The sequence below is a fragment of the Lissotriton helveticus genome, chromosome 2_2 (assembly GCF_964261635.1).
Source record: "Lissotriton helveticus chromosome 2_2, aLisHel1.1, whole genome shotgun sequence".
Lineage (NCBI taxonomy): Eukaryota > Metazoa > Chordata > Amphibia > Caudata > Salamandridae > Lissotriton > Lissotriton helveticus.
This window is the reverse complement of record NC_136060.1, coordinates 500,938,522-501,226,879: the sequence shown is the minus strand read 5'-3', so window position 1 is coordinate 501,226,879 and position 288,358 is coordinate 500,938,522. Positions and strand designations below refer to the sequence as shown.

The window sequence follows — 288,358 nt, the reverse complement described above, 5'->3', positions numbered from 1 at the left end:
GTTGATGATGAAGCCAACATTAGACCACATTTCTTGATCATTACTGCCTAGAATCACAAGGGAGTTGGCTGCACGCACTGTAATTGCAGATATGGTGGAAAACCTTTTTCCAATATTGTCTAAACGTCATTCTTTCTTGTCAGGTGGTGCTGAAATAGGAGTAGACAGGTTCTTAGACCTATGTTGTGTGCCTGAGAGATCACCGGGTCAGACTTGGGGTGTCCTGTCAAACTTGAAGGGGAATCCTCGGGCCCTGTATTTTCTATCAATGTGATAGAGGACAGCCGCTACTGTGTCAAGGTTCTTCACAGGCAGGACTCCTTCTTCCCAGATGGATACAATGATTAGTATAGACTGAAGCGATTTTCCTGACTGCTCTTTAAAATATTAGAGTTAACAGACAGACTGTTTCACTGACATTAAATCTGGTAGCTGCTGTAAGAGGCTGGCTCAGTATAAAGTGTCTCCCTGTGGTGAGGCGCTGTGCACACAACCCTTAATGATAGTGTTTATATTCACCTGGTGTGGTTCTTTCTTGTGTGAAAAGTGTACTGACTGACTAAAGTGGTAAATGACACCTCCTGAAGAAGCTTTAGTTGCTCTCCACAGCCACCCATTCACCAGGACACTTCTGCAAAGTAATGAAATGGTGTTGGAACCACCCGCAGACGGCAATGGAGGTTTGTGGAAGATCAGCAGCGACAGAGACTCATGGACAAGGCTAGTGGTTCCAGGATGTGGAATCCAGATGAGAAGAACCTGAAAGCAGGGGGGGGGAGAGTCCAATCCGCCCGGAGGTGGCCAGGAGGCACACAAGCACATAATCAGCCTTTCCATTTTGTTCTTGCTGTAGCAGGGTGAGGTTGAAGCAGCAGCTGTGGAGACCAGGTGACAATACAGGAGCCTTCCACAAGCTGTCCCACCTAGTCGACGAGTGTAGGAGGATTAGTATCAGGTAGGACCACCAACAAGTCATGGCAAACGCAAACACTGGTTTGCAGGAGAAAATGCTGTTTTGCAGACCTACAAGGTCTGTGGGACTAACACAGCAAATGCAAGTCTGGGCTGGCTCTCAGCATGCAAGAAAGCCAGCAGAAATCAATGGAGCCCCCTCGAAGACTCTCTGGCAGCAGGCGCAGGGAGTTGCAGGAGAGCCTTAGCAGAACACAGTAGATGAAGGCCCACAATGCAGAGGATGCAGGCAGGACTTCGTTCTTGGAGCTGTGCAATGCTGGAGGCTGAAGCTTCTTGGAGCTTGAAGATCTTTTGTGAATAGAGCCAACAAGCCATGACAACATCCAAAAGATGAGGTGCAACGGGAGGCGGTTCACGTCGGCTGGAGAGGGATTACAGTCACCCCAGTTGCAGGGAAGACTTTTCAGGTCTCTGGAGCGCCAACAAACCACGACTTGTGTTGCAGAGCTGGGCGATGTCGATGGGACAACAGGATCAGCAAATTGGTCATCATCGTAGAGGTGGCTGTGGATGCAGGGAAGTGTCTCATTCACTTCAAGGGAGATTTCCTCTGGCTTTGATGCAGGCTGAGTCCTTGGTGACTCAGAGAATGCACGGCCATGGAGTTGCAGAACTTGACGATGCACAAGGCCGAAGATGCAGCAGGAATCTTCCCACTGAAGCAGGCTTATCTTTGGTCATGGCTTGAAGAATGGCATAGTTCCAGTGTCCACCAGCAGAAAACGCTTTGGGCAGTCTTCATATGACAGGCAGTCAGATCTTGAAGTTGTTCTCAGGACGAATCTGAGGACCTACCCTCAGGGGAGCCCTTAAGTGACCCTAAAGAGAGGAAGTAACTCTTCTGTGGTGACCTGCCTATCAGAGGGGGGCAGGAATGCTGCACAGCAGCCAAGCCAGTCATATGTTCCCAAGGGCTAAGATTCAACATAGCAGAATCAAGTAGCCACTTTGAGAACCTTCATAGGGTAGAGGTGGACAGGGGAGTGGACACTCCCCTGTACTTTGTGTACTTCGTGCCATAGCGGGAGCCAAGGGCTTCTGAACTGAGCAAAACTGTTTATGCAAGGAGGGCACCAAATGTGTCCTTCAATGCAGTCTCTGAGGTGGCCCCACCCTACCTAATTCTAAAGGAGAGGTGTTCATGACTTTCCTTTGCAGGAAATTCTTTTTTCCCTGTTAGGAAATGGACCACCTCAAAAGTTTGACATTTTCACCCTTCATTTGTTTTAGCCATAAAAGGGGCCTATGGTCTGTCTGAACAATAAAGTGAATGCCAAACAGGTATGGCCTCAAATTCTTCAAGACCCAGACCACAGCAAAGGCCTCCCTCTCAATAGCTGACCAACGTTTCTCTCTTGGGGTCAACCATCTGTTGATAAAAGCTGCTGGTTGATCCTGGCCCTCTTCATTAAGTTGTGACAACATTGCTCCTATCCCTATCTCAGAAGCATCTGCCTGGGCAATAAATTGTATGGAGTAGTTAGGACTCTGCAGATTGGGGGCTGAGCATGACCTTCTTCAGGACGTCAAAGGCCTCTTGACAGCTAACTGTTCAATTCACCTTCTTTGGTATATTCTTAGAGGTGAGGTCATTAAAGGGAGTCATAATGGACCCATACCCCTTAATACATCTTATGCAGGCCCTGAAATACACTGACCTGAGTAGAGAGTGAGCGCCCAATGCTTTGGATTTTGCTCTCCTATGGTTGAACTTGGCCTCCACCTACCAGGTGGTGCAAGCATACAACCTTCCTCTACCCTTTCTAGCACTTAGTGGCCTTCATAGGGAGGCCTGCCTTCTGCAGGGCCCCAAGTACATTCCTGAGGTGGACCAGGTGATTTTGCCAGGTGGAGCTAAAGACAGCTATATCATCAAGATATAATGCACTAAAATCTTCCAGACCTGCAAGAACTTGATTCACCAACCTCTGAAATGTGGCAGGAGCATTTTCCAAATCAACGGGCATTAAATTAAACTGAAAGTGCTCTCCAGGGGTTGAGAATACTGTTTTAGGATTTTCCTGCAGTCAGGTCAAAGATGCTGAGGTACTTAGCAGAAGCTGGAGTGTCGATCAATTCATTTGCCCTGGGGGTAGGATGGGCATCAGTCTTAGTGACTGCATTAAGACCTCTATAGTCCACGCAAAACTTCATTTGTCTCTTTCTGCCCTGTGAGTGAGGATTTGGCACAAGGACTACTGGACTATCCGAAAGCTCAATGACCCCCAACTCCATCATCTTTAGGACTTCTGTCCTGATGCAATCCCTGGGATGGTCCAACTGCCTGTAGATTTTACTGTAGACAGGCAGACTGTCACCTGTATCCACCTCCTGTGCACACTAGGTAGTCTGAGTGGTTGTCAGGGGGAAGAGGTTTGAGAACTTACTAAGAACCTATCTGCAGTCAGCTTGTTGTTTGACAGTGAGGCTGTCTGCCAAGACTTACTCTATGAGCTCAGCCATCAACAGGATTTTATAAGAGGAGATCAGGGAGAGGGTCACCCTCTTCTTCCTGTCCCTCATCAGTAGCCATGAGCAATCTCATGACAGCCCTGTTTTAGTAAGGCTTTAGGTTGTTCACTCTAGGAGTACCCAGGTCCACCAGATAGGTGACCTCATATTTCTTCTCCAGGATGATATGGAGGCTACTCCACTTGTCTTGGAGTGCTCTAAGAGCCACATACCCCAAGACCCTCAATTTCTGCCCTGGCTGGTAACCAGTCAGAACAGCCTTATGGTCATGCCAAAACCTCTGAAATTGTTGGCTGGCCTCCAGATTTTTGCTGGCTTTTCTCATGAACTCAGCCATGCATGAACATAGGCCTAGCACTTTTGTCCACCATGTCCTGCTTTGGAGATTTGAGAGGCTGCTCCCATCACTCCTTCACTAGATAAAGTGGACCCTGAACTAGATGTCCAAACAGAAGTTCAAATGGGCTGTAGCCCGCTCCCTTCTGTGGCACCTCTCTTTAGTCCAAAAGAAGGCACAGTAATAGGACATCACATCTTCTCCTGAGCATGTCAGATAGTTCCATAATCATACCTTTATGACACCAAATGTGCCCTTCAATGCAGTCTGGTGGCGTGCAGAAGTGCCCCAGCCCTACCTAATTCTACAGGAGAGTTGGTCACACCTTTCATTTGCAGGAAATCCTTTGTTCAGCTTCCCCTGCTCGAGCTAAGCTCATCAGCAGGGGGAGAACACTGTCTAGGGTCAGCAGCAGAGAGGGTATGCAGCTGGACTCTGTAAAAATACACAGATAAGGAGCCCCCAGTACATGGTATATTGTGCTTGAGGTAATCCTATGTTTCGAAACCATGTGATGACATTTGACTACCATTGTTTTAATTGACTTTTGGTGTAGCCTGAATGTATGACATAAATTTTCCCTGCATGTGCCTTTCTTCCTTCAAGATTTCTTTCGTATCTCTTTGTGGTTTTAGCAGAGTGGGAGCTGTCACAGTGTAGAACAGCCTTGCCAGGAACAGAACATGTGGGATGTGCATTTGAAAGCATGAGAGAGACATGTGGAATGTACTTCTTGGTCTCGAAGTGCAGTGTTATAAGCAGTGGTGTTCAAATGTGCATTATGTTTTACATTGGGAGTTGAAGTGTGTGATGCTGTAAGGAGTGGTGCACAAATGTGCATGTAGTTGTACATTGGGAAGTATTATGAAGTTCTTACTATTGGCTTTGACATGCCCTCATATCATCTTGAATTCTAACTTGCTTGAGCTTTTTGCGTGCATAGGCAGGCCCCCAGATTACTCAAGTTGTTTAGTATACCCACGTACAAGGTTGTTTTGTTGACTGCTCCTGAGGCTTGAGCCGGGAGCTAGCTAGTGCAAGCTGCTATTTTACATGTCACAAAGCTGTTTTTACTAAGACCTGAGCACCGCTACTTTTTAAATTTGAAGTCACGTTATTTTTGTGCAGTTTAGTTGTACATTTTAACTGTGAAAGCTACTCACTGGCGGGAAGGGCAGGCTGATTAGAGATTCTGCACCCCTTGGTATCTATAGGTCGGGGACTGGGACGTGGGAACTGCGACGCGACGCTCGCCTGGACGGCTGCCATATTGAAGCGGGCCAAGGCTGAGCGCTCTAGTCTTTCTCCTCCCGGGTCTACAAAAGTCGGGCTGGCGCGACCGCGCAGCGGACGCACGCAGCAGGCCAAAAACAAGCCCGTCTGCGCCCGTCCGTGCCGGACCCACGCCACGTGCCATAACCCCTGGTCGAGTCACCCTGAACACAGTAAGTCACCACACCTATAACCGAGGGACCCTGTGGGCTTTAGGGGGAGAAGACAGATCATTGGGCTGTGTAGGCTTGGAAATGTGTAAGGACATGCAGACTACACCGCATCAATGCCCGAGTTGCAATAAGGTCCTCCCTAAGGTTCTTTTGGCAGAACATCAAGAGCATCTCCAATATAGACAGAGAGATGGAGAAGGGGGAACATGCTGTGGTGAAATGTCTGCTGCTAAACGCTAGATCTTTAGTGAAACACAGCACTGAATTAGCGGATCTGATACAGGACACAAAAGTAAAGATAGTGTTTATAACTGAATCATGGACCGATGCAGCATCAGGCCCAGACATTGTTAAAGCTACCCCCCCTGACTACGGGTGCTTTGTTCAGAACAGAGATGGTAAGAGAGGTGGTGGATTGGCTATCATCTATCACAACTCAGTCCGAGTGAGCTTCCAGCCGGCTGCAACTGATCTGGGAGAAGCACTGGCTTTTAATTTTATCTTGTCAGATCACCAAACCCTCAGAGGCTGTCTACTCTACAGGCCCACTGGGGCCAAGGCCCCATTCCTAGCGGCACTAGGCAATCTGTTAGAAGAAGCAGTATCTGCCAAGACATTTACTGTTCTTGGCAATTTTAACTTTTATTTGGAGTGCACATTCGATACGGATACACGGGTACTCATGGAATTGCTGGAAGGGGTCGAGCTAAGGCAAAGGGTGATGGACCCAACACACAAGGCAGGGCACACCCTAGATGGTGTTTTTTCTAACCATCCTAACTTGCCGGCAATAAGCCCGGTTTCCTGGTCTGATCACGCTACAGTGTATTTCAATATTACCTTGGTGCCTCCCCCTAGGCCAAGTAAGGTGAGGAATCCAGCCAGGACAGTTAGTAAGTGGAAAAGCATAGAAGGGGAGGCCCTCGATGACCTACTTAGATCCTCGATGTTGCCCCTCCCAGTTAACGTGGAGGAAGCGGCGACAGCCTATACCAACAGGGTGGACAATGCATGTCGGGATTTAGTACCACCAAAAACCTACCATTCCACTCATTCAAGCCCTTCGGCCTCCTGGTTTTCAGAAGAGATTAGAGATCATAAAGTGATTTGCATAAAACTGGAAAGAAACTGGCGAACAAATTACTGTGAGGCTGATAAAAAGATACTTAAACTAGAGCTGGCAGTGTTTAAAGAAATAATTGTAAAGGCTAAACGCGTTTTTTTCACGAAGCGCATTAATGAGGCAAGCAATTCCCCAAAAGAACTTTTCCTAACTGTGTCATAGCTGGCAGCCCCCAAACCAGTGGAGGTGCCCCCCAGTCAGGAATTATGTGAGAATTTGGCCAAATTTTTCAAAAACAAGGTGGAGATGATCTTCAACTCCCTGGATGACCAAGTAAAGATTAACTCCCCAAAGAACAACCCAGGCAATTTAGAGACCAATGAGCAAGTAAATAGGCTAATAAACGTCTCCCCGATTAACGAGGAGGAGGTTAGGACACGGCTACAGAGGCTAAAATCAGGCTCCCCTCGTGACCCTTGCCCAGCTATTATAGCAAAAGCGGCCTCGTATACGATAGCGTCTGGGCTCACCCCACTATTTAATAACATGTTGGAAAGTGGGGAGTTTCCTCTCCGTTGGAAACAGGCATCCATCCTGCCCCTCTTTAAAAAAACAATTTAGATTCGGCCGATTTGAACAACTATCGGCCCTGTTAGACTTGGGCCTTAGGGCAGGTTCACCCCTAATCTTTTTGCCTTTATTTGTGACCCTGTGTAGTGATTTTTGGGTCTTGGCGCACTTTTTTCCCTGTGTCCCAGAGTGAAAGTGCGTGCGTGTAGTATGGCTGGCCTGCCCTCCCATAGGAATGCATGGGGAATGTGTGTGCCCTGGTAGTTCCTGATGTGTGGGGAGTGCAGGCTCGAGTTTAGCATGTATGAACTCGTGAGAGTGAATGCTGTGCAATGGTATGTGCGGCTTGTATGTGTCTAGAAGGGAAGTGCTACTTCTGGACATTGATGTATGTGTGCAGTGAGGATAGTGGAGCGTGATTGGCTGGAGCTGGCTGGCATGCCAGGCTCCAGGAAGTCTGGATGGGTCTGCCCGGTGGTGAGTGTGAGATCAGCATGAGTGATGTGTGGGAGGAGTAGATCTGTGTCCTGGATGGGCTGGGTTTTTCCCCACACAATGCTGGCTCCGCCCCCCTGTGGTTTGTCTAACGACCCTAGCCTCCCCAGTGAATGAAAGGGGTGGTTGGGCCATCAAGGGTACTCCCGAGCCAGCTGCAACTGGTTTCCCCCCACCCTGCACTTCCTAACAAAGGAATTCTCTGTATAAATATGGGGCTGTGTCCCCACAGAAATTGTTCTACTTGTGGATCCTTGCCAGAGGGGGCTGTTGCTGCTGCTGGGGCCAGGAGGACCGCCACTTGGACTGTCTCCCTGCCTGGAGACCCAGTGTGCTGGCTCTGGCCCTGCCCTGCCCCTCTGCCTGCCTCCAGTCCCTGCTGGAGCTTTTGCTTTTGGCTTAGAGTGCCTGGAGGCGCTCTTATTTGATTTATAGCGCTAGGCGCGCTTTCCTGGTGCCCCAGCGCTCAATAGCGCTTTGCTTCTATTTTTAGCGCTAGGCGCGCTTTCTGTGGCCCCTAAGCGCTTGGGAGCGCGCTGTATGCAGCCGGTGCCTACCCGGCATCTGTCCGCCTGATTTCGCCGATTTTCGGCGTAGCGAGTGCCACCTCGCTTTATCTTTTAATTGGAGAGCCGGTGCCACCCGGCATTGCCCCGTGTCCTTTTATTGATTACGAGCCGGTGCCCACCCGGCATTGCCAAGGAATCACCGCCGCAGCCCCGGAGCCCCGAAAGCTGTTGCCGGGCCGCTGCCTTCCGCGACCCGGAAGTCCCGCCTCCTGACCCCCAGGGCCGCGCTGCCATTGGCGGCCCCGGCGGAAGTCAGGCAGAAGGACGTCGTGACGAGGCCAGGCGGGAGACCAAGGAAGCCTGCTCCCGTGCCCGCGAGGCTCCCGAGTGAGGAGAAGAGCCCCGCGCTGCTGCCGTCAGGAGACCCGGTGAGTGCAGCAGGGCCGGGGGAGAGTGAGGAAAGGGAGGAGGGCGTCGGGGCACGTTGTCGGTGCCCGCCCCTCCCCCTCCGTGTGCAGACCGGGCCTTAGAGCGGCCCCAGTGAGGAGAGCCCCCTGAGGCTCTTGGGGGGCATTTGTGTGGTTCTCGAGTCCCCCGTGAGGGACTCCAACGTGGTCACCATATTGAGATTGGAGCTCCGAGGCTCCTGGGTGCCATTTGTTCATTGCCCACAGTTAATCCACGAGCCCAGCGAGGCTCATTGCCCACAGCGTTTAGAGCCCTGAGAGAGGCTCTGGGGGCATATTATCCTGAGAGCGCTGAAGCTCTACATTAGTGCACATTTGCTTTGCGAGTCCAGAGAGGCTCTAGGGGGACACAGGTAGCTAGTTGGTTGTAGCCCAGAGGCTCCCACGCTGTGTCTCCCCACTTTGTTCTTGAGCCCTCCTGGCTCCAACGTTGCCTACCATATTTACAACTGTCCAGCACTTAGTGGACAAGTTGCTACGTTTAGGCTTTTGTTCTGTGCTGCCTGCGCAGCCTTCCCTGACATTGAGACTCAGGGCATTTCAGCCCCTTTCGAGGCCAGTTGGCCTGAGGGACATTTCTAATGTTGTGCCATGTGCACCCTGCGCATTTATGATTCCTGCTAATTTGATTTCTGCGCAAATGTTCTACCTGCACCTCTGAATGTGTTTTAATGTTTCATGTGCAATTCTTATGTGTTTATCCCCTTTGCTAAAAGTGACCTGCTTAGAGGAATGTTGATGTTTTATTGCCTGCGCTAAATGTTACTTGCCTAGGTGATTATTTTAGGTTTCCTTCCCTTTGCTAAAAGTGACCTGCTTAGGTGATAGGTTTTCCTGCGGATAAGGCCCTAGCTCCCTGCGTGATTTCCCTACAGAGATTAGGGTGGCGTAGGAGGTGATAGGTTTTCCTTCCATAGGTCCTAGCTCCCTGCGTGATTTCCCTACAGAGACTAGGGTGGCGTAGGAGGTATTTTCCCTTTACCAGTAGTTACTGGTTGTATGCTACATTTTCTATTTCTGTGTTACAGTCATTATATGTGGATGTGCTAAAGTGTTATACCTACAAGTATTATTTCTAACAAGTGCATACCCCTGACAGTGGTCCAGGTGGCCCTGTCCTGTACATAATCCCTTGTAAATCTTGCCCGTGCCTGTTGGCACATTGTAAAGTGTGTGTGTTATCTAATGTGTTTTTATTATTATAATACAAAGGCTATTTTTGATATAACCTTGTGTGGAGTTTCCTTTGTGGTGGGCCTTTGGTTGTTGTCGCTGGGGTGCGCGCGCAAACGCTTTACACATCGCCTCTGAGATTAGCCTTGCTGCTCGCGCCACGTTACCTAGAGGGTGAGCGGGGGTTATCTTAGTGTGTGACTCCCTAGCCCTGACTTAGAAATGGTGATCCCTGACTGACCTTGGCGCAAGCCTTGGCCGGCCAGAGGTCCCGTTTCTAACATTGGTGGCTAGCGGTGCGGATTGGACTTGCGTTTGCGTTGTACCACAGTGGCGACAGGCCACACTTCAAAACTCTGCAATTTTAGATAACCACATTTTGGGGATTATTGTTTTTAGGGAAGTTCAGTTTTGCTTCTCCTGAAAGGTGTCATTTGTATTTTGTCCAGTACCTTGTTCCCCGCCCTGCTCCCAGAGTTTGGTACCTGTGTCGCTAGTGGTCAGGTTGAGATAATCAGGGGTGGTAGAAACTGCCTTACCAGTCCGAGGGGAGGGTTGTGTGTGAATGAGTGTGTGTTACGCTGGATAGTGGAGTGCAAGTTCTGATATAGGAATCTTGCTGAATTGTGTAATTGTGTACTCCTGTGTAAGCTCAGACCCCCAGGTTCCCTGTGTCAAACTCTTCTTGAGAACGTCCGCCAAAATGGAGCCTGTTTTTGATCTCTGTTGTCTTTTTAGGTACAGTAGGTCAGAGCTGGTCAGATTCTGTGAAGAGGGAGGCATGGAGGTGAGTGTGTCGGATACTCAGTCCCAGCTTAGGGACAGCCTGATCCAATGGCAAAAGGGTCAGTGGGATCTTGAGTACAGTGAGAGAGAGAGGGCCCGGGCCGCACGTCATGAGGATGGTGAGTCTGTTGAGAGCCCTGAAGAATGTGAGTTGTATGATGATGACAGTGGATGGATGTCAGCAGATAGTGAGGACCCCATAGGTAGGGAGTCCCTTGCTGAGCCCAGTGTCAGTACCAGCGCCACATCCCTTGTCCTGTCCCCAGAAGAATGGGAAGATAGGGAGAAAGAAAGGGAGCATCAGGTAGCAATGGAACAGCTCATGTTAGAGCATGCCCAGGCTATGGCGCAGCTAGAGATTGAGAGACTCTTAGCGCAGGAGAGGATAGAGGTGGAGAGAAGGGCCATCATCCGTGAGAGAGCAGCCCTAGAGGATAGACTCTTTCCTGCGCACAGTTGTAATTGTCTGGATTCCCCAGGGAGGGTGGAGTCCAGTGGTGGCAGCTTTTTAAAAATAAGTGTGGACAGTCCCACTCCCAGTTCCCCGAGTATGCTGCCTGCTTCCCCCGAAGAGGAGTATAGGTTGCAGTTCAGGGACAGTAGGAAACTGTCTCACCAGTCTTGGGAGGAGTTTACAGAGGACTGTCAGTGTGCACTGATTGAGTGGTTAGAGGTTCCCACGGAACATGATTTTGACAAACTGTTTTGTCTTATTCTCAAGGAAAAGGTGCTCAGTCATTGTCGGCCGGAGTTGCGGCAACACCTGTTGGGGTTGACCTTTGATCCTTGGGAGCTTGCAAAGGAAGCAGACCGATGGGACAGTGCGAAAGGTTCTTTTGAGTCACTAGTGAGTGATTCCAACAATAGTGGGTCAGGTGTCCTCCAGCCCAGTGTGGTGGAGGAGGGTGAAAGTAGCCCAGCTAGGTCCTTGGTTAGTGAGAAGGGTGTAGGGGCTGACTGCCTGTCTCAGTGGAGCGGGAGTGAGTGTGTGACCGAGAGTCCCCAGACGCCCGAAGCCCTGTCACAGAGCCTGGATGGTTTCTTTAGGGAACACCAGGAAGGGAACCTAGACTTGCCTGTTAGTTCACTTGAGGGAGATCTCCTAGTGGGTAGAGGACCTGGAGCATCTGTAAGCGGAGCTTCCATGGTTCTAGAGGCTGGCAGTACCGCTCCAGGAAGGAGAGTACAGGAGTCCAGTGAAGGGAGTGATTGGGGGATAGTATGTGAGTCCCCAGAAGTCCTGGAGTGCCAGGCATTGGTTCCACCAAAGGTTCTAGACCGGAGGTGGGAAGGCCAGGTTCAGGATCCGCCTGACCTGAAGGGTGGGACTACTGTAATCAGTGTCCTGACCAGTTCTTTTTCCAGATGTACCGCCCCGGTTGGGAGGGAGCAGGACTCTGGAAGGGGGTGCAGAGGTTGGGAGAGCCCACCTCTGACCCGGTACCACCTGAGGGGTTAAACCCTAGGTTGGGAGAATGTTGTTTAGAGGGGACCCCTCGCAGGAGGAGGAGGAACCCTAGGAGAAGAGGTAAGGGGAGGAGAGCCTTCCCTGAGACTCCTGGTCCACCTAAGGTTGTAGACCCTAGGCTGGAGAACCAGTGGAAGTCTAGCCCTGTCTTGCAGACAGGAAGAGTGGAGCATGGCTATTATGTGCCAGGGGTTACTACCCCCCACTTTGTGAGTAGGCAGGATCCAGTGGTACCTGGATGGCCTAGGGCCTGGTCCTGGCCGAGGGCAGCTGGAGAGTATCAGTGGGTTACCCCAGTTAGTCCCTACAGTAGTTTTAGAAGGAACCCTAGGGGTTCACCGTGGCGTAAAACAGGAGGGTGTCCCTGCAGTTGTGGGCCCGCGTCCTTGTTTTATCGCCCCAAGCAGGGAAGCCCATCACGGTGGTGATCGGTCTGCCCTGCGTTTTGGCTGGAAGGGGGTCGTGTTAGACTTGGGCCTTAGGGCAGGTTCACCCCTAATCTTTTTGCCTTTATTTGTGACCCTGTGTAGTGATTTTTGGGTCTTGGCGCACTTTTTTCCCTGTGTCCCAGAGTGAAAGTGCGTGCGTGTAGTATGGCTGGCCTGCCCTCCCATAGGAATGCATGGGGAATGTGTGTGCCCTGGTAGTTCCTGATGTGTGGGGAGTGCAGGCTCGAGTTTAGCATGTATGAACTCGTGAGAGTGAATGCTGTGCAATGGTATGTGCGGCTTGTATGTGTCTAGAAGGGAAGTGCTACTTCTGGACATTGATGTATGTGTGCAGTGAGGATAGTGGAGCGTGATTGGCTGGAGCTGGCTGGCATGCCAGGCTCCAGGAAGTCTGGATGGGTCTGCCCGGTGGTGAGTGTGAGATCAGCATGAGTGATGTGTGGGAGGAGTAGATCTGTGTCCTGGATGGGCTGGGTTTTTCCCCACACAATGCTGGCTCCGCCCCCCTGTGGTTTGTCTAACGACCCTAGCCTCCCCAGTGAATGAAAGGGGTGGTTGGGCCATCAAGGGTACTCCCAAGCCAGCTGCAACTGGTTTCCCCCCACCCTGCACCTCCTAACAAAGGAATTCTCTGTATAAATATGGGGCTGTGTCCCCACAGAAATTGTTCTACTTGTGGATCCTTGCCAGAGGGGGCTGTTGCTGCTGCTGGGGCCAGGAGGACCGCCACTTGGACTGTCTCCCTGCCTGGAGACCCAGTGTGCTGGCTCTGGCCCTGCCCTGCCCCTCTGCCTGCCTCCAGTCCCTGCTGGAGCTTTTGCTTTTGGCTTAGAGTGCCTGGAGGCGCTCTTATTTGATTTATAGCGCTAGGCGCGCTTTCCTGGTGCCCCAGCGCTCAATAGCGCTTTGCTTCTATTTTTAGCGCTAGGCGCGCTTTCTGTGGCCCCTAAGCGCTTGGGAGCGCGCTGTATGCAGCCGGTGCCTACCCGGCATCTGTCCGCCTGATTTCGCCGATTTTCGGCGTAGCGAGTGCCACCTCGCTTTATCTTTTAATTGGAGAGCCGGTGCCACCCGGCATTGCCCCGTGTCCTTTTATTGATTACGAGCCGGTGCCCACCCGGCATTGCCAAGGAATCACCGCCGCAGCCCCGGAGCCCCGAAAGCTGTTGCCGGGCCGCTGCCTTCCGCGACCCGGAAGTCCCGCCTCCTGACCCCCAGGGCCGCGCTGCCATTGGCGGCCCCGGCGGAAGTCAGGCAGAAGGACGTCGTGACGAGGCCAGGCGGGAGACCAAGGAAGCCTGCTCCCGTGCCCGCGAGGCTCCCGAGTGAGGAGAAGAGCCCCGCGCTGCTGCCGTCAGGAGACCCGGTGAGTGCAGCAGGGCCGGGGGAGAGTGAGGAAAGGGAGGAGGGCGTCGGGGCACGTTGTCGGTGCCCGCCCCTCCCCCTCCGTGTGCAGACCGGGCCTTAGAGCGGCCCCAGTGAGGAGAGCCCCCTGAGGCTCTTGGGGGGCATTTGTGTGGTTCTCGAGTCCCCCGTGAGGGACTCCAACGTGGTCACCATATTGAGATTGGAGCTCCGAGGCTCCTGGGTGCCATTTGTTCATTGCCCACAGTTAATCCACGAGCCCAGCGAGGCTCATTGCCCACAGCGTTTAGAGCCCTGAGAGAGGCTCTGGGGGCATATTATCCTGAGAGCGCTGAAGCTCTACATTAGTGCACATTTGCTTTGCGAGTCCAGAGAGGCTCTAGGGGGACACAGGTAGCTAGTTGGTTGTAGCCCCGAGGCTCCCACGCTGTGTCTCCCCACTTTGTTCTTGAGCCCTCCTGGCTCCAACGTTGCCTACCATATTTACAACTGTCCAGCACTTAGTGGACAAGTTGCTACGTTTAGGCTTTTGTTCTGTGCTGCCTGCGCAGCCTTCCCTGACATTGAGACTCAGGGCATTTCAGCCCCTTTCGAGGCCAGTTGGCCTGAGGGACATTTCTAATGTTGTGCCATGTGCACCCTGCGCATTTATGATTCCTGCTAATTTGATTTCTGCGCAAATGTTCTACCTGCACCTCTGAATGTGTTTTAATGTTTCATGTGCAATTCTTATGTGTTTATCCCCTTTGCTAAAAGTGACCTGCTTAGAGGAATGTTGATGTTTTATTGCCTGCGCTAAATGTTACTTGCCTAGGTGATTATTTTAGGTTTCCTTCCCTTTGCTAAAAGTGACCTGCTTAGGTGATAGGTTTTCCTGCGGATAAGGCCCTAGCTCCCTGCGTGATTTCCCTACAGAGATTAGGGTGGCGTAGGAGGTGATAGGTTTTCCTTCCATAGGTCCTAGCTCCCTGCGTGATTTCCCTACAGAGACTAGGGTGGCGTAGGAGGTATTTTCCCTTTACCAGTAGTTACTGGTTGTATGCTACATTTTATATTTCTGTGTTACAGTCATTATATGTGGATGTGCTAAAGTGTTATACCTACAAGTATTATTTCTAACAAGTGCATACCCCTGACAGTGGTCCAGGTGGCCCTGTCCTGTACATAATCCCTTGTAAATCTTGCCCGTGCCTGTTGGCACATTGTAAAGTGTGTGTGTTATCTAATGTGTTTTTATTATTATAATACAAAGGCTATTTTTGATATAACCTTGTGTGGAGTTTCCTTTGTGGTGGGCCTTTGGTTGTTGTCGCTGGGGTGAGCGCGCAAACGCTTTACACATCGCCTCTGAGATTAGCCTTGCTGCTCGCGCCACGTTACCTAGAGGGTGAGCGGGGGTTATCTTAGTGTGTGACTCCCTAGCCCTGACTTAGAAATGGTGATCCCTGACTGACCTTGGCGCAAGCCTTGGCCGGCCAGAGGTCCCGTTTCTAACAGGCCCATTGCCAGGCTTCCACTGCCGGCTAAGATCATAGAGGGATTAATGAACACTCAGCTGAGTGTTTTTCTGGAGGCGGGACAACATATGGATCCATCACAGCATGGATTCCGGGCGGGACACAGCACAGAATCGGCCCTGATCAAATCAGCAGATGATATAAGATCAGTGATGGATGCAGGAGGCAGAGCTGCCTTGATCCTGCTGGATTTGTCCGCGGCCTTTGATACGGTCCACCACAGGTTATTGATGGACCGCTTGGAGGCCTGTGGGATTCAGGGGAAAGCGCTTAAGATCTTGCAAGCTTTCCTTTCCAACAGGAACCAGGTGGTGGCCCTAGGAGATTTTGAATCAGACCCGTTTGTGCTCCCCTGTGGAGTCCCTCAGGGTTCATCTCTGAGTCCGACTCTTTTTAACGTATATGTCTCCACGCTAGCCCCAGTTATCAGATCCTTCGGCTTTAACTTAACATCATATGCAGATGACACGCAGATTGTGGTGTCACTGCTACCGGGGGGGAGCTGAAGGCACGGCAGACAGGTTTAAAGATGGCGGGCCCGATTCACAGAATGAACTTAAGACTCAATCCTAAACTTACTACTATTTTGGTATCCACAGAATGCACTTACTACTTTTGGTATTCACAGAATGAACTTACTACTTTTGGTATTCACAGAAGTTAGGATTTTGTCTTAAGTTTGTCTTAAGACAAACTTAAGACAGACTTAAGTTAGGATTTTGTCTTAAGTCTGTCTTAAGTCTGTCTTAAGTCTGTCTTAAGTCTGTCTTAAGTTTGTCTTAAAACAAACTTAAGACAAAATCCTAACTTCTGTGAATACCAAAAGTAGTAATTTCATTCTGTGAATACCAAAATAGTAGTAAGTTTAGGATTGAGTCTTAAGTTCATTCTGTGAATCGGGCCCTGCATGCATGCAGTCAGCAACTGGATGGCAGGGAATTGTCTCAGGCTGAACTCATCTAAGACCGAGGTTCTCCTGTTTGGGGCTAAAGACAACTTCTGGTCCCCAAGATGGTGGCCGGAGGAAATGGGCACTCCTCCCTCCCCAGTTGCTAAGGTAAAAAACCTGGGGATACTGATGGACGACACACTGTCCTTCGGGCCTCAAGCAAATGCGCTATCCTCAGCAATCCATTATATCTTGAAAACAGTACGCAAAGTCTTGCCCTTTCTCCCAGATGACCACAGGAAAGCAGTAGTGACGGGACTAGTAATGTCCCGTTTGGACTACTGCAACGGCCTGTTGCTTAATGCGCAACAAGGGCTGCTCAATAAACTGCAAATTCTGCAGAATGCAGCGGCCCGTCTGATCACGGGTACACCTAAATTTGCCCCGGTTGCCCAGGATTTGGTGAAACTACACTGGTTACCGGTGCGCAAGAGAATTGCATTTAAAGCTCTTTGTGTAGTTTCAAAGGAATAGGCCCTCATTGCATGAGACAGCTCTTCCAGTGGTACAAACCAGCAAAGTCACTTAGGTCAGCCAATCAGGGGCTGATTGTGGTTCCAAGAGTTAAGAAGGCTCGCTGGGGGAGAAGGAGTTTTTCCCTGGGAGCAGCAAAATCCTGGAACGCCCTGCCAGTGGTCCTCAGATAGGCTTCGGATCTGATGTCCTTCAGGAGGGCCCTGAAAACATGGCTTTTTAAACATTAACTTTCAGGTTAAGCTCAAGGAGTGGTCAGTTAGCGCCAGGACACCGGCTGGTAACAGTGCGCTTTAAAAATGTGAAAAATAAATAAATAAACTGTGCTGCCGGAGACTTTCTTAACCTTCGTTAAGATAAAGGCTGGTACACATGAGAATACAGAAGGAACGTGAGTACTCCTTTGCCTTTGGAATGCTTGCATGGAAAGTAGCCAACTCCAGTATGTTTTCTTGGCACAGGGGAGGGCCTCTTGGAACCTTCTAGTGTGTTTTGAGATTATAAAGCTGGGGTTTGTTGACTTAGAAACTCGAATTTGTTTTGGAGTCTGTATGGGAACGCGGCACGTCTACTTCGGTACAGCAGAACCCCGGTTTACTGAGGCTCCTAACCCCGGCTGTGAATCCCCCAGTCTGGAGTGGGCTAAGATACAGTGTTTGGAGCTGGTGAGGTGATTTGCTTTTGAGTATTGACTTTGTAATGTGTGAGTGAGTTTGAGTGCACATCCAATTCTCCAGTGACTATAATCATCTGAGGTGCTTTCATTGGAGTGGTGTGGCTCACTGGTTAGAGGCGGCAGACCCAGGAGCAGAGGACGGCCCGGGACCAGGGTTCAATTCCCGACGCGGCAGGGTCTTGGACCAGGTTCAGCGGACTCGATAATTCTCGCCTCGGTGCCTACTCTAACTAGGGATCACACTCGGCAACTCTGGGCATTAGCTTGCCTCATCTCCACAACGGCCCCACACATACGCCGGGGATGCCTGGTTTCACCTTGGAGATACCCAGTAGGGACCATCTCACAGGGAAAACCAGGACGGGTTCCCCAGCGGTCTATAGCGCGGAGATACTCCTTCGGGAGTCGATTCTAGCGCGTTAGAAACCCACAATTAATTCCAATTAATTAATTGTGATGTGTGAGTACCTGTGTTCACATCCAAGTTCAGTGATTGTAACATCTGATGTATTTAGTGTATATATGTTTCTGATTTCTTGCAGGACTTCCAGCATTATCTGCTTGTGTTTCTTCTTCTTATTATTATCTACTTGTATATCGTTACACATTATACATTTGCATTTGATTGCTTGTGCATATATATACATATATATATCTCTATATGCATTTGAATGTTCATTTGACATCTGGCAAAGCCTTTCTGTTAGAAAGCATTGCATGAATAAAACCCCAAGCCTATTCTTTGAAGTGTTTTATTTTAGAGAGTGAAATTCCTTTCCAGGTGGTGTTGTGTTGATTTCATTGCTTCGTCATGTTTGAGCCTCCGTGTGGGAGGGTGGTATTTTCTATTATCTGGGAGTGCAAAGCAATACAATGGTATTATGCAACTAACACTGTAATCATTGTAGTTGCATGCTTTCAACATGTTCGATATCAAACATGACTAGGTCTGGAACAGTCATTATGTAGTTGGACATCTCGACTTGCCAGTGTCCACTACATATCTTATAATGGCTGTCCCAAACATACAAAGCTCTGAGAATGGAGTCCGGGGTTTGTAGGGGTACCTCTGCTCATGCAGGAGTACCCACATACTTAGAACCATGCACCCTGCCCTTGGACTGAAGGGCCTACCTTAGGGGGACTTATAGGTTAAAAGTGCACTGACCGGCACATATGGGAAACCTTGTATCCAAAGTGAAAGTTGCAAGGTGCAAGCAGCACTTAACGTAGGCTGCAATGGCAGCTCTGCAGACACAGTTTTCATAGACTCCCATGGGTGGCATAACACATGCAGCAGCTCATTGGAGACCCCTGGTGTACTTGGTACCTCAGTACCGTATATTAGGGACTTACAATGGTACCCCTGTGTATACCAATTGTGGGGTGTACAAAGTACTTACCATTGAATTTAGAGGAGAGAGCACTGCCACTAGGTCCTGGTTAGCAGGACCCCAGTGAACTACAGTCAAAACAAACTGACACCAGGCAAAAAGTGGGGGTATCAATGCCAGAAAGATTCTACTTAATCACAGCCGCCCTCTCCATGAGGTTATGGAAACCTCTGATATCTCTGGAGGTGAATCAGCAGGTTGCTGCAGAGGTGGGGATGACATTGGTAGAACGTATTCATCCCATTCATCCAAAGGTGGCTATGTGTCAGGGTTCTCACCCTCTTCTCTTTCATCATCTATCATCATATTCTCTCAGTGGCACTGCTACATGGGAGGCAGGCGTCATTCTAGGAGTAGCTGGCAGTGGGAGAAGTGCTGGAGCAAGAGGGGTGACAAGTGGTGGTCGCGCACCAGGCTGCTGTTCAGGGGGGTTGCAGAAAATGTCTCAGATAATCTGTGAGCATCGCCTGGAACTCCTGTATCAAGGAAGCAGGAAGATGTGCAGGATCCCGGGTACGTGGAGGGTCGGAATAATATCCGTGAGGCTCATAATGTCTTGGAGGTGGAGGATACTAATACTGATAGTAATGACCTTCCTCCTCAAAATCCTCCTATTCCTCCTGGCATTTAACTTTCAGTTCTGAATGGTCATCGATGATCTTGGTATCAACTGTTAAGGCATCGTCGAGAGGTACTTGGAAGAAGATTTAAGCCTTGTGGATGGATCAGCAGAGGAGACATGAGGCCAATCCTTATCCTTGTCAGATGGCATTGACGGGCCGGGTAAGGATGTTTCTGAGGAGAAATGTTTTTCGTTCTCCTTTTTCTTGGAGCTACGAGGCTGGTCGAGAAATCCTCAAGCATTTTCTGGACTCCATTGATGTTTCTTCATGAGATCCAGCCCATTTGTGAGACCCTGCAGAGATGCCACTATCCTCTTGAGAAGATGTTTTCTGAGTTTTTGCTTTCTGAAGTCACAGTAGTAGCCTCCCTTCCCTGTCCTCAGAGTATTTGAGGAGAAAGTGAGACAAGTCTTGTACTCTTTTACCTCATGCTTGGGATGAAAGCAGTAAAGACAGTCCTTATGTGGGTCATCCACATGAACTCTTTCTTCCCACAGGTCATACAGGGATGAGAAATATCTTTTCTGTCGGACATAGTAGAATATTAAGGTTGAAAATAGCTTTTCAGATGAAAAATCTGAGCAGAGCTCAGGCAGACTCCTTTCACACAAGGCATGGGTAGCTGCCATCTTTCACAGTCAGTAATACATTTTGCCTAAAAAAGCGCAAAATATTGTCCTTTGCATCAGTCAAGCAATCACTGCATTCACATCCTCTTTGGATCCTTGCACACCTAACAAGATATTCTCTAGTGGGGAAAATCCCCACTCAAAACTTAGGGGCATATTTATCAAACTTTCCCACAGCACAGCGAGCCACCTTGCTGTGCTGTGCTGCGTGAAAGTACAGGTATGTATAACATTATACAGCACACTCCTGTCCTTTCCTTGCACTGGCGCCATTTTGGCTGCCTAGTGCCAACGAAAGGACTCTTACACCCTGGTACAACGGTGCCTGCGATGTAGCAGGAGTGTTTTTGTGTAGGAAGGGACACCTACCTGCACTAAAAGAATCCTCGGCAGCATTTACCTCTTTCAATGTATGGTGCAGAGTGCAGCACACTTAGAAAGTGGAAACAATGAGGAACAATAAAGATATTTATCATCGTTGTGCCTCTCCTGGGTAGGCCCGGGTGTGATCTTCTGCTCCACTCACAGACATTAAGTTGGCGAGCGCGTGCAAGGAAAATCTTACTCCAGACCACCTCCTGGCAAGATTGCTCAAGATGGGTGGTCACAGATGGTTGCTACCAGTCGCGTTGAGAAATCTTCCGTTCACGTTGAGGAAGCTGCCGCTCGAGTAGAACATATATTCGAATGGCAGAAAGAGGCAGTGCCCTCTTGAGCTGCATGTGGTTCCGTTCATGCTGATTTTACAGCGTGGGACAAACACCTGGTGCAAAAAATTAGCTCTAACGGCACCGCGTAACGATTTCCGGCGCTTATGGAACTCTGCATAGTGGAGTTTTTAAGTCACTCTGCATAGTTTCGCTTGGTGGAAGTCCCAGAACTACTCCTGGGAGGCATAGTATTTTGACGCATTCCCAGATTTACCAGTGTTGATAAATCTGTGAATGCATCAACATCCATGGGTGCAAGGGAGGGAACCCCCATGCTCCTCCCGTGGAACGCCTCTGGGGAAGAGCACCACAACGCAGCAATTGGCACTGGGTTCTGTTTCTCCATATTTATCAAGCCATGCAGGGCCACGCAAGGTGGCCGTGCGTTGCACGATGAATCTTACTTTAGTGATGCGTTGCCTTTGCGCCTCCCTTGCATGGCACAAGGGTTGATGCAACACATTGTTTAATAGGCATTTGAATACATAGAGTGTGTTTCAGTTCTGGATGAATCAGATCCAGTTAGGACTTCCAGCCAGGACCTGCTCTACTCACAAGGAGGTCCCTCAACATACTGCCTGGTCTTGTTGCAGCAAATATTGTTCCATAACTAAATTTGCAGTAGTGTTCTTTCACAAATTGTATAGTGTTACACCCTACCTTACTTGGGTCTATCTATAAGCCCCCCTATTACAATTCAATTAGCAAGTTCCTCAAGTGCCCCAGCCAGTTACCTTGACCTGGACCTCCACATCTATAGGCCTCTTCCAGTGAAAGCAAATATACTGCGGCCTTCTGGGTCCTTACTAGCCTGGTCTAATACAGGCACGGGTTTTGTTGCTGCCAGATAGGCATTAGGCTGAGTTCCATATACAGTAATAACAAGGAGGTACATGGTCCCAACCTTAACACTGCCCAATGATTTTTTTCTGACACTTGAAGTGGTTAATGTTACCATACCACTAGAGCTCAGCCCCATAGAGCACAGCTGCTACCACTTTGAGTTTATGTATCTGGAGTACCGTACCAATAGTTTAGGCAGCTGCATTTTGCCTACATTTTAATACCGTCCCAGCAGACTGGAGTAAGACCTTCACTATCTGGGCCTTCCAAATAAGGGGCATATGTACAAAGACTTAACACCGCCATAGCACCAATTTCTTGATTTTGCAGCAGCTATTTTTTTATCATCTTATTTACAAGTTGTCACTAACCTGTTAGCAGCGGTTTCCTGGCGAAAACATGCCTTTTTGAGATCGCCACTTCTGTTAGCGGGAGTTAACGAAAATGAGATGCAAGGTAGGCGTTCCCATGCAAAAGCTGCCGCTAACCCCACTTTGGGATATTTACAAGAAATTCCTTGTATGGCGCAAAACAAAAAAAAACTGCCTCTGACTGCAGTTAGAGGCAGTTTTTTAAGACCCGAAAATAGCTGGTCATAAAATTGGTGCAAACATTCATTTCAGAAGGTTTCGGTGCTTGGCAGCGCTGCAAGGAATGTTGCTGCACTGCCCTGCAACAAAACTACAGGGCAGGAATGTGCACCATCAATAAGATAGTGCGCATTCCTGGGCCTCAGCCATGAAAAGTGTTGCATTTCTGCAACAAAACAGCGTTGCAGCACTTTTCACTACGCCCTTCTTGCGCCATCATGGATGCGCTGTATTCACTGTATGGCGCTCCATGTCGCAATGAATGACAGACACGTCTGAAATCCTGACGTATTTGTCAGCGCTAAAGTCAAGCATTGCTGCAGTTGTGTCACAACCATGACGCAACTCCAGCAAAGCATGGGGCCAGCCTATCCCTGTGGCACTGCGTCACCATTACACCTGCCGTGAGGCAGACGTTAGATATTGACGCAGTGGCGTCCTATGTGAGAAGTTGGCCTGATATATAGTGCTCACTATTCTAGTGATCACTATGTATCAGTCCAAACAACCCTTATTGATGATTGGTTGTAAGTCAACCTTTCAGACCAGCTATCCTAGTAGCATGGACACGAGCAGTCTTCAGGCTAAACTCTAGAGGGCGTGTTAAGCCAGCTGTTTTACCATCACATTACCCCTTGAACACCAAGTGAAAGGACACCACACAAGTTGTTATAAAAATATAGGATATTTATTAATAACAGTTCTACCCTAAACTCTTTATGAGTCAGGGAGCTAAGCACAATACAAAACTCTTATGAAAATACTTCAAGTTGCACAATTTACACAAATGCCAGAGGGGCACGAAAAACCATATACACAATAAGTGGAATGCGAAATACTAGCAGGTAAGTAACAAGATCCAGAGGCTTCAGGATCGCTAGGACTACACTACTGAACCCTAAGGTTAGGAGCAGGAGGCCTAGGGAGATCGGGTGCAGAGTGTGCACTCTCACGCGGGATGCGGGAAGAAGTCTATGGATGCTAGATTTCATAAAGTTAGTGTTATCGGACGAATCCGACTAGTTAGGCTGAAACCGAAAAAGGATCTGGACACTTAGATAGTGAACCTACGTTGGAGCACCAAAATGCTCGAGTTACCTAGCCCAGGGGCTGCGGCTGCATAGGGTTCAAAAGACGTTGGGAATCCTCGTTACAGTCGATGGAGCCTGAAAGAAGAAGTTGCTGGCAGGCGACCAGTGATGAGGTTCGATGGGATCCAAGCCTGGATCGGAGTTGAAGATGACCTGAAAGCAGAGGGGACTCAGTTCTTGATCACTAGCCAGTGATCGGATGGGCACCAGGATGGCACCGGATGAAATCACCTCGACCAGGTGAGTGGGCGACGCTGGGCTCTGCAGTCTCTCGGACCAGGAGGCGTTGTCGGCGACCAGGATGGAGGTGCGAGCTGTCCCACGAAGGTGTCTGCTGTCAGTGCTGCTGAAACCAGGATTGGAGCAACAAGCCTTGGCAAAGTCAAGCCCACGCGGTGGAGTCAAGATGGCGTCTGGAGTGGACCAGGAGGATCCGGGGTGCTCCTCTCTTGGAAGGGAGCAAGGGCCAGTCTGGGGCAACCAGACCAGCTGTGAAATCGTCGTGGTACGTCGTCAGGAGGGCCACTAGCCAACGGGCAAGTGACCGGACAACGCGGGAAGCAGCAAAGAGCAGAAGGGCCCCACGCAGATCTCGTGGATGCTGGGAGGCTGGACTTCGGTGCTGGAGCTGCTTAGGGTTAGGGCTTCTCAAACCCCAGTGCACTTACTCGAGGGTCTCTCGGGGGTTGTGCTGGTGAAGCGTCGTGCAGGTCTTGAAGATGGCCGGTCCCACGGGTCTCGTCACACCCACGAATCTCAGCTGGGCTGGATGATGTAGGTAGAGGTCAGAGATGGCAGGGAATCCGGGTCTCGTCGAGCTGGGCAGTCTTGATCCGGAGGATGGACTTGCAGCAAACCGCAAGAGCTTTGATGGTGCCTGCTGGTGCAGGGTGGCTACTCCTTAGCCACAAGGGAGAGTCTTCAGAAGAGTCAAGAGTTCCTTTCGTGGAAAGTAGTTTCAAGATTCGAGATTATCTAATTTGGGAAGGGGGCCTGCTCCTACCTTTATCCTAAGAAAAGGGGCTGGCACGCGACTAAGTCCTGCCCTATGGGTGGGACTAGGAGGGGGGTGGTTACACCCCTCTCCTTTGTCCGGTCTCTCCCCAGCTCAGGGGCTGGGGTGCCCCAGGAACTGGTTTGAGCCGGCATATGCACAGTGAGCACCGGGGTGCCACTTGCAGTCACCTTCCTTTCAGCCCTGCCTACCTGGAATACACAAAATCCTGTCTGGGATGGTGCTAGCACCGCCCCTGACAGGAAACCCTTTGTCCATGCCTCCGTTGCTGGAAGGACTCCCAGCAGCAGGAGGGCAGACTTGTGTCTCAGTGGCAGCATCCATTTTGTGGAGCTGAGGCTGTGTCTGACTTTAACCGAGGTTACAGCTACCAACATGTCTTCTCCCTCTAGAGGGGTGGAATGCTACCCCGTCGCCAGAACTGGCGAGGGGGTAGTATTCCAAAGCGTATGACACCTTACACGACATGTTTAGATAATGTCAGACCAAAGTTACCATAACCGCAAGGATTATAAGGCACTTAAGAGTATATGGTCTGACGCTATCATGGAAACGGCTAAGGGATAGATCCCGAAGGCCGCAGACAGGCTCAGCTCATGCCAGAGCACTATCTCACACGATTCCAAGCACTCTGCCTCCAGGATAGTTAAGGCCTGCCATAGGAGTGACTGATAGGAGATCTGTGTGCCCATTTTAGGTTTAGATATAGGTATACTATATCTAAAGCAAAGGGTGATTACACCACCTTGCCCCAGCTGTCAAGCAGCTAGTTGTGTCAGTTTCGGATGGCCAGCCAGGGGTGGCATTATACATGCTTCAGCCCCTAGTAGGCCCTGGGTACACCTATGCCCTGGATACCTAAGGTATACTGTACAGGGACTGATAAGGTGACTCAGTATCCAATCAGATATGTACCTAGGGTACATGGAATCCATTTTAACAGAGAGAGCAGTGGGCCTGGGGTCCTGAATAGCAGGGCCCCAGGTCAACTAAGTCAGAAAACCAGCAAAACACCAGTCAAAAAGTTGGGGGCAACCATAGTCAGGGATCTACCTTCCTACATAACCCCCCCAAACGAAAGGAGATAAGGCTGTCCTTGACCAGGTAAGCCTATATTGCCTAAGTGGCCATATAAGGAGGTACCAGCACTGGCATGGTTACCCCTATCTCACGGTCCACTAAGCAATCCCTCACCCTAAGGGTGTCTGAGGGTCTCCACCATAGGGAATCTCTACCTGTGGTGTGTTTTGGCAAAGTAAAAGGCTGGTGCTGAGATGGAGTACTGAAGTGAGGCTCCACTAATTTTGGGCTCAGCTTCCTCCAATCATTATCCATCATAGAGGCCTTTCTTTCCAAGACTGAGTTGTGTTGAGCTCTCAGGGTCAACCTCTGGCTACCTAAAGCTGGAGGTTGGGTCCCTCTGTTTGGCTTACTGGAGGGACAGGTCAGGTCTGGGGCCCTTAGGTCCCAGGTTTGGCTGTGCCCAACATTGTCCATCTGGGGGAGGTCCCTAACTAATTTTAAGGGGGATCCCTCAGGAGTTTGTTTTATTTTCACTTGGCTAGGACTACTAGCTTCAGTGCCCTTAATCTGCTGATTGGGAAGTTTATTTGGAGAGGGGGCCCTTTGGGGTCCACCACTGGCCTCCCTGACCTCTACAGCCCTGGGCTGACTGAGGCAGGGTAGAGAGGGGCAGGTTACCTGCTCCAGACTGGGTCGCACCTTGGAAGGGTCCACTGACATCATAGGTCCTGCCAGGCTAGGCCTGACTACCTCTAGGGCAGTTTCTTCACAAGGGGTAAGATCAGTTCCCTGAGGAGGCTGATCCTTTCCTAAAGTCTGGTGGGAGGGAGATTTCTCTTCCTCCCCAATGCTCTCTGTTTGAGTGGAGTGATCCATAGTTTCAGGCTTCACAACACTATTATCAGTCTGAGTTTGGGATGTGGCCATCACAACCCCACCAACCTTTTCAGCAAGGGACTCAGTTTGGGTATGGGCTGTTACCATCACAGCCCTGCTAACTTTTTCAGGGAAGGAATCTACTTGAGATTGGGCTGAGACTGGCACAGCCCTCCTAACCTGTTCAGGAAGATTTACCATTTTGGAATGGGTTTCTTGTTCTACCTAAGCCCATGCTGAGATTTCTAAATCATTCCCCAGTAGGCAATCTACAGGCAAGTTTGATGACACTGCCACTCTCTTGGGGCCAGTGACACCTCCCCAGCTGAGACTTACTACTGCCATGGGATGATTTCTCTGTACCCCATCAATGTTTGTCACCTGGTATGTGGCACCAGGTATAAGTTGCCTTGAGGGGACTAGGCTCTCAGTCACCATAGTGATGCTAGCTCTGTGTCTCTATAGGCCTCAACTTTTGAACCATTGATGAGGGGCTCCTGCCTGTATTTGCCCAACGTGTTGGGACAATCAGTGAAGTTGGCAAACCCCATGCCATTCTCACAGACAAGAGTATCTGAGCTAGGGGACCTAGTTAGGCCAGAGTCCACAGGAACTCCCAAAGTAAAACCACCCAAATTCTTTGGGGCACTCCCACCACCTGGGGGATTACTACTAGTAGTAACAGGGGGCTTGGGAATGTTACTCGGGGTATGTTCTCCTTATTGGGGTTCTTTGGGCAACTGCTGTCAGTTTTCCAATGACCCACCTGCTTGCAGGCCTGGCAATAAGGTTTCTTCTGGGTATTGGAAGGATTCTGGGACCCACCCCCTTCAGAGGATTTTTGGGGCCCTGATCTGGTTTGATCTGAAGATTTATTCCCACCCTTCTCTTGAGGCTTGGTTGATTCCTTCTTTTGGTCACCACCTTGGTTCTTAGGCCTAACCCTGGTTCTGACCCATTTGTCTGCCCTCTTACCCAATACTTGTGGAGAGGTCAGATCAGAGTCTACCAGGTGCTGGTGTAATAACTGGTTCTGACAATTATTTAAGACTTGCTCTCTCATAATTAGATTATACAATCCTTTGTAATCAGTAACTTTACTACCCAGTAACCAGCCCTCCAGAGCCTTAGTGGCACAATCAACGAAGTCAGCCCAATCCTGAGACTGAATTTTCTGGGTGTCCCTGAACAGCAACCTGTACTGCTCAGTTGTTAATCCAAACCCATCAATCAGTGTATTTTTCAGGACTTGGTACTTGTTAGCATCCTCAGCTCTAGTAGTGAGGAGCTTATCTCTACCTTTACTTTCAAAGGAGAGCCACAATATAGCTGCCCACTGACTCTGGGGGATGCACTGTACAGTGCAGGCCCTCTCCAAAGCAGTCATCCATTTGTGGATGTCATCCCCTTGTTTAAAGGGGGGCACTATTTTACTCAGGTGTCTAGTATCAAAACTCCTGTCTTTATCCTTAGGGATATTGCTGCCACCAGTGGGGACTACCCCACTTAACTGTTGCTCTCTAGCAAAGGCAAGCTTCTCCTTGGCAAGGGCAAGTTCTTCCCTCTGAATCCTCAGATTAGCCTGTTTCATCCTTGCTTCATGTTCTCTTCTCTGAGGGGAAGTTATTCTCTTCTGAGCAGAGCCATGAGAGTGCAGAGATCTATTGGAGTCCCTAGAATGAGACCTATCTCTTCTAACTCCAAAGTTAGGCCTGCTTAGGGTCAGTACTGGGGGTCCCCCAGATCCTTCCCTATGTAGGTCTAAGTTGGCCCTAGTAAGTCTGCTGACTAGCTCAGGACCATTGTCTGCCTCATCCCCAGAGACGTCCTCTTCCTCCTCCTCCTCCTCTTCTACATCTTCTGTTTCGGGGAGGTTGGAGTCTGGGTCACCACGAGTACCTTCTAAGGGGGGCATGCTCCCATCTGTCTGAGAAGCTTTTCTAGCATCATATGTCTCTAAGAGACCTAACAGAAAAGGAGTGGTAGGGTTAGAACCCTGTTTTAGTTTCCTGGAGGTACACAATTGTCTCATCTCCTGGAAACTAAGGGCTGCATATCTGGAAGTGACCTGTGGTGGGTCAACAACCACAAGGGGAGTCTCTGAAGACTCTCCATGGGTAGACATGCTTCTAGTGTGGTGTAAGTGATGCACCTACCTACACTATGGGTTTACCTACTGATCCCTTGCTAAGAGTTGTAGTCAGGGTGTGCTAAGCCCTGTTACACTACAACAGCTGGTTCAGTAGAACTCAGAGTATTCTAAGTTAAGTTATATGTACCTGGGTACTTATGTGATCTTTCAATCGATATTCTTAGGATACGTGCGAGGTAAAACAACAGCTAGCTAAAATCCCAACCGCTGCACACCAATGTGAGAAGTTGGCCTGATATATAGTGCTCACTATTCTAGTGATCACTTTGTATCATACCAAACAACCCTTATTGATGATTGGTTGTAAGTCAACCTTTCAGACCAGCTATCCTAGTAGCATGGACACGAGCAGTCTTCAGGCTAAACTCTAGAGGGCGTGTTAAGCCAGCCGTTTTACCATCACATGTACCCCTTGAACACCAAGTGAAAGGACACCACACAAGTTGTTATAAAAATATAGGATATTTATTAATAACAGTTCTACCCTAAACTCTTTATGAGTCAGGGAGCTAAGCACAATACAAAACTCTTACGAAAATACTTCAAGTTGCACAATTTACACAAATGCCCGAGGGGCACGAAAAACCATATACACAATAAGTGGAATGCGAAATACTAGCAAGTAAGTAACAAGATCCAGAGGCTTCAGGATCGCTAGGACTACACTACTGAACCCTAAGGTTAGGAGCAGGAGGCCTAGGGAGATCGGGTGCAGAGTGTGCACTCTCACGCGGGATGCGGGAAGAAGTCTATGGATGCTAGATTTCGTAAAGTTAGTGTTATCGGACGAATCCGACTAGTTAGGCTGAAAACGAAAAAGGATCTGGACACTTAGATAGTGAACCTACGTTGGAGCACCGAAATGCTCGAGTTACCTATCCCAGGGGCTGCGGCTGCATAGGGTTCAAAAGACGTCGGGAATCCTCGTTACAGTCGATGGAGCCTGAAAGAAGAAGTTGCTGGCAGGCGACCAGTGATGAAGTTCGATGGGATCCAAGCCTGGATCGGAGTTGAAGATGACCTGAAAGCAGAGGGGACTCAGTTCTTGATCACTAGCCAGTGATCAGATGGGCACCAGGATGGCACCGGATGAAATCACCTCGACCAGGTGAGTGGGCGACGCTGGGCTCTGCAGTCTCTCGGACCAGGAGGCGTTGTCGGCGACCAGGATGGAGGTGCGAGCTGTCCCACGAAGGTGTCTGCTGTCGGTGCTGCTGAAACCAGGATTGGAGCAACAAGCCTTGGCAAAGTCAAGCCCACGCGGTGGACTCAAGATGGCGTCTGGAGTGGACCAGGAGGGTCCGGGGTGCTCCTCTCTTGCAAGGGAGCAAGGGGCAGTCTGAGGCAACCAGACCAGCGGTGAAATCATCGTGGTACGTCGTCAGGAGGGCCACTAGCCAACGGGCAAGTGACCGGACAACGCGGGAAGCAGCAAAGAGCAGAAGGGCCCCACGCAGATCTCGTGGATGCTGGGAGGCTGGACTTTGGTGCTGGAGCTGCTTAGGGTTAGGGCTTCTCAAACCCCAGTGCACTTACTCGAGGGTCTCTCGGGGGTCGTGCTGGTGAAGCGTCGTGCAGGTCTTGAAGATGGCCGGTCCCACGGGTCTCGTCACACCCACGAATCTCAGCTGGGCTGGATGATGTAGGTAGAGGTCAGAGATGGCAGGGAATCCGGGTCTCGTTGAGCTGGGCAGTCTTGATCCGGAGGATGGACTTGCAGCAAACCGCAAGAGCTTCGATGGTGCCTGCTGGTGCAGGGTGGCTACTCCTTAGCCACAAGGGAGAGTCTTCAGAAGAGTCAAGAGTTCCTTTCGTGGAAAGTAGTTTCAAGATTCGAGATTATCTAATTTGGGAAGGGGGCCTGCTCCTACCTTTATCCTAAGAAAAGGGGCTGGCACGCGACTAAGTCCTGGCCTATGGGTGGGACTAGGAGGGGGGTGGTTACACCCCTCTCCTTTGTCCGGTCTCTCCCCAGCTCAGGGGCTGGGGTGCCCCAGGAACTGGTTTGAGCCGGCATATACACAGTGAGCACCGGGGTGCCACTTGCAGTCACCTTCCTTTCAGCCCTGCCTACCTGGAATACACAAAATCCTGTCTGGGATGGTGCTAGCACCGCCCCTGACAGGAAACCCTTTGTCCATGCCTCCGTTGCTGGAAGGACTCCAAGCAGCAGGAGGGCAGACTTGTGTCTCAGTGGCAGCATCCATTTTGTATCCTCGGGATCAACTGACCCGAGTATCGCCATCAAAATCAGTCAGGATATTCTCCACTTCGGGAGACCGGACAACGCCCAAGTCCCGCGGCCGATGTTGTTCAACTCCAACCCGGGCGGGTTAGAAATCGAGGCCCCGGCTTCCACGCTGGGTTAGGCCAAGAATTGAAACACGGCGTATCTTCATCATTCGAGAAGATGGAAATCTCGGGATTGCACCTTTAGATTCGGGAACACCTCAGTCACACGGGAGTCCGGTGCAAATTCAGGATCGGGATCAGGATTTCCGAGCTACTGGCGGAGGTCGGCGGAGCCGGGAGCTTACGCGGCCATCTTTTTGGAACGGCTTTTAATTCATGATCCAATTTCAGCTATTTCATGCCCTCTTTGGCCCGCTCACTGACAGGCACACTGGTCCTAATTCTGAATGTGTTTCCATCTAATATTCAGGGATAGTGAGGTGTGTTTTCAATATTGTCATACAGCAGCAGTTCACTAATATTACTGCAAATAATCTCTGTGACGCCTTCCATTTCTCATATATAATGTCCTGTTTTGATTTAATAAAAACTTTTTCATGGATGTTGCATGGAACATAAACAAAACATTTCTCTTCAAAATGTCTGTAATCGACTCTCACACATTACCCACATTAAAAATAAATTAAAAGAAACTGTATTTAAAACAATCTATATAAGAAGTATTCAAGGTCAACAGTGCAAGGCTCTCTGCAGAACAGAGCTGGCTCTATCAGGGACCCCTGAAACGCTAGGGCCCTGGGCCAGAGCCCTTTTGCCCATTCCTTAAAACGTCTCTGGCAGGGCATCAGGTCTAGTGGATGGTGGGAGTGAACCAGTTGGCCTTCTTGGAGTGTTGTTTGCCTGGTCTTTTCTTGAGGGGTGCCAGGGTGTCGGCGCAGTTGGAGATCCATTGGTGAACGCTGCGCGTTGCGTTGTTGTCATCTGTAAGCATTGGCGGATTGGTGGTGCTGAGGGAGTTGACGAAAAGTTCTTTGGTGGCTTTGATCCAGCTGCGAGGGGGGCTATTATGGCGGAGGTGTACGGTGGGCATGGTGAAGATGTGATGTATACACTGATGGTCGGTACAGGGGAGTCAGGTGGTGTGGCTGTAGTTGAGGTTCCCGCTGGTGGAGAAGATGTGCTCGAGCGTGTGTCCGGCTATGTGGGTTGGTGCTGTGACTAGCTGCTTGAGTTCGATGTTGGCGAGGTTCTCCAGGAGGGGGGTGGTGTTTTGGTTACTATGGTTGTCCAGGTGGAACTTGAGGTCTCCGAGTAAGATGTAGTCGGTGGATAAGAGAGCCAGGGGTGCAATGAGGTCTACAATGGCATTGGTGAATGGGGGCCCATGCCCTGGGGGCCTGTAGATGAGGGTACCGCAGAGGATGACGTTGGGGTTTTGATCGGGAAGCGGAGGTGTTTCATGGTCACCATTGGGTCATTAGAGTGCGTGGTCAGTCAGAGTGTGCTTTTGTAGACAATGGCAATGTCTCCTCCTGGACGGTCAGGGTAGTCCTTGCTTTTGATTAAGTAGCCGCCAGGGATGGAGATGACGATGTCCAGTCCATAGCAGAGGTTGGTCCAGGTTTCCCTGAAAAGGTGACATCTGAAGAGGTGGCTTCGAGGAGGTCCCAGATTTCAGTTGCATGTTTGTGGTGGGACTGCTCGTTGAGGAGGATGCAGTTGAGCTGGTCGGGTGCGCTGTTGGTCGGCTGGGCGGCAGGAGGCACTGGTGTGCTGATGTGGCAGAAGGTGCATTTGTAATTTTGAAAGGCGCAGAGTTAAAGTTAATTCTACAGTGTTGCTTGATGGCAGGCGGTGTGGCATCCAGGGTTGATGACAAGGAAGGTGCTGGCCTCGTAGCGGTGGGGTGTCCGAGAGGAAGGATCCTTGGTCCTCGGCGCAGTCCAAGGGTGGACGGACACAGACGGTCTTGCCTATGGCTTGCCTTTGGCACACCAATGGTACGCCCGCTGCGCATGACCGCACAGCGGCCACCACTGAGTAGTGCTGCAGGGGGGACTGGACAGCTGAGATGCGGGAAACACGGGAAAGGACAGTAGAGGGGGTGGGGACACGGGTGGGAAGAGTGGTGTTGTAAATATTTTTTCAAATAATTCTTACCTCGAGGCCGGGTCTGGCATCTTTTGTGCTCCTGCTCTCCTGAGTCTCCTTCCATGAACAGGAAGCAGGCAGCCAGGCTCCCACCCCTAAGCCAATCACAATGCTGCAATGTGGCATTGTGATTGTTCTTGAGTGCCGTGACAAGGCTGGAGGGGTGGGCATGTTTTCCATCCAGGCTGTAATGCAGCCTGCATTGCGAACAGGAAAATGTGCATGACTGCTTTGGGCAGCCAGAGAGGGCTGACCAAACAGTCATTGAGCACTTGAGTGGGCTTACCATTCCACTCCACCCCTGCCCTGATCCGTGTATAGAGCAGCCCCACCCACCCACCAGCCTGCAAAGGAAACATAACATGAGTACATCAGAAAGTTATCATCATGTTATTATTTTTCCTCCTCTGGCACTGCTTGAAAGCAGTGGGGCAACGCTCTTCGACCATAGCAGATGAGCCGCCTCTGGGGGTGCATCACCCACAGGTGCTAGGCCTGGGCCTGGGCGACTCGTTCCCTGGGCCTTCTCTGCTGCGCGTCCCACCTGCTCCTCACCTGGACATTGACACTGTGGCGCAATCCGCTGCACTCTCTCCAAATCTGTCACTCAGCCAGCAGGAGCCTCAGCCAGGTGGGATTTCACAGTCCGGGGTAGAGCAATCGCAACAGGGTCACCTAAGACATGAAGTTACAGTGCTCCCGCCACACACGTTTGGCACAGCTCAGTGGCCTCACCCTCCACATCGTCCATCCAGCGCAACATCATCCGACCTGTGATGCAGAGAGGTGCCGCCCACCATTGGTAATCTCCTCTGTGAACCACGGTGTAGTGGTAGATTGTAGTGTGCGATGCAGACCTCCCTACGTTGGTGCGTAGGAGTGCCTCTACCATTCACAGCTCCAAAGGACGCAAGGCGGTCTTCTCACACAGGTCAGCAATGTGTCTCCATGCGACCTGCCAGACTTCAACACCATGTAAGGGCGATCGCCGCACCTCAATATCTACCGCCATGGCTCAGCGACTCCACAGCACCTCTGCATCCCACTCCGGGTCCCAGACGGAGGCCCAGCGAGACCTCCGGGCCCCCGGGACAGTCTGCACTTTCAATGTTTTGGATGCCATGGTGTTGCAAGTAGTGATAAGTGATGCATCACTGGTTTTGCACAGCGATGCGCCTCTTTTCATGATTGTAGCCCTGGATTTCCTCTTCACCTGGGACTCTGGCTGGTCATCCTGGCTGTTGGGGGGTTTGTTGATCTGTGCTGCACTTGGCCCTGGCTGCTCCAATATGCATTCCATTGGTTTTGTTTCCTATTTTTCACTGGGGTGAACTTATAGGCTATTTTTGCCTCTACAGGCAAAAAAAGTCACGATGGGCTGACTAACAATAGTTTTTTTCCTCGTTGAGAAAACCGCCGTTACTTGGCGTTAGCGTTAGTGAGCGGCAGTTCTTGTACATATGCCCCTAAGTTGTTCTGTAATTTGTATCCCCCAGTAATCAGAGAACTCTGCACCCTCACACCCCACTCCCTAGGACCCATATGGCCCCCACTCCCTGGGACCTATATGGCTTCCTCTCTCTGGGACCTATATGACACCCACTCCCTGGGACCTCTATGGCACCCACTCCCTGGGACCTATATGGCACCCACTCCCTGGGACCCATATGGCCCCCACTCCCAGGGACCTATGTGGCCCCCACTCCCTAAGACCCATATGGACCCCGCTCCCTGGGCCCTATATGGCCCCCACTCCCTGGGACCTATATGGCCCCCACTCCCTGGGACCCATATGGACTTCACTCCTTGGGACCTATATGGCCCCGGCTTCCTGGGACCCATATGGCCCCCACTCCTTGGGACGTATATGGCCCCCACTCCCAGGGACCTATGTGACCCCCACTCCCTAAGACCCATATGGACCCCGCTCCCTGGGCCCTCCATGGCCCCCACTCCCTGGGTCCTATATGACCACACACTGGGACCTATATGGCCCCCACTTCCTGGGACCCATATGGACTCCACTCCCTGGGACCTATATGGCCCGACTTCCCGGGACCCATATGGCCCCCACTCCTTGGGACCTATATGGCTCCCACTCCCTGGGTCCTATATGGCCCCCACTCCTTGGGACCTATATGGCTCCCACTCCCTGGGACCTCCATGGTCCCCTCTCCCTGGGCCCTATATGGCCCCCACTCCCTGGGACCCATATGGCCCCCACTCCCTGGGACCCATATGGCCCCCACTCCCTGGGACCCATATGGACTCCACTCCCTGGGACCTATATGACCCCCAATCCCTGGGACCTCTATGGTACCCTCTCCCTGGGACCTATATGGGCCTCACTCCCTGGGCCCTCTCTGGCCCCCACTCCCTGGGACCTAGAGGGCCCCCACTCCCTGGGACCTATATGGCCCCCACTCCCTGGGACCTATATGGCCCCCACTCCCAGGGACCTATGTGGCCCCCAATCCCTGGTACCCATATTGACCCCACTCCATGGGCCCTCTATGGCCCCCACTTCCTGGGATCTATATGACCCCCACTCCCTTGGACCTATATGGCCCCCACTTCCTGGGACCCATATGACCCCCACTCCCTAGGACCCATATGACCCCACTCCCTAGGACCCATATGGCCCCCACTCCCAGGGACCTATGTGGCCTCCACTCACTGGGACCCATATGGCATTCTAGCTCGTTTGCATTTCCCCTCTCTACATGGGTAACAACCCCCCGAACCCTGGGGCATATTAACAAGGGCCTTATCTCCGCTTTTTGCCTTTGATATTTTTATCACCCTATCTAGCATGCATTAGCGCATGTTAGCACCCGTTTTCCCGACGCCTCGCTTTGCATCCGTAATGAGATGCAAAGTGGCCATCACTGGGCAGTACTCCTTGTAAAGTATTGCTGATGTGCACATCGCAATATTTACAAAGAGGCCCACGCATTTTAAAAGATGTTAGGGGCATAATACCAAGGCGGGCGATATGAGATTATCACCGCTTTAGTGTCCGTTTTTGGCCGATAAGCAGCGATAATTTTATTAGCAAGCTGTCGCTAACAGCAGTTAGCGACAGCTTGTAGGCGATAGCGAGCGGTTTAGGGCCCGCTTTGCATGTCAGCGATATCTATCGCTAATGACATGCAAAGCGAGAGTACCCAAACTGTTAGCGACTGAAAGCAGTCGCTAACATCGCTATCGCCTATTATCAACGCAGGCGTAGCGATGGAAATATTCGCGCTAAGCGCGAATATCTCCAAAACCTAACGCCTGCTCAGACCAGCTCTTAGCCTGTATATCCAATGGGAGGTGGATATTCAGGCTAAGTCCCTATTAGCGATAATGCTTGAATATCGCTGGATTTCCAGCGATATTCAGCCATTTCGCGGCTATCGCCGGAAATGTTATCGCTTTAGAGATAAACTTTGCTAATAGCACGTTATCTCTGCGATAAAATCCGGCGATGCGCAGCAATAAAAAAAATGTCGCTAAGCTTATTTAGCGATAAATATCGCTAGTTGTTGATAATATGCCCCTTAGTTTTTGGCGAAAACGGCGGTTTTCGCCAAAAACTAACGTCTGCTAAAATGCTGACTTAGGTATACTTACCATTGGGGGTGGATTATGCTGATACGACCACAGGGTCGTATCAGCAAGGTTATCGACGTTTTCCATGGAACATCGCTGAAAAACCAGCGATGTTCCATGGAAAACATCGCTATCACTGGAATAAGTATTGCCATTGCGCTATGTATTGTTAATACAGCGCTAGCATGGCGATAGTTATCAGCTATAGCCGGCGATAAAAAGGTTCACGTTGAGGGCGGCCAGTGATAATTATCGCTGCCGCTTGATGATATGCCCCCGTGATAGTTCTCTTTGTATACGTCGCTTCTTTGACCTCTGCCCACAGTTCATCCTGTGCTGTCTATACTCCCTCCTATAGGCTCCAACAGCCATTCACTGCCACTTCCTGGTGGCGCTGGGTATAAGCCTGTCAAACTTTGTGACTTGTGTTATAACATTCCTTATTGTACCAGCGGGGGCAACGTGCGTTCTTGCCCCCCCCTCTTCACTGTTAATACTGGCCGCGACCACAGGAGTTTCAATCCACGACCCGTTAAATCCTACATAATCAATACATTCAGGGCAGCATCCCCAGGGGCATTAAGGGTGCAGGGTCCATATATTGTCATGACTGCATTTAACAGAGGGATTTCATTCAGATATGTCTCTAAATCCATCCAGCACTTCTTCTGTTATGTAAGGGTCTCCCACTGCCCCCCACAGTGACACTACATCACAAATGTGCTGATCAGTACCCCCCCCCCATGGCCCCCCCGGATCATGCCCCCCTGTTGGCCTCTGTAGCAGGTCACCTACTGCGGCTGGAACTGGCGCTTTCCAAGATGGCCACCATGATGCCAAGGGTGAGCAGTAGAGCCCTGAACCCCATGGTGCTCTGGGGGTGCTCTGCTATCGCGTCTTCTTCCTGTGGGGAAAAGGGCAGAGAAATGTCTGTCACTCACTGACGTCAACACACAGGAGTCCAATGATGGGGTCCTGTGAGGAGGTGTCACTGGGGCACCCCCCGTGGAGAGTACTGATGGCCGCGCGTGATATGGCTTCAGTCATGTGTGTTCCCTTACGTGACGTGTGTCACTTTCATCAAATGACATCATAGTATCTCGTTTTGGGGAAACAATATGCAGATTTTGGTGTTTAATGCATAAAATCCTCACAGTCTGGCACGAGGAGCTACACTGCTGACAGAAACAGGAGCAGACATAGCCACGAGGAGCTAAACTGCTGAGAGAAATAGAAGCAGACACAGCCACGAGGAGCTATACTACAGCAGAATTACTGAAACAGTACTAGACATAGCCACAAGGAGCTACACTGCCGCAGAATGACAGAAACAGGAGCAGACACAGCCATGAGAAACTACCCTGCAGCAGAAAAGCAGAAGCAGACATAGCCACGAGGAGCTAGAAACAGAAGAAGACATAGCCAGGAGGAGCTATACTGCAGCAGAATGACGGAAACAGAAGCAGACATAGCCATGAGGAGCTATAATGCTGAGAGAAACAGGAGCAGACACAGCCACGAGGAGCTAAACTGCTGATAGAAACATGAGCAGACACAGCCACGAGGAGCTATACTACAGCAGACTTACTGACACAGTACTAGACATAGCCACAATGAGCTACACTGCCGCAGAATGACAGATACCAGAGCAGATATAGCCACGAGAAGCTACACTGCAGTAGAATAGCAGAAGCAGACATAGCAATGAGGAGCTATACTGCAGCATAATAGCAGAAGCAGATATAGCCATGAGGAGCTAGAAACAGAAGACATAGCCAGGAGGAGCTATACTGCCTCAGAATGACAGAAGCAGACATAGCCATGAGGAGCTAGAAACAGAAGAAGACATAGCCAGTAGGAGCTATACTGCACCAGAATGACAGAAAAAGTAGCAGAAATAGCCACAAGGAGCTACACTGCAGCAGAATGACAGATACCAGAGCAGATATAGCCACGAGGAGCTAAACTGCTGAGAGAAACAGGAGCAGACACAGCCACGAGGAGCTATACTACAGCAGAATTACTGAAACATAGCCACAAGGAGATACATTGCCGCAGAATGACAGATACCAGAGCAGATATAGCTACGAGGAGCTACACTGCAGTAGAATGACAGAAACAGGAGCAGACATGGCCACGAGAAACTACTATGCAGCAGAATAGCAGAAGCAGACATAGCAATGAGGAGCTATACTGCAGCATAATAGCAGAAGCAGATATAGCCATGAGGAGCTAGAAACAGAAGAAGACATAGCCAGTAGGAGCTATACTGCACCAGAATGACAGAAAAAGTAGCAGAAATAGCCACAAGGAGCTACACTGCAGCAGAATGACAGATACCAGAGCAGATATAGCCACGAGGAGCTAAACTGCTGAGAGAAACAGGAGCAGACACAGCCACGAGGAGCTATACTACAGCAGAATTACTGAAACATAGCCACAAGGAGATACATTGCCGCAGAATGACAGATACCAGAGCAGATATAGCTACGAGGAGCTACACTGCAGTAGAATGACAGAAACAGGAGCAGACATGGCCACGAGAAACTACTATGCAGCAGAATAGCAGAAGCAGACATAGCCACGAGGAGCTAGAAACAGAGAAAGACATAGCCACGAGGAGCTATACTGCAGCAGAATGACAGAAACAGAAGCAGACATAGCCATAAGGAGCTAGAAACAGAGGAAGACATAGCCAGTAGGAGCTATACTGCAGCAGAATGACAGAAACGGGAGCACAGTACGAGGATCTAGACAGCAGCAGAATGCCAGAAACAGGTGCAAATACAGCCAGGGGGAGCTACATTATAGTAGCATCTCCAACACATATGCAGCCATAGTCACTGGGAGCTACACTGCTGACAGAACCAGGAGCAGCCATAGCCAGGAGGAGCTACACTGCTGACAGAACCAGGAGCAGCCATAGCCAGGCGGAGCTACACTGCTGACAGAACCAGGAGCAGCCATAGCCAGGAGGAGCTACACTGCTGACAGAACCAGGAGCAGCCATAGCCAGGAGGAGCTACACTGCTGAAAAAACCAGGAGCAGACATAGCCAGGAGGAGCTACACTGCTGACAGAACCAGGAGCAGCCATAGCCAGGAGGAGCTACACTGCTGACAGAACCAGGAGCAGCCATAGCCAGGAGGAGCTACACTGCTGACAGAACCAGGAGCAGCCATAGCCAGGAGGAGCTACACTGCTGACAGAACCAGGAGCAGCCATAGCCAGGAGGAGCTACACTGCTGAAAGAACCAGGAGCAGCCATAGCCAGGTGGAGCTACACTGCTGACAGAACCAGGAGCAGCCATAGCCAGGAGGAGCTACACTGCTGAAAGAACCAGGAGCAGCCATAGCCAGGAGGAGCTACACTGCTGAAAGAACCAGGAGCAGCCATAGCCAGGAGGAGCTACACTGCTGAAAGAACCAGGAGCAGCCATAGCCAGGAGGAGCTACACTGCTTACAGAACCAGGAGCAGCCATATCCACAAGGAGCTACACTGCTGAAAGAACCAGGAGCAGCCATAGCCAGGAGGAGCTACACTGCTGAAAGAACCAGGAGCAACCATAGCCAGGAGGAGCTACACTGCTGACAGAACCAGGAGCAGCCATAGCCAGGAGGAGCTACACTGCTGACAGAACCAGGAGCAGCCATAGCCAGGAGGAGCTACACTGCTGAAAGAACCAGGAGCAGCCATAGCCAGGAGGAGCTACACTGCTGACAGAACCAGGAGCAGCCATAGCCAGGAGGAGCTACACTGCTGACAGAACCAGGAGCAGCCATAGCCAGGAGGAGCTACACTGCTGACAGAACCAGGAGCAGCCATAGCCAGGAGGAGCTACACTGCTGAAAGAACCAGGAGCAGCCATAGCCAGGAGGAGCTACACTGCTGAAAGAACCAGGAGCAGCCATAGCCAGGAGGAGCTACACTGCTGACAGAACCAGGAGCTGCCATAGCCAGGAGGAGCTACACTGCTGAAAGAACCAGGAGCAGCCATAGCCAGGAGGAGCTACACTGCTGAAAGAACCAGGAGCAGCCATAGCCAGGAGGAGCTACACTGCTGAAAGAACCAGGAGCAGCCATAGCCAGGAGGAGCTACACTGCTGAAAGAACCAGGAGCAGCCATAGCCAGGAGGAGCTACACTGCTGACAGAACCAGGAGCAGCCATAGCCAGGAGGAGCTACACTGTGACAGAACCAGGAGCAGCCATAGCCAGGAGGAGCTACACTGCTGACAGAACCAGGAGCAGCCATAGCCAGGAGGAGCTACACTGCAATCCCAAAGATGCAACCAGAAGACTATAGCATAAAAAGGAACAATATCGATGGGAGACTCTGTGAGCTCCTCTGTAGGTGCAACGTGCAGAGAAACCGGGTCGGCATTAATATCACGATAGGAGATGCTTGGAGCGGAAACAGCGGCACCTGTCACTCAAGGATGCAAGCATCCTCTGTGCGTCTCTACATGAAGGCAGTCACAAGATCCTTCCCAGACTATTAATAGCTGTTAATTCCCAGCACTGCAATTATGGACTCGGGCGTATAAGGGAATGGTGTATTAACAACAGTTATTGCCTGACAGCCAATGGTTAATAAGTAGCCTTACTTATTTAAATCCTGAAACTTGGAATTATTGATGACCAAGGACATCAACCACTGGAAAAGAGTTGCCTCAAGCAGAGTTCTAATTGTGGGAAAATTAACCAAACACAGGCTGCAGCTGAGGTCAGAGAAAAAACTCTGGTGTGGTGGAATGCTTACAATTCGCCTGCAAACCTGAACCTCCTAACAGGAAACATGATGTCCTGAGGGGCTTGAAGACAGCAGAGAGCCTTATCAAATGTGGAAAGTTTACCACCTGGCACACACTTTAATTACACACTTCGCGGAGTATCCTTCTACTCCTGGACATGGTCGCTGCTTCTGTGCCTGCCGCATTAGCCTGGTGGTGCTGTCCTGGCCCTCCATCTACTTGGCCCCAGTTTGAGCCCCCGCAACTGACCTAGCAATTGTCGGTGCCCCTTAAATTAGCTGTTGTTCACCATTTTCTTTTGTTGCCCGTAATATAGTTGTGCGTCCCCATTTGTTTCTGTTCTCCTTAAAGTTTTGTTGGGTGTGCCTGACTCGTGTGCTCGCCCGTCCTTTGCCACAGAACCCCCCACAGCTCCTCCCAGGGCACTCTAATGGAGGCCGCAGCGTGGCTGCGCAGCGGGCATGCTGCTGGCGCACCAAAGGCATGCCATAGGAGAAACTGTCTGCGCCCATCCGTACTTGGACCGCGCCCAGAGCCACAAACTCTGGTCCTCCAATATTGTACAGGTACTCAACCACAGAGCTCTGGAACCTGGACTCTTCACACAACAACAACAGCTGCATCGTCTCACCATGCATCACAGCAGGATCTTTCATCTGTATCCACCGCCGCTTCTGCACAATCATCACCTTACTGAACTACACCATGCCCACCACCGACGACGACTGTCCCCAGTTCAACTCAACTGTCTCCTGATCAACGCTAGATCACTCTGCAAAGACGGTCTGGGACACCATCTCCACCCTCAGCCCAGATGTCACATTCATCACCGAGACATGGCTCTCCCCCACATCAGCCCCCAACATCGCCTTTGCAACCTTCTTCAGCTAAAAAAAGAAACACCGAGACTGTACCAACAAACACAGCGTAGGCATCACCATCATACAGAAAGAATTCATCACTGGCTCCATCACCAATGATGACCACACGCCCATCATGGAACACATGAATTTCCAGCTCCACTCAGACCCCAGAACCACTATCAGAGGAACCATGACCCACAGACCACCAGGACCACGTACTAGCATGAGCCATATCATTGCAGAACTCATCACCCCCTTCCCTTCTAATACCAACACTACACCTCAACTTTCACCTAGACGACCCCCCTGACAACAACACCACTGACCTGCTGGAAAGACTAGACAACATCAGCCTCAAGCAGATCATCAGAGACCCCATGCACAGAGGTGGACACACGTTGTACACCATCTTCAGGTCTAGCCACAGAAACAAATACACCCACACTTCAGAACTCACCTGGACGGACTATATCATCATACACTTCACCCTCGTCTGCCCTCTGCACACCACCCTCATCTGAGACAGCGCTTCCCACCCCAGCTGGACCACAGGAACCCAGCAACAATAGACAGACGCCCTCAGCACCACCCAGCCCAACATCATGGCAAACCCTGGACCAATCAGTAAAGAATTGTAACGCCTCGATCACCAGCACTGCCAACCAAATCACCCCGTCCAACCCCCCAACATCTTCCAGTTCATGTGAATAGCACCGGGTTTAGGACTTCTTTTACCACAGGGAGTGGTACTAACACACCTTCACAAAGACTTCTTCCACTACAGAGAGCGGTACTCACCCACATATTTGCAATGCAATAGGTCTCGCATTAGGAAAGTTTGAGCTACTGGTATTGTAAATGACACATTTTTTATTTATGTGTTGGTTTTGAAAATAGCGAAATTAATAGCTTTGTCATTTACAATGCTAATAGTTTTAACTTTCACAAATGTGACATCTATAGCATTTGTAATGTAATAGGTGTTATATTTTCGTGACTTAGATGTATTGATATTGCAAATAACAATGGCTTTTATTTTTTTAAAAATAATAAATACTTAAATGAAAGCTATTGTAATTTATAATGTCAATAGCTTAAACTTTTGTAAATACCTTTTGTGAAGATTATGTTCAGTGTATTTTATTGTGACAAAAATCCAAGAACAGAAGTGAAATATTAACATATTTTTGTGTCATTTGTAATAACGCTTGAAACATTGAGAGAATATATTTGAACCAGTTGTTGTTGAATGGTTGCACAGATTGATGCTGTGGTGGTGCTGAGTGATGTTGTGGTGGCGATAAGTGATGCTGTGGCATTCAGTGATGCTGTGGTAGTGCATAGTGATGTTGTGGTGCCCCTGAGTGATGCTGTGGTGGTGCTGAGTGATGCTGCGGTGATGCGATAGATAGATAGATAGAGTGAGTGCGATAGATAGAAAGAGTGAGTGCGATAGATAGATAGAGTGAGGGTGATAAGATAGAGGGAGGGCAATAGATAGATAGAGGGAGGGCGATAGATAGATAGATAGAGTGAGGGCGATAAATAGATAGAGTGAGGGCCATATATAGATAGACAGATAGAGTGAGGGCGATCGATAGAGAGAGTAATAGCGATAGAGAGTGTGATAGATAGACAGATAGAGAGGGCGATAGATAGACAGACAGATAGAGTGAGGGCGATAGATAGATAGAAGGTGATAGATAGATAGATAGATAGATAGATAGATAGATAGATAGATAGATAGATAGATAGATAGATAGATAGATAGAGTAAGCGGCGATAGATAGAGTGAGGGCGATAGATAGATAGAGTGAGGGCAATAGATAAATAGAGTGAGGGCAATAGATAGAGTGAGGGCGATAGATAGAGTGAAGGCGATAGATAGATAGAGTGAGAGCGATAGATAGAGTGAGGGTGATAGATAAAGTGGGGGCAGTAGATCGATAGAGTGAGGGAAATAGATAGATAGATAGAGTGAGGGTGATAGATAGAGTGAGGGTGATAGATAGATAGAGTGAGGGCAATAGATAGTTAGAGTGAGGGCGATAGATAGATAGAGTGAGGACGAGAGATAGATAGAGTGAGGGCGATAGATAGATAGAATGAGTGCGATAGATAGATAGATAGATAGATAGATAGATAGATAGATAGATAGATAGATAGATAGATAGATAGATAGATAGATAGATAGAGTGAGGGCGATAGATAGAGTGAGGGCGATAGATAGATAGAGTGAGGGCGATAGATAGAGTGAGGGTGATAAATAGAGCGAGGGCGATAGATAGAGTGAGGGCGATAGATAGATAGAATGAGGGCGATAGACAGAGTGAGGGCTATAGATAGATAGAGTAAGGGTGATAGATAGATAGATAGATATATAGATAGACAGACAGATAGAGTGAGGGCGATAGATAGATAGAGGGTGATAGATAGATAGATAGATAGATAGACAGATAGATAGATAGATAGATAGATAGATAGATAGATAGATAGATAGATAGATAGATAGATAGATAGATAGATAGATAGATAGATAGATAGATAGATAGATAGAGTAAGCGGCGATAGATAGATAGAGTGAGGGCAATAGATAGATAGAGTGAGGGCAATAGATAGAGTGAGGGCGATAGATAGAGTGAGGGCGATAGATAGATAGAGTGAGAGCGATAGATAGATAGAGTGAGGGTGATAGATAGAGTGAGGGCAGTAGATCGATAGAGTGAGGGCAATAGATAGATAGATAGAGTGAGGGTGAAAGATAGAGAGAGGGTGATAGATAGAGTGAGGGCGATAAATAGAGTGAGGGCAATAGATAGTTAGAGTGAGGGCGATAGATAGATAGAGTGAGGACGAGAGATAGATAGAGTGAGGGCGATAGATAGATAGAATGAGTGCGATAGATAGATAGATAGATAGAAAGATAGATAGATAGATAGATAAATAGATAGATAGATAGATAGATAGATAGATAGATAGATAGATAGATAGATAGATAGATAGATAGATAGATAGATAGATAGATAGATAGATAGATAGATAGATAGATAGATAGATAGAGTGAGGGCGATAGATAGAGTGAGGGCGATAGATAGATAGAGTGAGGGCGATAGATAGAGTGAGGGTGATAAATAGAGCGAGGGTGATAAATAGAGCGAGGGCGGTAGATAGAGTGAGGGCGATAGATAGATAGAATGAGGGCGATAGATAGAGTGAGGGCGATAGATAGATAGAGTGAGGGTGATAGATAGATAGATAGATAGATAGATAGATAGAGTGAGGGTGATAGATAGAGTGAGGATGATAGATAGATAGATAGATAGATAGATAGATAGATAGATAGATAGATAGATAGATAGATAGATAGATAGATAGAGTGAGGGCAATAGATAGATAGAGTGAGGGCGATAGATAGATAGAGTGAGGGCAATAGATAGATAGAATGAGGGCAATAGATAGATAGATAGATAGATAGATAGATAGATAGATAGATAGATAGATAGATAGATAGATAGATAGATAGATAGATAGATAGATAGATAGATAGAGTGAGGGCGATAGATAGAGTGGGGGCAATAGATAGATAGAGTGAAGGCGATAGATAGATAGAGTGAGGGTGATAAATAGAGTGAGGGCGATAGATAGATAGAATGAGGGCGATAGATAGAGTGAGGGCTATAGATAGATAGAGTGAGGGTGATGATAGATAGATAGATAGATAGATAGATAGATAGATAAATAGATAAATAGATAGATAGATAGATAGATAGATAGATAGATAGATAGATAGATAGATAGATAGATAGATAGATAGATAGATAGATAGATAGATAGATAGAGTGAGGACAATCAATAGATAGAGTGAGGGCGATAGATAGATAGAGTGAGGGCAATAGATAGATAGAATGAGGGCGATAGATAGATAGGTGGATAGATAGATAGATAGATAGATAGATAGATAGATAGATAGATAGATAGATAGATAGATAGATAGATAGATAGATAGAGTGAGGGCGATAGATAGAGTGAGGGCGATAGATAGACAGATAGATAAATAGAAGGAGGGTGATAGATAGAGTGAGGGAGACAGATAGAGTGAGGGCGATTGATAGCGTGAGGGCGATAGATAGAGTGAGGGCGATAGATAGAGTGAGGTGGCCTCGTGGTGGGCGTGGTGGTGGCCGTGGTGGTGGATGTGGTGGTGGTGGAGGTGGTGGTGGTGGATGTGGTGGTGGTGCATGTGGTGTGGTGGACGTGGTGGTGGTGGAGGTGGGTGTGGTGGTGGTGGACGTGGTGGTGGAGGACATGGTGGTGGTGGACATGGTGGTGGTGGACATGGTGGTGGTGGACGTAGTGGTGGTGGATGCAGTGGTGGTGGACATGGTAGTGGTGGATGTGATAGTGGTGGATGTAGTAGTGGTGGACGTGATAGTAGTGGATGTGGTGGTGTTGGTGGTGGACATGGTGTTGGTGGTCATGGTGGTGGTGGATTCGGTAGTGGTGGACGTGGTGGTGGTGCACATCGTAGTGGTGGTGGACATGATGGTGGTGGATGTGGTAGTGGTGGACATGGTAGTGGTGGACGTGGTAGTGTTGGATGTGGTGGTGGTGGTGGACATGGTGGTGGTGTTGGACGTGGTGGTGGTGTTGGACGAGGTGGTTGACGTGGTGGTGGTGGACGTGGTGGTTGTGGACATGGTGGTGATGGACAAGGTGGTGGTGGACATGGTGGTGGTGAACGTGGTGGTGGTGGTGGTAGTGGTGGTGGATGTGGTGGTGGTGGAGGTTGGTGTGGTGGTGATGGACGTGGTGGTGGTGGACATGATGGTGGTGGACATAGTATGGTGGATGTGGTGGTGGTGGATGTGGTGGTGGTGGTTGTGATGGTGGACGTGGTGGAAGTGGTGGAGGTGGTGGGTGTGGTGGTGGTGGACGTGGTGGTGGATGTGGTGGTTGTGGACATGGTGGTGATGGTGTGCGCTTCCTCACAGTGGTGGACGTGGTGGTAGTGGACATGGTGGTGACGGTGTGCACTTACTCACAGGTTTGATTTCCGTGCAGCGGGCACACAGCCGAGGTGATCTGTGCGCAAGGAAGGAAATGAGTGAACTGGGGCAATAATTAGGGTTCAGTGGGCCCTCGGGTCAAGTCACCAGTGCACTTGCTGAGCCAAATGGAAGCTAGGCCACAACACTGGAAGAAAGCTACAAGGAGCCTGCTTCCGGGCACAAAGGTGTGCACTGTGCACCACAAAGATCACAGGTACAAATTGAGGTGAACTAGACTCTTATGCATAGCTGAGAGGCAGCGACTCGGTTTGCAAATGTTCCCCTACTTTGAGAAGCGAGATGCCCAGAGACCAGCCCTAGGTGTGCCACAGAGCCCGTGCCAGAGTGACTGCGCACACACTGCCTGCTCGTGGGTCACGGGGCACTGTTCTGCCCTTTAAATGGAGTGTATTAGAAGTTAATAGCTCATTACATTTTAAGAGCCTCTTAATGTACCGTTCGGTGACCGGCGCATTCCAGCGCCTTAATGAGTCGAGAGCCTGCCTCAGGGCACACGAGGGCCAGAGACACAGGCAGAAAGGGATAGAGTGGGAAGAAAGAGCGATCAGGGGTGGGCAAAAGAAAGGAAGAAAAGAGAAATAGGGAGGAAAAGTGGTAAGTGACGTGAAAAAAGAAGAAATGGCGCAAAAGAGAAGATAAAAGGGGGATGCGTTAGGGAAGAAGGACAGAAGAGGAAAAACAAACGAGCATGGAAAGATAACAAACAGGGGTGGAATAAAAAAACAGCCCAATAAAGAGCAAGGGCCGGGCGGAGATACAGAAGTTGAGAAAACGGGGATGGACGCACGTAGAAAACAGAAGAAAAGGTGGGGGTAGGGAGAGAAGGGGGTTAGGAGAGGGTCAGAAAGCCAAAGAAGGGAGAGGATGGTAGAGGGGAAGAGAGGGAGATGCTATGGGAAGAAAGTCGGAGGCAGAGATACAGAGGGAAGAGAACTGGGGAAAGCAGGGTAGTACGAGTAGCAGAGAGGTAGTAAAACGGAACAAGCTCTCGGCATTGTGTGGCGTGGGCGGGGGAGCGGATTCCTTGTGTTTAAGAGCTTGCAGGAGAAGTGGCTCCTTTAACAAGCTCTCAGCATTGCATGGCGGGGCGGGGAGTGGATTCCTTTGAGGTCTGATGCCGAGGCTGCTAAATGGTGTGCGATGTACACGCGCCCGGCTCACATGCACTGTAGGCAATCCGCCTTTGGGTGCATTTTTCAGAGCCCTTACTTTAATCCCGCCAAGCATCCCTAAAGGGATGGCTTAGGCGAGACCTAAAAAGACTTCTTGTACCACAGAGAGCGGTCCTCACCCGCACCTTCACAAAGACTTCTTTCACCACAGGGAGGGGTGCTCACCCACACCTTCACAAAGACTACTTTTACCACAGAGAGCGGTACTCACTGACACCTTAACAAAGAATTATTTTACTAAGAGAGCGGTACTCACCCACTCCTACTGTGTCTCCAAGTAAAGCTGATGCCAGAATGTCTGAAATTACTGTATTTATACGCTGCCATATCTGAGCCCATCCTTACACAAACACGCCCGGGCTGTCTGGGTGATGAAAGAGTCTTGCTTATCACCAGATAAACCTTCCTAACACATCTGTTCTTTCTTTCATCTTGATACATTTATCTACTGCCTCCATCAAGTGTGCTTTGTTTCCTAGCAATGAGCAGTGCACTGCTTCCTACCTAAGCAATATGTTTGCCTTTCATCGATGCCCCTATATGCATCACTATCAGTCCTGGTTGAAGCGTTATGCTTCCTAATTCCACCGGGATAGTCAACAAATGACTTCATCTGATGCCTCTCAACCCTGGCCACTATCTCCACATCTTTATAAGAGAGTCCCCACTACCTCCTGTATTTCATTTTTACTGCACACTTCACAGTATAGCGGCCATAGAATTGTGCTTCCAATTACCTCTGACCTTACTTTACATATTATACCCCTTTTCCATAAAAAAGGACTTATATAACCTAATATCTTTCGCACCACCAGCTTCCCTACAACATTATTTTTTCTCTGTCCCATGCCCACTCTTGGCCTTCTGCTGCACAGCTATTACTAGTGAAGCAGATGCATTGGCACCAGGTCCTAGGTGCCTGAGGGGGCAGTTCTGTTCTATTTAGTGTATTCTTTTTACTATGAAGCCAGGGGATGGGGACCACTTTCCTTGCTTGCTTTAGGGGCTCCTTACTACACCACGGATTCTGCTTTCCCAGCATTATTGCTGAGTGTTCCTTATTTGTTTATGGTCCCTTCTGAATATTCTGTGCCCCCCTAAAATATATTCCCACCAATTACCCTGCATAATAGAAGCTTCTGCAGTGCCACTTTAAAAGGCACAATATATGATACCCTTGGTTGGTTGTCTTGATTCGGGTAAGGTGCCCTTGGGAGTTTCTCATATGGCTTGTTTTACATCCACTTTTTCCTGTTTCCCCAGAGCCATGAATGAACTCAGGTGAATTCCAAGTTCAGCCTGCCCTCTGTGTTGTTCCTTGATTGTACAGTATTTTATTTTTGTAATTCTTCATCCTGCTCATTCCTGAGAAAGATTAATTATGGTAAGATAAAGTATAATACATCTGGATTTTAAAATAAAATCAGTACGTTGCATCCCTATCCACCTTAGAAACCCCATATTTTATTAGGAAAGGCTAAAGGATGTTGCTATGGGTAACCACAGACAAGGTCACAGGTACAAGACTCAGCTATTTGCAGATAATACCATTTTTCCTAATAAATCCAACATGCTGATAAACCATGAGGAGCTGGTAGCACCCATTAAATGCTCCACTGCTGTCCCACCTCTCCACAACTCCTCGACTGCGAATGTTACTCGGCAACGGATAAGGCCCTCGTGAGCTGTACATCACTGTACCCTACAGTTGTTGTTTTTTAGATTAAATCCTCCAGGCTCTACGAACTGGTGGATAAAGTTTACAGGAACTCTAGAACTTAGGGGCGGGCGGAACTTGCTGAATTTTACTCAGTGGATTCTTGTGGCGTTATACAAAAACTCTGCAAGATTCCACGGAGTTCCGCCAATGGGCAAAAATGGGCAGGTTGCACTGCTCCCATTGTGATTTAGCGCTGGTAGCACAATTCGCATAAAACATTTTTTAGCGCGAAATGCACCATGTGGTGCCCCAGAGGGCGGAGCAACTATAGTAGATTTTCTACTTGAGCGGCAGCATCCTGGCCGCAAACGCTCGCCTCCATCTGCGACTACCTGCTATAGAAAAATCTCAGCGGATGTTCTCCTAGTGAATGGAAATCGCGCTACCGGATCCCTAATCTCTAATCTCGCTCGCGCTCTCCAACTTATTTTTCTGGAGTCTCAGTCAAGAAAAAATTCAACCATCTGGTAATTGGAGGAATTTGGCCGGAACTCTATGTTACAAGAGTAAGCTGATCTGTCAGTGTCACGGGTGGAATGGAATATTCCACCCATCCCTCGGGACCACAAGCACAGGGTCCTCAACCAAGCATCCACTGTGCTGCATTCCAAATATTCGGCACATTATGAATCCTTTAAAAACAAACAAGAACTGACAAAGCCACTATGAACAGCATCCTCCAGACAATATTGAAAAGCCTGGCACTTAAATAATACAGGCATTGCAAAAGATTTTTCTTTGGGAGAATAGAATGTGGGCTTTTTAGGGTTAGGCTATAGCTGCAAAAAGAAAATACAGATTATACAGAGAATCACTTTGGTTCAATAAATATTAAAAACATCCCTTTGTGTATTCTTTGTTTAATTCTCTGAGAAAAAGAGAGCACGAGTGACTGAGCAAAAAGTTCTAATTCTGTCACCATGATTCCTGAGGGACCCGAGTCGTCATGTTCAGTGTTTGCCAGAACTGTTCTCTCCCTGCCTCAGTTTAGGGGGGCTAATGGTGACACTGTGAGCTAACGGGTCCAAAGGACAACATATCCTGCGGGGATGCACAGGATCAGTCTGGCACCATCCTAAGTTTTATCAGTTCCTACTGATTAGTGGGTAATACACAACAGTACCCAGGGCAAAGACGTGGAGGCTGACCTCTTCTTCAAGCTACTTAATAACAAAAACCTACAAGAAGCCATTCAGTCAACTGCCCAGTTGATTAGTGGCAGCTGGATGTATGACGTTACAATGCATGCTTTTACCACGCATGCTGTTACAGCGCAAGTATTACAACGTAAACCTTTACAACGCATAGCGCTTTGGGGTGCTGGATAGTGAATAGTTTAATTTACTATTCCAACTCCAGTCCCCGTGGACACTAGGGAAGGTGTTGGATAATAAATTAAATCTATTCCCTATCCTAGAGCGCCCCCCAACACAATGCGGTGTAATAGTTTTTGTTGTAAAACCTGCTTTGTAAAAGCACTGCGTTGTAAAAGTGTCGCTGTAAAGGATGTTTCCCATGGCAGCTAGACCCTGCTGTTGGCTTCTGCCGGCCACCTAGTGAGTCTCTAAGAGCCTCCCCTGAGGTTCTAGGGGCCCTTATAATTGTGCTCCTGCAGTGATTGGGACTTAACGAACTACGGGTCCGATATAGAGACTGGTGCCAAACTGAAGGTGTGCCCACTTGATGCAGAGCCGGGTAGACCTTTAGTAGGCTGACAGTGGAGACTACTCCATCTTCCCCCAACATATTGTTATTATTATTATTATTATTGAATTCTCGCATAGCGTGTAACTACCCTCAGGGGTTTCCCAGCGCTTTGAGAGCAGGTAGTGCAGCTATTGAAATGAGAGCTCAAATAGCCAAGATTTCAATTCTGTACGGAAGGTAGTTAGGGAAGCACAGCTTCCCAGGGAGGGTGATCCATACCTTGGTGCCTCCCATACGTCCCCTCAAACCCGCCCTGGGGAGTACCGTTACTACAACGGTCTCTGAGACGCAGCGATCCGACCCCAAGGACCAAAGTCACAATTCCACAAGCGGCGACCTTCATAAGGAAGGGGTGATCATGTCATTCCAAGAAATGGTTGAGCCATACAGGCTGAGTACTGGCCAGTTCTGAACATACGGCACTGTGCAAGAGGTGGCCCATGACCCTTAGGGCACTGGGGAGACCGAGCCCCACATGTCACACGCAGCGAATATACTGTTAACTTCTGACACCACATGCCATGCCATCACATCTCTGTTCCTGGCACTCTCCTCAGCATGTCCCCAGTGCAACCTACCGAGCGCAGACTTTATGCACCTGATATTGGCTTTCACACCATTGCGCAAACATGGCAGGAGGTTACCTCCGTGGTAGTGGAACTATCATCACACCCCCTCTCCCCACCCTCGAATCGTGCTCGTTGGGACCATATTGGATTAAACTCAGATCTGTGACAGGGGGTAAGTGATTGGAAAGTTTCAGCACTCTGTCTATCATCTTGTTGTGTTTGCTATGTTCACCCTTAGTGGCCAAGGGTTTGCCCAGACGTGGGTCCTTTCTCACTGTGCCACTGGATTCAAGCTAGCCCGGCTGATGAGGGGTAATACCCCAAAAACGGTCCCAGGATGCTTGTTTCCATTCCAGGGAGAACCTGGCCTGAAAGTTCAGGCTGGACTGGTCCCATGAGGATTAGGGTCAAGACTGATTTGCATATGGCTGGGTCCAAGCTTCGGTGACAAAGTGAGCAAAAGAACAATGGATTAATCCCAGATCTGTGACTGGGGTAAGTGGTTGGAATGTTTCAGCACTCCATCCATCATCTTGTTGTGTTTGCTATGTTCACCCTAAGTGGCCAAGGGTATGCCCAGATGTGGGTCCTTTGTTCACTGTGCCACTGGATTCAAGCTAGCCCGGCTGATGAGGGGCAATACCCTGAAAACGGTCCCAGGATGCTTGTTTCCATTCCAGGGAGAACCTGGCCTGAAAGTTCAGGCTGGACTGGTCCCATGAGGATTAGGGTCAAGACTGATTTGCATATGGCTGGGTCCAAGCTTCGGTGACAAAGTGAGCAAAAGAACAATGGATTAATCCCAGATCTGTGACTGGGGGTAAGTGGTTGGAATGTTTCAGCACTCCATCCATCATCTTGTTGTGTTTGCTATGTTCACCCTAAGTGGCCAAGGGTATGCCCAGACGTGGGTCCTTTGCTCACTGTGCCACTGGATTCAAGCTAGCCTGGCTGATGAGAGATGATACCCTGAAAACAGTCCAAGGGTGCAGGATGCTTCCATTGTGCTTCTTACCATCATGCAATCTCATCTTTTTTCAAGTCTCAGAAGGGACTTTAGGAGTGATCTCTCCTTCATAGAGAAAGTAAAGGTCTCATGATTTGGAGCCATCATACATCTCCTGCATATTTCTGATGACAATAGGAACTTGCATTAGCAATATGATATCCTAAGTGCCATTTTAAGATGGACAAACGGCTCATACCTTTTTGACAGTAACACTTCACAGTGTATGAACCTCCTGACACATGCAGCAGATGTGCTAGGTAGCAGCACTGACCTGTATCACCACCAACCCAGTTGTATGAGATCAAAAATAGAAACAAGGCTGGGTCTCTGCAGCAAGAACATTTCCATTTACTGTGTCAAAGTAAACAATTAGGGATGAGTGGAGACCATAGAAGGTATATACTTGTTGGCCCGATGCCATGACCTTACTGGAATTTAGCAAACACAAGGAGATGATAGATGGAGCGCAGAAACCTTTCAGACACTCTCCCCCAGTCACAGATCTGGATTGAATCCATCATCGTTGTTTAGCTCACTTCACCACCCTAGTTCAGACCCGGATATGGAAATCATTCTTGACCCTGTGCCTCATGGGAACAATCCAGCCCGAACTGCCAAGCCAGGGATTCCCTTGACCGGAAACAAGCATCCTAGGCCGGTTTCGGGCTAATACCCCTCATCAGCCAGGCTAGCTTGAATTCAGTGGCAAAGTGAGCAAGGGACCCACGTCTGGGCATACCCTGCCAACTTAGGCGAACGAAGCAAACACAAGGAGATGATGGACATAGTGCTGAAACTTTTCAGACACTCACCCCCAGTTACAGATCTGGGTTGATTCCATCATCATTCTTTAGCCCACTTCGCCACCCCAGTTCAGACCCAGCTATATGCAAATCAGTCTTGACCCAGGACTTAGTCCACAGAATCCTATCCTCCCCCTCTCCTCCTTTCTGTCAAAAAAGATCTGTAATGACTTCTGGAATCTGAGGTGACAGCTTAGGGAACTGGAGGCAGAAAGAAAATGAACACTTCATAAACGTCACAAGCCTCTGATGACCTGGAACACGGCTTCTGGAAGGTGTGTAGCAAAGATCTTTGGTCTGCCATTCAGCGACTTTTAATCGCAGTAACCTTATAAAACAAGGTACCATTGATCTAAAAATACTGGTGTACAACGGGATACAATGTCTTGTAACAGTCGAACGGTTTAACAGGGGATGAAAGCAGAGAGGCCATGAATTGCCTGCAGATGACCAGAACAGCCTGGGAACTGCATACAAAAGCCTTCCTCTAACAGTAGAGAATCAGGAGCCAGGATGATTTGGAGTGTTTGAAGTTGTACCAGGAATTTTCTATAATGCTAGCAAGCAAAGCTCAGTGTCTGAAGATTAAAGCGTTTGCCTGCTAACCACCCAAATGAACTGCAGAGGAGCAAAAAAAAGTGCATGGGACAAACAGTGCGAAGTATGTGACTAGAGGAGATAATCCATCAACTTCTGTTGCCAGGCAAAGTGTAGTACTGTAACAAGTACCTAGTCCTCCCAGCTCTAACTGACCCGGAAGTGTTTGGAATCCTCTGGCTCTTTCCAGAATGTTCTGGCTTTTCTGAAATGTTCCAGGTCTTCAGAATGTTCTGGGTATTTCCAGAATGTTCTGGCTTTTCTGAAATGTTCTAGGTCTTCAGAATCCTCTGGCTCTTTCCAGAATGTTCTGGCTTTTCTGAAATGTTCCAGGTCTTCACAATCCTCTGGCTCTTTCCAGAATTTTCTGGCTTTTCTGAAATGTTCTAGGTCTTCAGAATGTTCTGGGTCTTTCCAGAAGGTTCTGGCTTTTCTGAAATGTTCCAGGTCTTCAGAATGTTCTGGGTCTTTCCAGAAGTGCTGATTATGTTACCCTGTGACTTCACCCTCCTTCGCATTGCCCAGTCGCCACTCGCAACAGTCTCCAGGTCCAGCCGATAGCAAGTTTCTATCATGAAGTCCGAGAAATATGACTGTGTCCCTGTGACACTGGACACAATCCCCAGATATCACTGTTAAAATGGATATCGATGCATTTATTGATATAAATGAATTATCGTCCTTATTAATAGAATCACCTGTCCTGAACTCCACATCTACCTCAACACGCAAGTATGTGGTCAGGCAGGCCCTGCAAACTAGGCCCGGGATTACTGATTGATGTGCCACGAGTGGGAGGGTGCGTAGCTAGCAGGCAAACGCTCGGGCAGGAAACTCTTTAATCAATCCGACGGATCGGCGCATCAACACTCCAAGATTGCCCCAATAAAGCACACATGCCGAGAGGGGAACACCTGCTGCTAAAACAACATAAAAGCCAGATGCCACGTGAGTTAGGAACATATAAACAATCAGGACCTGGTACACGTAGTGATCATGCGCTCGCCATCTGGACACATTCACCACTGGTGACACCGTGTCCATGCAAGGTTGAGTCAATTTATGACTCTAAGGCAGCAACAAACATTCCTTGCCATATTTGGTACGCTGGAAACTTTTATTGCTTGTTGTAATTTTTTATTAATTAAGAGAACAAATACCCAATGTAAAATGTGACAGACCTCAGACCTTGTGCCTGTAACTCTTCACCTGGCTGAACTGTTATGTAAACAATCTGTTCCTGTTTTGCCAAACGCCTCTTGTCTTCTGTTTTTATTAAGGAATTTGAACCCTGCAACAGCACAAACCCCAGAATTCCTGAAATCAGAGGGGTTTCACAAGTACACAGGTGAGTACAACCCATCATGTTCCTGACATATCTTCAATTCCGCAGACCAGTGTCTTTCCTGATTTTAAATTTCTTTAATGGCACAAATCATTTCTGGGCAATTTTTGATATCAGGAAACAGTTAAGCATCAGTTGCAATCATACATTCTTTGACTTCTTCGCATCTTAAGACGTTTTCTTCTTCCTTCCAATAATCTGGATTTTTTAAATAATGCTACTGAGGCTTTTTTTTTAAAAGAACATGTTTTCATAAATTGAATTCTGATTACTCAAAGTTATTGTGAAACAAGAGGTGTTCTTTACCTAAAGAGGAAAAGGAGTTGAGGTCCTAACCAGGGGGTGTGCTCCTATAAGGAGCGAGGCCTTCACACTCCCCAAGGGATGTCATGCTTCATCATCAGGCAGCTCCTCGTTGAGCCGGCGCTGCAATGCCCAACGGGCCCTGCAGGGGAACTCTTTGCCGGAGATCTTTTACCTGTGATCTTGGCCGATGATGAAGCGTGTGTGTGTGGTCTGTGAGGTGTATATACAAAGGTAAGTAGAGTGTGGGGAGGATGTGAGTTATAAATAGCTATGAGAACCAGCTGTAACAACACCAACCAAATTTACCTTTTGACTTTATCTCTCACATGGAATTCAGAGTTGTTGGTTTCTCTGGAGCCCCCCAGTAAGTCAGCCATCTGACCCTTGCTGTCCACTTCTTATCCTGGGTACAAGCTGCAAGAGACTTTTTTCCCTACAATTCCCAGCTGTCCGGTGGCTTTGATGGTTGTGTCTGCTTGGCACCAAGAAATGTCTAAAAGCCACCACCCCTGAGGTCCTGGGTGGAAAAGTGTAGTCCTTTGTCTGCTTGGGGACAATGAAAAACTTTTTGAAACTTTTGCTTCAGAGACCAATCCAACTGTAGTATTCGACTAGGGCTCCTTTGTGGTCAGTCTCTAACCACATCTAGGTCCTTTCTGCACATTGGTGATATTTCAACCCAAATCTTTAAAAATTCATATCTCCAGCTTCCCCTTTTGGAATATTGTTGTTTTTCTGGCATTTTGTTCATTAAAATGTTCTCTATATGTGTAATTCAGTTTATGATTTTTGTTGCCTGGTGTTGTAACTTTTTTATTGTTTCGGCATTGCATAAATATTTTACATAAAGCCTGTCTGCTCTGTGCCATGGCCACTCGGGTTTATTGAGTGACGTTGAGGGTTCACCCTGACAAGAGCCGTGATTAACGCAACCCACGTAATTAGCCAGTTTCTTGCAAGCGTCATTGAAGCAGCCTTCCCATGGCATTGTTGGAGCCTGCTAGTATTCAGTGCCTGGATACCCTCTTGAGTCATTAGTGCGCTATACAAATCTACATAACATACCATAACAATTGTCAAGAGTCCCCTAAAAAACATAAACACAAAAAGCACTTAAAGCAATCAATGTCTGACTGCCACATCATGACAGCTTACATGGATGACACCACAAAGCATTCCTCCCATGACCTTTTCTGTGTTTGACTGGTGAAACAGAGGAGTGCAGAGCAAACCACCTCTCTGTTGACAAAGTGGAAGTGCTTTCAAACATGCCAGAGCTGCTCTCAGATATGAGGGGGCCTTGTTTCAGCATGGAAACCATCAGCGGCACATACGACATGTGGTATGCCTCCCAACACATAAAACTCAGCCTTGATGTTGTTCAGAGTTTCCATGTTCATAGAATATTGGATGCAGTCATGTAAACATTGAGCATAACATCTAGGAACTGAGGGAGGGCAGATGAACAAGTCAGCTGAAACATCCCATTTGAGTCCTGAAAGCATTTGAAAAGGAGCTCCTTGCACAGAAATGTAACATTGTCATGGTGTTCACAGTAGATGGGGTGCCAGTTTGGGTTCTGATGCTTGTAAACAGTGCGGAGTTGAACTGCTGATCCAAAGCCCCTGTGGTGGTGTGGTCAAGCCTGTGCTTCCTAATGATATGTCTTTTCTTCATGGTCTGAGGATCTGAACGTGGTCTGTATTTATAGTAAATTTATTGAATTATTTTGATTTATTCATAAATGTGGAATTTATATGTTATAGTGTTAAATGTGTAAATTAATTTATTATGAATTATTCAATAATTATTGGTTAATTATTTTAATTATTAATTGGCAATTCATTATTTTAATTGTGTAATTAATTTTAGGTCTATGTTGTGGTGCTTATAGGCGAAAATGGTGAGAAATGTTGGAAGTAATTTATTTTTAATTAATGAATTAACAATTAGTTGTTAATCAATTTTAATGAACTAATTGGCAAGTCATTATCTTAATTGCGTAATTAATTTTATGTGTATGTTGTGTTTATAGGTGAAAATGGTGAGAAGAGTGGGAAGTAATTTATTTTTAGTTGAATTAATAATTAGTTGTTAATTAATTTTAATTATTTAATTGGCAATTCATTATGTTAATTGCGTAATTAATTTTAGCTGTGTGTTGTGGGGCTGAAAGGTGAAAATGGTGGGAAGGTTGGGAAGGTATTTATTTTTAATTGATGAATTAATAATTAGTTGTTAATTATTTTTTATTCATTTTAGTAATACATTATGGTAGTTGTGTAATTCATTTTAGGTGTGTGTTGTGCATATCATAGGGTTAATGAATGTGTATTTAATGAATGATTATTATTACTTTTTTAATAATATTTTTTCATTCATTATTAAAGATGTTAATTATGGAAGTAAATTTAAATACAAATGTTGAAGATTTTTTATATTGGTGTGGTGTTAAAGGGTAGGAAATAAAATAAATATAGTTATGTTTTAAATATTTTGTTTGTTGATATTTGCTTCTATTAAACAAATATTGTTTAGAAATGTATTTATTAATTTATTTTAGATAATATGTGTACCTTTTTGTTATATGTAATCAATATATATATTGTTAATGTTTAATATATTTAATCAGATATTTTTTTTAATATATGTTTATTTATTTTCAAGATTATTTAAATTTTTTCAACTGTGTAAATGTTTTTAGTAATTTTTGTTTCCCCGCTATCCAACACTTTCCCTACTGTTGCACTCATTGGAGTGGGAATTGTAATTTTTACCGCTCCGCCATCCAGCACCTTCCCTACTGTCACACTCACTGGAGTGGGAATAGTAATTTTGAACCCCTCTGCTAACCAACACTTTCCCTACTGTTGCACTCACTGGAGTGGGAATATACATTTTTTACCCCTCCACCATCCAGCACTTTTCCTACTGTTTCACTCACTAGAGTGGGAATAGTATTTTTCACCCCTCCACTATCCAACACTTTCCCTACTGCTGCACTCACTGGAGTGAGAATAGTAATTTCTACCCCTCCACTATCCAAAGGTTTCCCTACTGTTGCATTCACTGGAGTGGGAATAGGAATCTTTACCCCTCCGCTATCCAGCACTTTCCCTACTGTTGCACTCACAGGAGTGTGAATAGTAATTTTTACTTTTCCGCAATCCAAAAGTTTCCCTACTTTTGCACTCACTGGAGAGGGTATAGTAGTTTTTACCCCTCTGCTTTCCAGCACTTTCCATACTTTTGAACTCACTAGAGTGGGATTAGTAATTTTTACCCCTCCGCTATCCAATACTTTCCCTACTGTTGCACTCATTGGAGTGGGAATAGTCATTCTTACCCCTCTGCTATCCAATACTTTCCCTACTGTTGCACTCACTGGAGAGGGAATAATAATTTGTACCCCTCCGCTATCCAACACTTTCCATAATGTTGCACTTACTGGAGTAGGAATAGTAAATGTAATTATTCCACTATCCAACATTTTCCCTACTGTTGTATTTATTGTATTGTGAAATGTAGTTTGAAATGTTTTTAATAGTTTAATGTTGGGATTAATTAAAGAATGGTTATTTTTTATTTGTTATTATTGATATATGTATATATTTTATTTTTATTTAATTTAAAAATTAAATAAAGATAATAGTTAATCATTTATTTTAAAGTAAATATATATATGTGTATAAATTATTATGTTTGTGTTTATATTTTTGTTAAATACTTTTTAAAAATATTTTGTTAAAATATATATTCAATTTAATTAACGATAATATTAATATTTGATATATTTAACATATAATATTTTCTTTATATTTTTAAATCGATATGTTTTACATCTATATTTTTAACTTCTATATTTTTGATGCAGTATTTTTGTTACTTACCTGTTAAGGTATTGGAGTCAGTATTTTTTTAGTCGATATATTTTTTTCCATATTCAGAACATCGATGTTTTTAGGATTGATGTTCTGTCAGTGATCCCCTGAAACTTATTGTCCTCCTCTAATTCATGCCCTGGAAGCAGAGACACCTATACTTGCATGTCATCCACATATGATAGCCAAATGATCTCATCAACAAGGCCAAGGAGGAAACATACACATTAAAAAGGGTTGGGCTGAGGCTTTGACCCCTCGGGCACCACACAGGGTAAAGAAAAAGGATTAGAGCAGTATTTGTCCAAGGCCACTATTTGAGTCCTATCCGTCAAAAAAGATTTTAATAGCTTCCAGGCCTTACCCTGAATCCCACAGACCGACAAACGGTCCATCAAAAGATCGTGATGGACCGTATCGAAGGCCGCAGAGAGATCCAGCACAATCAGCGCTGCTTTACCTCCTCTATCAAAGGCTTCCTTGATTTCTTCGGTGGATTTATTAAGGGCCGTTTCCGTACTCTGACCTTCCCAAAAGCCATATTGCGTGGGGTCTAGAATGTGATTCCCCTGAAGGAAAGCATTAAGCCGGCTCTTCATAGCTTTCTCCGCCATTTTAGCCGGTAGTTGGAGCTGGGAAATCGGCCGAACATTATTAGGATTCTTAGGGTCTAAGTTATGTATTTTCAGCAACGGCAGAATGGATCCTATCTCCATACTTATGGGAAATGCCCTGTCACAAACATGGCATTAAAAAGAGGGGTGAGTGTACTTACAATAGGTTCAGGAACTAATTTAATCACTGGGACTGGGCCTGGATCATATGGAGAGCCTGATCTAATAGAGGGGAGCAGGTTAAAAGTGTCTCCAATAGACAACGCTGAAAAGGTTTCCAAGGAAGGCATTGAGTCTATAATTGTTTTGGGCCCAAGGACTGAACTTCCGGTGCTCCTATCAAGGGAAGGCTAAAAGGAGTAAAAATGTGTTCTACCTTCTGCAGAAAGAAAGTGGCTATTTCTTCACATAGTACCTGGCTACTGGGAATTTTCGGTGGGCAGGGAGATGTCAATCTAGCCACAGTCCAGAAAACTTCTTCCATAGAATATCTGGCCATCAATATTTGCTTTGCAAAAAACACTCTTTTGGTAGTAAGTAGGAGCCTTCTATAATCAGTAAGACTTTGTTTAGACTGCTCTTTCCCTACTTCATTCTAGCCCCTTCTCCACTTGTGTTCTAGACACTTACATCTGAGTTTTAGTTCCCTTAATTCCTCAGAATAGCAAGGAGCAGTAGACTGAGAGCGTGTAGGACATAGGATGTTGACTGGGGCTAGTTTCGTACATGCTGTCTCCACCCACTTTGTGTAGCCGGTCGTAGCCTCCTCGACCTCCCTAGGCATTGGCCACACCGTTTGAGTGAGTTACTCAACTAGTACTGTTCCCTTGATTCTATTCCAAGCAAAGCCCAGCCTCTAATAAGGTTCTAACCGTGGTTAAGTATATATTCCTGGGTTCTGGTGGTCTACACAGCAGGATACCCTTAAAAGAAAAATTGATGTGAAAGGCAAAAACTAAAAGCAAGTGCTTCGCAGCCCGGTTTTGAGGCTGTCTGAAAGGCCGCTTTAATGAGCCGTGGTAGATCACTGCTAACCCTCCCCCCCCTCTTAACGGGCCTATTCTGTGTATAGCATAGAAACCCCAGCCGGGAGCTTTAATCGGGTCCTGATGCATCATCTGCCCCGGACTCAGTAATGAAGGGCAGTTTTATTGTGTGAGCTTCCATGAGTAACGCACTTTCCATCCTATGTTTTACTAGCGCCTAGCATTTAGCAATACACAACGTATCGGCTCAGCTTCGACCTTCTCAATATTTGCCAATTTCTGGGGTCCATGGGGCCTTATTGCCCGATTTACATCGCTGGGATGCCTAAGGGTAGCCATGCGCTATACCAAGAATCGATTAATAATAATATCCAATTGTGGGGAGATTATCCTTGCACTTGTGACAAGTAACCAAAGTTATTTTACGAATATCATAAAACGTTAGACACAGACAAGCACTGCCCTTACCTCTGGTTTTTAAGGCAAATAGATCAGCCCTGCAGTACCTTAGGATGTACAGAGTGTCTGCCTTGGAAGATACAGCGGGTCAGGCGCTGAGCGCGGTCCGAGCGCGGACGGGCACAGACGGGCTTGCCTTTGACGCGCCAGCGGCGTGTCTGCTGTGCGTGGACGGGCACAGACGGGCTTGCCTTTGGTGCGCCAGCGGCGTGTCTGCTGTGCGTGGACGGGCGCAGACGGGCTTGCCTTTGGCGCGCCAGCGGCGTGTCTGCTGTGCGTGGACGCTCTTCCGCCGTGTTTTAAAACTCCCTCATTAAAGCCCACTCAGTCAGGTGGGCGTGAGGTATACATGCTCATCGTGTTAACATATCCTTCTTGACTGGGGAGATTGTTGGGCGTTTCTGTAAACAATGCGGAATGCAATGTTTGGGTGATATTGCTACACATTGCTGTAACATTTAACTCATTACTACACTGGAATTAATACACTAGTGAAATCCCTACAGTCTGTGTCCTGCTTTTGATGGGTTCCACATGCACAATTATTTCATTTCATTTACTGCATGCTGCGAGTATTTATGTTTCGGTTTATACTCCCTTTAATACCCTTTATCGTTATGCGCACTTAACAGTTGTAATTCAGCTATTATAAAAACACATACATGTTATTTAATAACTATTAAAACATCAAAAGGATGCATTTTAATAAAAAAGAAATAAGTATTTGTTCACATTTTCCACCTTTATAATACATTTTAAAATCATTTTTAAACAATTTGTTAAAATATTTTCATCAAACGTGACAAAAATGTCACAGCGGACGGTGTCTCTCCATTCAATCTTACTGTTATTCTTATTAATAGGAGCAAGGTAACAGATAAAGGGTTCTTCATTCCATGAAGTACTTTCTGTCTACAATAGCGTCAGGTATCCCCTCTGCTGACATTGTTGTTAATTTAATACTGACCAACCATGGCGGACGACTGCCTTTTCTGTCCTGGACGATAAGTTAGTAGCCAGTGTTGTACCTGCCTTTTCCGGTGAGTTATGTCTTCCTTGGGTTAAACTTGTACCTGCCTCTGTCACTCACATTGACGCAAATGTTATCACATTCTCATACATGAGTTTGAAGCCTATAGAGTAACTTGCCTCCCAACCACCATCTTCGCTGTAAAAAAAAAGATATTTTTATTGAAATTTTGGTCTTTATGAAAAACCATGTACAACAGAGCAATGCACCATTGAAGGGAGCAGGGCCGGCTTTAGCACTGGTGGCGCATGGTGCAATAATTACTTTGGGCGCCCCCCGCATCCCATGACCCCTTCATCGGATTCACTCACTACCACCTGCAAAAGTTCCCCTCATCTCTCCTATCATAAGATATTGCTAAATACAGCGCCCCCTGAGGTCACAGCGCCCTCTCCACAGGTCAGCGCCCAATGCTGCTGCACCAGTTGCACTGCCCTTAAGCCAGCCCTGGAAGTGGGTTCCACATGCACAGAAATATTCATTCAAAATCCGATTCATATTGCAATAGACTTAATGTGCATAGATCGTTTGCTCCAGAGACACATCCCTTCCTGACCTCTGCTCTTCCCTCTCCCTTCCCCCATTTTTCCCCCCACCCAGGATTCACACACGCCTGCCGTGAGGGACCGTTTTCATCTTATTGAGCATTTTTCCCCAAGTTGCTAAGTATCTTCCACTGCCTCATCCCACCCCGTACGCCTGATGTGTATTCATCAACTATTGCCCACTCCATCACCGCCGTGGTTGTGTTGCCACCCAGTGTGTAGCTTTCCGGCACCTTTCCAGCACCACTCCCAGTGCAAACATCCTGGCCTTCATCTTTGTCTGCTGCCAGCTCGGGACAATGCCCAAGTGGCATAGTTGAACCGAGCTCTCCAGTGCCAGTCCCGTAACCCTTAACCCATGGTACGTGCAGCACTACATCTCTCCAGAATTTCACTATATAGGAGCATCCCCAAGTCATGTGGAAGACGGCCGCTGCAACTTGGCAGCATTAGCGACAGGCAACTCTGGATATATTTTGGTAAGCTTCTGTCTGGTCATGTTGGTCCTCTGTGAAAAATGGAAGTGTATAAGCTTCAATTGTGCATTGAGAGACACTTGTTTCACTTGTGCACAAGCAGTTCTTAAGTTTCGCCTGCACAGCACTTGCGCTGTGCTCCTGAAATCTATTGTACACAATATAATCTTAAAAGGGGCTCATATCCCGCCCCTTGCTTTTCATTGGTTCCTGTGCTTGTCACTTACTTTTCCTTCATTTCTATTGGCTGCAGCATAGTTTCCTGCATTTACCAATGCTTGTTCCTCATGTGCTTCTCTTATCAGTTTCCCGAAACTAAAATACTGTTTCCTTCCACTGTCTGGGCACTTTTTTAAATGTACAGTACATTATAACACAATTTCCAGAAAGGGGAGTTAGATAAAGGGTATTATTAACTGTGTTTTTTTTAATATATATAACGCTACATTACACCCTCCTGCAGGTTCTAAATATAGTAAGTTATATATTACTATTACCCAATTGATGGTGCTCAGTTTATCAACCTCGGAATGATGGAATGTTGACCCTGAATTGCAGGATTCAAATTCAAACTCCAGAACTCCACATTTTGAAAGCAGGAACCCTTCAGCTCACTGAGCCATCCTGCAGGCATTAGATATGTTCCAGGTACACCCTGGCATTTGATTGACTCTTCCTCAGGCCCACTGGAGATTTGTAGGGACGTGTATATAGAAAGAAATCACTGGAGCAGTTGCCTTTCCTTTTCTTCTCATCCTCTTATAAAACAAAATCTCTTTTTTCTCCTTCCTCTCCTTATGTCTTACCGCTAGACACTCTTTTCTCTCTCAGGTTGTATTTTGATTTCCGTTCATGGTCTTTTGCTGCTCCTTATTTCTTTCAACTCTTTTTCCCACTGTTTCTTTCTCCCTTTTCTCTCTTCAGAGAACTATTGTTTACCATTTTCCCTGCCTCTGCCCTCTCCTTCACCCTTATCTTGTGGCCATTTCTGTTCTTTACCATTATTCTTTCTAGTTCCTCTATCACTAGTGCCCTTGTTCTCTCATTTTAGCCTCTTTTCTAATATATTTTTCTCACGTCTTCTCCCATCCCTCCCCTCACCGGTCTCCCCATTACATAATCTTTCTCTATTTTGTGTTTATCTTTACCCCTCTTTCTACCCTTGGCTTGCTCCACATCAATCTCTCCCTAGCCTTTACACTTCTTTTTAGAACTGAAAATGCTGCTCACCTGGTGCTCTGTCTAGCTCTCCTTCTTGTCCTTCCTCTTCTCACATCTACTGGTATCCGACCCTCACTTTCCTTCACTGCCAGAGGCTGACTACCAATGCACTCTCACAGGGGCAGGAGCACCAGGCCTGGTAATAAAGTGTCAATGAGGATGGCAGAGGGTCAGTCACATGTTAGCTCGGGCCTTACTCAAGACAACATGTGAATGATTCTATCGCTGCACGACTGAACTTTCAAGGACAGGACGGACAGGGCATGGGGTGGGGGAGGAGGGCAGGGGATGTGTGCCATGTGACCCAGTCTTGGCATAGATCTGCCATCTTGACTGAAGGCCAGGGAGGCTTGTGGCATGATGCATGTAAATAATCTCATTATAGGTGCCCCACAGGCTTTAGGGGTCCCCTGAAGAGCACATTACCTGGCAGAGCCACAAAGATGTGGCGGGCGTCCCTGGCGGTCCACTAATGTGTGCCCACTGTGCACATGGCTGGACCCGGCCCTAGTATGCACATGTATCTAGTAACGCCCTAGAATGTAGACTTTCATACCTAGAGGCTAGGCATTAATAATGCAGCAATATTGTTCCTGGTCAATGAAATACAGATTGTCTTGCAGTACTAGAAACCATTTGATTTAAACTTGTTTCAATGCTTGACAGACCATATCAAGCACGCCAACTGAAAGAACTAATACCAGGAGAGCATCGGTGGCTAAACACCGAAGTAAACTGTCATGAGGATGATTCCTCCTAAAGAAACACTCTGTGCCAATCTTCACCTGAAAAGAGGCAATTCCTTCCAGGGTATTAATGACTGATTATGATCTCAGTGATAGATTTTCAAAGGTACAAAGACTGGATTATAGATGCCAAGTAACATAGAATACAAGAAATTAAAAGGATAAACAATAGAAAGGGTATCATTTTTAGGTTTCGCCTGTACAGCGCTTGCGCTCTGCTTGTGAAATCTATTGTATGCAATATAATCTTAAAAGAGGCTTACATCCTGCCCCCCTTGCTTGTCATTAGTTCCTGTGCTTACCACTTACTTTTCCTCATTGCTATTGGAAGTAGCATAGCCTCCTGCATTTACGAATGCTTACTTCTGTGTTGTTCCTTGTGTGCTTCTTTTATCAGTTTTCGGGTGCCGAAGTACTGGTTCTTTCTGCTGTTGGGGCACTATTTTAAAAACATATACAAAATGATTGTCCTCCTGGCTGCACACATGTCAAGTGTCTCCAGTGTGCACCTCATTCTTTGGTGTCTGTTACTTTCATTTATTCCACGAGACGTGGAACGCATGGGTCTCCAAGCCTCGCTTCCAGCCCTGAACTGCGCCCCACAAAACAGTGGTTAGCCCCCCTATTTGTGACTTTACTTCAGCAAATCATGTTAATATGAGGTTCAAATGCTTCAGCATCCATAGCTGTTGCAGCCTGATATATGGGACAGCTCCTGACAGATGACTTCATAAAGAATGTGTCACCTAAACATTTCAAAGATGAGCAAGGTAAAGGGGAAAGGTGAGAGCACAAGCACGTCCCCTCTTCCGCATTCTCATGGAAGATTGTTCCCCAGTTCATCATATGAAGAGTCTCTTTTGTGCATAATGAGAAACAACAAAATGCATGTTGATCAGCATGAGGCCTGGGAAGCTGGATCCGATGGAGTGACCAGATGCCCCATTAGTGTGAATTACTAAGGAACCCCGAGGCGTGGGAGGGCTTTCTTGTAATTGCACCCTCTGCTTAAAGTTCATGAAGGTTTTCTATACTGCATCTTTGCCTAATATATAGCTGGATCTGGGTGACAAAACCGTCTTCCTGTAGCGGCACTGTGCACGTGAGCAATAAATATCATCTTTATTGAGAAAGGCTTACAGTGTCTGTGTGCTCAAGAGTGAGCAGTTCATTCATGCCACTGGTGTGTGCGGAAATGCCTCATCACAGGTGTGCGGAAATGCCTCATCACAGGTGTGCGGAAATGCCTCATCACAGGTGTGCGGAAATGCCTCATCACAGGTGTGTGCGGAAATGCCTCATCACAGGTGTGTGCGGAAATGCCTCATCACTGGTGTGTGCGGAAATGCCTCATCACAGGTGTGTGCGGAAATGCCTCATCACAGGTGTGTGCGGAAATGCCTCATCACTGGTGTGTGCGGAAATGCCTCATCACAGGTGTGTGCGGAAATGCCTCATCACAGGTGTGTGCGGAAATGCCTCAACACAGGTGTGTGCGGAAATGCCTCATCACTGGTGTGTGCAGTTTGCCTCATCACAGGTGTGTGCGGAAATGCCTCACCACAGGTGTGTGCGGTAAAGCCTCATCACAGGTGTGTGCGGAAATGCCTCATCACTGGTGTGTGTGGAAATGCCTCATCACTGGTGTGTGCGGAAATGCCTCATCACTGGTGTGTGTGGAAATGCCTCATCACTGGTGGATGCGGAAATGCCTCATCACAGGTGTGCGGAAATGCCTCATCACTGGTGTGTGCGGAAATGCCTCATCACAGGTGTGTGCGGAAATGCCTCACCACAGGTGTGTGTGGAAATGCCTCATCACTGGTGGATGCGGAAATGCCTCATCACAGGTGTGCGGAAATGCCTCATCACTGGTGTGTGCGGAAATGCCTCATCACAGGTGTGTGCGGAAATGCCTCACCACAGGTGTGTGCGGTAAAGCCTCATCACAGGTGTGTGCGGAAATGCCTCATCACTGGTGTGTGTGGAAATGCCTCATCACTGGTGTGTGCGGAAATGCCTCATCACAGGTGTGTGCGGAAACGCCTCATCACTGGTGTGTGCGGAAATGCCTCATCACTGGTGTGTGCGGAAATGCCTCATCACAGGTGTGTGCGGAAATGCCTCATCACAGGTGTGTGCGGAAATGCCTCATCACAGGTGTGTGCAGAAATGCCTTATCACTGGTGTGTGTGGAAATGCCTCATCACTGGTGTGTGCGGAAATGCCTCATCACAGGTGTGTGCGGAAATGCCTCATCACAGGTGTGTGCGGAAATGCCTCATCACAGGTGTGTGCAGAAATGCCTCATCACAGGTGTGTGCGGAAATGCCTCATCACTGGTTGTGTGGAAATGCCTCATCACAGGTGTGTGCGGAAATGCCTCATCACAGGTGTGTGCAGAAATGCCTCATCACTGGTGGGTGCGGAAATGCCTCATCACAGGTGGGTGCGGAAATGCCTCATCACTGGTGTGTGCGGAAATGCCTCATCAGAGGTGTGTGCTTAAATTCCTCATCACAGGTGTGTGCGGAAAGGCCTCATCACAGGTTTGTGTGGAAATGCCTCATCACAGGTGTGTGCGGAAATGCCTCATCACAGGTGTGTGCGGAAATGCCTCATCACTGGTGTGTGCGGAAATGCCTCATCACAGGTGTGTGCGGAAATGCCTCATCACAGGTGTGTGCAGAAATGCCTCACCACAGGTGTGTGCAGAAATGCCTCATCACAGGTGTGTGCGGAAATGCCTCATCACTGGTGTGTGCGGAAATGCCTCATCACTGGTGTGTGCGGAAATGCCTCATCACTAGTGGGTACGGAAATGCCTTATCACAGGTGTGTGCGGAAATGCCTCATCACAGGTGTGTGCGGAAATGCCTCATCACTGGTTGTGTGGAAATGCCTCATCACAGGTGTGTGCGGAAATGCCTCATCACAGGTGTGTGCAGAAATGCCTCATCACTGGTTGGTGCGGAAATGCCTCATCACAGGTGGGTGCGGAAATGCCTCATCACTGGTGTGTGCGGGAATGCCTCATCAGAGGTGTGCGGAAATGCCTCATCACAGGTGTGTGCGGAAATGCCTCATCACAGGTTTGTGTGGAAATGCCTCATCACAGGTGTGTGCGGAAATGCCTCATCACAGGTGTGTGCGGAAATGCCTCATCACTGGTGTGTGCGGAAATGCCTCATCACAGGTGTGTGCGGAAATGCCTCATCACAGGTGTGTGCAGAAATGCCTCATCACTGGTGTGTGCGGAAACCCCTCATCACAGGTGTGTGCAGAAATGCCTCATCACTGGTGGGTGTGGAAATGCCTCATCACAGGTGTGTGCGGAAATGCCTCATCACAGGAGTGTGCGGAAATGCCTCATCACTGGTGTGTGTGGAAATGCCTCATCACAGGTGTGTGCTGAAATGCCTCATCACTGGTGTGTGCGGAAATGCCTCATCACAGGTGTGTGCGGAAATGCCTCATCACAGGTGTGTGCAGAAATGCCTCATCACTGGTTTGTGTGGAAATGCCTCATCACAGGTGTGTGCGGAAATGCCTCATCAGAGGTGTGTGCGGAAATGCCTCATCACAGGTGTGTGCGGAAATGCCTCATCATTGGTGTGTGCGGAAATGCCTCATCACAGGTGTGTGCGGAAATGCCTCATCACTGGTGGGTGCGGAAATGCCTCATCACAGGTGGGTGCGGAAATGCCTCATCACAAATGTGTGCGGAAATGCCTCATCACAGGTGTGTGCGGAAATGCCTCATCACTGGTGTGTGTGGAAATGCCTCATCACTGCTGTGTGCGGAAATGCCTCATCACAGGTGTGTGCGGAAATGCCTCATCACAGGTTTGTGCGGAAATGCCTCATCACAGGTGTGTGCGGAAATGCCTCATCACAGGTGTGTGCAGAAATGCCTCATCACAGGTGTGTGTGGAAATGCCTCATCACCGGTGTGTGCAAAAATGCCTCATCACTGGTGGGTGCGGAAATGCCTCATCACAGGTGGGTGCAGAAATGCCTCATCACAAGTGTGTGCGGAAATACCTCATCACAGGTGTGTGTGGAAATGCCTCATCACAGGTGTGTGCGGAAATGCCTCATCACTGGTGTGTGCAGAAATGCCTCATCACAGGTGTGTGCGGAAATGCCTCATCACAGGTGTGTGCGGAAATGCCTCATCACAGGTGTGTGCAGAAATGCCTCATCACTGGTGTGTGCGGAAATGCCTCATCACAGGTGTGTGCGGAAATGCCTCATCACTGGTGTGTGCGGAAATGCCTCATCACAGTTGTGTGCGGAAATGCCTCATCACAGGAGTGTGTGGAAATGCCTCATCACTGGTGTTTGCGGAAATGCCTCATCACAGGTGTGTGCGAAATGCCTCATCACAGGTGTGTGCGGTAATGCCTCATCACAGGTGTGTGCGGAAATGCCTCATCACAGGTGTGTGCGGAAATGCCTCATCACAGGTTTGTGCGGAAATGCCTCATCACAGGTGTGTGCGGAAATGCCTCATCACAGGAATGTGCGGAAATGCCTCATCACAAGTGTTTGCGGAAATGCCTCATCACAGGTGTGTGCGGAAATGCCTCATCACAGGTGTGTGCGGAAATGCCTCATCACAGGTTTGTTCGGAAATGCCTCATCACAGGTGTGTGTGGAAATGCCTCATCACAGGTGTGTGCGGAAATGCCTCATCACAGGTGTGTGCGGAAATGCCTCATCACTGGTGTGTGCGGAAATGCCTCATCACAGGTGTGTGCGGAAATGCCTCATCACAGGAGTGTGCGGAAATGCCTCATCACTGGTGTGTGTGGAAATGCCTCATCACAGGTGTGTGCTGAAATGCCTCATCACTGGTGTGTGCGGAAATGCCTCATCACAGGTGGGTGCGGAAATGCCCCATCACTGGTGTGTGTGGAAATGCCTCATTACAGTTGTGTGCGGAAATGCCCCATCACTGGTGTGTGCGGAAATGCCTCATCACAGGTGTGTGCGGAAATGCCTCATCACAGGTGTGTGCAGAAATGCCTCATCACAGGTGTGTGCGGAAACCCCTCATCACAGGTGTGTGCAGAAATGCCTCATCACTGGTGGGTGTGGAAATGCCTCATCACAGGTGTGTGCGGAAATGCCTCATTACAGGTTTGTGTGGAAATGCCTCATCACAGGTGTGTGCGGAAATGCCTCATCAGAGGTGTGTGCGGAAATGCCTCATCACAGGTGTGTGCGGAAATGCCTCATCATTGGTGTGTGCGGAAATGCCTCATCACAGGTGTGTGCGGAAATGCCTCATCACTGGTGGGTGCGGAAATGCCTCATCACAGGTGGGTGCGGAAATGCCTCATCACAAATGTGTGCGGAAATGCCTCATCACAGATGTGTGCGGAAATGCCTCATCACTGGTGTGTGTGGAAATTCCTCATCACTGCTGTGTGCGGAAATGCCTCATCACAGGTGTGTGCGGAAATGCCTCATCACAGGTTTGTGCGGAAATGCCTCATCACAGGTGTGTGCGGAAATGCCTCATCACAGGTGTGTGCAGAAATGCCTCATCACAGGTGTGTGTGGAAATGCCTCATCACCGGTGTGTGCAAAAATGCCTCATCACTGGTGGGTGTGGAAATGCCTCATCACAGGTGGGTGCAGAAATGCCTCATCACAAGTGTGTGCGGAAATACCTCATCACAGGTGTGTGTGGAAATGCCTCATCACAGGTGTGTGCGGAAATGCCTCATCACTGGTGTGTGCAGAAATGCCTCATCACAGGTGTGTGCGGAAATGCCTCATCACAGGTGTGTGCGGAAATGCCTCATCACAGGTGTGTGCAGAAATGCCTCATCACTGGTGTGTGCGGAAATGCCTCATCACAGGTGTGTGCGGAAATGCCTCATCACTGGTGTGTGCGGAAATGCCTCATCACAGTTGTGTGCGGAAATGCCTCATCACAGGAGTGTGTGGAAATGCCTCATCACTGGTGTTTGCGGAAATGCCTCATCACAGGTGTGTGCGAAATGCCTCATCGCAGGTGTGTGCGGTAATGCCTCATCACAGGTGTGTGCGGAAATGCCTCATCACAGGTGTGTGCGGAAATGCCTCATCACAGGTTTGTGCGGAAATGCCTCATCACAGGTGTGTGCGGAAATGCCTCATCACAGGAATGTGCGGAAATGCCTCATCACAAGTGTTTGCGGAAATGCCTCATCACAGGTGTGTGCGGAAATGCCTCATCACAGGTGTGTGCGGAAATGCCTCATCACAGGTTTGTTCGGAAATGCCTCATCACAGGTGTGTGTGGAAATGCCTCATCACAGGTGTGTGCGGAAATGCCTCATCACAGGTGTGTGCGGAAATGCCTCATCACTGGTGTGTGTGGAAATGCCTCATCACAGGTGTGTGCGGAAATGCCTCATCACAGGAGTGTGCGGAAATGCCTCATCACTGGTGTGTGTGGAAATGCCTCATCACAGGTGTGTGCTGAAATGCCTCATCACAAGTGTTTGCGGAAATGCCTCATCACAGGTGTGTGCGGAAATGCCTCATCACAGGTGTGTGCGGAAATGCCTCATCACAGGTTTGTTCGGAAATGCCTCATCACAGGTGTGTGTGGAAATGCCTCATCACAGGTGTGTGCGGAAATGCCTCATCACAGTTGTGTGCGGAAATGCCTCATCACTGGTGTGTGCGGAAATGCCCCATCACTGGTGTGTGCGGAAATGCCTCATCACAGTTGTCTGCGGAAATGCCTCATCACAGTTGTGTGCGGAAATGCCTCATCACAGGTGTGTGCAGAAATGCCTCATCACAGGGTGAGGGTGGATTCATGGACTGTCAGTGTTTTCACCCTCCGAGGACATTTTGTATTTCATAAAACGTGGAAACAAAGGGATTATGTAGATCTTTGCTGATTGAAATGATCTGCACTCAATCAGAAGATCAAAATCCAGTTTATTGGAGTATGTTAACAGAATTGGGTACTGAAGACGCTTCGAGCAGCAGTGGGGCGATTTGGTTTGGACTGCACGCCCCAGGAGACAGCGGGGCAGATAGCCGTAACGCAGCCCCTCGCTCACCACCACTGGGAGGATTTAAGCACCTCGTTACTCCTGCCCCGCGGGACGCGTGTGGGCGCGCGCCTGGCCAAGGGCGGCCCCGTCTGAGCCCGTCCGAGACTGTCAGAGACTGGGCTGGGCCATTACCATTGGTCCCTGCTTCTGGAGTGCTCCCATGGACAATGTTGCAGAGACTGTGAGTAGCTGGCTTGATTAGTACTAACCAGCATACCCTTTTGGCAAAGGACCTCTTACAGGCCATTATAGAGTTTGGCCGACTGTGTTTCCTTTTTTAATCTTTGTCATTTATTTGGTTTAAATCTTACAATAAGCTTTAGATTTGTGGTTCGTGAACTTTTTATGTATTGGAGGGTATTTGAGTTTATGCCGGTATAAGCAGTATTTTGTTAAACACGTTACTTTAGACATGTCGAAGCGCAAAGGAAACAAAAACACTGTTGAGCCTGCGGGTTCTACCATTGAAACGTATCTCGTGAAGGCAGTGAGCGCCATTAATGTTGAAATCAATAGGGCCGAACTCCGACTTTAATTAGGGCTAGGTAGCCTGCCCGCCCCGTATCTCTGATAGACCCCTCTCTAGAGCTAAGTAATTCCCCCAGCCCAGGTATTACATATATTGCGGATTGTACGGAGGTAGCCCCTATACTTAAGTCTCCAGAGCTTGGTGATGTCTGTCGATAACCAATGAGGTACCCACCCCAAGAAAGAAAAGGGGATTTAGGAAGCCTCAGCTCAAACAGGGGACGATTAGCTTAGGTAAAGGAACTAAAACCACTCCTGTCTCTTGTGCAGGAGAGCAACTAGTTAGTTCTGGGATGTTTAATGATATTCAGGTCAATCAGATTATTACTGCTCTGGTTGCAAAAATTGAAATATATTTAAAACCGGGTTAGGTGGGGGAATGACGATCTATAATGAGCTGCTTAAATCAACTAGTAACAGACTGACAGAATGCCCCCAAACCACAAGTAACTCCCGAAGAGTAGTAACACCAGAAGAGGTACCTGGTACCGTCAGGCAGTCGAGGATCAATTCTAATGAGCACGATTTGGCCAGAGGGGGACAATCCAGATCCTCCAAGCCTTACTAAGCCTGTGGTAGGGAATACCCATACAGGAGATGTCAGTAACTTAAATACTGGTAGAAAGGATAGCACATTGGAGATTAAAACCCAGATAGAGAGAGTACTAGTGGAGGGGAAACATTGCAGTACGATTAATCTACCCCCAGACGGCTCACCATATGTGGCAGTCTTGGTGAATGTCCCCCCTCGCACTTCGTCTCATATGGAAACTCATGCATCACTTAAAAACAAAACGGTGAATTGGCTCAATCGCAACTGTGGGTTCCCAGTGAATCATGTAGAACAGATCCTCACCACTAGAAGGGTCAACTGGATAGGTCCTTTAAAGAAACATATACGGGGTGACTGTGTCATTATCAATTTTAAAAACCCACATTATGCTAGGACTTCCCTGATTAGAGCTGCAGCCCTGCCAGTCAATGAACAGGGTACTTCATTAATCCCACTTGGATTTTTTATAGTCATTTAAAGCAGGTATTCTCTAGAGGGATAACCCAGGGCTGTCAAACAACAAGCTGGGCTTTACCGTTTCAGCCTTTTTTTGATTTACCGGTCTCTAATCGAATTCAACCCCTTAGTACTCTTGAAGAGAACGATTGACAGGACCCAGACTGCCATATAGTCAATATGGCGGATAGCAGGGGGATCGATGTACTAGGGGATGAAAATATAGTGGGACAGGAATCTGTGGTTTTGGCCAACTTACAGAGTGTTACACAATTGTCTGGCAAAAGACATCCTAGCAGAGAGAACGGGGGGGTCCCTGAAGGTAACGCTGCCCAACCCGCAGAACCAGAAATTGTTCGTCAAGTTAACGGGCTCTCTATAGCTAGTTGGAATATAGCTGGACTGGCTCAAAAAAGGGAAATGTTAGGCTGGACGGATTTTCTTAAGTCTCATGGTATTATCTGTCTTCAAGAGACCTGGTGTACAGGATTGGTTAGTTTTGAGGGGTTTGTCTCTTATGACTTACCATCCCAGAGCTCTGTGGCAGGTAGAGCAAAGGGGGGCCTATTAATTCTTTTGTTAACTAGCCTGCCAATAGAAGTAAAAAGGCACATGAACAACGGGTTTCATACCCAGATTCTTTGGCTACACCAAAAACATGCCCAGGACGTTCTTTTAATTAATTTCTATAATAACCTCTTTGACAGCTCAGGGTCTCAAGTTGTTACTGACCTAGCGAATGTTTTTGTTAAGTTAAGTTCAGAAGAGGATGTTATTTTTGATTTAATTTGAGTCGGTGATTTTAATATTCCTATATGCTCTCTGTCCACTACTAGGGTTTGTAGGGTAATAAGTGATATAGGAGATGATGGTATTCACTTCCCCCACAACTCATATGGCGAATCATTGAATATGTTTATGGCGACTTTGATCTGGATATTGTGCAATGTGCAAGAGATAGTTTGGGGAATTTGGTCCCCACCTTTACAGGCAGAAATGCGAATTCAATTATTGGTCATGTCCTGGTATCGTCTAATATCATCCCTAAGTGAACCACCCCCAGGATTGAAGAATCCTTACTTAGTGATCATAATTGTATTATCACGACAGTAGAAATATGGGAAAATAGGTCTGCAAATATACCAGTAATTGTGGGTAATATCAAACCGCATAGACCTAATGGTACAAGAATTAAATGGAAAGGGGTGAATACGGATAAAGTGCTAAAAAACATTGTTACCGAATGTTTAGTGGAGATCAACAATAATTTGAATGTTAATAGTGAGCCTGCATTGATCTTAATACATTTTAGCAAAATTAACAATACTATTGATTCTATTATTACTGAGACCACTAATAGGGAATTTATCCACAATGAGGGTTGGTTCGATCATGCTTGCACCTCCTCACTTTTTCAGTTAACACAAGCATTGAAGAGTAGACCTAGGGACCTGATGCTTGTAACAAAATAAAGATTAGATTACAAATCCATACTTAAACAGAGGAAGAAAGAGCTGCAACAGAAGGCTTGGGATAAACTTACTCAGGCCGCTGAGACCTCAAACTGCCAACTGTTCTGGGCAACAGTTAATTCACCTTTTTTAAAAGATGAGGTGGTCCCTGATTAATGTCTCATGTTAGTAGCGAGGCCTGGGTAACCCACTTTTCTGGTATTTTTAAATCTAGTAACCTCATAAGCGATAAATCTACTAACTAACTAACTAGGATTGCGGTGAGTAGGCGGCTGCCTGACCCCACCAACATCCTTTGAGATTCTCCTTCGGCTGTTTACTCGATTACTGAGCAGTGTGGGATATTATTACTTTAAACTCTAGCAGTGTTTTGATATGTTTTAAAATGAATAGTGATTTTACAAACATTTGATCGTGCCATTCGATATGTTTTTAAATGAATAGCGATTTTAAAAACATTTGATTTTGCCATTTTGCACATACACAGTTTACCTCTCTGCTCCAGCCTCGGTCCCCGCAGCTGTGTGCTGTTTGAGTGGAGGGCGTGGAGACCGGCACCAGAACGCGCAGGGCGTTACCGGCAGCACATGGGGCGGAGCTGATCTTGAGCTCCGCTCATTACTTAAGCTAGGTGGCTTCACTGCATACTGAGGATTGCGGTGAGTAGGCGGCTGCCTGACCCCACCAACATCCTTTGAGATTCTCCTTCGGCTGTTTACTCGATTACTGAGCAGTGTGGGATATTATTACTTTAAACTCTAGCAGTGTTTTGATATGTTTTAAAATGAATAGCGATTTTACAAACATTTGATCGTGCCATTCGATATGTTTTTAAATGAATAGCGATTTTAAAAACATTTGATTTTGCCATTTTGCACATACACAGTTTACCTCTCTGCTCCCGCCTCGGTCCCCGCAGCTGAGTGCTGTTTGAGTGGAGGGCGTGGAGACCGGCACCAGAACGTGCAGGGCGTTTCCGGCAGCACATGGGGTGGAGCTGATCTTGAGCTCCGTTTCCTATATATCCCATGTGTCAGCGCTCGCGCAGCGGGCGCGCCAAAGGCGCGCCTAAGGCAAGCCCGTCTGCGCCCGTCCGCGCCTGTACCGCGCCCAGCACTGGTTACTATGCCCAATTTGATCCGGTAGAACGACGCAGCTGATTCAGAGAAAGTCTCTTAGTCCTTAGACCTCCATTAGCTGATAACCATACAAGGTATAACCCTGCGCTAGCCAAGCAACGTTATACTTGCCCAAATTGCCAATTTTCCCTGCGCGCGTCGCCACGTCATACATGCAGGGACGCCAGAGAGAGTTGCTCTCTCACTCCTCTGCGGGTAGTAAAGGCCTGCCTAGTCAATTGCCGTTCCCTGCCTAAACATGCTAGCGACATTTGGCTTTCCCTCACAGCGAATACCTGGGACTTGATGTTCCTTACCGAAACGTGGTCTAAAGATGCCTCGCACCCTGATTTTGCTCTTGCAGTCCCTCCTGACTATCAATTTGTTGGGCTGAATAGACCTGGACCAAAAGCAGGGGGAGGAATAGCCATTATCCTTAGATCCCACTGGAAAATCTCTTCAAGAAAACTAGACAACCTGGGACCCATTGAAGCCATGTACTTCAGCATTTCTGAGGCAGCTCTCCTTATCTGTGCAGGGGTACTTATCTATAACCCTCCTAGCACTCCCCCTATCCTCATTTCAGATTTACTCACGATCCTAGCTGACCTCTCATTAAAACACCCTCACTTTACTGTCCTGGGGGATTTTAATGTACATGCCGATGACAGTAACTGCGCAAAGGCGTGTTCCCTGGTAGAAACCATGGAGGGCATTAACCTTTTTCAGAAAGTTGTGGGTCCCACACATACGGCCGGCCACACGCTAGACCTTATTTTTACGAATCTTCCTGGCCTCTCCACCCTGGCCCCTCTCCCCGTGACCTGGTCGGACCACTTCACTATTCCTTTTAATCTTATACTCCCACCTACTGCGACCCCGGTCTGTAGGATGGAGAGGACGGGAAGAAAGTGGTTCAAAGTAACGTTGGAGGTGCTCGAGCCTGCTTTAGCCAAACTCAATTGGCAACCCTCTACAAACATTAATGAGGATGTTGTTAATCTGAATCAATATCTTACTACGGCCATTGAAAACATTGCCCCCCTCACTGTCCTCTCCTCAGCCAGAACCAAGCCTTCTGCCCCCTGGTTCTCCCAGCTGTTGAGGGAAGAAAAAAGTAAATGCAAAAGGCTTGAACGCCTTTGGCGCCGTTCTTATGATCCAGCCGCCAAAATAACGTACAGAGGGGCACTAAAATTTTTTCACAAACTCAAACAAATGACTATGAGGGAATACTTTGCCCAAAAAATTAAATCTGCAGACAATTCGGCCAAGGTACTCTTTCAAGTTGTGAAAGATTTTACCAACCCCGCTGCCCTTCTGCATAAGACAGAACCCTGTCAAGAACTTTGCGATAAATTGTCTAATTTTTTTCATGAGAAAATTACCCTCATTTATGCCTCGTTTAATGTAGCGAATAACCCAGACATAGAGGGCATACCCCCCGTCGATCTTACGCCCAAGGACACTAGGCTTGGGGCGTTCAAACCCATCACCCTTGACATGGCAATGAATAAACTTCAATTATGCAAATCAGGCTCACCCTTAGACCCTATGCCTGCTCAAGTTTTCTCTGCAGTCGCGCCTGCGATTGTACAGCCCCTTCTATCGATATGGAACTCCTCTCTCGTATCAGGCCAGTTTCCGGAGACCTGGAAGCAGGCAATCCTCATCCCTCTTTTAAAAAAATCTGATGCAGACCCTGCTGTTCTCAGTAACTATCACCCGATATCTCTGCTACCTAAACCGGCCAAAATGTTGGAAAAAATAGTGCAAGAACAACTTTCGGACTATGTTGAAAGCAACGACCTGCTACAAGATTCGCAATCCGGCTTTAGGACCGGTTATAGCACGGAGACTGCTCTTCTGGAGGTGGCAGGGACTGTGCGGGAGACTGTGGACAGGGGAGAGGTAGCCATGCTTGTGCTGCTCGACCTGTCCGCAGCCTTCGACACGGTCTCCCATGCCATCCTCCTGAACAGACTCCGAGAGATGGGGATTTGTGGCACCCCTCTAGCCTGGATTACCTCTTTCCTTACAGACCGTACACAACAAGTCTGGTGCCGACCTTTCTGGTCTAAAGACAGGAAACCTCTAGGCTGCGGGGTGCCCCAAGGATCTGCCCTCAGCCCCCTCTTACGTTGCACCCCTAGCAAAGGTGATCGAGTCTTTGGGGGTCAGAGTAATATCCTACGCTGACGATACGCAGCTTATCTTTTCCCTTAGAGATCACTCGCTATCTGGTTCTGAAAATTTTAGAACCTGTCTCTCCAATATTGTGGCCTGGATGACCTCAAACACGTTAAAACTTAATACGGATAAGACTGAGGTGTTATTTTTTTATCAAACTGTTCCCTTGCCGCCCGCCACTTGGTGGCCTGCGGAACTCAACCCTCCACCGTCTCCGGTAAAAACGGCTCGCAATTTTGGAGCCCAGTTCGATAATGATTTATCTTTTATAACCCAGATCCAGAAAGTCACCTCTGCATGTTTTGGGAAACTCCACATGGTAAGAAAAATTTCCCCCTTCCTCCCCACGGAAGCATTGAAGACAGTGACGCATGCCCTAATAACCTCGCACTTGGACTATGCGAACTGCCTATATGTAGGACTTCCAGCCTACCTCCTTCACAGGCTGCAGATTGTGCAGAACGCCGCTGCCAGGCTGATCTGCAAAGTCCCCTATCGACACTCGATCTCCCCCCACTTGAGTAAACTGCACTGGCTCCCAATCACTGCCCGTGTCAAATTTAAGGCCCTGGTCCTAGTGATTAGGGGCCTCAACGGAAAAGGCCAAAAATACCTGAGACATAGACTAAAACCAGTCCAATCTTCTCTCAATCTTAGGTCTAACCACCTTCGCTTCTGCTCACCCCCAGATTCCGCTTAGCGAGAAAGGGTGGCAGAGCGTTTGCAGTGGCAGTATCAAAACTGTGGAACTCCCTTCCCATCAGCCTTCGGCTCATTGACATCGAGTCTCAATTCAGGGGCAAACTGAAAACGTTCTTATTTTCGGGCCAATAATTCCCCCCCCCCTCGATCTGCATTCCTCAGCGCCGGGACACCCCCGTTGGGGGTAGCTGTGCGCTTCATAAATGTCGAAATAAAATAATAATAAAATAACCCCAGCATCTGGCCTATAGTACCGCTAAATATAACCCTAGAAGAGGTGGAACAAGGCATTAAAACCAGTAAGGGGGGTAAGGCCCAGGGCCCGGATGGGGTCCCGATCGATGTTCATAAAGCTGTACCAGCTTTATGGGGCCCTTTACTAAATATTGTTTTTAATGCCGCAACTTGTTTTTATTGCGGTAACTGATGGAGTTCCTCCTACATGGGGAGAATCAATTATTATTCCCATTTTTAAGAAGGGGGATAAAACGGATGCCAAAAATTATCGCCCAATATCTCTTTTAGATTCCTCCATTAAAATCATGAGCAGGATTTTGCTTGTCAGACTAGAAGAGTGGGCGGAGGATAATGGGATTCTAGCTAAAACACAATATGGTTTCAGGAAAGGGCGAGGAACGCTTGAACAGTGTATCAATCTAGATTTATTAATTGGGAAATACACTTGTGCCAAGCAAGGTTCCCTTTAACTATGCTTCGCTGACTTGAGCAGCGCGTTCGATTTAGTGGACCATTCCATTTTGTGGCAAACTCTATTAGAGCTTGGGGCCCCTGAGCCTATAATTTATTTTTTGGCTGGGCTCTACGAAAGACTACAAACTTCTGTACGGTATGGGCATTGGGGAGAATGTACCCCTAAATTCAATGTTAGATGTGGCATCCATCAGGGCTGCGTTCTTGCCCCTCTGCTTTTTACCCTTTTTATTATTGAGGTGGATGCAGCGCTCAAATTAGTAAAATCAGATGCTCCACAGACGAACGGCGATGATGTGCCGGTACTGCTTTACGCAGACGATGCCGTGATTTTATCAAGGACCCCAATTGGTCTTCAGCAGCTGATAGATAGGTTCGCTGATTTTATAACCATGAGGAAGTTGCAGATCAATAAGCGTAAAACATATACCATGGTATGTGGCCATAGCCAAATAAAATCGAACTATTTTTTTATCGACGGGCAGAAAATTCAAACGGTGGACAAATGTTGTTACTTAGGGATCACCTTTACCAGAGACAGAACATGGTCACATGAGATGCTGAATGTCCGGGCAAAAATGGCAAAAAGTGTCCACAGTGTTTTTAGCAGTAAAGCTGGGTGATAGACGAATCAGTGATAATACCCATATCTATCAGTCAAGATGCACCTCTATCGCACTTTACGGAGCGGGGGTGTGGGGTCACTACCCTGATAGAAGTTTACAAATAGTGGAAAACATGTTCCTTAAAAAACTGCTCTGTTTACCACCCTCAGCGGCTACAGAGTTAATTCATAGGGAAGTTGGGATTAGCTACCTGTCGGACCTAATAGCTTTCAGGCCCTTACTGATCTGGAAATCTATATGGCAAAAAGAAGAGACCGCTTTTAACAGAATAATAATTAAAGATTGCCTCTGACTGGATAACTGTTTTAAGATTCCCTGGCTGAAGTACATTATATTTAGTTTTAAAACCGTTTTTGATATTAATATTCTGGAAGACCCCTATGCTGTAGCAGAACTGCCCAAAGCAGAAATGAGGAATTTGTTTCTGTTGCATAGAACAAAGAGGCGCTTGAGCAATAATGGGCAATTAACAACTTGTACATTTTACAATTGCTATTCAGTCTATGAAGGTTTCCAGACATATTTAAGCCAGGTGACAAAAATCTCACATAGATATGTTCTTACTAGATTGAGATTCGGGCTTGTCCACCATTTGGTAGCCTTCCCACGAGTTAAAGGGCACCCGGCCTCTCTCTGTCCCTGCGATGGCTGCACTAAACAAAGTACTCGGCACTTTCTCCTTATATGTGACCTATATATGATTTTTCGCATAGCATTTTTAAAACTATTGTTTTTAAAATATGGTACCTTCACTACGGACGCAGCGATGAGGTTGCTTTTTACAATGCAGGAACCTGATATATGTTTTTTTACTGCAACTTTTATTCTCAAATCTATCAACTATCTTTCTACTGGAAGCGGCGAGCACAGGGCTCGGGGGCTTGTCGGGTAGAACACTTTAATGTGGTCTCACGAGAGAGAAACATATTTATCAGCATCCAAAGCGCAGTCTGGCTGGGAAAATATGTCAACAATAAACCTCCCTAACGACGGCGAATGATAAGTATGCTTACCAATCAGCATGGCGTGCTAATGATTGTATCCCAGGGTGGGGGGGGGCGTCTCTCTCCGAATATTCTGGAAAGGAGTGACCCTGCGTCCTGGCGCATTGCAGTGTCGCTCACCGTGTTTCTGCGACAAGGGGATCCCTGATTTACTGGCCCAAAGTCCCACTTGTTTTCCTCTTGTTGTCTTCTTGCATAGGTTGTCACATTGTTCTTCCTATTCTGCCTGACTAGCGTAATACGAAAGAGCTGTGATGTGTATGGGTGAAAACAGACATACGATTTCTTGCTCAATTATGTGCATGGTTTTATTGAAATGTATTTCAGCCATTTGTTAGGACTTGGCTACACTCAGCTGTGTGTGGGTAGACATATTGGGGGAGATATACAAGGCCCTTGCGCCAATTTTGCGTCACTTTTGCCATGATAAACGTGACGCAAATGTGGTGCAAGGGGCTTGTAAATCTGCCCCATTGTTCCCAAATACATAGGGGCTTATTTATGAGCCCTTGCGTAACTTTTGTGCCACCGATGCATCACTTTTTGTGACGCACCAGCAGCGTAAAAAATGCCCCTCGTTGCACCATATTTACAAAGTGACGCATCTAGGCAGATGTGTCACTTTGTAAACCCCTTCGCCACATTATACGTGCGTCAGGTATGATGTTTGCAGGGGGGGCGTTTCGATGCAAGAAATGGTCTTAGAAGTGACGCAGTGCACCACTTCTAGTATGCAAATGCGTCAATATTTTACGTCTGCCTCATGGCAGGAGTAAGACTGACGCAGGCACATTTAACATGGGACTTGCCCACGTTAATGACACATTGCTCAGCCCTCCACAGGGCTTGGTCGCCCCACTCACTGCTGCCGCTCCTGCCTGCCTTTGCCGCCTCCTGCCTGCAGATTCCTTTGCTCGCTGCCCGCTGCTCCTGGGAATTTCCCGCTGCTCCTGGGAATTTCCCGCTGCTCCTGGGAATTTCCCGCTGCCCGCTGCTTCATGGAATTTCCCGCCGCTGCCTCCCTGCAGCCCCGCCCCCCTGTGATTCCATTCGCCGCCCCGCTCCCGCCACCCAGCTGCTCCTCCCTCCCGGCTCCTTACTTATGACGCCCCCCAGAGCGACCGCACAGCGGACGCGCGCAGCGGGAGCACCGATTGAGCGCCGAAGGTGCGCCAAAGGTAAGCCCGTCTGCGCCCGTCCGTGCCTGGCCCGCGCCCAGGGCCAGGACCCCTGGCCCTCCCCGCTGAGGCAAGACGACCCGACTGACCTACGACGCCGCCACTCTCAACGCACTCAATGCCGGCCGGACCCACGCCTGCTGCCGAGCCACCCCGAGACGCACCCACGGACCCTTCACCTGCTGCACCTGCAAGTTCACCTGCCTCTGAACCTGCCCCGCACCCGCCAAGACAAGCACCAGCAGCAACCACCTCAAGTGCATCCTGATCAACACCCGCTCCGTCCACAGACACGCCGTGGAACTCTGGAACCTCCTCGACGCTACATCACCGGACGTCGCCTTCCTCACGGAAACCTGGATGAACGCCTCCTCTGCACCCGACATCGCCATCGCCATCCCGGACGGGTACAAGATCATCAGGAGGGACCGCATCAACCAGACCTCCAGACCGGAGGTGGCATCGCCATCGTCCACAGGAACACCATCCGCATCACGACCGACGCCAACGACTCCTTCGCCGCAGCCGAACATCTCCACTTCCAGATTCACACCGACCCTAAGACGACCCTCAGAGGCACCCTCGTCTACAGACCCCCGGGACCACGCACACAATTCAGCGAAGACATCACAGACTTCATCAGCCCGCACGCCCTCCCCTCCACCGACTACATCCTCCTCGGGGACATCAACTTCCACCTGGAGAACAACAAGGACCGCAACACCACCGCCCTGCTGGAAAACCTCGCCAACCTCGGACTCAAGCAACTGGTCAACACCCCCACCCACTACGCCGGCCACACGCTTGATCCCGTCTTCTCTTCCAGCAAGTACCTCACCTTCAGCCACGCCACCGGACTCCACTGGACCGACCACAGCTGCGTCCACTTCAGCTTCAAAAGATCCACGACCCACCACCACCCGCAACAGGTACCTCACAGGAATTGGAGCAAGATCACCGCAGACCAGCTCACCACCTCCCTCAGCCAGAGCCCACCCGCCAACACAACGGACCCCAACGAAGCAGCCCGCAACTTCACACAGTGGCTGACCGCCTGCGCCGACGACCTCGCGCCACTAAAGAACCCTCCCAGCAGACCCAGAAGCAAGAAGGCATCCTGGTTCACCGACGACCTCAAGGACTCCAAGAAGACCTGCCGCACCCTCGAGAAAGCCTGGCTCCTCGACCGGACCACCGACAACATGACCGCCCTCAAACACGCTATCCGCAAGCACCACCAGCTCATCCACACCACCAAGAAGAAATCCCTGAAGGAACGACTGGACAACAACGCCCACGACAGCAAAGAGCTCTTCACTATCGTCAAAGAGTTCTCCAACCCCAGCACCGGCACCAACTACATCACTCCGTCACAAGACCTCTGCGACTCCCTCGCCTCGTTCTTCCACCGCAAGATCGCCGACATCCACAACAGCTTCGGCGCCCCACCCACGCACCCAACCGTCGAATCAACGCCCCCCACGCCACCCTTCGCACCTGGACCACGGTATCCACCGAAGACACAGCCCGCACGATGAACACCATCCACTCCGGATCACAGACCAACCCCTGCCCACACCACGTCTTCAACAAGGCCGACTCCACCATCGCACCCCAACTCCGGAACATCATCAACGCCTCCTTCAACACCGCCACCTTCCCGGAGAGCTGGAAGCACGCCGAGATCAGCCCCCTCCTGAAGAAACCAACAGCGGACCCCACCGATCTCAAAAACTTCCGCCCCATCTCGCTCCTCCCTTTTCCTGCTAAAGTCATCGAGAAGATCGTCAACAGACAGCTGACCGCCTTCCTCGAGACGAACGGATCCCTCGACCCCTCGCAGTCCGGCTTCAGAGCCAACCACAGCACCGAGACCGCCCTCATCGCAGCCACCGACGACATCCGGACCCTTCTCGACAAGGGGGAAACAGTGGCCCTCATCCTCCTGGACCTCTCCGCTGCGTTCGACACGGTCTGCCACCGCACCCTAGTCCAGCACCTCAGCAACATCGGTATCCAAGAGAAGGCACTGGAGTGGATCATCTCGTTCCTCGCCGGAAGAACACAAAGAGTCCGCCTCCCCCCGTTTCGCTCCGAGGCCACCGAAGTCATCTGCGGCGTCCCGCAAGGATCTTCACTCAGCCCCACCCTCTTCAACATCTACATGAAACCTCTCGCAGCCATCGCACGCCAGCACAACCTCAACATCATCTCTTACGCCGACGACACCCAGATGATCCTCTCCCTCACCAGAGACCCCGACACCGCCAGAACCTGCCTACACGAAGGGATGAAAGACGTCGCCGAGTGGATGAAGGACAGCCGCCTGAAACTGAACTCGGACAAGACGGAAGTCCTCATCCTGGGATCTTCGCCCTCCGCCTGGGACGATTCCTGGTGGCCCCCTGCCCTGGGCACCGCACCCAAGCCAACCAACCACACACGGAACCTGGGCTTCATCCTGGACCCCTCCCTCTCGATGACCAGACAAGTCAACGCCGTCTCCTCATCGTGCTTCAACACCCTGCGTATGCTTCGCAAGATCTTCCGCTGGATCCCGACCGAGACCAGGAAGACGGTCACCCAGGCACTCGTCACCAGCCGACTGGACTACGGAAACGCCCTCTACGCCGGAACCACAGCCAAGCTACAGAAAAGACTCCAGCGCATCCAGAACGCCTCCGCCCGACTCATCCTGGATGTCCCCTGACGCAGCCACATCTCCAGCCTTCTGAGGAACCTGCACTGGCTCCCCGTCGACAAGAGGATCACGTTCCGGCTCCTCACCCACGCACACAAGTCTCTCCACGACCTGGGCCCCAAGTACCTCAACGACCGCCTGACCTTCTACACGCCCACCCGCCAGCTACGGTCCACCAGCCTCGCCCTCGCAGCCGTACCACGCATCCGAAGAGCCACCGCCGGAGGAAGATCCTTCTCTTACCTGGCTGCCAAGACTTGGAACTCCCTCCCCCTCCACCTTCGGCTGACCCAGGACCATCTCGCCTTCAGGAAACAACTCAAGACCTGGCTGTTCGAGCAATAGCATACCCCTCCCCCCAAGCGCCTTGAGACCCTCCCGGGTGAGTAGTGCGCTATACAAATGGCATGATTGATTGATTGCTGGAGTTACGTCACTTTTATGACACACTCCAGCAATGAGTCATTTTTGCGCCTCCAGATACGTCTGTAATACGGACGTATCTGTAGCTCCGTGCGACATGATGCGTCATACTGTGAATATGACGTGTCATTGGTGTGGCAAGGAGGGCGCAATGAAAAGTGACACATCGCTGTTTTCTCGCACTGATGCATCACTTTTCATAAATGAGGCCCATAATGTGAACTTAGAGTGGGCTTTGAGTCAGCCCCCTGCTCACGACTGGATGGCGCTTGTTGTCCTTCACAGGTATGTGCTCTGAAGTGCGCCCTTCCACCCCAATGACCGGCTGCTCCATTGCCCTCTCCACCCGTTTCCACTGTATTTTTTGTGTGTTTGGGGACCGGTGGGAACCATACTAATGACGTTCTGTTTGGGGGCATAACTTTACTGCACTTTTTAGTTCCTGTTGTGTGCAGGGTACTACTTTCGTCTTTAAAAAAGTTGCTTGTGATTATAGCCGCTTGAATGTACTTCTGGGTTGCTCTTGGCTGGGCTTCCTGGAGGCGCCATTCTATTGAGCCAGCCTCTAATGTTTGCATGTGCCCAGCCCTTAAAATAAATACAGCAGCGATATCAGCACCATTCACAGTGTCTGGCTGCATCCCTGGCTGCCAGGTCCTTATCATCCCTCAAACATGCCCACAAACGTCCAATGTTTACAGTAGGGATGGCTGGCAGCCATAACCCCCTCCTCTCCTACACAAGGCTGAGCAGAGGCATTTATTGTTCCTTTGCCAAGATGACTTCCTTGTTACACTCCTTAATCTTACCGCGGTACTTCGAGCTCATTTATTGCTGAAGTTATCGCCCTTCTCCAGATGTCAGATACTGAATCAAGATTGACAAGGAGCCCCCTCTGTGCCCAGAAGACTCATTTACCGAATGCGTCTAAATTGGGCAATGATTCTGTTCTGCGCCTATTGTGTCATTACTTCTGAGATGACGTACTGTACGTTGGTGTTTCCGTCACAGGAGGTAAAAGAAGTGTATTTGTATGTATGCAAGCCAAATGCTTTCTCAAAAACAAGTCATAACACTTTTACAGAGTTTCCTTAACTTATGTTGCACAACTGCTCACCAACTTAAAACAACAACAAAATACTATTGATCACATAGGTGAAACCGAATGCATTTACCAATGCTTGCTCTATTCTGTCAATGGTGGGACGCCCGGGCGATCCACATCCCTGAGCTCCAGTGGAGGTTTCTGCCCCCTCCCTGAACGTCTCCAGGAAGACGCTCAAGACCTGGCTCTACAGCTGAACGAAGTGGCATTACCCCCCCCCCCCAACCCCTCCCCCAGCGCCTTGAGACAGAGCCTCATGGGTGAGCGCTTACACTTTTCCTGATTTATTGATTGATTGGTTGTGTGTCCCCCTCTCTTTACTAAGGGATATCCTCGCCGCCTGCTCGCCACTTCCAGCATTGTTGCCGTGTGACACATTCCTGTGGTCTGGCAGGGGTCGAGGGCCGGGCCGCTCATGCAGTGGGTGATGTCTGAGCAAACAGCAGCAGTTGTCCCGCAGGGGCGGCTCTAGGCTCATGGCGGCCCTGGGCAGGGAGCGTAGGTAGGGGGCCCCAGAAGAGGGGGTCCGGGTGGGGTGGAACCCCCCGGAGCTCAGGAGGGGGGGTCAGGGTGTTAGGAAGTGGAACAGAGCCAGAGGCCGCCAAATCCCTGCCAGGGGCGGCCACGCAAATATGTATCCATCCTCAGAGGATTATTATATTAAGGATATATATTGGCGTGGAGGCCCCCGGGGAATTGGTGGCCCTGTGCAGGTGCACAGCTTGCACATGCATAAGGCCGCCCCTGTGTCCCGGTCCCACTCCATGCAGCTTCTGGGAATGGGCACAGGACCGGAAAGGTTCATTAAGGGAGAGATTTCATACAGCGCCCCTCGCGCCACACTGCACACCATGTACATATGTTTTTTTTATACGAAGGCAGCGATTCCCACAGTGTGAGCGCTCTGGGGAGGACGCTCGGCAGAAGGCCTTCTTCACTACCTTGTAGCACACCTTCGCCAACTGTCAGAAGTCTCTCGGAGCCCCCGTTGCCATTAAGACCCCAGAGAGCGTGTAAAGGCAAGGCATGCTTGCTAGAAGGGTTTTTATCATAATTTGGGCTTCGTCCAGCCAATGCACCACAGGTTGCAACTGTTTAGCACCGGCGAACAGTGTCTCTCTATTCATTCTTACAGTCGGAGCGTTACGTGGGCCAGGTCCAGCCGGTGTTCTTAAAAGCAGGAGCTGAGACGGTTCTCTTTCGGACTCTCCAGTTTTGCCCTCACCCTCAGGGTGAAAACAAAAATCTTAGCTCTGCAGCAGTGCCACCCTTCACTGCCTTTGATGATTAGTTCTTTCACAGTCTCATCATGCCAGGACTGAAGCATTTAAAATGTTTCATACAACAAAGCCATAGTTGGTGCTTATTTATCTCATGCAACCAACAAACATTGGCAAAGCCAATAGTCCTGGCTTGTTGTCGGTGTAATGTTACCTGTTGGATTATATATCTGGATGCAATGACAGAAGCAGCAAAATACCAATAGGATGGCACACTATGCTTAGCACAGATTTTTACTGTTTCTATTTTTAAGCCACAACCTCAATTCCATTGGCCAGGCCTCTTTGAAAGACCCCCCATGTGTTTCATTCCACTTAAAGCCCTGCTTACAGTTACTGTTATTGATAGGAGTAATGCAACGGATGAGGGGTGCTTATGTCAATACACCTTGTGCCAGCAGGGGTTTGTGGTTGTAATGTTAATGCCCACTAACCAGGCAGGGTACAGAATACAGCACCTTCTGCTTCAAGGCACGCAGTATATTATCTACGTATGCAGATCACCAATCAATACCTTAACACATGCACATTGTGTGGTGTTGTGTTCTACAGGATTGATTGTGTTATGTTGACATGTCTTGAGTTAAGCTGGGTTTGAAAGAATTGAGTTGGGTTCTGTTGAGTTGTGATATGTTGGGGTTGTGTTCGATATAACTGTGTTATCTTGGTTTGGTTACGTTTACTTCCATTGTGCTAATTTGTGATGTGTTGAGGTTATGTTGTGGATGGTTGTTTTGGGTTTCATTGTATTTGGTTGTGTTGAGTGGTGCTGTTCTAGACTGAGTTGAGGCTTTTCAGTTGGTTTATTTTGAGCTGTGTTCTCTTGTCTTGCACAGTTTAGCCATGTGTTGTGATATTTTGAGGTTTGTTGTTAAGTTGAATTGTGTTGAGCTGCTTAGTGTCATGGTTTGTGCTACACTGAAGTTGTGCGGTGTTATGTTTTATTGAAAGGCTCTTAATAGATTTGTTACGCTGCACGCGGAGTTGTAATCGTTCATACCAGAGGGGTGTTCCACCAAGTGTCCGCCCACTCCCCCACCGGACATTGCATCTGTATCCATCGACCGCAGTGCCCAAGACTCAGGGGCATAGCTTGGGGGGAGGTGGGGGTGTGGGGTGTTACACCTAAACATGTATTCTGTGGTAAATAGTTCATAACAGGTGTTTTCAGTCGGGTATTGTGAGGTGTCTGTCGGATTTCACCTGGGATTTTTACACGCTCACACTGACAAAGACACACACACACTCTTCAGCTGTTTTAAAGGCCTTCAAAAATGTTGATAAGTTTACAAAATATTGTATTTTAAATACCTCTAACAATCCGCACTCTTTTCCGCTGCCTCTTAAGCCACCTCATGTCCTGCTTCTTACATAATGTATTCTATCAAGAAATGCCAGAGAGATTGTTGAGAAATCTGAAGGTCACCAAGCGACGCACCTGCATGACTGTCTCTAGACATCCCTTGGCATAAATCAATCAATCACTCAGTATTTATAAAGCTCTGCAAATCCCCTGTGAGGGCCTTTGCAAAGTAAGGAAGTAGTGAGATAGGTCTTAAATTCTCAGGCTGTAAAGGGTCTAGGTTAAGCTTTTTGAGCAGGGGACGTACCATGGTGTGCCTCCACCCTTTTGGAACTATGCCAGAGCAAAACGAGAGGTTGAGCTGCCCCGATAGTACTGGGACAATGGCAGCATTGCCTTTATCCAAGATGGTTGGGGATGCGGGGTTTAGAGGGGTGCTCAACTTGATTCTCAGCATGAGACTGTGCGTATCAGCCTCAGCGATGGGTTGTAAATTCTGGAGCTTACCCTTGGTGTCTGGCAGAGTATTGGAGAGATATCACATCTTAAAAATCTGAGCACTCTCCGGGAAAGAGGTGTAGATGCTATTCACTTCATTCACAAAAAATCCTGCAATTTGATCACAGCGCTCAGTAGAGGGAGGAATTATCGCTGTGGTACGTTCTGGGGAGGTCAGGGATTTATTTACCTGGAAGATCTCTCTGGTGGAGTTTATGGAGTGTTCAATTTGAAGGGCATAATACTTCGCGCTGGCCCACCTAAGATCCTTGTGGTACTTTAAGGATGCCAGGTAGGTGGATTTATGATGTTTGTGGTACTCTTTGTGCCATATTCACTATACCTCTTTGTTTCCTGGAGTTCCTCTGAGGAGTAGGGTGAAGAGGGTTTAGATCGCCTGCTAGTGATGGGCTTAGCTGGTGCACGTGTATCTAAAGCTAGATTACTCCACCCCTTAATCTGAGTATTAGCTGTTGAAGGGCATTCTACGAGAGTAGGTTTGTGAGAATTTAAAACCTATATGCGTATGTAATATATGTGTTTAATAGAATTTTGTCAGAATCACCTGACCCTAGCATCTGCTCATGAATAAATTCACATAGCTGTAGGGGAACCAGGTGCAAACACGGTTCCGAATTTCTGTCTGAAATTCTTGTCTTCGAATATTAAGATGTTGCTCTCTAGGCTGAACTCAATCATGGCAGTCACAGATCTGGATTCAATCCATCATCGTTCTTTAGCTCACTTCGCCACCCCAGTTCAGGCACAGCTATATGCAAATCAGTCTTGACCCTGTGCCTCATGGGAATAGTCCAGCCTGAACTGCTAAGCCATGTCTTCACTGGACTGGAAACAAGCATCCTGGGACCACCCTAAGTTGGCAGGGTATGCCCAGACGTGGGTCCCTTGCTTACTTTGCCACTGGGTTCAGGCTAGCCTGCCCCAACAAACAAAAAAAAGAGGATTCTTATTTCCAGTCCAGGGAGGACCTGGCCTAGCAGTTCGGGCTGGACTGTTCCCATGAGGCACAGGGTCAAGACTGATTTGCATGTGGCTGGGTCCAAAGTGGGGTGGTGAAGTGAGCTAAAAACAATGGATTTAGGCCCAGATCTCTGTACTGGGGTGAATGTATGACATTGTTCTGCATTCTGTCCATCAACTGTTGTTTTTGCATTTGTCATCCCGAGTGGGATGGGTGTGCTCAGACGTGAGTCCCGTGCTCTCCATGCCACTGGAATCAAGCTATCTTGGCTGATGAGGGCTGACAGCCCTAAACCGCTCCAAGGATGCTTGTTTCCAGTCCAGGGAGGACCTGTCTTGGCAGTTCAAACTGGACTATTCCCATGGGGCACAGGGTCAAGACTGATTTGCATATGGCTGGGTTCAAACTGGAATGGCATGGTGAGCAAAAAAACTATGGGTTTAGGCCCAGATCTCTGTACTGGGGTGAATGTATGACATTGTTCTGCATTCTGTCCATCAACTGTTGCTTTTGAAAGTTACAATGCTGTCTGTGGTTTAAACAGTTTTTTTTGTAGCGAGTGATAACTAGGATGCCGTCTTTCATACTGTGTCCTCTGTTGAATGGATACGGAATTTGGTATGAGTCTTGGAGCGTCTCTTGGAGCGTGACCTGCAATGCTGTTTTTTCGTTGGCCTGGGAGATCTTGTGGCTGGGGCCGCCTGACGACGAGTCTGAGTCTATTCAAGTTGGAGTGTGTGGCTTAAGCTTGATGACTTCATCTGTCCAGATGAACACCTCTTCAGGTTATTCAAAGAAGTGTGTCCACAATTTGTAGGACACCCCCAGCCTGGCCGGGAACAGCAGGGAGTACTGGATTTGTAAATTCTGCAGTCAAGCTTTGTAAAGGGTTGTCGACACTGTTGGACTAGCCTTGTATAGTCCGGAAAAACCATTATAGGATGTGAGGTATAATGGAGGGTTTAATGGAGGATAATATCCCTCTCTTTATAGTTTAAGAATCTGGCAATTATAGGCCTGCCGTGGGCAGCGGGTGGCGGCTTCTGCAGTAGGGCCCTGTGCACATGCTCGATTATGAAGCAGGAGGACAATGCTCCAGACGGGAGCCAGTCTGTCAGCCATTTACCAAGGAAGCCCTCCACATCGACCATTTCCCAACCTTCCGGAAATCCCAGAAATCAGAGGGTATTTCTGTGAGCCCGCCTCTCTGCATCCTCAGCTCGTGTCGCCAGACCCTTCATAATTGACTACAGGGTAGACACTTCCTTTTGAAGGGTAGTCACTGTATCTTTTACCGTCGATATTCTTGTTTCTGCTTTAGTTATTCATTGTACCGCAGTGCGAAGATACTGCCTGAGTAACATGACATCTGAACCAACCGCTCTGATTTTGGCCTCTAGAGTGTCTCTGGACTGTGTTATATCTGCTAGAATAGCAGCATTGTCAGGCATGGTTGACGTTGAGTCCCCAGGATGAGGTGCCTGCATATTTGTCCATGGTGCTTTGTCGTTGCGCTGGGGAGTTTATCCTTGGTCACGTTGTAAATATTGGCGAAGGAGAAATCCCAATGAGTAAGTCTAATTTGAGATCAATGCGGTTGGACCAAATCAAAATGGCGGCTCGATTGTCTGGAGCCATCAGGGCACTGTTGCTATGCCCTCAGGTCACCCGGGAGCCATCTACATCAATTGAGTGAGAGGCCTTGATTAAATGCATATGTGAGTTTTAGTGGTTGTTAGACCTGTCAGCCCTAGGGTGGCCTTTCCCTATTTTTTCGCCCTTGCCTCATTTTTTTCCCACCTTCTTTTTGTTGGCCTTAGGTCTCCGGGCACCTTCCCATTGTTAATCAAGGCTGAGGTGCAGGTGCTCTCTACTTCAAACATGGCTGCCACTGGCCCCTGCTACTGCAGCGTGTTTTTTTTTTCTAGTAGCACCCTAGTTGCCAGGAGCTGGCTGGGACCCCAAACATTGTTGGAATGCCAGCCTTCCATCACCTGCCCTTAGTTAGAGTGGGGATGCTCCTGGAACCTTCCAGAATAGAGGCAGAGCCTATTTTGCCGCCTTAGAGAGTGGTCATCTGACATGGGCATATATAAGGAAAGGAGGGAAACATTTTAGTCAATTGGGGCATCACTGACCTGGGGGACCCACACAGGAGATTTAGGCGGTAGGGCCTTGTCAGGGACCTATGCCTCTGGGAGTGACAGGGCTTAGGTGCTGCCTTCCAAGTAGAGTGAGGAGCCCTGAGCTAGCCCACTGATCTGGCCCGGCGGGAGGGGAACCCAGGGACCATCTTCCGTGACCTTCTGAGGAAACTTGTCAAGCCTTCAACTCAACCACCCCCCCCTTCGAGAAACCACCTCCTAAGGGTGCAAGAACAACCAAGCGCAGAGAAGACTACTTTCTTGTGTTATCAGGACTACTGGGGATCAGCCAGGTACTGTGCTGTGCCACTTCTGTGCCCCTCTGTCTTCATCTGGGCCTGCACTGTCCTGCGTTGCCCCCTTGCCTAACTGCCTGGACTGCCTGCTAATCGCTTTCCCTACTTAGCGCTAGCCCACTGACCTGCCTGATTGCTTGGACTGCTACATTGCCTGTCCTGCTGCAGTTGTGCTGTCTGAACTGGACTGCCGTGAGGCGCCTAGAAAGACCTTGTCCCCCCCCAAAAGGGCCGCCTGACCTACCCTTACATCGCGGGAGCCTCTGCGCCTTCATCTGACCCCTCGGCGGCCCCCGGTGCCAGGAGAGGGCCACAGCCGTGTGCTGTGGGCCACGCCGGGCCCGGAGGAGTGGGCGGAGAGGACGCCGTTTTTTGGCGCACCCAGGGGCCGCTATCACGGCCGCCGCCCGGCCCAAGAGTGAAGAGTCCCCTCGGCGGCCCCCGGTGCCAGGAGAGGGCCACGGCCGTGTGCTGAGGGCCGCGCTCGGCCAGCGAGTGGAGAATCCCCGCGGCGGCCCCTGGAGCCAGGCCGCCGCGGCTGGTAGAAGGCCGCGCTAGGCCCTGAGGCTGCAAACTCACCTCACGTGACGGGGGTGCCCGGCCGCTTCATTGGCTGTACCCCCGCCCCTCTGCCTCACAGCCATCGGTCGGGTCTGACACGCCCCCAAGGCTGGCCCCGCGATTGCCCGCTGTGGCCAGGCTCCTCCTCGCTCAGCCCCTGATTGGTTCCCGGGCCGTGGGAGTTATCGAAGGCCCGGGAACAGCCAGCAGTACTGCCGGAGGGCCCCGAAAGAAGCCCGGGCCCTCCCTACACCGGAAACCTCCGCAAGGGCTCCCCGAGGAGCCGAAAACAAAGGTAATCCTCCGGGGAGGAGGGCAGGAGGCCAGGAGGAAGAGCAGAGCCCCGTGGCCGCCCCTCCCTGGGGGAAAACTGGTGACTGGGCCCCGTTGGCCCTATTGATCCACAGAAGGCCCCCCTGAGATGGGCCTGAGCATGGACAAGGCCCTCCAGTGATGGTTTGGCTCTAAAAGTTAGCCCCGACTGGGGAATAGTGCTTACATTGGTGGCGAGCGGAGGGATCAGGACCTGTGACTATACAGCACCCTCCAGTGGGACAGAGTGCGCTGCATTTAGACTGGACACCTATCGTGCCTGCAAGCATAATTAATTGCCCCCACTGTCTAGCCTGTGTGTATAGAGACCTGTTTGACCCAGCATTGTTACCTACGTCCTAGTGCTTTCCCTTTATTTTATCTGGGTCCCCACCTGGCAAAATGGAGTTCCAGCTAGCCGATCTGGAGGAGTACACATGTGTGCAGCTTAGGGAATTTTGTCAGGGGATGGGGGTGCCTGTTGCGAAGAGAGCTGCCAAGGAGGAGCTCCGTACCGCTTTGAGGGCATGGGTAAGGGCCCACCCAGAGGGGAGCAGGGATGGGGAACAGGAGGGGCAGGTCACATCAGGGGATGCGGGAGCTCCAGAAGACCAAGGCCTACTCAACATTGATGTATCTGACAATGTGTTGCCAGGAAGACGTTCCGGGGCAGGGAGTAGTGTATCTAGGGGGAGTGCATCATCGCAGGAGTATGAGGACAGGAGGGAGGAGAGGCGATTGAAGTGGCAGCTTGCCAAGCTAGAGCACGAGAGGGATAGAGAAAGGGAGGACAAAAAGCTTGCATTGGAGGAAAAGAAATTAGCTATGGAGGACAAGAAGTTGGCGCACGAGCTTCAGCTGAAGGAGTTGGACCTGCAAGCTTTGCAGTTAGGTGCGCCAAGAAGTCCTAAAAGTGGCAGCGTACCAGGGGCTCAACATGAGTCTACGTTTTGGTTACCCAAGGAGGTGATAGCGAGCTACACTGTGGGGATGACATCGCCAGGTGGTTGGAGGCGTATGAAGTGGCCTTGACAGCCCATGGGGTGCCTGAGAGCTACTGGGGAGGTGGCCTTTATCGATACATACCCCCCAATGTCAGGGACACTCTTCTGTACCTAGATAAGGTGGACCAAGTCAGGTATTATCCCATGAGGCCAAGCTTAAAAAGTTTGGCCTCAACCCCGAAAGGTATCGCCAGAAGTTCCGTGGTAGCCATAAGCTGTCCACGCAGAATTGGGTGGATTTTTTTGATTATGCCCGTATGGCTCTGGATAGTTGGGTGTGTGGCAGCGTGGTGCATGATTACGAGGGCCTGTACAATCTTTTTTTGAGAGAGCACCTCTTGGATAAGTGTTTTCCTGAGCTGCGCCAACATCTGGTGGACCGCAAGCTAACTGATCCCCGTGAGCTTGCGGAGGAGGCGGATACTTGGGTTAGCACCCGCGTGTCACACAAGGGCCCCGGGGGAGAGGGTTTCCCCCAGAAGAAAGAGGGTGGCGATAAAAAGAAGGAGTTCTCGCGAGGCCCACAAACTAGACAGTTTGGGAGAGGAGTAGGTACCCCACCTCAGTCCAGTTCCCCAAAGCCCACTTAGCCTGACAAGAGTCAGCAGCCAAAAGTTGTCCGATGCTATGAGTGCGGGGAGGTTGGACACTACAAGGGAGATGCCCAGTGTCGCAAACGACCCCCAGCCCCCACAGGTGGCAAGAGTCCTGGGCTGGCTAGTGTAGCGCTTGGGATGGAGCTGCCCCTAGATAGGGAAGGGGAGTGGACAGGCCTGACCCTAGTTTCACTTGGGGATAGAGAGTTGGTCCCAATGATGCCCTTACCATCGAATACTGCTAAGTACCAGCAGAGGGTGAAGGTTAACGGGGAGGAGGTGGAGGCTCTGAGGGACACAGGTGCCAGCATGACCGCCGTAGTGAGGCGGCTGGTGTCCCCTGAGCAATTAGTACCTGATGTGTTCCATCTGGCCGTGTTGGCTGATGGCAGTCTGAGCTACTATCCCGTGGCTCAGGTTCCCTTTGAGTGGGGAGGAGTTAAAGGCCCGTTGAGAGTTGCGATAAGCCCTGCCTTGCCTGTGGACTGTCTGCTAGGAAACGACCTGGAACATACCGCCTGGAAGGAAGTGGAGTTTAAGGCCCACACTGAGATGCGTGGGTTACCAGGGTGGACTTGCGTGGTCACGCGGTCCATGGCTGTCCGGCAAGGAACTCAACACGATTTGGAGCCTGAGACAACGGCCCAACCCAATGCCGGACCAGAAGAGAATGGAGTGGAGGACACACCCCGTGTGATGGATGGGGAGCCCGCGGAGGTAACCCCGGAGTCCGTGGAGGTGGATTTTGTTCCCGTGGGGGACTAGCCAACCCTTGCCCAGTGGCATGTGGAAGGAGGGCCTACCCGGGAGGAATTCTGTCGGGCGCAGAAAGAGTGCCCCACGCTTGAATGCATGCAGCTGCAGGCCGAAGCTCAAGCGGACAACCAAGAGACCGGCAGCTATCATGTGTACTGGGAGGATGGCCTACTTTACAGTGAGCCTAAGGTTCCGGTGCATGGATCCTCGAGGGCCTTAGTGGTCCCCCAGTGGCACCGGGCCTTCCTGTTGGAATTGGTGCATGAAATACCTTTGGCTGGACACCTGGGCCAGGACAAGACCTTTGCGTGGCTAGTCCCACATTTTTATTGGCCCAGGATAAGGATTGCTTCTGACACCTACTGTAAGACCTGCAAGACTTGCCAGGCAAGTGGCAAGACTGGGACTAAAGTGAAGGTCCCTTTGGAACCGCTCCCCGTGGTCGGGACCCCTTTCGAGCCGGTCAGAATTGACATTGTTGGGCCGTTGGACCCTCTGACCTCTGAGGGACACCGGTTCATCTTGGTATTAGTGGACCACGCCACTCGGTACCCGGAGGCTATCCCTCTGAGGACCATCTCTGCACCGGTGGTGGCGCGGGCCCTGATGGGGTATTTTACCCGAGTGGGGTTCCCCAAGGTCGTGGTGTCGGATAGGGGCACGAACTTCATGTCGGCCTACATGCAGGCCATGTGGAAGCAGTGCGGAGTGACCTATCTGTTCTCCACTCCTTACCACCCCCAGACTAATGGGCTCGTAGAGCGCTTCAATAAGACCCTGAAGGGGATGATCCGGAGCCTGCCAGAGGACTTGAGGTGAAAGTGGGATGTCCTCCTCCCTTGCCTGCTGTTTTCAGACCGCGAGGTACCACAGAAGGGAGTCGGGTTCAGCCCCTTTGAGCTGCTCTATGGCCATCCTGTTAGGGGGCCCCTCAGCCTTGTCAAGGAGGGGTGGGAGAAGACTTCGAAGAAGCTTCCACGTGATGTCGTCAGTTACATGCTGGCATTCCGCAGCCAGATGGCTAAGCTGTGGAAGGAAGCCTCAGACAATCTGGAGGCTAGCCAAGCAGTCATGATGGAGTGGTATGACCGCAATGCTCGGACGGTGGAGTTGGACGCTGGACAGAAGGTGTGGGTCATGGAGCCTGGGGAGCTTAGTGCCCTCCAGGACCGGTGGACTGGTCCATACGAAATTGTGAAGCGTCGAGGCCAGACCACCTACGTCGTGGATTTGAAGACCCCCCGACAGCCCCATCGGGTGCTCCACGTCAACCGCCTGAAGCCTCACCATGAACGATCGGAGCTTGCTCTCCTCATGGTGACAGATGGAAGCGAGGAAGAGGAGAGTGAGCCTCTTCCTGACCTTCTGGCGGCACAGGAGAAGGATGGATCAGTAGAGGGAGTGGTCCTCTCCCCATCCTTGGCCCTAGAGCAACAGAGGGACTGCCGCCAGGTGTTGGAGCAGTACACCTCGTTGTTCTCCCTTACGCCTGGAATTACACATCTGTGTACCCATGATGTGGACAAAAGGGACAGTCCGCCTGTAAAAACCAAGTCTTACCGGCTGTCCGACAAAGTGAAGAACGGCATCCCCCGAGGGCCACTTTCAATTTAGGGTGATGCCCTTCGGGCTCCAGAATGCTCTGGCCACTTTCCAGCTGTTGGTGAACCAGGTGCTATCTGGCCTGGAGTCCTTCTCAGCGGCGTACCTGGATAGAATGCTCCAGCCACTTTCCAGCTGTTGGTGAACCAGGTGCTATCTGTCCTGGAGTCCTTCTCAGCGGCGTACCTGGATGACATAGCTGTCTTCAGTAGCACCTGGGAGGACCATCTGCAGCATCTCCAGGAGGTGCTGCAGGCTCTGCAACGCGCTGGCCTCACCATCAAGGCCAGCAAGTGCCAGATTGGGCAGGGATCTGTCGTTTACCTGGGACATCTAGTGGGCGGGGGTAAGGTGCAACCCCTCCAGGCCAAAATTGAGACCATCATGGCCTGGGAGCCCCCCAAGACCAAAACTGAGGTCCGAGCTTTCCTCGGCCTCACTGGATACTACCGCAGGTTTGTCAAGGGATATGGTACCATCGTAGCCCCCTTGACTGAGTTGACGTCCAAGAAGCAGCCACGAAAAGTGATCTGGACGGCTGCTTGCCAGGAGGCATTCGAGACTCTGAAGCGTGCGATTTGCACTGCTCCGGTGCTGGCAACACCTGACTTCACGAAAGAGTTCATCGTGCAGATGGATGCCTCAGAACACGGCGTAGGCGCTGTGCTTTCGCAACTCAACAACGACGGCCAAGACCAACCTGTGGCCTTCATCTCCAGAGGACTCCTCCCTAGGGAACAGCGATGGAGTACCATCGAGCGAGAAGCCTTCGCTGTGGTCAGGGCCTTGAAGAAGTTGAGGCCATACCTTTTTGGCTCTCACTTCCTGATTCAAACCGACCACCGACCCCTTTGCTGGCTCATGCAAATAAGAGGCGAAAATCTCAAGTTGCTAAGGTGGTCCATTTCCCTACAGGGGATGGACTTCAGGGTGGAACATCGGCCCGGAGTTGACCACGCCAATGCTGACGGTCTCTCCAGGTTTTTCCGCCTTAGTGACGAGAACTCCCTAGAGGTTGGGTAGCTCTCCCCTCTTTCGGCTGGGGGGGACACATGTTAGACCTGTCAGCCCTAGGGTGGTCTTTCCCTATTTTTTTCGCACTTGCCTCATTTTTTTCCCACCTTCTTTTTGTTGGCCTTAGGTCTCCGGGCACCTTCCCATTGCCAATCAATGCTGAGGTGCAGGTGCTCTCTACTTCAAACATGGCTGCCACTGGCCCCTGCTACTGCAGCTTTTTTTTTTTCTAGTAGCACCCTATTTGCCAGGAGCTGGCTGGAACCCCAAACATTGTTGCAATGCCAGCCTTCCATCGCCTGCCCATAGTTAGAGTGGGGAAGCTCCTGGAACCTTCCAGAATAGAGGCGGAGCCTATTTTTGCCATCTTAGAGCGTGGTCACCTGACATGGGCATATATAAGGAAAGGAGGGAGACTTTTTAGTCAGTTGGGGCATCACTGACCTGGGGGACCCACGCAGGAGATTTAGGCGGTAGGGCCTAGTCAGGGACCTATGCCACTGGAAGTGACAGGGCTTAGGTGCTGCCTTCCAAGTAGAGTGAGGAACCCTGAGCTAGCCCACTGATCTGGCCCGGCAGGAGGGGAACCCAGGGACCATCTTCAGTGACCTTCTGAGGAAACTTGACAAGCCTTCAAATCAACTCCCCCCCCCCTTCGGGAAACCACATCCTAAGGGTGCAAAAACAACCAAGCGCCGAGAAGACTACTTTCTTGTGTTATCAGGACTACTGGGGATCAGCCAGGTACTGTGCTGTGCCACTTCTGCGCCCCTCTGTCTTCATCTGGGCCTGCACTGTCCTGCGTTGCCCCCTTGCCTAACTGCCTGGACTGCCTGCTAAGCGCTTTCCATACTTAGCGCTAGCCCACTGACCTGCCTGATTGCTTGGACTGCTAAATTGCCTGTCCTGCCGCAGTTGTGCTGTCTGAACAGGACTGCCATGAGGCGCCTAGAAACACCTTGTCCCCCCCCAAAAGCGCCGCCTGACCTACCGCTACATCGCGGGAGCCTCTGTGCCTTCATCTGACCCCTCGGCGGCCCCCGGTGCCAGGAGAGGGCCTCCGCCCTGTGCTGTGGGCCAGCCGGGCCCGGAGGAGTCGGCGCACCCAGGGGCCGCTATCATCGCCGCTGCCCGGCCCAAGAGTTAAGAGTCAACTCGGCGACCCCCGGTGCCAGGAGAGGGCCGCCGCCGTGTGCTGAGGGTCGCGCTCGGCCAGCGAGTGGAGAATCCCCGCGGCGACCCCCGGAGCCTGAGGTAGGCCCCGCGACTGGTAGAAGGGGCCGCTATCATTCCCGCTGCCCGGGCCAAGAGTTAAGAGTCACCTCGGCGACCCCCGGTGCCAGGAGAGGGCTGCCGCCGTGTGCTGAGGGTCGCGCTCGGCCAGCGAGTGGAGAATCCCCGCGGCGGCCCCCGGAGCCTGAGGTAGGCCGCCGCGACTGGTAGAAGGCCGCGCTAGGCCCTGAGGCTGCAAACTCGCCTCACATGACGGGGGTGCCCGGCCGCGTCATTGACCGCACCCCCGCCCCTCTGCCTCACATCCATTGGTCAGGGCTGACGCGCCCCCAAGGCTGGCCCCGCGATTGGTCGCTGTGGCCAGGCCCCCCCTCGCTCACTCCCTGATTGGTTCTCGGGCCATGTGAGTTATCGAAGGCCTGGGAACAGCCAGCAACACTGCCGGAGGGCTCCGAAAGAAGCCCGGGACCTCCCTACACCGGAAACCTCCGCAAGGGCTCCCCGAGGAGCCGAAAACAAAGGTTATCCCCGGGGAGGAGGGCGGGAGGCCAGGAGGAACAGCGGAGCCCCGTGGCCGCCCCTCCCCGTGGGGAAAACTGGTGACTGGGCCCCTTTTGCCCTATTGATCCACAGAAGGCCCCCCTGAGATGGGCCTGGGCATGGACAAGGCCCTCCAGTGACGGTTTGGCCCTAAAAGTTAGCCCCGACTGGGGAATAGTTCTTACAGTGGTGAATTTCAAATATCTGGCCACTTCGGGCACAGTCAACGTAGGAAGTCCGCAGGCGCGCTGGTGGGACCGATATTAGCGGCCCCTGCCCCCTCTGTATACCCAGATGCATACTTGGGTTGTTTATCGATGCCCGAGGGCACTGGGCAATGCATCCCCAAGGCTGCAACCCACCCCTACAGGTAGACACCAAAGCGGGCCGACGTTCCACCGTGGGGAGAGTCCCAGGACCCCTTTCCTGTATCGACGCTGTCTCAGCTAGCCGCAATGTAGGGGGGCTGTCTGCCAATGTCTCCAGCCCCCTTATCTTGTCACAGCCCGCTGCCCGTACCTTGGCACTGGTTACGCAAGCTGGGAGCCTGGGCCCGCACAAACACCCATCCAAGGGTGTTGCAGCTTAGATTTCACTCTGGCCACCTGCGCCGATGTAGTGTTCGAGGCTCATGCCTCAAAACCGTTATTCGTGTTATTGTGCCATTTTCATCAAAAATAGACATCTCTGCTTGTACTTAAGTTAGTCTAAAAATTCTTGTGACTAAATTCTTATGAAAATCTACTTTTATTTTACAAATATGTCTTTGATTTCTTTTTGAGTGTGTGAGCCACTCCTCTCTGATAAGCCTGAGCTGCTCGTCCACACTACCAGAAATACAGCACTTGAGATTGTTAATGTAAGCCCTGTAAACCAATAAGGGTTGTCTGGAATTTTTGCATGGTGTGCCCTTTCATTGGCATCACGACATAAAAAGCCAGCTTTTTACACTTTCAGTTACCATCCCTCACAGGGTCAAGATCCATTCCTCTGCTGTTTTTTTTGGGGGGGGGGAATCTCGCTACAGTTCACGGATATTTGCCACCGTATTTTAATTCAAAGAGCTATTTTGGCATCACAGGTGAAATCACAATCACACTTCTAAATTCAGTCAATGATGCGAGGTTGAATAAGTTTGAAAAGCTTTATTCTCAATAAGAGATTAGTAAGTGTGTTTTTATTCAAATTAATCAATAAATCTGTAGTAAATTTACAGAAATGTCATAACACGTCATAATTAGAACAAATAGTCAAATAATGAATATTTCTAAGCATGGCAAATTAAGGTCAAGCTTTCTAGATTGCAGGAAGCATATTTCAGCAATATTCAGTTCACTTTAGTTGAAGAGACTTGTATTGAAGCATTGCTATGGCCTGAACTGATAGCTATGACTGCTTAATGCAGGTAGTACATTTTAAATGTGTGTCATTTCAGCTCTACATTTTAAGTTACGCATTCCACATTTAGCTGCTAATCTAAACATTTGCAATTTAATTACAGGACTTTATCGGTAGCATTTATTGGCCACAGACTACTTTCATCTTCAGGCTCAAAGTAATTGGACTTAGTGTTTATGGGGCAATCATTATGGAACAAGCTGACACCTCGTTTTGTGTATTTACCTATTTCTTCTTGTAATGCCTTTATAGTGATTGGGTCTACTGTGCCTGTCTTAACATTGTTAGCAATAACGGCCCAGGATTTCACCCCCTTCTTTGTGGTAATACAGCAGGCGGCAGCCCAGATCTTGCTGGGCACATTAACCCGTCCATTCGATGTCGCTGCCTTCCCAGGGATGACTCCTACTAGGGCGTAAGTCTTTTGGCAATTGTTAGTGTTTTGCCTCATTGTGGCGTCTTCATAATGTGCCCATAGTCCCTGGTTGAGTGTACTGTCCTGTGGCACAATGTTGGTCAAGGTGCAGGTGGACTCGGAGGCGTGTCCATCGACATGGTGTGAAGCTGGGTTGAGGTGTCCTCGGTCATAGCTTTTTTTCGCAGCCTCTTCGTAATCAGCGTTAACAGCCTGGCTAGCCGCAAGCTTGGTTTTATCAATTTTCGTGAGGATCTCGTCTTCCATTTCCTTGCTGTTCTTGAGGTCCACAAGCTGTAAAATATAGAATGGGACAAGTAGTCAGGTGTCTTCTCAGATTACTCTTATTTTACATTGTACCAGCTTTACACTTGTTATTTTTTGTGAAAAAGACATCATATGTATAGGCAGTTGTGTGCTTTCCTTTCACATAAAGCATTTGACAGTTAAGCAGTGAAGCAGGGGACCAGTTGCTGCCTAAACCTGAAATGCTGTTTCCTCCAATGGATTACATTTCATAATTGGAGATGGTTCTTACTCAGTTCCCTGCTTGCACCTGGGCAACCTTGCTTTATAAAAGGGCAGTTGTGTTTATACTCATTGTTTCAAATATGACACAAACCGTATTTTGGAGCAATAAGATGGTTTTATATAGAGGTGCTGTTACAAGAAATGTCCTTCTAGTGACCTCAGAGAGCCAGTGGTGTGTGCTGATGCTGGTGAGAGATGTGACGTCTTTGCCACCCTCTGCACCTACTACTCCATGCCCTTGAGAAGGGGCAAAAGTCAACAGTGTCAGAGCGTACGTTGTAATGAGGAAATGCCTCTCTGAAAGTGGGTGGGCGATGAGGAGCAAAGGTGGCACAACACGCCCGGCAACATAGAGAGTTGCGGACACTGCTTTGTATCAGCTGGTCACCTAGAGATCGTTTAACAAAAACAACTAGAACCCTTCAGTTAAGAGCCTATTGAGCAACATACTCTCTGTAGGTTTTATGTCAGAATATTGTTAGATGAAATATTGTTTAAGAGAAATGTTGTTTACAAAAATGTAGTACCCCAATGGGTGTAGATTTTGTCTTATGAATTCCGACGGCACATTATTTTTTAAACACCTTTAGGACATGGTATTTTTGTAACGATAGTCTTGTGGAAATAAATCTATAATTATGCCCCTTCGCTGCCCTCTGCACGATCTAAATTATGTCCCTTTGCGCGATCCCCTTTGCGCGATTAATATTTGCCCACATTAAAAGCCGGCACCATTTTGTTTTTAATTCACCCTTTGGTGTCCCAAGACCCCGAGCACGAGCACGACACCCCTGCACCTGGCCTTCCTCATTTTCACCATCTGTCTCTGTGGTTTCTGCCAAGTCTGGGAAACCAGTACATGAGTTCCTGCTCCCCCGCAGAGATGGTTCATGTTTCTGACATGAAGCACGAGCACAAACCCCCAAATGAGGAAGCCTCCCCCTTCCAACTGTCAGACTATTTCACATCGCAAGTCCCCTCACGAAGCCTACGAAACGCCCCCATTTCTTCACACTCTGCTCCTCTTGCTGATCTTTGTTCCTCTATCTGCCACGACCTGTTTGTTCCTCTATTTTGCCTCGTGACCAAGACTGTATAAATATTCTGCTGTTGAAAATAAAAAAAACCCACTTCAAGAGAGGGACTTGAGAGATTGCTCCTGTGCCCGCTTGGTGCTGGAAGCGCTCCCCTTAACTCGAGTTATTGGTCTTCTCCTCCTTCATTTGAGCACCACGGACTCCTCGCTTTGCATTGACAAGAAATTATGATTTATTAAGCATAGAAATTCAGAAATGAGGTAATAAGTAAATTTAATTTAGCACATTAATTGGCGCCCGGAATAGGGACCTTCCCTTTCCCCCACGCGCCGGCGATATTGGACCCGGTACTGTCCCCTCCTGACCGTTGACGGACTTCAAAAGTGCACAACGCGGGGAATTCCCGCTAACTCCCTCGAGGCGAAGAGGGGGACCGACAGCGGCCCAGCATCCACACGAGGCGGTGAGGAAATAGTGGAACGTCCTGAACCAAAGCCCAACCTGCGAAGCAGACGAGTCCGAGGTTCTACAAATCCCACCTTGAAACTACACGCCGCGTTTTCCCAAAATCTTCAAGAGGCCTTCCAGTTATTTTTCTGTGAGTACTGCTGAAAAGTATAAAAACGAACCCACAGCTTTTGTGGGGGCGGTAAAGAATACGCGTTTTGTTGGTTTCTCACCTATCTTTGGTGAGGACTACTAAAACTAGTATAAAAGACGGACTCACTACCTTGTGGGCACGGTAAAGATACATGTTTTTTGTGGGTTTCTCACTTATTTTGTGAGGACTACTAAACTAGTATAAAAGACGGACTCACCTCTTTCGTGGGTACGGTAAAGATATTTGTTCTGTTTGTGTTTTTCTCACTTCTAAAATCTTTGAAAGTCTTGCCATCATGCCTATTTTCTCGAAAATACGTAAGATGGCAACCAAAAGGAGTATTCATGAGAAGGAAATTCCCCTTCCTCCTCGGGATACTCCAGGACACTTCATGTATGCAAAACATGGTGTTGGTGCACTTATTTATTGTGATCTATGGGTAGAATATACTAAAGACCTAGAACTCAGATATAGATTGCCTGAAAATGGTAGTTTTGATACGGAGTGTATTATGAAATTAGAGGAACCGTTATGGAAGAAAAAGAGAGTCCGCCAGTCACAGAGTGACTCAGTAGAATTATGGAGAAAAGAAGCCCATAGGAGGCAACAGAAGGAATTGCATAAAGTTTGAAAAGGGTAAAAGAATGTCAGAGCAGGCCAAGAAAGAACAGTTACAAGAAATAGGGAAAGAAGTAGTTAGTGAAAGGAATAAAAGGGAACAATCAGCCATTTCTACTGGTTTTTATCCTGTATTGCCATCTGCACCTGAAAACCTTAACATTGCATCAGCACAGCCTACAGCCCCACTACCAGAGGATACTTTTACTAATTTTCTCTTAGATACTCCACCACCCTATGAAGTTCCAGTCATTCAACACCCTCTGCCTCCGCCACCCCTTTCACAACATAACTCACCACCTCTCACTCCAGAAGGGGGTGCCGTAGGTCCAGACCCAGGTAAAACAATTCCCGACTGCCCCTATGACCCGACTCCGAGCAACACAGGGGAGGCGGGCCGAATAAGTAAAATGCTTCATGACTCCTGGGAAGAAATAAGACATCTACCAGCAATTGACACGTTTCTTCAAGCGGCCTCTGAGTTTCTTCGTACTGGAGAGAACTCACGAGCCATTAACGCTATGACTACAAGAAGATCACACCCTGTGAAAATGCACATGTATAGGTTCCTCCTTTGCTGTTTCATAAAACACATACAAGCAGAGGAAAGAAATGTACCAGTTTCACTTTTTGACTTATTAGATTCCGCATCCGACCACACTAGTCTAGAACTTATAAATGATGCACTAGACAGGTTCACCCGTAATGTGACCCGTACTCTGCAAAACTTGCAAACAAATGAAGAGAATAAGAAACTTGAGGAGGAAATTACTGAACCTACTGAAAAAGTCCTACCCGTTCGTTCTTCCGCCCCTAATTCACGAACACCCCCGCCTACATTCCTCCAAGGTCACTCTGAACGGTCATCTCCAGATGAGTTATTTGAAAATACATCCAATGCATTAGACTACTGGTTAGACCAGGAACCTCCGCTTACACCGGAGGAGGAGGAAATAGCCAGAACTGCGACCCTATGGGTCTCTCAATATAAGATATATGACAATGATCTCATAGCCCAGCTTTTTCTAGCATTACCACGCTCACATCAAAGATTAGCAAGTCTCTACATGGTACATCATCTCATCACACTCAATGACACTCATTTTAAACATGATCCAAGACTGGAAGATTTTCTGTCTGACTGCGCTGATAACATGTTCCTCCACAATAGTTCAGTTTTTCTCAACACATTTATAGATTTTAGACAGAAATACCAGAAAGTGACTGGATATAGATCTCCCCATAATACGTGTGGATCAACTAATAAACTTCCTCAAACACGCCAGTTCCCCATGAGAGAGGTCCACCCCAGAGCTGACACAAATGGAGCGCTACAACACGTCTTCATTTATGTACCCTTGACAAAACTTGAGTTACTAAGGATGAAAGAGATGGTTCCCTACCACTCAAAGGATCCTGCTGGATTCTTTAAGGAATTAGGAGATGTATTAATGATGGGAACATATACTCTTTTTGATATCACAGCAATTCTGAAATTATTGTTGCCATCAGGTATATATGACAAACTAAGAGAAAAAGATTGGGAAGTAGCAGGTGAACACATTAGATGGACTGAACTTCAGAATGACGAAAATACTAGAGTAGCAGGTCTAGGTATAGGAGACAGACTAAAAGCACTTCCTGGCACTATTTTAAAGGTGCTACCACAGTTACTAACAGTGAAAAAGGAGGACTGGGATGCCATTTCCTCCTGCAAACAGAAACATGGTGAAGACATAGGAGATTATTACACTAGACATGAAAAGTGTTTTGCGGTAAATAGCGGCCTTACGCCGACAAGTGAAGCTTACCCGCATCTGTTTGTTTCCAAATTAGTAGATAACGCCTTGCCAGCCATTAAGGACAGAGTACTAAAAGTAGAAAGTACCTGGCAAGCACATACACCTCCACAGGTGTTACAAATGCTACAATATCACCAGAATCGCATTAGGGATGAAGAAGAAAATGATAAGAAACGCATGAAAGACACAAAGATGAAAGCATTAGTAGCCCAAACTGCACCCCAGCGTCAACAGACACCAAGTAGCCAGACAAATATAAAAAGCACTTGTAATTATTGCAAAAAGATGGGACACTTCGTTAAAGATTGCCCTGTCTTAAAGCACAATTTGGCTACTGGTAAGACCCAGCCACAACCATATCAGCCAAAACAGAATGGTTCCCCAGACAGTTCAACACCTTCAGTTCCACTGACCACACAAATGGCCCAAATGAATATTATAGACAGCGCCTACACTGAATATTACCCAGATTTCTCATGATGTTGCCCAGAGAGAGAAGATGACAAACTGCCCCTAATCCCCATTCCAGTAGATCAGACAGGTCCATTTATAGAGGTCCGACTTCTTGGGGAGGATAGGAAGTTTCTACTAGACACTGGGGCCAGTAAAACAACAATAAGCCATCAAGAGGTCCCAGAGGCTCCTCTCTCGGGTTCAAAAAGTATTTCTCTGGGTTTCTTGGGACAACCTGTGACAAACGTCCCGTCAAAGCCACTGCCCTTGCAGGTTGGTCCCCTCATGACAACTACAGATCTTATATTGACAAAATCATGTCCAGAAAACTTGCTTGGTATAAAAACATTGAAAGAATTAGGAGCTGTCATTGTTTGCTCACCTACAGATGTCAGACTATTTCTGCGAGATTTCAAGGGCCACTACACAAGTAGAGAATTAGATGAGCGTTGGAAAGATTTGCCACACACCCTGTGGGCCACTGATTCCACCACAGTAGGATGTATGGAAATAACACCTCACAAGGTTACACTGAAAGAGGGAGCCCAACTACCATGCATAAGGCAATACAAAATTCCACCTCAGGCTGAACAAGCATTGATGTTAATTTTTCAGGACCTAATACAGTCAGGTGTGATTAAGGAAACAACTTCTAACATTTGCAATTCCCCTGTTTTACCAGTTCATAAAAAAGTGGAACCAGGAACACCACCTGTCTACAGACTAGGGGTGGATTTGAGAGAGCTCAATAAATGTGTCGTTCCACAACACCCTGTGGTTCCAGACATCTCCACCCTACTCACAGCCATAGATGCGGAAGCAACGCATTCTTCAGTCATTGACTTGAAAAACGCATTCTTTAGCATACCTATTCACCCAGACAGTCAATACCTTTTTGGCTTCTCCTTACAAGGACGAAGTTTCCAATTCACAAGAGGTCCTCAAGGTTTCACAGAGAGTCCAAGCGTATATAGCCAAGCATTAAAATGACAACTAGATACTGTTCAAATGCCCACGGATACAGCCATACTACAATATGTTGATGATATCCTCATTACGGCCAGATCTGACGCAGCATGTGCTGAAGCATCACTACTAGTACTAGAATTCCTAGCTGCAAATGGCCATAAAGTTTCCCCTGGTAAGCTCCAATTTTGTTTACAGCAAGTGCATACTTAGGGCACTTGCTGTCAAAGGAGGGTAGGCAGCTTACACAGGAACGCATCCAACTCATACAACAAATACCACAACCAACAACACAGAAACAAGTTCAAGCCTTTGTTGGTCTCACCTCATATTGTAGACAGTGGATCCCACAATTTGCACTCATTTCCAAACCGTTATGGCAGCTGACAACACTCGAAGCTGGCGCTACTCCACAATTACCCTGGACAGATGAACACACGCAAGCCTTTCAGTCTCTTAAAAAAGCTATGTGTCAAGCCCCAGTGCTGGCAACACCTAATTACACCAACGATTTTACATTATTTGTAACAGAAAACTCAGGTACAGCACTATCAGTTCTGACCCAACTTCAAGCAGACAAACATAAACCATGTGGGTATTTTTCAAGCACATTAGATCCAGTAGCACAAGCATTGCCTGCATGTCTAAAATCAGTAGCAGCTACTGCACAAGCTATTAGACAAAGCGATTCTATTGTATTTGGACATCATCTGATAGTTCAGGTCCCACACGCTGTAGAACTTCTGGTAAACAGAACACAAACACAGCATCTGACAATAGCCAGACTCACCGGATATGAAATTACACTTTTTCAGCCACACATTGAGATTAGACGCTGCAACATTTTAAACCCAGCAACACTGTTGCCACTGACCTCTCCTACTGAGGAAATTCACGATTGTATTGACATAATTGATTCAGTGACCAAACCAAGACCAGATTTACAAGATACTCCCCTTGCTAAGGCAGAAATGACACTCTTTGTTGATGGTTCATGTATGAGACGCCCCACAGGAGAATTAGCAGCAGCCTATGCCGTCACAAATGGTACAGACACTTTAGAAGCACACAAGATAGAGATACTGTCGGCACAGGCAGCAGAACACATAGCTCTAACACGAGCATGTCACTTAGCAAAATGAAAGTCAGTTAACATCTATACTGATTCACAATATGCCTTTGGAGTTGTACACAACTTCGGTACATTATGGAAAGAGAGAGGATTTCTCACATCACATGGGTCCAGAATACAGCATGCTACACTCATCACTGCCCTCTTAGAGGCCAGTCAGTTACCAGAGAAAATCGCAGTGCTAAAATGTAAAGCGCACACAAAAGGAACAGATGAAATATCAAAAGGAAATGATCCTGCAGACAGTGCAGCCAAGTTAGCAGCAAACACAGAATTAAGTATACCACACCGCCAATATACAATACGAGACCCCTTTTCTGACATCCAGGATGTCCAAAGTCACGCCACACCACAGGAACTGCTAGAATGGAAGGAAAAAGGAGGGGTCCTTACAGATCAAGGCTGGATGACACCTGAAAGAGCAGTATGGTTTCTGCCAGATGCCATGGTACAGGTTATGGTAAACACCATACATGGACCAGCGCATCTGGGAGAAAAAGCAATGTTAGACAGCATACAGAATATATGGCACAACAAACATTTGATAGCTGCAGCCAAACAAAAAGTTAAAACGTGCATGATTTGTAATCAGTTCAACCCAGGAAAAGGCACAAAGGTGGAACAGGGAGGATTCCAACCCCCTGACCATCCATTTGAAGTTCTCCAGATGGACTATATCCAGATGGAGAGATGTAGAGGTCACAAGCATGTGCTAGTTGTAGTGTGTGCTCTGACCAGATGGACAGAAGCCTATCCCGTCCCAGATTACACTGCAACGACATCTGCTAAACAATTAGTTAGAGAGTTTTTCCCGAGGTATGGGTTGCCCCGTGTCATCTACTCAGATAATGGTCAACCTTTTTCCTCTGAACTCATGAAGCAAGTGTCTTTTCTGTTAGGGTACACTTGGAAGTTTCACTGTGTAAGACATCCTCAGGCAGTAGGTCTAGTAGAAAGGCACAACCAAACTTTGAAGACAAAATTGGCCAAGATATGCACTGACAAACGGCGTGGACTGGATAATAGCCTTACCGGTTGCCCTCTTCTACATGCGTATGGTAGCCCATTCCAGAACTGGCTTATCTCCATATGAAGTGGTCTTTGGCAGACCACCAAATATGTGGGGTACGCCAAGGCCTAAAAGAATAACTGATGTTGACAGTACTATTCTGACTGACTACCTGGCTTCCTTGTTGTCTGCACTCCAATCTTGTCGTTCTCAGGTTGCTGCCACCTTCCCTGACAAAACCAACCCGGAAGAACACGCCATCCGACCCGGGGACTGGGTCCTCGTGAGGAACTTCGACCGGACCAGTCCCCTCCAGCCCAGGTGGAAGAAGCCAAGACTCGTACTACTAACAACACGGACAGCAGTGAAGGTCGAGGGCAGGAAGGGCTGGCTCCACGCAAGCCACTGCCGGAAACATTTTGGACAAAAAGACACTGTTGCTGATGGCCCTGCCAATCCCACTGACATTGTGACTGAACAATCTGTATTGCCTTTGGAACTAACCCTGAAGGACTGGGGATTGCAAATCAAAGTTAAGGTCTGCCATTCGGACTCTGGCTAATTAAGTCCATTGGGCGTCGGTCCAGTGGTGAAGCGGTTGGAGCATGGGAATGGATTTTAACACCTTGACTATGTGGGAGAAAAAAAAAATGAACTCTAGAAAAAGACATAATGGTCCTATTATATGTTTGACAGTATTATTTTTCCTCATGGCAGTTATGACGTGTCTTGGTTGGATTCTCCACACTGTTTTTCCTCCAACACAACACACCTCTCATACACCCAACAGCACTCAGGAACACACCTATCACGACCTACCCCCTCATGAACAAGCCCATATACTAGCCTTGCGAAACAATACCTTCATACAGATGCTACACCACACTCAGCAGGCCAGTAATAGCACCAATTGTTGGATATGTGGCTGCATCCCACCTCATCAGAAAAAGGGAGGGATGCCTCTTTTTCCTTTCCCATTCTCTTATAATGGAACTTGTGAAGCCTGGTTCGCCCTAATAACAGCTGACGATACTACCCCCACCTCCTGCCCTGACAGAAATAATTCATGCAAGAATGGGTGGCCTTGGGGGGATTTAAACAAGGTACTCAATACTGTTACCCTAATAAGGAGGGAGATCCTCAGGCGACCGGTACAGTCCTAGAAAGTGAAGAATACAAGCAAGGGAACATGACCCTGTCCTACAAAATGTTAAATACCAAACCTAAAAAGAATGCTGGTCCCCCTTCCATCTCGGTCTCACCAGTAAAAGGACACCTGTGCATCCAGAAAAATGGCTCTGTTCCATTAGGACACAGTGACTGTCATACCACTATAAGTTTTGAAGACAGAGGAAAGTCCTCATTTCTAGCATCTCGCCATACTTATTTCATCTGTGGCCAAACGGCCTATGTGCAGCTGCCCTTGAACTGGGGGGGAACTTGCTATATAGCATTCCTGTTACCCCCTGTCTTTGTGGCCCCATCCACTTACCACCGAGACCTCCTAGTGCCCCATGTCAGACATAAAAGAACGATCGATACCTCCTTGGTTGACCAAACGGAAACCTCATGGGAACAGTATACAGATTTTAACAAAGGGTTCTTCTTATTTGTTGGCCCTGTACAGAACAGCAAGCTTATACGCAGGTTGACAAGGACCTTAGAGGCTGTTGTAAACCAGACGGCGTCTGCCCTGGGGAGCTTAACCCAGGAGCAGTCTGCCATACGATTGGTTACTCTCCAAAATCGCCTTGTCCTTGACATCATCTTGGCTGACAGAGGCGGAGCCTGTAAAATTATAGGCTCTAGCTGCTGTATATTTATTCCTGATAATTCCCCATCTGTATACATGGCCATAACAAAATTACACAAGATAGCCGTAAGTTTACATCAAGAACATGGCACTTGGACGTGGTCTGACTGGTTCTGGAAGATAATATCTTCCTGGGGATGGCAACTGCTGTCAGCAGCAGGTATAATATTCCTGATAATAACTGGATGCTGCCTTTGCATCCAATGTGGTCCTGCCCTGTGCGGTCTATGCGCTGCAAAATGCATTCCTAAACCACTTGTCCAGCAGAGAGAAAGGGAAAGAATCATGTTACAAGAATGTATAAATGAGCTCATGCAAATTGAGATATAATGTAGGTACACTCTGGGGCAAGGAGGGAATGTGGAAATAAAATCTATAATTATGCCCCTTCGCTGCCCTCTGCGCGATCTAAATTATGTCCCTTTGCGTGATCCCCTTTGCGCGATTAATAATTGCCCACATTAAAAGCCGGCACCATTTTGTTTTTAATTCACCCTTTGGTGTCCCAAGACCCCGAGCACGAGCACGACACCCCTGCACCTGGCCTTCCTCGTTTTCACCATCTGTCTCTGTGGTTTCTGCCCAGTCCGGGAAACCAGTACATGAGTTCCTGCTCCCCCGCAGAGATGGTTCATGTTTCTGACATGAAGCACGAGCACAAACCCCCAAATGAGGAAGCCTCCCCCTTCCAACTGTCAGACTATTTCACATCGCAAGTCCCCTCACGAAGCCTAAGACACGCCCCCATTTCTTCACACTCTGCCCCTCTTGCTGATCTTTGTTCCTCTATATGCCACGACCTGTTTGTTCCTCTATTTTGCCTCGTGACCAAGACTGTATAAATATTCTGCTGTTGAAAATAAAAAAAAACCACTTCAAGAGAGGGACTTGAGAGATTGCTCCTGTGCCCGCTTGGTGCTGGAAGCGCTCCCCTTAACTCGAGTTATTGGTCTTCTCCTCCTTCATTTGAGCACCACGGGCTCCTCGCTTTGCATTGACAAGAAATTATGATTTATTAAGCATAGAAATTCAGAAATGAGGTAATAAGTAAATTTAATTTACCACAGTCTGCTACTAGATCCTGTACAGTCAATCAATCAATCAATCAATCAGGTGCTTTAAAGCTTGCTACTCACCCGTGAAGGTCTCAAGCCGAACAGCCAGATCTTAAGGCTCTTCCTGAAGGTGTACAGAGTGGGGAAGTGTCTGATGTTGACTGGGAGCTCGCTCCAGGCTTTGGCCGCGATGTAGGAGAAGGCTCTTACACTCACTCTGGTTCTGGGGATGGGCTGGGTTTCTGCTAGGGCGAGGTCGACGGAGCGTAGGTTCCTTTTGGGTACATGGTAGGAGACTCTTTCATTGAGGTATTTGGGTCCGGTGTTGTGGAGGGATTTGTAGGCATGGGTGAATAGCTTGAAGGTTCTCTTCTTGATGGGGAGCCAGTTGAGGTCTCGCAGGTGAGGTGCCGGGTTTTTAGGAACCCGGTGGTGCCAGGGGATAACACCCGAAGACCTCTGAGTTCTCCCTTGTTCCGGACCACAGAAACACGCAGTCTTCTAGTTACCGTCAAAGATCAAGGTTTATTGGTAGCTACCAAGTAACACGTGTCCCAGAAGTACACCGCACGGAGAGTAGGTTCTCGGGAGACTGTTCGTTTTTACAGAACCAGCCGTCTCCTTATATACAAAAATAATAGCTGCAAGCAAGAATTCCTGAGTTTATGATATGGCTATACACATATTTCTACAATAATACAAAGAGCAGAGTCATGTAAGCAAGCCCATATTTTAGATGTCCAGTTTGTTGATGGATTACCCAGTTAGGCCTGGAACTCCCATCAGATATCGATGAAACCTTAATAAAGAAAGGTGCAACCCAGTCATAAAACTGGCCATAAACAAGGAATGTGGACAGGTGCATGTTTGCAGAAAGCATGGTCTGTATGTCGTGAATGGTTTGTGGAATGTTATTTATTGATGCTATCGTACTCGGCCACTGGGCGAGGAGCTGCCCAAACAGGTTTGGCCGAAGGCAATGGAGTCAGTTGGGACAGGTCAGGGGGAAGTCACGAAAAGGTGGACGTGTCCCTCTTGATCAAGCTCGACCTTTAATTGACTTATCATGAGGGCAAGATGCAAGATGGATGGCGTTCACAAAATGGAGTTTAAGGGATGGGGACGGAAACTACGATTTTGGGGTGTTGGCAACCCTCGATTGTGACGCAAATACATAGGAATGATGCCCTAATTATTATCGGTTCATAGATACCAAAATCGTCTTGGTGCGTTGAGGTTTTGTGACACGGGTATTGGACCTCGATATCGGGAAACACCAGGGTCCGGATTTTTGAGAACCACAGACCCTCCTTTTGCCCTCATATAAGGCAATAACTCATGCTAATCTGAGTCCAAATCGGTATGAAGAAATTCGTGGAGATGTTGCTGTAGCATCATTCTGTTACTCAGCTCGTCCCGTGACACAGGCTTCCGTACACACGAGGTAGCACAGAGGCCACATAGTGCAGGAGCACACTGTATACATAGGCAGAACATGAACAGAAGTGCCAAGGTCATCCCAATGAAGATCAAAATTTTCCATCCCCAGGCAGTGATCAGCTCCCAGAACCACCCCAGCAGGGACCAATCCCCTTTCTCAACGTGAAGGGAACCAGATATTTCGTGTAGTTTGGAGATGGCCTGGTATACTGTCGGTGCGTTATCAGGGATGAATATGCAACAACTGGATTGGATGACTCTACACACACCACCACGATCGGCGAGTATGATGTCTAAGGCAATTCGGTTCTGAAGGGTCATAAGTCGATCCGACTGAAGCTCGGTTGTCAGATTGCCAAGTGCTCCGGCCGTCGTAGTCACGGCGGATTCAACTATCCTCGCTAACTGTCGAATATTTCTGCTGTTCACCATAGGCCCCCAAAATGGCAGAAAACCCTTTGCGAAGTCAGCGAATTCCTGACCCGCGGTGTCGTCTTTACTCACGACACCCCTAGCTGTCCTTGTCCGATGGTAATCTGCTCTGGCCGTGTAGGTGGGAGGCAGCAGAAATGAGATAAAACATGTACCCGAGAAATCAGGGGGCAACCACGTGTAGGCTTGGTCGTGGCAAACGAAATACGTGCCTTTGGCTGCCAAAAGTAAAGGGGAAGTTCGGGAAGTAAATACATATGTTTCCGTGCAAATGCTCTTTCCTAACTGTGCTGTGGGGTCCTTACCAATACCCTGTAAGCATAAGTGACCTCGGTGGGGCACTATCCAAACTGGGCGGGATTTCTTTGCTGCCTGGCTCTTGACCAGGTAAACCCCATGTTTAGTCACGTTCCAACGGGTGTAGGGACTGAGTTCATCTTTGGGCATTGTCAGATATGTGTCGATATCCCTACTCATATTTCTCATCCCTGCAATTAGTGCTTTGTTATTGGAATCGCTCGTAGTGGAACGGGTCGGGTATGGTTCTAGGGCAAATAGGAACATGGTCTGGAAAGCCCACAGATAACCATAGTAGCTGAATGGCAAAATGAAGTATGGGATCCCCTTATCGGTTGTGTGTGGCATAAGTCCGCATATCCAACAGTTTGATATGGTCATTACGGACTGGTGTTGGTGTAGGAGCTGAATGAAAGAATTGTTTACAAATTCGAGTCTTCGGGCAGACTCGTGTTCAGGTAGGGGGTGAAAGTAGTGTGGGGAAATAGTGGGAGGAGATGGTGGCTGGGTGTCATTCGAAAAGGTAACTTTAAATACGAATAGAGCATAACCAGTAAAAAACACAAGTATGCTACATAACATTAAAACACATAGTATCAGGAATCTTCTTTTGGACAGTATTGTGCATAACTGTTTTTCAAAGTTCGTGAGTCTGATAGGTCTCTCTACCCTTGGAAACTCCATCCTCTAGTTGCTGCCCGCGGTGGTTGATTGATTCTCCCAGGGAGCGCGCTCTGCTCAGTCCGGGGTAACTCCCGTGGACCAATCAGAACCGTGGACCTAGAACTTCCCAGTTGCACTCCCCAGACTTCAACCGCGACCCTAGCAGCAGAACCGGATGGCGGTTCGAAAAATCAAAAATGAGCTAGTTCCCCTGGGACGAGAGAGCTGAAAAATCAAAAAAATAGTTCTTAGGGGAAAAGGGAAATCACATTAGGTCAATCGTTTATTAGTCTCTTTGTTTAGACCGCAGGTCGTATCGTCGTTTCCCAGGTATGGTGTCGTCTTCAAACAGCGTCTCAGGTTCGGTAGTGTCCAATTGCATAGACGGTGACACAAGTCCTTGTAAAATATGATCACTCTCCTTTTCAGTACTAGTTTCTTTCAAACGTGCATCGCTGAAAGGGATGAAGCGTGGTACGGATTCGGTCTCGGAATCGGCAAGTCCTTTGTTGACCCACCGGTCGTATGGAAGGGGTAGAGGGACCCGTTTGCAGTGGGTCCCATGTACCCAGTTCTTCTTGCCTTCTACCCGAACAGCAGATCTCGTTGAAAGCAGCACTAGGTGCGGTCCGGTCCACCTCGGCTGTCCGTTGTTGGTGCGCTGGAAATTCCGCACCAAAATCCACGAACCGGGCTCGATGAGGTGACCCGGATCGTCAGAGGCTGGTGGAGAGGAACTGTGAACCTGTTGGTGTAAAACACGCAATTTAGTTGTCAATTCGCACAAATAGTCAAGTAGTACGGGGTGTTCTATCTCACTTAGTTTCTTGGGTCTTGGCACGCCCCAGACGTTGGCTGGGCGGCCAAACACGATCTCATGGGGGCTAAGTCCTAATCTGGAGTGGACAGTCGTCCTGGTTGACAAAAGCGCTAGAGGCAGTGCGTCAGGCCATTTAAGACATGTACTGGCTTGGATCTTGGCTAGTTTGAGTTTTAGAGTGCCATTGTAGCACTCTACTAGTCCAGCAGATTGGGGGTGGTTTGCCGCGTGGAATTTTTGGTGGATGCCTAAACACTCACACACTCTCTTCATCACTCATCCTACGAATTCACTTCCGTTATCACTCCAGACAATTCTAGGCATTCCGAACCTCGGGAAGAACTCTTTGACGAGTGCTTTGGCAGTTGATAAAGCGGTATTGTCCTTAAGGGGGTACGCTTCCACCCACCTTGAAAAGGCGCAGACAACAACGAGCACATACTTTAGGTTGTTGCACCTCTCCATGTGGATGAAGTCGAGCTGTAAAACCTCAAACAGGTACGTTGGAGGCGCGAAATGACCAGCTGGAGTTGGGGTTCCCCTACCGGGATTGTACTTCAAACACACCATACACTTTTTAACCACATTCTTTGCATATTTTGGGATATTGCTATTCTGCCATACTGGGGCCAATAGTTTACATATTCCTCTCGAACTGATGTGTGCAATTCCATGAGCCATCGTTACTACTGCAAGTACGTATGCATTAGGTAATAGCCATCGCTGGTGTTCTGATAGTTCGATCCAACAACCATTCGCATCCAATCTACCTGTGCTTTCTCTCCATTCATTCACCTCGTTCTCAGTTGCTTCGGCTTGTATCGATTTTACGCTTTCAATGGTGTCCTCACACATTCCCACATCAGCAGTCCATCTAGCGGGACCCATAACATACATCCGACTCATTGTGTTCCTTGCAGTTTCTTTCGCAACCTCATCTGCAAATGCATTCCCGCGGCCAACATCATCCTGAATCTTTTTGTGTGCACTGCATTTTATAATGGCGACTTGTAGGGGCAAGGTGAGTGACTCAAGGAGCTCATTGACTAGCTGGCCATGTTGTATCTTTGCACTATGGGAGGTAAGGAACCCACGTTCACGCCACAATCTCCCAAAACTGTGAGCCACACCAAAGGCATATTGGCTGTCAGTGTACACATTCACTCGCTTTCCTTTCGCCAACACACATGCTCTGGTAAGCGCAATCAACTCTGCAGCTTGTGCAGAATTGTGGGAAATGCGTGCAGTCTCTACAATGGTGTGTAATGTCGTTACGGCGTATGCTGTGGTCGTATCACCATTCGGCAACTTGAAACATGAACCATCAACCCATAAAGTATCATTGCATTCGGGAAGGGGAGTGTCCTGTAAGTCTACTCTCCCTTTTGTCTCTTCTTCTGTCCTGAAACAGCAGTCATGCTTGTCAATCTTGTCTGTCTCTGTCGGGATGGGTAATAACGTAGCGGGGTTAAGTGTATCACACCTCTTTATGTGGATGTGACTTGCTAGCAGTGTAAGTTCGTAACTGGATAGTCGAGCGCTAGTAAGATGTTGTGTCTTAGTCCTATTTAGCAAAATGTCAACTGCATGCGGAACCATAACGATCAGAGTGTTATTCATGACTAATCCAGCAGACTGTCGAATGCAGACAGCTGCTGCGGCGGTTGCTCTTAGACAACTTGGCAGTGCCTTAGCCACTGGATCCAGAGTTGCCGAAAAATACGCGCATGGGCGCTGTTTGTCCCCAAAGTGTTGCGTTAAGACTGATAATGCACAACCTTCCTTTTCGTGGACATACAATGTAAAAGGCTTACTGTAGTTGGGGTTTCCCAACACAGGGGCCGAACACAATGCATCACGCAACTCGTGGAAACTCGTCTGACAATCTTCAGACCAAGGCATAGGATTAGGCGTGTCTTTGCGGATTAGCGCCAGCAAGGGCTTGGCTAGTAGTGAGAAATTCGGTATCCATTGTCTACAGTACGATTTAATGCCCAAGAAGGCTCGAACTTCTCTCTGTGTCCTTGGGGCACTTAGTTCTGTAATTGCCTGTATTCTTTCTGGTGTCAGTCTCCTTCCCTCCTTCGATAAGATGTGACCTAGGTAGGTCACTTCTTGTCGGCAAAATTGCAGCTTTGAAAGGGAGACTTTGTGCTTCATGTCACATAAGTGACGCAATAATAACAACGTGGCTTGTTTGCAAATCTCCTCAGTGTCTGCGGCGATCAGTAGATCGTCTACGTACTGGATCAAAGTTGACCCATCTGGCAGCACTATTGTGTCCAGTTGTGTTTTCAGTGCCTGACTGAATATAGATGGGCTTTCGCAGTAGCCTTGAGGAGCGCATTTGAAGCGGAAGCTTCGTCCTCCTAAATTGAAGCCGAAAAGGTCTCTACTCTCTTCGGCGATCGGGATGCTGAAGAAAGCGTTCTTCAGGTCAATCACCGAGAACCAGTCTGCTGAAGCTGGAACCATTGTCAATAAAGCAGTAATGTCGGGGACAACTGGAAACTGTGGGATAACTACCTTATTTACCTCTCTGAGGTCAATCACAAACCTATACACAGGGGGCTGTGAAGGATCAGTACGTTTTAAGACCGGTAAAACTGGACTGTTACAAACGTTCCCTGTTGTTTCTTCAATAACATCTTTATCGATCAAATCATAAATGATCGTTAACAACGCCTTCTCGCATTCGTTACATATTTTGTATTGGGGAATACGTGGCAATCCGACGTTGGCTTTCAAAGTTATGACATACGGTGCTATCTCCAAACGACCTACGTCATTGGAACCATTAGCCCACAGTATATCAGGAAGTGATGACAATTCGGTTGGAATACCTTCTTTCGACAAATACATTGGAAAAAATGACTTTTTTCCCTAAGGTAAGTTGTACTCCCGAGGGAGAACAGTACAAAGTCGCATACAATCTTTTTAGCAAATCCAATCCTAACAAATTTTCACCGCAACCTGTTGTAAGAATGAGGGGTGCTTCCAATTCACAGGGGCCAACAGAAAGGGGTATAGGACTAGAGATCGGGTTTCTAACAGGGGCGCCAGAGAAGCCTACTGAGACATTCATTTCGCCAGACAAAGGTGCGCCAGGAAGTTTTGAGTGCATAATAGAACTTTTTGTAGCACCAGTATCCAGCAGAAATGGCTCTGACACTCCTGAGGTAATTACCTCGACATAAGGTCCATCCTGATCTACTGGAACTGAAACAACTCCCTCTCCTTGTCCATGGCTGTCCTAGCGATCGTTACCCTCATTGTCGTGTTCGGTGTAATAGTCGTCAGCATAGTACTGAGCTGACCTAGACGATGCGTTATTCTGTTGGTCAAAGCTATTCATGGAATTCTGAGACGGAAAAGAAACTGTATTCTGGGAGAAATTTCCACGGCCCCTACCTCTGGGGGCATGTTGAACACCTCTCCCTCTTACACCTGAAACACCGTTTAAGCGTCGCGCAAGAGCCGGACAATTATTCCTAAAATGACCCTCTTCCTTGCAATACGCACATTGATTCGGGCCATACGGAACACGCTGGTGGGAAGACTCGTTTCCTTGCGCGTCTCTAGAATACTGCCTATTCTGTTGATAATTGGGCTGGCTAGCCATACGAGGCGGATAGGCCTGTTGGAGAAGAACTTTAGTTTTTAAATCTTTCGTCTTTTTGTCTGCCTTGTCTAGCTCGTTTTTGCGCCTGTTTTCGTAGTACTGAGCTGTTGCTAGAATCTGTGCTGACGTAGAGACAGCCCAAGCACTCTCTGAATCTTTTAGTTTAGCACACAGTTCGGGAAGCAGATTGTGTACAAACTTGTCTACAAACAATCTTTGGCCACCCTCGGTAGCCATATCCTGACCACTATGGTCAGTGAAAGTTTCCTCAAATCTCGTGAAAAAGTCAGACACATTCTCGTCTTTCTTCTGCTTGCACGCGGATAGCTTGTCCCAGTTTACGCGTACTTCAGGCATAATTGTCTTCATGTACGCAATGATTCTACCGGGAAGTTCAGGTATTAACGGCTCAGGCTTGAAACCACCGACTTGTCTAGCATCTGTAGTCGCAATGTTCGCCCACGAGTCACCTAATTCTTGGTCATGATCTGTATGACGTATCTTACTCCATAAAGGATGTGGAACAACGTTCCCAAACAACATGTCTATATCCGCTAAATTCATTATACATGAGCTGGCAGTTTGGGATAACTCCTTATAATACCCAGTCGGGTTTTTACGGGGATCGGGTAGTGTCTGCTTGAGTGCTAAAACTTCGGATCTTTTCCAGGGGACATGTACCCATACACGCTGGAAATGAGGCAGAACCGGTGGAACTGCAGTTGCGTCACCTTCCCTCCAGACCGGAGGAACCTCTCTCATGGGGTACTGTCTCGCTCTTTTCCTGCCTGATGTACCACTGTCAAAGGATGACCCAGAATTACCACCCGTACTTCTATGTGATAATAATATCTCAACTGCTTTTTCGACGTCTGGACCAACTATCATACCCTCCCCAAATTTAAATCGTACACTACACAACTCTTGTTCGTTGGTCTTCTGACCATTGTCTACCAATTCCTCACACAGGAAAACACACATCTGCTCAAAGACGTATCTTTGCGTTGGTTCATCCCATTGACGGAAAACGTTCATGACAGACTCTACATCATATCTTGCTGTGTCCATAGCCCAATTTCGTGCTAACTTATTCAATAATTCCCTTTCCTGATAATCGGGCATTTGGCTTCGTAATTGTCTTCGTTCCGTGTTAGGGGTCGTTTTAGGCGACCGAAAAAGTGGTGAAGGAAAGTTAGTAACAATGCTGGCCATTTTATGCCAGACGGAAGGTGAAAGTGGGGGAATAACTGGCAGTAGAACAGAGTCACGCAAAGTAGAAACAGAAATGTTCGTAGAACGAGTATCAGAGAGACTAGAAGATGTGCTAGGCGAAATTTTAGAAGGAACAGTAGGAGAAGTAGATGTGATCGGTGAGCCTTGAGGAGGCTGCGCCAGAGAAACAGGAGCCAGCTGAAGAGTAGCCGGTGAGTGCGGTAAAGGAGCCTGTATAACAGCTACCAGAGGTGCAACTAAAGGTTGCGGAGGTGCTGTGGCATTTGGTGCATAGGGTGTTGGCGAACTTAGCAAATGAGCCATTAATGGATCTTTCTCACGCTCTTTTACTGTCTCTTGCTGAAGAGATGGCAAAACGGGATAGCATTTATCTATTGCCATTTTACGTTGCCTGTGCAACTGCTCACCTATTTTATCCTCTTCGTTGTCTTTAAATTTTATCGCGACTTGCATTACTGAGATACCTCTTTCCCTCTTATTCTTCTTTTCTAATTTAATTTCCTTCTGTTTGGCCTCTTTACGCCATAAGCGGAAAGAGTCAAACATCGCCGGTCGGGCTTTCTTCTTGAATAGTTTGACCTCTAGGTTATCTAAAACTTCTGAGTCGAAACTACCATATTGGGGCCATTTTAAAACACCATCCTTGCGGGTGTATTTTATCCATACTTCGTTATATGTTATAGGACCTACGCCGTGCTTTACATAGAGCTCATACGTTGGAGTTCCAATTGGAGGAACCGGACAAGATTCCTCTAATCGGGAGTCCTTACTACAACCAAGACAAAACAAGTTTCCAAGTCTGCTAAAACCAGGCATCTTCGCTCACTAGTCTAGCTTCAAACTTCAAAGGATTATCTGTTACGATATTTCTCGTGAAAACACGAGTCCTTCGGCTTTGGGGCTTGCAAGTTCCAAATCAAAGCGTATCTCAAGGATACCAAAAACTAAGAACAAACTAAGGACTGGGAGACGCTCCACTTATACTTAACTGAAGTATTTGAAGATCTGTGACGTCGCTAGAAGACTCGTCTATCGTTTCGCTCTACCAAGGATCACTGGGTCCAAAACAAGGCGATAGTCAGGGCAGCAGTCCTTCGTAGCCGTCGGGACGCGGGGAACCTCGCAGCAAAGACCTTCGGAACCACGTCGACATACAGGGGTCGCTGAAGTGGCTGGCCGTCCTCCGGAATTTTCACACGAAGCTCCTCACGAACATCTGGCTTGGACCGTCACCGCTTGATATCGCCCCGAGTTGGGCGCCAACTGAGGTGCCGGGTTTTTAGGAACCCGGTGGTGCCAGGGGATAACACCCGAAGACCTCTGAGTTCTCCCTTGTTCCAGGCCACAGAAACACGCAGTCTTCTAGTTACCGTCAAAGATCAAGGTTTATTGGTAGCTACCAAGTAACACGTGTCCCAGAAGTACACCGCACGGAGAGTAGGTTCTCGGGAGACTGTTCGTTTTTACAGAACCAGCCGTCTCCTTATATACAAAAATAATAGCTGCAAGCAAGAATTCCTGAGTTTATGATATGGCTATACACATATTTCTACAATAATACAAAGAGCAGAGTCATGTAAGCAAGCCCATATTTTAGATGTCCAGTTTGTTGATGGATTACCCAGTTAGGCCTGGAACTCCCATCAGATATCGATGAAACCTTAATAAAGGAAGACACCACCCAGTCATAAAACTGGCCATAAACAAGGAATGTGGACAGGTGCATGTTTGCAGAAAGCATGGTCTGTATGTCGTGAATGGTTTGTGGAATGTTATGTATTGATGCTATCGTACTCGGCCACTGGGCGAGGAGCTGCCCAAACAGGTTTGGCCGAAGGCAATGGAGTCAGTTGGGACAGGTCAGGGGGAAGTCACGAAAAGGTGGACGTGTCCCTCTTGATCAAGCTCGACCTTTAATTGACTTATCATGAGGGCAAGATGCAAGATGGATGCCGTTCACAAAATGGAGTTTAAGGGATGGGGACGGAAACTATGATTTTGGGGTGTTGGCAACCCTCGATTGTGACGCAAATACATAGGAATGATGCCCTAATTATTATCGGTTCATAGATACCAAAATCGTCTTGGTGCGTTGAGGTTTTGTGACACGGGTATTGGACCTCGATATCGGGAAACACCAGGGTTCGGATTTTTGAGAACCACACAGGAGTTGACTGATGTCATGGGATGCCGAGGACGAGTCTGGTCGCGGTGTTCTGGATGGTCTAGAGTTTGGGTAGCAGGGATTTGTTGATTACCATGTAGAGGGCATTTCTGTAGTTCAGTCTGCTTGTTATGAGTGCGTGGGTGACTGTCTTCTTCGCTTCGAGGGGATCCACTTGAAGGTCTTGCGGAGGGTGTTGAAGCAGGTGGAGGTGACGATGTTGATCTGTTGGGTCATAGTGAGGGTGGAGGCGAGTATGATGCTGAGGTTTCGCCCATGGTCCGTGGGGGTTGAGGGGTACAGTGGGTGGAGGGCGACGAGGAGTTGTCCCAAGCTGATGGGGTGAGCCCAATGATGAGGGCCTCTGTCTTCTCTGAGTTGATTTTCAGACAGCTGCTGCTCATCCAAGCTGCAACGTCTTTCATTCCTTCTTGGAAGCGGAGTCTGATGGTTTTGGGGTCCTTCATGAGGGCGAGGATGAGCTGGGTGTCATCGGTGTAGGATACAATGCTGAGTCTATGCTGTCTGACGATGGTGGCGAGGGAGGACATGCAGATGTTGAGGAGAGTGGGGTTAGTGATAATCCTTGTGGTACTCCGGAGTTGATCTCTGTGGGTTCAGAGAGGAATGGTGGGATTCTGATCCTTTTGGTTCTGCAAGCGAGGAAGGGGTGGAGCCAGTCAAGGGAGGTTCCCTGTATTCTGGCGCCATGGAGTCTGGCTGTGTAGAGTGCGGTGTGCGGCGGTGTCGAAGGCTGCATAGAGGTTGAGTAGGATGAGGGCTACGGTGTGGCCTTGGTCAAGGAGCATGCGGATGTCATCTGTGGCGATGATTAGGGCAGTCGCGGTGCTGTAGCTGCTGCAGAATCCGGATTGGGAGGGGTCGAGGACGGAGTTGTCTTTGATGAAGTTTGTTAGCTGGGTGTTGACGATCTTCTCAGGGACTTTGGCTGCGTAGGGAAGGAGGGACATGGGTCGGTAGTTCTTCAGGTCCGCCCGGTCTGCAGTGGGTTTCTTGAGATGGGGCTTGACTTTGCACGTTTTCAGTCCCCGAGGAAAGTGCCAGATTCGAAGGAGGCGTTGATGGTGTGTCGTAGATCGGGCACTATGACGGTGGGGGCTCTGTGGAAGATGTGCAGGAGCAAGGTCAGTGTGGGCTCGTGAGTGAGTGTTCTTCATGGTCTGGGTGGTACCGGGATCCAGGTGGTGATGGTGGGCTGGCTGTTGTCACTGGAGGGAAGGGTGGTTTCTGGAGTCTGCTTGATGAAGTTGTCATAGAGGGCCTTGATTTTCAGGTGGAAGTAGGAGCCAAGCTTATTGCAGAGGTCCTGGGAGGGAGTGATGTCCGAGGCTTTGCTGGGGGGTTTGGTGAATTGCTGGAAGACCATCGAGTTGCTGGAGTTGTTGGAGATTTTGTTCCGGATGAAGGTCTTCTTTGTGGATCTTATGAGTTGGCGGTATTCTATCATGACATTCTTGTAGATGGTCAGGTCTTCTGAGGTTTTGCTGTTTCTCCATTGTTTTTTCGAGTCGTCTGCAGGAGCGTCTGGCTCCTTGGAGCTCAGAGGTGAACCAGGTGGCCTTCATGGGCATTGTCTGTCGGTGGTGCAGAGTGGTGTGAGCTTATCTGCGCAGTTGGTGATCCAGCGGTGTAGCTCCTTGGCTGCAGAGTTGGCGTCGGTCGAGACAGGGGGTAGGATTGTGGATGTGGGTGAAGTTGAGGTGCTCCTCTGTGACCTCCTGTCAGTACAACATGATCATTTTACCTCTAATATGAAGACTACAATCTTGAAAGTTAACCATGATTTAGGCCCATGTGTCACCTGTGCTGAGCTCCCTGCTCTAGCTTCTGCTTGAGGTCTGCTCTGCCTTCACGATATCTGCGTAAATTACAAAGCTGTGCTGCAGCAACCTCGGGGCTACCTGAAAAACACAGGTGCATTCACAGGTGGTATTCCTTCTGTGTTCAGGAAAGACATTCTAGGCTGCAGGTTACAAATACCAGAAAACACAAACTGAATCATTTTCTCTTAGAAGTATTGAAACTGTCTTAATTTCTGTCTGAGATTAGCAACCAATATCACACAATATTCCCCTTCAGAAAATATTCAAGGTGCCATCATTGTCTGGGGAGTTTTATTCAAAATGCATTGATTTGAAGGAGGTACAAAAGAGAAAAAGTGTTTCAGACTACACCTGTCCCACATTGCTGACATGCCAATGAATAGGAAGCTACTTTTTAGCTCCCGGCTCTAGGCAGCGTGCACGAACTGTCTCTAAAAGAGACATGTTGTATCTGCTCTGTGGGCTTCAGCCCACCCATAGGCTTCCGATTTGCTGGCTCCATTTTACTCAATTATTTTTTATCCCATTTGTCCATTGCATGCATACGCCACGGCTCTTCCAGAGTTTATCCCTGCCCGAGAGCCGCGACCAACTACTCCTAAACATATGCAGCAGTCATTTTAGGGCATTGTTTTGGGACACCTTTTTTATTTCCTTAAGTGCATTTTCAACAAGCGCTGCTGTTTTTTTTTTTTTTACTCGCATCATTCTCAGTTGCAACAGTTGCACTTAAACTGGCCTGACTGCTCCTGTTTAAGGTAAACCCTCTCTCTCTCTCAGCCCTGCCCTCAGCCGGGGAAGGAGTGAAGCCCTCGGTCTGTCGCTGCCGCTCCAAAGGCGCTTTCACTGGCCTATCCAGGATCACAAGTATCGCTCAGTGCTTGGGGGATCGCCGCCAACGGTGTGAAACTTCTGGTAGGCGGATTTCGATTTAATGAGAAAAATACCTTAGCGCTTGCAGAACTCTGTGTAAAATGAAGGATTGTGTCCGCAGCTCGTGCTCACAGATGCCGGAGTTTTCTCCATTCGCGTATCAGCAGGGGGGAGGGGTTGGGGGGAGGTGGGTGGCCTGCGTGTGTCACTCGCGGGAGCGACAATTGCTGCCAGATGGTGGTGCGCAGTCCCGCGAGTGAATCTCCTGATGTGCACGTATTGGCCTTGATGGCAATGGAACGCGTGCACATGCTTGGCTGAAAAGCCAAAGCCACGGGAAAAGGTATTTTTGCCTTTCAGCGCATGCACACTGAGTAGGCAAGACCTAAAAAGGATTATCTTACTGTCATCCCCGGAGTTCTCATGACCCTTTCCCCCCACCCGGATAGATATTTCGGGTCGTCCATGTTTGGGCTAGCAATTAACAGCATGCCTTACTTTATTTGTATCATGTTACATTTCAGATCCCCCTGTATTCCATCCACTTGCTCCATTTCTCTGGGCCTTCCCGGTTACAATAGACTACTTTTTCGGCTGCTCCACACCAGTCAACTGGTAGTGCAGTCTTGCTGATCATTTGAACCTTGCCCTGTGTTGACCTTAACCCTGAAGACTGGCTTTGTGGGTAAAGTACTTACCTGTAATATTGCATTTCTGTTTTCCTCCCATAGGATAACGTTGCTCATTTGAACCATTTGTCCTAAGTGTGTATTTTTCTTGAACTGTACTGCTGTTTTTAAAGACTGCTTAACTGAAGTCCTGCACTAAGTATTGATTTACTGGATCGAAGAGTATTGCCAGTTTAAAAACTGCACTTACCTGCAAAAAAGCCTTTTTGGTTCTAGTAATAAAAGTAACAAAGCATATTTTTACAAAGCATGTGTTCTTGGATTTAGTTATTAAGTGTGTGTAATCATTTCTTGCCTGAGTGTATAGAACAAATGCTTAGCACTGCCCTCTGATAAGCCTGACTGCTCGCCCACACTACCACAAAAGAGTGCATTAGTATTATCTACGTTAGCCTCTGTTAAGCCTTTCGGGATCCACTGGACTCTGTGCACACTATAACTTACTTTGGTCAGAACAAAAAGGCAGTGGCAAAGCCAATAGGTCTTGGCAATCTGAGAGTCATTAGCGTTGTCCATGACAATGTCTTTCAGCAATGTGTTCCAGTGAAGTCACTGGAGTGGATCATCTCGTTCCTCGCCGGAAGAACCCAGAGAGTCCACCTCCCCCCGTTCAGATCCGAGGCCACCGAAGTCATCTGCGGCGTGCCACAAGGATCATCACTCAGCCCAACCCTCTTCAACGTCTACATGAGCCCTCTCGCAGCCATCGCACGCAAACACAACCTCAACATCATCTCCTACGCCGACAACACCCAGCTGATCCTCTCCCTCACAAACAACCCCGCCACCGCCAGAACCAGCCTACACGAAGGGATGAAAGACGTCACAGAGTGGATGAAGAACAGCCGCCGGAAACTGAACTCAGACAAGACGGAAGTCCTCATCCTGGGATCATCGCCCTCCGCCTGGGACGACTCCTGGTGGCCCCCTGCCCTGGGCACCACTCCCAAGCCAACGAACCACGCACGCAACCTGGGCTTCATCCTAGACTCCTCCCTCTCGATGACCAGACAAGTCAACGCCGTCTCGTCATCATGCTTCAACACCCTGCGCATGCTCCGTAAGATCTTCCGATGGATCACCCCCGGAACCAGAAAGACGGTCACCCAGGCACTCGTCACCAGCCGACTGGACTACGGACACACCCTCTACGCCGGAACCACAGCCAAACTACAGAAAGGACTCTAGCGCATCCAGAACGCCTTCGCAAGACTCGTCCTGGACATCCCCCGACACAGCCACATCTCCGGCCACCTGAGAGACCTGCACTGGCTCCCCGTCAGCAAGAGGATGACGTTCAGGCTCCTCACCCACGCACACAAGGCTCTCCACGACGATGGGCCCCAAGTACCTCAACAACCGCCTGACTTTCTACACGCCCACCCGCCAGCTACGATCGACCAGCCTCGCCCTCGCCGCCATACCACGCATCCGCAGAGCCACCGCCGGAGGAAGATCCTTCTCCTACCTGGCAGCCAAGACATGGAACTCCCTCCCCATCCACCTCCGACTGACCCAGGACCACCTCTCCTTCAGGAAGCAACTCAAGACCTGGCTTTTCGAGCAGTAACGGACCCCCCACCGCCCCACAGCGCCTTGAGACCCACAGGGTGAGTAGCGCGCTATACAAATTATGTGATTGATTGATTGTTTGGTTATGTTTATGGATGCATGTGGGGTGAAGTGGAATTATGTGAGTTGGATTTGAATTGTTTGTTGTGGAATTGTGTACCGTGGAATTGTGTGGTGTTGAGTGGAGTTATATGTAGTGGAATTATGTGGCATTTTCTGCAGTGGAAATATGTGGATAGTAACGATGTGATATTGAGTGTACTGGAATTATGTGGAGTGGTAGTATGTGTCATGGAGTGTGATTTTGTGGAGTATTGTGTGCTGTGGAATGGCATGTAATGGATTGGAATTAAGTGGTGTGATGTTAAATATTGTGACATGATGTGGAGTTCTGTGGTGTGGATTGGATGTATGTAGTGTAGAGTGAAATTGTATTTTGGAATGGAATTATGTGGTGTGGAATGGAGATGTGTGAAGTTCAATTATGCGGTGTGGAACTGTGTGGTGTTGAGTGAAATTATGTTAAGAGGAAATATGTGGCATGGGGTGGAGTGTATTTATGTAGATTATTGCTATGTGGCATTGAGTGTGTAGTATTCTGTATATTCCCCGTGTTATTTACAAGCTCTTTACATGTTTGTATCTCATGTATTCTATTGCCATGGATTCATGGAATGCCACAGTGTTCATAGAGCGTGTTCTACCAGAGAGTCACTCTGGCTTGGACCACGACACTGACAACTGCCTATTTTATCATCTCTACTTGAATAAACCCATTTGAGCAAATAACCTCGCCTCCTGTGGATTCCTACATGATTTTACTGGCGACGATGCGTGCTTGGCACACATAACATCCCAGGACCCGTGGGGTTACTTTTATTCAAGACAGAAACGCTAAACGCTGCAGCTCCTGTTCCTATTGAGTGTCTTCACTCAACTTTTGGATGTACCGGATCATCACTGAACTCCGCTACAACACCGGCGATTTTCCCGGCTTTCCTCTACAAACAGGCACAACGAGCGGGAGCTTCCCTCTACAAACAGGCACAACGAGCAAGAACAACGTACACTCTCTCTCCACTACTAACACCAAGACGCTGGCATCAAAGCTACACCCAAAACTGTAAGATATTCGTGTCCGTTTTTTTTTTGTGTTGAGCATACCAGTATGAAAGTGTAACTATCCTCATTGTCGGAGTTGTGCATTTTACCTATAACACTTGAGGTCTACGTTGGCAGTTGCTTACCTGCATTATTTAAACTACGCCTCTCCTCGAGCCTGTCTCCTCGAGCCTCACATTCTTTGTTGGAGCCTTTTCTCACAACGTTCCTGTATCTTTACAAATACGCTGTTCTTCTCCGCATCACTTCAAGAACGTCATCCCTGCACGCAATTCTGTTTGTCGTCCCTCCTGATTGGTCGACCAAATATTAAAAACCATTTGTGATTGGACGAAATACTAACAGATGATTGGACACTGTACTTTATGACGCCACACATTCTTCGTGCTCATCGCTGATGCGCACAGCTTGAGGAATCTCCAGTGATTTCTACGTTGCCTAGCGACGCGCTACACATTCTTTGTGCTCATCGCCGATGCGCACGGCTTTAAAAACTATTTGTGACATTTCATTCTCCAGCTGCTTATTTTCTACAGACGCGCACAGACTATCAACCTCATTAGGCTCATCGTTGATGCGCACAACTAAATAAACTTTAAGCTTGTTTCTTACTACGCTAAGAAAACACATTCTACGAGGCACCACGTTAATTTTTTCTGAATCTAGCAAGAATGTTCGTTTTTTTTTGTATATAAATTCTAGTGCTAAGATAGTTGTCTCTAAAAAGAAATTTAAAAATACTTTTACTACTTTAATTTACTTTACATTACAGATTGATCTACAGCAGGACAACATGTCCACACTACAATCTGTAAATCCACCTCCACCTTTTCTAGAAACCCCTGGTGAACCTCCAATTAGGTGGGAAATATGGCATGATGCCTTTGAAAATTACCTAGGGGCGATAGGTGCCTCCAGGTTCCGTCCGGAAAGGAAGAAATGTCTTCTCTTACATTCTTTGGGCTTTGAAGGCAGGTCTGTCTTCAAACATCTACCTGACATACCTGTTGTTGAAGGTGTTGTGTCTGATAAGTACAACATCACATTACAAAGACTTAAAAGTCGTTTTGATAAACAGCCTAACTTAATGGTTCGCAGGCACAACTTTTTCAAAAGAAAACAGGCAGATTCTGAAGACATTGATTCTTACATTTCAGTTCTAAGGAGGTTAGCGTCTGAATGTAAATTTGAAGGTTTCAATGAACAGCTTATCAGGGATCAATTTGTTTGTCACTGCAAAGACAAAAATATCAGACAAAAATTATTAGCCATGAGTGATCCTTCTCTAGATGACACGATAAAATTAGCTAAAAGCGTAGAAACATCTATGGTCTCTCTTAAAGAATTGGAGGATAAAGTTATTGAACCCATAAATGCTTTAAGTCTTAACTCTTCTGCTAGATTCAATAGAAAGAAATCTATGTTTAATTCTACTAAAGGGAAAATTCTTTACAAATCGGATGTTAATCATTCTCAAATGTGTTTGAGGTGTGGTAATCCACAACATAAAAAGGGATCTTCTTGCCCTGCTTCCAGCGTAGTTTGCAACTACTGCAAGAAGATTGGACACTTCGCTAAAGTGTGTTTAAAGTTGAAGAACAAAAATAATTCCAATAAACCGGTGGTGGGTGTTGTCGATTCAGATTCTTCCTCTGAATCTGAGACAACTATTGGTGTCGTTACTGATTCTCCTGAAGGATATGTTGCTGAGGGTGATCCTGATTCTTGTGTTGATCCTATCATAGATATTGCCATTGGGAATAAAATAGTGAAACTTTTAGTTGATTCAGGTGCAAAAATCACTATGATAGACAGAGAACTTTTTGACAACACATGGAACAATGAACAACCTCTACTACCTTCAGACCGCACTCCTGTGTCCTATGAGGGAAGGAGAATCAATCTTCTTGGGTACTTTGAGGACATTTTATGCTTCCAGGGGAGGAAAATTAGAGGTAAAATATATGTCTCAATTAAAGGTCTCAACATATTAGGCTGGTTCCATCAAGGTCTTTTTGGTATGACACTCAAACCTGGTGCGAAAGAACAAGTCTTCATTGCTGCATGTTCTGATTACTTGCAAATACTTAAGTCTAAATTTCCCTCTGTTTTTAGTTCCAAATTGGGTAAAATAAAAGGGTTTAAACACAAAATCATTGTCAAAGAAGGGTCCACACCGGTCAAGCATAAACTTCGCAATGTCCCCTTCAGTGTCAGAGATGATTTGAAGAAGGAACTTGAAATGTTATGTAACAATGGCGTGATCGAACCTACTGAGTCTTCCCTTTGGCTTTCGCCTTTAGTTGTAGCTCGCAAGAGAGATGGAAAGCTTAGGGTCTGTGTTGACCTTCGCTCAGTAAACAAAGCCATTTGGGTTGATTCTCATCCCCTTCCATTGATTAATGACCTCTTTGCAGCAACCAAAGGTGCGAAATTCTTCACTAAATTAGACTTAGCCAGCGCTTACCACCAGGTTGAATTACATCCTGATTCCCGTCACATAACTGCTTTTGTCTCTCCCTTAGGCACTTATCAGTATCGACGCATGCCTTTTGGGTTAGCTTCGGCTGCGTCGGTTTTTCAGAGAGTCATGGGTAACATTTTAGAAAAAGTAAAGGGAGTTACAGTCTTCCAGGACGATGTCTTAATTTTTGGGAAAGATGTTTCTACTCATGACTCTGTTCTTGACAGTGTTCTGAATTTGTTCCAGGATAATGGTATAGTTTTAAAATTAGAGAAATGCAAATTTTTATGTACAGAGGTTGAATATTTAGGACACATCTTGACACAAGATAGTATTAAGCCTAGGCCAGGACTGTTAGATACCATTTCTAATGCTCCCATTCCAACAGATAAAACTGGAGTTAAGTCTCTTCTTGGTATTTGTGAATACTACTCCAGGTTCATTCCTCATTATGCGACCATTGTACGCCCCATCAGTAACCTGTTGAAAAAGGGGGTTAAGTTTGTGTGGTGTGAAGAATGTGTAAAGGTTTTTGATATAATAAAACAGTCCTTAACATCTGATTCTGTTCTCAAACCATTTGATCCGACCCTACCGTGTTGTTTAACTGTTGATGCAAATTGTGTCGGTCTTGGAGCGGTTTTGACGCAGCGTGAAGGTTGTGTTGAACGGACCATTAGTTTTGCATCCAGAGTTTTGAGGTCTACTGAAGCTCAATATTCAGTAATAGAAAAGGAGCTATTGGCATGCACATGGGCCATTGAGAAGTTTAGGCCATTTATTTGGGGAAGGCGTTTCTTGCTTCAGACTGACCACAAGCCATTGGTTAGCATCTTAGGTGGTGGTTTCACTAAATGTTGCACTCCCAGAATTTTGAGGATGGTAACTAGACTGTTACAATTTCATTTTGATGTTGAATACATTGCTGGCGGCAAGAATGTGAGAGCAGATTTTCTGTCTCGTTTTGCTCCTCCTGTATGTGACGATGATGTTGATATCTCTTTTACTAGTCTTATTGAGGAAGACTGTGATGATTGCTTTGTTGCATGTGTAGATATTCCTGAATTACAAATTTGTTCTGAAGCTGAATGGAGGAAGGCTTTTGAACAAGACAGTGTCCTGCAAGATGTTTGCCATTTAGTTAGTATAGGTTGGCCACGTGAAAAAGTTTTGTCTTCCTCTCTTCAGCCATATTCTAAAGTTAGTCACGAAATCTCTATTGAAGATGGCATATTACTTCGAAATGATAAAATCATTCCTCCTTTTGCATTCAAAAATGACATCATCAAGAAAGCTCATGAAGGTCATCTGGGTTGTTCACTTACTAAGCGCAGGATTCGTGAAGTATTCTGGTGGCCTGCAATGGACTCAGAAATTGATCTGTTTGTTGCGGATTGTTGTGTTTGCAAATCTTCAGATAAAAGTCTTAAGACATGGATACCTCCCCTTATGCCGGTTGAGTGTCCTGATCGTCCCTGGGCTAAGTTAGGTATCGACATTATGGGACCTTATTAAGTCTTGAGTGGGACCTCTAGATTCATTTTGGTTTTGGTTGACTATGCTTCCAAGTGGCCAGAATACAAGTTGACCAAAGATGCTGATTCAAAGTGTGTGATTAAATTTTTATGTGAGGTTTGGACTAGAGAGGGTCTCCCTGACACACTAGTTTCCGATAATGGAAAACAATTTGTAAGTTGTGAATTTGATGAATTTTTATCCAATTCAGGTATTAAGCACATCAGAAGTTCGCTCTATCATCCTCAAGGGAATGGTCTTGTCGAGAGGATGAACCGAGTTATTGGTGACTGTGTGAAGTGGGCCAGGAGCAGCAATGTTGAAGTCAACAAAGCTTTGAAAAGCATGATTTGGTTTTATAGGACCACACCTCACTCTTCAACTAAAGTCTCCCCATTTGAATTAATGAGGGGTCGTAAACCTAACTCCTCATTTTGTCCAGGATGGATGTCTAAATGGATGAAGTCTAGTTCTGATGTTTCTAGTCTCATGTCCATTGTTAAGTGTAATGTTTCTCATGCTCAGTCCAAACAAAAAGAGAATTTTGACCAAAAAAAAGGTGCTAGAGAGAGTATTTTGGAGGTTGGAGACCGTGTCAGGATTAGGAAATCCATTCATGTCAGCAAAGGGGAAAGTAAGTTTGGGCCTCCTGTTAAGGTTATCAAGATTGTAAGAAATGCTGTACAAGTTGAGGGTGGGTTTTGGTGGAACCTCAACAGAATTGCCAAGGTGGTTGGCAACTCGTCTGTTGTCTCAGGAGCCTCCTCAACCTCTGAAGTTCCTAATGATTCCACTAGTTTCTTGGATATTCCAGCCACACCAATTGAAGTTAGAAAAAGTTCACGTATGATCAATAAACCATTGAGGTACAGAGAATAACTTTTCTATAAATCAATGCTATCAGCAATTCTTTAACCATTGATATATAAAGTGTAATTTTTAGAATTACTGTAGTTTTCTTTCTCTTACTTCTTCTCTATAGTCTCTTTTCTTTTCATAGTAAGTTTCCTTTGTCTTATTTTATTTTCTTGTAATCTTATTTACTGTATTGTAACTTTGTTCTTTTGAGAAAGGGAGGTGATGTAGTATTCTGTATATTCCCCGTGTTATTTACAAGCTCTTTACATGTTTGTATCTCATGTATTCTATTGCCATGGATTCATGGAATGCCACAGTGTTCATAGAGCGTGTTCTACCAGAGAGTCACTCTGGCTTGGACCACGACACTGACAACTGCCTATTTTATCATCTCTACTTGAATAAACCCATTTGAGCAAATAACCTCGCCTCCTGTGGATTCCTACAGAGTGCTTTTATGTGGGGTGTACTTAGTTTGTATTGAGTAGAGTGAAATTATGTGAAGTTGGTAAACATTTTGAAAAGGCCATACATTCCATAAAATTGACCATCGGTGTCCAAAACGTGTGTGCTTATTACTGGAATTCCTTCCAGTTGCAGTTTTGTGGATATAACTATAGCATTTTTTAAATTCCAATACACACTTTCATACTGTATTGCAGCAGTTCATGTGGTATATTATTAAAACAAGGCTGCAAAGAGTCTTTACATACACATAAAGAGACAGGCTGCCTAGGTCTCATTTAATGTTGTTTTCTTTCCAGTGGGAAGTGCTGTGCAGTCCTTCAGTTATTCAATGAATCGAGGACCTTTGTCTTCACTAGAAGAAGCGTTTATTGGAACTACACGAAGACTACACAACAAACTTTGAGGTGTCATTGTCCGTGAGTCTTCACCCTGGGGAAGGAGGGTCGGGTCGGGCTGAGATCGGGGCCGAGTGTGTCCGTGTAATAAGTGGAATAGTAGCCGAAGTATAGTTGATTAGAAGGTTCATTGATGAATAATCAGCTTGAATCATATAATCATTAAAACTCCACCAGGAGCAGCTCTCCTGCTGCTGAACCCTCTCTTCCAACTGTCATCCATCCACCAGCATCCCACACATTCTATATTATCTCACACACTTCAACATTCCACCATTCATCCACATAGGCTGAGCAGCAAGACAGGTTAATGAGAAAGGCATATGGCATCCAAGCCAGGATACCACACCACCTTCCCTCTTAAAAGGAACAAACAAGTGAATAGTGCTAATATGAGAATGGTCATACTAAAAATGAACTTACATTATAAAACTGAAACTATCAATAAATACATAAAACTGACACTATCAGTAAATACATAACAGTACCCCTTCCCCCTTTACACATAAAACAGGGATAGATTGAAAATACATATTTTCGCACTGAATTTTACGAGATGTAAGGAATAGAATTCACCGTCACCAACACAACATGCCAGTTGGCCAGACCAGCAAAGTGAAAGTAATCGAGAATTCAACAATTTAAAATATGCTAAAAAGAAAATATCAAAAAGTACTTAACTAAATTACAATTCCTACTAAGTAACGTGTGCACAAAGTACTGTAAATAGGAATATGTAGGTGAATACACCACAGAGTCACATGCACTGTACTATAATCTAAAATAAAACATAACACACTAAAATGTGTAGGTGACCAAACCATGACAGCAATTTCAGAAAAATAGGAAAGTCACATGCTGGAATGCAATTTCAAGTATTACAATTAAAAGTAAAATATCATACACTAAAATGTATATGTGACAAATCCATAGGCAAAACATTTAAAGTAAAGATGGAAGGTCACGTGCAGAGTACTATAATAAGAATAAATTTGTAATAAACAAATTGGTGACAGATTCACAGCACTAAAATTAAGCAAGAAAAATGTGAATATCACAAGCTCATATGCTAACGTATCGTACATTTAAATTAAATATGTACTAATCCAATAGGCAATATCTAATTAATAGTAAAATATGTGTTCATTCCATCGTAGAAGAACACGGGTTAATAAACGTATACTTCAATTATGAATTTTTCCCAAAATAATGAATCATAACCATAGGACCATTACATATAAAATGCTCAAATAACGTATTAACTGTACATATTAAATATGCGATGAATTAAAAACTCATACCACAGAAAGCATTTTAAACCCCATGTACAATAAGGCATTACAAATAATATGGCATCCTATATAATGAATGATGTACACATTAAAATCTAAATGCAGTCCCCCATAAAACAACAAAATAAAATAAATGAAGTAGACACCGTAGTCAGGAACAGATGAAGGACTGTATTCATAAACAGAAAGTAGACTTCAGTCCTTGTGAAATGATGCAGCTGTTCCATTGTAACGGAAATGATCCAAGACCTTCTGCAACAGTAGTCCAACAAAACATAACCTAATGACTCGAGTAGACTTTATTCCCTTTAAGAGCAGTGATGGATGTTGACCGCTGGGCGGCACTGTTGCATAAAAGTTACGGTAGTTGCTTGCGAAACAGCAGACGCGATGTGCCACACATTCTATATTACCTCACACACTCCAACATTCCACCATTCATCCACATAGGCTGAGCAGCAAGACAGGTTAATGAGAAAGGCACATGGCATCCAAACCAGGATACCACAGTCCGCCGCCCGCACCCGCTTCAGATTTTGTGGGCACAGGGTCGGGATAACCATTAACAGCGGTCTCCAGATAAAGCCCTCCACCGGCAAAGCTATTGTGTGTACTCCATAGTGGTACTTTTCTTCTCAGAGTCATGAGGATTGGGACTTGTGAGCCTGTCTGGCAATAATCCAAAATAAAGTGGGAGGGGCTGAATTCAGGAATATTGTGGATTGTGGATAAAGTCCTGAAAATTCCTTTTAATGGAAATGAGAGTGGTGTCAAACGAAACGACCTCTCCGCTCCAGATGAAAGTTTGTATACATTGTAAAATTGGGCGTAAGTAGTTCTTTTTGTCCAACTGACTTCTTTTTCGTGTCCCTTCTTAGCTCTTCATTTTTTGGGGAGTATTTTAATATTACTTTAAAACATGCGGAAGGCCTAAAATTATTCGGCCTCATTTATGAGGCTGTGCGTCACTTTTACGCCGCTGGTGCGTCACTTTTTGTGACGCACCAGTGGCGTAAAAAATGCGTCGTGTTGCGCCATATTTGCAAAGTGACGCATCTAGGTAGATGCATCACTTTGTAAACCCCTCCGCCACATTATACCTGCGCCAGGTATAATGTATGCAGGGGGGGCATATTGACGCAAGAAAGGGTCGTAGAGGTGACGCAGTGAAATCTATGAGATTTCACTGCGCCATTTTTACGACTCTGATGCGTCAAAATCTTGCGCCTGCCTCACAGCAGGCGTAAGACTGACGCAGGCCCTTTCACATGGGGCTTGCCCCATGTGAAAGGATACATTGCTGAAGTTGCGTCACTTTTGTTACACACTCCAGCAATGCGTCACTTTTGCGCCATACAGATACCTCAGAAATACTGACGTATCTGTAACTCCTTGCGCAATGATCCGTCATACTGTAAATATGACGCATCATTGGTGTTGCAAGGAGGGCGCAGTGAAAAGTGACGCATCGCTGTTTTCACACAGCGATGCGTCACTTTTCATAAATGAGGCCCATTGTTTCAAGAAATGAAAGAGAAAAGAAAACAACACATTTCCCAGCTTAATTGGGCTTAGGCAAATAATTATGAAGTATATAAAGTGCCACACTCTTTCTGTAAACACCGATAACAACGTCTGGCAAGAGCTCATGGGTAATTTTGAAATCTAGGGCCTGTTGTACAAAACGCTTTTGTAACAGCAAACGCGGCTACCTGCAAAATCACAGGGTTTCCAAACGCAAAATGGCTTTTCATAATGTACAAAATAAACCCTCTTACATGTCGGAAAAATCTTTCTGAATCGTAAAACGGGTTTTTTTTGTGATCATTTCCAAATTGCATGTAGGAGGGGGTATGAAAGGGGCATCACCCACCTATTTAAGATTCTGAAACGAATAGATCAGTGACTTATGACTACAGTTGCATTAAAAAAAGATTGATGGGGTGGGGTGGTAACAGATTAACAAAGGGCCCCCCTGCCCCCTGACCCCTTTGTGAATTGTCAGCGGTCTTGCGGTACAGGTGTTGGCCCAGGTTACCTCTCCCTGCGCCTCCTGATGTTTTCTCAAACCTATGTTTTAAAGCTGCACATGCAGTACTTAAAAAAAGAAATTCTCCCTTGAGAATGCAAATACAGGTACAGTGGTCTGCCATCCCCTGCAGGCCTCTATCCCGGCACTTGCAAGCAATTAATTAGGCACGCGGTTTTGCAACCTAACGGGAAAGGACGGTTTGCAATTCGACTATTAGTACGTACACTTCATCTCACATTGCATTCCTATTCACAAATCAGTAAGTGTACAGAATTGCTGAGCCTCCTGGTTTGCTAACGAGAAAGGTTACCTCAAGCCTACCAAAAATGAATGTGACCTTGTGTAATGTAACTGGTGCTCAAGTAAAGCGCCCCAATACCTTCGGGTCAAGTTGGCGCTATATAAAACTCCCAAAAAGAAAAAAAAAGCCCCAAGCGTGTTAAAATGATGCAGCCCTGGAAACTTAGTTTGGAAATTGTCCTTTTTAGGTCTCGCTGGTAAACTGCATCCGAAGGATGCGTGTCCAGCTGGAGATGTATAGTTGCCTGTCTCGGGGGAAGGAAGGACAAGAGGGTGTTACGAGCTTTTGTCCAGGATTTGGGTGCGCGAACGCGCACGCCAGGCCGGCGCCGTGCACGTCCCCTGCCACAGATTCCCTGAATACACACATGCACACGCAGGCAGGAAGGCACACACACACGCGCGCACCCCCCCCTACTTCCCCCCACTCACCGGCACCCCACGCCGCACACACACAGGAGCGCACATACACACACACACACAGAGACCCCACAAGCCCCACTTACCACCATTATAAACTCTTGCAGCCTCCGCGGGGCTCTCCCTCGGGCATGGGAGCCCCGCGTCACCAGCACTGCTTCTCTCCGTGGGCGCGTGCGCGGGCTTCCGAAGACGGAAGTCCCGCCCCCACTTGTTGTGCCATGGCTGGAAGCAGCGAGTTTGCTGAGCCTGTCCGCCTCAAGCCAGCCTTCCCAGCCCTGCCCAGCCCACCCCGCGTCCCCCCCTGCCTAGGCCCGAGGTTTCTGCTTTTATAAAGCAAGCCTTGTTTTCTGTTTTTCAGAGGAATCACCCCTGTGGGAAATCCCGCTTTCCTTAAAGCACTGGACTCTTTTTGGAAAGTTGCCAAGTTGGATTTTTGCCTTAAAAGGTGAACATTCTGCTCGGTTTCCGCAGACCGCACTCCGGAAGTCCCCAGTGTGTTCTCTATTGTAATCTAGCACGCAAAAGTGCAATGGTAGTTTCTAGGCACCTAAATTGCGCGGGATTTGTTCCACAAGTGTTTTTTTTTAACATGCAGTACGACAAAGACTACATTTTCCACTTAACTAAAGTGAGGCTGTGTGGGCCCGGAACACCCCCAATCACTTTTGGCAGAAACACCACGAACACCTGCTCTGTGGTGTAGGAAGGCGGCATGCGTCCCCTTCAGGGTGGGCGCGTGAGAGAGGAATCCCCCAGGAAGGAACAGTGGCATTCTCCCTAACATGGGTTACTCTGTGCCCTGAAATCCCCCTTCTAGCAAACATCATGTTTCTCACACACTACATTTTGTCTTTGTTTAAAAATATCCAAAATTTCACACCTTCCCCAAACATTTGCATCAATTTCCTTACTCTTCTGCAAATAAATATTTAAGGGTGTTTTGGTGAGAACGTGTGGTAAATCCTCTTGAGATGGATCAGTGGGTTTGGCGCCTGCTGCAGTGAACCCTGTACTGTAACTTGTCCTAGAGGGTGAAGGTCGAATCCTGACGACACAGAAAAAATCCGTATTTGGCATTGCGTTACAGTCACTGTTGTGAGTTGGGTGATCACGAAGTGTTTTTTGTGAATAACTGGCAGAGAGAGCAGCAGAGTGGACAGGTGGGTGGAAGCCTGTGCCTTTTGGAAGAAAAAAAGCTGTAGATGTCGAGGTGATTGAGCAAAACCCTTAACATTATGTGGCAAGCAGGGGCCGTCACTATGCAAATAGTTTCACAAAATCCCATTCTAAGACCTTTTTAAAATTGAGCTATTGTGACCTGCTGTCAGTGCTGCAGAATGCATCGCAAATGCTTTAGAACATGGCCATGGCGACGTTCTCAAGTAGCTACACAAATTCAAAAGATCCGATTTGAACGTTTTATTTACATTTTGACTTTCAAGTTAAGGCAAAATAATACACATTTATTAATGAAGGGTTCTTGATGGGTGTGAGTAGAACAGGATTGTGAAGGTGTTCCACGCTCGCTTTTAATGTATACTTGGAGGGGCAGTGTTTGCTTGTATGACGTTTACTGTTTGGTTGTGCGATTAGAGGGAGCTGTGTATTTGTGTCACATGGCAGTGTGTGTGTGTCTGTTGGACGCAGCGGCCCACCACATGTGAGCTATCCTGCTCTCTCAGCAGACTGCTCTTTCTGTACAGAAGGGAATGGCTTCCAGAATCTCCTGTTGCACGGCCATGTGAGGGGAGGGAACACACGCTTGCATTTACACTCAGAGTCCACACTGACTGCACAAGCATTAACATACAAACCTTTTTCAATGACACCACTGTGCGCTCTAGGACTTCACGCTGTACACTCAAAGCCGTAAATAAGATACAAATGTAAAGGTACACTTTTTAGACATCACCGCCACAGAGTCCAGTTACTCCACTGACAGCCAGAGGCCGGCTAGCATGGGGAGTGTCAAAGCTTGCCAGCTGACTAATTCTACCCAAGGAATACCTGGGCTAGGGAAGAATGACTAACATGACAGGCTTGTGGCTTGTTGTTCCTATGCTCTACCAGCCTTTCAGAGGTGACCGCCTGTTCCAAATCTTCAGCCTGTGTGTTGCACAGATGTCTCTGCAGCGTGCCCGTTCATGTGCACTCCATCCTTCCATTGTCAGCAGGCTGGTCGGGTTCCTGATGCAAGAATAACCCAGTTTCAAGCACCCAGGAAAGGGCGGCACATTGGAGCCCTTGACAAATCTCCAAGGGAACCATGCCAGACTTTTCTGGATGCACATACAATCCAACCCAAGGCTTGCCACACATTGTCTCAATTCTTTCTTGCACCCCTCTGCTATAGCATACCTGGATGGCATTGGGCTTCCAACATCTGCACCAAACACCACCACTACTGTACATATTCATTGCAATCTCACCTGCGAACATTCATACTGTTACAGCATACCCTAATCTGCACCCTCACATACCCTGCATCCTCACAGACCCTGCATCCTCACAGACCCTGCACCCTCACACACACTGCACCCTTACACACACCGCACCCTTATACACACCGCACCCTTATACACACCGCACCCTCACACACACTGCACCCTCACACACACACTGCACCCTCACACACACCGCACCCTCACACACACACACACACACACCGCACCCTCACACACACCGCACCCTCACACTGCACCCTCACACACCGCACACTGCACCCTCACACACCGCACCCTCACACACCGCACTCACACACCGCACCCACACACTCTGCACCCTCACACACACTGCACCCTCACACACACACTGCACCCTCACACACACTGCACCCTCACACACACACTGCACCCTCAAACACACTGCACCCTCAAACACACACTGCACCCTCACACACACACCGCACCCTCACACACACACACACCACACCCTCACACACACCGCACCCTCACACTGCACCCTCACACACCGCACACTGCCCCCTCACACACCGCACCCTCACACACCGCACCCACACACCGCACCCACACACTCTGCACCCTCACACACACTGCACCCTCACACACACTGCACCCTCACACACACACTGCACCCTCACACACACACTGCACCCTCACACACACACTGCACCCTCACACACACACACACTGCACCCTCACACACACACTGCACCCTCACACACACCCTGCACCCTCACACTCTGCACCCTCACACACTCTGCAATGGAACATACACTCCAAATACCACTCAGTGCCACATAATTACACTGCACTCAATGCAACATACACTCCAAATACCACTCAGTGCCACATAGTTATATGCAACATAATTACACTGCACTCAATGCAACATACACTCCAAATACCGCTCAGTGCCACCTAGTTATATGCAACATAATTACACTGCACTCAATGCAACATACACTCCAAATACAACTCACTGCCACATAATTACACACCACATATTTACACTCCACTGACTGCAACACACACTCCACACAATACCACTCAGTGCCATATAATTATATGCTACATAATTACACTGCACTCAATGCAACATACACTCCAAATACCACTCAGTGCCACATGATTACACGCTGAAAAATTACACTCTACTGAATGCAAAATACACTCCCCATATTACCACTCAGTGCCACATAATTACACTCCACATAATTACTCTTCTCAATGCAACGTAAATACACTCCACATAATACCACTCAGTGCCACATAATTACACACCTCCTACTTACACTCTACTCAATGCAACATAAATGTATCTGTCTATCTATGTATCGCCCTCACTCTATCTGTCTATCGCACTCACTCTATCTATCGCCATCACTCTATCTATCGATCGCCCTCACTCTGTCTGTCTGTCTGTCGCCCTCACTCTGTCTGTCTGTCACCCTCACTCTGTCTGTCTGTCGCCCTCACTCTGTCTGTCTGTCGCCCTCACTCTGTCTGTCTGTCGCCCTCACTACAGTATCACTCAGCACCACCACAACATCACTCAGGGGCATCACAACATCACTATGCGCTACCACAGCATCACTGAACGCCACAGCATCATTCAGCACCACCACAGCATCAATCTGTGCAACCATTCAACAACAACTGGTTCAAATATGTTCTCTCAATATTTCAAGCTTTATTACAAATGTCACAAAAAGATGTTAATATTTCACTCCTGTACTTGGATTTTCGTCACAACTAAATACAATGAACATAATCTTCACAAAAGTAATTTACAAAAGCTATTGCCATTATAAAATAATAACTTATATTTAAGTATTAATTATTAAAAAAATTAAAAGCCATTTTTATTTGTAATATCAATACATATAAGTCACGAAAATACTACTCATATTGCATTACAAATGCTATAGGTGTCACATTTGTGAAAGTTAAAACTATTGGCATTGTAAATGACAAAGCTATTACTTTCGCTATTTTCAAAACCAACACATAAATGAAAAAAATTTCATTTACAATACCAATAGCTCAAACTTTCCTAATGCGAGACCTATTGCATTGCAAATGTTTGTTCTCTATAGGTTAAGCAGAGGAAACAATGATGCCATTGCACGAAAAGGCCCAAACGGGTAGCTGTGTATATATGCTTTCTAGAAACTTTTTATTCTCATGACTAAAAGTGTTTTCTGTACTCATTCAATAGATTGTGAAGTGTCCTTCATTAGAAACAAGTATTGAAGTATAGATGCTGGTCACATGTGTGGAAAAGTAAATTTTGCCATGTTCTGTGTCCCTACGCCTCATCCATCATATGTTATGTGTGCATGACCAATATGCATATGTTAGTCCCCATGTCCGATTAATGACGCAATTACAGTTGTGTCCACCTCTAGTATGCCAGTTTCCAGTCCTCGTGAATACTACGAATATCAGGCCTATGTAAAGCTACGTTGCCACGTTTCCCAGTGTGCACGTTATTTCATTATAAAGTTCCCGTTTCCAGGCCTCAACGGGGCCCGGACCCTAGATTCAGCTCCTGTCTCCTGAAGCCTCGCTAAGGAGCGATACAGCCCCCACCTGTATCCTCGACCCTTCACTTACTTCCTGCCTCGCAGTGCCCGGTGCAGCTCGGCTCTGCCTCTGAGTCTGCCAAAAGTATGTTATAGTTCCAGTTATCAGTTCAGTCCTCCTTCCCTGCATTCCTAAGCTACTGAACTGCATCAATAGTTTCCGTCATTGTCTAGCCTATGCGGCTCCACGTTAGAGAAATACTGTATTTAATGGTCATTTCATATTCTTCATCACGCACTACATGTAGAATAATGCATGGTCCAGTCTTAGAGTCAGTTAGCTTTTCCCCTCATGACTTCTAGTTTATATCAACATGTTCCCTAAACATCAGATACTAGATAGGGTTTAGGTACAAGTCGCTCCGACCCTCCAGACTCTAGTCTCTGCTCCTAGCACAGAGTTCATAGCCCCCAGCTTCTCCTAGTAATACGTCATTGCCAGTTTACGCGCACCATTAGGTTAGAGGTCCCGGCTCCTTAGGTAGCCCCCTCCAATGATTCCGCCCATTCATGACATATTCTGTTACGTTTGCACCACATGTCTATGTATACGCCCAGTTACACCCACTTTTACTGTTATCTTTCGCGACTGCTACGCGTCACGCCTTCTGCTCCACCCACTGCTACGCCTACTGCAATGTAATGCTATGTGTTCGCGCTATGTATAAATGCTCATGTATTGTTATTAAAAGTTAGCGCGCTCATCCCAGACCCAGCCCCGGCAGCTGCCGGGCCACTCTAGCCCTGCCCTTCTGTTCCTATGCAGGTTGTCCTGATCCTGTCCTTATGCTGTAATAAACCTGCAGAAACTCCTACTACCTCGAATCTTGACTCTTATTTTATTGAGCTATCTGTTATGATTTATGTCTAGTCAAAAATAGGGTATTATTTATTTATTTACCACATAATGGCGCCCGAATAGGGACTTGCCCTTTCCCCACGCGTCGGTGAAGCCACGCCGACCCCCTGACCCTCTGCAGCCGTGACGGAACCATACCGTGCACTGGCAGATATTTCTGCTCCAAGTATCCCTCAGGCCCACGGAGGAGACGGAGGAGGCGGTCCAGCATCCAAACGAGACGGTGGAGGAACGCGGCGAGTCCCGACCAGAGCCCAAGCCGAGAGTCCAAGGTCCGAGGTATCCGGAGGCCCACCCGTAACTGAAGTCCGAAGTCCGTCCGTCGTCGTAGCAGTCCAGTCCAGTCCAAGGCCTTCCGTTCCGTGCTGCCCGGTGAGTACCATTGCTGGGGTAGTATCTAGACAGGACCAATCTAAATTGACTCCTGGTCCGTGGGTTGGTGGTGCCCAGACTCACAAACGAAGTGTTCACCTAGGTGGATACGGGTCTTGATGCGTTCCTTTATGGGACCGGTATGTTCCGTACTGTTACAGCAGTGCATCCAGTAATTCTAGTCTGTTCCGTTCTCGAGAAAATTCTTGTATTTCTGCTCTCAGTATTACAGGTAATATTCTGTTCAAACTGTTATTTATAATGTTCTTCATGTATTGTAATGTTGTGGTATGAGTGTGACGTGATTTCGTGTTTATTGTGTATTGTATTGTGTCCAGATTACAGTTCAGTCATGCCTATATTCTCCAAGTTACGTCAGTTAAAAACTAGAAAGGGTTTATTAGAGGAAGCAGTTCCTGTTCCGCCTAGGGACAGTCCAGGTCATTTTATGTATCAGAAACATGGCATAAGCGCCATATTGTATCTAGATTTATGGGTAGAGTATACCAAACAGTTAGAAGAAAAGTATAGATGGCCCGTATCGGGTACATGGGATGCCGAATGTATCATGCGAGTAGAAGAAGCATTATGGAAAAAGAAAGCCAGACAGTCACAGAAAGATGCCATCGAGTTATGGCGTAAGGAAGCTCATAGAAGAACCGAAAAGGAAGTCAGAAAGTCAGAGTTAAGTAGAGAATCCCAGGAACGAGCCCAAGAAAGAGAATTAATCGAGATAGGTGAACAAGTCAAAGCCGAACAGTCAGACAGACAGAGGCATGCCCTTATTAAGGGTATGTATCCTCTTCTTGCCGAGGGTTTGCCAAAAGCGACCCCAGAGGCATCCAGTAATTTCCCGCCACCATTAGTTCCGACTAAGCTACGTCACAAACAGACCGCAGCTGATATTTTTATTTCGTCCTATTTGGACGACACAGTCCCAGAATATGCAAATCCTGTTCGCGCTCCGCCAGTCCCTGTAAATCAGGCACTTCCCGCTCTTCCAGACACCGGAGTACCTGCTACGGTACCCCCGGTCCAGCCAGCATTTCAACTTCCCGCTCCGCCACGAAGAATGTCCGTCGATGATTCTAGTTTAGGGGCCGCAGGAGGAGGTCCTCCTCAAACCCCGCCGCCACACAAGCGTTTAACGTTAGCCGAATTACATGCACAAGCGTCACAGCGTACGCCTAGATATCAGTCTGTTGCAGAAATAAGAAAATCCCTTGCCGAATGTTGCTATGATCCAGTCCCAGGCGAGGATAATATGGTTTTATATTCATTCCGCGTAAGAAAGGTGGCCGAGTATCTAGTCACCCTACCAAATATGAAAGAAGATCTAGACAGAATATATCGTTTCATCCGTACAGGGGATGATCCAGAAAGTATTGGCGAGGCCATGTCTCAAAGGAAAGCCGAGATCCAGCTCATGATATTAAAGTTCCTGATCAATTGTCTAATAAGAGAACAAGATTACCCGTCTAAAGATTCCGCCGAAATGAGAATCCTGACAAGGTGGAGTGATAATATAGCCGAGGGTAAGCACAAGACCGTCGGTGCTATGGAGAGTATGTACAAGAAAATCCGTAAAGAAATAATAAAGATACACGAACAGCGTAAAGCAGCACAAGTAAGCGAGAAAGAAAGTATCTCTGATCCCGAAGAAGAAGAGGACGAGAATCCCGCCAGAATAGCGTATGTAGGAAAATCTAGATTTCCAGATCGCCATTTACGCCTAGAACACAAGTCTATTTTTCATCATTCAGCACCAGAACAAGGTTCTCTAGAACAAGTATTTCAAGCTACCGATCACATTCTGAAATCACGAATCGGTTATAGTGAATTAAGTACCATGCACGAACAAGAACTAGCCCGATCAGCAGTCCGATGGATTACTGATTCTACCACTTTTCCAGACGAAATAGTGGCACAAATGTTTCTGAAACTGCCCCCAGCCGAGCAGCGACTGGTGGGTATGTATATGATTCAGCACCTCATTACTTTGTATGAGGGTCAACACTCTGATCCAGGTCCGTTACATGATGTTCTGAACGAGTTACTCCAGTACAAATGGAGAGGTCTAGGTACCGATTTAATTAGTGTAATTCTAGAACAGCGTCACAAATATAGAACGTTTCTGAACCCGCATTTTGTTCATGTCTCACCCCCAGAAAGTAAATCATTCTACATAGACCGACAGAATCCGTTACGAGAAGTCCACCCAGTCAGAGGGACGGGTGGCGAAATGCAACGAGTGTTTGTATACACTCCAATATCAAAGATGGAACTTCTTGAAATGAAGAAATTAATTCCCTGTCATGACAAAGATCCAGCGGGGTTCCATAGAGAATTAAAAGACATGCTCCGTATGGGAGAATATACTTACCCAGATTTCATTAAAATGTTAAAGGTCCTGTTACCCGCAGGGGTGTATGAAAAGTTAAAGGAAAAAGAATGGGAGGTGGGAGAGAAAAAGATCGATTGGGCAGCTCTAGAAGCTGAAGACAAGGCACGAGTACCAGGTACCGGTCTTGGAGATAAATGTAGAGAATTACCAGAATTATTGATTCAAGTTTTACCCAGATTATTGACAACGAGAAAGGAAGACTGGGATGCAATCTCAGCCTGTAAACAGAAACAAGATGAAGATATTAGTGATTTTTATTCTAGGTTTGAAAAATGTTTTAGTATCAACAGTGGTCTCAAGACAAGTAGTGAGTCATACCCTCACCTTTTCGTTACTAAATTAGTCGAGAATTCAAGTCCACAAATTAAAAATCGAGTTTTGAAAGTCGAAAGCACCTGGCAAGCAAATACTCCGTCCCAGATGCTCCAGATGCTTCAGTATCACCAGAACAGAATCAGGGAAGAGCAAGAACACGAAAGAAAACGTATGAAAGACACGAAAATGAAAGTGCTAGTTGCACAATCTGTTCCTCAAGACAGTCAGAAGAGGGGTCCGAATCAAGCCAGTCATCCTGCAGCTCCCGTTAAAGGGAACTGCAATTATTGTAAACAGCCAGGTCATTTTATAAACGAGTGTGCAGTTCTGAAACACAACATAGCTACTGGTAAGACTAAAGAAAGACCACGTCTGCCTAGACAAGAACAAGTTTCACAGATTCCTCAGTCACAGAATGCACAACAGACAGTTACAGCACCGCAGCCTATTGCTGCAACACAGCACGTTACATCGCAGATGTACCAGTATGCACAGTCCGAGTATCCAGAGTATCAGCCATATTCATGAAACAGCCTAGAGAGGGAGGTAGGCTTGCCTCTCATCGAGATACCTGTAGATCAAGAAGGTCCCTATGTTCACAGTCAAGTATTAGGGAAAGACAGAAAGTTTTTGATCGATACAGGGGCAAGTAGGACCACAATTAGTCACGCCGAAGTTCCAGGGGCTCCGCTCTCAGGCTCAAGAAATGTTTCCCTTGGATTTTCAGGAAAACCTATCGTTAACGAGATATCTAAGCCAGTTACTCTAGAAGTAGGTCCATTGTCCCGTACTACTGATCTGTTACTTACTAAGTCATGTCCAGAAAATCTGTTAGGCATTAAGACACTGAAAGAATTAGGTGCAGTTATTTGCTGTTCCCCAGAGGGAATACGTCTGTTCCTACGTGACTTCAAGGGTCACTATGTATTACGAGATTTTGATTCGAGACTGTCTAATGTTCCGCAGCATCTATGGGCACAAGGTCCAACAGATGTAGGTTATATGCAAATCACACCCTATCGTGTGACTCTCAAGCCAGGTGTAGTGTTACCACGAATCAGACAGTACAGATTGCCACCCGAGGCTGTAGCAGCCTTATCCAAAATTATTGACGAGCTCATGGCACAAGGAGTAGTTGTAGAAACTGACTCCAATGTATGTAATTCTCCGATCATTCCAGTCATGAAACGTACTGATCCAAATGCACCCCCAGTATATCGATTAGTGATTGATTTACGAGAGCTTAACAAATGTATTATTCCTCAGTACCCAGTTGTCCCAGATATCTCTTCCCTATTAACAGCCATTGATTCCGAAGCCACGTTCTTCACTGTCATAGACCTCAAGAACGCATTTTTTAGTGTTCCCATTCATCCAGACAGCCAGTTTCTTTTCGGATTTTGTTTAAATGGAAGGAGCTATATGTTCACACGCGCTCCTCAAGGTTTCACAGAAAGCCCTAGTATTTACAGTCAAGCACTCAAGAGACAACTAGACAATATTCACATGCCAACTGACACTGCCCTGCTCCAGTACGTCGATGATTTACTGATCACAGCCCGTTCTGAACGTGCATGCGAGCGAGCATCCCTTACAGTTCTGTATTTCCTAGCCGAGATGGGGCACAAGGTGTCACCTTCGAAGCTTCAATTCTGTGTCCAGCAAGTGGTATACTTAGGACACTTGCTGTCCAAGAGGGGTAGGCAGTTGACACCCGACCGTATCCAGTTAATAGCGAGTCTTCCCCAGCCCAGAACCCAGAAGGAGGTACGTGCCTTTATCGGCCTCACTTCTTATTGTAGACAATGGATTCCCCAGTATGCATTTCTAGCCAAGCCACTGATACAGTTAACGACACAGGAGGCAGCCGTATCGACTTTCCTCCCTTGGACATCTGACCATACACTTAGTTTCAATGAGTTAAAGAAAGCCCTATGCCAAGCTCCAGTTTTAGCTACACCGAACTACAGTAAGCCTTTTACACTTTTCGTTACTGAACGCGAAGGTACAGCATTATCTGTTCTCACACAAGATCAAGCAGGACAATCCAAGCCCTGTGCTTATTTTTCGAGCACACTAGATCCAGTCGCCCAGGCGTTGCCTGCGTGCCTCAAGTCAGTTGCAGCCACAGCACTAGCTATCAGACAAAGTGATTCCATAGTTTTAGGACACTCCCTGACAGTACAAGTTCCACATTCCGTGGAAGTTCTTTTAAACCGAACACAAACTCAGCACTTGACAATTGCACGTTTAACAGGTTATGAATTGACTCTGTTCCAGCCACACATAGAAATTAGACGCTGCAACGTTCTGAATCCTGCTACACTGTTACCATCAGTCAGTTTGAACCCTGACCCACATGACTGTGTGGAAGTAGTTAACATTACGACAAAGCCAAGACAAGACCTGACAGACATTCCGTTACCAGATCCTGACCTGACACTTTATGTGGATGGTTCATGTATGAGAACTAGTACAGGAGAACTAGTCGCCGCGTATGCAGTGACTACTGACACTGAAGTTATTGAAACACACCGTATTGATACCCTGTCCGCTCAAGCAGCAGAGCTAGTTGCTCTGACACAAGCCTGTATACATGCCAAGAACCTGAAAGTTAATGTTTACACAGATTCACGCTACGCATTTGGAGTTGTACACGACTTCGGAGTGCTCTGGCAGGAGAGAGGTTTCATGACTTCTCATGGAACCAAGATTCAGCATGGTCTCCTTATTCAAGCCCTGTTAGATGCCATACATTTACCGACATCTATCGCTATCATGAAATGCAAAGCACATACGAAAGTTACTGACATTATTTCCCAAGGTAATGATCTAGCAGATCGCACAGCCAAGCTTACAGCTCAGACTCCAGACATTCAAGCTAATCCGACACAGACACATACTCCAGATCCGACTACATGCATGACAGTTAAGGACCCTACACAAGATGTCATAGATATCCAGTTACATGCTACTCCCGAGGAAATCAAGAAATGGTCTGAACAAGGAGGGGTCCAGACAGATCAAGGATGGTTAACGAAGGGTAGAGCCACATGGTTTCTCCCCGACTCTATGGTTCAAGTCATCATTAATACTGCACATAGTCCAGCACATTTAGGAGAAAAAGCTATGTTAGACAGTATCCAGAACATTTGGTTCAACAAGCATTTACGAGCTGCAGCCAAACAGAAAGTCCGTACCTGTATGATATGTTGTCAGTTTAATCCAGGTAAAAGTGTCCCGGTGGAACAAGGTGGTTTCCAGCCCCCTGACCACCCTTTTGAGGTCCTCCAGATGGATTATATTCAGATGGAGCGATGTCGAGGTTTCAAGTATGTCCTTGTAGTTGTATGCGCTTTGTCCAGATGGACAGAAGCATATCCAGTCCCAGATTACACAGCCGCGACCACTGCCAAGCAGTTGGTTCGTGAATTCTTCCCTAGGTATGGACTTCCTAGAGTCGTATATTCTGATAACGGTCAGCCATTCTCCTCAGAGTTAATGAAGCACGTTTCCCTGTTGTTAGGGTACCAGTGGAAGTTCCATTGTGTACGCCATCCCGAAGCAGCCGGTCTCGTAGAGAGACATAATCAGACCCTGAAAATCCGCATCGCCAAAGTTTGTAAAGAAAAGGGTGTGGACTGGCTAGTAGCTCTGCCAGTCGCTTTATTTTATATGCGTATGGTCGCACATTCCAGATCAGGTCTGTCCCCGTATGAGGTCGTATTCGGCCGTCCCCCTAATATGTGGGGTACTCCTAGACCCCGAAGTATTACCGATGTTTCATGTAATATGTTGACAGATTACCTAGCTTCCTTGATGTCTGCCCTCAACTCATGTCGTTCACAGGTTGCTGCCGCCTTTCCAGACAATACCGAGGTGGCACCGCATGAAATCGTTCCAGGTTCCCTTGTGATGGTCCGGAATTTTGACAGATCAAGTCCGCTGGAACCTCGTTGGAAGGAGCCACGTCAGGTCCTCTTGACCACCCGAACTGCCGTCAAGCTGGAAGACAGGGAAGGGGTGGGTCCACCTTTCTCATGTAAAACTTTTCAATGGATTGAAACCCGTTTCTAAAAACATTTCCAAGGAGTCCCAGGATTTTAAAGACTGCCAAGACATTGTTTTAAAGGACTGTCCCGCAAAAGACATTGACACAACCCCTTCCCTGTTAGAGAAAACTCCGCAGCAGGAGTATAAGTTAAAGCTCAGGTCTAGTAAAATAAGTCAGTCAGTTTGATTGTATAAGTCCTCCCCTAGGTGAAACGGTTAGACTGTTTCTGACATGTATAAAATAGACCCCCATAGTGAGAGAGTCAGTCAAAGTTCAATTCAATGTATCGTTTTTCTAAGTTTCATATTATTCATCAGCATAATGATTTCCTGCACCAGTTATGCCTTTTTCCTATATTTTCCAGTTCCTCATGTAAATAAGTCTGCTAATGCTACAGTAGAGCACACGTTTAGTGAGCTGCCTCCTCACGAATATTCATACCGCCTCGCTATGCGTAACAACACATTTATCCGTATGTTACATTACTCACACCAGACCAGCAATGCCACTAATTGTTGGGTGTGTGGTCGACTCCCCCCTTTTCAGACACCGAAGGGAGTTCTGCCACTTTTTCCTTATCCATTTTCACATAATGGTTCATGTGGAGCATGGTCCACGTTAACGTCATCCTCAACAGATATGTCTTTTCTTAACAGTACATGTTTCCCAGACAAGCAAGGTTTCCCCCACAGAACAGGTTTAGATCTAGAAAATGAAGTTTATAATTTAGGTAATTATTCGTCGAATTTCATGGTCCTGAATGTTCAGTCTGATACTACTCCAGACTCACCTGCTATTTCAGTACTACCAGTTAAAGGCGAATTATGTGTCCGAAATAAGGGTTCTGTACAAGTAGGCCATAGTGAATGTACTACTGTTATCAAGTATAGTGACAGTGGGAAATCTATTTTTAAAGCCTCACGTCATTCTTATTTTGTTTGTGGTCAAACTGCATATGTTCGTCTGCCCCTCGATTGGGAGGGAACCTGTTACATTGCCTTCCTACTGCCACCTGTTTTTCTAGCCCCACCTGACTACCATAGGAATTCCTTCCTAGTACATACTAGACACAAGAGAAATCTCCCGATTGTCGATTATACTGAAACCGCCGCAGAACAATTCATTGATATTGATAAAGGTGTTTTCCCTTATTTAGGTACAATTGTAAATAGTAAGCTAATTCGTAGGTTAACAAGGACCCTCGAAGCAGTAGTAGATGAGACTGCCTCCGCTCTAGGTAACCTAACCGAAGAGCAATCCTTTATGAGAATTGTCGTTTTACAGAATCGTCTCGTCCTTGACGTCATACTGGCCGATAGGGGCGGGGCCTGTAGAGTCCTCGGATCTAGTTGCTGCATTTTCATTCCAAATAACGCGCCGTCTGTTTATTCAGCTATAACCAGACTCCATAAAATTGCCCATCTGTTACATCAAGACCCAGGCACCTGGACATGGTCCGGTTGGTTCTGGAATATAATTTCCGCATGGGGATGGAAAGTCCTGTCCTTTCTAGGTATTGCAGTAGCGATCATATTAAGCTGCTGCCTCTGTATACAATGTGGCCCTGCGATTTGCGGCATTTGCGCTACCTCTTGTATTCCTAGTCCCAAGCCCCGTTCTAAATCCCGTTCCAAGACAATTCGAGATGAACAAATGGTACTGTATGAAATGATAGATGGTATCATGAATATTGATGTTTCCTGATGGAAACGTAGTGACAAGGAGGGAATGTGGAAAAGTAAATTTTGCCATGTTCTGTGTCCCTACGCCTCATCCATCATATGTTATGTGTGCATGACCAATATGCATATGTTAGTCCCCATGTCCGATTAATGACGCAATTACAGTTGTGTCCACCTCTAGTATGCCAGTTTCCAGTCCTCGTGAATACTACGAATATCAGGCCTATGTAAAGCTACGTTGCCACGTTTCCCAGTGTGCACGTTATTTCATTATAAAGTTCCCGTTTCCAGGCCTCAACGGGGCCCGGACCCTAGATTCAGCTCCTGTCTCCTGAAGCCTCGCTAAGGAGCGATACAGCCCCCACCTGTATCCTCGACCCTTCACTTACTTCCTGCCTCGCAGTGCCCGGTGCAGCTCGGCTCTGCCTCTGAGTCTGCCAAAAGTATGTTATAGTTCCAGTTATCAGTTCAGTCCTCCTTCCCTGCATTCCTAAGCTACTGAACTGCATCAATAGTTTCCGTCATTGTCTAGCCTATGCGGCTCCACGTTAGAGAAATACTGTATTTAATGGTCATTTCATATTCTTCATCACGCACTACATGTAGAATAATGCATGGTCCAGTCTTAGAGTCAGTTAGCTTTTCCCCTCATGACTTCTAGTTTATATCAACATGTTCCCTAAACATCAGATACTAGATAGGGTTTAGGTACAAGTCGCTCCGACCCTCCAGACTCTAGTCTCTGCTCCTAGCACAGAGTTCATAGCCCCCAGCTTCTCCTAGTAATACGTCATTGCCAGTTTACGCGCACCATTAGGTTAGAGGTCCCGGCTCCTTAGGTAGCCCCCTCCAATGATTCCGCCCATTCATGACATATTCTGTTACGTTTGCACCACATGTCTATGTATACGCCCAGTTACACCCACTTTTACTGTTATCTTTCGCGACTGCTACGCGTCACGCCTTCTGCTCCACCCACTGCTACGCCTACTGCAATGTAATGCTATGTGTTCGCGCTATGTATAAATGCTCATGTATTGTTATTAAAAGTTAGCGCGCTCATCCCAGACCCAGCCCCGGCAGCTGCCGGGCCACTCTAGCCCTGCCCTTCTGTTCCTATGCAGGTTGTCCTGATCCTGTCCTTATGCTGTAATAAACCTGCAGAAACTCCTACTACCTCGAATCTTGACTCTTATTTTATTGAGCTATCTGTTATGATTTATGTCTAGTCAAAAATAGGGTATTATTTATTTATTTACCACACATGGACAGCTGCATGGCATGCTGGTCTCTATGAAGCCTGCAGGGGAGATGTACAGGAAGAGGATGTAAGGGAGACACACCACCTTACTTCAAACCAGAGGATTAGCAGATCCAGCAGACAGAGAGTGAACCAATGGCACCCCACTGTGCGGGGAGGAAGGGGCAGAGAGCTCTTACTCAGCCGAGCAGGGGCCTCAGGTGCCTCCTGCTGAGACCCCTTCATGGATTGTGCTTTAAAACATCTCTGGCATGCCATCCCCGACGCCTGCAACATTCTGTAAACATGGACACACACAGTGGCTAAGAGGGAAGCGTTCGTTCTCTCAGTGCAGTCACTCACACATGTCATAAGCAGAGATGTCATGTCTCACCGTCCAAAACACAATTCATTTCTTTGCATCTCACTCCCTCTTCCCCCTGACTTTTATTACTAACATTAATGCCAGACACCATGTCATCAAGTGGTTGACAGGGCACAATAATAATAATAATAACCTGGTATTTGTAAAGGACAAACTAATCCCCCTTAAGGGTCTCCCGGCACTGGGGGCCGCCGGATAGATAATAAGTGAGCTGTTGCCCAGAGTCACATGGTGCTGAGCTGATCTGCCTCCGATGCTGAGGGCGCTAGGGGCCGCCGGGTAGATAATAAGTGAGCTGTTGCCCAGAGTCACATGGTGCTGAGCTGATCTGCCTCCAATGCTGAGAGCGCTGGGGGCCGCCGGATAGATTAAGTGAGCTGTTGCCCAGAGTCACATGGTGCTGAGCTGATCTGCCTCCGATGCTGAGGGCGCTGGGGGCCGCCGGATAGATAATAAGTGAGCTGTTGCCCAGGGGGCGTGGCTACGCACACGAACAACATGGACGCCTCCGGGTAGAGCTCCGCACTGAGCTTCCCCACCCGGTGCTTTTATCCTGTCCAGCGTGAGCCACGACTGGCGGAAACTGCCGGCGCCGACGTGGGGAGTGGTCATCCGCCACCCTGCCAACTTTGGGGACGATCGGTACAACTGTCCTGCACCGAGGACAGCGCTGGGAAGCAGCCGAGCAAGCTGCCTCCACGCCCGGCGTGCGCCCAGGACAGCCCGGGGCTCCAGGACTGCTGTTAGGCCCGGAGGGCCGAGGCGGAACACACAAGCAGCGCAGCTCGCGGAAGAGCATCGCACGCAGGAGGGAGTCCTGCATGAGGCGCCGGAGACACGGGGCACCACGAATTGCACCCCCCGCCGGCTGCTGCGGACGCCGGGCCTGGGCTGGGTCGGTCGGCCCTGCGGCCGCCCGCGCAACTGGCCGACGCTGAACCACCACGTGGGGCCGGGGCCGGCAGAGTCGACCTCCTCGGCGGAGTGACCGCTGTGCAGCCGGCCGGCGGGGGTGAGCACCGCGTACCTGAGCAGAGGTGAGGACGGGAACCGGGGGCACTCGCCAGCCGCCACTGGTGGCTACTGCGACGGAGAGGCCCGGCTGCCAGACACAGAGTGACGCCCTGACGGGGCCGGATTGCGCCTGAGGTGCCCCACCGTGCCTGACCGGGACCGACGCTCCGGACCTGCTCCCTTTGGGCCGCGCCTACCGCATTGGCACCCAAACAGTGCTCTGACCTACCCAGAGCTCCACACGCACTAGTAGGCCCGAGGGAGAGGCCTACACGACAGGATTGTGGCACTGGACACGTGCATCGGCCTTGTCCCATACAACTCTTCGCCGGCTGCTGTGGACGCTAGACCCTTGCCCTCTGCTGCGTGACACTGGTGGAGGGGCTGAAGCCCGAGAGGAGAGAGGACGATCCCCCACTGAGACTGGCACTGGACACCTGGCACACGCGCTGCCCAGGAGCGGCCACTGACCTGTGGCCAGAGCGGACGGGCCTGGCGGACGGGGAGAGCACCGGGGACCCGCGCATTGCAGGCGGCTGAGGTCGAAAACACTGGAGACTGCCCATAGCGAGACCTTGTCGACCGACTGACGGACCGCGAAGAAGGGGCCGACCGCCGGGGACTGGGAGTAGTCCTAACGAGACGGGCGTGCGAGCAAGGCACCCACGACACCCCCTTTCCCGACGACTCCACACGAGGTGTGCCGGGTCCCGAGAGACCGCCTGTGCCGACGCAACGCCTACGCCCCACTCCCGCGTAGCACTGATGACCCACCTGAAACGAGACTCTGTGCTGCTCACGGCCTGAGGCCCGGAGTCGGGAGACCGCCACCGCACTGTGACCTGCCAGAGGGTCCACGGACCCGAACTTTCTCACGCCCCACTAGCACAGCCCTCCCTGCTGAGGTAATACTCGCGTCCTGGCACAGATGTCTGCTGGGACCAGGACCCAAACCGGGAACAGTGGCACCATCCCCAAGGGCAAGATGGACAAATCCGGGAAGAGCTCTGACCCCGATCAAACGGCCGCCAAGCTGGACACCATGTTGGCAGCGATGGAACGTCTGGAGGAATCCATCCACCTGACGCGCACCTCATTAGCCACAAAAATTGATGGAGTGGTCATTGATCTGACGCACCTGAAAGCAGATCATAAGAAGTTGGCGGACCGCACTGTATCCCTGGAAAATGATGTGCAGGAACTCCGACCCCAGGTCAGCCAATCGACTAAACACATCCAGGACCTACTGAACAGAGTGGACTTCTTGGAGGATAGAGCGGAGGACGCGGAAGGCAGGGCGCGAAGAAACAACGTGCGCCTCGTGGGCGTTCCGGAAAGATGGGAAGGGAGGCATCCCGAGGAGCACATGGAACAATGGCTGTGGGGCCTACTACCAGAGGGTTCGCTGTCCCCACACTTTGTGATCGAACGTGCACACCGCGTCCCCACCAAACCACTAGCAACAGGCTCTAATCCGAGGCCCATGCTACTCCGTATCTTGAATTATAGGGACAGAGACTCCATCCTGAGAGAAACGCGCAAGCTCCAAGAGATCAGAGTTGAGAACGCGTCAGTAATGTTCTTCCCGGACTACACTATTCAAGTGCAGAGGCGGAGGCACGACTTCCTAGAGGTGAAAAGACGCTTGAGGCAGCAGGGCCTGCAATACTCTTTGTTGTTTCCTGCGAAACTAAGGGTGGTGGCTGGAGAACGCACCCACTTCTTCACTGACCCGGCAGAAGTGGAGGCATGGCTGGACAGCGGCGTGGACACGGACCCTGGGGCCATGGCTGGTCCTGCGCCCAGGAGGCAGAACGGAAACGCCCGGAGGAGACGCAGGCCGCGCCGGAGATCACGATCTGCTACACGAGGAACGGCGAGGACATCCCCCCCGGAAGACGCTCGACAGCAGGAGAAGCAAGATGGCCTACGCCTGGTCATGGAATTAAGCTCTTCCCCAACGCAGAGTGCGACAGCGGGAGGCAGCCAGCAAGACCCTCCCAGTGACGACGAGGCCATCTATGGCATACCGAATTCACTGGGCTCGGAGGAACGACCGGACGTCACACCCCAAACGGCGGACTATATCAGCTGAATGCGCCACAGGGCAAAGAGACACAGCTCCGACAACGCCTCCACGGAACCAGTGGAGGAATGGATAGACACGCACTCACCCCATGCCGAGTGAGTCTGTTGGCCCTGCATTTTGCTTGAGGGGCGACTGCACACCCGGAGACCCCTGCGGCGATGCTGAACCCCAGACTTGTCGCCGGCGCCCATTCCCGGCTGGCACACGCGCCCGGAGAAGCGGCTCCTGAACACTGTTACCCTGGGACACGTAACGTATAGTGCATTGGTGCATGTGTGCATGAGGGCCCGCATTTGCATAGATCTTTTTCTTTCCCCTTTCTATTTTTTCCTTTTTTTCTTATTGTGCTGCCGGACATTCGCCGGGTGGGTGGAGGATCTCCATGGACAGACATTGTTGGTTTGCTGCCACGAACAGGGTGCGCTCTGCACACCTACCCCCTTCAGTCTTAGACATGGTTACTCTCCTTGAGAGCATGGACGGGTGCACGTTCCGCACCCGACCTTTTGGTATTCTATATGTTCACCAAGTTCGAAGGTTCACTGTTCCCCCCCCCCCTTTTTTGTGCCCTTACCCCCCCCCCCCTTCCATTGCTGGGACTTGTGACCACGGGGAGGCTGCTGTGATATGGTGCTGGGGAGAGTTGTTTGACGATGGTGTGGGACTCGAGGGGCGGCGATGGGGAGGCGGGGTGGGAATTGCTATGGGGAAACTGTAATGTCTGCCATTACGATATGCACATGGAATGTCAGGGGCATGCACACGCCATCCCGGCGCTACCAAATATACTCCTACCTCAAGCGCCACCACATACAGATAGCTCTCCTACAGGAGACGCACCTCAGTGACTCGGAAGTCTGCACCCTGCGCCGCAGATGGCGGGGGCAACTATACGCCACACGCCATTCGTCATATGCCAAGGGATCGCTAGTATGGATCAGACCAGGTACACCTTGGGCGATGTCGGACACACACATTGACCCCGGAGGTAGATTTGTAGTGGTCCATGGCAGGTTAGACGGGAACCCACTGATGCTGGCCTCGATATATGCACCCAACACGGGCTTGACTGCTTTCCTGACACAATTGTCCACCACTTTAGCTCCCTGGCATGGTGTCCCGTGGGTGTTGGGTGGGGATTATAATGGCACACTGGACATGACCCTAGACCGTTCACACCCCCCACCGCCCAACTCGCATGCGCAGACTACTGCAGACACCCTCCAGGCGTGGTCCACACAATGGGGCTTGCGAGACGCTTGGCGCAGCCACAACCCACACACCAGGGCCTACTCGTACTACTCTGGGGCACACGCTCTTCATGTGAGGTTAGACAGATACATGGTCACTGAAGACATTTTGCCACACGTCATAGACACCTGCTACATGGGCCGCACTCATTCAGACCACAATCCCCACACTCTGAGTATAGTATGGGACTGCCCCCGACCCCCAGTGCCCACTTGGCGGCTACAACCTGACCTGCTCCTAGACGGCCATTTCCGAAGCTCCATTAGTGCACAGACAGCGCAGTATTTTGAGAACAACACTGGCACAGCGTCGTCCCGCAGATCGAGTGGGACGCATTTAAAGTGGTGCTCAGGGGGCACTGTCTGGGCACACAAGCCCTCTCACGCCGCCGCATAGAAGCTGACCTCAAGCGCCTGGAAACTGACCTGTTGCAGGCTGAACAAGAAGCGGCTGACGGTGATGACACCAAACTATCAGGGGCACGCGTGGAACATGACAAGCTCATGGACAGCCTGAAACATGTTAACTACGCAGCACACTCGGCCCGCACACATCACACCGGTGATAAGCCTGGCAAATTACTGGCTTGGCTAATTCAATGCGAGGAGCGAACGTCCCCCATCACTGCGATACACCCGCACGCTGGCACCGCGGTGTACACCCAAGCGAGGATCCAGGACGCCTTTATAGCGCACTACCGAGCACTATATGAGTCACGTCTCTCGAACCCGCACCCGGACATTGCCGGTTACCTCGAAGGACTCATGCTTCCCGCCCTCACGGCGGACCAGCAGGGCGACCTTGGGTCGCCACTGGAGGCGAATGAGCTACGCGACACCATCTCTGCCCTCTCGAACGGTAAAGCACCCGGACCAGACGGCCTCCCGGCTGAGTACTATAAGGCTTGCTCCGACATCTTGATCCCGGAGATCCTTAGAATGTATTCGGCGGCGTTGGATGACTCTGCCCTGCCCACATCCATGAATGAAGCAACGCTGGTGTCGCTTCTCAAACCAGGCCGAGACGCCGCGCTCCTCGGCTCGTACAGGCCTCTAGCACTCCTGAATACGGATTACAAGATCCTAGCATCCTCCCTGGCAAGGCGGCTGGCGCCACTGGTACCATCCCTGGTACACAGCGACCAGAACGGCTTTGTGCCCACTAGGTGCACATCCCATAACATCAGGAGACTATTTCGGGTGCAGGAATATGCAGTACGGGACTGGCCGAGATCGGGGTGCCTAATTCTCGATCTCGAAAAGGCATTCGACTCGGTCGAATGGCCGTATCTGCGGGAGGTACTGGGCAAGTTTGACCTGGGCGATAACTACATCGAAATGGTCGGCCTGCTGTACAGGAGTCCGGAAGTGCGCGTCCGCACGGGCAAGCTACTTTCGGACACTATAAGAGTCAGACGAGGCACCAGACAGGGGTGCCCGCTGTCCCCACTACTTTTTGCGCTGGCAATCGAACCTCTCGCTGAGATCCTGCGCGGAAGTGGGGCAAACTGGGGTATACCGTTAGCAGACGGCACACATGTGGTCTCGCTGTACGCTGATGATCTATTACTGTACTTCCGAGACCTCACGGATTTGCCACAGGAACTTTCGGACATATTCCAGACCTTTGAAACCATGTCCGGCCTCAGAGTGAACTGGGCGAAGTCGGGAGCATACTCCTTCGCGCCCGACGTCCCGAATCCAGGAATTAGCATCGGTGGGGTCCCACTGCCATGGCATGACACCATGTTTAAATACCTGGGAATCTATGTATACAGAACACACCCTGAAATCCTAGATGGCATCTTGACACGCGCCATCACATCCATCAGGTCGCAGATATCCTTTTGGAAGACTCTCCCGCTCACTGTCCTGGCCAGGATCACATTGACGAAGATGATAGTGTTGCCCAGGCTTCTCTATTACTTTGCCAACATACCGGAGTATGTCCCAGCCCGTACATTTAAGGACCTGGAGTCTATGCTCCGGGAATTGGTCTGGAATACTGGACGACCCAGGGTGGCGCTGACTAAGCTCTACGCACCGATTGAGGCAGGCGGCCTTGCGGTGCCAAACCTGGAGCTCTACTACCTCGCGGCGCAGCTCCAGTGGGTGACCGCCTGGCTCTCGGGCAGGAACCTGGCGGACACGGCCTCGCACGGGGACTCACTCACCCTCCTGCAGATTCACTCGTTTTTCCACCCATTAGCAAGTGCGAAACACCGACCGCAACTACATATGGACGTGGCGGTGAAATGCTTTAACAGAAGCATACGACTCACTAAACATGTCACACCTTACGCCCCAGCACTCCCACTCCTGGGCACGCCTAAAGCGACTTCCATAGTCACGGAAGCTGCACTGGAGCATTGGACGAGCTCAGGGATTGAAACCATGGCGGACCTATATGCCGATGGCGCCCTGATTCCCTTTGGGACACTGGCTGACGACACGGGTATTCCCGCGGGTCAATTCTTACAACATGCATCCATAGTAGCGGCATACACCCGAAGATGGGGTAACATCACAGTTGAACCCCCCACGCATCAACTGATACAACACCTCCATGTCATGGGGGATGGTACGCATGTGGTACATTGGTTGACTCAGGCCTTATTGACCCATACGCAACATACCCTACAACCCCTGCGTGCTAAATGGGCAGTCGACAGAGGGAGAGACTGGACGGATAAAGAGTGGATGATGGTACTCGCCAGCCCCAAAAACATCCCTCGTAACGCACGCTTCAAAGTGATACAATTTTATGTGTTGCACAGGGCATACCTCTCGCCAGACAGACTCAACCAATATTTCCCGAGTACCTCGGCTGGCTACCCGAGGTGCGCGCTGACTGGAGCGGATCTACTACATATGTTATGGCTCTGCCCACGGATACGACCATACTGGCACTCGGTGCTATTAGTTCTTGACCGCTGCACGGCTATGCCATTACCGCACACATGGGAGACTTGCCTGCTAGGCCTCTATAAGAGGACAGCCCTCAACAAAGTCCCCTCCCGTTTCTGGGATCTGGGCCTTATTACGGCCAAGAGGCTACTAACTAAACATTGGAAGCGCTCGACCCCACCCCTGATCCAGCATTGGCGCACCTCTCTGGACACCTGGGCAAGGGCGGAAAGCACAGTCCTACACAACGAAGAAACGGCGAGATTGCGACAGTTCCCAATAGCAACACTATGGGACGACATACTCAGCGCCTTTCACAGCGACAGACACCCACTGGGAGACCACACACCCGCCAACTCCCCTGAGAGGGATGGGGACATGATAGCGGAACAGGCCGACGCACATGGCAGCCCTGACATCCCTTGCCCAGCCCCTCATGCACCCCCCTGAACTGACGTTCGCCCCGCTATCAGTCAGGTTGCACTCTGGCTGACGGGGAGATGACCTGCATGTCATTCCACCGCCTCGCGCCTCCTGCGGAACCCCCCGCACCCCCCCACCCCTACACACTACAGACATCCGCCGACCGACACGATAGTTGCCCCCCTACCACCCGCTCTTGCTGCGCCATCCCCACGGCACCACGCGAGACACATAGCTGACCTTGCTGCCACACCCAGCCCTCCCTCCCCCCCTCTCTCTCTCCCCTGTTCGTCAGTTCATGTACTGGAGCACGTGAGACAGCAAAGACATTGCTGTGACCACACCGCGATTTGTCGAGTGGCAATAAGGGACACGGAACGCAGCGCACCAAGACTTCGCCTACATCCTTTTACACTGGAAACATGTGGGACATGCCTCTGCACTCCTCCTCACCACACGCCACTGGTACGTGTTGACCAGCCCGGGACTGGCCCGACCTGCACACTACATGGCCATCGGTGACGCCCTTCCCCTATGACACCCCACTGGCCGCGGACCTGTAGCTAGTGCAGATACACACTCACATTAACATGCACAGGTGGTGCTGCCTCGGCCTTCAGAGGCTTCCATTGTCCTGGTGGGTAGACGGGGGTGGCCATGGAAGAGACTGGCACGTACTGGTGGGAAATGCAGAGTAAGGCTGTTCTGTGTCACCACCACTGTTTTCCTCCCCTATACCCTCCAATTTCTTTCTCCACAGAGACACTGGATGAACCTCGTGCTGGTGGCGCCGCACGATTTTCTTACTGTATTTGCTCCTAGCTGTGATCCCTATTAATCGTTGTTGTCTCGCCCTGTACCGTCTACAGCTCTGCATTGTTACTATATGTTGAAATAACAATAAAAACATTCAAACAAAAAAAATAAGTGAGCTGTTGCCCAGAGTCACATGGTGCTGAGCTGATCTGCCTCCGATGCTGAGGGCGCTGGGGGCCGCCGGATAGATTAAGTGAGCTGTTGCCCAGAGTCACATGGTGCTGGGCTGATCTGCCTCCGATGCTGAGGGCGCTGGGGGCCGCCGGGTTGATAATAAGTGAGCTGTTGCCCAGAGTCACATGGTGCTGAGCTGATCTGCCTCCGATGCTGAGGGCGCTGGGGGCCGCCGGGTAGATTAAGTGAGCTGTTGCCCAGAGTCACATGGTGCTGGGCTGATCTGCCTCCGATGCTGAGGGCGCTGGGGGCCGCCGGATAGATTAAGTGAGCTGTTGCCCAGAGTCACATGGTGCTGGGCTGATCTGCCTCCGATGCCTAGGGCGCTGGGGGCCGCCGGGTAGATAATAAGTGAGCTGTTGCCCAGAGTCACATGGTGCTGGGCTGATCTGCCTCCGATGCTGAGGGCGCTGGGGGCCGCCGGGTAGATTAAGTGAGCTGTTGCCCAGAGTCACATGGTGCTGAGCTGATCTGCCTCCGATGCTGAGGGCGCTGGGGGCCGCCGGGTAGATTAAGTGAGCTGTTGCCCAGAGTCACATGGTGCTGAGCTGATCTGCCTCCGATGCTGAGAGCGCTGGGGGCCGCCGGATAGATTAAGTGAGCTGTTGCCCAGAGTCACATGGTGCTGAGCTGATCTGCCTCCGATGCTGAGGGCGCTGGGGGCCGCCGGGTAGATAATAAGTGAGCTGTTGCCCAGAGTCACATGGTGCTGAGCTGATCTGCCTCCGATGCTGAGGGTGCTGGGGGCCGCCGGGTAGATAATAAGTGAGCTGTTGCCCAGAGTCACATGGTGCTGAGCTGATCTGCCTCCGATGCTGAGGGGGCTGGGGGCCGCTGGGTAGATAATAAGTGAGCTGTTGCCCAGAGTCGCATGGTGCTGAGCTGATCTGCCTCCAATGCTGAGGGTGCTGGGGGCCGCCGGGTAGATATTAAGTGAGCTGCTGCCCAGAGTCACATGGTGCTGAGCTGATCTGCCTCCGATGCTGAGGGCGCTGGGGGCCGCCGGGTAGATAATAAGTGAGCTGTTGCCCAGAGTCACATGGTGCTGGGCTGATCTGCCTCCGATGCTGAGGGCGCTGGGGGCCGCCGGATAGATTAAGTGAGCTGTTGCCCAGAGTCACATGGTGCTGGGCTGATCTGCCTCCGATGCTGAGGGCGCTGGGGGCCGCCGGGTAGATAATAAGTGAGCTGTTGCCCAGAGTCACATGGTGCTGAGCTGATCTGCCTCCGATGCTGAGGGCGCTGGGGGCCGCCGGGTAGATAATAAGTGAGCTGTTGCCCAGAGTCACATGGTGCTGAGCTGATCTGCCTCCGATGCTGAGGGCGCTGGGGGCCGCCGGGTAGATAATAAGTGAGCTGTTGCCCAGAGTCACATGGTGCTGAGCTGATCTGCCTCCGATGCTGAGGGCGCTGGGGGCCGCCGGGTAGATTAAGTGAGCTGTCGCCCAGAGACACATGGTGCTGAGCTGATCTGCCTCCGATGCTGAGGGCGCTGGGGGCCGCCGGGTAGATAATAAGTGAGCTGTTGCCCAGAGTCACATGGTGCTGAGCTGATCTGCCTCCGATGCTGAGGGCGCTGGGGGCCGCCGGATAGATTAAGTGAGCTGTTGCCCAGAGTCACATGGTGCTGGGCTGATCTGCCTCCGATGCTGAGGGCGCTGGGGGCCGCCGGGTAGATAATAAGTGAGCTGTTGCCCAGAGTCACATGGTGCTGAGCTGATCTGCCTCCGATGCTGAGGGCGCTGGGGGCCGCCGGGTAGATAATAAGTGAGCTGTTGCCCAGAGTCACATGGTGCTGAGCTGATCTGCCTCCGATGCTGAGGGCGCTGGGGGCCGCCGGGTAGATTAAGTGAGCTGTTGCCCAGAGTCACATGGTGCTGAGCTGATCTGCCTCCGATGCTGAGGGCGCTGGGGGCCGCCGGGTAGATAATAAGTGAGCTGTTGCCCAGAGTCACATGGTGCTGAGCTGATCTGCCTCCGATGCTGAGGGCGCTGGGGGCCGCCGGGTAGATTAAGTGAGCTGTTGCCCAGAGTCACATGGTGCTGGGCTGATCTGCCTCCGATGCTGAGGGCGCTGTGGGCCGCCGGATAGATTAAGTGAGCTGTTGCCCAGAGTCACATGGTGCTGAGCTGATCTGCCTCCGATGCTGAGGGCGCTGGGGGCCGCCGGGTAGATTAAGTGAGCTGTCGCCCAGAGTCACATGGTGCTGAGCTGATCTGCCTCCGATGCTGAGGGCGCTGGGGGCCGCCGGGTAGATAATAAGTGAGCTGTTGCCCAGAGGCACATGGTGCTGAGCTGATCTGCCTCCGATGCTGAGGGCGCTGGGGGCCGCCGGGTAGATAATACGTGAGCTGTTGCCCAGAGTCACATGGTGCTGAGCTGATCTGCCTCCGATGCTGAGGGCGCTGGGGGCCGCCGGATAGATTAAGTGAGCTGTTGCCCAGAGTCACATGGTGCTGAGCTGATCTGCCTCCGATGCTGAGGGCGCTGGGGGCCGCCGGGTAGATTAAGTGAGCTGTCGCCCAGAGTCACATGGTGCTGAGCTGATCTGCCTCCGATGCTGAGGGCGCTGGGGGCCGCCGGGTAGATAATAAGTGAGCTGTTGCCCAGAGGCACATGGTGCTGAGCTGATCTGCCTCCGATGCTGAGGGCGCTGGGGGCCGCCGGGTAGATAATAAGTGAGCTGTTGCCCAGAGTCACATGGTGCTGGGCTGATCTGCCTCCGATGCTGAGGGCGCTGGGGGCCGCCGGGTAGATTAAGTGAGCTGTTGCCCAGAGTCACATGGTGCTGAGCTGATCTGCCTCCGATGCTGAGGGCGCTGGGGGCCGCCGGGTAGATTAAGTGAGCTGTTGCCCAGAGTCACATGGTGCTGAGCTGAACTGCCTCCGATGCTGAGGGCGCTGGGGGCCGCCGGGTAGATAATAAGTGAGCTGTTGCCCAGAGTCACATGGTGCTGAGCTGATCTGCCTCCGATGCTGACGGCGCTGGGGGCCGCCGGGTAGATTAAGTGAGCTGTTGCCCAGAGTCACATGGTGCTGAGCTGATCTGCCTCCGATGCTGAGGGCGCTGGGGGCCGCCGGGTATATTAAGTGAGCTGTCGCCCAGAGTCACATGGTGCTGAGCTGATCTGCCTCCGATGCTGAGGGCGCTGGGGGCCGCCGGGTAGATAATAAGTGAGCTGTTGCCCAGAGGCACATGGTGCTGAGCTGATCTGCCTCCGATGCTGAGGGCGCTGGGGGCCGCCGGGTAGATAATAAATGAGCTGTTGCCCAGAGTCACATGGTGCTGGGCTGATCTGCCTCCGATGCTGAGGGCGCTGGGGGCCGCCGGGTAGATTAAGTGAGCTGTTGCCCAGAGTCACATGGTGCTGAGCTGATCTGCCTCCGATGCTGAGGGCGCTTGGGGCCGCCGGGTAGATTAAGTGAGCTGTTGCCCAGAGTCACATGGTGCTGAGCTGAACTGCCTCCGATGCTGAGGGCGCTGGGGGCCGCCGGGTAGATAATAAGTGAGCTGTTGCCCAGAGTCACATGGTGCTGAGCTGATCTGCTTCCGATGCTGACGGCGCTGGGGGCCGCCGGGTAGATTAAGTGAGCTGTTGCCCAGAGTCACATGGTGCTGAGCTGATCTGCCTCCGATGCTGAGGGCGCTGGGGGCCGCCGGGTAAATTAAGTGAGCTGTTGCCCAGAGTCACATGGTGCCTGGCTGATCTGCCTCCGATGCTGAGGGCGCTGGGGGCCGCCGGGTAGATAATAAGTGAGCTGTTGCCCAGAGTCACATGGTGCTGAGCTGATCTGCCTCCGATGCTGAGGGCGCTGGGGGCCGCCGGGTAGATTAAGTGAGCTGTTGCCCAGAGTCACATGGTGCTGAGCTGATCTGCCTCCGATGCTGAGGGCGCTGGGGGCCGCCGGGTAGATAATAAGTGAGCTGTTGCCCAGAGTCACATGGTGCTGAGCTGATCTGCCTCCGATGCTGAGGGCGCTGGGGGCCGCCGGGTAGATAATAAGTGAGCTGTTGCCCAGAGTCACATGGTGCTGAGCTGATCTGCCTCCGATGCTGAGGGCGCTGGGGGCCGCCGGGTAGATAATAAGTGAGCTGTTGCCCAGAGTCACATGGTGCTGAGCTGATCTGCCTCCGATGCTGAGGGTGCTGGGGGCCGCCGGGTAGATTAAGTGAGCTGTTGCCCAGAGTCACATGGTGCTGAGCTGATCTGCCTCCGATGCTGAGGGCGCTGGGGGCCGCCGGGTAGATAATAAGTGAGCTGTTTCCCAGAGTCACATGGTGCTGAGCTGATCTGCCTCCGATGCTGAGGGCGCTGGGGGCCGCCGGGTAGATTAAGTGAGGTGTTGCCCAGAGTCACATGGTGCTGGGCTGATCTGCCTCCGATGCTGAGGGCGCTGTGGGCCGCCGGATAGATTAAGTGAGCTGTTGCCCAGAGTCACATGGTGCTGAGCTGATCTGCCTCCGATGCTGAGGGCGCTGGGGGCCGCCGGGTAGAGTAAGTGAGCTGTCGCCCAGAGTCACATGGTGCTGAGCTGATCTGCCTCCGATGCTGAGGGCGCTGGGGGCCGCCGGGTAGATAATAAGTGAGCTGTTGCCCAGAGGCACATGGTGCTGAGCTGATCTGCCTCCGATGCTGAGGGCGCTGGGGGCCGCCGGGTAGATAATACGTGAGCTGTTGCCCAGAGTCACATGGTGCTGAGCTGATCTGCCTCCGATGCTGAGGGCGCTGGGGGCCGCCGGGTAGATTAAGTGAGCTGTTGCCCAGAGTCACATGGTGCTGAGCTGATTTGCCTCCGATGCTGAGGGCGCTGGGGGCCGCCGGATAGATTAAGTGAGCTGTTGCCCAGAGTCACATGGTGCTGAGCTGATCTGCCTCCGATGCTGAGGGCGCTGGGGGCCGCCGGGTATATTAAGTGAGCTGTCGCCCAGAGTCACATGGTGCTGAGCTGATCTGCCTCCGATGCTGAGGGCGCTGGGGGCCGCCGGGTAGATAATAAGTGAGCTGTTGCCCAGAGGCACATGGTGCTGAGCTGATCTGCCTCCGATGCTGAGGGCGCTGGGGGCCGCCGGGTAGATAATAAATGAGCTGTTGCCCAGAGTCACATGGTGCTGGGCTGATCTGCCTCCGATGCTGAGGGCGCTGGGGGCCGCCGGGTAGATTAAGTGAGCTGTTGCCCAGAGTCACATGGTGCTGAGCTGATCTGCCTCCGATGCTGAGGGCGCTTGGGGCCGCCGGGTAGATTAAGTGAGCTGTTGCCCAGAGTCACATGGTGCTGAGCTGAACTGCCTCCGATGCTGAGGGCGCTGGGGGCCGCCGGGTAGATAATAAGTGAGCTGTTGCCCAGAGTCACATGGTGCTAAGCTGATCTGCTTCCGATGCTGACGGCGCTGGGGGCCGCCGGGTAGATTAAGTGAGCTGTTGCCCAGAGTCACATGGTGCTGAGCTGATCTGCCTCCGATGCTGAGGGCGCTGGGGGCCGCCGGGTAAATTAAGTGAGCTGTTGCCCAGAGTCACATGGTGCTGGGCTGATCTGCCTCCGATGCTGAGGGCGCTGGGGGCCGCCGGGTAGATAATAAGTGAGCTGTTGCCCAGAGTCACATGGTGCTGAGCTGATCTGCCTCCGATGCTGAGGGCGCTGGGGGCCGCCGGGTAGATTAAGTGAGCTGTTGCCCAGAGTCACATGGTGCTGAGCTGATATGCCTCCGATGCTGAGGTCGCTGGGGGCCGCCGGGTAGATAATAAGTGAGCTGTTGCCCAGAGGCACATGGTGCTGAGCTGATCTGCCTCCGATGCTGAGGGCGCTGGGGGCCGCCGGGTAGATAATAAGTGAGCTGTTGCCCAGAGTCACATGGTGCTGGGCTGATCTGCCTCCGATGCTGAGGGCGCTGGGGGCTGCCGGGTAGATTAAGTGAGCTGTTGCCCAGAGTCACATGGTGCTGAGCTGATCTGCCTCCGATGCTGAGGGCGCTGGGGGCCGCCGGGTAGATTAAGTGAGCTGTTGCCCAGAGTCACATGGTGCTGAGCTGAACTGCCTCCGATGCTGAGGGCGCTGGGGGCCGCCGGGTAGATAATAAGTGAGCTGTTGCCCAGAGTCACATGGTGCTGAGCTGATCTGCCTCCGATGCTGACGGCGCTGGGGGCCGCCGGGTAGATTAAGTGAGCTGTTGCCCAGAGTCACATGGTGCTGAGCTGATCTGCCTCCGATGCTGAGGGCGCTGGGGGCCGCCAGGTAAATTAAGTGAGCTGTTGCCCAGAGTCACATGGTGCTGGGCTGATCTGCCTCCGATGCTGAGGGTGCTGGGGGCCGCCGGGTAGATAATAAGTGAGCTGTTGCCCAGAGTCACATGGTGCTGAGCTGATCTGCCTCCGATGCTGAGGGCGCTGGGGGCCGCCGGGTAGATTAATTGAGCTGTTGCCCAGAGTCACATGGTGCTGAGCTGAACTGCCTCCGATGCTGAGGGCGCTGGGGGCCGCCGGATAGATTAAGTGAGCTGTTGCCCAGAGTCACATGGTGCTGAGCTGATCTGCCTCCGATGCTGAGGGCGCTGGGGGCCGCCGGGTAGATTAAGTGAGCTGTCGCCCAGAGTCACATGGTGCTGAGCTGATCTGCCTCCGATGCTGAGGGCGCTGGGGGCCGCCGGGTAGATAATAAGTGAGCTGTTGCCCAGAGGCACATGGTGCTGAGCTGATCTGCCTCCGATGCTGAGGGCGCTGGGGGCCGCCGGGTAGATAATAAGTGAGCTGTTGCCCAGAGTCACATGGTGCTGGGCTGATCTGCCTCCGATGCTGAGGGCGCTGGGGGCCGCCGGGTAGATTAAGTGAGCTGTTGCCCAGAGTCACATGGTGCTGAGCTGATCTGCCTCCGATGCTGAGGGCGCTGGGGGCCGCCGGGTAGATTAAGTGAGCTGTTGCCCAGAGTCACATGGTGCTGAGCTGAACTGCCTCCGATGCTGAGGGCGCTGGGGGCCGCCGGGTAGATAATAAGTGAGCTGTTGCCCAGAGTCACATGGTGCTGAGCTGATCTGCCTCCGATGCTGACGGCGCTGGGGGCCGCCGGGTAGATTAAGTGAGCTGTTGCCCAGAGTCACATGGTGCTGAGCTGATTTGCCTCCGATGCTGAGGGCGCTGGGGGCCGCCGGGTATATTAAGTGAGCTGTCGCCCAGAGTCACATGGTGCTGAGCTGATCTGCCTCCGATGCTGAGGGCGCTGGGGGCCGCCGGGTAGATAATAAGTGAGCTGTTGCCCAGAGGCACATGGTGCTGAGCTGATCTGCCTCCGATGCTGAGGGCGCTGGGGGCCGCCGGGTAGATAATAAATGAGCTGTTGCCCAGAGTCACATGGTGCTGGGCTGATCTGCCTCCGATGCTGAGGGCGCTGGGGGCCGCCGGGTAGATTAAGTGAGCTGTTGCCCAGAGTCACATGGTGCTGAGCTGATCTGCCTCCGATGCTGAGGGCGCTTGGGGCCACCGGGTAGATTAAGTGAGCTGTTGCCCAGAGTCACATGGTGCTGAGCTGAACTGCCTCCGATGCTGAGGGCGCTGGGGGCCGCCGGGTAGATAATAAGTGAGCTGTTGCCCAGAGTCACATGGTGCTGAGCTGATCTGCTTCCGATGCTGACGGCGCTGGGGGCCGCCGGGTAGATTAAGTGAGCTGTTGCCCAGAGTCACATGGTGCTGAGCTGATCTGCCTCCGATGCTGAGGGCGCTGGGGGCCGCCGGGTAAATTAAGTGAGCTGTTGCCCAGAGTCACATGGTGCCTGGCTGATCTGCCTCCGATGCTGAGGGCGCTGGGGGCCGCCGGGTAGATAATAAGTGAGCTGTTGCCCAGAGTCACATGGTGCTGAGCTGATCTGCCTCCGATGCTGAGGGCGCTGGGGGCCGCCGGGTAGATTAAGTGAGCTGTTGCCCAGAGTCACATGGTGCTGAGCTGATCTGCCTCCGATGCTGAGGGCGCTGGGGGCCGCCGGGTAGATAATAAGTGAGCTGTTGCCCAGAGTCACATGGTGCTGAGCTGATCTGCCTCCGATGCTGAGGGCGCTGGGGGCCGCCGGGTAGATAATAAGTGAGCTGTTGCCCAGAGTCACATGGTGCTGAGCTGATCTGCCTCCGATGCTGAGGGCGCTGGGGGCCGCCGGGTAGATAATAAGTGAGCTGTTGCCCAGAGTCACATGGTGCTGAGCTGATCTGCCTCCGATGCTGAGGGTGCTGGGGGCCGCCGGGTAGATTAAGTGAGCTGTTGCCCAGAGTCACATGGTGCTGAGCTGATCTGCCTCCGATGCTGAGGGCGCTGGGGGCCGCCGGGTAGATAATAAGTGAGCTGTTTCCCAGAGTCACATGGTGCTGAGCTGATCTGCCTCCGATGCTGAGGGCGCTGGGGGCCGCCGGGTAGATTAAGTGAGGTGTTGCCCAGAGTCACATGGTGCTGGGCTGATCTGCCTCCGATGCTGAGGGCGCTGTGGGCCGCCGGATAGATTAAGTGAGCTGTTGCCCAGAGTCACATGGTGCTGAGCTGATCTGCCTCCGATGCTGAGGGCGCTGGGGGCCGCCGGGTAGAGTAAGTGAGCTGTCGCCCAGAGTCACATGGTGCTGAGCTGATCTGCCTCCGATGCTGAGGGCGCTGGGGGCCGCCGGGTAGATAATAAGTGAGCTGTTGCCCAGAGGCACATGGTGCTGAGCTGATCTGCCTCCGATGCTGAGGGCGCTGGGGGCCGCCGGGTAGATAATACGTGAGCTGTTGCCCAGAGTCACATGGTGCTGAGCTGATCTGCCTCCGATGCTGAGGGCGCTGGGGGCCGCCGGGTAGATTAAGTGAGCTGTTGCCCAGAGTCACATGGTGCTGAGCTGATTTGCCTCCGATGCTGAGGGCGCTGGGGGCCGCCGGATAGATTAAGTGAGCTGTTGCCCAGAGTCACATGGTGCTGAGCTGATCTGCCTCCGATGCTGAGGGCGCTGGGGGCCGCCGGGTATATTAAGTGAGCTGTCGCCCAGAGTCACATGGTGCTGAGCTGATCTGCCTCCGATGCTGAGGGCGCTGGGGGCCGCCGGGTAGATAATAAGTGAGCTGTTGCCCAGAGGCACATGGTGCTGAGCTGATCTGCCTCCGATGCTGAGGGCGCTGGGGGCCGCCGGGTAGATAATAAATGAGCTGTTGCCCAGAGTCACATGGTGCTGGGCTGATCTGCCTCCGATGCTGAGGGCGCTGGGGGCCGCCGGGTAGATTAAGTGAGCTGTTGCCCAGAGTCACATGGTGCTGAGCTGATCTGCCTCCGATGCTGAGGGCGCTTGGGGCCGCCGGGTAGATTAAGTGAGCTGTTGCCCAGAGTCACATGGTGCTGAGCTGAACTGCCTCCGATGCTGAGGGCGCTGGGGGCCGCCGGGTAGATAATAAGTGAGCTGTTGCCCAGAGTCACATGGTGCTAAGCTGATCTGCTTCCGATGCTGACGGCGCTGGGGGCCGCCGGGTAGATTAAGTGAGCTGTTGCCCAGAGTCACATGGTGCTGAGCTGATCTGCCTCCGATGCTGAGGGCGCTGGGGGCCGCCGGGTAAATTAAGTGAGCTGTTGCCCAGAGTCACATGGTGCTGGGCTGATCTGCCTCCGATGCTGAGGGCGCTGGGGGCCGCCGGGTAGATAATAAGTGAGCTGTTGCCCAGAGTCACATGGTGCTGAGCTGATCTGCCTCCGATGCTGAGGGCGCTGGGGGCCGCCGGGTAGATTAAGTGAGCTGTTGCCCAGAGTCACATGGTGCTGAGCTGATATGCCTCCGATGCTGAGGTCGCTGGGGGCCGCCGGGTAGATAATAAGTGAGCTGTTGCCCAGAGGCACATGGTGCTGAGCTGATCTGCCTCCGATGCTGAGGGCGCTGGGGGCCGCCGGGTAGATAATAAGTGAGCTGTTGCCCAGAGTCACATGGTGCTGGGCTGATCTGCCTCCGATGCTGAGGGCGCTGGGGGCCGCCGGGTAGATTAAGTGAGCTGTTGCCCAGAGTCACATGGTGCTGAGCTGATCTGCCTCCGATGCTGAGGGCGCTGGGGGCCGCCGGGTAGATTAAGTGAGCTGTTGCCCAGAGTCACATGGTGCTGAGCTGAACTGCCTCCGATGCTGAGGGCGCTGGGGGCCGCCGGGTAGATAATAAGTGAGCTGTTGCCCAGAGTCACATGGTGCTGAGCTGATCTGCCTCCGATGCTGACGGCGCTGGGGGCCGCCGGGTAGATTAAGTGAGCTGTTGCCCAGAGTCACATGGTGCTGAGCTGATCTGCCTCCGATGCTGAGGGCGCTGGGGGCCGCCAGGTAAATTAAGTGAGCTGTTGCCCAGAGTCACATGGTGCTGGGCTGATCTGCCTCCGATGCTGAGGGTGCTGGGGGCCGCCGGGTAGATAATAAGTGAGCTGTTGCCCAGAGTCACATGGTGCTGAGCTGATCTGCCTCCGATGCTGAGGGCGCTGGGGGCCGCCGGGTAGATTAATTGAGCTGTTGCCCAGAGTCACATGGTGCTGAGCTGATCTCCCTCCGATGCTGAGGGCGCTGGGGGCCGCCGGGTAGATAATAAGTGAGCTGTTGCCCAGAGTCACATGGTGCTGAGCTGATCTGCCTCCGATGCTGACGGCGCTGGGGGCCGCCGGGTAGATTAAGTGAGCTGTTGCCCAGAGTCACATGGTGCTGAGCTGATCTGCCTCCGATGCTGAGGGCGCTGGGGGCCGCCGGGTAAATTAAGTGAGCTGTTGTCCAGAGTCACATGGTGCTGGGCTGATCTGCCTCCGATGCTGAGGGCCCTGGGGGCCGCCGGGTAGATAATAAGTGAGCTGTTGCCCAGAGTCACATGGTGCTGAGCTGATCTGCCTCCGATGCTGAGGGCGCTGGGGGCCGCCGGGTAGATTTAGTGAGCTGTTGCCCAGAGTCACATGGTGCTGAGCTGATCTGCCTCCGATGCTGAGGGCGCTGTTGGCCGCCGGGTAGATAATAAGTGAGCTGTTGCCCAGAGTCACATGGTGCTGAGCTGATCTGCCTCCGATGCTGAGGGCGCTGGGGGCCGCCGGGTTGATAATAAGTGAGCTGTTGCCCAGAGTCACATGGTGCTGAGCTGATCTGCCTCCGATGCTGAGGGCGCTGGGGGCCGCCGGGTAGATTAAGTGAGCTGTTGCCCAGAGTCACATGGTGCTGAGCTGATCTGCCTCCGATGCTGAGGGCGCTGGGGGCCGCCGGGTATATTAAGTGAGCTGTTGCCCAGAGTCATATGGTGCTGAGCTGATCTGCCTCCGATGCTGAGGGCGCTGGGGGCCGCCGGGTAGATAATAAGTGAGCTGTTGCCCAGAGTCACATGGTGCTGAGCTGATCTGCCTCCGATGCTGAGGGCGCTGGGGGCCGCCGGGTAGATAATAAGTGAGCTGTTGCCCAGAGTCACATGGTGCTGAGCTGATCTGCCTCCGATGCTGAGGGCGCTGGGGGCCGCCGGGTAGATTAAGTGAGCTGTTGCCCAGAGTCACATGGTGCTGGGCTGATCTGCCTCCAATGCTGAGGGCGCTGGGGGCCGCCGGGTAGATTAAGTGAGCTGTTGCCCAGAGTCACATTGTGCTGAGCTGATCTGCCTCCGATGCTGAGGGCGCTGGGGGCCGCCGGGTAGATAATAAGTGAGCTGTTGCCCAGAGTCACATGGTGCTGAGCTGATCTGCCTCCGATGCTGAGGGCGCTGGGGGCCGCCGGGTAGATTAAGTGAGCTGTTGCCCAGAGTCACATGGTGCTGAGCTGATCTGCCTCCGATGCTGAGGGCGCTGGGGGCCGCCGGGTAGATTAAGTGAGCTGTTGCCCAGAGTCACATGGTGCTGAGCTGATCTGCCTCCGATGCTGAGGGCGCTGGGGGCCGCCGGGTAGATTTAGTGAGCTGTTGCCCAGAGTCACATGGTGCTGAGCTGATCTGCCTCCGATGCTGAGGGCGCTGTTGGCCGCCGGGTAGATAATAAGTGAGCTGTTGCCCAGAGTCACATGGTGCTGAGCTGATCTGCCTCCGATGCTGAGGGCGCTGGGGGCCGCCGGGTTGATAATAAGTGAGCTGTTGCCCAGAGTCACATGGTGCTGAGCTGATCTGCCTCCGATGCTGAGGGCGCTGGGGGCCGCCGGGTAGATTAAGTGAGCTGTTGCCCAGAGTCACATGGTGCTGAGCTGATCTGCCTCCGATGCTGAGGGCGCTGGGGGCCGCCGGGTATATTAAGTGAGCTGTTGCCCAGAGTCATATGGTGCTGAGCTGATCTGCCTCCGATGCTGAGGGCGCTGGGGGCCGCCGGGTAGATAATAAGTGAGCTGTTGCCCAGAGTCACATGGTGCTGAGCTGATCTGCCTCCGATGCTGAGGGCGCTGGGGGCCGCCGGGTAGATAATAAGTGAGCTGTTGCCCAGAGTCACATGGTGCTGAGCTGATCTGCCTCCGATGCTGAGGGCGCTGGGGGCCGCCGGGTAGATTAAGTGAGCTGTTGCCCAGAGTCACATGGTGCTGGGCTGATCTGCCTCCAATGCTGAGGGCGCTGGGGGCCGCCGGGTAGATTAAGTGAGCTGTTGCCCAGAGTCACATTGTGCTGAGCTGATCTGCCTCCGATGCTGAGGGCGCTGGGGGCCGCCGGGTAGATAATAAGTGAGCTGTTGCCCAGAGTCACATGGTGCTTAGCTGATCTGCCTCCGATGCTGAGGGCGCTGGGGGCCGCCGGGTAGATTAAGTGAGCTGTTGCCCAGAGTCACATGGTGCTGAGCTGATCTGCCTCCGATGCTGAGGGCGCTGGGGGCCGCCGGGTAGATTAAGTGAGCTGTTGCCCAGAGTCACATGGTGCTGAGCTGAACTGCCTCCGATGCTGAGGGCGCTGTTGGCCGCCGGGTAGATAATAAGTGAGCTGTTGCCCAGAGTCACATGGTGCTGAGCTGATCTGCCTCCGATGCTGAGGGCGCTAGGGGCCGCCGGGTTGATAATAAGTGAGCTGTTGCCCAGAGTCACATGGTGCTGAGCTGATCTGCCTCCGATGCTGAGGGCGCTGGGGGCCGCCGGGTAGATGATAAGTGAGCTGTTGCCCAGAGTCACATGGTGCTGAGCTGATCTGCCTCCGATGCTGAGGGCGCTGGGGGCCGCCGGGTAGATTAATTGAGCTGTTGCCCAGAGTCACATGGTGCTGAGCTGATCTCCCTCCGATGCTGAGGGCGCTGGGGGCCGCCGGGTAGATAATAAGTGAGCTGTTGCCCAGAGTCACATGGTGCTGAGCTGATCTGCCTCCGATGCTGACGGCGCTGGGGGCCGCCGGGTAGATTAAGTGAGCTGTTGCCCAGAGTCACATGGTGCTGAGCTGATCTGCCTCCGATGCTGAGGGCGCTGGGGGCCGCCGGGTAAATTAAGTGAGCTGTCGCCCAGAGTCACATGGTGCTGGGCTGATCTGCCTCCGATGCTGAGGGCCCTGGGGGCCGCCGGGTAGATAATAAGTGAGCTGTTGTCCAGAGTCACATGGTGCTGAGCTGATCTGCCTCCGATGCTGAGGGCGCTGGGGGCCGCCGGGTAGATTAAGTGAGCTGTTGCCCAGAGTCACATGGTGCTGAGCTGATCTGCCTCCGATGCTGAGGGCGCTGTTGGCCGCCGGGTAGATAATAAGTGAGCTGTTGCCCAGAGTCACATGGTGCTGAGCTGATCTGCCTCCGATGCTGAGGGCGCTGGGGGCCGCCGGGTTGATAATAAGTGAGCTGTTGCCCAGAGTCACATGGTGCTGAGCTGATCTGCCTCCGATGCTGAGGGCGCTGGGGGCCGCCGGGTAGATTAAGTGAGCTGTTGCCCAGAGTCACATGGTGCTGAGCTGATCTGCCTCCGATGCTGAGGGCGCTGGGGGCCGCCGGGTATATTAAGTGAGCTGTTGCCCAGAGTCATATGGTGCTGAGCTGATCTGCCTCCGATGCTGAGGGCGCTGGGGGCCGCCGGGTAGATAATAAGTGAGCTGTTGCCCAGAGTCACATGGTGCTGAGCTGATCTGCCTCCGATGCTGAGGGCGCTGGGTGCCGCCGGGTAGATAATAAGTGAGCTGTTGCCCAGAGTCACATGGTGCTGAGCTGATCTGCCTCCGATGCTGGGGGCCGCCGGGTAGATTAAGTGAGCTGTTGCCCAGAGTCACATGGTGCTGGGCTGATCTGCCTCCAATGCTGAGGGCGCTGGGGGCCGCCGGGTAGATTAAGTGAGCTGTTGCCCAGAGTCACATTGTGCTGAGCTGATCTGCGTCCGATGCTGAGGGCGCTGGGGGCCGCCGGGTAGATTAAGTGAGCTGTTGCCCAGAGTCACATGGTGCTGAGCTGATCTGCCTCCGATGCTGAGGGCGCTGGGGGCCGCCGGGTTGATAATAAGTGAGCTGTTGCCCAGAGTCACATGGTGCTGAGCTGATCTGCCTCCGATGCTGAGGGCGCTGGGGGCCGCCGGGTAGATTAAGTGAGCTGTTGCCCAGAGTCACATGGTGCTGAGCTGATCTGCCTCCGATGCTGAGGGCGCTGGGGGCCGCCGGGTAGATAATAAGTGAGCTGTTGCCCAGAGTCACATGGTGCTGAGCTGATCTGCCTCCGATGCAGAGGGCGCTGGGGGCCGCCGGGTAGATAATAAGTGAGCTGTTGCCCAGAGTCACATGGTGCTGAGCTGATCTGCCTCCGATGCTGAGGGCGCTGGGGGCCGCCGGGTAGATTAAGTGAGCTGTTGCCCAGAGTCACATGGTGCTGAGCTGATCTGCCTCCGATGCTGAGGGCGCTGGGGGCCGCCGGGTAGATTAAGTGAGCTGTTGCCCAGAGTCACATGGTGCTGAGCTGATCTGCCTCCAGTGCTGAGGGCGCTGGGGGCCGCCGGGTAGATAATAAGTGAGCTGTTGCCCAGAGTCACATGGTGCTGAGCTGATCTGCCTCCGATGCTGAGGGCGCTGGGGGCCGCCGGGTAGATTAAGTGAGCTGTTGCCCAGAGTCACATGGTGCTGAGCTGAACTGCCTCCGATGCTGAGGGCGCTGGGGGCCGCCGGGTAGATAATAGGTGAGCTGTTGCCCAGAGTCACATGGTGCTGGGCTGATCTGCCTCCGATGCTGAGGGCGCTGGGGCCGCCGGGTAGATTAAGTGAGCTGTTGCCCGGAGTCACATGGTGCTGAGCTGATCTGCCTCCGATGCTGAGGGCTCTGGGGGCCGCCGGGTAGATTAAGTGAGCTATTGCCCAGAGTCACATGGTGCTGAGCTGATCTGCCTCCGATGCTGAGGGCGCTGGGGGCCGCCGGGTAGATAATAAGTGAGCTATTGCCCAGAGGCACATGGTGCTGAGCTGATCTGCCTCCGATGCTGAGGGCGCTGGGGGCCGCCGGGTAGATAATAAGTGAGCTGTTGCCCAGAGTCACATGGTGCTGAGCTGATCTGCCTCCGATCCTGAGGGCGCTGGGGGCCGCCGGGTAGATTAAGTGAGCTATTGCCCAGAGTCACATGGTGCTGAGCTGATCTGCCTACGATGCTATGGGCGCTGGGGGCCGCCGGGTAGATTAAGTGAGCTGTTGCCCAGCGTCACATAATGCTGAGCTGATCTGCCTCCGATGCTGAGGCCGCTGGGGGCCGCCGGGTAGATAATAAGTGAGCTGTTGCCCAGAGTCACATGGTGCTGGGCTGATCTGCCTCCGATGCTGAGGATCTGATCATGAGCCCAGGCTCCGAAGTCAGCCGCACTGGCCGCTGCGCCACACCTCCTCCCCCCTTAGTGGGCTCCAACTGTGATGGTTGAGCTTGCTTTCCACTAGTTTCCTGTAGGAGTTGTACTACAGCTTTGCAAATTAAAAAACTGGAAAAAGTACACCCCTTCTGCATTTGACTCACAGAGTAGTGACGGAGAGCAGTCAAAGGCGTCTCAGGGCGGGTAGTGTGGGACTAGTGAGTCATAACTCGAACAATCACACGGCAGGTACCATAATGTAATTTCCATCTCAAGGCTTGGTTTTTTTTTGTTGGAAAAACATATAAGTATTGTAATCACAGCACAACTTAATATGACCGCCACCCCCCCTTGCTACCCTGCTGTATGATGTTCACTACATACACAACATGTGACATTAATAACCATACAAGCTCAGGTGTAGGCTAACTATGTTGCATCAGAGCAGCTTCTAAGGTTTTTGTGACCTGCAGCTCAATCCGTAGCAAGAGCCTGTTCAGTTCTTGTGTGGAGGCAACGGTGTTCAATAAAATGTTACAGCAAACTCTACTAGCCAAACGTTCACAGTCAATCAATCATCAAACTTGATTTCTCTGATAAAATACCCACATCAAAAGTATTCTACAGACATCATTTCATTGCTAATTATAACAAGCATTGGCATATCCAATAGGTCTCACCTTTGGGATCTTATAAGTATTTAGTTATGCAGCACAGTCCTTTCCCATATAGATGGAGACAGGACCCCGCTCAGCGGCATCCCAGGGACCACTCGCTCCCCTGAGTTGTATCCTTAATCCAGCAGGGCGGCTCACCAAGAGGCTGAAGGAATCCCACCATGTCACCCTTGTGCTAGAGGGTCTTCACCGACTCTCCTCGCAAACTTGGGTTTCTTTAACATTCGCTGCAAGACTCTCTACACCAAGCCCCCCCTCTGCCAAGCTAACAAATACTGGAGGCGCACACCAGATGAGGCGCTCCAGCGTTGCCAGATGTGATGGTGCAGGATCTGTAATGAGGCCCGGCCTCTGTACAGTGCCTCATTGTTAGCCAGCCAGATTCACACTTCAGAAACACCAACCGTACGTGGCACTCTGGTCAGATTGTACACAGGGAGAGGCTTGCTTAAATGCTTTCTTGAAATGTCTTTGGAACCTGTTAACTGTCTTGGGTTTGAGGGATATGTATATCCATAATGGAGAGACTTTTCAGAACATGTACCTTAGAAATGCAGAGGCTAGAATCCCCTCACTTAGCCTCCTTTGACACATCGCCCTTTTTTCTCTTATTACATTCACATCGACCCCAGGTATGCAAGACTTGTTTCAATATATTTAAGGTCGCGATCATATACGCAATAGCAAGAAAGCCATGTTGTTGTGGATAAGGTAGCCCAATATGCTGTCATAGCTGCAAGGAGTTCTACCCAGTAGGGTCTTATGGGTTGGCAGTACAACCATATATGCTTAAATTATCCATAGGTTGAGGTGATAATGCTCCTTGACCATGCCACTGATTTCATGAATTTCTTTAAGAGAGTAAGTTCTCTTGTTATGTTATGTGTATTTGTAAAGTGCACAATCACCTGTGGTGGTCTCAAGGCACCTCCTCTAACCATGGTGTGCTATATGTGTGTTATATGCATGTAGTGCAACAGCTTCTCCTCTACCACCCTATAATATATCTCACAGGCTTCCTAGGACCCTTTTACCCTTTCAAACAGGTCAGGCATCATGCTACCACATCCTATCATCCATCAGACCTAGTTAGAGCTCATGTAAGAATGATCATTAAAGTGGACTGGAGTGAACAGGGAGGGGACGCCCTCAGTTTTGGCTGTTGTACTATCATGGCTGCTATCTGCATACAAACTGCAATTCAACCAACCTAATATATCTCATTGAGTGTCCTTGTAAACTCAGGTACGTAGGCATGACAACCCGGAAAGTGAGGACAAGAATTGTAGAGCACCGTAGCACCAAAGCACCATTCGCTACAAGAAGACGCACAGCAAATTATGGACCACTACCTACAAGAAGGACATACCCCCAACGATATGTCCTGGACAGTGATTAAACACATGTCTTATCACACCAACAATAACGACCAAATCCTATTGGCTAAAGAACAGCGTTGGATATACCGCCTCTCGATCCACACCGAGGATTAAATGATAAGTAGAGCCTGATTGCTAGGCTCGCTGCCGTGAGTGTAGCGCTGAATTATTGTAGCGTTTCTGACTGCTCGTTGCATTTTTTAAATTCTGAGGAAGCAATTTTTATTGTGTATTGATTTTTAACATTGCGGGGGTAAAATAATGTTTAATGCTCTGAGGGGAATTTAAAGCACACTACTCTAACGTATGGCCGCGGTGCCCGCCTGTTAGAGCGGACCCGCCTCCTATGGTCAGCATTCTAGTTGTTTTGGTCCACGCTGCCTTAAAACACCGGATGAAGCGCCCGCGCAGCTACTGACAGCAGAGCCTGATTGTTGAGCTCGCTGCCGTGAGTGTAGCACTGAATTATCGTAGCGTTTCTGACAGCTCGTTGCATTCATTAAATTCAGAGGAAGCAATTTTTATTGTGTATTGATTTTTAACATTGCGGGGGGAAAAATAATGTTTAATGCTCTGTAGGGAATTTAAAGCACACTACTCTAACGTATGGCCGCGGTGCCCGCCTGTTAGAGCGGACCTGCCTCCTATGGTCAGCGTTCTAGTTGTTTTGGTCCAAGGAGCAATAAAACACCGGATGCAGCGTCCGCGCAGCCATTGACGGAGTTCCTGTTTGGCTGAAGTAGGTTGAGAAGTGGGTCCTGATCAAGCACCAAGTAAGTGATACCCGGGCGGACCACTGGACATTGGATATGCCCCCACCAACCGCCCGAACGAGCCAGACCGGGTGGCTCTTCCTGATTTTAGAATGCATACTGCGCCCCCGTTTAAGGCACAGGAGATGCCTCATTTTACTTTTAACTCTCTGTTCTCCACCAGAGTGCTACCTTCTAGGTAGCACTCTGGTGGTAACTAGATTGGTGGGTGAGGGCCTTCATAAAAACTAATATGTTTTTCGGACATGCACTACATGAGCATTACTAATATAGCTAGCTCTTTTTGATTATCACTAATATCCTACGGGGAAGTGAACTAGCTACCTCTGTTCCTCACTCTCCTTTTTAATACATATTATTACTTTTTAAAAGTTACATTTTCTTGTCCTAACCATTTGTGCCTTCTGGCAGTGAATGTCTCTGCTCTTGGGGGTTGTTTAATGTTGCCAGACAGTAAGACAAAGGGGACTAAATGTAAGCAGGATGGGCCAGAATGGATGGGGGCGGAGTTGTGCCCTGCCCCACTTGTTCAAGCACCTTCAAGCACCCTCAAAAGGCTCTGACATGGGAAACAACCTTTACACCGCGTTCATTATATCATGTTACCTTTACAGTGCAGTTCCATTACAACACAAGTCGTTACAACGACTTGCTCTAGATGTCACTCTGAACTAAGGAATAGTATAATTTACTATTCCAACACCTTCCCTACTGTTGCACACACTGGAGTTGGAATAGTAAATGATACTATTAAGTCCAGCTCGCCATCTAGAACAAGTTGTTGTAATGACTTGCGTTGTAATGGGACTGCGTTGTAAAAGCACGCGATGTAATACCTCGCGCACGTTGTAATGAGATATATTCCTCTGACACCCGCGCACGTTGTAATGAGATGTATTCTTCTGACACCCGCCTATTGTCGCCCTAGACAGTGTGGAGCCTGTACATGGGGAAGAAAGAACTTTTCAGAATCAGATCTGGTGATAGGACAGGGTGTTCGCCCCACACACAAAGTCTGGGACCAGGTATAAATAATGGATCGCCTGAACAACTCTTCAGTACACTCCTGAAACTAAAGACATTACAGAAGATGGACTGCCTTTCCTCCTAAGGATTGCCTTGTTCCCCACAGACCTGGCCTGGTGCTTGATGCCTGCCATGTTCCCCAGAAGCCTGCCCTGCTGCTTGCGGCCTGCCTTGTTACCCAGAGGCCTGCCCTGCTGCTTGCGGCCTGCCTTGTTCCCCAGAGGCCTGCTTTGTTCCCCAGAGGCCTGTCCTGCTGCCTGCACCCTGCCTTGTTCCCCACAGACCTGGCCTGCTGCTTGATGCCTGCCTTGTTCCCCAGAGGTCTGCCCTGCTGCTTGCGGCCTGCCTTGTTCCCCAGAGGCCTGCCTTATTTCCCAGAGGCCTGCCCTGTTGCTTGCAGCCTGCCTTGTTCCCCAGAGGCCTGCCTTATTTCCCAGAGGCCTGCCCTGCTGCTTGCAGCCTGCCATGTTCCCCAGAGGCCTGCCCTGCTGCTTGCGGCCCGCCTTGTTCCCCACAGACCTGCCCTGCTGCTTGCGGCCTGCCTTGTTCCCCAGAGGACTGCCTTATTTCCCAGAGGCCTGCCCTGATGCTTGCAGCCTGCCATGTTCCCCAGAGGCCTGCCCTGCTGCTTGCGGCCTGCCTTGTTGTGGAGAAGTGTGGCTCAATGGTTAGAGCAGGCAGACCTTGATGCAGAGCTCTGGCCAGGGACCAGGGTTCGATTCCCGCCTCGGCGGGTCTCCGGCTCATTAATTCCCCTGACTGGATATTCTCGCCTCAGTGCCTGTTCTGATCATGGGTCCCACGCTGCAACTCTGGGCAATAGCTTGCTTAGTCTCCACAACGGCCCCAAAAGCGCTGGGATGCCTGGCTGCACCTGGGGGATGCCCAGGAGTGGACAATTCCCAGGAAAGCCAGGAAGGGTTCCTAAGCGGTATACGGACAGCACCGGGACACCTCCGGTGGAGGTAGCTGTGCGCTTTACAAATTCCGACATTTACATTTACATTTGTTCCCCAGAGGCCTGCCCTACTGCTTGCGGCCTGCCTTGTTCCTCAGAGGCCTGCTTTGTTCCCCAGAGGCCTATACTGCTGCTTGCGCCCTGGCTTGTTCCCCAGAGGCCTGCTTTGTTCCCCAGAGGCCTGTACTGCTGCTTGCGCCCTGGCTTGTTCCCCAGAGGCCTGCCCTGCTGCTTGCCGCCTGCCTTGTTCCCCAGAGGCCTGCCTTGGTTCCCTGAGGCCTGCCTTGTTCCCAGGAGGCCTGCCCTGCTGCTTGCGGCCTGGTTTGTTCCCTGGAGGCCTGCCCTGCTGCTTGCGGCCTGGTTTGTTCCCTAGAGGCCTGCTTTGTTCCCCAGAGGCCTGTACTGCTGCTTGCGCCCTGGCTTGTTCCCTAAAGGCCTGCCCTGCTGCTTGCAGCCGCCTTGTTCCCCAGAGGCCTGCCTTGTTCCCCTGAGGCCTGCCTTGTTCTCAGGAGGCCTGCCCTGCTGCTTGCGGCCTGCCTTGTTCACTGGAGGCCTGCCCCGCTGCTTGAGGCCTGCCTTGTTCTCCAGAGGCCAGCCCTGCTGCTTGCGGCCTGCCTTGTTCCCCAGAGGCCTGCCTTGTTCCCCACAGGCCTGACATGCTGCTTGCGACCTGCCTTGTTCCCAGGAGGCCTGCCCTGCTGCTTGAGGCCTGCTGTAGGAGGGTGGATACCTGACTATGGTTACCTCAGATTTTTTGCCTAGTGTTTAGCTGGTTTTCGACTTAGTTGGCCTGGGATCCTGCTAATCAGGGTCCCAGGCTATCTGCTTTCTCTTTAAATGGACTCCATGTACCCTAGGTACATCACCAATTTGGTACTGGACACCTTATCAGCCCCTGTACAGTGCACTATAGGTGCGCAGGGCATAGGTGCATCCAAGGCCTACCAGGGGCTGCAGAATATCTTTTGCCACCCCTGACTGGTACTTAAATCGTATGTAGGAGGGTGGATACCTGGCTATGGTTACCCCAGATTTTTTGCCTAGTGTTTAGCTGGTTTTCGACTTAGTTGGCCTGGGATCCTGCTAATCAGGGTCCCAGGCTATCTGCTCTCTCTTTAAATGGACTCCATGTACCCTAGGTACATCCCCAATTTGGTACTGGACACCTTATCAGCCCCTGTACAGTGCACTATAGGTGCCCAGGGCACAGGTGCATCCAAGGCCTACACGGGGCTGCAGCATATCTTTTGCCACCCATGGCTGGCCATTCAAATCGACACAACTGGCTGATCACTCAGCTGGGGCAAGGTGGTGTAATCACCCCTTGCTTAGATATAGTATACCTATATCTAAACCTATATCTGGACACATATATACCTATCAATCACTCCTATGGCAGGCCTTAACAATCCTGGAGGCAGAGTGCTTGGTTTTATGTGAGATGGTGCTCTAGCATGAGCTGAGCCTGTCTGCAGTGTTCGGAACCATTTCCTTACTGCTGCTCCAGGATATTGCCATACCATATACTCTTAAGTGCATTATAATCCTCGCGGTTATTGCTAACTTTGGTTTGGCTTTATCAAAACATGTCGTGTTTGGTGTCATACACTTTGGAATACTACCCCCTCGCCAGTTCTGGCGACGGGGGTAGCATTCCACCCTTCTAGAGGGAGAAGACATGTTACTTTACTTAAAACACGGTTAATCCTAACCAGATCCTCAGCATCACAAAATGGATGCTGCTGCCCCGCCACAAGTCTGACCTCCTGCTGCTGACCGAAACTTGGCAGGGGAGGCCTGGACTCACAGGGAGGTGCTACACGACCCCAGACAGGAGATAGTGGATTGGAGCAGGGAGGGTTGAAAGAAAGTAGACACTGCCTGGGGCACACAAGGTGTCCCATGCAAAATCCAGTCAAACCGGTTCTGGGGCACTCCAGCCCCAGTCCTGGCGCGAAACTGGAAGAAGGGAAAGGGGTGTAACCACCCCCTTCCTGGGTCCCACCCATAGGAGGGACCTAGCAGGTAATACAGCCCCCAGATTTGGAATAAAGGTTGGAGCAGTGCCAATGCACATCAGATTATCCTGACTGAAACTTATTAAATGAAACTCTGGACCCTTCGACATCCTACTCGACGTAGAAGACTGAAGAATCTCCCTTGTGGTCAAGGAGTGACCACCCTGTTCAAACAGGCACCATCCAGCGCCTCACCATTTGATTTGTTGCAGTTCCTGCCGTAACTCGAGCAACAGAGATCAACAAGACCCAACTTTCCTGCCTTCCAACAGCCCGATCCACAGACCCAGCGAATCTGAGACCCGTGGAGGCAACCTGAAGCGTGGGGCTGGCCATCTTGGAAAAACCACGACTGGATATTCTCGCCTCAGTGCCTGTTCTGATCATGGGTCCCACGCTGCAACTCTGGGCAATAGCTTGCTTAGTCTCCACAACGGCCCCAAAAGCGCTGGGATGCCTGGCTGCACCTGGGGGATGCCCAGGAGTGGACAATTCCCAGGAAAGCCAGGAAGGGTTCCTAAGCGGTATACGGACAGCACCGGGACACCTCCGGTGGAGGTAGCTGTGCGCTTTACAAATTCCGACATTTACATTTACATTTGTTCCCCAGAGGCCTGCCCTACTGCTTGCGGCCTGCCTTGTTCCTCAGAGGCCTGCTTTGTTCCCCAGAGGCCTGTACTGCTGCTTGCGCCCTGGCTTGTTCCCCAGAGGCCTGCTTTGTTCCCCAGAGGCCTGTACTGCTGCTTGCGCCCTGGCTTGTTCCCCAGAGGCCTGCCCTGCTGCTTGCCGCCTGCCTTGTTCCTCAGAGGCCTGCCTTGGTTCCCTGAGGCCTGCCTTGTTCCCAGGAGGCCTGTCCTGCTGCTTGCGGCCTGGTTTGTTCCCTGGAGGCCTGCCCTGCTGCTTGCGGCCTGGTTTGTTCCCTAGAGGCCTGCTTTGTTCCCCAGAGGCCTGTACTGCTGCTTGCGCCCTGGCTTGTTCCCTAAAGGCCTGGCCTGCTGCTTGCAGCCGCCTTGTTCCCCAGAGGCCTGCCTTGTTCCCCTGAGGCCTGCCTTGTTCTCAGGAGGCCTGCCCTGCTGCTTGCGGCCTGCCTTGTTCACTGGAGGCCTGCCCTGCTGCTTGAGGCCTGCCTTGTTCTCCAGAGGCCAGCCCTGCTGCTTGCGGCCTGCCTTGTTCCCCAGAGGCCTGCCTTGTTCCCCACAGGCCTGACATGCTGCTTGCGACCTGCCTTGTTCCCAGGAGGCCTGCCCTGCTGCTTGAGGCCTGCTGTAGGAGGGTGGATACCTGACTATGGTTACCTCAGATTTTTTGCCTAGTGTTTAGCTGGTTTTCGACTTAGTTGGCCTGGGATCCTGCTAATCAGGGTCCCAGGCTATCTGCTTTCTCTTTAAATGGACTCCATGTACCCTAGGTACATCACCAATTTGGTACTGGACACCTTATCAGCCCCTGTACAGTGCACTATAGGTGCGCAGGGCATAGGTGCATCCAAGGCCTACCAGGGGCTGCAGAATATCTTTTGCCACCCCTGACTGGTACTTAAATCGTATGTAGGAGGGTGGATACATGGCTATGGTTACCCCAGATTTTTTGCCTAGTGTTTAGCTGGTTTTCGATTTAGTTGGCCTGGGATCCTGCTAATCAGGGTCCCAGGCTATCTGCTCTCTCTTTAAATGGACTCCATGTACCCTAGGTACATCCCCAATTTGGTACTGGACACCTTATCAGCCCCTGTACAGTGCACTATAGGTGCCCAGGGCACAGGTGCATCCAAGGCCTACACAGGGCTGCAGCATATCTTTTGCCACCCATGGCTGGCCATTCAAATCGACACAACTGGCTGATCACTCAGCTGGGGCAAGGTGGTGTAATCACCCCTTGCTTAGATATAGTATACCTATATCTAAACCTATATCTGGACACATATATACCTATCAATCACTCCTATGGCAGGCCTTAACAATCCTGGAGGCAGAGTGCTTGGTTTTATGTGAGATGGTGCTCTAGCATGAGCTGAGCCTGTCTGCAGTGTTCGGAACCATTTCCTTACTGCTGCTCCAGGATATTGCCATACCATATACTCTTAAGTGCATTATAATCCTCGCGGTTATTGCTAACTTTGGTTTGGCTTTATCAAAACATGTCGTGTTTGGTGTCATACACTTTGGAATACTACCCCCTCGCCAGTTCTGGCGACAGGGGTAGCATTCCACCCTTCTAGAGGGAGAAGACATGTTACTTTACTTAAAACGCGGTTAATCCTAACCAGATCCTCAGCATCACAAAATGGATGCTGCTGCCTCGACACAAGTCTGACCTCCTGCTGCTGACCGAACTTGGCAGGGGAGGCCTGGACTCACAGGGAGGTGCTACACGACCCCAGACAGGAGATAGTGGATTGGAGCAGGGAGGGTTGAAAGAAAGTAGACACTGCCTGGGGCACACAAGGTGTCCCATGCAAAATCCAGTCAAACCGGTTCTGGGGCACTCCAGCCCCAGTCCTGGCGCGAAACTGGAAGAAGGGAAAGGGGTGTAACCACCCCCTTCCTGGGTCCCACCCATAGGAGGGACCTAGCAGGTAATACAGCCCCCAGATTTGGAATAAAGGTTGGAGCAGTGCCAATGCACATCAGATTATCCTGACTGAAACTTATTAAATGAAACTCTGGACCCTTCGACATCCTACTCGACGTAGAAGACTGAAGAATCTCCCTTGTGGTCAAGGAGTGACCACCCTGTTCAAACAGGCACCATCCAGCGCCTCACCATTTGATTTGTTGCAGTTCCTGCCGTAACTCGAGCAACAGAGATCAACAAGACCCAACTTTCCTGCCTTCCAACAGCCCGATCCACAGACCCAGCGAATCTGAGACCCGTGGAGGCAACCTGAAGCGTGGGGCTGGCCATCTTGGAAAAACCACTAAGTGCTGACCGTGCAGCTCCCAAGGCTCTCTCGAGACTGTGCATTGGGGTTTGAGAAGCCCCAGCCCCGACCAGCTTTTGCACCGAAGATCTCCCCTCCACACTCATCGAGTGCTGCGTGGGGCCCTTTTGCATTTTTCTGCTTGACGCGTTGGTCCGGTTGCTTGCCCATTGGCTAGCGGCCCCAGTACCGACGAAACCTTGAATTTGCTCTGCTAGTCTGGTTGCTCCAGACTGGCCCTCGCTCCCCTGAAAAGGAGCACCCAATCTGACCTTGCTGGTCCGGTCCAGAAGCGATCTTCTAATCCTGCATGGGTTGCACTTGCCAAGGCTTGTTAACTCCGATCCGGAAGCCGATACCGCCGACAGCGAGAGCCTTTGTGGGACAGCTTGTGATTCACTCCTGGACATCCTCGGTGCACCAAAGTCCACGTGGCAGCGGAGACAAGCTTCACGTCAACCACCTGATTGCGCCCGACATCGCCTGGTTCCTTCCTGGTTCCTTCCTGGTCACTGGCTAGTGACCCAGACTCTGTCCACTCTGCTTTCAGGTACTCTACATCTTCGATCCACCCTTGGATCACACTGGACTCTTCTCTTCTGGCCGCCTGCAGCATCTTCATCTCCAGGCTCCATAGATCTACACGACGAAACCCGACACACTTTGGCACCTATGCACCTGCTTCCTGTGGGTGAGGTAACTCTTGAACACCGGTGCTCCTGTAGTGGTTTACACCTCTGGTGTCTAAGTCTAAAGTTTTGTACTTCTAGTCCAGTCGGAAGACTCCTAAAACTGTAACTCAATAACTTTTACGCACCATTGAATTTGCATTGGTGCACGCATGTGCTTTTAGCGCTGCACCCGAATCCCACGGGCTACTCCCGTCCTAACTGCTGTTAGTCCAGTGTAGTCCCAGCGATTCCCAAGGCCCTAGGCCTTACCACTGATCGATTAGTGATACTTATACCACTTTTTTGATATATGGTTTGAGTGGCCACCGGCCTCATCCATAAACGTGCGACTTTCATATGTTATATTGTGCTTTTGTTTAACCGCTTGTGCTTCTATACTCATAAAGAGTACAGGGGATTATTCTGAGAATAAATACATATATTTTTATAATATATAACTTGTGTGGTGTTCTTTCATTTGATATTACAGGATTGCATATGGTAAAACAGCTGGCTTCACATGCCCTCTTGAGTTAAGCCTAAGACTGCTTGTGTCTATGCTACCACTAGGATAGCTTGTCTATAAGGTTGCCTTTACAACCACCACCATAAGGGATTGTTTGGACTGATACAAGGTGCCCACAGAACTGTGGACATCATACATCAGGCCAACTTCTCACACCTGCTCTCTGAGATGGAAGACTGGGCCTGCTCCCTTCATCCCAGGGTACCAGAGAGACTCCTATAGTCAGCTGGCTGACCTTCTGTCTGAGCTATAGGGACATAACAAGTTCTAGAGGCCTCCCTGCAACTGCCCAGCTGACCTGCTGCAACTGGACATGCCTGAAGCCTGCTGGCCTCTGTTGAAATGGATTCCTGATCCCCAAGAGGTCCCACCCCAGGTCATGGACCCTTGGCTGGCATCAGTTGAGCCCCTCCTGTAAAGAAAGGTAGAAAGCTTGAAGTTGTTTGTGTTTCAAAGCTCTGATGAACCCAAGTTTTGCAATAAAGTTACTACAAGTGAGGACCGCAATGCAAGATCTGCACTATGAATTACAGCAGTGACAACCCACCGTGCCCGCCAAGGAAAACCTCTAGTGACGACTGTCCGCGGCTCCCGATCAGCTCCTCGCTTTGCAGCGGGGATCCTCCACCATGCTCTCCTTGCGCCTACCTCCAGTGCCCACAGAACTCTTTGTGTCAGACTTTGAGAACGTAACCTTGTCCTTGGATCTGGCCTGCGCTGCATCACGGTCGACCTGAACCTGTGACTTTCCCTCTGTCTTGCACGACCAGGTGGCCCTGAGTGGCTTTTAGATGCTGTTGTAACCTGAAATTTTGACAATGCATATCTTCGGTTCTACTAATTGGATTTTTGTCTTTCTAATGTCGTTTCGTTTCTTAAAATGTACTATAGTTTTGTAAATTAGCATGGGATTTTAATTGGGTTGTGTTTTCACTTTATTTATTACTGTTTGTGTGCTGCATAAATACTTTACACTTGCCTCTAAGTAAAGCCGGACTGCATTTGAGCCAGTCTACCAGGGGGTTAAGCTTAGGTGAAGTTATTGACTTTTCAGGGTCACCCAGACAACGATTGCGGTTGTTGCTTGAGAAGGGTTTCCACCCCCAAGCTCTAATCAATAACCCCATTTTGTAAAAAAATAAATTCAATGTGAATGCCAGCATTAATATATTTATCAGATTTATTGGTTTTAACTGGAGTTTTATGAAAGGGACAGGTTCCTCATGCTGTGCGCGATGGTGTTGAGGTTACTGTGTCTCAGGGTTTGTCTTATTAAGTATCTGTAGCAATAATTTCGAACATTCTTCTGAATTGTTTAATCCTAGTTCGTAGTAACTTCCTAAAAACTCAGGGGCATATTAGCAACAAATAGCTATATTTATCGCTTTTTTTTTATCGCTGCCTATCGCCGGATATTATCACTGAGATAACGTGCTATTAGCAAAGCTTATCTCTAATGCGATAAATATCCGCCGATAGCGGCTCAATGCTTGAATATCGCTGGAAATCTAGTGATATTCAGGCATTAACGCTAATGGGGACTTAACCTGTATGTCCACCTCCCATTGGATATACAGGTTAAGTTATGGTCTGAGCAGGCGTTCGGTTCTGGCGATAATCGCTATTAGCGCAACTTTTTTAATCGCACAGCCTGCCTTGCTAATAGGCGTGTCGTAATTTGGCAGCAACCGAGTTAGCATTTAGCTCAGCTACACAAACTTTTATCGTTAACTTGACCAAACGTGCGGGGGCCATTTTGTATTGCCTGGCTTCCATTTTGTATGAACATGCGGCCTCGTGGTCAGCATGCCCTTTTGTCCTTTCTCAGTAACAATGACCATTTACTTTGCCCAGCAACAGGCTATTTTTAGCACTGGTCAAGCTTACGCATGCGCACTCGAACATTTAGGTTAATGAGCGGTCACCTCTTAGGAATGTTCTCTGAAACTGACCAGTGGTACTAAACTCCTCCCACATGTTGGCTGTGTTCCAAAAATGCCCTTATATGTACCTAAACTGTGCAAAAGTATACCGCCTACCTTTTTATTACTGTTAAACTTGTATAAAAGAGGTCGCACACCGATGTTCGGTGTGATACTTTTTGCATTACCGAAGGGTGCTGTAGGAATGTACCACCACCCCATGGGGTCTTAATAAACTTGTCTTTTGCATTTCCAGTTTCCGTGCCAACTTCTATTCTATGGTGTTCGAGAGTTTTTGCAGAGTATGTAGACCTGACGAAACCCAATACCACAAATTGGCGACCACGAAGGGACTCATCGGCGACTCGGATGCCCGAAGGAGAGGTCGTGACGAAGGACTGGAAACTCGCCATGGACGCGTACGCTGCCACTGAGTGACCCGAGTCTTGGCACCCACGGTGTTTCTTCCTTTGCTTCTGACCCGACCTTCCAGGTGGCGCCGGTCCTCGACTGAGATCCTGATCGGTTTGGTTGTCGTGCAGTGCCCGTTTTGCTGATTCGATTAAGGAACTTGGCAGTTGGAACCTGGACGTTTGAGAATATTTGGTAAGCTCGTGATTGAGAAGAAAGTCTACTGACACTTACTGTGGCTTTTTGGATTTGTTTGAGTTAGCTAACATATGGACCTATGATTTGAGTTATATGTGGAGTGCACCTCACATAGGCAGGCATGTAGAGATATTTCCCTGACTTTGTATTTGTTTGAACGGCACACCGTGTGTAAGACATATTTAAGTGCCATTTTATGTAATATCGCGTTTCCGTGATATTTTGACATGCCTGTTCTCAGCACACTTCGAGGAATGTGCTGTCTTGGAAACGGTACCAATTATCGATTAAATGAAGCTCAGCCGGCTCCCCCCGAGGGAACACCTAATCGTGAAATGTATGTAAAATTTGGCCTTCCTCCCATAATGTATAGTACATTGTGGCATAAATATACAAAAACTGATCGTGAATTGCAATGGCCTCTACATGGGTCGTTTGATCTGCGAAAGGTTCAATATGTGGAGCAGTGTTTGTTTCAGCGTAGGTCTAGACAGGATATGTTTGATTGTGTGCGTATGTGGGAGAAAGCGGTGCGTGAACGAATGAAGCGTGAACAAGCCTTGGCGGACAAAGAGCAGCGAAAGGCTGCTCGTGATAAAGCTTTACAGCTGCAGGAAAAAGAATTGCAGGAACAGAAAGAGAGAGAGATTCGAGAACGTAATTTACAAGTTAATGGTCAGTTTCCTATTCGACGTCCTCTTTATCCTGTCCTTACTAATGAATCAGATGATTTTTCATTACTAGATCGTTGCCCGCCTCCGTATGTTCCGCCTACGGCCCCGGATGAGGACTCCGACGAGGATAGTCAGGGAGATCAGCGTACCAAGTTAACTGCTGATCGAACCTCGGAATTACGCTTGTTGGCTCGTAAACTTAATTCAAATTCTATAACTGTTGCAGAGATTGATGGTCTCATGTGTAATTGGTCTGACCGAGAACGATTGTATTTTTTAGATCATTTTGCAGATGAAGTTGTTGAACGGTTTAGACGTTATTCATCTGAGTTGGAACCTAAGGATATATGAATTGGGTGTGAGAATTTTCGTAAAGGTCTTTTTGTTCTTGCAGATGCGGATGAGTTTTTCCAGCGTTTGGTTAAGCTGCGGGATGAAGCGTCACGACTACGAGCGGCGAAAAAGGCATTGGATTCGTCTGCGTCTGGATCAACGGAAATATCCAAAGAGTGCCCTATCTCTGACACAGATAAGAGCGCTGCAGTTAATGTTATGCCTATGCGAGAAGCTGCGCCTTTGTATGTCCCTCCTAAAGGGCAAGGCACAGACGATGATAAGAGGTCTAAAGATGCAAAGGGTTATTTTGTGTATAATTGGGTTTATACGCCTTGGAATAGAACGGACGTTATGGCGCTTAAGAATGCTTTACCTGACCCCCGTAAAAATCCAGCAGCTTTCTATGAAGGAGTGGAAGGTGCTATTTCTTCATGCATTATGACGTTAGTCGATATTGATCTATTCTTTGGGTTAATATTGCCCCCTGATATGTGGAGAGCTATTCGTAAGTTTGATGATCGAGCGATTTTAGGAGCAGATTGGAAGGACTTAGCTCAAGCTGATTTGGATAGGGAACCCGCATGTCAGCCGTGTCAATTGATTTTAGATCTTCCGGCGGCTATTTTGACTAAATTAAAAACACTTGTTCCCCCTAAGAAAATTGATTGGACAATGCTGGCTTCTTGTAAACAGAAGCCGGATGAATCGGTTTCTGACTTCTTTTCCCGTTTCGAGGAAGCGTTTCATGATTACAGTGGGCAATTATTAACAGAGGACACGGGCAGGCATTTGTTCGTTGATAAGTATGTTGCTAATCTCCTACCGGAGATTGCGCGACGATTAAAGACTAGTGAAAGTTCATGGACCATGGCAACCCCCGCTTCTTTATTAACTATGGCTCAGTATTATGAACATCACAAGGGGTGGTATGCACTCCAATTTGTCCATTTAGTCTATTTTTAAACAACTTGACCTGTTGCGTGCGAAACCGGGCTGTGCATTTTGCCCTGGATGCACCATAAGTTAAGTAATTTAGTGGGGAGCGCTGGTCTGCGCTCCACTCCCAGCCGCACTGCTGATTGGATACTTGATCCTTGAATTATTTCACATGTTACTTGGTAACGAAATTAGCAGTGCGGCTGGGAGTGGAGCGCAGACCAGCGCTCCCCACTAAATTACTTAACTTATGGTGCATCCAGGGCAAAATGCACAGCCCGGTTTCGCACGCAACAGGTCAAGTTGTTTAAAAATAGACTAAATGGACAAATTGGAGTGCATACCACCCCTTGTGATGTCTTAAACATGTTTGCCCATGTTGTTTTTGCACCCGTAAGAATAATTGAGGAAATATGGAAGGACTCAGTTACATCAATAAAATCCACCACTGGTCGAGCAGCAAACTCTTGTGGACTCTTTCTTTGATAGATAAAGCTTCATTTTCCTTTTGCAATGTTTGATATACTATGAATGCGAATCTGCAGATATACATGAAATCGTTTTGTTAGATTTCCTCGACAAGATTTTAGAACTGAGCAAGGTGTTTCTTGGGTATGGTAGTTCACTGAAAAGAGAATTTGTCATGTGATGAATTAATGCACGAAGGGGGAGGAGCGCACAGGTTTAAATTAGAAGGTCCATTATGTGGAACAGAAAACAACGCTTGGCGCACGTCGTGCGGAAAGAAATTTTGTGAAAGTAGCAGGTAGAGAGTATCGTAATCATTGGGAAAGATGTTTAAATACAATGTTAGAAAATAAGATTAATTTGTGGTGATGCGGGAGGGTAGTACCGGGATCGTGAACTGATTTGCGCTAAGACAGAGTGATTTAATATTTGTGTGATGTTGCAGGTGACGGATCGGGAGGGTTGGGAAAGGGCACGCTCCATTGAGTTTGATTTTTAAGTAAAAGAGGAATCACACACATGAATAATACTGTATATATCACCTTGTTACAGGGGAGGTAGTTAATAAGGGGACGGTTCATATTTGTTCTTGCAGAAGATAAAATTGTTTAACATATATTTATATGTATATGTGAAAAATTGCGTACTAGAGGATGTATTGGTAATTGTTTTTTTCGCAACTGTTATTTCAACAGCTACCCCTGACGAAGGGCAGGAGAAATGCCCGAAATGCATTGGGTTTTAATAAAGAAAGGCTGCTCTGAATTATTTTGTGCATTGAGTGATCTTTTTCTCGACGAGGCTCGGATGGGCACACGTGATAAAGTGAAGCGGAGCAAAATGCACTTACTGTCATATGTGGATTTGAAGTAAATATGAGATAAACAGAGGAGAATTTGTGAATGAAACTGTGGATTATATATAAAAAAGAGGACTAATTTCGTTACCAAGTAACATGTGAAATAATTCAAGGATCAAGTATCCAATCAGCAGTGCGGCTGGGAGTGGAGCGCAGATCAGTATTATGAACGACAGGAATTGGAGGCTAAAGAAAGTAGTGATAAGAAAGCGTAGGATTTGAAGACGAAGGTGATGTTGGCTCATGTTTATGCTACGCAGCCGAGAGGGAATGATAGGGGTAGACGAGGATCGTATGGTACGTCTTCCACCCGTTCCGACATTTCTGAGGATCAGTGTGCATACTGTAAACAGTTTGGACATAGGGCTTCAGATTGTCCGGTGCTTCGAGAACAGCGTAATCAGCGTGGTCGAGGAAGTGGAAGGTCACGGAATAGTTATTCAGGATTGAGGGGTGGAGCGAATGATCGCGGTAGGTTCGAAGCGAGGGGTCGTGGCAGGCTGACTATAATACTTTTGATAGACGGAATCAGTATCAGATAGCTGAAGGAGAGTTTACTGAGTCTCAGGATAATAATTATGCCTAGGATTGCGTAGGATGGGGTGTGGAATCGGTTGAAGTACCAGTCGATCAAAGGGCTCCATATATATCAGCACATGTTTTGGGTTCTACTGATCAGTTTCTGGTCGATACAGGAGCTACTCATAGCGTTCTGTCCAAACACTTGGTTTCAAGGGCTCCCCTGTCTGGCGAAACGATTACATCAATAGGGTTCGATGGAACACCTTCTCTTAGCCCATTGTCTCAACCCCTTACATTTCACATTGACAAATTTGTTACCCCATGCCCGTTTCTGTTATCTCCAAACACACCAGATAATATCATGGGACTTGATATGCTTAAACATTTTCGAGCAACTATACGCTGTGCCCCTGAAGGGGTACGGGTTATTTTGAACGAAAACTACCCAGAGGTTGAGAGATCGTGCCTCATGCAGGAGGCCGATGCATTAGCTTCTCTTCCAAGCACTTTATGGGCCACTTCCGATACTGATGTGGGTCAAATGACTATTCCTCCCGTACATATTACTGTAAAGGAGGGAGTGTCTTTGCCCCGCATACCACAGTATAAGATCTGCAGAGAGGGTGAAATAGCTCTAACACATATTGTGAATGACTTGATTGAGGCAGGGGTGGTGGAGGAAGTCCCCTATAATGTTTGTAATAGCCCAATTCTTCCGGTCCTTAAGAAAGACACAGACACTAAGATCTATCGTTTCATTATTGATTTGAGGGAAATTAATAAGATAGTCGTACCCCAGTACCCCGTGGTGTCTGATATTACCACCCTACTTACCTTGATTCCACCTACCGCCACTACATTTACTGTCATTGACTTGAAGAATGCTTTCTTCTCGATCCCTATTCATCCTGATAGTCGATATTTGTTCGGCTTCGCATTAAATAACAAATCATATAGATTTTGTCGATTTCCTCAAGGCTACACAGAAAGTCCTAGCATTTATAGCCAGGCTTTAAAAAGGCAGCTTGATTCATTTGATTTACAGTCTGGGGTGGCTCTTATTCAATATGTTGAAGACATTCTACTTGCAGCAGACACGCAGGAACAATGTGAGGAGAGTACTCTCTCCCTACTTTCTTTTCTTGCCAAGAATAATCACAAGGTCTCGAGGAAGAAGTTGCAATATTGTAGACCAAAGGTGACCTACCTCTATCATCTTTTGTCTAAGGAGGGGCGTGCATTGACATCAGACCGAATTCAAGCAATATTAGATACACCAGTCCCTTGCACTCAGAAAGATGTTCGTGCTTTTATAGGTTTGACGTCCTTTTGTAGACAGTGGATATTAGGATTTTCACACATTATAAAGCCTTTGTTAGCATTGTTGTCCAAAACTACACCGATTCCTATTGAATCGACAGAAGAATGTCAGAATGCTTTTGAACACTTGAGACAAGCTCTTTGTTCTGCACCAGTGTTAGGTACACCAGATTATACAAAGATCTTTACACTGTATGTACATGAGAAGGATGGGTGCGCATTGTCAGTTTTAGTGCAGACACACGGAGACAAACAGAGGCCTTGTGCGTACTTCTCAGCAGTACTCGACCCTGTGGCTCGAGGATTGCCTGGATGTTTTCGAGCAGTCGCAGCAACAGCTGTGGCCATACGACAGAGTGAGGGGATAGTTTTGTCACACAAATTGTTGGTGTTAGTTCCCCATGCGGTAGATGCTTTATTGAACCAAACGAAACCACAGCATCTAACTAGTGCTCGTTTAACAGGATACGAGTTAACGCTGTTGGCGCCACATATTACACTGAAGAGGTGCGCCACTTTGAAACCTGCTACTTTATTGCCGTATCCTGTTGCTGAGACCCAGAAGAAAGAACAACATGATTGTGTTTTTCTGACCGAAGAACAGACAAAGGGTCGTATCGATTTACAGGATACGCCACTTCCAGATGTAGATGGGGAACTGTGGGTTGATGGATCGTGTTTGAAGTTGCCAGATGGTACAACTTCAGCAGCTTATGCGATCACGACACTTAAGACACTGGTAGAAACAGCACGAATACCGCAAAAGTCGGCCCAAGCAGCTGAATTGATAGCCTTAACGAAAGCATGTGAGTTAAGTGCTGGATTATGTGTGAATATCTACACTGATAGCCGTTACGCTTTTGGAGTAGTGCATGATTTTGGCCTACTCTGGAAGGAACAAGGGTTCCTGACCTCACATGGAGTGCATATCATGCATGGAGAATTAGTACGTGACCTCCTGAATGCACTATTATGTCCAAAGAAAGTAGCGATAATTAAGTGTAGTGCACATAAGAAGGTGACAGACAAAATAGGACAAGGAAACGCTTTTGCAGATCGCATAGCGAGAGAGACTGCGATGTTACAGAATGTCTCTCCCATGTATGTGGTGAAATCACAGGCAGAGCGATGGCATGATGCTAGAGAGAAAATATTGGACATACAAAAATCAGCGTCTGAAGCTGAACTTGCAACCTGGGCATGATGAGGGTTGTTGGCGTAGCAAAGATATGGAGAGATGGAAATTGCTTGCAGCTTATTTGCAAGCAATGGTTCAAATGACACATGGGCTGGCACATGTTGGAGCTCTTGCAATTACTAAATTGCTCACACGAGTTTGGGAGCATCCTGAGATTGCCAGCACGGCCAAGAGAGTGGTTCAGACCTGTCTGATATGTTTACAGCACAATCCTGCAAAAGGGACTTATACTCCTAAAGGAGGGTTTGTTCCACCTACTGCACCATTCGAAGTACTACAAATGGATTACATCCAGCTTGAGCGTTGTAACAACTTGAAGTATGTCTTAGTGCTGTTGTGTGCCTTCAGTAAATGAATAGAGGCCTACCCCACGAAGGATAATACTGCGTTGACAACAGCTAAGGTGCTACTCAGAGAGTACTTCCCACGCTATGGTGTTTGTAAATTTCTGTGGAATGATAATGGTCCTCATTTTGTTTGGAAAGTAGTGGAGTATGTCCTGAAAGGATTGGGAATTAAACAAAGATTCCACGCTGTATTTCATCCACAGTCAGCAGGTCTGGTGGAAAGGTAATGCAACTCTGAAGCTGAAACTAGCAAAGATTGTGGCATCCACGTCTTTGAAATGGCCGGACGCTTTGCCTTTGGCATTACTGTCCATTAGATCAGTGCCACATTCCCGATCAGGCCTCACACCCTATGAAGTGGTGTTTGGAAGGCCTATGAACATTTGGGGGGTTCCAAAGCCTCGCTTAATACATGATGTGCCTTGTATAATGATGAACGATTATTTGGCACGATTAACAAATGATTTACTTTCTATTCATCAACAGGTTCGAGAAGCGCTCCCCGACAATTCCAGTGGGGAGGCTCACGATCCCCGTCCTGGGGACCATGTGATGGTCCGCGTGTTCGAGAGAGCCAGCAGTTTGGAGCCAAGGTGGCGTGGCCCTGAACAAGTATTGTTGGCAACTCGGACGGCTGTGCGAGTCAGAATAAGAAGCGGTGGGTACAGTCCACTCACTGCCGTCGTGTCTCTCCGGACCTGGTGAATCCTGTGGTGCTGTCTGATTATCGAGACATCTTGGATGCAGAGAAGAGCCCAGCTGCTACGCCTCACGAATCGGAGGGAGCCTTCCCGGACCACACTGTTTCTGGTAGAGTGAAGTATAACCTACGTCCAAGGAAATAATTTTTGTACAAGACTGGTTGAATTACCGTTCTGAGGTTTGCGAAAACGGAAGCCGAGAATATCAAGGGGGGGATCAGTTCTGGCCAGTGTAGCGACACCCGTCTTGAATCTCGGAGAAGACACCAGCGGCTACCTCGGATCTTAGCACTCAATTTTTATTTTTTAGCTTATCTATTTTGAAACTTTGTTCTTTGAACTATGGTACCTACGACAATGAGGAATAGGAGAATTCTTGGTGCAGTGCTTTTTGTTGTGACTAAAGTGGTGATAGCAGTAATAGCTTGGACTATGGAACGATTGCTTCCTGCACGAGAATACTTACTGCCTACCACTCCAATCCCATCTGAACATTTTCATTTTAGTCTGCCGTATCATGAAGAGAGACATAGACAGACTTATTTAAATAACACCTTTATTCAGATTCTACATCATACCCACAATATGACGAACACTTCGAATTGCTGGGTATGTGGAATGTTGCCTGGACATCAAAAGAAAGGAGGAACTCCACTTATTCCTCTTCCTTTTTCTCATAATGGTTCTTGTAATGCTTGGTATACTCTTATTTTTACCCTAAGATGGCCAACAAAAGGTGGACTACTTTTTCGACTTAACAAGATATGTTATAATGATAGAGATGGTTACCCACAGGCAGAAGGAACTAAATTTGAGTGGGAAGAATATCGACCGGACAATGTATCTACGCCTCGTATCTTCACTAATCAACGAATTACGAATATGTCCAGTTTACATGTGATTACTGTAATTGACACCAAAGCTGAATTGTGCGTTCGTAATAAAGGTATAATACCGGTTGGGAGAAGTGAATGTAATACTACTCTCACATTTGACACACCAAATGGTATTGCCTTTGTAGCATCCCGAAACACTTACTTTATTTGTGGAAATAAAGGATATCATCGTCTTCCCATTGGGTGGTTAGGAACTTGCTACATATCTTTTGTATTACCCCCTGTGTTTATTGCTCCGCCTATGTAACATAATGATTTTGTACTATATCATGATTTCATATTAAATAGGGTGAAGAGAACATTAGAAACTGAAAATGTCGACCAAACTGACACTTCCTTACAACAATATGTAGATTTTAATTTAGGCCTGTGTTCCTTTGTTGGTGCTGCTTTAAACAGCAGGAAAATAAGACGGCTAACACGTGTCGTGGAAGCTGTTGCTAATGAAACTGCCTCTGCTTTAGGGAACTTAACTGAGGAATTCCAAATTACCAGAATTGGAACGCTCCAGAACCGTATGGTTCTTGACGTGGTACTAGCTGATCGTGGGGGTGCATGCCGCATTATCGGAAGTAGTTGTTGTGTTTACGTCCCAGATAATTCGCCTTCCGTGTATGATGCCATTTCCAAATTGCATAAAATTGCTGCTGAAATTCACCCTGAAAATGGTACATGGACATTCTCTAATTGGTTCTGGACTTTGCTTAGTACCTGGGGTTGGAAATTACTGACGATCTTATGTATGATTATTGGAATACTCTTTTTTCTTTGTTTATGATCCAATGTGGCACTACCTTATGCTCTGTATGTATTACATCCTGTATCCCATCCAAAAGAGCTATTGCCAAAAATGAGCAAATGATTAATGCAGAAATGATGAAAATAATAATGATTAATATTGATGACGAGTATCCTGATTACTTCCGTTATGAGGTAGCTTCAGCTAAATGCTTTAAGGGCCGTCTGTCGTAATTTGGCAGCAACCGAGTTAGCATTTAGCTCAGCTACATAAACTTTTATCGTTAACTTGACCAAACGTGCGGGGGCCATTTTGTATTGCCTGGCTTCCATTTTGTATGAACATGCGGCCTCGTGGTCAGCATGCCCTTTTGTCTTTTCTCAGTACCAATGACCATTTACTTTGCCCACCAACAGGCTATTTTTAGCACTGGTCAAGCTCACAAATGCGCACTCGAACATTTAGGTTAATGAGCGGTCACATCTTAGGAATGTTCTCTGAAACTGGCCAGTGGTACTAAACTCCTCCCACATTTTGGCTGTGTTCCCAAAAGGCCCTTATATGTACCTAAACTGTGCAAAAGTATACCGCCTACCTTTTTATTACGGTTAAACTTTTATAAAAGAGGTCGCGCACCGATGTTCGGTGTGATACTTCTTGCATTACCGAAGGGTGCTGTAGGAATGTACCACCACCCCATGGGGTCTTAATAAACTTGTCTTTTGCATTTCCAGTTTCCGTGCCAACTTCTATTCTATGGTGTTCGAGAGTTTTTGCAGAGTATGTAGACCTGACGAAACCCAATACCACAGGCGTTAGCTGTGTTAGCGACTGCTTTCAGTCGCCAACAGGTTGGGTACGCCCACTTTGCATGTCATTAGCGATAAATATCGCTGACATGCAAAGTGGGTCCCAAACCGTCGCTATCGCCTAAAAGTTGTCGCTAACCTCTGTTAGCGACAACTTGCTAATAGGGCAATTAAATTATCGCTGCTTTAGCAGGAAAAAGTCCTGCTAAAGCGTCGATATTGCCGTTGCTAATCAAGACAGGCGATAAAATGTTATCGCCTGTCTTGATAATATGCCCCTAAGAGAAACAATTTAAAACAAATAGGTGTAATTAAAAAACCCTGGTATAAAACCAAGCCCAAATATTTTTTAGAGGTTGATTTTTAATTGTGGTTATTGTTTAGGCATTTTAAATCAATTACAAATGAAAGTTTACTACCAGAGTATCGAGATGTAAATGCTAGAATACAGTGAAGGTAAGTATGTAGAAGTAAGGATAGGTTTACTATAATCCCCTCTACATGTCTGTACCTTGACGGTATGTACATGGTCATGGTACATAGATGCAGAATTGAGAACAGCACCTACATACTCCTACCTTCACAATATTGTGATAGGCGATATTTGGCAGGGAAGGTACAACTCAAGTTAAACACCACCGTGGAAAGCATGTGCCTAAGTCCTGCAGGTGAAGGGCTGTAAGGATTCACACAAGTCCATAGAATGTCCTGTATCAATGGAGCTACCAGAGACTGGCCCTGCAAACCGCACAGATAGATAATCAGAGACACATACCTACGGCTCCATCATCCAGTCCTTTCCTCCCCTCCCCATTCTTCATCGCTCCTCCTCGTCCCATATCTTCCATACCCTCCCCTCTCCTTCCACTCCCCAGAGATGGTCCACACCAGCGTCTCCAACAACCGTTCCCTCCTACCCCCTCCTACCCTCATGTCACATTACCTCTCCACCCCTCTCTTCGGTAACCCCCCCTCCCCAAAGATGGCACATACCTGGGACTCCATCATCCAGTCAGCCCTCTCCACACCTCTCCTCATCTGTCCGCCTCTCCCTTTAGGATCAATGTCCCCCCCCCAGAGATGGCACATACCTGGGGCTCTATCATCCAGTCAGCCCTCTCCACCCCTCTCCTCATCTGTCCGCCCCTCCCTTTGGGATCAATGCCCCCCCCCCAGAGATGGGTCATAATAACCGGGGCTCTATCATCCAGTCAGTCCTCTTCACTCCTCCCCTCATCTTTTATCATCTGTCTGCCCCTCCCTTTAGAATCCACTCCCCCCCACCAGAGATGGTACATACCTGGGGCTCTATCATCCAGTCTGTCCTTGCCACTCCTCCCCTCATCTTTTATCATCTGTCCGCCCTCCCTTTATCTTCCATCCCCCCCTCCCCAGAGATGGTACATACCTGGGGCTCTATCATCCAGTCTGTCCTTGCCACTCCTCCCCTCATCTTTTATCATCTGTCCGCCCTCCCTTTATCTTCCATCCCCCCCCCCCAGAGCTGGTACATACCTGGGGCTCTATCGTCCAGTCAGTCATCTCCACTCCTCCCCTTATCTTTTATCATCTGTCCGCCCCTCCCTTTGGCATCCACTCCCCCCCAGACATGGTACATACCTGTAGCTCTATCATCCAGTCAGTCCTCTCCACCCCTCCCCTCATCTTTTATCATTTGTCTGCCCTCCCTTTAGCATCCATCCCCCCTCGCCAGAGATTGTACATACCCGGGGCTCTATCATCCAGTCAGTCCTCTCCACCCCTCCCCTCATCTTTTATCATCAGTCCGCCCCTCCCTTTAGCTTCCATCCCCCCTCCCCAGAGCTGGTACATACCTGGGGCTCTATCATCTAGTCACTCCTCTCCACTCCTCCCCTCATCTTTTATCATCTGTCTGCCCCTGCCTCTAGCATCCACCCCCCCTTCCAAGGGATGGTACATACCTGCGGCTCTATCATCCAGTCAGTTCTCTTAGTTATCCCTCGTTCGTAGACGTAAGCGGAGTAGAGCGGAATGCGGAGATCACGGGCATACATGGTGGCAAATTGATACTTATTCTTATAGACTTGGCAAATCCGAGCTGGATGGTGAGGTACAATTCCTGATGGCTCTGTTCCTTTGTAGAAAAACTGAGGGCAGCCATCTTTAAATGTGTTCTTTATAACCTCTGCATTCCCCAGGGTGAGGCTGCACAAGATCACAGGGAGCACAAGAGGCAGACGCATGATGAAGTCGTCTCACACTAAAAACATTAAAAAAATGAACTGGTGAATTTTGAGAAGAAATGATTTTGATTTAGCTGTTCATGGATGTGTGAGTAGGAGGAGCTATTGCTAAGTGCATTGCTGGCAGAATAAAAAGCATTTGAGACCACCAGGACACTGTTATCATTTTCTAATAGGAAAACTAATTGATGTCTTAAATAAGAGAAGAATACTTTAAGTAGATGTTAAATCTGCATATTGTTTAGTTTAACAATAGGTCTTCAAAAACTCTGTCATAGTATAGTTTTGCTTACATATGAAGTAGGATTTTCAGTATCATTAGAACCTTATTCCTCATTCAGCAACATATTAAACTCATTTGCTTCAAATTCATCAATCCAGTCATAGTCACAGTGCACAGTTCATTCCAATTGATCATTTCTTTTCTTGCCTCTAAACTTGGATACTCTATCTAATCTACTTAAATCCCATACATTTCCAGCACTCCACAAAGCAGGATTGCAAAAGAGCCTATTCACTCTGATAGCTCTGGGTGTACCTACAATCACCCTGACACGCCAGCTTGTCATTCTTAACTCTCACACAATCACCAACCTTTAACCCCTTTTTGTTGTCACACCAGGATTTGTAAACCTCTGGTGCTTACATTTATTGATTTCAACTGTAAGGCCTTTGTTCTCTAAAGTTTTCAAAACTTCCTGAAGCTTCTAGCATTGTTTTACCCATGGCTGAGATGCCATCCTAAAAAAGCATCATTTCACTCACACCTTCCAACAAGTTAATCATAAGGTATTGGTCCATTGATAACGCCCAAGCAAGGCCGAAGAGCACGCCCCAAAACTGGAAACATCTGACTGATGTAATGAAAGTTGTTAATCTCTTAGTGGGACCTGATGGTACGCAGACTAGTGCAAAACCATTGAACTCCTTTCGTGAGAGACATTTCATGTGTTACTGGTAATGGGCATTGACCTACCAGGATGTTTTTAGTCAACTCTCTGAAATCAACACACAGTCTAACACTGCTTCTGGCATGTCTTCCCACAAGAGGAGACACCCATTCCGTAGGCTCCACAGGATTCTTTGCCGAAGTTTTTATTCTGCTATAGCATCTTCCCTGATAACAATGGATTATGCCTCACATTATGTACACATAGGTCGGCATCTTATTTGAAAAAGATTTTGTAACAAAAAAAAATGTTTACCAGGCCTATCTTTCCAGAGAAAGCCATAGGAAATTCCTCTAGTAGTAAACATATTTATTTATTTTCCTTTGTGCCATGAATTCATTAAAATTAACAGCTTCTACGTATTTGCATGATAAATGTACTGTAAAAATCCACAAGAAGTTCGGAATAATTACATTGTCACAGTTGTTCCAAATTTCAAAAAGAGCAACTCCATTTACGTAGATCCAGGTGAAATGCCAATTAACACAAAACAATACCATGTCAAATCTATAACAAAACGTTCCTCTTTTGTGTACAAATACCTCATCAAATCCTGTAACCGGATGTTCCTGTGGTGTGCAGAAAATGTGTATTTTCCTCTTTGACTTTAAACACTGTAAAAAACCATCCATGATGCACTTCATACAGTGACTGTAGGTTGAAAAAAAGATGACGTGACCCCCATAGTGTTAGAGAAGTATCATGTGGAGTAATGCTGAATTAGAATCCACAATTCTTACACTCAATGCAGTGGCAGATAGAAGCAGTGCGGGCCCTGGGAAGAGAAGTGACCCCTAGGAGAGACCACAATGAATCCACCCTGAGGGTGGGAATCTGAGGGGCAGGAGCCCTGAAAAGCACACACCGCATTGGCTGTCGTGTTTTAAAGTAACCAGAAGGGGTGGAGCCTTGACACGCACAAAAGCTGGAAGTGGCAAGCAGCAGACGCTGTTGCCTGAATCCTCATGCTGAATCATTGTGTTGTGTCTTCGGGCCTGGATCACCGCTGTTGAGCCCGGAGCATCTCAGCAAAGGATTGTTGCAACCAGAGCATCTTGTGAGCTGATTGGGAGTACAGTTTTGCCACCACCAGTACACAGCGGGCCGATTCACAGAACTAACCTGAGACAAAATCCTAAACTTACTACTTATGGTATTGACAGAATGCGCTTACGACTACTAACTTTACGTCTGTACTCCAGCTGGAATTTCCGCACCCGGAGCGGAAATTCCGCACCTGGAGTGGAAATCCTGCAATTGTGTCGGAATTTCTGCACTCAGGCTGGAATCTTTGCTTCCAGGACGGAATACCCATAATATGGTGTTAATTGACTATATCTGATGCATGTTGGGGATGGTAGGCACTTGAACAGGTGATTAGCATTGAGGAAAATGCACAACCGGCCAGGATGCGGGTATTCCAGCCCTGGAGTGGATATTTCGGCACAAGTGCGGGATTTCTGCTCTGGGTGCAGAATTGCCGCTGTGGGTGCGGAAATTCCGCCCCGAATGCGGACGTAAAGTTAGTAGTCGTAAGTACATTCTATGAATAACATAAGTAGTAAGTGTAGGATTTTGTCTCAGATCAGTTTCTGTGAATCGGCCCAGAGCATTCTCCTGGGTCCACGAACACCATGCTGCAGCTGACCTGGAAGATCGGCACGATGTCGGCTGGCCTGGAGATTGACGCACCTGCTGCCCCCTGAGGTGTTTACAGGCACTGTGGCTCACAGCAGCCCAGCGGCCTCACCAACAGAGCAACACAATCTCAGCATCAGGAGCTGAGCCACACAAAGAAACACACTGCCCTGCATCAGAGGCACCGTGCCTCACAGCAGCATCACCAACAGAGCAACATAATCTCATTTTCAGGAGCCAAGCCACACAAAGAAACACACTGCACCACATCAGAGGCACCGGGTCTTGCAGCTGCCCAGCGGCATCGCCAACAGAGCAACACAATCTTAGCATCAGGAGCTGAGCCTCACAAAGAAACACACTGCACAGCATCAGAGGCACCTGGTCTCATAGCAGCAGAGCGGCATTGCCAACAAAGGAACACAATTTCAGTGTCAGGAGCCTAGCCACACAAAGAAACACACTTCACAGTATCAGAAGCACTGGGCCTCACAGCATCCCAACAGCATCGCCAATGGAGTGATGTGATTTCGGGGGCAGGTGCCGAACCACACAAAGAAGCCCACTGCATCACTGTAAGAGCGATGACCATCCCACACCATACTTTGAAGCACACCTCATCACTGGCTGAGCGATGACCATCCCATGCCACAAAATGAAGCCCACTGCATCACTGGCTGAGTGTTGACAATCCCATGCCACACAAGGAAACACACTGCATCACTGGCAGAGCGATGACCGCCCCACGCCACAAATGAAACATACTGCCTTACTGGCAAAGCGATGACTGTGCCACGCCACACATGGATACACACTGCATCACTGGGAGACCGATGCCCATCCCGGGCCACACAAGGAAACACACTGCACCACTGGCAGGGTGATGACCGTCCCACGCCAGACAAAGAAACACACTGCAACACTGGCAGAGCGATGACCGTCCCATGCCTTACAAGGAAACACACTGCATCACTGGCAGAACGATGACCGTCCCATGCCACAACAAGGAAACACACTGCATCACTGGCAGAGCGATGACCGTCCCACGTCACTCAATGAACCACACCGCATCACTGGCAGAGCGATGACCATCCCATGCCACAGAAAGAAACACACTGCATCACTGGCAGAGCGATGACCGTCCCACATCACTCAAGGAACCACACCACATCACTGGCAGATCAATTTCTCATGTTGTTTACTGTTTACATTATTTTATTAATTAACCATGTCTGCACATGTATGTGTTGGAAATCGATATGCCCCTTTTTTTTCTTTCACATTTTTTTATATTCTTTTTAACCACACCATACACTTTTTTTCATCATCTGAACCCCAGCTCAGTCGTTTATTTTTGTTTCTGGCCCGGACCGCCTTCTGGTCCGTTTTTTATGTTTAGCGCCTTATCTGACGTCATCACATAAGGCCGTCGCGCCTCGCATTGAACTTGTAATCACCGCCGCCACTCGGGGTTGCTTGGACGGAGGACCGTTAGCTGTGTTGGAGCACATTCGGGAATCGAGAGGTAACCGTTACTGCGTCTCGTTAGATCAGTACCGCATAGCGTAGTAGACCCGCTTTCATAGAAGGTGCTTCATATTTTACAGGCTAACTTCCCTGGTTGGTTTCTGTGACGGGTATATTGGAGTATCGTTGATGGTGCAGAACGCACAAGCACAACGAGGTTAGTTTGCATATTTAGAATTACGGCTGTGTCATCAGCCACAAGCATTTAGGCGGTGTGTTGTACTTGTAACTCTGATCCTCGACAAAACGCGGTAATATTTATCTGTGCACCCGGCGCGGAGTCTTGTTCATGTTATTCTTCCGTTTTGCAGATTGGGACGTTTCTGATGACTAATAGGCACATTGCCCCTACACCTCCGCCGTTTTCACAGCACTTGCTCTAACCGACAGGTTCTTCATTGTCCACCCTCGTTGGGTAAATGTAAGCAGAATTTTTTTCTGTTATCTTTTGAACACACGCACATATTTTTGCATATATCTTATGTTTTTTTCATTATCGTTTTTAGAGAACATTGAGATTCCTCACATTCTGATAAACATCAACCCAGACTGGTGTTCCAAACTTAAAACGTATCACAACGTATTAGTACAATCTATGTAAGTTTACTGACTTTTACTATGATACAGAAACAACCACGTGTGTTTAATCATTATCATGAATAATTGTTCTACACTGTGGCAAGTCTATTATCTTGTTTATTGAAGGCTAAGAGTAGCATAAGCATTACAGGATTATCATGCATTTTGTTTATCTTGTTTGTAGGTACCGCCCCTGAAGAAGGGCCTGGGGGCCCGAAATGCATTGGGCAGGGCAAATTCGTTAAGAGAAACTTAAGGAATGTATTATTTACCTTATAATCAAGTGTTTTGTTTATGTTCATACGAACAAATGAATTTATACATCTACATGTATTGATCATGTTTACAGTGATACTGAGATCTAATCAGTGCCTTTGTGTACACTTATAAAATACATATATGAAACGCAGCTTTTTGTGTTGTCTAAAAATTTTTATTGGAATTTTCATTGAAATTAATTTGATTTAGGGATCCACTCTGGATCAGCAACAGTGCGCAGAGGCTCAGCAGGTTCGCTTGTTGTTATTTGTTATATATGTTTCTTCACCGCAATTTGGACATTGCGTTATCCTCCGCAGCACGCTTGTGTTGAAGTGTTTCAAAAAGCTTTTTTGCATAAATTGTTAAACAAGGTGTGCATCTCCCACCACTAATTATTGATCAATGACCAACCCACGCCACACAAGGAAACACACTGCATCCCTGACAGAGCGATGACCATCCCACGCCACACAAGGAAACACACTGCATCACTGACAGAGCGATGACCATCCCACGCCACACAAGGAACCACACAGCATCACTGGCAGAGCGATGACCATCCCACGTCACTCAAGGAACCACACCGCATCACTGGCAGAGCGTTGACCGTCCCACACCACACAAGGAAAGACACTGCATCACTGACAGAGCGATGACCATGCCACTCCACACAAGGAAACACACTGTATCACTGGCAGAGCGATGACCGTCCCACACCACAAAAGGAAACACACTGCATCACTGGCAGAGCTATGACCATCTCACACCACACAAGGAAACACACTACATCCCTGGCAGAGCGATGACCGTCCCACAGCACACAAGGAAACACACTGCATCACTGCCAGAGCGATGACCGTCCCATACCACACAAGAAAACACACTGCATCAGTGGCAGAGGAATGACTGTCCCACGCCACCAAAGGAAACACACTGCATCACTGGCAGAGTGATGACCATCCTACACGACACAAGGAAACACGTTGCATCACTGGCAGAGCGATGACCTTCCCACACCACACAAGGAAACACACCGCATCACTGGCAGAGCGATGACCGTCCCACGCCACTCAAAGAAACACACCGCATCACTGGCAGAGCGATGACCGTCCCACCCCACTCAAAGAAACACACTGCATCACTGGCAGAGCTTTGACCGTCCCATGCCAGACAAAGAAACACACTGCATCACTGGCAAAGCGATGACCGTCCCACACCACACAAGGAAACACACTGCATCTCTGGCAGATTGATGACCGTCCCATGCCACACAAGGAAACACACTGCATCACTGGCAGAGTGATGACCATACCATGCCACACAAGGAACGACACCGCATCACTGACAGAGCGATGACTGTCCCATGCCACACAAGGAATCACACTTCATTACTGGCAGAGTGATGACAATCCCACGCCACACAAGGAAATACACTGCATTACTGGCAGAGCGATGACCATCCCACGCCACAGAAGGAAACACACTGCATCCGTGACAGAGCGATGACCGTCCCCTGCCACACAAGGATACACACTGCATCACTGACAGAGCGATGACCATCCCACACCACACAAGGAAACACACTGCACCTCTTGCATAGTGATGAGCGTCCCACGCCACACAAGGAAATACACTGCATTACTGGCAGAGTGATGACCATCCCACACCACACAAGGAAACACACTGCACCTTTGGCATAGTGATGAGCGTCCCACACCACACAAGGAAACACACTGCATCACTGGCAGAGCGATGACCGTCCCATGCCACACAAGGAAACACACTGCATCACTGGCAGAGTGATGACCATCCCAAGCCACACAAGGAACGACACCGCATCACTGACAGAGCGATGACTGTCCCATGCCACACAAGGAAACACACTGCATTACTGGCAGAGCGATGACAATCCCACGCCACACAAGGAAACACACTGCATTACCGGCAGAGCGATGACCATCCCACGCCACAGAAGGAAACACACTGCATCCGTGACAGAGCGATGACCGTCCCCCGCCACACAAGGAAACACACTGCATCACTGACAGATCGATGACCATCCCACACCACAGAAGGAAACACACTGCACCTCTGGCATAGTGATGAGCGTCCCACGCCACACAAGGAAACACACTGCATCACTGGCAGAGCGATGACCATCCCACACCACACAAGGAAACACACTGCACCTCTGGCATAGTGATGAGCATCCCACGCCACACAAGGAAACACACTGCATCACTGACAGAGCGATGACCATCCCACGCCACCGAAGGAAACACACTGCATCACTGACATAGCGATAACCATCCCACGCCACCGAAGGAAACACACTGCATCACTGACAGAGTGATGACTGTCCCACACCACAGAAGGAAACACACTGCACCTCTGGCATAGTGATGCGCATCCCACGCCACACAAGGAAACACACTGCATCACTGGCAGAGCGATGACCATTCCACGCCACACAAGGAAACACACTGCTCCTCTGGCATAGTGATGAGCGTCCCACGCCACACAAGGAAACACACTGCACCTCTGGCATAGTGATGACCATCCCATGACACACAAGGAACCACACCGCATCACTGGCAGAGCAATGACCATCCCATGCCACACAAGGAAACGCAGTGCAACACTGGCAGAGCGATGACAGTCCCACGCCACACAAGGAAACACATTGCATCAGTGGCAGAGCGATGACTGTTCCATGCCACACAAGGAAACACACTGCACCACTGGCAGAGCGAAGACCGTCCCATGCCACACAAGGAAACACACTGCATCACTGGCAGAGTGATGACCATCCCACACCACACAAGGAACGACACCGCATCACTGGCAGAGCGATGACCGTCCCATGCCACACAAGGAAACACACTGCATCACTGGCAGAGCGATGACCGTCCCATGTCACTCAAGGAACCACACCGCATCACTGGAAGATCGATGACCATCCCACGCCACACAAGGAACGACACCGCATCACTGGCAGAGCGATGACCGTCCCATGCCACACAAGGAAACACACTGCATCACTGGCAGAGCGATGACCGTCCCATGTCACTCAAGGAACCACACCGCATCACTGGCAGATCGATGACCATCCCACGCCACACAAGGAACGACACCGCATCACTGGCAGAGTGATGACCGTCCCACACCACACAAGGAAACACACTGCATCACCGGCAGAGCGATGACCATCCCACACCACAGAAGGAAATACTGCATCACTGGCAGAGCGATGACCATCCCATGCCACTAAAGGAAACACACTGCATCACTGGAAGAGCAAGGACCATCCCATGCCACACAAGGAAACACACTGCATCACTGGAAGAGCGATGACCGTCCCATGCCACACAAGGAAACACACTGCATCACTGACAGAGGGATGACCGTCCCACGCCACTCAAGGAAACACACTGCATCACTGGAAGAGCGATGACCATCCCATGCCACACAAGGAAGCACCCTGCATCACTGGCAGAGCGTTGAACATCCCACGCCACTCAAGGAACGACACCGCATTTGTGGCAGAGCGATGACCGTCCCATGCCACACAAGGAAACACACTGCATCACTGGCAGAGCGAGGACCGTCCCACGCCACACAAGGAAACACACTGCATCACTGACAGAGCGATGACCATCCCACGCCACACAAGGAAACACATATCATCACTGGCAAAGCATTGACTGTGCCATGCCACACAAGGAAACACACTGCACCACTGGCAGAGCGATGACCGTCCCACGCCACACAAGGAAACACACTGCATTACTGACAGAGCGGTGACCATCCCACGCCACTCAAGGAAACACACTGCATCAGTGGAAGAATAATGAGCATCCCACGCCACGCAAGGAAACACACTGCACCTCTGGCATAGTGATGAGCGTCCCACGCCACACAAGGAAACAAACTGCATCACTTGCAGAGCGATGACCGCCCCACGACACACAAGGAAACACACTGCATCAGTGGCAGAGCGATGACCATCCCACACCACACAAGGAAACACACTGCACCTCTGCCATAGTGATGAGCGTCCCACGCCACACAAGGAAACACACTGCATCACTGACAGAGCGATGACCATCCCACACCACACAAGGAAACACACTGCACCTCTGGCATAGTGATGAGCATCCCACGCCACACAAGGAAACACACTGCATCACTGGCAGAGGGATGACTGTCCCACGCCACTCAAGGAAACACACTGCACCACTGGCAGAGCGAAGACCGTCCCACGCCACACAAGGAAACACACTGCATCACTGGCAGAGTGATGACCATCCCACGCCAGACAAGGAACGACACCGCATCACTGGCAGAGCGATGACCATCCCATGCCATACAAGGAAGCACACTGCATCACCGATAGAGCGATGACCGTCCCACACCACACATGGAAACACACAGCATCACTGACAGAGCGATGACCATCCCACGCCACACAAGGAAACACACTGCATCACTGGCAAAGCATTGACTGTCCCATGCCACACAAGGAAACACACAGCACCACTGGCAGAGCGATGACCGTCCCACGCCACACAAGGAAACACACTGCATTACTGACAGAGCGGTCACCATCCCAAGCCACACAAGGAAACACACTGCACCTCTGGCATAGTGATGAGTGTCCCACGCCACACAAGGCAACACACTGCATCACTGGCAGAGCGATGACCATCCCAGGCCACCGAAGGAAACACACTGCATCACTGACGGAGCGATGAGCATCCCACTCCACACAAGGAAACACACTGCACCTCTGCCATAGTGATAAGCATCCCACGTCACACAAGGAAAAAAACTGCATCACTTGCAGAGCGATGACCGTCCCACGCCACACAAGGAAACACACTGCATCAGTGGCAGAGCGATGACCATCCCACACCACCCAAGGAAACACACTGCACCACTGGCATAGTGATGAGCGTTCCACGCCACACACGAAACACCCTCCATCACTGACAGAGCGATGACCATCCCACACCACACAAGGAAACACACTACACCTCTGGCATAGTGATGAGAGTCCCACGCCACACAAGGAAAATTACTGCATCACTGGCAGGGTGATGACCAACCCATGCCACACAAGGAAACACACTGCATCACTGGCAGAGTGATGACCATCCCACGCCACTCAAGGAAACACACTGCATCACTGACAGAGCGATGACCATCCCACGCCACACAAGGAACCACACCGCATCACTGGCAGAGCAATGACCATCCCACGTCACTCAAGGAACCATACCACATCACTGGCAGAGCGATGACCGTATCACACCACCCAAGGAAACACACTGCACCTCTGGCATAGTGATGAGCGTCCCACGCCACACACGAAACACCCTGCATCACTGACAGAGCGATGACCATCCCACACCACACAAGGAAACACACTGCACCTCTGGCATAGTGATGAGAGTCCCACGCCACACAAGGAAAATTACTGCATCACTGGCAGAGTGATGACCATCCCATGCCACACAAGGAAACACACTGCATCACTGGCAGAGTGATGACCATCCCACGCCACTTAAGGAAACACACTGCATCACTGACAGAGCGATGACCATCCCACGCCACACAAGGAACCACACCGCATCACTGGCAGAGCAATGACCGTCCCACGTTACTCAAGGAACCATACAACATCACTGGTAGAGCGATGACCGTCCCACACCACACAAGGAAACACACTGCATCACTGACAGAGCGATGACCATCCTACTCTACACAAGGAAACACACTGCATCACTGGCAGAGCGATGACCATCCCACACCACACAAGGAAACACACTGCATCACTGGCAGAGCGATGACCATCCTACACGAAACAAGGAACCACACTGCAACACTGGCAGAGCCATGACCGTCCCACACCACAAAAGGAAACACATTGCATCACTGGCAGCGCGATGACCGTCCCATGCCACACAAGGAAACACACTGCATCACTGGCAGAGCGATGACCATCTCACACCACACAAGGAAACACACTACATCACTGGCAGAGCGATGACCATCCCACACCACACAAGGAAACAAACTGCATCACTGCCAGAGCGATGACCGTCCCACACCACACAAGAAAACACACTGCATCAGTGGCAGAGGAATGACTGTCCCACGCCACCAAAGGAAAAACACTGCATCACTGGCAGTGCGATGACCGTCCCACACCACACAAGGAAACACACTGCATCACTGACAGAGCGATGACCGTCCCACGCCACACCAGGAACGACACCGCATCACTGGCAGAGCGATGACCGTCCCATGCCACACAAGGAAACACACTGCATCAGTGGCAGAGCGATGACCATCCCACACCACACAAGGAAACACACTGCACCTCTGGCATAGTGATGAGCGTCTCACACCACACAAGGAAACACACTGCATCACTGGCAGAGCGATGACCATCCCACGCCACCGAAGGAAACACACTGTATCACTGACGGAGAGATGAGCATCCCACGCCACACAAGGAAACACACTGCACCTCTGGCATAGTGATGAGAGTCCCACGCCACACAAGGTAAATTACTGCATCACTGGCAGGGTGATGACCAACCCATGCCACACAAGGAAACACACTGCATCACTGGCAGAGTGATGACCATCCCACGCCACTCAAGGAAACACACTGCATCACTGACAGAGCGATGACCATCCCACGCCACACAAGGAACCACACCGCATCACTGGCAGAGCAATGACCATCCCACGTCACTCAAGGAACCATACCACATCACTGGCAGAGCGATGACCGTCCCACACCACCCAAGGAAACACACTGCACCTCTGGCATAGTGATGAGCGTCCCACGCCACACACGAAACACCCTGCATCACTGACAGAGCGATGACCATCCCACACCACACAAGGAAACACACTGCACCTCTGGCATAGTGATGAGAGTCCCACGCCACACAAGGAAAATTACTGCATCACTGGCAGAGTGATGACCATCCCATGCCACACAAGGAAACACACTGCATCACTGGCAGAGTGATGACCATCCCACGCCACTTAAGGAAACACACTGCATCACTGACAGAGCGATGACCATCCCACGCCACACAAGGAACCACACCGCATCACTGGCAGAGCAATGACCGTCCCACGTTACTCAAGGAACCATACAACATCACTGGTAGAGTGATGACCGTCCCACACCACACAAGGAAACACACTGCATCACTGACAGAGCGATGACCATCCCACTCTACACAAGGAAACACACTGCATCACTGGCAGAGCGATGACCATCCCACACCACACAAGGAAACACACTGCATCACTGGCAGAGCGATGACCATCCTACACGAAACAAGGAACCACACTGCAACACTGGCAGAGCCATGACCGTCCCACACCACAAAAGGAAACACATTGCATCACTGGCAGCGCGATGACCGTCCCATGCCACACAAGGAAACACACTGCATCACTGGCAGAGCGATGACCATTTCACACCACACAAGGAAACACACTACATCACTGGCAGAGCGATGACCATCCCACACCACACAAGGAAACAAACTGCATCACTGCCAGAGCGATGACCGTCCCACACCACACAAGAAAACACACTGCATCAGTGGCAGAGGAATGACTGTCCCACGCCACCAAAGGAAACACACTGCATCACTGGCAGTGCGATGACCGTCCCACACCACACAAGGAAACACACTGCATCACTGACAGAGCGATGACCGTCCCACGCCACACCAGGAACGACACCGCATCACTGGCAGAGCGATGACCGTCCCATGCCACACAAGGAAACACACTGCATCAGTGGCAGAGCGATGACCATCCCACACCACACAAGGAATCACACTGCACCTCTGGCATAGTGATGAGCGTCCCACACCACACAAGGAAACACACTGCATCACTGGCAGAGCGATGACCATCCCACGCCACCGAAGGAAACACACTGTATCACTGACGGAGAGATGAGCATCCCACGCCACACAAGGAAACACACTGCACCTCTGGCATAGTGATAAGCATCCCACGCCACACAAGGAAACAAACTGCATCACTTGCAGAGCGATGACTTGTTGTCCTTCTTCATACTGCGAGTGCTGGGGTGGGCAGTTTCTGGCTCCTTTTCTTTTCCGGAGGCTCCTCCTGGGTCGCCTCGGGTGTCTTTGCCTTCGGCTAAAAAAGATACCACAGTAGATGATCCTGTTGGTTGGTTTGGGGGTTCTTCCTCAGTGGTTGGTTCACGAGACGAAGGTTTCTCTTGTGTGTGCACTTTTCTCAAGGGACGGTTCGAAACATCGCTTCCAGAGGAAGAGGTGTCGGTTTTTGAGTTAAAAGGTCTGTTTCTCCTGTGCTGGGCATAAACGTCTGCCCACGTGTAGACTTCTCCCAATTTGTAGTCTTGGGTGTCCCTTCTGTATTTCCTGACTTTTCATATAAAAATGTAAAAATTGTGGAAACTGTCACAATGTCATCACCGGGAATGTGATTAACCATCCAATGAGAGGCACTCCTATGAAACTACACGTCAATGCTACATGCGATACATCCAATGTAGTATACCTGATCAAGTGTCCCTGTGTTACGTTGGTAAGACTGAGAGAAAAATAAAGATTTGTATTAACGAACACAAATCAAACATAAGACTCAAAAACACTAACTCCAATGTAGCAGTACATTTTGATGAGAATGGGCACAGTGTGTCCCAACTCAGGTTTATGATTCTGGAAACGTGAAGGTGTTGATAACAACAAACATTTACTACAGAGAGAGATGGCTTGGATATACAAGATGCAGTCCATGAAGCCAATGGGTCTTAATGACCGCCTAGAATTTTCATGTTTTCTATAGGATATCAGATCGATATCCAATGCCGTATACTGTGACCCCTCAAATGCGATTGTTGTTTTTCTGTTTATTGTTATTGTTATTCTGTTTGTTGGAATTTAGGCTAATTCATCTCACGTTACCTGGGCACCTGAGTTTTTGCACACTTAAAAATGTCCGACGCTATTTTTAGACATGTATAGTCCTTTTTCTATGTTCACTCCCTTAACACACGCATATACGTCACTTCCACGCCACTTCCCCCGAACCATCAAACCGACGATTGAAGCTAGAGACTACGAACCACTAAGTAAGTTGATTTATCATCAACCTTTAAGACAGCGACTCGTTTGATAACGGCCTCACCGACGTATAATATCACCGCTTCTTGTTTCAAATCGTAGTGAATCCCGAAAGTACACACGAGTGTACGAGGTTATTTAAGTCCAAACGTCACTTAAACTCTAGCGCACCCTTTCAAAACACCTCACTATCACCGCATGTATAGCTCATTTGATTTACCGAGTACCCAGCTCACCAGACCCGTTACCACGGCCGCCGAACGTTTGCATTCCAAGTGTATTCGAACCACTTTTAATTCACGTTCTGTAACCCACGTAACTGACCGTCTGTACGTCCACTCCACTCGAACTGGTCCTAACTTCGATCACACGTTTTTCATTTTCACTTGCCCTGCATGCTGCACATTCACTTTTAGACAATTTGAAGTCAGCCAAACACATTCTTAGAGCTATGTCTTTATGGTTATAGAGCTCCCAGACGAAGGGCATCCCGCCCGAAATGCATTGGAGCTGATCGGACCCACAGTCCAATATGTGAAATCAAAAAAGAATTGTTAAACCATTTGAAGTAATGGAGTATTATCATGACATACAATGATGATGTGAAAATAAAAACTGCAAACTACTTACATCGTTTACGGAGTCTTGTTCACAAGAACCAAAGGAGTGCCCACAAATACAGGGATGACACCACATTCCCGTGGTGTCACATACTAAGGATTTATCTAAAGGCGTGGCAGGACGGACACGTCACCTGGTGGAGCACCCGACCCTCCCCATTAACTTAGCTGACTAACTTTTTCAAAAAACCTTGAACCGAAGCTGTGCGCCACCCACCCCCTTTTTTGTTCAGTCGTACTCACCCACACCTCACAAAGACTTATTTTACCACAGCGAGCGGTACTCACCTATATCTTCACATGGTCATATTTTAGCACAGAGAGCCGTACTCACCCACACCTTAACAAAGACTTCTGTTACCACAAAGAGCGGTACTCACCCGCACCTTCACATGGACTTCTTTAACCACACAGAGAGCGGTACTCACCCACACCTTAACAAAGACTTCTTTTACCACAGACAGCGGTACTCACCTACACCTCCATAAAGACTTATTTTACCACAGAGAGCAAGACTCACCCACATCTTAACTAAGACTTCTTTTACCTCAGAGAGTGGTACTCATTCGCACCTTAACAAAGACTTCGTTTACCACAGAGAGTGGTACTCACACACACCTTAACATAGACTTATTCTTACTACAGAGTGCGGTACTCACACACACCTTAACATAGACTTTTTTTACTAAAGAGAGCAGTAATCACCCAGACCTCCACAAAGACTTATTTACCACTGAGAGCAGTACTCTCCCGCATATCCACTAAGACTTCTTTTACCACAGCGAGCAGTACTCACCTACTTCTTCACATCGACTTCTTTTACCACAGGGAGCGGTACTCACACACACCTTAACATAGACTTATTTTACTAGAGCGTGCGTTACTCACCCACACCTTAACATAGACTTATTTTACTACAGAGAGCGGTACTCACCCACACAATAACATAGACTTATTTTACTACAGAGAGCGGTATTCACCCACACCATAACATAGACTTATTTTACTACAGAGTCCGGTGCTCACCCACACTTTAACACAGACTTATTTTACTACAGAGTGCAGTACTCACCCACACCGTAACATAGACTTATTTTACTACAGAGAGTGGTACTCACTAAGCATGGGCGCAAAATCCGTTCCGCTTGCGGATTTTGCGGATTTTTAGCAAATTTGCAATCCACGAATTCCCACGAATTTGCCGAAAATTCGCGAATCCGCGAGCGGAATGGATCCGGGGGGCAAAAGTTCAAGCTTCAAGCTTGTAACTATTTTAGAATGGCACCGGCAAGCTGCCAACACCATTCTGAAATAGTTACTAAGTTAGCTTCAACAGGAAGCACTAATAGAAGCAGGTGCTCGAGTTTAACTGAATTCGAGCACCTGCTTTATTTTATCTATTAGTGCTTCCGGATGAAGCTAACTAAGTAACTATTTTAGAATGGCGCTGGCAGCTTGCCGGCGCCATTCTAAAATAAAACAGGAGAGGGGTAGAGGGCAGAAGGGCACAAAAACGAGTGTGGCAGAGGGCAGAAGGGCAAAACAACGAGTGTGGCAGAGGGCAGAAGGGCACAACAACGAGTGGGGCAGAGGGCAGAAGGGCACAACAACAAGTGGGGCAGAGGGCAGAAGGGCACAACAACGAGTGGGGCAGAGGGCAGAATGGCACAACAACGAGTGGGGCAGAGGGCAGAATGGCACAAAAACGAGTGGGGCAGGGGGCAGAAGGGCACAAAAACGAGTGTGGCAGAGGGCAGAAGGGCACAAAAACGAGTGGGGCAGAGGGCAGAAGGGCACAAAAACGAGTGGGGCAGAGGACAGAATGGCACAAAAACGAGTGGGGCAGAGGGCAGAAGAGCACAACAACGAGCGGTCTCGCACAAAAAAATCCCCGCGAACACGCAAAGCGCCCCGAGAACACGCAAATCGCCCCGCGAACACGCAAAAATAAAAAAAATCCACAAATTTGTGAATTTTGCGAATCGCGAATTCGTAAATCCGCAAATTCGGGGATTGCAAATTCCCAAAATTTGCCCATACTTAGTACTCACCCACACCTCCACAAAGACTTATTTTACCACAGCAAGCAGTATTCACCTACACCTTCACCTGGACTTATTTTACCACAGGGAGCAGTACTCACCCACACCTTAACAAATATTTATTTTACCACAGAGCTATACTGTCCCGCACCTTAACAAAGACTTCTTTTACCACAGAGAGCAGTAGTCACCCACACCTTAACTAAAACTTCTTTTACCACAGAGAGCGGTACTCACTTGCACCTTATCAAAGACTTCTTTTACCACTGAGAGCGGTACTCACCCGCACCTTAACAAATACTTCTTTTACTACTGAGAGCGGTATTCACACAGACCTTAACATAGACTTATTCTTACTACAGAGTGCTGTACTCACCCACAGCTTAAGATAGACTTATTTTACTACAGAGTGCGGTACTCACCCACACCTCACAAAGACTTATTTAACCACAGCGAGCGGTACTCACCTATATCGTCACATGGACTTATTTTAGCACAGAGAGCCGTACTCACCCACACCTTAACAAAGACTTCTGTTACCATAAAGAGCGGTACTCACCCGCACCTTCATATGGACTTCTTTTACCACACAGAGAGCGGTACTCACCCACACCTTAACAAAGACTTCTTTTACCACAGAGAGAGTTACTCACCCACACCTTAACAAAGACTTCTTTTACCACAAAGGGAGGTACTTACCTGCCCCTTAACTAAGACTTATTTTACCACAGAGAGTGGTACTCACCCACACCGTAAAAGAGCCTTCTTTTACTACAGAGAGCGGTACTCACCTACACATCCATAAAGACTTCTTTTACCACAGAGAGCGGTACTCACCCGCACCTTAACAAATACTTCTTTTAACACTGAGAGCGGTACTCACACACACCTTAATATAGACTTATTCTAACTACAGAGTGCTGTACTCACCCACAGCTTAACATAGACTTATTTTACTACAGAGTGCTGTACTCACCCACACCTCACAAAGATTTATTTTACTACAGCGAGCGGTACTCACCTACATCTTCACATGGACTTATTTTAGCACAGAGAGCCGTACTCACCCACACCTTAACAAAGACTTCTGTTACCACAAAGAGCGGTACTCACCCGCACCTTCACATGGACTTCTTTTACCACACAGAGAGCGGTGCTCACCCACATCTTAACAAAGACTTCTTTTACCACATAGAGCGGTACTCACCTACACCTCCATAAAGACTTATTTTACCACAGAGAGCGGTACTCACCCACATCTTAACTAAGACTTGTTTTACCTCAGAGAGCGGTACTCACTCGAACCTTAACAAAGACTTTGTTTACCACTGAGAGCGATACTCACCCGCACCTTAACAAAGACTTCTTTTTACTACAGAGTGCTGTACTCACCCACGGCTTACCATAGACTTATTTTACTACAGAGTGCGGTACTCACCCACACCTCCACAAACACGTATTTTACCACAGCGAGCGGTACTCACCTACATCTTCACATGGACTTATTTTACCACAGAGAGCCGTACTCACCCACATCTTAACAAAGATTTCTGTTACCACAAAGAGCGGTACTCACCCGCACCTTCACATGGACTTATTTTATCACAGAGAGCAGTACTCAACCGCACCTTAACAAAGACTTCTTTTACCACAAAGTGCGGTACTCACCCACACCTTAACAAAGACTTCTTTTACCACAGAGAGCGATACTCACCCACAGCTTAAAAAAGACTTCTTTTACGACAGAGAGCGCTACTCACCCGCACCTTAACAAAGACTTCTTTTACCACTGAGAGCGGAACTCGCACACACCTTAACATAGACTTATTCTTACTAAAGAATGCTGTACTCACCCACAGCTTATCATAGATTTATTTTACAACGGAATGCGGTACACACCCACACCTCCACAAAGACTTATTTTACCACAGCAAGCGGTACTCACCTACATCTTCACATGGAATTATTTTACCACAGAGAGCCGTACTCAGCCACACCTTAACAAAGACTTCTGTTACCACAAAGAGCGGTACTCACCCGCACCTTCACATGGACTTCTTTTATCACAGAGAGCGGTACTCAACCGCACCTTAAAAAAGACTACTTTTACCACAGAGAGCGGTACTCACCTACACCTCCATAAAGACTTCTTTTACCACAGAGAGTGGTACTCACCCACACCTTAACTAAGACTTCTTTTACTACAGAGAGAGGTACTCACTCGCACCTTATCAAAGACTTCTTTACCACAGAGAGCGGTACTCACCCGCACCTTAACAAATACTTCTTTTACCACTGAGAGCGGTACTCACACACACCTTAACATAGACTTATTCTTACTACAGAGTGCTGTACTCACCCACAGCTTAACATAGACTTATTTTACTACAGAGTGCTGTACTCACCCACACCTCACAAAGATTTATTTTACTACAGCGAGCGGTACTCACCTACATCTTCACATGGACTTATTTTAGCACAGAGAGCCGTACTCACCCACACCTTAACAAAGACTTCTGTTACCACAAAGAGCGGTACTCACCCGCACCTTCACATGGACTTCTTTTATCACAGAGAGCGGTACTCAACCGCACCTTAACAAAGACTTCTTTTTACTACAGAGTGCTGTACTCACCCACGGCTTACCATAGGCTTATTTTACTACAGAGTGCGGTACTCACCCACACCTCCACAAAGACGTATTTTACCACAGCGAGCGGTACTCACCTACATCTTCACATGGACCTATTTTACCACAGAGAGCCGTACTCACCCACATCTTAACAAAGATTTCTGTTACCACAAAGAGCGTACTCACCCGCACCTTCACATGGACTTCTTTTATCACAGAGAGCGGTACTCAACCGCACCTTAACAAAGACTTCTTTTACCACAAAGTGCGGTACTCACCCACACCTTAACAAAGACTTCTTTTACCACAGAGAGCGATACTCACCCACAGCTTAAAAAAGACTTCTTTTACCACAGAGAGCGCTACTCACCCGCACCTTAACAAAGACTTATTTTACCACAGAGAGCGGTACTCACTCGCACCTTAACAAAGACTTCTTTTACCACAGAGAGCGGTACTCACCCGCACCTTAACAAAGACTTCTTTTACCACTGAGAGCGGAACTCGCACACACCTTAACATAGACTTATTCTTACTACAGAGTGCTGTACACACCCACAGCTTATCATAGACTTATTTTACAACAGAATGCGGTACACACCCACACCTCCACAAAGACTTATTTTACCACAGCAAGCGGTACTCACCTACATCTTCACATGGAATTATTTTACCACAGAGAGCCGTACTCAGCCACACCTTAACAAAGACTTCTGTTACCACAAAGAGCGGTACTCACCCGCACCTTCACATGGACTTCTTTTATCACAGAGAGCGGTACTCAACCGCACCTTAAAAAAGACTACTTTTACCACAGAGAGCGGTACTCACCTACACCTCCATAAAGACTTCTTTTACCACAGAGAGCGGTACTCACCCACACCTTAACTAAGACTTCTTTTACTACAGAGAGCGGTACTCACTCGCACCTTATCAAAGACTTCTTTACCACAGAGAGCGGTACTCACCCGCACCTTAACAAATACTTCTTTTACCACTGAGAGCGGTTCTCACACACACCTTAACATAGACTTATTCTTACTACAGAGTGCTGTACTCACCCACAGTTTAACAGAGACTTATTTTACTACAGAGTGCGGTACTCACCCACACCACACAAAGACTTATTTTACCACAGCGAGCGGTACCCACCTATATCTTCACATGGACTTATTTTAGCACAGAGAGCCATATTCACCCACACCTTAACAAAGACCTCTGTTACCACAAAGAGCGGTACTCGCCCGCACCTTCACATGGACTTCTTTTACCGCACAGTGAGCGGTACTCACCCACACCTTAACAAACACTTCTTTTACCACAGAGAGCGGTACTCACCTACACCTCCACAAAGACTTATTTACCACATAGAGCGGTACTCTCCCACATCCCCACAAAGACTTCCTTTACCACAGAGAGTGGTGCTCACACACAACTTAATATAGACTTATTTTACTACAGAGAGCGGGACTCACCCACATCTTCGCATGAACTTCTTTTCCCACAGAGAGCAGTACTCACACCCACACCTTAACTAAGACTTCTTTTACCACAGAGAGCGGTACTCACCCACACCTTAATAAAGACTTAATTTACCACAGAGCGGTACTCACAAACACCTTAACAGACACTTATTTTACTACAGTGCAGTACTCACCCACACCTTAACATAGACTTATTTTACCACAGAGAGCGGTACTCGCCTACACCTCAATAAAGACTTTGTTTACCACAGAGAGCGGTACTCACCCACACCTTAACTAAGACTTCTTTTACCACAGAGAGCGGTACTCACTCGCACCTTAACAAAGACTTCTTTCACCACAGAGAGCGGTACTCACCCGCACCTTAACAAAGATTTCTCTTACCACTGAGAGCGAAACTCACACACACCTTAACATAGACTTATTCTTACTACAGAGTGCTGTACTCACCCAAAGCTTAACATAGATTTATTTTACTACAGAGTGCGGTACTCACCCACACCTCCACAAAGTCTTTTTTTACCACAGCGAGCGGTACTCACCTACATCTTCACATGGACTTATTTCACCACAGAGAGCCGTACTCACCCACACCTTAACAAAGACTTCTGTTACCACAAAGAGTGGTACTCACCCGCACCTTCACATGGACTTCATTTATCACAGAGAGCGGTACTCAACCGCACCTTAACAAAGACTTCTTTTACCACAAAGTGCGGTACACACCCCCACCTTAACAAAGACTTCTTTTACCACAGAGAGCGGTACTCACCTGCACATTAAAAAATACTTCTTCTACCACAGAGAGCGCTACTCACCCGCACCTTAACAAAGACTTCTTTTACCACAGAGAGCAGTACTCACCCACACCTTAGCAAAGACTTATTTTACCAAAAAGGGAGGTACTGACCCGCACCTTAACTAAGACTTATTTTACCACAGAGAGCTGTACTCATCCGCTACTTAACAAATACTTCTTTTACCACAGAGAGTGGTTCTCACCCACACCTTAAAAAAGACTTCTTTTACCACAGAGAGCGGTACTCACCTACACCTCCATAAAGACTTCTTTTACCACAGAGAGCGGTACTCACCCACACCTTAAATAAGACTTCTGTTACTACAGAGAGCGGTACTCACTCGCACCTTATCAAAGACTTCTTTACCACAGAGACCGGTACTCACCCGCACCTTAACAAATACTTCTTTTACCACTGAGAGCGGTACTCACACACACCTTAACATAGACTTATTTTACTACAAAGTCCGGTACTCACCCACACTTTAACACAGACCTATTTTACTACAGAGTGCAGTACTCACCCACACCTCCACAAAGACTTATTTTACCACAGCGAGCGGTATTCACCTATACCTTCACCTGGACTTATTTTACCACAGCGAGCAGTACTCACCCACATCTTCACATGGACTTCTTTTACCACAGAGAGCGGTACTTACACACACCTTAACATAGACTTATTTTACTAGAGCGTGCATTACTCACCCACACCTTAACATAGACCTATTTTACTACAGAGAGCGGTATTTACCCACACAATAACATAGACTTATTTTACTACAGAGAGCGGTATTCACCCACACCATAACATAGACTTATTTTACTACAGAGTCCAGTACTCACCCACACTGTAATACAGACTTATTTTACTACAGAGTGCAGTACTCACCCACACCGTAACATAGACTTATTTTACTACACAGAGTGGTACTCACCTACACCTCCACAAAGACTTTTTTTACCACTGAGCGGTACTCACACACACCTTAACATAGACTTATTCTTACTACAGAGTGCTGTACTCACCCACAGCTTAACATAGACTTATTTTACTACAGAGTGCGGTACTCACCTACATCTTCACATGGACTTATGTTAGCACAGAGAGCCGTACTCACCCACACCTTAACAAAGTCTTCTTTTACCACAGAGAGCGGTACTCACCTACACCTCCATAATGACTTATTTTACCACACAGAGCGGTACTCACCCACATCTTTACTAAGACTTCTTTTACCACAAAGAGCTGTACTCACTTGCACCTTAACAAAGACTACTGTTACCACAAAGAGCGGTACTCACCCGCACCTTCACATGGACTTCTTTTACCACACAGAGAGCGATACTCACCCACACCTTAACAAAGTCTTCTTTTACCACAGAAAGCGGTACTCAACTACACCTCCATAATGACTTATTTTACAACAGAGAGAGGTACTCACCCACATCTTAACTAAGACTTCTTTTACCACAGAGAGCGGTTCTTACTCACACCTTAACAAAGACTTCTTTTACCACAGAGAGCGGTACTCACCCGCACCTTAACAAAGACTTCTTTTACCACTGAGAGCGGTACTCACACACACCTAAACATAGACTTATTCTTACTACAGAGTGCTGTACTCACCCACAGCTTAACATAGACTTATTTTACTACAGAGTGCGGTACTCACCCACACCTCCACAAAGACTTATTTTACCACAGCGAGCGGTACTCACCTACATCTTCACATGGACTTATTTTACCTCATAGAGCCGTACTCACCCACACCTTAACAAAGACTTCTGTTACCACAAAGAGCGGTACTCACCCGCAGCTTCACATGGACTTCTTTTATCACAGAGAGAGGTACTCAACCGCACCTTAACAAAGACTTATTTTACCACAAAGTGCGGTACTCACCCACACCATAACAAAGACTTCTTTTACCTCAGAGAGCGATACTCACCCGCAGCTTAAAAAAGACTTCTTTTACCACAGAAAGCACTACTCATCCGCACCTTAACAAAGACTTCTTTCACCACTGAGAGCGGTACTCACTCACACCTTAACAAAGACTTCTTTTACCACAGAGAGCGGTACTCACCCGCACCTTAACAAAGACTTCTTTTACCACTGAGAGCGGTACTCACACACACCTTAGCATAGACTTATTCTTACTACAGAGTGCTGTACTCACCCATAGCTTATTATGGACTTATTTTACTACAGAATGCGGTACTCACCCACACCTCCACAAAGACTTCTGTTACCACAAAGAGCGGTACTCACCCGCACCTTCACATGGACTTCTTTTATCACAGAGAGCGGTACTCTACCGCACCTTACCAAAGACTTCTTTTACCACAAAGTGCGGTACTCACCCACACCTTAGCAAAGACTTCTTTTACCACAGAGAGCGGTACTTACCCCAACCTTAAAAAAGACTTCTTTTACCACAGATATGGCTACTCACCCGCACCTTAAAGACTTCTTTTACCACAGAGAGCGGTACTCACCCACACCTTAGCAAAGACTTCTTTTACCACAAAGGGAGGTACTGACCCGCCCCTTAACTAAGACTTCTTTTACCACAGAGAGCGGTACTCACCTACACCTCCATAAAGACTTCTTTTACCACAGAGAGCGGTACCCACCCACACCTTAACTAAGACTTCTTTTACCACAGACAGCGGTACTCACTCGCACCTTATCAAAGACTTATTTTACCACAGAGAGCGGTACTCACCCGCACCTTAACAAATACTTCTTTTACCACTGAGAGCGGTACTCACACACACCTTAACATAGACTTATTCGTACTACAGAGTGCTGTACTCACGCACAGCTTAACATAGACTTATTTTACTACAGAGTGCGGTACTCACCCACACCTCACAAAGACTTATTTTACCACAGCGAGCGGTACCCACCTATATCTTTACTTGGACTTATTTTAGCACAGAGAGCCATATTCACCCACACCTTAACAAAGACCTCTGTTACCACAAAGAGCGGTACTCGCCCGCACCTTCACATGGACTTCTTTTACCACACAGAGAGCGGTACTCATCCACACCTTAACAAACACTTCTTTAACCACAGAGAGCGGTACTCACCTACACCTCCATAAAGACTTATTTTACCACAGAGAGCGGTACTCACCCACATCTTAACTAAGACTTCTTTTACCACAGAGAGCAGTACTCACCCGCACCTTAACAAATACTACTTTTACCACTGAGAGCGGTACTCACACACACCTTACCATAGACTTATTCTTACTACAGAGTGCTGTACTCACCCACAGCTTAAAATAGACTTATTTTACTACAGAGTGAGGTACTCACCCACACCTCCACAAAGACTTCTGTTGCCACAAAGAGTGGTACTTACCCACACCTTCACATGGACTTCTTTTATCAGAGAGAGCGGTACTCAACCGCACCTTAACAAAGACTTCTTTTACCAAAAAGTGCGGTACTCACCCACACCTTAACAAAGACTTCTTTTACCACAGAGAGCGATACTCACCCACACCTTAACAAAGACTTCATTTACCACAAAGGGAGGTACTATCCCGCACCTTAACTAAGACTTCTTTTACCACAGAGAGCGGTACTAACCCGCTCCTTAACAAATACTTCTTTTTCCACAGAGAGTGGTAGTCACCCACACCTTAAAAATACTTATTTTACCACAAGGAACAGTACTCACCCACACCTTACCATAGGCTTGTTATACCACAGGGAGCGGTACTCACTCACACCTTAACAAAGACTTATTTTACTACAGAGAGCAGTACTCACCAACACCTCCACAAAGACTTATTTACCACAGAGAGCGGTACTCTCCCACATCTCCACAAAGACTTCCTTTACCACAGAGAGCGGTGCTCACACACACCTCAACATAAACATATTTTACTACATAGTGCGGTACTCACACACACCTTAACATAGACTTATTTTACTGCAGAGAGCAGTACTCACCAACACCTCCACAAAGACTTATTTACCACAGAGAGCGGTACTCTCCCACATCTCCACAAAGACTTCCTTTACCACAGAGAGTGGTGCTCACACACACCTTAACATAGACTTATTTTACTACAGAGAGCGGGACTCACCCACATCTTCGCATGGACTTATTTTACCACAGAGAGCAGTACTCACCCCCACACCTTAACTAAGACTTCTTTTACCACAGAGAGCGGTACTCACCCACACCTTAACAAATACTTCTTTTACCATAGGGAACTGTATTCACCCACACCTTACCAAAGACTTCTTTTACCACATGAGCGGGACTCACCCACACCTTAATAAAGACTTAATTTACCACAGAGCGATACTCACAAACACCTTAACATACACTTATTTTACTACAGTGCAGTACTCACCCACACCTTAACATAGACTTATTTTACTACAGAGAGCGGTACTCACCCACACCTCCACAAATACCTATTTTACCACAGAGAACGGTACTCACGTACACCTTCACATGGACTTCTTTTACCACCGAGACGGGTACTCAACCACACCTTAACTAAGACTTCTTTTACCACAGAGAGCTGTACTCACACACACCTTAACATAGACTTATTTTACTACAGAGAGAGGGACTCACCCACATCTTCGCATGGACTTCTTTTACCACAGAGAGCAGGACTCACCCCCACACCTTAACTAAGACTTCTTTTACCACAGAGAGCGGTACTCACCCACACCTTAACAAATACTTCTTTTACCATGGGGAACTGTATTCACCCACACCTTACCAAAGACTTCTTTTACCACATGAGCGGGACTCACCCACACCTTAATAAATACTTAATTTACCACAGAACGATACTCACAAACACCTTAACATACACTTATTTTACTACAGTGCAGTACTCACCCACACCTTAACATAGACTTATTTTACTACAGAGAGCGGTACTCACCCACACCTCCACAAATACCTATTTTACCACAGAGAACGGTACTCACTTACACCTTCACATGGACTTCTTTTACCACCGAGAGCGGTACTCAACCACACCTTAACTAAGACTTCTTTTACCACAGAGAGCTGTACTCACACACACCTTAACATAGACTTATTTTACTACAGAGAGCGGGACTCACCCACATCTTCGCATGGACTTCTTTTACCACAGAGAGCAGTACTCACCCCCACACCTTAACTAAGACTTCTTTTACCACAGAGAGCGGTACTCACCCACACCTTAACAAATACTTCTTTTACCAAAGGGAACTGTATTCACCCACACCTTACCAAAGACTTCTTTTACCACATGAGCGGGACTCACCCACACCTTAACAAAGACTTCCTTTACCACAGAGCGGTACTCACACACACCTTAACAAAAACTTCTTTTACCACAGAGAGCTGTACTCACACACACCTTATCATAGACTTATTTTACTACAGAGTGTGGTACTCACCCACACCTTAACTAAGACTTCTTTTCCCACAGAGAGCGGTACTCACCCACACCTCAACAGATACTTCTTTTACCACAGAGATCGGTACTCACACACACCTTAACATAAACTTATTTTTACTACAGAGTGCGGTACGCACCCACACCTTAACATAGATTTATTTTATTACAGAGAGCGGTACTCATCCATACCTTAAAAATGACTTATTTTGCCACAGAGAGCGGTACTCACCCACAACTTAACAAAGACTTCTTTTACCACAAAGAGTGGTCCTTACCCACACCTTAACAAAGACTTCTTTTACCACATGGAGCGGTGCTCACCAACACCTTAACAAAGACTTCTTTTACCACAGAGAGTAGTGCTCACACACACCTCAACATAGACTTATTGTATTACAGAGTGCGGTACTCACCCACACCTTAACATAGACTTATTTTACTACAGAGTGTGGTATTCACCCACATCTTAACAAAGACTTCTTTAACCACAGGGAGGGGTACTTATCCACACCTTAACAACCACTTCTTTTACCACAGAGAGCGGTACTCACTCACACCTTACCAAAGACGTCCTTTTCCACAGAGAGCGGTCCTCACTCACAACTTAACAAAGACTTCTTTTACCACAGAGAGCTGTACTCACCCGCACCTTAACAAAAACCTATGTTAACTACATATAGTGCTACTCACTCACAACTTAACAAAGACTTCTTTTACCACAGAGAGTGGTACTCACCCACACCTTAACAAAGACTTATCTTACCACAGAGAGCGGTGCTCACTTATACCTTAACAACGACATCTTTTACCACAGGAAGCAGTTCTCACCTGCTCCTTCACAAAGATTATTTTTACCACAGGGAGCAGTACTCAGTCACACCTTAACAAAGACTTCTTTTATCACAGAGTGGTGCTCACCCACACTTTCACAGTGATTTATTTTATTAAAGAGATCGGCACTCACCCACACTTTTACAAAGACTATTTTTACCACAGAGAGCAGTACTCACTCACACCTTATCAAAGACTTCTTTCACCACAGAGAGCGGTACTCACTCACACCTTAACAAAGACTTCTTTTACCACAGAGATCTGTACTCACACACACCGTAACAAAGACTTCTTTTTACCACAGAGAGGGGTAATCACCCATATCTTAACAAAGACTGCTTTAACCACAGACAGTAGTACTCTGTTATACTGCTGCTGCTCAGCCTGAGTGTCTGTGTGAGAAAATGTTGGTGAATGGAATGTTTGTGTGTGAGAGGGTCAGTTGCCGATGGGCTGATCAGCAGTGAGGCTGCTCCTGGTGGGGCTCTCATCCTTGTAACAACTTACTTATAATCAGGGCTGGCTTTAGCATGGTGGTGCCCTGAGCAGCAATGTTTGTTTGGCGCCCCCCCAATAACCACCTCCATCAGGGATTCCCTCACTACCACCCTTCAACAGTGCCCCTCAAGTCTCCATAACCACTCTCTCACAGATGCATTAAATTAGTTTTATATCACCACTGATATCAGCGTACTGTATCAGAGCCTTTTACATCATACGTTACACAGAGACAATCAATCCAGGGACGTAGCTAGCCCTTTGGCTGCCCATGGCGGTCACTTTGGTTGCAGTCCCACGGCAGCCAATTGAAGAGTGTGGGTGATTGCTGCCTGAGACGGCAGGTAAGAGCGCAGGGAGGCCGCTTCCACTAAAACTCTGTGGTTGGGGGTTCTCTTTAATAATAGGAATTGATTTCTGCCCAAACGAACCAATTTTGCACCATTAGGATAATGAAAGACTGGGGAGAAAATCATAATGGTCTAACCTATACCATGCAGTTTTCATGCAGCTCTTTGATGACAGTTAATTGCTCACTGTTCTACATTAGGATTTTAACTTATAAACTGAAACTAACAATAGAATCTCCCTAATAAAAGCAGTAACCTACTGACTTATTTACATGATATGCTCTTTGTGATGTGCATGGTACACGTTCTTTGCAGCAGGCATGTTAACCCTCTGTGCTACCTTACGATGAATCAAAACTTCCACTAGACAAAACTCCAGTCTCTCTCCTGAAAGAACATTAATCACCGGAGTGATTTTGACATGTTTAGTGTCGCCTGAAAATTGCTGGAGACAAAGAATGCAGCAGCCGGTGCTTTTAAAACCAGAATATATGTTGCACCGCCACAGAGCCAAAATTGAATTGCTCAAAATTGAGCTGGCGTAGAATATCTCTAATAATCAAGGCGGTAAGAAGCCATACTGATGGTGCAAGTAGAGAGCAGAGCTCGGCTCTATGTGGCTAGATCAATTAAATGAAACACCCGAACATGCATGCGAAACCTTTTATTTTATTTTTTAGTCCAAAAGCCGGTACTGCTTATAATAAATCTACATGGAAACTTACCTGGACTACCTATTTAAATTACAATATATTCCCTCACACCTTAACAAAGACTTAATTTGCCACAGAGCAGTACTCACAGAAAACAACCATTACAATGCCGTCAATACAATGCATTACATTTACAATGCAGTCATTACAACTCAACTGCCTTTACATCGCATGCCATTACAATGCAGCCATTACAACGCATGACACTACAATGCATGCCATTACAACGCATGTCACTACAACGCACACCATTACAACGTATCATAAGGTAGGTAATGGGGAATAGCAATTTGTAACCCTACACTATCCAACACTTACCCTACTGTTGCACTCACCGGTGTGGAAATAGTAATTTTTCCCCCTACACTATCCAACACTTACCCTACTGTTGCACTCTGTGGAGTGGGAATAGTAATTTTTACCCCTACACTATCCAACACTTACCCTACTGTTGCACTCACTGGAGTGGGAATAGTAATTTTTACCCCTACGCTATCCAACACTTACCCTACTGTTGCAATAAAAGTAATATACATTGTAATGCTATGCGTTGTAATAACATGCGTTGTAATAGAATGCCTTGTAAATGTAGTTTCTAAAAATGTGTTGTGTTTGGCATGTTTTGTAAAATCATGCATTGTAATGGATGTCACGATGTAAAAACAGCGTTGTAAAGGCATGCGTTGTAAATGTTTGCTTTGCAACGTGTCCTATTCGTACTCACCCACACCTTCATAGTGACTTCTTGTACCACAGTGAGCAGTACTCATCCATGCTTTAACAAAACTTTTACTGTCACAGAAAGTGGTAGTCACCTGCACCTTCACAAAAACTTATTTTACCACAGAGAGCGGTGCTCGCCTAAACATTCACAAATACTTCTTGTACCAGAGAGTGTTACCCACTCACACCTTAACAAAGACTTCTTTTACCGCAGAGATCGGTACTTACACACATCTTATCAAAGACTTCTTTTACCACAAAGTGCGGTACTCACCCACACCTTAACAAAGACTTCTTTCACCACAGAGAGCGGTACTCACCCACACCTTAACAAAGACTTCTTTTACCACAAAGTGCGGTACTCACCCACACCTTAACAAAGACTTCTTATACCACAGAGAGCGGTACTCACCCACACCATAACAAAGACTTCTTTTACCACAGAGAGCAGTACTCACAAACACCTTAACAAAGATGTATTTCACCACAGAGAGCGGTACTCACCCACACCTTAACAAAGATGTATTTCACCACAGAGAGCGGTACTCACCCACACCTTAACAAAGATGTATTTCACCACAGAGAGCGGTACTCACCCACACCTTAACAAAGATGTATTTCACCACAGAGAGCGGTACTCACCCACACCGTAACAAAGACTTATTTCACCACAGAGAGCGGTACTCACCCACACCTTAACAAAGACTTCTTTCACTACAGAGAGCGGTACTCACCCACACCTTAACAAAGACTTCTTTCACTACAGAGAGCGGTACTCACCCACAACTTAACAAAGACTTCTTTCACTACAGAGAGCGGTACTCACCCACACCTTAACAAAGACTTCTTTCACTACAGAGAGCGGTACTCACCCACACCTTAACAAAGACTTCTTTCACTACAGAGAGCGGTACTCACCCACACCTTAACAAAGACTTCTTTCACTACAGAGAGCGGTACTCACCTACACCTTAACAAGGACTTCTTTCACTACAGAGAGCGGTACTCACCCACACCTTAACAAAGACTTATTTCACTACAGAGAACGGTACTCACCCACACCTTAACACAGTCTTATTTCACTACAGAGAGCGGTACTCACCCACACCTTAACAAAGACTTCGTTCACTACAGAGAGCGGTGCTCACACACACCTTAACATAGACTTATTTCACCACAGAGAGTGGTACTCACCCACACCTTCTGCGTCTCCAAGTAAAGATGTTTGCAGTACGCCTGAAGTGTACTGTATTTATACAGTGCCATATCTGGACCCCATCCTTACACAAACATGCCCTGGCGGTCAGTGAGTTTTGCATATCGTCATCTTCTTAGGAAATTCACTTCATCTTCTTAGGAAATTCACTTCATCTTCTTAGGAAATTCACCTCCATCAGAGGGGGCGTTGGAATTTCAGATTTGCGGCCGCCTACACGGGAGTGAGGGCAGCAGGGTTACCAGCACAAGGTCAGTGTGAGCAGTCAGGGCTAGACCCATGGAGTGGGCGAGCCAGGAACTAGCAGAGAGAGCCAATCCAGAGCGAAGCCAGCTGGGGGGGGGGGTCAACATGAGCTCAAAGTGCCCCTGCCCCAGCTGAGCCAGATAAATATTTGGGAAGTAAATCGTGCACCAAATATCCTGCAATCACAGAACAAGCAAGTTTCCCAGCAGTTCGAAAACGTTTTTCATCCAACGTGGGAGAGTTTCACTTCAGTACATAAGTTTATCATTTGCTAGGAGTGATCACTTCTTAAGGTGAACTTAGAAACATTCCTGCAGGGCGATGCCAGGAAAGAGCCAAGAGGCCAGGCAGGCGCCTCATGGCTCTTATATGTAGTTGACGCACAAGAGAGGATTTGACATAGCGCATAAATTAAACTGATGCAGCTCAAGGCGCTGTCAAAGGCGCTGATGAAGGGGAACGGGGCAGAGTAAAATAACATAATTGCTTAGTTTCTATCACACAGTTTATTCAACAGAGGGGAGAGAGGATTTAGGAGTCATGTTGGTGTGTCTTCGTGTGCAGTCTCCTGAAACAATTTTCAAATTACAGAGAAGTTTTCGGGAAGCCAAGTTTTTGGGGAAAACACCCTCTGCACAGTTTCCTGGATTAGACTTTTGTAGCCAAACTCTTGGGGGTTATTTTCAGACTTTTTTAACTTGTTTTTTTTAAAAATAAACAGAAAGGATTCTTTATCAAAGTCCTATATGTGTGTGTGTGTGCCATAGAGCTAGGGCGTGTGCGTGAGTCTAGCATATGTTTTGTACGGGAAGAGTACCCTTCCTTGCCCCAGCCAAGTTTAAATGGGAGTAAAAGAGGGAAAAGTGTGATAAAAAGAGGGAAACAAATCTCAATTTCATCTCCCTTTTTCACCACCTTCCACTCTGCAGGAACGCCACTACTTCGATGGTTTGAGTACGAGGATAAAATGCGGAGCATGAACGCACTTTGGTGCATATTTACAAGCCCATATCGCCAACAACAATGCCACTCTTCCTGACGTTGTGGTGGCGTTACGGGCTTCGCCTTATTCACAAGGCAGCGTTAAGCCACATGACGTGGCTTAACGCTGCCTTGTGAATAAGGCTCCTTTTCACGCTATACTTTTTTAAAACAAAAATTGTAACTTGTTTTTATTCAATCGCTGCTTCCAATGTCTCCAGAACAAGGACATACATGTACATTTCCACGGATAATAGCATAATATATATCCAATGCTATCACCATCGTATCCTATGGTTTTGCCCGGACTCACTACTTGTGATCCGATCTACTCTCCTTTGTAATAGCGGTACAATTTTTTAAACAATAGATCCAGTATCTTGAACGACATAGGCTTTCACACTATACTTAGCGTGAGAGGGGTGGACAATGGGTGTTGCCGTGAGCGTTGCACAGCAACACCCATTGATTTTGATGCTGCCCCATATTTACAAGGGAAGCGTAAAAATGGGGCAGTGCCAGAATTAAGACCAGGGATAACCTGGTCTTAAACAGGCAGAACAAGGAGAAATGTTTCCTTTCTCCTCATTTTTGCTGTTTCTATGTGTGCTGCGTTGTGCAGCACACATAGAAACGGCAAAAGGCCATTGGTTGTTTATGGGCAGGAAGGTGACCACATAAACAATCAATAAAATAAATAACGTTTTGCAACTTTTATGTGTCCTGCATTAAGCAGCACACACAAAAGTTTCAAAATGCCATTTCAGATTGTTGATATGCAGGAAAGGACAACGCAGGCACCCTTGCACTACGGTGCAAGAGTGTCTGCTGAAATTAGCACCAGCACACGGAGAAATGCAGGGCTGCACTGTATCCTTGTAAATATGGTGCAGCCCTGCGTTTTGGAAGTGGGGGAGTGCGGTGTTAAGCCAAGGTGGCTAACGCCACGCTCTGCCACTTCCTAGTAAATATGCCCCTTTTACCGTATATTTAAAATTTTATCTACACTTCAGCGGAGTATAAATGAGGGTGCGCGTAATCACCGAGTGCAGTAGACACCCCACCATTCATTACTCCGAACACTGCACAAACTGTGGTTTGTGAGAGATCAGAGATTCCGACCAGTCAGTGCATTATTTCCTCGGTTTTAATTGTGCATATAAAACTAGCTGAGATGAAATGTGTGGCTCATGATATTGCAGGGTTTAAACTGGCTGTGATCAGAAACAGAGTGCAGCCCTCCAGATACACATGTCCATGGCAGAGGCTGTGCCCAGGAATCATTAGCAAGCACATGTTATACAGGCTACAGGACATGCTAAGCACTGGGGTAAAATGTGATCAAGCAATGGTAACTCCAGTAGGTCTGGGTTTAAAGGAATGTTGTTCGGTTATATGAAGCACCACTAGTAAGTAGCACAGAGATCGAAATGTATGTGTGTGGAAGCAAAGACAGTTGCAGTTTCAAGCCAGACCTAAAAATCCATGTAGGTTATTACTGCCCCCTCCCATCTGTGCCGCTGCCAGAGAAAAACAACATCAATTATTTAGTTATTTAAGACACTTTCATAACATTCTAGTGACATGTTTGTATGCGTTAAAGTTCAAGCTCAGGCAGTGGGATACATCAACAAAATGATCACAGCTGCTTGGATGACAAGTACTTGTTTCGTGGAAGCACACAACTTCTGCCCAATGAAAACATGCACTCCTGGTTCACATGTGGGCGGAGCCAAAGCCCCTCTCTAGTGATGCGCACATAATTATCTGGTGACAGCTGCACTTTCAAGACTTTCAAGACAGAACACAAAAAAGAAAGAGTCGGAGAGGGTAAAGGTTAACTCTTCAATCACCCTTTATTTGAAAATGTGAGAAAACAATAAAAAAAGATTATGCATAGGTTGTACAGCTGCAGAATATTCGTGCATATACAGCGAGCAACAGAACAACTGGATCTTTCTCCCAGAGGGTCTCAGCAGGTTTGTAGAAATCAGTCATCCAATCAGGAACTGGAAGTCTTAGATGGTCTTTAACATTTCAGGATAGAGTGGTGTCCAGTGTTGAAATGCCTAAGGCGTGGCTTTCATCCAGACCCTTTAAACATCTGTCTTAATGTTGTGTCATTCTAGTCAAATTAATAAAAGATACACGTGTAAGCAGTAAATTAACATTACCTCCCCCCAGTAAGTCAGCAGATACAACAAACCAAAATACAAAAACACATTTCTATATTTCATTGACCTTCCCAAAGTGAAACATGCAACATATATAAACTACTCAGCTGCTCCCCTGAGCAGAGCTCTGGTTATGAAGACGTCTTACATGGAGTAATAATGAAGAAACATAATATAAAGTCATTTTCTTGTAATTAAAAGAGTCATCCAAGGAAGAGGAAGAAAAGAGTTCTCCTTGCTCAGTCCCCCTTCTCTAACAATGGCCAAGAAGAGACATGAACGAATGTTTGCTTGATGACATCACCTGGGACTTTGGGTTGACCTGTATTCACAGGATAGTCCATTTTAAACAATGGGAGCTCTAACCCTGAACCATGTTTAATCCTTAACACAAATCCTGAGACGCCTAAATAAATAAAAGCGGTGACCCAGAGATTGATGTCTCAAAACCCTAGCTGATATTATCATACAAAGGGACAGTCTAGAAGGAATTGTTTCTTACCTGTAACTCCAGTTCGTTCGTAGGGAATATCCATTTATCCAGTTTCATAGATTCATATGCCTGAATCATTCCCCGTCGTCGGGATGGGAGTCCCCGGTACATAAAGTAATGTCCCATTAGACATATAGAGTAATAGGCCAAGGGCCTCACATTAGTAACTTATCCATGTCCTTTTGCAAAAAGGACCAAACTCTAGAGAAGAGCCAATCAGCTATCACCACCCTCTGGAACCTTCCTGGAAGGAGCTCTGGTCCCTCAGATTTTCAACCGCAAGTCGTGCTAAGGGAGTCTCCACTGAGCTCTGCTCAGCTTTCCTTGTTTTTGGATTTCCAGTGATTATTTTTCAAGATTCCATCTTCTGTGTGAAGTTCTCAATATCTTCATGGCAGATACTCCAAAGAAAGGCCTTTTTAGGCCCTGTGCTTCCTGTGGTAAGAAGAGACTTCATGTTGATGACCAACACAAAGACTGTCTATATTGTCTTTACCCGGATCACTCTTCAAAGGACTGTAAGGTATGTCGTACCTTTTCTTCACAGACCCTTAAAGATCAGGAGGGACGCCTTTTTAATTTGACTGCAGGGACTTTAGGACAAAGAGCAAGCCTTGCTTCTGAGGAGAGTGAGCGCTCCTCAAAATCTTCAAAGTCCTCTCAAAAAAGGCCCAGACGCGAGAGCAAAAAAGGATGGTTCCATATGGACCGAGCGGTAACGGGGAGCACTATCTGGGACCTGCCGTGGCTTCATCGGACTGCTCGCTCTAGAAGCGCGTACATGGCAGTGCCCACGAAGACGGTACTTGACATTTGGGACAGTGTTGCTGTGTCTAAAGGGCTTACCATGTTCCCGTCCCCACACACCCCCATAGCGGGAAACCCGCAGTTTCCCCCGGCCCATCACTCTCGGGCGTTTGAGAAATGGACGCAAGGAGACTGCAGGGTGATTAGCGATCTCTTTGACGGGGGCACACCCAAATCCTTCGACCAATGCCGGGAGGAGTTCCAACTGCCGCCGGTGGCAAGGCTGCAGTATGCTCAGCTGCATCACTGGGTCTCTGATGGGGAAATGAACCAAGCAGCCACATGGGCCTTCACCCCTTGTGAACAATTGGCGCGCTCCCTTGGGGGACTAAAAAGGCTGCTTTCCCAGATCTACCACATTCTGCAGCATCCGCCGATGGTACCTGTCCACCCCTATCAGCGTCAATGGCAACTAGCGGTTGACACGGACATTGAACCCTCGCACTGGGCAAGAATATGGAGAGATATCCCTAAGATATACCGGAGTATCCCACAGAGGGAAAATGCTTACAAGCTCCTAACCCAGTGGTACTACACTCCGCTACGGTTGCATAAGATGTTCCCCACAGTCTCCCCCTTGTGCTGGAGGTGTCGATCTGCAACGGGGGATTTTGTCCACATTTGGTGGGCGTGCCCGATTTTAACTGTCTTATGGAAAGAGATCCTCAGTCACATTAGAGGGGTATTGGGGTTCCCCCTGCCTGAAGCAGTGAGCACAATCTTGCTTGGCGTTAGACCTCCCACTCTCAAAGCGCTCACCCGTAGCGACTGGATCTTGACGCTCCAAATGCTAGGGGCGGCTAAGCAGCTTATTGCCTTGTACTGGAAAAGATCCGAAGCACCGCCCATAGCGTCTTGGTTTGTACGGCTCTGGCACGTCTTGGCGATGGAGCTCCTCACAGCGCGACTGCAAGTACGCCACACACGCTTTGGGGCGGTCTGGAAGCCCCTAGTACGCTATCTCTGCTCAATAGAACATGCGAGATACATGCCCACCAGACTCCGAACTCTACACCTTTTTGAAGACGCTATTACCCCTACAGATCCTAACAGACTACTTCCATAGACACTCTACATGGCGCGAGAGCTGCTGAGGTTGCTACCATATTGCTAGCCCCCCCATACTGTTGCATGCACACCTTGCCCTCACACCACTTTCCCTATCTCTCGTCTCCTGTACTCTTTCCCTACTTTTTCCTTCTCTTTTCTCTATCCCTGGCCTTTCTATGAGGCTGTTGCGCCCTGTTGGGCGTTCAGAAGTGTTGGGCCAGTTGCCAGTTTACTCGTTCCCAATGGCCCCGTGCTTTGGACTGCTTATGCACTATACAATTAAGACAGCTGACGTGGAGCCACGCGGCCGGCCCCATCGGGGTTGTAGGCAAGGCACTGTGTCAACATGTTTCTATATGCCAGATCTATGATCCAATTGCTATTCTCTACGCGGCCGGCCTCGATGCGAGGTTGAAGGCTTAACGCTGTGTCTATGTGCCCCTGTCATAGGGATTGTTCTATAAAATAAAATAGACTTGGAATAAAAAAGGCCCAGAGTTGCTTCTCCAGGACCTTCATCGCAGCCCCCTCAAAAGAAGATGCACAAAAAGTCTTCAGAGGCACACCCTAAGGCTTTATCAGCAACGGTTTCTCCTCAGGAGGTTCTACACACCTTTAAGAAGCCTATTTCCACCTCGTTGACGACTGCCTCGTCGCCGGTGGCTTAGACAACGAGAAAATCTCCGTCTACAGCTCTGGGGGTAACCTCGTCGACGATGACTGTCTCTACCTCTTTGGCATCTTCAGAATTGCCCAGGGCCGCCACTATTCATGAAGAATGAATCCAACATTGTTTTAATTCACAATGAGGAACAATATAGGGAATATATTAACATTTTGTCAATGCATAAAGTAGGTTGAACAGTGCCCAGGAGGGGAGGGGGTAAAGTGATAATGTGAGGATGGTGTGGTAAAGGTATTGTGACAATAAAAACAAGAAAATATCAAAAAATTACATTTGTGTTTTCATTACACTACACAAAGGATGGTTCACTATGCCAATGTATACAATTGTCATACTCCAATAATGCAATCAATATCGAATGTAGGTAAGGAGTTGACGTAAAGGGAGACGTTGTCGACGTTTCGACCCTCTGGTTATCGCAGGGTTAGTTGAGCCCTTGCTGTGGGGTCTTCTTCAGGACAGGGAAGTGGGCAGGCAACCTAATAAATACGTATATATAGGGGATTATTTAATAAGGTGGCGAAATATATCCATTTTCAAAACAACAATTGGATTGAGTTAATGTAGCACACATCAAAGAGCATACCGTTAGACTTGGCACTCTGTCTTATCACTGCTTATGTCGTCAGGATTAATTGTCATAACTGGAGTTCAAAGAAAATAAAAATAAAATGTGATTAAAGAAAAAAAAATGTTGGGGGGGCATTTAACACAACAGAGGAATCATAGTAGATAGGAAGTAATCTCACCAAATAGTGAGTCAGTCCTTACTTCGATGGAGATAAATAAGGGAGAGGCGGAGAAAGAGGCCAGCCGTGGGGTGGCGAGACAGTCAATTTCTGAAAAGCAACGATAATGTAGACTTTAGGATGTGTAATAAATATACTGCATCTGGTAATACATCGTTGTAAGCATCTTAGGGAAGACGTCAGCTTACCAGCGTCGTCCGAATGGATCAGCGATGGTTGATAAATCCGTCGCGTTGTGCCAGTAATTATCTGGAAAAACGGTAATGATCTAACTTCAAAACTTGCAATAGGTAAGTTGAAGTTAGAGGTGGTTTAATGGGTTTCCCTTTGAATCACAGATCTCTCCCCTAAATTGTAGGCCTACCTGCCATCGGTCTGAGTAATGCAATCTTAATCTTTAGTGGGGCCATAATCTGGCACCTGGAGGGTAAGTGTCAAAACCTCTCTCTCCAATCTATCACCTCTGGCCTCAAAATGGCAGGGGTCTGTCATTCTAGTGGCATGCCCATGCGTAGGAAAGTGCCTTTCTTGGACATGGTTAGCCTCCATGTTTTGCCTGGAAAATGATGTGATTTCGAATGGAAGTGCACAGGGTCTCTGCCAACCAGCCCCCCTGTGCTTGAGCTCCTTCCCTAAACTGTCCTTTTGTTTCCCAATTAGCACCACTTCAGTAACCATTGTAAGTCCCTAGTAAATGGTACCCCTTGTACCTAGGACATTGGCACTGAAGAGGGACCCCAAGGGTAGCTGCACAAATTGTGCCACCCAAGGATCCCCTTAAAATCGTTTATAAGTGTGAATTTAATTGAAATGTTACAGATCTATTGAATTGATGACCTGAATCAAATCAAAAATAAAAAACATTTCATGTTTGAAAAAGCAAAACACATGTTTATGTTTAAGATTGTATAATGAGAGAAAATATTTTGTGAAATGATATGTTTAAATAGATAATATAGTAGTGATTAATTCACACACAGCAACAATGCGCAGAGGTTGAGTGGCCAGTCCATTCAAGTTAGGAAACACATCCCTGTGCGCCATGCCCACATACACTGCATGGGATATTGGCAATCCACTTCTCTAGCAGGGTGCACTATATCCCTGTGAGAACATTTCAGCATGAGCAGATATGGCCCCTGCAAAATCCATGTTGAATCTTAGATATTGTAAGTGAACATGGAAGCCAGAGAAGGTAAATGGGCAGGAAACCCATCATTACGAGTTCTACACTTCTAGTGTGTTCCTACCTGGTCTCCACCAGTCAGCCACTACTGTTCATGTTTCTGGACCCATGGGGTGAGAGCCTTTACTCTCCGGTGCCAGAAATAATGCCTTCCCTGGGAGAAGGTGCGTCGCACCTCCTCCAGGCAGGAACAGCTTTCCAGGGCGGAAAGCTTCAAAGGTGATTCCACCTTTTAACCCAGCTCCACACTCTCCTGCTAGCAGCAGGTGGCAACCCCATTGTCCTGACCCGACTTTCGGTAGGAAGACCGGCTCCTTCCCCGACGACTGGAAACGGGCAGAAATCAGGCCCCTGCTCAAGAAGCCCTCAGCAGATCCAACGGGCCTAAAAACTACCGACCCATCTCGCACCTCCCTTTTGCAGTGAAAGTCACTGAGAAGACTCTCAAAGCAGAACTGACAAGGTCTATCGAAGACAACTCGATCCTTGACCCGTCTCAGTCCGGATTCTGAAGCAACCATAAAACCGAGACCGCCTTACTGGCCGCTACCGACAACATCCATACCCTCCTCGACCAAGGACACACTGGAGCCCTAATTCTACTACACCTATCAGCAGCTTTCGACACCGTCTCCCACTGCACACTCTCAGCCAGACTCCATGACACCAGCATACAAGGCACCGCCCACGACTGGATCAGATCGTTCCTCACCGGCAGAAGTCAAAAGATCAGACTGCCACCCTTCCTCTATGAACCCACGGATATCAACTGCGGAGTCCCACAGGAATCATCACACAGCCCAACCCTCTTCAACATCTACATGGCCCCCCTCACCGCCATTGTCCGTAAGCACAGCCTCAGCATAGTCTCCTACGCAGACAACACACAGCTCATCCTCTCCCTCACCAAGAACCCCACCACCACCAGACACAACTTCCAGGAATGAATGCAGGACGATGCAGCCTGGATGAGCAACAGCTGCCTAAAACTCAACTCGGAGAAGACAGAAGTCCTCATCCTCTGAACCACCCCATCTGCATGGAACAACACCTGGTGGCCCATTGCCCTCGGCAACCCACCGACCCCCACGGACCACGCCAAGAACATCAGCATCATTCTCGACTCCTCCTTGAACCGACAGGTTAACGCTGTTGCCTCCAGCTGTTTTAACACCCTCAGCATCATCCGTAAACCCTTCAAATGGATCCCCCCAAGGCAAGGAAGACAGTCACCCACGCACTCATCACCAGCAGGTTGGATTACGGAAACACCCTCTACCGGCATCAACAAGTCCCTACTCCGCAAGCTCCAGACGATATAGAACACAGCCGCCAGACTCGTCCCCGGTATCCCTCGATACGAACACATCAGCCGACACCTACGCAAGCTCCACTAGATCCCTGTTGAGAAAATAGTCACTTTCAAGATACTCACCCAAGCCTACAAATGCCTACACAATATCAGACCCCAATACCTCAACAACAGTATCATCCTCCACGTACCCAAAAGAAACCTCCGTTCTGCAACCTCCTCCTCACTGAAACTCAGTGCATGCGCAGAGCCAGAACAGGGGGAAGATCCTTCTCATGCATTTCGGCAAAGTTCTGGAACGAGCTCCCCACCGACATCAGAAGCGCCCCTTCCCCGAACACTTCAGGAAGGCTCTGGATACCTGGCTCTTCGACTGATACAGAACTGCTGACCCTCACCCCCCAGTGCCTTGAGACTCTCACGGGTGAGTAGCGCACTTATAATTTCCCTGAATGATTGAAGACAGGTAGAAAAATTAGTTAGATGAGGGGGAGGGTCCCCAGTCAACCTGCACCATACCTAAGGTGCAGCAGGCGATGTAGACCCCAAGACTACATTCCACCATCTTGAAGATGGGGAAAATAGCTTATCAGGGTGAGGGTCATGCTCACTCCCCACGTGGGTTGAGCATTTAGAGGGTGTAGTCACCCTAAAGGTAGGTAGCCCATTGGTGCTACCTGCCAGTCCCTTTAACACCCCTGAGTCCTGAGATTCAGATTCAATGTACACAAGAAGGTCAAGGAGAAAGAAGGGCAGCTGACCTCGAGGTCAGAGAGCCTGGACTGAATTTTTGCATGAAAGCCTGCCGGCAGCCCAAGACTTGACAATCGCAGAACCCTGTCTCGTCCTGCCACTGGAAGACTTCTAAAAACCCAGGGGCCCTCCAGCACTTTGACAAATAGCCTATGAACACCCTTGGAGTAGAGGAGCCACTCCCCTGAATTGCAGACACTGAAACCACAGAGTCTGAACTCTCGACTTGCAGCTCCCCGGCCCTGATGATGCTGCAACTGCACAGGAGAAGGTAACACAGCTCTGAAGGAACAAATCTGCCTCCTCACTAAGGCCCCCATTAGGATGGCGGGCGGATCGCCCCCGCCAGGCCGGCTGTAGCCACCGCCGGTCTGGCGGGGACGATTCGCCCACCATCCGTGCCGGAATGACCCCCCCGCCATATTAGTATGGCTGGGAGGTCCGCAGCGGACGGTAAGACAGTCTGCCGCTTTTGGGTTCTCTATGGCGGCGGTGTCTATCAGACACCGCCAGCCATATTACAATGGCCATTTTCCAATACCTTTCCGTGGTGGCATTGCTGCCACGAAAAGGCATGCGGAGTCTGCTTTGGGGGCCCGTTGCGGGCCCCCAGGTACTCCGGGGGAGTGGAGGGTGCACATGGGGGGTACCTATGGTACCCTCCAGCATTTCAAAGAACAACGTGGCAGGCACCGTGCGGTGCCTGTCACGTTGTGCTTTGAAATGCACTACACGTATTTTTACAATTGCGGCGGGCAGTGCTTTCAGCACCGCCCGCCACAATGTTAAAAATACAGGATGCGCCCGCCACTGTGGCTGGCGCATCCTAATTTCCCCCACGGGACCCCCACCCTTATGGCGGGCGGTCCCTTTCCACGCAGGGATGGCTGGCGGGCAAAGTCCGCCCGCCATCCTAATGGGGGCCTAAGTTTTGAGGCACCAGAATTCTCCAGAGCCAAGCAACACCAGCTCCAGGGTACTAGAGGTCCTGCCACCCAAGACCGACTACAAGAGTCCAAGCCAGACTCCAACTGCATGAGGTCCGAGTACCCATCAAGAGATGTCAGCAGCCCGGAGACCCACTTTCTGAGTGGACCCACCACCCTGCACCAGCCCCTCTGAGGTGTTTGCCCCTGACCACGAGGTGCACTTTGCGCACCAGAGCTAGGATCATCTGTTTACTCTGCACCCAGCCCCACTGGCCAGGAACTCTCCAAAACCTTTGTGCTCCCATAGTCCCCAGACAATTGCGACTTGTTCACTCTTGTGAGTGCCTCTGGACATGCCTACAAGTCCCCCTGTGCAGCCTGTTTTCAGGTGGCCTCTTTCTTCATAGCACACCAGCTACTTACTCTCAGCACCCTGCTCCTAGCTGAATCCGGGACGCTCCTGAGAAACTGCTGGTAGAACTTTAGATCCTGGCTCTCTAGCATTCGAATTCTAGAAGGTGGCCCCCCAAGTACAGCTGCACTGGGATTTGTTGCATTCTATGTTTTTCTCCATAGGATAACATTGTTCATAATAGCACACAGCTGTATATTATCTGTATATACCTTGCTTTTTGCTGAAACATATTACATGCTTACCTGTAACTGAAGCTCTTGGTCCAAATGTATATAGACTTGTTATTTTTTATTTTTATAAATTGGTCTCGACTTCATTCTTGAGAGTAAGTTCTAATTCATTGCCTCTGTGAGTACTACAAATGCTTAACACTACCCTCTGATAAGCCTAACTTCTCACCCATTCTACCACAAATAAAGCACTAGTATTATCAACATTTGCCTCTGTAAACCAATGAGGGTCTCTCTGACCTCTCTGCACAGTGTACCCCATTGTGATGCACTATAAAGAGAGGTGGGTTTCCTACACCATGGTTTACGACGGTCGCTGGGGAATGCACAAATGTTCTCTCCTGACCCCTGTGTCCATTGGAGCCAGCCACCACGGCACACAAGCCTTTTGGAGCATAGAAATGTCCATATTCTATAAATGGCATTTCTACGTGAGTTATGCCAAAACCACCTTTAACACTGGAAAGGGTTTGGCATGGCGAATCAATCGATAGGAAACATCACAAGGCTGCTCCTTTGGAATCCACTATTGCAGCCGAGATAATGTCAACCACATTCCCATGTTAACCTATGGGAATAGCAAGCCTAGCAGGTGGGCTTAGTTCATGGGTGTCGCTCAGCGGAGTTCCGCAAAGTGACAAAAAACTCCACCGCACTGAGCAGAGTTCCGCAAGCATTATGATCATGCCGTTCGCTGTGATCTTTAGTGCCGGGTGTTTGTCCTGCGCTGTAAAATCATTGTGAATGGCACCATGTGCAGCGCAAGAGGGCGAGGGAGGAATAAAACTCTCCTCTGAGCTTCTCGTAACCTGGAGTGCGTAAAACTCCTCAAACTCGCGAAGCGGAGTTCACCTCCCAGGCTTAGTGAAAACACACATAGGTATTCCTCACTACCTGGGCACACGTGTGCTAGTGTGCACACAGAACTGCGAGGGCAGGTTGAGCACTTAGATCCCAGCACCAGGGGTGCAAGTGTGCCCACCTGAGTCTGCAGCGGTAGACTGCACATAGGCTTATTAATACGGGTGTCTGAAAGTGCCCAGAGTTCAACAAAAGAATCAGCAAAAGCCAGGCGGGAAAAGCAAAAGGTTTAGGGAAACACTAAATAATGAGTATCAGGTCCAACACTGTTCATACAGTTGCCTTTGTGCAGCATGCGGTCTTGGAATCTGGCTGCTGTATGATCGCGATCACTAGACACTGAGATTGCGATTTGAGTGTTATCAGCATACGATAGCATTGAAAAACCAAAAGATTTTAGAAGCCTGGCCAAATGAGTGACATATAAGTTAAAAACAGTGAGACTCAGGGAAAACCCCAGCGGCACTCCACAAGGAAGGTAAAAAGGATTGGACAAAAATTCCTCCAAAGCGACTGTTGGACCTGATACTTATTATCAGGTATCATTTCCCTAAACTTTTTGTTTTTTCCTTTTGTTTTGCTGACTACCAGGTGGAGCCCTAGGGTTCTGGGTCCTTTCCCACTGCACTGCAGTGGAAAGTGGGAAAGAGTGCGCACCCTTGCAACGCATGTTAGGAAGTGGTGCGGACATGATGTTTGTAAACATAGGTCAGGCCTGCCATTTGTGGCCTGGGTGTGCACTTACACCGCTGGGGTGCTTTCCCTATGTGTCCGACCTGCTGTTGAAGGCCGGTGTGCGCACTTGCATGGACTGCACAGTAAAACATGTGCCTGACCTGCCACCGCAGGTCTGTGAGAGCGCCCATGCGCGCATACTCCGGCTGGCACATAGCACACATGTAAATGTAAATGTAGTATACTTGTAAAGCGCACAGCTGCCCCAGCAACGGGGCGTCCCGGCGCTGTATAACTCTGGGGAACCCGTCCTGGCTTTCCCTGTGGGATGGTCCCTTGCTGGGAGTCCCCAAGGTGGAGCCAGGCATCCCCGGAATTGGTGGGGCCATTGTGGAGATTAGGCAAGCTAATGCCCAGAGTTGCCGCGTGGAACCCCCTGATTATAGTAAGCACCGAAGCGAGAATTATCGAGTCCGCTGACCATGGTCCACGACCCTGCCGCGTCGGGAATTGAACCCTGGTCCCTATGTGTCCGACCTGCTGTTGAAGGCCGGTGTGCGCACTTGCATGGACTGCACAGTAAAACATGTGCCTGACCTGCCACCGCAGGTCTGTGAGAGCGCCCATGCGCGCATACTCCGGCTGGCACATAGCACACATGTAAATGTAAATGTAGTATACTTGTAAAGCGCACAGCTGCCCCAGCAACGGGGCGTCCCGGCGCTGTATAACTCTGGGGAACCCGTCCTGGCTTTCCCTGTGGGATGGTCCCTTGCTGGGAGTCCCCAAGGTGGAGCCAGGCATCCCCGGAATTGGTGGGGCCATTGTGGAGATTAGGCAAGCTAATGCCCAGAGTTGCCGCGTGGAACCCCCTGATTATAGTAAGCACCGAAGCGAGAATTATCGAGTCCGCTGACCATGGTCCACGACCCTGCCGCGTCGGGAATTGAACCCTGGTCCCGGGCTGACTTCTGCTCTCAGGCCTGCCGCCTCTAACCAGTGAGCCACACTACTCCACATGGTCCATCCGGAGGAGGCTTTTGGCCTCCACTAGAAAGGGGACAATCCCTTTCCAATGGTAACGGTAGGCTTGACATATCTCACCTGTCAATGCCACTTATGGAAGTGGAAATTTTATGCATCAAACTCTTTGTGTGCTATGGTGCTTGGCACTGGTCAACACTGAAGGCCGGGGAACACATCTGGGCATTCCCCAGCGACAGTCATAAACCATTGGGCAGGCGATTGAGATAGCCAACCTCTGCCATTTGTGGGTCTGGTGGTATAAATTGTGGCAGAGATTGTGACACCTGGCCTCTGGGGCCAGAGGACAGCCCCATAAAGATAGAGATCTGCATTCTGCTGCCTCATGGCAAACAGGACGTAAATTTAGGGAACACATCTGTGGGTCAAAGAAATACTCTTTGAACCTCCCTACAACTTCAAGGGCCCAATAGGGTATAACTACCCAGTGCCACCCCACAAAGAGGGGAGATCTGCTTGTGGAGACGTCAGACCGGAGAACATGGTCTGCGTAGTGCACATTGCCAGATGACTCTGTTGTGCATATGAAGGATAACTGCCCGTGGAAAGAACAGCATGCCTTTCTGAAAAGTGGCTGACCTGGGACAACAAACCTGCAGACATGTGGCACTCTGAAGTGGGCTCCCAATGACCAGTTGGCTGGTGTCCTGTTCTCTTGGAGGTCTCAGATATATCAAAGATGTCCTACGAGAGGCCCACACTATCTACTGGTGACATCTTGAGAGCAGTGCCCTCTAAGTGCCCACCTCGCCTGCTAAAAGTCCGGAGTGCTGAGTGCTGAATTCAAGAAGTTGCTTACATTCGCAGCAAAGTGATTCTAGTCCTGAAGGGACCTTGGCAGGCAACAGTGTCTTGTTGTTGGTTAGCGGATTCACCAGCTGTGGGAGCCAAAGTGGCCCACTCCGTCGACCATGCTGCATTTCTCTCGACCACAACACCAACTGCATACTCACTGCATGAGGTGTCTGATTCACATGGTGCGATCCTCATAGGTGGCAAATGCATCCATTGCACATTCCACCTTGTGAGGCCTTGCTGAACTTGCACCTGTGTCAGTCAGTAACTGGAATAACCTGGTGCAACCGACATCAAGGTGTGCCAGGCGCAGTGATTCATTTCCAGGGAGGAACAGAATTTCAACTCTACTTTGTGTAGCCTGAAGTATCTGTGTGACTCATCTCGTTGCACGCCTGATCCTGTGTAGAGATTGCCAGGGAACAGCTTGAATCAATGTGTAACTGACGGGGTGTCCCCTCAAGCTGAGAAGCTTCCCTGTGTGTTGTTCCTCATTCACTGCTTGCTTCCTCACTGGCCCCTTCACTGTGGACCAACGGCCCTCTCCCCATTTGGCCCTTTCAAAGACTTTGTGGCACAAGGTAGGAGTGAAGGGAATTGACTAGGCAAAGGGAGGCTTCCGAGAAGGTTAGGGGCAGGTCAAGAGACTGCATGACCCCCTCTATGCTTCATAGAACTGGGCTTGTACCAGAAGGCATTGCTGGACCCCCGTGTGTAACGCATTTTTGCTCTTAGCCTGTGTCTGCCTCCCAACTTTTTGGTGAATCGCCTGAAAGGCATCAAAGCCCCCCTTTGTTTACATCTACCTCTTGTTTATGCTTACTGTCTATCCCCACCTGCTTTCCGTAGACCCAGACGAGGGGTGTCCTCAGCCAGGAGTTGCCTTGTGTCCGGAGGGAGGGGCTGGTGAACTTCCATCAGGTGTGTCTGGGACAGTGGGGATGATTAGTAGGGGGGCAGGAGACTTGGAACCATGGGGTCTGCGGAGTACTATATATTGACCTGCTTGGTATCAGTGGCACTGTAATAGGGTGTTCGGCGCGTATGAGTGTGAAAGGGCCCATTCAGACCAGGCTGATACCTGTTGAATTGCGTAGCGGTGCAAAGTGAGTGTCAGTGTATGGGAGTGACCGTCTGTGAACTGCCTGTGCTTCATAACAAGGGTCAGCGGTGTTGATTTATACGTGGTTCTCTTTCCAAAAGCACCTTACCTTTCAACATTGGGCTTACCTGCGTGGCCTCGTCCCGCATTGCTGCCAAAAATGTTATAATTCTATGTATGTACATATTACTGATATCGTTGTAGCCCAGAGTGAACCCTATAGCTATGTGAAATGTTATAATTAGGATAGTGAGGGTGGGCCAGGGGCTGACAACGTGTTGCACCACATAAGGGTGCAGGGTGGGAATTAGAATAGGACTTTTCTCATGTGTGCATACTATCGAGATCTGATCAACCGGAACTTGGCCTGGTGCTGCTAGTAATATTGCCAAGTGTGATTTATGCCCCAGATTCCATGATACTCATGTTGCATTGTTTAATTTGTGTGTTGAATATAAACAGCATTTCTCAACGTCAAGTGTGAAGGCTCTCTTTTGTGTTGTGCGAAACATTTATTGTGTGCGCGTGCTGTGCTCTTGCTTTACACCTTGCTTCTGAAGGACGCCTGACTGCTCAGTACCAAGCTACTTAAGGGCGAGCATGGGTTGTGCAGTGTGTATAATCGCCTGCCCTTGATGGAAGCGGTGACTTCTGCCTGGCAGGGGCATCCATTCAGCCATCCAGACAGTGCTGGTTCCAACTGCGATGAATTGTTCTTTGTCTAGGGTAGATCTAATGTCCTCAGTTGCCACACTCAGGGCCATTTTGGTGCTTTGCTTGCTACTGTCATGTCCTGCCTCCCAGGAACTCACACAGGACACGATGTGCATCTTACAGGTATTCTTTTACTGTTGGTTTACATTATGCTTGAATCATGACCTCCTGCCTCGAGGTCTAGCATCAGAGTGCCGTTCCTCTCCACCCCCTGACCGGATGTGGTGTCCGGTGTCCCCTCGCCCTTGCGCTGTCCCAGGGTCCTAGTGCCCTTGTCCTGGACACGATATCTCCCCCCTTGTTGCAAAACAAACATTTTTTTTTTTGAAGAAGGAAAGAAAGAAAGAAAGAAAGAAAGAAAGCGAGAGAGGGAGAGAGAGAGAGAGAGAGAGAGTACTTGTCATTCTACATTTCTTCATGAATCTAGTGTCTCCATCGCTTCCTTATCCTATTGTTGAAAAGTCTGCCCCGATCGCACCCAATGCCCAGGCTGCTGGTGCAGGGCGACTCTTCGTTTCCATCTTGAAATAATTACCAAATAAAGAGACGGGCGCTGAAGGCAGGAAAACAAGAACAGAGTTTATTACTCATGAGGAGAGCATGTCATTTGGGACACTCGCAGAGTGTCTTCGGGAGGGGCTCTAACAAGTTTCTCTGAGGCTTCGTCTTTTATACACAGGTTTATGGCACACACACATCCTTCATTACAATCAAGACATTGTAAAGTACGAAGATATTCCAACACGTGGCTACAGTAGGGGCCCTTATCCTCCATACAATGGGAGGGGGCTGTCATGCAGCTGAGTGTGCTGTTGATTCCGTTGGAATGTGTGCTCCTGATCGAATCTCAGGGGGTGGGGGTTGTCATGATCAATAGTGGCTCCTTTCAAGAGAGGCGAGTGCATACAGTAGTGGGCAATGAACTGTATCCTCAGGCTAAGGGATGACCAGCGGTCCGTGCAAACAATTAGGTTCAGAGGAAGAGGTCATCAAAGGAGAGGTATTCATGGAGGGACAGGAGGGGTTTGGTCAGGCGCGGGGTGCGATTCTCAGAGACAGAGTCATGCGAGAGGGGAGGGCTCATGACTTGTGCATGTGAGAGCGGGGGCAGTCAGGGTGCATGGGGGGAAGCTTGCAGGGTCAGGGAAGTGTGCTGACGGGCGATCGTGAACAGGGAGACCATGGTACCTAAAATGGCTGTCGTGTACGTGTGTGCATAGGTCTATGCTAGTGGGATAACACAGCCAGTGTTTTAGCGATATCCGTTCTGCTTACAACAAGGGGTACAGTGAACACAAATGAACGCCGCTTATGTGTATATACATTGCCAATTTCAACAGTCGCCGCTTTTAAACATAGCTAGTACATTTGTGTTTACCCCAACTGAAGGAGTGTACATATAGTCATGTGTGGCCAATTAAATAACGTTCGTCAAATGCTAGCAAATTGCGTGTAGCCCTATGCAGTCGATACAATTGGCGGAATACGGAACATGTGAATTTACATTTGCTGCGTTATTCATACAAATCTAGAGATTGGCATAACACGTAGTCGAGGGCAATCAGAAAAAACGTTCCGACATATTATAGACTTCAAGTTCTGACTTTCTTTTCAATGACATCAACATATAGTAAAAAGTGCTATATGAGACCTTTGGACTTAAGTGACCGAAATTTTTTTTTGAAGAATTGAGGGAGAAAGTTCAGGAAGGGGGTCTTAGTGAAAATGTCTTTTTCAACGACGAGCCACCACTGGTAGACTCTATTAGTCCGCTTTTCTTTTCGTTGGCGCATTTGAGCACCGGCGGTGGAGCTATAAGTCCAGCTCGGAATCATCCTTACGCGTTGCAGGGTGCGATCAGTCCTCTGCTGTTAGATCACAGTCCTGTTTCCTAACTTATTTTCTATGGGGTGCCTCATGCTGGGCACCTGCGTGTCTTTCTTTTTCCGTGCAAAATCCCAGTCCATAGTCAAAGTTTATGTGAAAGAGTTTGTTGAATAATCGAGGGAAGAGAGGGCGGAGTGAGGCCAGATCTTCGAACACACCAAGAGACCAAGGGAGCAAAGGACAATGAGCAGGCAAGCCCAACAGTCGGACTCAAAAAGGGGACGGGGACTTCAGGCACGAGTGGGTCAGCAAGTCGAGGGCTTCAAGGTAGCCCCTCATTCTTTCATCTGCCGAGTTTGAGAGTTGTGCCTCGTCCCGCGTCTCGTTGCTCTGCGGCTCCATCTTTGGTCGTCACACGTGTTCCATGATCCGTGGCCAGGCTGTGCGTCACGTCCAGCTCCTCTCCTCTGGTTATTATATCTTTAAATGAGTAGAAAACACGTTTTTAGAAAAACTGGCAGGAGAAGACATTTATACATCTCAATTCCGTCCCCAATCCTATGTAGGTGGGGGATAAGTTCATCAGTCACAGTCAGAAGTCGTCATTTATGGAGTCTGCAGGAGTGTATTGCTTATTGAATTCATAGACCTGCTTAGAGTTCATTCGCGGCATATGATGAGAGAAGTTGGACTTTTATACACAGTGTATTATATCAAACTCAAAGTCGAGTCCTTATGTAGAGACTCACCCTTCCCTTTTAACCCAAGCATCGACAATCTTACATCTCCCTTCGGGGTCGGCTAACTCTTGTAAGTGGGGCGTTATCGTCATGAAGAAGGGGGAGGTGGTGGACGTAAAACATGCTCTTCTTGGGGAGTGAACGTTAATCAAGGTCATCAATTTCGCTTTCGAGGGTAGATGACATGAAGCTGGGGTTAATCGGGGAAATGGGGACGCTTTGGACAGGGAGCTGGGGCCGATCGGGAGAAGTGAGGTACTCTGGACGTTCGTACTCAAGGGCAGAGGGGCGAAGTAATTTGTGCATTGGGAATTGCATTTTTAGCGAACTGAGAAACAGAAGGCCATTGACGTTATAGTCCCCCCATAGAAGGCCAGATTAGGGGACATCCGTCGTCTTACCTATCCTTTCCTTCATTACCAACTCGGGTTCTATCGCTTTACAGGAAAGGGGAGGTAGTAATATGGCGAGTCACAATCGTTTTAGTTCTGGTCAATTTTGCTGAACACCTTTGTGTTCGAGGAGTCCCAATTAGGTTCGTGCCGGTGGGGCACAACGTTCTTGCATAAGGGAGGAGGGAACAGGGGAACCTTCAGAGAGAGAGAGAGAGAGAGAGAGAGAGAGAGAGAGAGAGAGAGAGAGAGAAAGAGAGAGAGAGAGAGAGAGAGGGAGACGCTCGCACTCTAAATGAACCATTCGGTACACGTACGTCGTGGAGAGAAAGAGAGAGAGAGACGTGTACAATAATGGTCCATTCAGTGCGCACACAACATAGAACAGCAGGGGTTAAGTAATGCGTAAACACAACGGAGGGATGACGTAGATCCATACATCACGTACACACAAACTCAGACGGGGAAGACAGTACATGTATTATACACAAAAATTCAAGACAAAACATAAAACAGTTATTGGCCAAAATTATCCTTTTCTGTATGCTGTGCATCCTTGTCATCCTAAGCTCTTTTGTTTACCTTTTTCTTCTCTTTTATTTGTCGGCTGCCCTTACTGGTGGCTTTGATTGTACACACTTACACCGTTGGCAATTGGTCATGAACTGACCTGGTTGGGCTAATGCTCACGGTGGTTTATTCGAGTCATCTTTAGCAAGTGCGTTTCTAGGCTGAGACAACAGTTGGTGTCAATTGGAGAACAATGGGGCAGCTTTTAGTTACATGTCTATGAGGATGCAAAAAGGAGGTAGTAGATTTTAAATATTGGCAATATTCCTAGTCCTCCCGGCGGAGGGTACTTGTGTAAACCTTACCTCGGAATTTTCCTTAACCTTTCCCTATTTAGTTAAGTGTGGAGGGTTTAATCATGTGTGCACATTAGTTTAGGTTGTATTATTCGGAGTGCGTGGGCACCATAATCGAACGCCTTTTTCCCGTCTCTTCGTCCGTTAGATCACCATTTTCTTTTTTCGTATTTTAACCGATGTTCCAAAGTGACCTGCAGAAAAGAGGGAAAAAGAAGGGGGACGGGGGCAGCATTTAAGAACACATCAGCACGCATAAACCCGAAAAGGCTTTTACTTACTACATACGCGGTCTATCTCCCCGGAACGCAGTTCTTGCCAATTCGGCATTTAAGCCCAGATGAACCTTTTAGTGTGCGAGAGATGATTATCGGAAGCCGGTGGATAGCATAGGTCACCCAAGTGTGGTATTACAGATCGTATGTAGGGAGGCCAGATGGCACTCCTTTGGAGCGACTTAGGGGCATTTTAGCACAATTTTTCTGATACAGGTAGCATATAAAGTATAGACTGAATTCCAGGGTCTTTTAGTGGTTGCTTTAGGCCGTACAAAGATGTGCAAAGTACATACAACAAAAACCTGTACCATTCATTTTTGCAGTATCTCTGCGTACTATACTTTTTATTCCTTAAACAGTGGTCATTTATTCGAAACTTACTAATTCACACGTGACAACTACGTTTGCTTTTTTCCAGAAAAATCTTTAATAAGAATGTCAGTGCATAAATATGGGCCTACAACCCCATGGGCCGGCCACGGAGCAGGCTAGGACTGTAGATGTGGGGATACTTTATTAGTAAAAACTTAATGGAGTCAGTGGTCGTTAATTTCATAAAAAGTGCGCCAAGTGCAATAAAAATCATATTGAATCTTTAGTGTGAGCGAATATCATAAGCATCGAAATTTCGAACTTTCAATAATCATGATGCGCCAAACTCAACAACAATTCATTGTCCGAATGTTCAATCGGTACCCATCTTATGCCAATTCATTGTCCTTCATTGTCCGAACACCTAATCAGTACCCATCTCATATCAATTCATTGTCCGAGCTGACAGTATACATCCTATATCAATCCATTGTCCGAACTCATAATCAGTACACACCCTATATCAATCTATATGTTTAAAAAAACTTCATACATATCCTATGACACCAAGGCTTGAGCAATCGGGGTACAATAAGGAGTTGAGAGTTTCATTTGCATCGGCGCCATTTTGGGTGCAGTCAGGCAGAACCAGGCATAGTCTAAATCTCTACTAACTCGTGGTTGGCCCAGAGCTTCCTTTGGCAGTCCAAAGTTCCGTTAAAGGGCAAAAGAAAGGATCGGTGGTCTGAACTATCAGTCAAAAGGGGGGGGAGGCAACAATCTTTTTCTACCGGGTCATACTGTGTTTTCACCGGAACTGATCCGAACTGTAGTCTGCAGGATTCTAGTCATTCAAACTGAGGCTGGCGACAGCATGGGAGCGCCGACGTCCTGCGGCTACATTTCCGTCGTTCCGAGGGCAATCATGGCAGTCATTCCCCATCGGGGGTATTTGCGGGGGTCGGGGGCTCCCGCGGCTCCTCTAGAATCTTCAAGGTTGTGGAGAACTATGGTGGTGGAGTCAACTGGTGACCGGGCCATTCCTTCATGCTGGGCCCGCTCTTGACAGGTCGATCGCCATTTTGAGAGTTCGGCAGCTACCGGCGATCGCGGGGTCAAATGAGCGGACGGGCTCCACCCTGCCGGGCGAGGCGTTGCAGCATCGCCACAGTGGAAGAACCCTTTTCCGGGCGCCTGGAGCGCTGAGGGTGCAGCTGGGAAGCCTCCACCTGGGGAGGCGGGAGAGGCTTGTTCGCACCGTCTCTCCCTCCCAGCGCACCCCACGGCGTCTCGCTCGACATTTGTTATGGCCGGACCAGGCGATGAGGACGGGGGGGGGGGTCGGAGGCATGTGCAAGACATCCCCCCAGGGTTGTCGCAGCCATTATAAAAGAAAGAAGTGGCGCCTGGCATGTTGTCGCTGCCATTACGGAAGAAAAAAGAAAGAAGTGGCGCCTGAGTGGCCTCTCCACTCCCAGACCCTCCATGGATGCTGGTCCAGACTGGGAGAGAGAGGGGAGGGTCGAGGACATAGACATTCCCCCCCCTGCAACTCTCCAGGGTTGTCGTAGCAGTCCCCTTGGCCGGGTCCCTTCGGCCTCGGCCTCTCCTCCGGCTACACCCTACGTGATGATCTCCAGCCGACTGTTGGCAGCAGGACCCGCCCTATATGTGTTGTTTCCGGCTGGGCGTAGCCGTAAACCTGTTGCACTTTGGAAGTTTCCAGAATGGGGCGGATGTCTGTTGACTTGTATCTTTCCCAAGTTGCCGTTATTTGGGCGTGGCAGGCGGTGGGGCAGACATGTTTGGGGCAGTGAGGGGCAATGAAGCCTCGTTGCCTTGTGACCGTTGCAATGTCACGCTTGGTTTCTCTTACTGTTTTCAGGTTTCTTATTACGGACTTTGTCTAACGTTTCTTGTTTCTAGGACACTCATAGGTTTTATCATTAAGTATTGTTATCGTTTCCTTGTTCGTTATTTAATAAAAAGTTCATCAGTGGCCTACTGTTTTTCGTTTTCCTATTCCTTTCTTTCCAGGTTGTTTCATGCTAAAGTTTCTGTTAACAGGATATAGTGATCATCAACAAAAAAACAGGGTGAACTTGCTATTATGATCAGCACATCACTATTGCATTTTTCCCGTAGTGGTAATTTTTCCAGTCACACAAAAATACTCAATTTAGGAGTGCCCAACTGATCGGATGCTTATTCACCCTTAAGCAATTTTCGTCACGATAATCTACCCACAAGGGTGTGGTAGAGTTTCATGAACCATAAATAGAAACAATTCAACCAGTGCACATCCCTACTAGTTACTTTTCTCCAATTGGATTGCAATTCAATCACTTCAGTAGTTCAATTTGCTTCAGGTCCACACAAATATTCAGGTAGTACACAGTCCATTAGTGCTTTAAAGTTCTTATTTATTGATTATTTTCTTGCCACATCGTCACAGCCGACGCGCGTTTCGCCCTCCGCGGGCTTTTTCAAGGCAAATAAAATAGTATGGTGAGTGGCGGTTTTTCGTATCAATCAATAAAAAGACGTAAAATTCTTACTCATTGGTCCTTAAAGCCTTAAATAGTGAATATGATAATTGTGCCTCATAGTATTAGTGCTTCTAACTCCATTCGTCACTCAGTTGTATGTGCATTAAACGAAGAATAGAGGAGCCATGATAAGTTCCGTCGCAATTACGAGACCGGTCACGTCTCCGCAAGGCGTTTCTCTTCCGCGTTAATTTTGCAGGAAGTGCAAAATTAACGCGGAAGAGAAACGCCTTGCGGAGACGTGACCGGAGACGTGAGGCACAATTATCATATTCACTATTTAAGGCTTTAAGGACCAATGAGTAAGAATTTTACATCTTTTTATTGATTGATACGAAAAACCGCCACTCACCATACTATTTTATTTGCCTTGAAAAAGCCCGCGGAGGGCGAAACGCGCGTCGGCTGTGACGATGTGGCAAGAAAATAATCAATAAATAAGAACTTTAAAGCACTAATGGACTGTGTACTACCTGAATATTTGTGTGGACCTGAAGCAAATTGAACTACTGAAGTGATTGAATTGCAATCCAATTGGAGAAAAGTAACTAGTAGGGATGTGCACTGGTTGAATTGTTTCTATTCAGGATATAGTGATCACTTCGTTATTATTGTATATGTCCTTTTCACTAGGGGTGCTCTCTGGTCGGGCCAGATGACCTTCCTCTAGTAAATGGTCCGGGTGAGACTGGCGTATCAATCAGTGGGGAGTAGATAGGCATGACAGATTACAACGGGGGACAAAGGTCCGCATTACCTACCCTTCACTATTTGCAAAGACTAGACAGAGCATGGCGACTCTGTGCTTGTTTGCAAATAGAGAATACCTCCAAAAAAGAACCAATTCCAAACAGTCAATGTTCGGACAATCAATCAATCAATGAGGAATGAAATAGGTACGACGTGTTAAAGGCTTGCGTTACCTACCCTTCACTACCGGCAAAGGGAGGGAGAATATTCCTATTCTTCCCCGTTTGCAGGCAGAGAAGATCCTTAAGAGAACCAACTTCGAACAATTCAATGCTCGATTCAATCAATCAATCAATGGGGAGAAAAATAGGTATGACGAATTACAATGGGGACAAAAGTCTGCATTACCTATCCTTCACTATCTGCAAAGACTAAACAGAGTATGGCGACTCTGTGCTTGTTTGCAAATAGAGAATCTCTCAGAAACAATCAATAAGTAATACTAGTATTTTCAAACAATCAATCAATCAATTTCGCAATTCGTCGTGTGTCACGACCTTACCCGGACCGGACCATGTGGACAGTTCTTCGCCTTCCTTTTTCCAGCGCCCGATCGTTCTCTTTCTCCATGCTTTTACCGCAGCAGTCCTGTGGGATTCCAGTCAGGACAATAGGTCACTTGAGAGAGAGGTCCGTTCGGAATCGGTGAAGTTCATTCAATCGGCAGCCGGACGAGGGCCCTCTCAAGGCAGGTATACTCCAATCATTTAGATGTTCACCCCATCGTCTGGACCTCTCTTACCGGACCTTATGTCGCTGATGAGCCCCGCGTTTGGGACGCCAATTGTTGAAAAGTCTGCCCCGATCACACCCATTGCCCAGGCTGCTGGTGCAGGGCGACTCTTCGTTTCCATCTTGAAATAATTACCAAATAAAGAGACGGGCGCTGAAGGCAGGAAAACAAGAACAGAGTTTATTACTCATGAGGAGAGCATGTCATTTGGGACACTCGCAGAGTGTCTTCGGGAGGGGCTCTAACAAGTTTCTCTGAGGCTTCGTCTTTTATACACAGATTTATGGCACACACACATCCTTCATTACAATCAAGACATTGTAAAGTACGAAGATATTCCAACACGTGGCTACAGTAGGGGCCCTTATCCTCCATACAATGGGAGGGGGCTGTCATGCAGCTGAGTGTGCTGTTGATTCCGTTGGAATGTGTGCTCCTGATCGAATCTCAGGGGGTGGGGGTGGTCATGATCAATAGTGGCTCCTTTCAAGAGAGGCGAGTGCATACAGTAGTGGGCAATGAACTGTATCCTCAGGCTAAGGGATGACCAGCGGTCCGTGCAAACAATTAGGTTCAGAGGAAGAGGTCATCAAAGGAGAGGTATTCATGGAGGGACAGGAGGGGTTTGGTCAGGCGCGGGGTGCGATTCTCAGAGACAGAGTCATGCGGGAGGGGAGGGCTCATGACTTGTGCATGTGAGAGCGGGGGCAGTCAGGGTGCATGGGGGGAAGCTTGCAGGGTCAGGGAAGTGTGCTGACGGGCGATCGTGAACAGGGAGACCATGGTACCTAAAATGGCTGTCGTGTACGTGTGTGCATAGGTCTATGCTAGCGGGATAACACAGCCAGTGTTTTAGCGATATCCGTTCTGCTTACAACAAGGGGTACAGTGAACACAAATGAACGCCGCTTATGTGTATATACATTGCCAATTTCAACACTCTATCTTCCACCGTCCATGTGGCTGCCGTTGTCGCTGCCATTTCTTCTTCCTCCGCCTTCTTTGTCCTTGAAATGCTATCTGTTTCTTGTTATTCGTTGTTGTTCGTGGGCAGCCGTTATCATCGATCCTTTCACTTTCATCACCGCCAGTGACTCTTTGGAGAACTTGTTGTCTTGTCATCTATATTCAACACCTTTGGTCCTGGCCCTATACTCAACACCTTTAGTCCTGGCCCTGAGGTGCCTCTTGCCTTTATTTCCTTGGTGTCGCTTGTCCGCTCTGCTCATTGCATGTCTTTGTCTTTTCTTTTTTTGCTGCTCTTTCTCCTGCGGTATGTCTTTTCGTGTTGCTCCTTTTTTTACCCCTTTTTTTCTAGGCTCTCCTTGTCCTTTTAGCCTTTTCTAGGCTCTCCTTGTCCTTTTCTCTTGTGTCCCTTTTGTGTCCTTTTTTTCTTCTTCTTCTTCTGTTATTCTCCTTTTCTTTTAGCCTTTTCTAGGCTCTCCTTGTCCTTTTCTCTTGTGTCCCTTTTGTGTCCTTTTTTTCTTCTTCTTCCTCTGTTATTCTCCTTTTCTTTTAGCCTTTTCTAGGCTCTCCTTGTCCTTTTAGCCTTTTCTAGGCTCTCCTTGTCCTTTTCTCTTGTGTCCCTTTTGTGTCCTTTTTTCTTCTTCTTCTTCTGTTATTCTCCTTTTCTTTTAGCCTTTTCTAGGCTCTCCTTGTCCTTTTAGCCTTTTCTAGGCTCTCCTTGTCCTTTTAGCCTTTTCTAGGCTCTCCTTGTCCTTTTCTCTTGTGTCCCTTTTGTGTCCTTTTTTCTTCTTCTTCTTCTGTTATTCTCCTTTTCTTTTAGCCTTTTCTAGGCTCTCCTTGTCCCTTTAGCCTTTTCTAGGCTCTCCTTGTCTTTTTAGCCTTTTCTAGGCTCTCCTTGTCCTTTTCTCTTGTGTCCCTTTTGTGTCCTTTTTTCTTCTTCTTCTTCTGTTATTCTCCTTGTCCTTTTAGCCTTTTCTAGGCTCTCCTTTTCTTTTTCCTTTTTTCTTTGGTCCCTTCTTTCCTCATTATTTTACTCCTCTTTCTTCTTTTCTTTACTGCCTTGTAACTTCTCCTTTGCTCTTTCTTTGTCCTTGTGCAATCTTTGTCCTTTTCTTTCTCTTTGTTGTTCTGCTTTCTTTCCTTTTCTTTTGTTTTTTTTCTTGTTGTGTCTCTTTTCTGTCTTTTATTTAGCCTTCTCTGGCTTCTTCCACTCTCTTATTCTTCTTTCTTATATATGTATATATTCTTTCCTTCTTTCTCTTTCTCTATTTGTCCTTTTGTTGTTCTCTCGTAATCTCTTTTCTTATTGCACCATCATCTTCCTTTGCCTTATTGCTCTTTGCCTTTTACTTATCCTTCTTTCTCCTTGTATGCACTTGTATTATTTCTTTGTCTCTTTCTTTTATTTCTTTGTCTTCTTCTTTTCACTTTATTTCTCTTTTTTAGGTGCGCCTTTTCTGGCACTTGACTTTTATTATAGACTTGCATGCGTTGGAGGGAGCGCACCGGACGAGCGCAGCGGGCGCGACGGAGGCGCGCCGGAGTCGCGCTAGAGTCAAGCTCGTCTGCGCTCGTCCGCGAGCGTCCGGGGCTAGGGGCGAAGGACTCTGTTGGTCCTTTAGTGTACACATCCGCTGACTTACTAGTGTTGCGACCTACCATCTTGATGTGCCCCCCCGTACCCCTCAACACGGTGAAACGGACATTTCGCCTAGGCATCACCAATCCTATTAATCTAGCTACGGACCCTGCCTCTAACTATGCGGTTTCGGAAAGTACGCCAGGTACTACCTGTAATTTTAAATGTGTCTATTTAAACACTCGTTCTATGACCAAACATCAGACAGACATCTTTTTGTTACTATCTGATACTAAACCGGATTTACTCCTGTTGACCGAGACATGGCTTACACCGGACTCATTACCGGACATCTTAGCTGCCTTGCCTGCTGATTATTACATCATTTCTGTGTTACGACCGGCAGGTAAAATTGGGGGCGGGGTGGCCATTATTTCCAATAAGAAACACCAACTTAGACAACTCCCCTCCTTAGATATACCTAATGTGGAGAATATTGTTGCCAAATTGGATACTGTTAACGGGACACTTGTGGTGGTTTTATTATACCGCCCGCCCCAAACTACGGCTATGTTTCCTGCCATTTTTGCGGAGCAACTGGCCATGCTAGCCACCAATAATTCTAAATTACTCCTGATCGGGGATTTAAATCTCTGGTTTGATAACATACTATTAGATCCCCAAGCAGCCGAGACGAGGGACCTTTTGAGTGATCTGAATTTAATACAATATATAGATACTCAAACCCATCAAAAGGGCCACAGTCTCGATCAAATTTGGTCACTGAATTTACCTATTGATTTTATTGATATTAAACCTTGTAGCTGGTCTGATCATTTTACCATTAGTTTCTCATTTTGTGTTGTGAAAGCTCTTCAATTTAAGCTGAAGGCTACCAGTTTGACTCGGAAATGGTCCTCGTTGGACATGTCAGCTTTTTTAAATTTGTTAAAGTTTACTCTGCCAGAGCAGAGCTCAGATGTGGAGATAGCCGATTGTAGGCTTCAAGAATGGCTAAACTCGGCCATTAACGTCTGTGTCCCCCTCACTCGCTTTGATAACTCACGCGGCGCGGACGCACACAAGTGGTTCACGCCGGAGTTGAGGAAATTAAAACTTTAAGTGAGGCAGCAAGAGAGAACATGGCGTATTAATTACTGTCCTCAAGCAAGGATCGCATACTGTTTAATCCGTAAAGCCTACCAAAAGACGTTGCACACTCACAAAACTGATTATTTCTCTTCTAAAATACTTAATGCGACTAATAAGTCGAAAGAAATTTTCAGGATTGTGACTGAGTTGTGCAATGATGAGAGAACTTCTCCTCCGGTTGTCCCCTCACAATTGCTCTGCAACTCGCTGAATGACTATTTTAATGATAAAATAGTGTTGATTAAGGATACTCTATCCAAGCTTCCAGTTTGTGTCCCGATAGATGATACCTTTTTAAACCCCCTTACTTTGCATTCCTTCCCTTTAATCACTGACCAAATCCTTCAAGATTTGCTCACTAGAGTTAAATCAGGATCTCCTCAGGATGTCTGCCCTCCCCAAGTAATGAGAGAAATTGGTCGGGCATTCCCAAACAGCTTGATCCCTCTGCTTAATAATTCCCTCATGTCAGGGAATGTCCCTAATAGTTTTAAACAGGCCTTATTGATCCCTTTAAAAAAGAAACCTGGCATCGACTCCTTAGACCTTTCAAATTACAGACCTATATCGCTACTGCCTTATTTATCCAAAATATTGGAGGCCCATGTGACCAATTGCCTATCAAGTTTTGTGGAAGCCTCTGGCTATTTACAACCTAACCAGGCAGGTTTCCGGCCTGGTCATTCTACTGAGGCAGTGATATTGGCCGTCCAGAATACCTTAAGGTCTAACGCTGACAGGGACTTGCACCAGGCCTTGGTGTTATTGGACCTGTCTGCCGCGTTCGACACGGTTGACTATACCATCTTGGTCAACCGTGTCGAACAGGCCGGTCTTCGAGACTCGGCCTTGGCCTGGCTCAAGTCCTTTATTTCAGAACGTACCCAGTCGGTTCGACTGGGTTCTTTCACAGCCCCTAAAAACATTTCCTTTTGTGGGGTTCCTCAAGGATCTTCCTTGTCCCCTTTATTATTTAATTTGTATATGCGGCCTCTTTTGTTCTCCCTACGAGAGTTTAAGGTTGATGTATATAATTATGCAGACGACCTGCAGTTGGTTTTTGTGCTAAATTCACACAATGCGGCCGAGGACTTTCGAGCAACTATGTCCTTTATCCAGAGGTGGATGTCTCTAAACCACCTTAAGTTAAATCCGGGAAAAACGGAGCTCATTCTACCTGGGAAGAGTGAGATCAGTTGGAGTCCTTGTTTTTGGCCGTCGGACATGGGCTCGCCTCCAAAAAAATCCCGTACAGTAAAAAGTTTGGGAGTGACTCTTAGTGAGGATCTTACCTTGGAAAGTCAAGTCGGAACAGTGGTCTCCTCGGGGTTTTTTCAACTGAGGAAGATTAAGAAAATAGCACATCTCCTCACAGGTTTGGCCTTAATTCAGACAGTTAGTGCTCTAGTCCTGTCTCATATCGATTTTTCAAATGGCCTCTATTTGGGGGCGCCTATTGGCCAACTTAAAAGATTGCAATACTTGCAAAATCAAGCTGCGAGACTTATTTGCAAAGTCCCGAAGTGGGAATCGATTAGACATGGACTAGAGACTTTGCACTGGCTGCCTGTGGAACAGAGAGCTACATTCAAGGTGGGCTGTATTGTGTTCAAGGCTTTGGAGGGTAAGGGTCCTATGTTCCTTAGACAACTGCTGCGTAAATATAAACCCTTACGCAGCTTGAGATCAACCTACAAAGACCTACTTGAGGTCCCTCGTTTCAAAAAGAAACGACAGGGAGGTAGCAGTTTTCAATTTTTAGCTGCTTCATTGTGGAACTCCCTCCCTTTGACCCTGCGACACAGTAAGGACCTCCTTGCCTTTAGGAAGGCATTTAAAACTTTTCTTTTTTCTCAGGCTTATTGTAAATAGTGATTATGTGTCTTTTATGTACTGTTATGTTTGATTCTCTCACCAGCGCCAAGAAGCCTTTGGGCGTATGTGCGCTTAACAAATAATAAATAACATAACATAACATAACATAACATGCATTCGCTGGCCTGCATTATCCCCAACTTCTTGCTCTGATGTCCTCATCCTTATTTTCTTCCTTTTTTGTCCTTTTATGTCACTTCTGTGACTTATTTCCCTTTAACTTCACTTTAAATTACCCATTTTTGACGCTTCTTTTGCACTTTTCTTTTATCACCACTTGTTGTTCTTGTATTCTTTTTTTTTCCACTTCTTTTGTCCCTTTAAGTTACTACTGTTGCTTGTTTTCCTTTAATTTACTTTACATCACCCTTTTTTGACACTTCTTTTGCACTTTTTGTCCTTTCTCGCGCTTTGCCTGGCCTCAAAATGGCCGCCGCGCTGTTTCTTGCTTCTAATTGGCTCCCGCGCCTGACTTACAAATGGCCGCCGTTGGTCTCGCGTTGTTTCCTATCCAATCGGGACTCTGCCTGGCTTTAAAATGGCCGCCCGTCTGTTCTCTGTTCCTATTGGCTCTCACGCCTGTTTCTAAGATGGCCGCCGAGACTCTCGCGAGAGCTCGCGCCCATTCTTTCAAGTCTTTGCGCTTTGCCTCGGCGCTTACCGCTTCACTTGGTCCTCTTTCTGCAGCGCTTGGGGTGGGCTCCCACGTCGCTGCACGTCTTCTTTCAGCACTTCCTTCTTCTTCTTCGCTGCACTGTGATCCAGGGTGGGCTCCTTGTTTAAATCACGATCCTTTCCACGTCGCTGCTGGCCTCCTGATGATGCCTCGCCTCTACCTCTTCTTGCGCTGGATACCGCATCCCACTCTTCGTCGCCAGTTGTCATGTCCTGCCTCCCAGGAACTCACACAGGACACGATGTGCATCTTACAGGTATTCTTTTATTGTTGGTTTACATCATGCTTGAATCATGACCTCCTGCCTCGAGGTCTAGCATCAGAGTGCCGTTCCTCTCCACCCCCTGACCGGATGTGGTGTCCGGTGTCCCCTCGCCCTTGCGCTGTCCCAGGGTCCTAGTGCCCTTGTCCTGGACACCATAGCTACCAAATGCCACAACCAGGGCCATTTTGGTGCTTTGCTTGCTCCCAAACCTGAACTGAGTAGGGTTGAGAAAGGGATTGATGTTTATGAAAGAGGCCAGCTCCTGATACATGGCTATTTCAACTATCTTGGTAAGGAAAAGACGGCGTGATATGGCCTGATTTTTTGTAGAGTCCGTAAGGGTTAGGTTGGCTTTTTTTACTAGAAGCACAATTGAAGCTCTTTTCAACACCTTTGCAAAGTAGCCCGAGCTGAACATTCCATTAAAGATATTAGCCGGATGCACTGATATAGTTTTAGGAACCAGGGGTCACATGTAAGACCATCAGGTTTTCTGCGAGTCGCAAATTGTGATTTTTAGTGAATCACAATTTGCGAGTTGCAAAACCTGATGTACAACAGTGTCACGGATACCGTTTGTGATTCCCAAATGGAATGCAAGGGACCTGCCTCATCAATATTCATGAGGCAGGCGGCAATTTGCAACCCATTGGAGATTGCCGACATTCAGAGGGAGATGGCCTGCTAGGGTCAGCAGACCACCATTTCTTTGACTAATTTTAAAATAAATCTTTTTTTTTTTTATATGAAACCTGTGTTTCTTAAAGGAAAACTGAATGCATTTAAAACATAAAAATTAAGGTTTGTTTTCATATTTTTACAGTGCTCTGAAAATATTTTGACTCCCCAAAGGGGAAGGTGTTCCTCAGGGACCTCTTCCCATTTGCGTATGGAATAACACCAATTTGAAATTGGTGGTAATCTGCAAATGTTTTGTGACTGCATTCTCGGCTGCAAAACTTTCATATATACCAGTGCGACTCTCTATAAGGAAGGGACCCCCTTTGCCTGTCCCATCCCAATAGCGACTCGCAAACCCTATTTTGCGAGTGGGTAATTGGTTACCGACTCACAAAAGAAGGTTGATACATAGAAACAGTGGCGGTGCATAGGGCGTGCTGCGGGGTGGGGTAGGGGCAGGGTGCGAGTGGTAGCAAACTCGGACATACGACGGAACAGAGGAAAGCAACTTTCCTCCGTTCTGTCGTATGTCTGAGTTTACTACCTCCCCACCCTGCCCATCCCCGCCACCCCCGCACCACCCCACCCCACCGCCCCACATCACGCCCTATGCGAGCCACCATTGTGCAATTACCAGTCGCAAACAGCCGGATGGGAAATTTGCGACGGGTAAAATGCATCGTACATCTGGCCTCAGCTGTATTAGTGGAAGACATGGGTCCGATGGGGGGGCTCGATTTAATAGAAGTGATGAATTTGAACAGCTGCTCTGCAGAGAGTGGGGAGAACAACGCTATTGTTTCTAGATGAGAGGGGGACTTGCTGAGCTGTGCTGCGTGATTACTTGTTAAATATGCCCCTCAGTGTTTTGTTGACTGCAGCAATGGGAATGGAAAACACTTAAACTTGATATTTTAACAGACGGGGGTTGGGTGTTTCCAGTCAACACAAAGGGCTTTATTTGCAGTGGGGTGGTAGCGGAAAGCCACACTCATTGTTTCTTCACCTTGAAGGCTGCTGAGTTTCTGGCAGCGCTGCCTTAGCTGGCTCCATTGGTGGAAATCTTGTGCTAGTTTTCTAGATTCTAGAAAACCGGCTCCTCCATACTTAGGGAGGTGCTTCCTCCCATGATTGTGCCTTATATGTCCATCATGCAAGGCTTAATGGTCACAAACAGGAGCCCTGCAGGAAACCCCAACACATCCAGGAGATTATTGTCTAGTGTTTCAAAAATAAACCTGCTTTGGTGTTTTGTAAAGACTGTGGTATTTTGAAAACTCCCTGTGGTCAAAGTTGACTGAATAACTCAAAAGCAAAGTTGAACCAACAGCTTTTGTGGAAAGTGTGTTAGAAAAGAGGACATGACGCTATACTTACGTAGACAAGGGTGTTGGGCTCTTCTTCTCTTCACTAAGTTGCAGTGCCACAAGGCTTGACCTCACTTGTGAAGGTCATGAATTTAAAGAAGTAACTGTGACCCAGATTTTTGGCTCTTCCACTCCAGTTGTCGTTCACGCTGGTTGGCGGAGAGGCCGTGTAGATCTTCCCGTCTGACTTGGAGACACACCATAGGTTGCCGTCGGGAGTAAAAGACATAAAGTGGCTTAAAGCGCTCCATCCACCTCCTCCGATGGTCTGGCTTCTTCCAATCCAGTTGACAGCTGCACTCTCTGGAGGACTTCCCTTTACAAATTTAGCTGCAGTCACTGCGTACAGGATCCCCCGAGGGTCAAAGAAGAGGGCGTCAAACCAATCCCATCCATAATTACCAATTGTTTTACCTTGTGTGCCCAACCAATTCTGATTTTCGTTGGCGGGCGGGGGGCCTGCGTAGAGCTCACCCGCATTAGTGACGGCATAAAGATCTCCATTGGGGTGGAAGAAAAAGCGCTTGAATCGTGCCCAGCCTGCTGTCCCTACGCGCCTTCCAGTAGTTTGGAACCAGTCCTTGGATGGGTCTGAAGGCTTGGGACCCCTATATAGCTCAGGACCCTTCACGACATACAGATGACCATCTGGGCTGAAGAGGACATGGCTTACATCACACAGCCTCCCCAGAACACGAGCTCTGGACTTGAAATCGTCGTTGTAAGCAGCTGGGGGCAGGCCCTCCCTGATGACGCCCTGATTGTCCACAGTGAACAAGGTCACACCTGACAAGCAACAGAGAGAAAGTTATTTGCACCTGATATGGGTTCTCAGAAGAATAACAAGTCGGCACAGTATACTCTCGACAGTATTGCGTCATAGATGGCAACTGCGCGTCACCAGGGGTGGCAGGTTAAACCCATGGCTTACCCCTTGGTTCTCCTGAAATGGATCAACTTACTAGAGAAAAGTCATATTTTTCTCTCTCAACAGAAAACAAAAAGTTAAGAGGATGCACAGAGATGTGTTCTACATTGTAGAGCAGGAATATATGCTCCTGTTTAAAGACAGCAACTCTCACACATGTTTGAGGTGTTGTTTATGTGACCGTGCAGAGCTGCAGTAGATCAAATGCTGGAAACGTGGGGCATATTTATAAAAGAGAGGCATCGCCCCTACGACACGCAACGAGGCGCAAGAGCGACACAACTCTTAAGTTTAGTTTGACTCATCAAGCCACGCAGGGTCCCCTTGCATGTTTATTTATTTATTTTATTTAAAAAGTTTTATATAGCGCTACTGGACCCAGGAGTATCAGAGCGCTTTACAGATAGATAAGAAGAATACAAATCAAGAACACATAATAAACATAAGAACAAATAGACCATTAAAACAAAATAGAACATAGTTACAGAGTGGATAAAAACTGGCATGTGAACAAACATATAAGAACAAATAAACCATTAAAACAAAATAGAACATAGTTACAGAGTGGATAAAAACTGGCATGTGAACAAACATATAAGAACAAATAAACCATTAAAACAAAATAGAACATAGTTACAGAGTGGATAAAAACTGGCATGTGAAAAAACATATCAGTTCGAAGAGGAGATTGAGGGAAGGGAGTAAATTAGGGGTAGGAAGGGGGGATGAGGGTGGATAAGAAGATAGGAGGGAAAAGGGTAGTGTGAGAGGGAGGGGAGGTAGTATGAAAAGAAGAGAGGCAGGGTGGGTTGAGGAGAATGAAATGAGGACTGAGTCTGAATAGGGACTATTAGGTGCCCCAATATTTATTTAGAAGAAGTATCTTGAGTCTTTTTTTGAAGAGAGGGTAGGAGGGGTTGCAGCGAAGATCTTTGGGGAGCGAGTTCCAAATCGTAGGGGCATTAGAAGAGAATGCACGTGATTGTGTCTTTGTACAATTAAGTCTCGGGGGGATGAGGATGAGGGCGTTGGTGCTTCTCAAGGGCCTGGAGCACCCAGCTTTTTGCAGTTTGTTGGAGAGGTAAGAGGGAGTGTTCTGGTGAAGGGCTTTGTGAGTAATACATGCCAACTTGAAGGTGGATCTACCTTCAATTGGGAGCCAGTTAAGGTTTTTGAGGATACGAGAAATGTGATCGAAGCGTCTACAATCGGAGATGAGTCTAGCAGCTAGGTTGAGGACAGATTTGATCGGGGTAAGGTGGACTTTAGGGGTGCCGGCAAGGGTGGCGTTACCATAATCAAGTCTGGAAAGTACAAGAGATTGGACAACAATTTTGAAATCGTCTGCAGGGATGAAAGGTTTTATTTTTTTTAAGGTGGAGAAGGGAGAAGAGAGCACCTTTCGCAGCATTTTTAATGTGTGGGATGAGAGTAAGATTGTTATCAATGCTGATGCCCAAGGATTTGACCGAGTTAGAAGTGGAGAGGGAGCAGTTGAGTGCATTGATGTCATTGATCCAGGTTTGAATGGGCAGAGAGCAGTTTTTGGGGGTGAAAAGAATAACTTCAGTTTTTTTGGGATTCAATTTGAGATGGTTGAGATGGAACCAGGCTTGGACTTTATTCAAGGTATCGTTGAGGAGATGAATGTCATGACGTGATTTAATCTTGTAGTAAAGTTGTGTGTCGTCCGCATATAGGTGATAATTAATATTAGCTTGTTTAAGGATGAGGGTGAGTGGTTCCATGAATAAATTAAATAGGGTAGGAGAAAGGATAGAGCCTTGAGGGACCCCAAGTGAGACAGGTTGAGGTTTGGAGAGGCAGTGATTGAGTTTAATTTGTTGGGATCTGTTTAGGAGATAGGAAGAGAACCATTGGTGAACAGTGCCCTCAAACCCGAAGCGGTCTTTAAGAATATTATGAAGGGTGGGATGGTGGACAGTGTTGAACGCCGCAGAGAGGTCAAGGAGGAAAGGAGGGAGGATTCACCTTTGTCAAGATAGCGATGAATGTCATCAGTGATACTGAGCATGGCAGTTTCAGTGCTGCAACCTTTTCTAAAACCAGATTGGAAAACGTCGAGGAGATTGAAGGAAGTGATATGTTTGTCTAACTGGAAAAGTACACATTTTTCGAGTGCTTTGGAGAGGAAGGGAAGATTAGAGATAGGGCGTAGGTTGTTCAGGTCATTAGGATCAGCGGTGGGGTTTTTAAGGATGGGAGAGATTTGACCAAGTTGAAGGGATGCTGGCACGCAACCCGTGGCGAGGGAGGAATTGATGATATTAGTCCAGATGGGGGCAATAATGTGTTTAAGTTCTTTGACAAACTGGGCGGGTAGGGGGTCATTGGTGTGAGAAGATGGTTTGAGTTTAGAGATGATATTGAGGACAGTAGATTCTGAAACTGGCTGAAATTCTGTCCAGGAGGCATTGTTTTTGGGAAAGGTGTCTTTAGCGATAGGGTTCGGGTGGAGTAGAATTGGTGGGGGTATAGAGGGGTCGTGACATGGAGGGGCAGATGTTAAGGTAGGAATGATAGGGGGGTGTTGTTGGCTGATGGTAGATTGGGATGGGAGAGGTGGAGAAGAGAAGGATAGTTCAATAGAGTTGACTTTGTTCGAAAAGAAGTAGGCGATTTCTTCACATCTTTCGGTAGTGGCTGTTATTTTAGGGGGGCCAGAGGAGGTTTGTTTTTTAATAATGCTAAAGAGTTCTCTGGGCCGGTTTTTAGCCTGGTCAAGTTGTGTGCGGAAGAAAGAAGCTTTTGCAGAGAAGATGTGTTTCTTGTAATTGGCTCTGGCGTGTCTAAGGAGTGTCAGGTTATCAGGGGAGGGATGATTCCTCCAAGAGTGTTCCGATTGACTGAGGGCCCGTCTATCGTTATTAAGGTCAGAATTAAACCAGGATTTGGGATGAATTTTTTTTTTTGTTTAATTTTGATTGGGGCAATTTGGTCAAGCGCTTGAAGGATAGAACTATTATAATGTTCAGTTAGGTCATTAGTGCTACGCGAAGGGGGGGGAGGAGAAAGCGAGATTTGATAGAGGTTTCCAACTCACCGGGGGGAATGAGGTGAAGATTGCGAGTACGTTTCAAGGGTAAAGTGTCAGTAAGAGTGGAGAGGGGGATAAAGCAGATCATGGTGAAGAGGATAAGGTGATGATCAGACCAGTCTACTGGAAGAATCTTTGAGAGAGAGGCCAGGTCCTTGCTAGTCATAATGGCATCAAGGGTGGCGCCTTTAGAGTGAGTAGGGGATTGGCAGAGTTGTGTCAGGTCAGTAATGTCCATGATCTCTTTAAGGAGGATGACTGATGGATCATCGTTATTATTCCAGTGAATGTTAAAGTCGCCAAGAAAGAGATTCTTGGAGTGAGTGAGTAAGGATTGAGTGATAAGATCGGACAGCTCAGTGCAGAAGGGGATGGGGTTACCGGGTGGGTGATAGATAGTATGTAGCCGAATGGTAGGGGAGTCAGTAGAAGTAAGATCAACACAAAGGTATTCAAAAGAAGTGGGGTCATGTAGATGAACGTGAGTGAGATTCAGTTCATTTTTATGAATTAGGGCAAGGCCTCCACCAATTTGCTTTATTCTGGCTTTAAGCATGGCTCTGCATGGCTTGAGAAATCGGGAGTAAAGCAACAGAGCGCAAATCGCTGCGTTGCGTTACTCCCAAGGGAGGCGTTCCATGGGTGGAGCACGGCTGTTCCCAATCTGCAGCACACATAGAATGAGGAAAATGCCGCTCAGGATTGTTTTTGTACAGGAAGATGTCCATTTCTGCACCAATAAACCCTGCTTACAAAGCAGGCCACCTTGCACCATCGTACAAGGGCGCCTGCGTGGTGCTAGGCAGCACATTGTGCTCCTGCGCTGGGAAAAGACAGCAATGCGCTATATTATGTTAAATACGTTGCATTCCTGCCCATTCCCTATCATGGAGCGCAGCAAGGGGACCGCGATGCATGATTATTTCATAAATAAGCCAAATAAGCTACAAATACATATGCAGGATATGGTTAGGATCTGCAGCAGAAAATTGTAATGAGGTTAGAAGCTATCATTTCCCCAAGTAGTCATGTATGTATGCATGCATGTAATGACCATTCAGTTGTGAACCTGGTATGGTAAGAAGTGTATGTGGTTTTATCTGTAGTGATGATACACAAAGAGCTGCCCAAATTCACGTGTGCACCAGCTTCGGAGGAGCGTCTTCTTAAGAAGGCCTGTTTACATATGTATGTATTTACGCATATATGTATGCATGTGGGTATGCTTCATTGTATGTATGTATGTATGCTAGTATGTACTTGTGCATGTGTGTATGTATATATTTTATGCACATGTATGCATTTATGTATGTGTGCATGTTGGTATGCATGCATGTATGTAAGTATGCATGAATGCATGTATGTATGTATATGGTACATACATACAGTAACAAGTGTGTATGGTGTTATCTGTACTGTTGATACATACAAAGAGCTGTCCAATCTCAGGTGTGGACCAGCTTCGAAGGTATGTCTTAGGAAGGCCTGTTTACGTATGTATGTATGCATGTATATATGCAAGTATGTATCTTTGCATGTATCTATGTATGTAAGTATGCATGTACGTATGCAGACATCTGATTATGTATGTGTTCATCTAAGTATGCATTGATGTGAGTACCCATATGTGCATGTATTTATGTATGTATGCATATATTTATATTATGTATGTATTTGTAAATGTATGCATATATGTATATTATGCATGCATTTATACTAGCATGCATGTATGCATATAAATATGCATGTCTGTATGTATGTCGATGGTGTATAATGGCCATTCAGCTGCGAACCTGTATTGGTAACACGTCCATGTGCTTTTATTTGTACTGATAATAAATACAAAGAGCTGTCCAACCTCACATATGTTCCAGTTACGAAGGAGCATTTTCGTAACGCTTGTTCATCTAACATTACAGGGATTCTTCACAAACACAGAACTATGCACAGGATTATGGGACCATAGTGCATAGGGACAGTGGCATCCTACCACCCTAGTACCCCTGAGCCCAGGACCGACTAGCTATAGTGTCTCACTTGCTCTCCTACTTACTCACAGAGAAACAAATGATTAGACACTCCAGAACACCACACTCCCGACTCTCTCAGGAATTGCGGTTGCAAGACACACCCTTTCGCTCACACTCTTGTACTTGTCCACAATAAGATCTGACAGATACGAACAAGTGAAAATATTTATTTGAACTAACTTGCTCTAGTATGCAGTATATGTGCCACAACAAGCAGAAAAATGCATAATACAAATATGGTCAGCATAGCAGTTAGTCCGTAAATCTTGAAAGTGGATGTCATTATGAAAAGACAATATAGCCTAACCTCCCTTTATCTTAGCTTTCTAGCATATACGTGATTGTTTCCTTCTTCCCTTAGGAGCTTCTACAAGCCCACACCTTCCATTTATACGGCGGAGTTTTCCCATTGTTTTACCTAAGTAAGTAGTGATTACCAGACATACCAATAGCATACACAATCACACCTTCATTTCCTTACACCATCTTTCCGATTATTCACATGTGCTCTTCTCAGTCCCGTCCTGATGAAGACCCCACCGCAAGGATAACATTCAATCCTGCCCACAGGGGTCGAAACGTCGACAACACACAGACATCATACAACACGAACTCTGGCGACATTGTTTTGAAATAATTGCTTGTCCATTAGAGTTATGTGTATTGTTGAGAACATTTGACCTACGAGAGGCTGAAAAAGTTCATATCATGCAACTTTGATGTTTGCCTGTCACAAATACCTTTTCCCTGTCCCCCACCCACACGTTGCCACTTAAAACCCATTCCCTTCTTCTTTTCCCATTTGCACCAAGAGCACTGTAATATACTGCACAGCAACCATTATAAGCAACAGTGTTACCTTCATTTGTTAATGCTTTGAATATAATCGCATTTGGTGCTATGCTTCTCTAACAAAGTAAATAAATTGGACTTATGCCACAAAGGATTATTTGTGTTTTTCTACTGCTTTACATTTTTAGTAGTCATCAATTTTATTTAAAGTACATTTTGCGTTTTTCAGTTCCGTAGTGGGTTATGGGTTTATAGGTGAATAGGGTGGGAAGTAATTTAATTATAATAAATTAATGATTATTTTTTATTTATTAATATTTATTTAATCGAGATTTTATAGTATTAAGTGTGGGAAGTAATTTATTTGTAATTAATTATTGGTTGTTAATTCAAATTAATTAATTAATTGGTCATTAATTATATTAATTGTGTAATTTGTTTTAGGTGCAGGTTGTGGGGCTTATAGGGGTAGAGCATAGGTACTCACAAACTTTCTCTAGGGGGGCAAATTTACAGTGTGGTTTGTGTCCGAGGGACGCACTGGTGGGGGCGGGGTCAGTGGGGGAGGGGGCGGGGCTAGAGCAACAAAAAAACCTGTGACCATGAGGTTGGACACAGGTCCCTGCAACGGACGCATTCGTCCACTGAGCCGCCAGACCCGGCATACTCACATTTTTCACTCTCTCTCTCTCTGTCCCCTACCTCTATCTCTCTCTCTCTCTCTGTCTCCCTCCCTCCATCCCTCTCTCTCCCTGTCTCCCTCTGTCTCACTCACTCTGACTGTCTCACTCCCTCTCACTCCCTCTCTCTCCCTCTCTCTCCCTCACTCTCCCTCACTCTGACTGTCTCACTCCCTCTCTCTCTGTCTCCCTTTCTCTCCTTCCCTCTCCCTCTCTACCCCTCCCCCCACTCTGACTGTCTCACTCCCTCTCTGTCGCCCCCTCTCTCCTTCCATCTCCTTCTCTCTTTCCCTCTCCTTATCTCTCCCTTCCTCCCTCTCCCTCTCCTTCCCTCTCCTTCCCTCCCTCTCCCTCCCTCTACCTCCCTCTCCTGCCCTCTCCTTCCCTCTCTCCATCCCTCTCTCCTCCTTTCTCCCTCACTCCCCTTCCCTCCCTCCCTCTCTTCCCTTCCCTCTCTCCCTCCATCACTCCCCTTCTCTCTCTCCCTCCGTCACTACCCTTCCCTCACTCCCTCCGTCACTCCCCTTCCCCTCACTCCCTCCCTCACTCCCCTTCCCTCACTCCCCTTCCCTCACTCCCCTTCCCTCACTCCCCTTCACTCACCCTCACTCCCCTTTCCCCACTCCCCCTTCCCTCACCCTCACTCCCCTTCCCCGCTCCCCCTTCCCTGTCCCTCACTCCCCTCTCTCCCACTCCCCTTCCCTCCCAGTCCCAGTCCCTCACTCCCCTATCCTGCTCCCCCTTCCCCCTCTCTGTCTCTCACTCCCCTTCCCTCTCTCCCTCCCCCACTCCCCCACTCCCCTTCCCACTCTCCCTCCCCCACTCCCCTTCCCTCTCTCCCTCCCCCCTCACTCCCCTACCCTCATTCCCCTTCTCTCATTCCCTCCCTCACTCCCCTTCCATCACTCCCTCACTTCCACCTTCCTCCCTCTGCCTCCCTCACTCCCCTCACTCCCTCCTCTCACTCCCTTACTCCCCTTCCCTCACTCCCCTTCCCTCACTCCCTCACTCCCCTTCCCTCACTTGCTCACTTCTGCTTCCCTCCCCCCGCCTCCCTCACTCGCCTCACTCACTCCCCTTCCCTCACTCCCTTACTCCCCTTCCCTCCCTCCCCTGCCCTCACTCCCTCACTTCGGCTTCCCTCCCCTCTCCTCCCTCACTCTGCCTCCCTCCCTCCGCCTCCCTCCATCTGTCGCCCTCCTCCCTCTGTTTGTCTCCCTCCCTCTGTCTGTCTCCCTTTCTCGGTCTCCATTTCTCGGTCTCCCTTTCCCTCCCTTTCCCTCCCTCTCCCTCCCTCTCCCTCCATTTTCCTCCCTCCTTCCCCCTCTGTCTCTCTCCCTTTCCCTACCTCCCTCTCCCTTGGTGTCTCTCCCTTTCCCTCCCTCCCTCTCCTTCTGTCTCCCTCCCTCTACCTCCCTCTTCACCCTCTGTCATCTCACCCTGCCTCTGTGTCCGCCCGGCTGAGACAGCTTCCCGGGCACACACACAGCCGCACCCAAGCACTTCACAGGTATTTCAAAGACCATTTGCATGTTAATGGGACTTTGTGTCATTTCACCTCTCAGGGCCCCGGCATCTCCAATCTGACTATTGCTGGAATGAATCACCCGGCCCCCTCAGAGCAGCGGATAAAAATGTTTTTTTAAAACACGGGTCTGATGTCTGCCAGGGAAGGCTTGCCGGGCCGCTGGCGGCCCACGGGCCGTACTATGAGTACCCGTGGGGTAGAGGATGGGAAGTAGTTTATGTTTAATTAATTTATAATGAGTAGTTAATTAATATTAATTAATTAATTGAAAATTAAATATGGAAATTGTGAATTAATATTCATTAATAGCTTAATAATAATTATTCAATTGATATTTAATTAGGGTATTTGTTTATATTGTTTTGTGTGTGGGTTTTCTTTTATAGGGGTACAGTGTGGGGTGTAAATTCATTTTACTTACTTTATAATTAGTTGTTAATTATTATTAGTTTGTTAATTGAAAATAAGTTTTAATTGTGTATTTAATTTTAGCTGTGGGTTTGGGGATTGTAGGTGTAACGTGTGAAGTCAATTCATTTTTCTGAGTTTTAATCTGTTTTTTAATGATAATATTTTTTAATTGGTAATTATGTTAATTAAGGAAGTGCATATTTTTTTTAAATGTAGAAGTGTGTGGTGTTATAGGGTAGGAAATAAAAAAAAGTACATTTATGTAATAATTAATGTTTTTGTTTCTAAATAATTTCTAATTGAAAATATTTATTTGTTTTGGGTTCTTTTTAAAAAAAAATATAATATTGTAGCTATTTGTCATATGTATTTAACATTATAGTATGATTTTTTAATCAATATTAAATATATTTGTATTTTATTTTTTGACGTATTTATGTATTTTATTATTTCTTTTGGTTTTCAAATATATTTGTGGTGTTAATATTTTGCTTGTTTTTAATTTTGAACTGACTGGAGTAAGAATATTAATTGTTTCCCCTCCGCAATCCAACACTTTCCCTACTGTTCCAATCACTCGAATAGGAATGGTATTTTGTACCCCTCTTCTATTCAACACTTCGCTTACTTTTGCACTCGCTTTTGTGGGAATGGTAATTGTTACCCCTTCGCTATCCAACACTTTCCCTACTGTTGCCCTGATTGGAGTGGGAATAGTGTATTTTATCCTGCCACTATGCAACACTTTCCCTACTGTTGCACTCACTGTAGTGGGAATAGTAATTTTTACCCCTCCGCTATCCTACACTTTCCTTACTGTTGCACTCACTGGAGTGGAAATAGTACTTTTTACCCCTCCGCTATCCTGCACTTTGCCTACTGTTGCGCTCACTGTAGTGGGAATTGTAATTTTTACCCTTCCGCTATCCAACACTTTCCCTACTGTTGCACTGACTGGTGTGGGAATAGTAATTGTTATCCCTTCACTATCCAATATTTTCCCTACTGTTGCACTCACTGGAGTGGGAATAGTAATTGTTACACCTCCGCTATCCAACTCTTTCCCTAATGTTGCATTTACTGGAGTGTAAATAGTAATTTTTACCCCTCCGCTTTCCAACACTTTCTCTACTGTTGCACTCACTGGAGTGGGAATAGTAATTGCACTGATTGGAGTAGAAAATTTAAATTTGAAGATTTTTAAAATAGGTTAATGTTTTAATTTATAAAAGAATTTTTTACTTAGATTTTGTTATTGTTATTGGTACATATATATACATTTATAATTTTTATATAATTTAAAAACAAATAAAAATGTATAGTTTATTATTTGTTTGAAAGTAAATATATATTAATTATTATGTATGTGTGTTTACTTTTCCAATTACGTTTATTAGTCATATTTGTTAAAATTTATATTAAATCTACTTTCTTTTTTTATTTTAATTTTATTATTTAACATATTTAGGGGTCGATTCCGATTCGGCAAACTAATTCGTACGACGAATCGAATTCGTAGCCCTTTCTGTACGAATCGTACAAATCCGTCCGAATCACGTAATACAATCCGTAGGAAAAAATACGTCTGAATCTTTGCGAACCGAACGAAAAGCAAGGGAAAATACGTACGATATGGACCCTTCACGGTGAACCGTACGAATCGTAAACATGCTGTACGACCCAACAAGTACGATCCGGATCGGGGAACGACACCGCGATTCGTACAGAAAACATCGTATGAGAAATTCGTACGGACAGCCACACAATCACATACGCACCGTACCCCCATGCACTGTACACCTATGCACCGTACCCCTATGCACCATACCCCTACAACAGTACCCCTATGCACCGTACCCCTACGCACCATAGCCCTATGCACCGTACCCCACCGCACCATACCCCTATGCACCGTACCCCTACGCACCGTACCCCTATGCACCGTACCCCTGCAATCATGGGATGTGCTCGGGTACCCGGGGGGGTCTGTTTCGTAAGGGGTTTGGGTCGAAATCTGCTTTTACGGACGTTTTCAGCTCCCGTAAAAAAAGAGTCGTACGGAGTGTTGATGTGACGAATCGTACTTGCTGGGTCGGAAAAAGCTGCTTCAATCGGTATGGACGTCGCGTACTGCATGTTCCGAATGCGATTATTACAGATTTTTAAGTCATATGGTCTTTCGTATGATTCTTACGGAGATCTGCTTTGGGTTTGGATCGTACTTCATCGTACGTACGGGGACGTTTAAGGTGTATGATTTGTACGGGAAAAATGCTCCGTACGGCTATTCGTAGGGGATTTTACCGAATCGGTATCGGCCCCTTAATATTTATTATTTTATTATATAAATATAAATCAAAATTTATATTTTGTACAACTATATTTTTTACATAGATATTTTTTAGTTAGCTCTTTAAGTATAGGGAGTTGATATTTTTGCATTCTATAATTTTTTTCATCTATATTTTTTACTTCTCTATTTTTTACATTGATATTCTGTCAGTGAACCATTGGCAACACAAAAGGAAAAATGGCAGCCCATCGTCACCAACGTGAATGCAGTTGGAGTGTCTGGGCGGTCAATGGAGGAAGTCAAGAGGCGCTGGCATGAAGTGCACAGCCAAACCAAGGAGAAACTAAACTCGCTGCCAACAGGAAGGCAGCAAAGGTGACTGGAGGTGGGAGTCCTGCGCCACAGGAGGAGCTGGATGAGCTGGAGGAAATGGTGGCCACAGTCATCAGTGTGGAGACAGTGCAAGGAGTTGGGGTCTGGACACAGCTCGATATGACCTGACCCAACAGCAACATGGTGAGTAATGACCAGGGACTGGGGGGACGGAGAGAGATTGGCACAATGGCACACATGCACAATCATGTGCAGCACACTGCACACACACAATGAGCGTGGAACATGTCCCTAATACCCTTGGCACACTGCAGCACACATAGAAACACCAAGTAGGCCCCCGTCCACAATGTGCACAAATGGGCCCCCCTCCACATCACCAATGCCACTACCTACCCATGCTCATATGCTGAATCCAGAAAAGCAGCGGCTCTGTGAGCCACAATGACAATGCAAATGACACTGCATGACAGATAGCATGGCTGCAGTCGCAATAGATGACATGGTGCACGAGACGACAGTGAGGTGGCTGATTGTGGACCACATCAGTAAAGGAGCAGGTCACACTCCAACACATCCACGTGCACCTACAATGCATGGGCCCGATTCACAGAACTAACTTAAGACAAAATTCTAAACTTACTACCATTTTAGTATTCACAGAAGGAACTTACTCATTTTGGTATTCACAGAAGGCACTTACTCATTTCGGCATTCACAGAAGTTAGGAGTCCTAATTTTAGAACTGCTAAATGCCTTCTGTGAATACCAAAAGTCTTAAAATTAGGATTTTTCTCAGTTTAGTAGTAGTAAAGTTAGGGCTCCTAACTTTGGAACTCCTAAATGCCACTGTGAATACCGAAAGTCTTAAAATTAGGATTTTTCTCAGTTTAGGAGTCCTATACTCACGTATAAAAGTGTGGATGAATGTAGAGACATTGATTGCACAAGAAGGTGCACCCTGGTAAATGTCATCAATGCTCATGTTTGACTCTGACCCACGTTGCCAACTATATGACTGTGAAGGTGTGAACTAGCTGTGGTCCCATGGCACATGAACAACACTCTTGTTACCCCCCAATGTAGCCCCACATCCATGTATTAAATAAGGCTGTGTGTAAAAATGTCAAATTCGGTAGCTGTCCTGAAGTGTTGTCCCCCATCACATGTGACAACAGAACGTCTCTTCGCATAACAGCTCACACACATCTGTGTGGACACAGTCTGTTTTGATGGATAACCTTGATCTACATGGCAAGAAGTTTGACACCATACTCACCTTGCTGGAGACACGTAAGGTCACAGGTCTGCCAGCAACTATCCCAACCACAATGTCTGTCTCACAAAGGTGGAGCTGTCAATAGGGACTCACCCCCAATTTACAAGCATCAGTCCATCTCACCCTGTGTATGGACAATGCTCATGGAGGCACGCGATTTGTTATTACAATCAACACTCATCACAGTTGAACACCAGTGAAGTTGCGCAGACTTTATTAGCATGTGCATGTCAGTACAAGCAAGGCAAGGACCACAACATGCAGACCAATGTTTAAGACACTTACAGGCAGCTTAGGGACATGTCGAGGTGCAAGAAATGAAGTGGCAAAAATGAACACAAATCATTAGGGATGTCAACGGTCTCATCCCACCTTGCCTTGCTGGATGAGTCATGTGATGTTTGGTGTCTGCTCATTGCCCCGTGTCAGGGAACCCGACTCACAGCCCATGGGGTCTGCATAGTGCTGTAGCACTGGACTCCGCCGACTGTGTGCTCTGCTGACAGTGATCAGGTGAATGGGTACTACAAGGTCACATGTCATACTACATTGCCATTGGTCTACTCTCCCCCCAGCAGTTTCTCATATTTTGGAATGTTGTAAAACAACTCTGTGCGGCCCCGCCCATGGGACTGCATCACCTTGCACAGGTGTGTGTACACACGCGTAGGTCCACGCACATGCATTCTGAATCCAGGCGAAGGCAGACATGTCCACTGTTGTGGTGGGATATGTGACCAATCCTCCAAGATGCTACAAGGTGTGGGGACCTGTGCTGTGGGTGACAATCAGTTGTGGCTGCAGGGACGTAGTTAATCATACATGAATGCAAGCGCAGCTTCATGGGCAATCTGTTCCAAGAGTACATCGTTGTTGAGTTTAAGGAGCACGAGGGCGAGTCAATCCATTAACCTGGTCCAGGCAGCTCTGCTTCATCCACGCTATGTCACCGATCCGCAACACAGTCCAATAACGCAGCGCCACGATGTGGTCACTGCACACATGGAGTTGTGCAATCTCCCATGCCCAACTGCCTGCACATACGCCAAATATGAAGGCATTCCATGCACAGGTATCACGGTTATATTCCTGTTTGTGGGCCAACAGGAGGCGCACACACAAGCCATAATCCAGTTCAGCTACCGTTGTGTTGGATAGGCGAACATCCATGGGCTACTCGAATGTGCATGATCGACAGTCGAACCAGGTGACGTAAGCAAGACGGAAAGTAAAAAGGTAACTGATGCTCAACACTGCCAGTGGCAGTGATCCCAACAGAAGCAGCATTCGTGCACGGTACAGTTCCACATGACAGGGGTTATGCATGTGCCTGGGATTGACAGCCATTGCCTTTGTTGGTCTCGTAGCACATCTGACAGGCGGCAGTTTTGTGGATGATATACCACTGCTCGAAGCAATGGGTCGTATTTGTGTGTACGTTTGGACGTGTGGGTTGTTTTTTATTTATGTGTCAAGGGCATCCCATGCAGGTGTACCTCAAGCAGGGACAAGTGTGTGTGGGGTGTGGACACGTTGGTCTTACATTCCTGTAGTTCGTGGTGTGGGAGTCATCAAGATCTGGTATGGTATCTCTCGCAGGGAGTTCCAGCCGCATTCAAGACCTAGGTCGGGGGTTCAGATGTCCTTCTGCCTTGTGTATTGAGACAAAGGAGCTTTTAAGCCTAATGTTAGTCTGACTACTGCTTGCATTGTTGAAATGTGATGTGGCTTTCGCGTTGCAATTGATGCCAGGCCTATGACTTAGTGTGCACCACTAGCGATACACACACAACAGTTGGCATGTATGAGCCAAGAGCCCGATTCACCTTGCGCTCATTGTACAATCTCTCTCTCTCTCTCTCTCTCTCTCTCTCTCCCTCTCCCTCT

At 48.4% G+C, this 288,358-nt stretch overlaps 1 protein-coding gene and 1 long non-coding RNA gene across 2 annotated transcripts in view; one reads left to right on the top strand and one right to left on the bottom strand.

The window, feature by feature from the left end:
- LOC144821573 (uncharacterized) overlaps positions 1-55,689 on the top strand; it is a 2,083,451-nt gene extending 2,027,762 nt beyond the window's left edge. The window contains exon 7 of the long non-coding RNA XR_013608384.1: positions 55,622-55,689. This is a non-coding gene — a long non-coding RNA (uncharacterized LOC144821573). The remainder of the gene's footprint in view (positions 1-55,621) is intronic.
- Positions 55,690-103,035: 47,346 nt separating this feature from the next.
- Positions 103,036-239,021, bottom strand: LOC144821917 (endonuclease domain-containing 1 protein-like). Its single transcript, XM_078679066.1, has 3 exons — positions 238,909-239,021; positions 207,187-207,485; positions 103,036-104,012 (listed from the first exon to the last, which is right to left on the bottom strand). The coding sequence occupies exons 2-3, from the start codon at positions 207,466-207,468 to the stop codon at positions 103,401-103,403; spliced, it is 894 nt and encodes a 297-aa protein (XP_078535192.1). The 5' UTR covers positions 207,469-207,485; positions 238,909-239,021; the 3' UTR covers positions 103,036-103,400.
- Between the last annotated feature and the right edge of the window lie 49,337 nt (positions 239,022-288,358).

Excerpts from the sequence above, each read along its gene's own strand:
- LOC144821917 (XM_078679066.1), bottom strand. The coding sequence starts at position 207,468 with ATGCGTCTGCCTCTTGTGCTCCCTGTGATCTTGTGCAGCCTCACCCTG. Across the intron at positions 104,013-207,186 it reads ACTGGATGATAGAGCCGCAG|CTTGTGGACCTCAAGAACAG; the intron begins GTATGTACCATC and ends TATATTTTACAG.